Source organism: Hyperolius riggenbachi, chromosome 9, assembly GCF_040937935.1.
Source record: "Hyperolius riggenbachi isolate aHypRig1 chromosome 9, aHypRig1.pri, whole genome shotgun sequence".
NCBI classification, from domain to species: Eukaryota; Metazoa; Chordata; class Amphibia; order Anura; family Hyperoliidae; genus Hyperolius; species Hyperolius riggenbachi.
Window position 1 is genome coordinate 8,702,602 of NC_090654.1, and position 288,358 is coordinate 8,990,959.

The window sequence follows — 288,358 nt, forward strand, 5'->3', positions numbered from 1 at the left end:
TTGGGCACCTCTCACCCATCGTTAGAGGGATGTTTTGGTCCCACGTGGCTCAGCCTCGATAAATACCTGTTTTTTTTCCATAAGAGAGCCACCGTACCCTGCATATCCTGGACACCTGAGTGGAGTCGGGGTTGGGAACCTCCACCCACTAGTAAGCGCTGTTTGCAATTTTCCTTGCGATTTGAAGGAATGTAATTTTTCACTGCATTCCAGCAATGTTGATTATTCCAGAAATACTACATGCAGCGAATTTGTGATTTCATACTAACTGCAGGCCCTGTAGTAGATTCACCCTAATAGACAATCGTCAGAAAGCTCTGCTAGTGGGTCCCGGGCCCTTAGTATAGCAGAGTATCCCCTACATAGGTCCCTACCAGTATGGAGCTTTACCTGAAAGTAGTGACTGACTCCGCCCACGTTGTGATGTCACTCCCCAGCCCATCTGTTCACAAAGGAGGGGGCCAGAGAGTGACATCACAATGTGGGCGTGCACAATCCATCCCGTTGTTTCATGTGTTATTTAGTGTGAGTTTATTGCAGATTCCCCATTCATGTGACTTGTTCTTGACTTTTAGTGAAGAATTGTACAGCAAGACCCTGGCCGGCAGCATCACGGCTCCGCCTCTCCTCATCGTCTTCTACAAGATGCACTCCAGCATTGATCCCATGTGGCACGTCCGGCACTTGGGTGAGTATAGATGTCAGAGAGGACAGCTGGTGGTTATATGGACATTGGGCTGTAAGCAGAATGATCGCTTCAGGTGACAAAAGCCTAATAGCTGTACTAAGCTAGTATACTCTAATTTTTGCCAAGAAATAATGCTTTCATCCGAGGGCTCTGTATGAGCAGAAATGTCAGTCTGCCTCCCAGGAGCATTGTGGGGGAGAGTGATGTCATCTGTCACATGTCGGCTATGTATGCAGAATCTGGAATATCAGAACATATATGCTGCACTTTAGACTTTCTTTAAAGTGGACCTGAACTCAGAACTTTCTCTCGGCTGTTAGGGCTCGTTCCCACTGTTGCGACGCGATTTTGGCCGCATTCCGACGCTTGTAAAAACGCATGCGGATGCGTTTCCGCATGCGTTTTTACCCGCGATTTCGCATGCGATTTCGCATGGCAGGGTGCCATGCGAAATTAACCATGACACTGCCAGGGCAAAATAAAATTGAAAAAGGTGCGAAATCGCGGGTAAAAACGCATGTAACAAACGCATGCGTTTTTACTATTAAATACATTAGCGGCGATTCGCACGGATTCCCGACGCAGGCGAAATCGTTGGCTCTTTTGTGCGTTTTTTTCACGCTGAAAAAAACGCACCTCAACAACGCTACAGTGGAAACAGGCCCATCCACTTGCATTACATGTGCGGATCTGCATGCGTTGGACGCATGCAGATTCGCGATAGTGGGAACGAGCCCTTAGAGATAAGCAACAGCATAATAACCTTTACAGCAGCCCCCCGCCCGGTTTTTTTTTTTTTGCTGTACTGTACACCTTGCCTAGTAACTCCCATATTCCTGCATGGTTTTTGGCTGCATGCACCAAGCGGGGGTATTGCAGGGGGCGTGATCACCTGCACTAATCAGCAAACCTCTACTTCCTGCATAATTGTGCTGTTACTAATTCTCTTGCAAAGCTGAAGGTGCCTCTGCCGTTATAATCAATGACATCTGAAATAATGTTTTAAAAATTCCTCGTACACTGAGGGGATTGCATTTTTATTAGTGAAAGGAGAATAACCAGAGATGAAGCACCCTCTTGTATTTTACCTTATAAATCAGTGGGAACATGACAGTAAACACCTAATCTGCCCTTTGTTTCATTGTTCTCTGTGTAATCTGACTGTTATCACGTCTGATAAGAATCCCCGACTGAGAAGTCAGGCTGCTCCGTCTAGCTTTGCTACAGAAAGATTATAGCTAAGTATGTATTCTGTGGTGTTATTTCAAGCCCAAGCCTGCCCCTTGTGGCTTTGCTATAATGACTCAGCTATAATCATTCCCAGCAAAGCCAGATTTAATTGCTCAGTCTGGGATTCTTGTGACTGCTGTTAACAGACACTTTTAGCAGTGAGGAGGAAACAGAGAGCATGGTAAGTGTTTTCTCTAATGTTCTTACTGATATATATGGTAAAATACACAAGGGTGCTTCCTCTCTGGTTCCCTTTAAAGCGGACCTGAACTCAGAACTTCCTCTCTGCTCTAAAAGATAAGAAACAGTAACAACCTTTAAAGAAAAACATTTCTTTGTTGCAGCTGATACAAATCCTGCAATAACTATGCAGTGTGTCTACTTCCTGCTTTCATGGAATCAGACATAGGGTTAACAGCCTGTGTTTACAAATTAGCTGCTGTGCTGTGGCAGTCAACTGAAAGAGCTGAGGTATCAAATTACAGTTCTGATTAGTCACAGATGAGGGGGAGTTAGACAGGCTAAAGTCTCTAAATACACACAGGGTGCATTTCTCTGTGTTTTTCCTTCTGTCCTGTGCAAGAGTTCAGTTCCACATTAATATTACCGGCCGTGCTAGAGGAACAATTACCATATGTAATAACTGCATTTATCTGTCTGTTTCAGGCTCCAGCACAGGGAAGCGGTACTCTCTGCAGTTCCTGAACGCTGCCCGGCTCCTCCACTGGAACGGACACTTTAAACCGTGGGGCCGCGCCTCCTCCTACTCCGACATCTGGGAGAAGTGGTACGTTCCGGACCCCAGCGGGAAATTCCTGCTCATCCGGCGGCACTCCGACGCTGATGAGTCCAAGTGAGGCAGGAACAGCAGCGAGCGACGGACTTCTGTTACAGGACTTGTTCTCGAGCATTAAGAGAAGCAGTATTTTCTCAGGAAACCGGAAAGCTATTTTCTGCGAGGGAAACACACTACAGACGAGCGTCAATATTGTGTATATCAGTATTTTCTAATCCTACACTAAGGCTATTTATCTCTTTGGGTTTGTATGTACTGTATGTTCAAGCAAGACTCCAAAATCACTCCGTCCATTTTCTAATACAATTCCTCCAGGGGCGGAGTTACTGCAGGTGAGGGGTGGTCCGTAAGATGCTAATCGTTCCGTGTTGGTGCAAATATAATGCACATTTATGCAGTTTGGAAATAGACCAATGAAATGCATGATTGACAGAATGATTAGCATATTACTGACCCTCATCACTGCACACATTTTACTCTCGCTCTAATTCTTATCTTAAAGTAAACCTGTAATTTAATAAAGCAAAAGTTAGATACTTACCTTAGTAGAGAGAAGCACCTCCTCCAGAGCCTTCCCACATTCCCTTCCCTTAAGCCACTTGGGCTTGGTGGAAAACACTCTGTGAAAAGACAGGATGTCTCATGCCTGCACAGACAGAACCACAGCTGTGAGTACTTCTCAAGGGCTTGCCAAAGAGGTTCCCGGGGATCTTAAAGGATACTTGAAGTGACATGACAGAGATTTTTCTTTCTCTGTCTAAAAGAGTTAAATATCAGGTATGTAAGTGGCTGACTCAGACAGGAAGTGACTACAGTGTGACCCTCACTGATAAGAAATTCCAACTATAAAACACTTTCCTAGCAGAAAATGGCTTCTGGGAGCAGGAAAGAGGTTAAAAAAAAGGGGAATCTCTTATCAGTGAGGGTCACACTGTAGTCACTTCCTGTCTGAGTCAGCCACTTGCATACCTGATATTTAACTCTTTTAGACAGAAAGAAAAAAAGGAACACAGCATAGTTATTTGTGTGCTAGGCACTGTACATACACATGTCTATTTCATCACGTCACATGTCACCTCGAGTATCTTAACGCTGGATCGGTGGAGGTGAGGGGGAAGTCTCTGGAGGATCAAACGAGGTAAGTACCCATTAAAGAGACTCTGTAACAACAAAAACCTCCCCTGGGGGGTACTCACCTCGGGTGGGGGAAGCCTCCGGATCCTAATGAGGCTTCCCACGCTGTCCTCTGTCCCACGGGGGTCTCGCTGCAGCCCTCCGTACAGCGGTGACAGACCCGACTGTAGCTTCAATATTTACCTTTGCAGGCTCCAGCGGGGGCGTTGTGGCTGCTTTCGGCACGGAAATAGACGGAAATACCCGATCTCCGTCGGGTCCGCTCTACTGCGCAGGCGCCGGAAACTTGCGCCTGCGCAGTAGAGCAGACCCGACGGCGATTGGGTATTTCCGCCTACTTCGGCGCCGACAGCCATCAGAGCGCCTGCGCAGGAGCCAGGAAGGTAAATATTGCGTCACGGCTGTACGGAGGGCTACAGCGAGACCCCCGAGGGACGCAGGACGGCGTGGGAAGCCTCATTAGGATCCTGAGGCTTCCCCCACCCGAGGTGAGTACCCCCCAGGGGCCGTTTTGTCGTTACAGTTCCTCTTTAAAGGAACTTTTTTAACTTTCAGGTTCGCTTTAAGATAGTAAAGTTCTGCGTTTGCGATATCTTTGTGCAATAAGAATTTTCAGAATAAGCCACTAATAGAAAAAAGCTCCAGCATACCGTAGACTCTTGTAGTTCGGAATGTAGTGATAGCGCTTCAGTGGGCTATAAATAAGGTGTTATGCGGTATATTTTATGGAACTTGTGTGTTTATGCAAATGTCATATTATGCAGATATTTCACTTCATAAGTGTAAACATGTTATTTTTGAATTGATGGCTGAGTAATAAAGAGAGAATCATGTTTGAAACCCAAGTAAACTCAAATTCAATAAAGGTAATAGTGATCGTTGCTGATCAGTGACTATAATCAGAGAATACTGAAGAAGTAAGGCGGTGTACAATGTACGTCTTCTAAATGAGTCATATGCGATTGCTACAACCCTACAGCTTGCCTCCTGCCCTCTGTAGAGCCGGCTGCCAGACAGAAGTGACCACATGGCTCCCAATGTAGGGCTATAGAGGCCAGAGTACATTTCCCACTGTTGCAATAGAATTTATGGCTAAAGGGGTGTTGACACGGGAATATGCATTTTTCTTTCTTTAGCTACATCTTTCATTGCCCACCTCATCTGTATTGTTTTATTCTAGGGATGGTCAGTGAGATGGAAATAATTTTGCGCTGATGTGGATTATGCAAATCTATTGCAACTTGAAAATACACCAATCAGATTCCATCTTGGCTTCATTCTATTGGCTCATTTTCTAGCTGTGTAAATTTTCAGCAAAAAATCGCATATTCCTGCATCAGTTCAGAATTATATCCATCTCATTGACGATCCCTATTTTATGCACAAGAGCTGGGCGGAGCTTGCATAAGTCACTATGCTAGCACAGATGGCTGTAGGCTTGTGGTTCACAGGAAGTGGGGTTTGGTTCACAGGAAGTGGGGTTTAAACTTTCGTCAGTTCTTGTAAATTTGAAACATTTCCATTGATGCCAAAGCCCTGTGAATAAAATGTACCTAAAATAACCTGTGTATTCTTAGGGCTGGTGCACACCAGAGCGGTTCTGCAGCGTTTTACGCTTGGCTAATGTATTATAATGGGCTGGTGCACACCAGAGCGGCTCATTTTTTCCACAAACGCAAACTCGGGGGCTGCAGCATTTTTTAGATTTCTGAGGCGTTTCTGCCTCAATGCAGGGGCGGCGCCAGGGGGGTGCTTGAGCACCCCCTAGAATTGTCCAAGCACCCCCAAAGCACCCCCTGGAGTGAACTGACTTCAGGCGTCTAAAAGACGCCAAGTCAGTTCACACAGTGGCAGCCCGGAGCATCAGGCAGGGCTACGGTAAGATGGCCGCCCGAAGCCCTGTTCTGCAGACTTTGAGTCTGCAGTGCATGGCTTCGGGCGGCCATTTTCCCGTAGCCCTGCTCTCAGCATGCAGGCAGGAAGTCTCGTGACGTCGGGAAGGAAGAGGATCGCGGGCGCTGCGCGCCACAAGGAGGTCGGGAAAGAAGGTCTTCTGGCTGTAGGTGAGTAAATGGGTTTTTCTTTTTCAGGTGGTGCTGATTGTGGTCAAAACTGCTGAGGAAGGATTGTGCATATTGGGGTCATATCTGCTACGGATTGTGTATATTGGGGTCATTTCTGCTACTGATTGTGCATATTGGGGCCATATCTGCTACCGATTGTGCATATTGGGGCCATATCTGCTACCGATTGTGCATATTGGGGCCATATCTGCTACCGATTGTGCATATTGGGGCCATATCTGCTAACGATTGTGCATATTGGGGTTATTGAACATGTTTTTTGTTCAAATCTGCTCACATTACGTGTATTTTCTTGAGAAAACCTGCACAATCTTGAGAAAACCTGCACAATTATGTGAATTTTCTGGGGAAAGGGTCACCAAAACTTGGGCCCTCTGTCTTTGCGTTGCACTTTTAAAGGGAACCCGAGGTGAGAATAATATTGAGGCTGCCATATTTATCTCCTTTTAAGTAATACCAGCTGCCTGGCTGCCGTGTTAGTCCTCTGCCTCTAATTCTTTCAACCATAGACCCTGAACAAGCATGCAGCAGGTCAGGGGTTTCTGACAATATTGTCAAAACTGACAAGATTAGCTGCATGCTTGTTTCTGGTGTAATTCAGTTCACTACTACAGCCAGATAGATCAGCAGGGCTGCCAGGCAACTAGAATTGTTTAAAAGGAAATAAATATGGCAGCCTCCATATCACTCTCACCCTGGGTTCACTTTAAATTACAGTTAGCCCCGCCCTCATCCGGCCATGACCACGCCCATTTTTGCCACAGGTTGTAGCCACGCCCATTTTTGCCACGGCGAGCACCCCCTAAAAAAAAATTCCTGGAGCTGCCACTGCCTCAATGTAAAGTATAGGAAAGTGGAAAACCGCTCTGAAAACGCTACATCAGAGCGGTTTTGTTACAGAAGCTGTTCAGTAACAACTCTACTGTAACAATATATGAAATCTGCTACACAAAAACACTCCAAAAAACGCTAGGCATGTTTAGAAAACGTCTAATGCCTAGAATCGCTCTGAAAAACAGCTCCATAAACCGCTAGTGTTTTGAGGATCTGCTAGAGGTTTTTGGTGTGCACTGGGCCTAACAGCAAGTGACAAGCTAGAGTTCTCCCAACTAGGATACTTTTGAGTTAATGCAGTTTTTTTGCAAATTTATGTAGCTTGAAAATGAACCAGTCAAATCCTGCCGAGGTAGAATTCAACTGGTCTTTTTCAAGGTAGAATTCAACTGATTTTCAAGGTGCGAACAAAGTTTGCTTAATCCTGCATCAAGTCAAAATTATTTGCATTTTATTCACATCCTAAATTCCCTATACAGGGTCATTCACAGGCTGGTCAGCTGACAACACACACACGTCACTTGCGTTACTGCAGAAATGTCATTTCACAAAATAGTGCAGCATTATCTACTAGCAGTTACTTGTTAAAGGGAACCTAAACTGAAAAGGATATGGATTTTTTTCCTTTTAAAATACCAGTTGCCTGACTCTCTTGCTGATCCTGTGTCTCTAATACTTTTAGCTACAGCCCCTGAACAAGCATGCAGATCAGGTGACTGAAGTCAGATTGGATTAGCTGCATGCTTGTTTCAGGTGTGATTCAGACACTACTGCAGCCAAAGAGATAATCAGGGCTGCCAGGCAACTGGTATTGCTTAAAGTGGATCCGAGATGAAAAACTAACTATAACAATTAACTTGAAGATTATATAAATCACTAACACGCGCTTAGTCAAATTTTAACACTTTATTTAAAATTAAATGTTATATCCTCAATCATTACCCACACACACTTGTATTCCACATCCACACTCTCGAGAGGCCTCTCCACTTACTACAACCTCCTAGTCTATCCTCCTTTATAAAATTAATTGGATATATATTCCCTAAAAAAGTAATTGATTGCGTAATGGATCTTCCGTTTTAATCCCTTTAAAATTGTGTCGCCACTTATTTGCAAAAATGGAGGGAAAGAAAAAAGCGTTACTCCACTCTTAATTTTGTAGAAAATAGTAAATGTCACTTTTTAAAAGCTGGCGATATGGTTAAAACTCACAATTTCCTTATTGACAAGTTCATCATTTCTTTAGAGCAAAAAATGGAGGGGGGCAAAAAGCATTGCTTCACTCTTAGTTTGCAAAAAATATATAATGTCACTTTTTAAAGCTGGCGTTGTAGTTACAAACTCACAGTTTCCTTTTTGGCAAGTGCATCACTTCTTTAGGGAGTCCCGTCCGTTATCTCCCCCGTGTGCAGTCAGCTTCTATGCCGCTCCGATCGTCCAGGGTTATCCCCTTCTGCCCGCCGCTTACCAGATAGACGTTATTGGACAGCCTGCGTCACTTCCACCTAGGTCACCGGAAGTCCGCTCGCTCCGTTCTTCCCGTCTTCTGTTTACTGGCTTATACTACTGTGGGTGACGTCACCTCTCTAAGCTGTTTGGTACTTTGCTGGCGGTTGCTGCGCGCTAGCAGTACACCATTCCCAATGCTTATGTAGATTTATATGGGCATTCAGTTAGCTTGAATAGACACCTCTACGCGTTTCAGCCGATTTAGCCGTCGGCCTTCTTCAGGAGGATTCAAGAGTAGAGAGCGATTAGATCCACCATATTTATAGCTAATTTAGCCACACACTTGATCCGCCCCCCCATTTCCAGGAAGTAATTTCAAACATCTAGTATCCAGCGCCATCTTCTTGTAGTCCATATTCCACAAAGTGACCACTTTCCATTTGCATATCTTTCCCTCATTCAATAATCTACAGTAAAACACATAATATTCCTTGCTGCCTATTGTTCCCCTCCTAATGTCATCACCATACCAGTTTGTTACAAAAAATATAATAAAAAATATAAAAGATAGTTAAAAAAATGCAAACAATTCCATTTCACTATTGAGACCATTAGGGATTAATGTCCCCAACTGATAGATCCATTTGGATTCATTTCTGGACATCTTCTGAATATAGTCCCCCCCTCTTTTCCCATGACTTATAACCTCCAATCCAAAGAATATAGTCCCCTTCAAACTCCCCCCATGCACTTCTTTATAATGTTTTGACAGTGGATGTGCGTCGCTTTTCTTTTCGATTTTATTAAAATGCTCTGCAATCCTACTATGTAGCATTCTTTTCGTCCTCCCAACATACAACTTCAAACAGGGGCATTGAATACAGTAAATTACCCCGCATGTAGTGCAGGTTATCTGATCTTTGATCCTGTATTTCACTGAATCCTGCCCCTCAATCTCTATTACTCTTCCTGGATTACTCGTTCTCCTGCAATTGATGCAGATGCCGCATCTCTGGAAACCTATCCTTCTCCCCCTCCCCCCGATCTCATCCCCATCTCCCTTATGTTCATTGGCTGCAGTAGCTATTGACAGCCCAATATTTGGAGCTCTCTTAAAAACAACTTTAGGGATTTCAGGTAACAGTTCCCCCAGGGTCTTGTCCTGTTTTAGTACATCCCAGTGTCTACTGACAATATTCTTTACACTTTTTGATTGTGCACTATATTGTAGTGTAAGACTGAAATCGTTTGTGTCCCAATCTTGTTTTGTAGTGGGCATCAGTAATTCGCCACGATCTCTCAGTCTTACCTTCTCTCTAGACTGCTCCACCTTCTCCAGTGGGTAGCCTTTCTCCAGAAGGGAGGAGGGATTTGTGTATGGAAATGAGGTGTATGGTGCGGACCTGGTCCTATGGCGCCGTTTCATCGATGATGTGTTGATGATATGGCGGGGAGATCAAGACTCGCTGGATAAATATATTGCAATGATTAATAATAATGAATGGAATATTAAATTCACTACAGAGATTAGTAAAGAGAAGATACATTTTTTGGATTTAGAGATATATATTGATATGGAATCCTTGAATACAAGGACTTTTCAAAAAGCTGTGGATGTGAACAGCTATATACTATATACAAGTTGCCACCTACCAAGATGGCTTAATGAAATTCCCAGGGGGCAGTTCACCAGGCTACGCCGCAACTGCTCCAATATAGAAGATTATGATCTGGAGGCGGATAGACTGGGGAACTGCCTTCTGGAGAAAGGCTACCCACTGGAGAAGGTGGAGCAGTCTAGAGAGAAGGTAAGACTGAGAGATCGTGGCGAATTACTGATGCCCACTACAAAACAAGATTGGGACACAAACGATTTCAGTCTTACACTACAATATAGTGCACAATCAAAAAGTGTAAAGAATATTGTCAGTAGACACTGGGATGTACTAAAACAGGACAAGACCCTGGGGGAACTGTTACCTGAAATCCCTAAAGTTGTTTTTAAGAGAGCTCCAAATATTGGGCTGTCAATAGCTACTGCAGCCAATGAACATAAGGGAGATGGGGATGAGATCGGGGGGAGGGGGAGAAGGATAGGTTTCCAGAGATGCGGCATCTGCATCAATTGCAGGAGAACGAGTAATCCAGGAAGAGTAATAGAGATTGAGGGGCAGGATTCAGTGAAATACAGGATCAAAGATCAGATAACCTGCACTACATGCGGGGTAATTTACTGTATTCAATGCCCCTGTTTGAAGTTGTATGTTGGGAGGACGAAAAGAATGCTACATAGTAGGATTGCAGAGCATTTTAATAAAATCGAAAAGAAAAGCGACGCACATCCACTGTCAAAACATTATAAAGAAGTGCATGGGGGGAGTTTGAAGGGGACTATATTCTTTGGATTGGAGGTTATAAGTCATGGGAAAAGAGGGGGGGACTATATTCAGAAGATGTCCAGAAATGAATCCAAATGGATCTATCAGTTGGGGACATTAATCCCTAATGGTCTCAATAGTGAAATGGAATTGTTTGCATTTTTTTAACTATCTTTTATATTTTTTATTATATTTTTTGTAACAAACTGGTATGGTGATGACATTAGGAGGGGAACAATAGGCAGCAAGGAATATTATGTGTTTTACTGTAGATTATTGAATGAGGGAAAGATATGCAAATGGAAAGTGGTCACTTTGTGGAATATGGACTACAAGAAGATGGCGCTGGATACTAGATGTTTGAAATTACTTCCTGGAAATGGGGGGGCGGATCAAGTGTGTGGCTAAATTAGCTATAAATATGGTGGATCTAATCGCTCTCTACTCTTGAATCCTCCTGAAGAAGGCCGACGGCTAAATCGGCTGAAACGCGTAGAGGTGTCTATTCAAGCTAACTGAATGCCCATATAAATCTACATAAGCATTGGGAATGGTGTACTGCTAGCGCGCAGCAACCGCCAGCAAAGTACCAAACAGCTTAGAGAGGTGACGTCACCCACAGTAGTATAAGCCAGTAAACAGAAGACGGGAAGAACGGAGCGAGCGGACTTCCGGTGACCTAGGTGGAAGTGACGCAGGCTGTCCAATAACGTCTATCTGGTAAGCGGCGGGCAGAAGGGGATAACCCTGGACGATCGGAGCGGCATAGAAGCTGACTGCACACGGGGGAGATAACGGACGGGACTCCCTAAAGAAGTGATGCACTTGCCAAAAAGGAAACTGTGAGTTTGTAACTACAACGCCAGCTTTAAAAAGTGACATTATATATTTTTTGCAAACTAAGAGTGAAGCAATGCTTTTTGCCCCCCTCCATTTTTTGCTCTAAAGAAATGATGAACTTGTCAATAAGGAAATTGTGAGTTTTAACCATATCGCCAGCTTTTAAAAAGTGACATTTACTATTTTCTACAAAATTAAGAGTGGAGTAACGCTTTTTTCTTTCCCTCCATTTTTGCAAATAAGTGGCGACACAATTTTAAAGGGATTAAAACGGAAGATCCATTACGCAATCAATTACTTTTTTAGGGAATATATATCCAATTAATTTTATAAAGGAGGATAGACTAGGAGGTTGTAGTAAGTGGAGAGGCCTCTCGAGAGTGTGGATGTGGAATACAAGTGTGTGTGGGTAATGATTGAGGATATAACATTTAATTTTAAATAAAGTGTTAAAATTTGACTAAGCGCGTGTTAGTGATTTATATAATCTTCTAGTATCATTTTGAGGGTTGGGGAATCCCTCCACGCAACACGCAGCTTGTAGAATAGTAACCATTTCCAGCGCCGGAGAGTGTTCTATATAATCATATACAATTTTTGGTAATCCCCATACACTATGGCGGCAGGAAGCGATTTGTGGGAATTTAGAGACTGTAGGGAACATAGAATCAGGAGTTTCTTTAAAATTAAAAGAGAAGTGGCTGGGGAAGGGAACAATGGGGATTTAATTAACCAATTAAAAAATTTGGAGAGGTTGATGACAAAAGAAACAAAAAATATTTGGGAAGTGGCATCACTTGAAAAATATTTGGAATGGGAAGTAGCCCCGGTGGGTCTGGTAGTGAGTAAGATATTGTCTGAGGATTTGGCGGATGAGGAAACTCTAGCCAAGTGGGAATATATGTTCCATGTATTTTCCATGGAAACGGTACAATTTGTTATGGATGCACGAAAAGCCCAAACAAACATCTTGGGGGAGGAGATCAGGGGACTTCAAAAAATACTGAATCCACATAAATCAATGAAGGAATATAGGAGTATGGAGGTGAGTATAAAAAAGAGATTAGAATTATTAGAAAAAGATATAGTCAGTAAGAAACTAAAGAAATTTGCAAGGGACTCAATCCCAATGAATGAATTAGAGGGATTAAGGGTAATGGTAGAAGAAAGTATAGAAGAAGACAATATTCAGGAGACTACATTGATGGGGACTATGTTGGGGACACTTGAGACTATTGATGAAATAGGGGAGGATACGATAGAGGAGGAGGACCAGGTGAGATGCTCAACACTACAGGAGTCTATGTTGAATAGTGAGGAAAGTGAGGAGGAGATATCCAGTGAGGGTGAGTATGAGGAAAATGCCCATAATTCTGAGCATCCCCCAAGGGGAAAAAATATGGCAAATAGGGCAAAAAAGGCCAACAAGAGTATAAGTAAAGGGAATAAAAAGAAAGTGGACAGCAGTGGGGGAACCAATAGGAATAGCACAATAGGTTCCAACTATAGAAGTCCTGCTCACTTCAATATATCGACATCTAATAGATTTACACCATTGAGATCAAGCCCAGAGAGGAAAGAAATATATGGAGACACCCCTATCAATAGGAATAGAACCCCAAGAGGTCAGCTCTTGAAGGGACAGGAATTAAATAGGAGTAGAAGAAATAGTGGACCCATGCACAATTTTAATAGAACACCATATAACCCTGTGAGAAATGGAAACATTGGCAGGGGAAGAAGTAGAAATAACATTGTAGTGGAGGAACCACGTAATTCAATAAGTCAGTATTTTTTAAGGACTCCCAGGCCAACAAACGGAAAAGGGGGTGTAGGGGGGGTAGGAAAAGGTGTAAAAAGGTAAGGTTAGAGATAACAGAGGAACAGAACCCAAGGAATGAAAGTGGGGTATTTAACCTTAGTAAACGAAAATTAAATACGGGAGAACTCAATCTCCTTGCGAAGGGATTGAAATTTGCCCCTAATAATAAAGTGAATAAATTTGAATCATATATAAATGTGAAAAAATTTATGAGGAAACTCTGTCTTAAGAAATATTTTCTAAAAAACCCAACCCAAAAGGAAATTGAGAGATCAAAGTATACACATAGTTCTTTAAAGAACCCCTCCACATTTTTTCCTCAAGCAGAATACAGTGATGCAATGGTGGCTTTTGAAAATTTGGTGGATAAAGACATTAGGAAAATGAAGGTGAACAAGTATGGGAATGATAATTTGTCCAATGGAGAAAGGAAAGCAATGAAGGAATTACGAAAAGACCCAGAAATAATTATCAGACCAGCAGATAAGGGAGGGGGAATTGTTATACAGGACACAGAGGTGTATTGCAGGGAAGCAATGAGATTGTTGGGAGACCCAGAGACTTATCACGTCTTGGGCTGTGACCCAACGATAAAATTTGCTAACCAGTTGAAGTCATTATTAGATGATGGACTTGACTCTGGAATTTTGAATCAGAAGGAATATGATTTTCTAATGGTTAAACATCCCATTAGGCCATTGTTTTATCATCTGCCGAAGATTCATAAAGATCTGGCAGACCCACCGGGAAGACCGATAGTATCGGGGGTGGGATCTCTAACCGCTAATCTCTCCAGGTATGTCGACACATTTTTGCAAAAATATGTAAAAGACACAAAAGCATATATTAAGGATACAAAGGAAGTGTTGAATACCTTGGGAGATCTGCGGTGGGAGAAGGAATGGACACTATGTACTTTGGACGTGTCATCTCTATACACTATTATTGAACATCAAAAAGGACTGGAAGCGGTTAAATTCTATCTGGATCAAGATGACACAATGATTGATGCACAAAGGAAGTTTATTTTAAGTTCTATTAAGTTTATTCTTGAACATAATTATTTTGAGTATGAGGGTAATTGGTACCTGCAGGTCGGTGGAACGGCGATGGGGACCAGGTTCGCACCTTCGTATGCAAATCTCTTTATGTCCCATTGGGAGGAGGGATTTGTGTATGGAAATGAGGTGTATGGTGCGGACCTGGTCCTATGGCGCCGTTTCATCGATGATGTGTTGATGATATGGCGGGGAGATCAAGACTCGCTGGATAAATATATTGCAATGATTAATAATAATGAATGGAATATTAAATTCACTACAGAGATTAGTAAAGAGAAGATACATCTTTTGGATTTAGAGATATATATTGATATGGAATCCTTGAATACAAGGACTTTTCAAAAAGCTGTGGATGTGAACAGCTATATACTATATACAAGTTGCCACCTACCAAGATGGCTTAATGAAATTCCCAGGGGGCAGTTCACCAGGCTACGCCGCAACTGCTCCAATATAGAAGATTATGATCTGGAGGCGGATAGACTGGGGAACTGCCTTCTGGAGAAAGGCTACCCACTGGAGAAGGTGGAGCAGTCTAGAGAGAAGGTAAGACTGAGAGATCGTGGCGAATTACTGATGCCCACTACAAAACAAGATTGGGACACAAACGATTTCAGTCTTACACTACAATATAGTGCACAATCAAAAAGTGTAAAGAATATTGTCAGTAGACACTGGGATGTACTAAAACAGGACAAGACCCTGGGGGAACTGTTACCTGAAATCCCTAAAGTTGTTTTTAAGAGAGCTCCAAATATTGGGCTGTCAATAGCTACTGCAGCCAATGAACATAAGGGAGATGGGGATGAGATCGGGGGGAGGGGGAGAAGGATAGGTTTCCAGAGATGCGGCATCTGCATCAATTGCAGGAGAACGAGTAATGCAGGAAGAGTAATAGAGATTGAGGGGCAGGATTCAGTGAAATACAGGATCAAAGATCAGATAACCTGCACTACATGCGGGGTAATTTACTGTATTCAATGCCCCTGTTTGAAGTTGTATGTTGGGAGGACGAAAAGAATGCTACATAGTAGGATTGCAGAGCATTTTAATAAAATCGAAAAGAAAAGCGACGCACATCCACTGTCAAAACATTATAAAGAAGTGCATGGGGGGAGTTTGAAGGGGACTATATTCTTTGGATTGGAGGTTATAAGTCATGGGAAAAGAGGGGGGGACTATATTCAGAAGATGTCCAGAAATGAATCCAAATGGATCTATCAGTTGGGGACATTAATCCCTAATGGTCTCAATAGTGAAATGGAATTGTTTGCATTTTTTTAACTATCTTTTATATTTTTTATTATATTTTTTGTAACAAACTGGTATGGTGATGACATTAGGAGGGGAACAATAGGCAGCAAGGAATATTATGTGTTTTACTGTAGATTATTGAATGAGGGAAAGATATGCAAATGGAAAGTGGTCACTTTGTGGAATATGGACTACAAGAAGATGGCGCTGGATACTAGATGTTTGAAATTACTTCCTGGAAATGGGGGGGCGGATCAAGTGTGTGGCTAAATTAGCTATAAATATGGTGGATCTAATCGCTCTCTACTCTTGAATCCTCCTGAAGAAGGCCGACGGCTAAATCGGCTGAAACGCGTAGAGGTGTCTATTCAAGCTAACTGAATGCCCATATAAATCTACATAAGCATTGGGAATGGTGTACTGCTAGCGCGCAGCAACCGCCAGCAAAGTACCAAACAGCTTAGAGAGGTGACGTCACCCACAGTAGTATAAGCCAGTAAACAGAAGACGGGAAGAACGGAGCGAGCGGACTTCCGGTGACCTAGGTGGAAGTGACGCAGGCTGTCCAATAACGTCTATCTGGTAAGCGGCGGGCAGAAGGGGATAACCCTGGACGATCGGAGCGGCATAGAAGCTGACTGCACACGGGGGAGATAACGGACGGGACTCCCTAAAGAAGTGATGCACTTGCCAAAAAGGAAACTGTGAGTTTGTAACTACAACGCCAGCTTTAAAAAGTGACATTATATATTTTTTGCAAACTAAGAGTGAAGCAATGCTTTTTGCCCCCCTCCATTTTTTGCTCTAAAGAAATGATGAACTTGTCAATAAGGAAATTGTGAGTTTTAACCATATCGCCAGCTTTTAAAAAGTGACATTTACTATTTTCTACAAAATTAAGAGTGGAGTAACGCTTTTTTCTTTCCCTCCATTTTTGCAAATAAGTGGCGACACAATTTTAAAGGGATTAAAACGGAAGATCCATTACGCAATCAATTACTTTTTTAGGGAATATATATCCAATTAATTTTATAAAGGAGGATAGACTAGGAGGTTGTAGTAAGTGGAGAGGCCTCTCGAGAGTGTGGATGTGGAATACAAGTGTGTGTGGGTAATGATTGAGGATATAACATTTAATTTTAAATAAAGTGTTAAAATTTGACTAAGCGCGTGTTAGTGATTTATATAATCTTCTAGTATCATTTTGAGGGTTGGGGAATCCCTCCACGCAACACGCAGCTTGTAGAATAGTAACCATTTCCAGCGCCGGAGAGTGTTCTATATAATCATATAACAATTAACTTGTCTATATATCTTATTTAAAATTTAGATAGTTTACACAGCTAATCTAGCTGCAAACAGCTTCAAAAGTTTATGATTATGTATTCCTGTGATACAATGAGGGAAGCCATGTTCTGTTTGTCACAGGCTGAGGGCTGGAGATGCTATCAGCTTGCCTGTGTGTAAATTCAGCCCCCTCTCCTCCTCCTCCCATCTGCCTCTGAAATATCTGGCTAGTAACCTCCTCCTCCCCAGACTGAGCTTCTATAAGCCCTTGCTACAGTGCCAAGGCATTGCGAAAAGCTGTGGATGAGGCTTGTTTAGTTTAAGGAATTAGAGTATTAAAACAAAAAAAAAAAGTATTTGGCTTGAGGAATGCCCTATACACTATATGAAAGGAACACAATTGTGCAATGAGTAAAAGTTTATCCCAGATCCACTTTAAAAGGAAACATCCATATCCCTCTCAGTTTATGTTCCCTTTAAAGTGTACCTAAGCCAAAGCATGGCTATGAACTCACATACTTGCCTAAGAGGGAAGACTCTGGATGCTACTGAGGGTTCCCTCGCTGTCCTCTGCTCCCCCTCGCAGATCCCTCCAGCTGATCATGCAGATTTTCATCCTCCTCACTGCTGGTATGAGTTGTGTAACTGAATCCGCCAGTGAGGAGTTCATTGTGTTGATAACATGCACACTGTTCAGAGCTGTAACCTCTTATCTGCATTTCTTGCTTTGCTGGGTGCAAACTGACTGGTAGTTTCTTCTGCTAAAAAAATTAAATTGTATCCTTGCCATGTAGCAATAAACCAAAAATCTCTACATATGGGGAGAATATTGGATACTTGTTTAAATGATATACTTGCACAACAAGAGGGAAGCCTTTGGGTTCCAATGATACATGCAGTATCCTCCTTTCCCGACTCTCCAAATATTACAACCAAGGGATTGTCAGGAATCTGACCAGCTCCATATTCCTCTTCAAGCCTCTCAGAGCACCCTTTGGCACTTTATTTGGCCTGAGGAAGTAGGCATAGAACCACGAAATGTGTTGCCAGTTCTTAAAGGACTACTGTAGGGGGGGTCAGGGGAAAATGAGTTCCCGGGGCTTCTAATGGTCCCCCACAGACATCCTGTGCCCGCACAGCCACTCACCGATGCTCCGGCCCCGCCTCTGGTTCAGTTCTGGAATTTCAGACTTTAAAGTCAGAAAACCACTGTGCCTGCTCAGTACGCTCCTGGTGACATCAGCAGGAGTGAGGACATGGCAACACAGGCACAGTGGTTTTCAGACTTTAAAGTCTGTAATTCCAGAAGTGAACCGGAGGTGGGGCCGGAGCATCGGTGAGTGGCTGGGCGGGCACAGGATGTCTACGGGGGACTATTAGAAGCCCCGGGTAAGTTCAACTCATTTTCCCCCGACCCCCCTACAGTATCCCTTTAAAGTGAACCTCCGGACTAAAAATCGACTCAGCAGCACTGAAAAGGCTTTGTGTTTCTTTAACAGTTTCACAGCATCAGAAATTTGTTTCTTTTATACAAGCCTCATTTTTAGCTGCACAGAAGAAAACTGCCCGGGCTTTTTTCCCCTGATGCTGTGCAAAGCATGATGGGATTTCTGATTTTGTTCTCGTTCTGCTGTTTTGGTGCATTTTTTTTTTTACATTTTGAATTTGACATTTGAAGCCTAGCATGTGCAGCTGGGAGGGGTTACCAGGACAAAGGACAGTTGGAACTGTGTCTCCTGCTCCTGTCACCTCCTTCCAACCAAAAAGATGGCTGCCCCCATGAATCAAACATTTGCCTGTTCTTTTAAAACAGGGTGGGTAAAAAAAATTGTATTACCTATCTATTCTAATTAACATAACTAATGTAACTTGATAACAGTATGTTTGTTTAGGCTGAAGTTCCCCTTTAATTATTAACTACATGACTGTCTTCATTGAAGTATCCTCACGGTTTCTATTTTGTGTTTTTAACCTAGTTTTATTGATACCCTGGGTGCCTCTTTCCCCCTTTTGGGCTCCGCCTAGGTAAATATTTGTTTCTGAACCTAAGCTTCAGCTCAGGTTTTCTTTAAACCCCACACTGAGCAGGGAGGAACTGGACACATTTGCTTAACCACTTCAGGATTCTGCGTACGCATATGTACGCCCCTGAATCCTGAAGCGGTTTCCATGGAGCCGTTCCATGTCAGTTCACGGAGGGTGTCTCCGTGAACACCCTGCGAGCCTCCGATCGTGGCTCGCAGGGTAAATGTAAACAGGCGGGGAAGATCTTCCCCGCTGTTTACATACATACGGCGCTGCTGCGCAGCAGCGCCGTGACGGAGATCGGCGATCCCCGGCCTCTGATTGGCCGGGGATCGCCGGCATCTGATAGGCTAAAGCCTATCCGGCGCAGGACGGCTTTCCGTCCTGCGCCGCACACAGGGGACGGGAGAGGGAGGGAAGGCGGCAGAGGGAGGACTAGCGCTGCGGAGGGGGGCTTTGAGGAGCCCCCCCCGCTAGGCACAGCAGCGCAGCGGCGATCAGACCCCCCCAGCAGGACATCCCCCTAGTGGGGAAAAAAGGGGGGAAGTCTGATCGCCCTGCACGATTTCTGATCTGTGCTGCGGGCTGAAGAGCCCCCGCAGCACAGATCAGCCAAACCACCCGGTATCCGGAAGTGGTTAAAGCGAATGTAACCCGGCTTTAAAAAAAAAAAAAAAAAAAAAGGCAGATACTCACCTAAGGAGAGGGAAGGCTCGGTCCTATTGAGCTATTCCTCTCCTCTCCCGGTGGCCCCAGTGCTGCGGGGCTCTTCCGTTCTCGTCCCACGCCGAGGGGACTTCGGAAGTCTTCGGGAGCCAAGTCCTCCCGAAGACAGGCGGCGCACACGCATGCGCACTGTTATCGCGGCCCGTCTTCTGGAGCACTCGGGCTCCCGATGCATCTCTGAAGCCTCCCTTTGGCTGGGAGCCAGCGGTATTTCACCGAAACGGTCGAATACCGCTATGGGGGAGCCAGCGGAACAGCGGGGACCGGGAGAGGGAGTGCTCTATGGGACCCAGAGCCTCCCTCTCCTTAGGTGAGTATCTGACTTCCCCCCCCCCCCCCTAAACCCAGTTCCCATTAGCTTTAAAAGAGGAACTCTAGTGAAAATAATGTAATAAGTGCTTCATTTTTACAATAAATTATGTATAAATGATTTAGTATGCCCATTGTAAAATCTTAAATCCCTGATTTACATTCTGACATTTATTACATGGTGACATTCTTACTGCTGGCAGATGATGTAGCTGCTTGCTGTTTTGGCTGTTGGAAACAGCTGTAAACAGCTATTTCCCACAATGCAACAAGGTTCACAGACCGGAAACTGCCAGGAGTACCACGGTCCTCAGAGTTTCCTGTGGGAGGGGTTTCACCACAATATCAGCCATACAGCGCCCCCTGATGGTCTGTTTGTGAAAAGGAATAGATTTCTCATGGGAAAGGAAAGGGGGTATCAGCTACTGATTGGGATGAAGTTCAATTCTTGGTCAGAGTTTCTCTTTAAGTTGAGCTGCATTGCTGAAAGCAGAGTGTTACTCAGAACCAGAGAGGGTATGGTGCTGTAAGGTAATTGGGATCTGTGCTGGGCAAGCAATACCCGCTCTCCTGGCACCCGACAGGTTTTTTTTAGGAGTTGTGGGGGGAATGAAAGATATGCAGATTTCCTTACCTGGGGCTTCTTCCAGCCACTAGAGGACGCTCTGGTCCATCCTGCTGTCTCCCTATCTCTGCAAGAACTACGAGCCGAACAGTGGGAGACTGGAGGAGGCTGACACTGCTGCAAGGGACTAGAGAGTCTTCTAGGGGCTGGAAGGACCCCCAGGTAAGTTCATTTTTCGTTCACCTTACAAATTTAAACCTTTAAAAAGGATCTGATCACTTGTAGAGGACAGAAGGAAAACAGACAGGCTAAACTCTCTAAATACATACAGGGTGCATTTATCTCCAATTCCCCCTCATCTGTGACTAATCACAAGTTGTAATTTGATCGCTCAGCTGTGTCACCTGACTGCCACTACAGATAAGCTCATTTGAATGCACAGGCTGTAAACAATATGTCTGCTTCCATGAAAGCAAGACGTAGAAACGCTACATATTTATTTTAGGATTGATATCAGCTGTAACAAATGTTTTTCTGTAAAGGTTATTATGCTGTTGCTTATCTTTGAGAGCAGAGTCCTCTGGGTTCAGGTCCGTTTTAAGGGATAACATTGGAGTTGTGATTGGCTATAAACAAGTAGCAGAACCCTACTTTTCATCACCCCCCCCCCCCCCCCCCCCCCCGACAGCCGTTTCACAGACTTCTGCTTCATCGGGTCACTCTGCAAAGAGCCTCTGAGGAAGCAGAAGTCGCCTGCGAAACGGCCATCAGGCTGCCGTTTGTAGCCTCACTGCTATCATTGTCTGTTAATGTGCCACTAATCCTTGTTGGGATAAATAAAGCCTGAATGTATTATTGAGTGCACAGCATTCTTCTTTCATTAACTGTACCTCACTGTGAACACTGGTATATGGGGCTTAAAGAGACTCTGTAACAAAAATTGCATCCTGTTTTTTATCATCCTACAAGATCCAAAAGCTATTCTAATGTGTTCTGGCTTACTGCAGCACTTTGTACTATCACAGTCTCTGTAATAAATCAATGTATCTTTCCCTTGTCAGCCTGTGTCTGGAAGGCTGCCAAGTTCTTCAGTGTTGTGGTTCTGCTATGCACTCCCCCCTCAGGGGGGAAAGAAACACACAAATGATCTCTTGAGATTCAAAAGGAATGCTGTATACAGCCTGCTTGTGTATGGATGTATTTTCTATGTGTGGACATGCTGTACATCAATCTACTTCCTGTTTTGGTGGCCATTTTGTTTGTTTATAAACAAACTTTTTAAAACTGTTTTTAACCACTTTTAATGCGACGGGGAGCGGCGAAATTGTGACAGAGGGTAATAGGAGATGTCCCCTAACGCACTGGTATGTTTACTTTTGTGCGATTTTAACAATACAGATTCTCTAGTGGGCACCCCGCTGGTTGTACAGCTAGAGCCGGCATCTTGTCTCTTCATTGAATTTAGGGACTCTCCCTTAAAGTTGCCAGAAAGGACAAGCAGCAGATACACACACGCTTTGTACAAGTAGTATTTTTATTTGGAAATAGACTTTCCACACACAGAGCATCAGAATAAGAGATTCACAGAATCCATCACATACAATGTACACCGGGCCACAAAGTCATTCCAGACCTTCCGATACTCTGGATGTATTTACAAGCCGAAGTCTATTCCCAGGGAGGTCTGGGCTATAAAACCGCAGAATGCGTCTCAGAAAAAGTCTGTATTGAAGTCATACGCATCATCAGCGTCCTCCGCTTTATCAAACTGCACCGACTTGCCTGCCGTCTTCTTACCCACATCTGTAAAGACAGAAGATTAACAGAAAATAAATCATCTACAGCTGATAACGATTTAACGGACACCTAAAGTGAGAGGGATACGGAGGCTACCATATTTATTTCTTATTGAACAATGCAGATTACCTGGCTGTCCTGCTAATCCTCTACCTCTAATACTTTAAGCCATAAACCCTGAACAAGCATGCAGATCAGGTGACTGAAGTGTGGCTGGATTATATGCATGCTTGTTTCAGGTGTGTGATTCACACACTACTGCAGCCAGAGAGATCAGCCGGACTGCCAGGCAACTGGTATTGTTGTTTAACAGGAAATAAATATGGCAGCCTCCATATCACCCTCACTTCAGGTGTACTTCAATGTTGGAATTACTATTTGCACAGGTATGATTACTCGCTAGATAAATGGATTCTCATGAACAGAGAAGGAAAATGAGAGAATGGAAGATGTTAGTTAATTCTGACTTGCATGCAAATTTTATGCAGCTGACAATTGGGCCAATCAGATGAACGTCCTATAGCTTTCAGCAGGTTCATTTCCAAACTGCATATAATTTTCCTGCTAGGTAGAATGATCAGCATCTCCTAGCACCAGAAAATGCCTCATCCCAGACAGCCCTGTACCAAACAGGTCTATATATGTTCCCTTCACTGGTGCAACCATAGACCCTGTGACCTCAGGGGGGCGCCACTCCTCTCCCCACCACAAGGAGCAGTGTAATATTCCCTGCTCCAGCGCTGCATCATGTCTCCTCCTCCAGGCAGCCACACGCTCTGTGCTACCATCCTCTGCCTCCAGATGCAGGTCACGTGATCAGTAGTCGGGTATGTAGCACAGAGTGTGTGGCTGCTGGGTTGGGGAGCAGACCGGATGCAGCTATCTGCTCCTTCCTCTCTACACCACAAGGAGCAGTATAATATTCCCTGCTTCTGCGCTGCATCATGTCTCCTCCTCCAGGCAGCTGCACGCTCTGTGCTGCCATCCTCTGCCTCCAGATGCAGCTCACGTGATCAGGTATGCAGCATAGAGCGTGCACAGCAGCTGGCCTGCTCCCTCCTCCTCCCACCACAAGCAGTGTAATATTACCTGCTCCAGCGCTGCATCATGTCTCCTCCTCCAGGCAGCCACACGCTCTGTGCTACCATCCTCTGCCTCCAGATGCAGGTCACGTGATCAGTAGTCGGGTATGTAGCACAGAGTGTGTGGCTGCTGGGTTAGGGAGCAGACCGGATGCAGCTATCTGCTCCTTCCTCTCTCCACCACAAGGAGCAGTATAATATTCCCTGCTTCTGCGCTGCATCATGTCTCCTCCTCCAGGCAGCTGCACGCTCTGTGCTGCCATCCTCTGCCTCCAGATGCAGCTCACGTGATCAGGTATGCAGCATAGAGCGTGCACAGCAGCTGGCCTGCTCCCTCCTCCTCCCACCACAAGCAGTGTAATATTACCTGCTCCAGCGTTGCATCGGGACACCTCCAGGCAGCCGCACGCTCTGTGCTGCCATCCTCTGCCTCCAGATGCAGCTCGTGTGATCAGGTATGCAGCATAGAGCGTGCACAGCAGCTGGCCTGCTCCCTCCTCCTCCCACCAAAAGCAGTGTAATATTACCTGCTCCAGCGTTGCATCGGGTCTCCTCCAGGCAGCCGCACGCTCTGTGCTGCCATCTTCTGCCTCTAGATGCAGACGACATGATCAGGAGTCGGGTATGCAGCACAGAGCGTGCGGCTGCTGGGTTGGGGAGCAGGCCGGATGCAGCTGGTCTGCTCCCTCTTCCCCCCACAAAGAGCAGTGTAATATTACCTGCTTTTGTGCTGTATCATGTCTCCTCCAGGCAGCCGCACGCTCTGTGCTGCCATCCTCTGCCTCCAGATGCAGGCCACATGATCAGGAGTCACATGATCAGGAGTCACATGATCAGGAGTCGGGTATGCAGCATAGAGCGTGCGGCTGCTGGGTTGAGGAGCAGACTGGATGCAGTTAAACATTACACTGCTCCCTGTGCTAGGGGCCCCCTTGATAATTTTGACTGGGGGGCCCAGGGGCAGTTACACTCCTGTTTTTTCCAAATATGCAAATATTTATCGGCTGCCAGATATTCTCAAGTTATCTATACTGATGTGGGGGTGTGGCTTATGACCGCACAACCATTCTTCTTTATGGGCTTTGCCTATTATGTCCACCACAAGCAGGAGACCATTAAGTGAATACCTGGCAGGCGTCTACCAGAGGCATAAGGTTAGGTATCTGCCAGTGCACCAAAAATGTAAGGTATCCCGGCAGGCAAATCTAAATGTGTGTGTGAGTGAGTGAGTGAGTGAGTGAGTGAGTGAGTGAGTGAGAGAGAGAGAGAGAGAGAGAGAGAGAGAGAGAGAGAGAGAGAGAGAGAGAGAGAGAGAGAGAGCGGAATACTGAAATGTGTGGAGACAATATGCAGCGCTGCCTAAACATAACCTGCACAAGTAATGCTCCGAAGAGCTTCTGTAGTTGTAACACAGCATATGAGAGAGAGAGAGAGAGAGAGAGAGAGAGAGAGAGTGTGTGTTGCATTTGGCTTGTAGCCTCTCTAGACAACAAGGCCACCCTCTACTCTAGCGGTCCATCAGACAGGCTCTGTTGGAGAGGACATACACAACCGATGGGGAAATAAAACTGCGGCAATTCAGCTCAGCAGTTCCAGAGGAGGTGTGAGGATAGACCTCCAAGCACTCTGTACACACCTGACTGTTTATCTGCTGAACTCTCGCCGGTTTTCTGGGGTTTTTCCTGTAAGAAAAAGAATAATTAAGTCAGCGCCCGTCACAGCTGGACAATATCTTATTATTCATCAAATCGCTCCAATCCTGACTACACAGCGAAAAAAAAACTGAAACAAAAAAACCTTACCAGCGTGTGTGTAGAAGCCACTGATCATCATTCCCTGAACTATACACTATGACCATTCGCTGTACTATACACATGAAAGTAGGACATTCATATTGCAGGTATATAAAGGGAACCTAAACTGACCAGAAAAGAACAAGTTTTCCTACCTGGGGCTTCTACCAGCCCACCGCAGCCGCCCTGTGACATACTGATCCTGCAGTCCCCCGCAGCGCCCTCGGCAAGTCAACAGCTACTGCACATGCACGCAGCCCTGACCGTGCGCCCGTCCTTGATCGCGTTCTGTGCATATGCAGTAGAGATTTCTGCATACTGCGCATGCGCCAAGTGCTGCCGTCCACAGGAGCGTGATAAGGAGCTGCAGGGGGTCGGAGGAAACCCCAGATAATCAAACTTTTTTTTTTTTATAGGTCGGTTTAGATTCACTTTAATAAAAAAATAAAATACTGTGCTAGCATTCAACGTTAATGTTTGTTGCTACTGTACGCTGGGGACTAAACAGAGGATTATTTTACCTCTTCAATGTCCTCCTCTCCCTCCCCTTCATCATCATCCTCCTCCTCTTCACCACCATCATCTCCATGTTCCTCCTCCTCCTGCTCCTCTGGCTTTGGTTCCTCTTCCTGTAGTTCAGCCTCGTCCATCACACCGCTTGTCATCTGGGAGAAGCTAAATAAGATGCTGCTGGAGGGACTCGGACTATTCAAGCCTAAAGGGATATCACAGAACACAAGTCTCAAAACTCAGCCAGCAGGAGGACAAGCAGCAGCAGGAAGAACCTGCAGGAATGTGAGGATGGTTATCAGCGACCCAGAATTGTGATTTCATGAATGAAACTAGCTGTCTATACGTACAGCACACCAGACCACAGCCTGTGGGCACCACAGGAGGGATTGCAATACGGCCAAATCGCAGAGCCTGCAGCGTTTGTGCTCCAATGCAAAGTATATCAATGCTGCAAAATCGCTTTTGAATCACCATTAAAAAGCGATTTTGTGAGCAAAGATCCTGCTTTAAAGGATACCCCAACTGAAATGTGACAGGATGAGATAGACATGTGTATGCACAGTGCCAAGCACACTAATAACTATGCAGTGTTCCTTTTTTTATTTTTCTGCCTGAAAGAGTTAAATATCAGGTATGTAAGTGGCTGACTCAGTCCTGACTCAGACAGGAAGTGACTACAGTGTGACCCTCACTGATAGGAAATTCCAACTATAAAACACTTTCCTAGCAGAAAATGGCTTCTGAGAGCAAAAAAGGGGTAAAAAAGGGGATTTTCTTATCAGTGAGGGTCACACTGTAGTCACTTCCTGTCTGAGTCAGCCACTTACATACCTGATGTTTAACTCTTTCAGGCAGAGAAAGAAAAAAAGAAACAGCATAGTTATTAGTGTGCTAGGCACTGTACATACACGTCTATCTCATGTCACTTGTCACTTCAGGTATCTTTTAAAGTTTTACCTGCCAGCCAGGTCTTTTAGCTCTGTGTCAGCTGGCTTCCGGTGTGTAGTCCCACCCCCTTGCAGAAAAGGTCATTGGCGTCTTTCTGTTTGGAGATACAGCAGCGCTAATGCCCTTTTCTGGAGGGTAGTTAAGACTTTAATAATAATAAAAAAATAAAAATAAAAAAAAAAACGCAAATAGGAAGTTGCTGTACTGCCTTCAGTAGATTGTACAGCTCTTTGACTCACCCAAAAATCACGCTGCAAAAACTACACAATGTGCAATCGCTGCTCACAGTCGGCGCCATGCCTTACTCTCCGTCCGACAAACACAGCCCTGCGCTCACAACCAAACTATCACTAAACTTTATAGACATTCAGCACTTCCACACTGGGCGGGGCCAGGAATGACGCTCACCTTTTATGACGCTTTCATTCGCCTCATCCAGAGCATTTACATCCACTCCTTTCTGCATTTCAGCCCTTTGCTCATTGGTGATGTGAAAGCTGGAAGAGACGGCAGGCGGAGTGTGGTAACTGAGCCTCGCTCTGCGGAAGACAATTTATGAGGTCATCAGATCACTGTTACATCATGGAAAGGCATAGCGTATATATTATATCTCACCCCATCCAGTCATTCAGGAACAGCCTGGCTGCTGCTTCTGCATCGGCCACCGCACCCTTCTTCAGCATCCCTCTCCTGCGGGCAAGAAAGTCCAAGAACTCAGACGGGCTTCTGAAGTCCGCGATGTTGTAACGCAGCATGATCTAGGAAGAGAGCGGAATACTGAAATGTATGGAGACAATATGCAGCGCTGCCTAAACATAACCTGCACTAGTAACGCTCCGAAGAGCTTCTGCAATGTTGTAACACAGCATGAGTGAGTGAGTGAGTGAGTGAGTGAGAGAGAAAGAGAGGAATACTGAAATGTACGGAGACAATAGCCGGTGCTGCCCACTCACAACCTGCACTAGGAATGCTTCCCCTGCATGCGTACCAGGAAAATGAATACAGACACCTCACATAAGACCAATTATCAGACTAGCAGAAGAGGTTTTCCTCTAACAATATTTCGGAGCACTACATTTCCATGATGAGTGGTAAATTTCAGGTTTCACAACCACAGCAATGTTTCTGTAGGAGTGACATACCTGCTGCTTGTCACAATGTTCTAGAATAACTTCTACAGATTTCAGAACATCCTCCGTCTCTTTCTGCAAGGCGCTCCTCATGACCAGGGTGACGGGCGGGTTATCCGGGGACACCACAATGCTGGGACTGTCAATCATTCTGATGCTTTCATCAATATTCACTTCTTGCATGAACCTTCGGGAAAGAAAGAAAAATGGCCGATATGACATAATTCAAAGGCGGGAACAGAAAAAAATTAACTACAGCAGAAAACTAGACAGCTGAATACACAAGTTAAAGATAAGAGTTATTTAACACCCAATGCAGTTAACCATTTTAGGAGTTAAATATCTTTTCCGGTTTACTCAAATATACCCTTTTTTTTTTTTTAAGAAAACCTGTAGGGGGAAAAAATGGCCAATTTGGGTACCTCAATAGAGGGAAGACTGAATGTTCCCGATGCTTCCCCCATACTTCACCACTGGGCCGTTCCAGTAATGTCCCCTCCGCAAAACTGCTTGTCAAACCAGTCATGCATATGCCGTAGCACGGACCGGTTTCGCGAGAATGGGTCCAGGCTACAGCCCATGCTTGAGCCTCCTGTACAGTAGTAAGAACCCAATCGAGCTCGGCTATTTGCACAGAAACCGGTCCATGTTACTGCACAGTGCAGCTCGGCTATTTCCCCCGAAATCGGTCTGTGCTACCGCGCAGTGCAGCTCAACTATTTCCCCCGAAACCAGTCCGTGCTGTTGCACAGTGCATCTCGGCTATTATCCCCGAAACCGGTCCGTGATACTACACAGTGCAGCTCGGCTATTTCCCCCGAAACCGGTCTGTGCTACCGCGCAGTGCAGCTCGGCTATTTCCCCCGAAACCGGTCTGTGCTACCGCGCAGTGCAGCTCGGCTATTTCCCCCGAAACCGGTCTGTGCTACCGCGCAGTGCAGCTCGGCTATTTCCGCAGAAACCGGTCCGTGCTGCTGCACAGTGCAGCTCGGCTATTATCCCCGAAACCGGTCCGTGATACTACACAGTGCAGCTCAACTATTTCCCCCGAAACCGGTCCATGGTACTGCGCAGTGCAGCTCGGCGATTTTCCCCGAAACCGGTCCATGGTACTGCGCAGTGCAGCTCGGCTATTTTCCCCGAAACCGGTCCATGGTACTGCGCAGTGCAGCTCGGCTATTTTCCCCGAAACCGGTCCATGGTACTGCGCAGTGCAGCTCGGCTATTTTCCCCGAAACCGGTCCATGGTACTGCGCAGTGCAGCTCGGCTATTTTCCCCGAAACCGGTCCATGGTACTGCGCAGTGCAGCTCGGCTATTTCCGCCAAAACCGGTCCGTGCTGCTGCACAGTGCAACTTAGCCATTTCTGCCTAAACCAGTCCGTGCTACTGCACAGTGCAGCTCGGCTATTTCCCCCGAAACCGGTCCGTGCTGCTGCACAGTGCAACTCAGCTATTTCCCCCGAAACCGGTCCGTGCTGCTGCACAGTGCAACTCCGCTATTTCTGCCGAAACCAGTCCATGCTACTGCACAGTGCAACTCGGCTATTTCCACTGAAACTGGTCCGTGCTACTGCACAGTTCAGCTCGGCTATTTCCCCCGAAACCGGTCCGTGCCACTTCGGGGATCCCTGCTTTAGAACGGCTTGGCGGAGAATGGGGGAAGCTTCTGGAGGATCCAGGAGGCTGAAGTTCTGCTTTCTTTTTAAATCGCCCAGGTTTCCTGTAATCTCTGTTCAGCTGCAACGTAAGAAGGTTCAGAGTTGGATTGTATAGACTCTCCATGAGATGGTCAGTTCCAATCTGTCAGGCTCATCATACACCAGATAATACATGGAATACCACCCCCCCTCCCCCATCAGTGCCGCTGTTACCTGGTAGTGCCGCGCAGAGAGCCCACGTTACACGCTCTGCTCTCCTTCATGCTGTTTATCAGGCTGCTCTTCCCCACGTTGGAGAATCCTACAGGGAACAACATCAAATGTAAATAATACATAGAGAGTTTCTATACAAGATAAAAATCTCCTGAAACCAAACTACGGTATGTGCAGGGCAGTGTTAAAGGGAACCCGACATGAGAGGTCTAGGGAGGCTGCCATGTTTATTTCCTTTTAAACAATAACAGCTGCCTGAAACAAGCACACGGAAAATCCAGCCACACACCAGTCAGAGCACCTGATCTGCATGCTTGTTCAGGGGCTATGGCTAAATGTATTACAGGCAGATGATCAGCAGGACAGCCAGGCAATGTGCATTGTTTAATAGGAAATAATGGATTTAAGGTTTCAGAGCATGGAGGCACAACACTGTTCAGATCGTTTGTGACAGAGGATCAGCAGGATCTTGCTTTTAGTGTGTGGGGCACTAGTCGATCCACCACAAGTTTCAATCACCCAAAAGTGGATCGCTTAAAGAACTCCAGTGAAAATAATGTAATAAAAAAAAAAAAAAGTGCTTCATTTTTACAATAATTATGTATAAATGATTTAGTCAGTGTTTGCCCATTGTGAAAAATGTTAAATCCCTGATTTACATTCTGACATTTATTACATGGTGACATTTTTACTGCTGGCAGGTGATGTAGCTGCTGCATGTTGTTTTGGCAGTTGGAAACAGCTGTAAACAGCTATTTCCCACAATGTAACAAGGTTCACAGACAGGAAACTGCCAGGAGTACCACAGTCCTCAGAGTTTCTTGTAGGAGGGGTTTCACCACAATATCAGCCATACAGCGCCCCCTGATGGTCTGTTTGTGAAAAGGAATAGATTTCTCGTGTTTAAAAGGGGGTATCAGCTACTGATTGGGATAAAGTTCAATTCTTGGTCACGGTTTCGCTTTAAAGTCCACCTGAACTCTTGCACAGGACAGAAGGAAAACAGAGAGTAATGCACCCTGTGTGTATGTAGAGAGTTTAGCCTGTGTAATTCCCCCCATCATCTGTGACTAATCACAACTAATTTCATCTCCCAGCTGTGTCAGCTGGCTGCCTCTGCACAGCAGCTAATTTGTTAACACAGGATGTTAAAAATATCTCTGCTTCCATGAAAGCAGGAAGTAAACACTGCACAGTTATTGCAGGATTTGTATCAGCTGTAACAAAAATGTTTTCTTTACAGATTATTATGCTGTTGCTGATATTTTAGAGCACAGAAGAAGTTATGAGTGCAGGTCCGCTTTAATCTCTCAATGGAAAACCCAGTCCTCTACGGGAACCTCACGGTGCTCAGCGAACCAGAAGAGTCATCACAGGTGTCGGGAGATCAGAGTTAGATCTGAGTGGTTGTGCAATAGTGACCGCTGGCATGCAGGGTGTGGGGTGTACAAAGTTAGAGGCAGACATTGCAGAACATGCGGTTGTGCAGCAGTGACCGCTTGCATGCAGGGTGACCTCAGACAAATTTGTATCGGGGACATCACACGGTGCTCAGAGAACCAAAAGTCATCACAGGTGTCAGGAGATCAGAGTTGGATCTGAGTGGTTGTGCAGCAGTGACCGCTGGCATGCAGGGTGACCTCAGACAAGTTTGTATTGGGGACATCACACGGTGCTCAGAGAACCAGAAGAGTCATCACAGGTGTCGGGAGATCAGAGTTGGATCTGAGTGGTTGTGCAGCAGTGACCGCTGGCACGCAGGGTGACCTCAGACAAGCTTGTATCGGGAGCATCACATGGTGCTCAGAGAACCAGAAGAGTCATCACAGGTGTTGGGAGATCAGAGTTGGATCTGACAGTCATCAATGGACATCAGACTTAGTAATTCTCCTCATTTCTCCGCATACATAGATGTAAGTCTAGCAGCGGGCAGAGTTTCTTACCCATCAGCCCCACTTTGATCCCTCCTTCCGGTGATGGGCGGAGCTCCCGCAGGACGCGCAGCAGGGAGTCGCGGCCGTGGCACACAGTTCCTTTAGACACATCGATGGCGCTGGACTTCATCTTCCGCTCATTGCTGGGCTGCAGAAATAGATGAGAGGGGAAAAACAATCATATAAAAGGTTTACTAAATTCATGGCACACCAAAACACTCCATAATGGATGCAGATTACACAAACCACTGACGAGGGAAAGAACCACACTGACCCTCACGGCGACTCGCTCAGAGAGGAATACAGCGTGTGAAGGTCAAACATGCAAGTTAATGAGCAAGCAATAAAGAAAAAAAATTCTGCTATGCTTCTCAACATTTTGGTAAGCATCCCTTGAAACCCCGTGGCCGCCAAATAACGTTAAATAGGCTTCTCTGTCCTCTTCGGCAGTCTCATTCCAGCGCAGGAACACCAGAAAAGTGCCCCCCCCCCCCCCCCCGGGCATGTGCGCTAGCTCTGTCCCGCTCAGGCTCAGGTGGAATAGCCGAGCCCGTTTGGGTTTGTACTACTGTGCAGATGGCTCCGGCCTGCGCAGTACCGCAGACCCGATCTGACCCAGCAAAACCCAGTGGGACAGTGCTAGCATGCATGGAAGCCAACAAGCGCAGACAAGCTGAGTTCTGCGAGTTCCAGTGGTGGAACAAGACTGGAGGAGGCAGACGGAAGCCTCATTAGATCCAGAGGCTTCCTCCTCCGAAGTGAATACTCCATAGCGCAGTGATGACTAACCTTGGCACTCCAGCGGTGACAAAACTACAAATCCCATCATGCCTCTGCCTCCAGAGTTATGCTAAGAGCTGTCAGAGTATTGCAAGGCCTCATGGGACTTGCAGCTCCACCACAGCTGGAGTGCCAAGGTTAGCCATCACTGCCATAGGGGCACTTTTAAAAATCTCAGGTTCCCTTTAATTAGCTATAAAACTAATTTAAAAGTGCTTTTTATATAGGATTATTGTCCAACCCTCTAAATTTGTTTTTACTTAACTACGTCAGTCCCAAGTACCCCCTGGACCCATCAGAAGTACATGCGAGTGTACGAGTACCATAGGTTGAGAAACTAAGATGCAGAGCATCGCTGGCAACTCTTGCAGTAAATGAATATTTCCTATGTCTCCAGTTACATTCCTCTCCCGGCTGTACTCAGAGTTGGATCTTGTGCTCATCAGAGAATCAGATCAGAAGACTCATCACACACAGCACAGGCCAGCGGCAGAAAAATCACCAAAGACATTTCCGATCGGTGGTATCGGATGTCATCATAGATTCGAGGCCCCACCAGGAATTCTTACCAGATTCTTCTCTCGCACTTCTGTGGAACATTTGAAGGCCACGGTTGGAAGCTCGTTGCTGAGGATCTGTAACCACTTCTCTATGTTGTCTTTGGGAACGAGATCTAAGGGGGGAAGAAAATGTATGAAGCACAAGTTTGACTTCAGTCATTTGATGTGCGACACGCCCTATGCAGAATAATCCCCACCTCACAAGCCCCGGTGTGATCGGGGGAGGAGACCGCATCTTACATGTATGCATTATTCACACCTGTAGCGTTTACTACACCACACGCTGCATCACTCCACCCCAACTTCTCTGACCAAAACCTCCCCTCATCTTCACATACATCACCAGACACACCTGTGGATCAATTTCCATCTTCATGGATGTATACATTTGTTCTGCTGACATACCGTATACATGACTTGCTTTGCTGGCATGTATGTCTTTATTCGCATCCTGATAGGCTGTGTGAAGTTACACCCTACAATCAGCACAAATAAAAACTTCCAGCGTGTTTGGTTAGTGCTACACTTGTGCTGCAAAAATAAAGCTTTGTGCTGCTTTTGTTTAGAACAAGGCTGTGGAGTCAGTCGATGAGTCAGAGCCAAAACAATTTTTGAGTACCTGGCATCGGTGGTTTCATAAACTAAGGAATCGGGGTCAGATGATTTTTGTACCCACGCCATAGCCCTGCAAGGGCTGTGGAGCTGGAGTGCAGGGTTCAGAGCAATTTTGGCTACCTAAAGTCGGTGGTTTCATAAACTGAGGAGTTAGAGTCTGAATATTTTTATACCAACTCCAGTGTCTTTGTTAGAAGATAGCAACAATTATTTTTTTCTCCAAATGACGACATCAACCAGCCCCCGCAACAGACCACGGACATGAAACTGGTTTGGTTGGGCAGTGCCGCAAAGATCATAGTTGTGTTTTTGATTGTTTTTGAGATAAAGTTTTTGCAAAGGTGTGTGTGTGTGTGTGTGGGGGGGGGGGGGACTTTTGATCTTTATAAAAACTTTTAATATCTCAAAAACTATAAAAGATACAAGGACTTCTGAGGCACAAATGGGCACAAACACAGCACTACCCATCCATACTGGCATCATGTCCGTGCAGGGATGTAGAGGAACTGGGTGACGACATTGGATGGAGAAAAAAAATAAAGTAATTGCTATTATCTTCAAAACAAAAGCAGTGCTAATCTTTATTTTTGTGGCACAAACATAGCACTGACCATACACAATGGAATTTTTATTTTTGCTGATTGTAGGGGGGCCATCTTCACAGGCTGGCGTTTACTGATGTAGCATTGCCTTTCCTTACATATCCTGTGTTCTCTAACCTTACAGTCCTCTGTAGCAAAGCCAAGGTTATGGAAATCAGTCTTATACATCCTCCAATTTCCTCATAAAATTCAGTATTTTCCAGCCAGGCCACTATCTGCATGGAGTTTGTATGTTCGGCCCGTGTCTGTGTGGGTTTCCTCCGGGAACTTAGGTTTCCTCACACGTTCGAAAAACAGAGATAAGTTAATTGGCTTCCCTCTAAATTGGCCCTAGACTATGATACATACACCACACGATACATACATTGACATGTGACTATGGTAGGGATTAGATTGTGAGCCCCTCTGAGGGACAGTAAGTGACAAGACTATGTATATATATATACTCTGTACAGCGCTGCGGAATATGTCGACACTATATAAATACTAAATAATAATCATATTCAGGAGTTTATCCCCCATCAGTAGATTCATTGACTGCTGTGAAATCCATTGCAGTATTCTGTGCAGCAGATGAGATCAGAGTTGGATCTGACAGTCTTCATTGTTTGCTCAGACTGAAAGAAAGGTTCTCCTCATATCTCACACCAATAATCAGCATATCATAATAGCCATTTACACTTCCAAAATGAACTTACCAGTTTTATTGAGGACGAGGACGAGCCTCTTGTTTGGAGACTGTAGGACAGCTTGCTCCGCCTGTAGGCACCGGCTGCCCAGAGGATCCCTGGAGTCCAACACCTCCAGGATAACGTCCGACGCCGCGATCATCTACACACACAGAGATCAAACAATAAAAATCTTCAGATACCACAGATCTGAAAGGTTGCATCTCTGGGCCCCCTAACTCTAAATAATACTCAAAATCCCACCCATATATGAGTCAAGCTACTAAAATCAATTCTGAATACAAACTTCAAAGCAATTATCCAAAATATTAACAACTGCCTAATAGTGTACATTCCCTTTGTGCTGTAAAAACAGCTCTGACTTGTGGAGGTCTGGACTACACAAGACCTGTGAAGGTGTCCTGTGGTATCTGACTATATATCTATAATACATATAATACACTATCATCCTATAATATAGTGCAGCTCCCCCTGGTGGTCAGGCCTGGACTCCACAAGACCTGTGATGGTGACCTGTGGTATCTAGCTATATATCTATAATACATATAATACACTATCATCCTATAATATAGTGCAGCTCCCCCTGCTGGTCAGGCCTGGACTCCACAAGACCTGTGAAGGTGTCCTGTGGTATCTGACTATATATCTACAATAATGGGCAGCACGGTGGCGTAGTGGTTAGCTCTCTCGCCTTGCAGCGCTGGGTCCCTGGTTCGAATCCCAGCCAGGGCACTATCTGCAAAGAGTTTGTATGTTCTCTCCGTGTCTGCGTGGGTTTCCTCCGGGCACTCCGGTTTCCTCCCACATTCCAAAAACATACAGATAAGTTAATTGGTTCCATCTAAAATTGGCCCTAGACTACAGTACTTACACTACATAATATAGACATATGGCAATGGTAGGGATTAGATTGTGAGCTCCTTTGAGGGACAGTTAGTGACAAGACAATATACACTGTACAGCGCTGCGTAATATGTCGGCGCTATATAAATACTAAATAATAATAATAATACATATAATACACTATCCGCCTATAACCGGCTTTCTCAACCAGGGTTCCTTGAGGACTCTGCAGGGGTTCCCTGGTATTTTTCGCCATCGTGGGGGAAGTATAATAGAGCACATTATATTAGGGGGTACTGTAAAAAGAAGCACTAAGTTGGGGATCAGCATAATCACGAGCACAGTAGAATGAGTGGCAGTGTAATAGGAGGTAGTGACATTTACAGCCTCACCTACTTGCCTCCGGAAAAATAAATGTAGGGGTTCCTCGAGATTAAAAAATTGTTTGCAGGGGTTCCTTCAGGGTAAAAGGGTTGAGAAAGGCTGGCCTATAATATAGCACAGCTCCCCCTGGTGGTCAGGCCTGGACTCCACAAGACCTGTGAAGGTGTCCTGTGGTATCTGACTATATATCTATAATACATTTAATACACTATCAGCCTATAATACAGTGCAGCTCCCCCTGGTGGTCAGGCCTGGACTCCACAAGACCTGTGAAGGTGTCCTGTGGTATCTGGCTATATATCTATAATACATATAATACACTATCAGCCTATAATATAGTGTAGCTCCCCCTGGTGGTCAGGCCTGGACTACACAAGACCTGTGAAGGTGTCCTGTGGTATCTGACTATATATCTATAATACATATAATACACTATCAGCCTATAATATAGTGCAGCTCCCCCTGGTGGTCAGGCCTGGACTCCACAAGACCTGTGAGGATGTCCTGTGGTATCTGACTATATATCTATAATACATATAATACACTATCAGCCTATAATATAGTGCAGCTCCCCCTGGTGGTCAGGCCTGGACTCCACAAGACCTGTGAAGGTGTCCTGTGGTATCTGACTATATAGCTATAATACATATAATACACTATCAGCCTATAATATAGTGCAGCTCCCCCTGGTGGTCAGGCCTGGACTCCACAAGACCTGTGAAGGTGTCCTGTGGTATCTGACTATATATCTATAATACATATAATACACTATCAGCCTATAATATAGTGTAGCTCCCCCTGGTGGTCAGGCCTGGACTACACAAGACCTGTGAAGGTGTCCTGTGGTATCTGACTATATATCTATAATACATATAATACACTATCAGCCTATAATATAGTGCAGCTCCCCCTGGTGGTCAGGCCTGGACTACACAAGACCTGTGAAGGTGTCCTGTGTATCTGACTATATATCTATAATACATATAATACACTATCAGCCTATAATATAGTGCAGCTCCCAGGCCTGGACTACACAAGACCTGTGAGGTGTCCTGTGGTATCTGATTATATATAATACACCATCAGTCTATAATACAGTGCAGCTCCCCGTTGGTCAGGCTTGGACTCCACAAATATCTGTAAAGCAATCCTGTGGGATCTATATATCTTTTTTTCAATTACTTTTGGTTCCCTTTTAGTTTTCTCCTAGGAGATAATTTTTATCTTTAAAATTAAAAAAATACGTTTTGCACTCTGCAACTGAAAAATGTAAAATCAAAAAGTATGTGAGGGGGTACTACCAAAACTGTTCTGAGAGTTTTCTAGCTTGCTTGGCTTAGAAGGTATTCTATTTATCATTTGAAAATTCACCTAGCAGAAAACTTACAAGATAAAGTGAATTTTAATTGGGCACAATGAGTCTTAAGGTGGCCACTAATAGTCCAATTTCTAGTGAAAGATCGTTCAAGCGATCTGATCGGATTGGTTTTAAATAATCTCAGTTGATGGGTACAATCAATTAGGAACGATTTTAAAAATAGTCGTCCGATTGGATTTTTGTCAAACCAAAATTTGGATTTTCTTATTGGTTTTGATAGATAGGAAGCAAAGATCGGTTCGTTGATGGTGTAGTGAACAAATTTTTCTCCATTCAGAAATATCTGATCACTCGAACGATTTTTTGCTAGAAATTGGATCGTTAGTGGCCACCTTAAGAAAGTCAGTAGGTGTCCATTGCGGGACCTCTTTCAGTAAGCACTAACCACTCCACACCCCCTATGAAGACATGCAGATTTAAAGATGTTTTGACTCAGTTATCCGTCACAATATGGTCTTTTTCAATGTGTCTCTTATCTTTACACTTGCCCATTTTACCTGCTTCCAACACCGTTTTCAAGAACTTATCACTTTCTGCATGATACTGTATATACCATCAACCGGCACTACAGCAGCAGCACAGGGGGCAGGCCGGAGGCAATAAGGGGCCATGCAGTGTTTGGGGACTGTTCAGACGATGCTGGTCTCCCCTCGGGTACAGGTTAAATACACTTCTCTTACTTTCCCAGATAGATTCCCCATATTAGAACTTACCTTATTGACTTCTATGCAGAAAGACTGGGCGGGGTTTTTAGCAGATAGACGGTTCTTTTTTGCAGATTTTTGGGCTTCCTTGAAATGAAAAAAAAAAAAACTATTTCAAATAACGGAATTTCTAAGTATACAAAAATGCCAACAAAGGATTAAACACAAATTAGCTTAATTTCTCTCAATAAAACTAAAAGAGAAATTGTATAAGAGGGTCTGATGTGTTTAGTGAATACAAAATGCATGTAGTGATGAGTTCATAAATGGTGGAAATGCTGTAATGTATGTTCAGTCCCAAAACGCAATTCCTCTCATATGGGTAGAATACAGTGGGTTATGTTTGCTTTCTATCGCTCAATGGCCTCAATTCACTAAGCAGTGTAGATTAATCCAATGAATGTTAGATAAAATACTGCACTCAGTGGTGTGCAAGTACAATTCATGTAGAATTTATGAACTTTTTAAGCGAATGTTTTAGACCTGGTCTAAAAATATTTGGTTATTCGACATGAACTTTGAATTCACAAAAGTGGGTGTGGTCAGTGGGTATATCCCGGCAGTAGACCAACTGGTCCCCGCCAGGGAAAATTAGCCCTGTTGTAATGGAAATTATTTCATATTGCATGAAGCGCAACACAAATAGTAAACTTCACACCATAATTTTTTTATTTTTTTTAAACATACCTACAAAAAAGGTTTGTTTAGTTTGAAGTGTCTCTGCTAACATCCAGAGAATTACTGTACCAGTTAATTCGGGAGAATAATGCATGGATCCGTATTTACCCGATACTTTAGACTACCTTACCAAGTGGCCACCGAACAATTTTAGACCTATTTTACAGAATGTCAACTGCATTTGTAAAATATTTAGGAAATTAAAAAATAAGAACAGAAATACCAAATGAGGTATTTTAACCCTCCTGGCGGTTTGGCAAAATCCGCCAGGGGGCAGCAAATACTTTTTTTTTTTTTTCATGTAGCGAGACGAGGTCTCGCTACATGATAGCCGCTGCTCAGCGGCATCCCCCCAGCCCCTCCGATCGCCGCCGGCGATCAGGAGATCCCGTTCAAAGAACGGGATCTCCTGGAGGGCTTCCCCTGTCGCCATGGCGACGGGGCAGGATGACGCCACCGACGTCGTGACCTCAAAGGGGACTCCGATCCACCCCACGGCGCTGCCTGGCACTGATTGGCCAGGCAGCGCACGGGGTCTGGGGGGGGGGGGGGGGGGGGCGGCTGCGGCGACGCGTATAGCGGCGGATCGGCGGCGATCGGGCACTGCACGCAGCTAGCAAAGTGCTAGCTGCGTGCAGCTAAAAAAAAATTATGCAAATCGGCCCAGCGGGGCCTGAGCGGTGCCTCCCGGCGGCATAGCCCGTGCTCAGCACGGGCTTACCGCCAGGGGGGTTAACAAACAGTTGATTTACCCAAATGGCCTAAGTAAATTGAGGCCATTTTATAAAATGCAGGACAAAACTATGGAAACATTGACCACCTCTCAGTGCTTGACTGATAAATGTCTTTTTCCAGATCAACCGAAAACCAATCAAAAGCGCTCGTACTTAACAGATATTCAAGGAAGTCTGAAACTAAAATAAAAACAGATACTTACCTAAGGAGAAGAAGGCTCTATGCTGCCTTCCCTCTCCTGATCCCATCGTTCCGGCTCTGGCTTTCCAGTTAGCTGTCTGACCATTGGATGAAATACTGCTCTTTCTGCCGCTACCCGAGGCTCTACGTACTGCGCATGCGCGATGGATCGGAGACTGCCAACAGGGGAGCCAGTGCAGGAACGACGGGATGAGGAGAGGAAAGGCTCTGTAGGACTCAGAGCCTTCCCCATCCTTAGGTAAGTATATTTTTTTATTTTCACTTCAGATTCACTTTAACTCAAGCTAAAGGGTTTATTGTTCTGAGTCTATTAAAACATCAGGCAGTGTGCGTCTGGCTGTGAAGCCTCGATGGATACCAGCTATCCCGGCTTCAGCTTATCTCATGGAAAATGACAGCAGAAGCTGCTTACACCCAGATCGCGAATGAATCTTTACCTTCTTAGCCTTTGATTTGGATCTTTCCTTTTCCTTCCTCTTCTTCTCCTGCTCTTTCTGCCTTGCGAGCTTCTGGGCATTCTTCAACTCCTCTCTCTGCAGGAAGTAAAGAGAACCACCTGTGAGTGACGCCAAGAGGCACCCAGACAAAACATAGGACTACAGACAAGCAATCAACAGCAATACAAGCACCGGCAGCGAGAGTTACCTCCGCCATCCGCACAGACAAATAAAACATTCAGACATTACCTGTTGCTTTCGCAGCTCTGCCTCCCGCAGAATGTCTTCCTTGAAAGGGGCGGAGTTGGGGACGCTGAGATCTTTCTTCGGCTTTCTGTAATTGCCGGACTGTTTTCCTTTCTTTGCCTCTTTTTTAACTTTCCGATTGTGTTCTCTGACCTAAAATGATTTATTTTAATAGCATTAGTAAAGTTAGTGATGAAAATTAAAGAGGAGGGAAAAAGTGTGGCAATTCCTCCATAAAACAAAATATAATGGCTGAAGCACATTTGTGATTGATTACAAAAACACCACAGGCGTCCTAGGACGAGCTTGTGTCACAGATGACCGCGATTATCTTACTGGTTTAAAGGACAACTGAAACGAGAGATATGGAGGCTGCCATCTTTATTTCCTTTTAAGCAATACCAGTTGCCTGGCTGTCCTGCTGATCCTCTGCCTCTAATACATTTAGCCATAGCCCCTGAACAAGCATGCAGCAGGTCAGGGGTTTTTGACGTTGTCAGATCTGACAAGATTAGCTTCATGCTTGTTTCTGGTGTGTGATTCAGACACTTCTGCAGCCAAATAGATCATCAGGTCTGCCAGGCAATCTGCTTTGTGTAACTAGAAATTAATATGGCAGGTTCCATACAGGGCCGGTTCTCTCATGAAACAAGGTGAAACACTTGCATCAGGCACAGGGATTACAGGGACAGCATGTTTATACAGCCAACAGATCTCTCTAAATAACCTCCAATAAAGGTGCCCATACACCAGGCGACTTGGTGGCCGAACGACCATCCAATTCGATTATAATCGAATTGGATGAAAATCGTTGCCGCCAAGTGCATGCCCGACCGACAAAGCGACCAATTTCAGAACAGAAATTTGTTGCTTTGTCTATCGCACATGCTGCAAGATGCCGGGCTGAAGTTGCTTGGTCGGTTGTGCGGCGGTACGGCAACGATTTCCGAGCAAGAGACAAGACTACAAAACCCCCACCGCAATGCGGTGCCCCCCACGTGTGCATTTATACGTTACCTGTCCTGTTGAAGCCTCTGCGCGGTGTCTTGTAACCTCAGGGCGGTATTCCGTATGCACTACTGGCGCATAGCGTCTGACGACAGACACTATGCGCCAGTAGCGTGTATGAAGAGCCGCCCAGAGGTTATGGGACACCGTGCTGAGGCTGCAACAGGACAGGTAACGTATAAATGCACACGTGGGGTACATTTACACATGGGGGGGCAGCGAGCTCAAGCGATTCCCTGAAGATTTCATGCTGGAATCGGCCTGTAGTGTATGGGCAGAATTGACAAGAGACAAATTTATCTATAATCAGATTCGATTTGAGATAAAAATTGTCTCTGTCGAATCTACCCATAATCTTCAGGTCTATGGGCACCTTTAGAGATCCGTGTCTCTTGGTCGGATCTGCCCATTATCGCTGGCTATATGGCTACCTCTACTCCAGTAACAGGAGCATAGATCCTCATGTCAGCCGCCCAGGACACTGAACTCCCCTCCGCCCCCCCATGCAGAGATCTCCTGCAGTTACAGAGACACGTACCCTTTTCTGGATTTTAAACCGTTTGCTACATGACATCCGCTTACTGGACTTCCGCAGCTCTGCAGATGACAAGAATATAAATGTGCTGATTAGTATAAACAATACTGAATAGTCACATCACACAAGAGACGTCAGGAGAGATTGAACCTACCCTGCTACGACAATGACATTCCATAGGATAGAGCCACTCCCCCTATCTGCATATAGATAGCTATATTATTCTACATAAGAGTCAGTGGCGTCACCTAACAGTTTATGTGTGCAATTCCCCCCCCTCCCCCCATATCACCACACTTACAGGGGTGCTAGTGCACTTTAGGGGACACAGCAGGAAACCTCACAGGGGACAGTTCTCCAATCACAACACCCTCTAGAGCAGGGAGGTCAAACTCAAATACAATGGGTATCATTCATAAAGAGGCTGTCGGTAGTGCGGGAAAACACCGTTCTTCTCCGCAACCGGTAATTAAGACTTCTGGGTGGGCATTCATAAAGAAGTTGCCTGTTGCGATACAAGTGCGGAGGTTTTCTGGAGGAAGCTGGCGGTAGCGTGGCGGAAGACATGCGGAAACATAAAAGCTGCCCGATTCCCTCCGTGCGCTCCTCTGTCTGATGCTGCTTGGGAGGTCCGTCCCATTCATTTACATGTAATCCGCCCGCCTATCGCTACTGTCGAGCAAGCGGTATTTTCCTTCCGGATACCGCTTGCTCTAATCTTTATGAATGGACGTGTTTGTTACTTTTTCTAGATAAATCTAGAAAAACTCCGCACAAGGCGGAAATGTATCGCTCTGTCAGCTTTTCATGCGGAAAGAGCCTTTATGAATGGGGATTTTGCAGAGTGGTCGGTAAAGTCACCGGTATTAAGCATTTCGCATGCGGAAATGCTTTATGAATGATACCCAATGTGGGCCGACATTGAACACCGGAACCTAGCCGAGGACCAACCTCAACTGGCCACCTTACTCCCTTATAAAGTTCCCTGGTGTCTAATGGCCCTCTTCCAACACCTATATAGTTCTTTAGTATCTATATACATTCTAATTGGCTGAATAGTGTGGGCGTATCATTACTACAACCTATCTGAAAGCTAGCAGCTCAAGAGGGCTCTGTCCAGCCAATCACATTAGTGGAATTTCCCTATGGACTTTCTCATTGGTTTACCTCAACCATACTAGCACTAAGTTATCTTCATGTACAAAATATACAGTACTTTTCTTTATTACATGTTACAGTACTGTATAAGCTGCTTTATAAGTAGTTTAAAGGAACCCTGGGGCTAAGTATAATCATTTATACTTCTCTGGGACTTCCCTCCAGCCCCATGTAGGCTGTTGGCCCCCTCGCCACCCTCCTGAGCCGCTCCGACACTCCACCCTCTGGTCCAGGATATTCCCCAGTCACGCTTCACTACACGTGTGGCCCAACCGCGCCCCAATCATACCAACTCGGCCAGGAGCATTCTGTGCATTACACTCCCGGATACAGGAGCGCGATTGGGTGTGCATGTGTACTGGAGTGCGATTGTGGAATTCACGGGGGAAGGCAGTTTCACTATATACTCTATAACACAGGACTACCTGGTTGTAAGCAGGAGACAGTCTTAATAATATACATATTCTATAGGTTAAAGCCAGTGGTGTCATGCTATGGTTGTACATACCATACATTATATATAACATATGATAGGTAATGTGAGCAGCAGAGCCCCGCCTCATATCTCCATACATACAGCTAGATTACATATATCCTATATGGCAGTCAGTGATGTCATGTTGTGGCTGTACACACATGCTATATAATAGACAAGTGTCCTGCGTCCCTCCGTGTCAGTGCTTTTTAGCACTGCGCATGTGCAGGGACAAGACGAAGAGACACCGCCGAGAGCCGGAGGACGGGGCCAGACGGGAAGGTCGTGAGTGCGCGCACGGCGGATTACTGACAGACCTTCCCGTTTTCAAATGGGCTAACGGTCACTAGTCTCTTTATATAATTTCCGTGTCTCTGCGTCCTGCTTTGTCCGTGTCGGTGCTTTTTAGCACTGCACATGTGCAGGGACAAGACGCAGAGACACTGCAGAGAGCCGGAGGAGGACAGGGCCAGAATGGGTGGTCGTGTGTGTCGGATTAGTGACAGACCTTGCCCAGGCTGAGAGAGAGAGAGAGAGAGAGAGAGAGAGAGAGAGAGAGAGAGAGTGAGTGTGAGAGTGTGAGAGTGTGAGAGTGTGAGAGTGTGAGAGTGTGTGAGTGTGTGTGTGTATATTCCTCTATGGCCTTTATGCCCCATGCCCTCCCCTTTTCCCTACAACCACCTCCCATGCTGATGTTTTGCTTTGGCAATGCTAAATGTATTTGGTCCTGCCTATAAAGCTTATTTTGTATTTAATGTATGTACAGCCACATGGCACCACTGACTCTATCCTGTAGGATATCTGTATATAGTAGTACCCTGTATAGCAGGTAATGTGGGCAAACCCTCCCCCATATCTCCGTATATACAGTCAGCTATGTATTATTCTACAGTATAAAGTCACTCACTGGGCCGCTTCATGACTGCGCTCCGGCCTCGGGGACAGCAGCACGTGGAAAGAGGCAGAGCGCGCCCCCGCACCGCACGTCATATCCGGCCCCCGGCGTGCCCGCGCCCGGAACTCCCAGCCGAGCCAATAGGATTCTCCGCAGCCCGGACAATGGAATCCATTCATTCTGCCCTCATCCAACATGGCCGCTGCCTCACTCTGGCCGCCCCCGGAAGCCACACCCATAACACGTATCCCCGCCCCCGTCCAGCAGCACGCCTCGGACACAGTGCAGAGAGCAGAGAGGCTGACCCCGCCCACCTGTTGTTAGGCGCACGTATCCCCGCCCCCGTATAGAAGCTCGCTTCGTACACAGAGCAGTGCAGAGAGGCTGACCCCACCCACCTGTTGTGAGGCGCAGGTAGCCCCGCCCCTTTGTTGCTGCTGCTGCCCCCTGCTGGCCGGCTGGCTGTATTGCGTGTCGCGGCCTTCCCGTTCCCGTAGCTTCACCGGATCTGTGTGCGGAGAGCGGCTGGTAATCCCCAGCAGCCCTGGCGGCCCCGGCTTGGCAGAGACAGCGGCTGTCCGCGTCATGGCGGCGGCGCTCGGTGAGTGAGGAGGAGGGAGGAGACTGTGGGGGAGAGATGGGGGAAGGGGGGTCCTTTGTGTCTCTCCGCTGCACTCCATACATCATTATTCATGTATATAGCGCCAGCACAGTCCGGGGCGCTGTACAGAGGGACAGTCACACGTGAGGGACATAACAATGCAGATAAACCTCTAACTCTGTATACCCTAATATAAGCCCTCTACCCCAATAACTGACCTCAACCATACACTCCATTCACCTCTGCAGGTGTAACCCCTAACCCTGTATACCCCATATACTATTATCATTCACTCTCCCATGTCTTATCTCCCATCACTGACCCCCTCCCCCATATAGTATACCACCCATATCTACACTCCATCCATCACAGCCAATGTAACCCCTAACCCTGTATACCCTAATGTAACCCCTGTACCCCAGTCACTGACCCACAGCCATACACTCCATTCATCTCTGTAGGTGTAACCCCTAACCCTGTATACCCTAATGTAAGCCCTCTACTCCAATAACTGACCTCAACCATACACTCCATTCACCTCTGCCGGTGTAACCCCTAACCCTGTATATCCCATATAATATTATTATTCATCCTCCCATGTCCTATTCCCCATCACTGACCCTCTCCCCATATAGTATACCACCCATATCTACACTCCATTCATCACAGCCAATGTAACCCTGGGTACTTATCCGTTAGCCGGGCGCATCCTCTAGGTGGCGACAAAACTCCACCAGAGTTACAGCTTTCCCTACTATCCATGTCGGCCTGGAGGTGGATGTGCCCGGCTAACGGATAAGTACCCTCTACCCTGTATATCCTAATGTAACCCCCATAACTGCATACCATACACACACACCCCGGAGCAGCGCTTAGTGAGTAACGTCGGCGCCGTCAGAAGACGGAGCTGAATTTGCTTAAAAAAACAATAATTTGACTTCCAGCAATCACTGGAGGCCAAATTATATCATTCCCCCACCATCCATGGCGGCCTGGAGGGGGAATAGTAATTATCCCGGACTTGTGCAGGAGCAGGACCAGTCATATACCGGCTGTATCCTGCGCCCAAGTCTACAGGCGCCGATTTCAAATGTATGCACCCCCCCCCCCCCCCATCCATTCATCACAGCCATTGTAACCCCTAATCCTGTATATCCTAATGTAACCCCCATCACTGACCTCCCATATACTGTATCTCCCATAACAGCCCAGCCATTGTAACCCATAACCCTGTATATCCTAATGTAACCCTCATCACTGACCTCCCATATACTGTATCACCCATATCTACAACCCATTCATCCCAGCCAATGTAACCCCTAACCCTTTTCTGGTTTATATTCAGTGTATTTTGTGCCACATGGGTCCTAAACAAGTGTTTATGATTAAAGGGAGATAAAGTGGGATTATTATTGTATGAGGCCTGTAATGGTCACACAGGTGCAGAGGAGATAACATCTGTGTGTGACTATAACATAGTGAGACCTCATGACTGTTACGCCTGGGACCCACTGCCGAGGATTTGAAGTAAATCCAAAAGCGCCCATGATTCCGGAATACAGGGACGGATCAAGACCAAGTTGCGCCTGGGGCAAGGTCAGGTTTTGGCGCCTAAAGGTCAGGTTTTGGCGCCTAAACTGCCATTCATTTTGCCGCCTTTTTAAGAATTCAACAAAGTGCGCCTGGGGCAAGATACCTGCTTGCCCCCCCCCCCCCCCCCCCGATCCGTCCCTGCCTGAATGGCAGAAGTGCCACAATTCAACGCGCCGTTCCCGGCTATCACAGTTTGGGTCTATAGCCATTAATACAATCACTCGCTGCAGAAAGTGTCAGTGCTATCTAAATACGTAATAATTATATAGTAGGACATTACACTATGACTATGGTAGGATTAGATTGTGAGCTCCTCTGAGGACAGTCAGTGACATGACTATGTACTCTGTAATGTGCTGCAGGAGATGTCAGGGCTATATAAATACATAATAATAATAATATGGTAGGACATTACACTATGACTATGGTAGGATTAGATTGTAAGCTCCTCTGAGGACAGTCAGTGACATGACTATGTACTCTGTAATGTGCTGCAGAAGATGTCAGTGCTATATAAATACATAATAATATGGGAGGACATTACACTATGACTATTGTAGGCTTAGATTGTGAGCTCCTCTGAGGACAGTCAGTGACATGACTGTGTACTCTGTAAAGTGCTGCAGAAGATGTCAGTGCTATATAAATACATAAAGTGGGTTGCAAAAGTATTCTGCCCCCTTGAAGTTTCCCACATGTTGTCACATTACTGCCACAAACATGAATCAATTTTATTGGAATTCCACGTGAAAGACCAATACAAAGTAGTGTACACGTGAGAAGTGGTACGAAAACCATACATGATTCCAAGCATTTTTTAGAGATCAATAACTGCAAAGTGGGGTGTGCGTAATTATTCGGCCCCCTGAGTCAATACGTTGTAGAACCACCTTTTGCTGCAATTACAGCTGGCAGTCTTTTAGGGTATGTCTCTACCAGCTTTGCACATCTAGAGACTGAAATCCTTGCCCATTCTTCTTTGCAAAACACCTCCAGCTCAGTCAGATTAGATGGAAAGCATTTGTGAACAGCAGTTTTCAGATCTTGCCACAGATTCTCGATTGGATTTAGATCTGGACTTTGACTGGGCCGTTCTAACACATAGATATGTTTTGTTTTAAACTATGCCATTGTTGCCCTGGCTTTATGTTTAGGGTGAATGCAAAAATACGAGGGTAGGTAGAAGGAGGAGTACACTCCAATTAAAGCACAGTTTTATATAAAAAATATAAATTTTATTCAAATATTGCAGCATATAAAATTTCTTATTCCAATCTAAAAGGTGTACACCCAGGGGAGAATAGCCGGCCCTATCCTATCTACCACTCACTCATCCAATCCACCATGCATACAGGGATAATGTTCAAATTGCATGCTGAGCCAATATAGGAATGCCCACAAAGCTATGCAAACGATGATGCAGATTCCTTCAATAGTTGCATTTAGGCAAGCACTGAGAGTTCCCTCTTGTATGAACACGGAAATAGTGGTCCAACCGCTCTAAGCCACAAAAATTAGAGAGCACAGTCTGCAGATAACAAACGGCAAGTGGCAAGCCAGCAAAGCATGAGTAAACAGCCAACAGCAAAGCAGTGCAGGGAGCCCACGATCATCCGATATACTGTACCCGTTCCATGCAGTCTCCGGGCATCAAGAATGATAACATGGTGGCTCACAGTTCATTGTGCGGTGAGCCTGATATCCAGGAAGAGGCAGACTTGCTGTAATCCACAATGTGGGGAAGACGCTGGTCCGCTCAAACACAGAGGCTAGAAACGTTCGTGACAGGACTGCATGCTATGCCAGCAAGGATGTCCGGGTTGTGCGGCTAGGTAGAGTGGAATGAGGCAGAGGGCGGGCATGCTCCACGAGGGTTACACCGGCACGCCGTGTGGACCCGACATGTTTCGCCGGTTCACTTCCGGCTTTCTCAAGGGGGCGTGTCAACCAGTAGGATACACGCAATCACGCACACGCTGACTATTAAAGCTACTCAACGGCCAATCCGGGCGCAGCCGCCCAAACCAGCAACCCGTCAGCGGAACCAAAGCGGTGTCCACAGACAAGGGAAGAAGATAGGGGCGGGAGCGTCCGGCGGCCATTACATCGAAGACCAAAAACAAACAAAGGTTAGACTGTTTAAGTGGAATAGTGGCTTATACAAAAAAAGAAAAATAAGGAAAAACAAACGGCGGCCACAGAACTAGAAGTTGGGCCCCGTATTGGAAACTATCCAAATGAATTATACACACAATAAATGACAATAGCCACAAGGTGTGTGGTACAGCTACAGCACAGGGCCAGGTCATGTCCAGTGTCTACCAGGTCAGGGGCACAGATGCCATTGATGCACCAAAAAATGGCGCATCAGTACACACAGGACGCCAGGGAAAGGGAGAGACCAGTAATCAGAGTGGCAAGAAGGAGGAATAACTCTGTGAGTCATTCAACCCAGGGGGAGTGGTGGCACTTAGTTCAAAAATCCACCGTGCTTCACGTTGGAGGACCAATCTGTCAAAATTACCCCCCCGGATATTAGTATGTATACGATCCAGGCCTATGACCCTAAGGTCATGGTATTTCCCCCCATGTGCCGTCTTAAAGTGTCGAGCCACCGGAGACAGAACTACTGGATCCTTACTTTTGATCTTAGATATATGTTCATTAATCCGTCTCCTGAGTTCCCTCTTGGTCTTCCCCACGTAAAAAGCACCGCAGGGACAGACCAAGAGGTATACCACCAGGATAGTGTCACAATTAACAAAATGAGGAAGTGTCCAGGTTCTGCCATCCGGCAGGTCGACAACTCTGCCTACCTGCATAAAACGGCAAGTTGTACAGCCACCACATCTGTAGGTCCCCGTCACCCTACAGTGTCTGGTGGTGTCTCCTGATCCAGAAAAATGGCTGTTGACTAAAAGATCCCTTAGGGAGGGTGCCCTCCTGAAAGAGACTTTGGGGAATTCTGGAATCAAGGAACTCAATTTGGGGTCATTGCGTAAGATATACCAATGACGTCTCAGGACATCCATAATTAAACCACCTTGGACACAGTATCTCGTGCAAAAGCGTATGTCATTCTGTGCGCGCGTGGAGCTATGTTGTGCTCCGATCAAAGCCTCACGATCAGCATGAGCTGCGCGTTGGTAGGCGCGTCTGAGGTGGACATCGCGATATCCCCTATCCCGGAACCTCTTGCGTAAATCACTAGCCTCCTTCTCGAAGGAAGCTGCCTCAGAGCAGTTCCTTCGCACCCTCAGATACTGCCCGGTGGGAACACCTCTGACAGTATGTGGGGGGTGGAAGCTATCCGCTCTCAGCAGAGAGTTTGTGGAAGTTTCTTTCCTATATAGGGTGGTGGTCACATAGCCCTCACCATCCAAGGAAATCTTTAAGTCCAAAAAGGGGATAGCCCTGTCATCCACCTGGAACGTAAAACGCAAGTTACGTGTATTAACATTTAGCTGATGCACGAATTTAGTGAGCAGCTCCTGCCCACCTGTCCAAAATAGTAAAATATCGTCGATGTACCTGTGCCACGCCAAAATGTGGCACAGGTACATCGACAGAGAATCGTCCGAAAAAACCTCTCTCTCCCACTCCCCCAGGTACAGGTTAGCGTAGGATGGGGCACAGGTAGTCCCCATCGCCGCACCCTGCACCTGGAGGTAGTGGATCCCCTCGAATACAAAAATATTGTTCTTTAGAAGAAATTCAAGTAAGGATAGCAGAAACCCATTGTGTGCTGCATGCATAATGCTTAGTTCGTTCAAAAAGGTTCCCACTGCCTGGATGCCTAGATCGTGGGGGATGCTGGAATAGAGAGCCTCCACATCGAGAGCCACCAACAATGTATCGGCCGAGACCTGTAATCCATTAAGAATCTGTAGCAAATGCAAGGTGTCTCTAACATACGAAGGTAAAGACTGCACATGCGGTTGGAGAAATTTATCCAAATAGATGCTTGCCCTTTCCGTCAGGGAACCCCTGCCAGATACAATCGGGCGGCCCGGAGGGTTAACAATACATTTATGCACCTTAGGTAGGGCATAAAAAGTAGGAGTAATAGGATTAATTACTTTCAGAAATTGGCTCGTATCATCACTGATGACTTTTCGACGAACAGCGTCATCGATAATAATGGACAGGTCAGCCTGACATCTGGTGGCCCGAGACATGGAGACCCTCCTGTAACATTGTTGATTGTCCAACATCTCCATACACATACGTTTGTAGTCACTGTTAGTCATGATGACTACATTACCCCCTTTATCAGAGGGCTTGATCACCCAGTCTTTCTGTTCTTTTAATGCATTCAATGCTTGTTTCTCCAGCTCATTGAGATTGGAATCCATAGGATTCTCAATCCTTATGCGTAATAAATCATCCTCCACCACCTTCATGAATGTCTTCAAGCTTGAATTGAGTGAAAAAGGGGGGAATTTAGTGGATCTGTTCCTAAGTCCCACATCACCAAGCTGTGGCTGAAATACTGGGGGGGCACAGACTGGGCCCCCCAATTCAGCCACATCAGGTATGTCAAGGTTATCCGGATTTACCTCCAGATCTTCTAGAATTTTAAGGGCCCTCAAGTCGTCCTCTGTCCAGAGCTCACCCGGGGATAGCCACTTTTGACTTTGCGGTTTATCGCTGAACAATGATTGTAGAAGAATCCTTCTGCCGAAGATCTGAAGATCAGTGACAGCTTCAAATCTGTCCATGTTGTGGGTCGGGCAAAAGCCCAGCCCCCTGGACAGAAGTGTCATCACTGGTTTAGGTAATGGTGTACCAGTCAGATTAATTACCCGAAGACCACTCTGGTCCTCGGAAGAAGTTCCCCCGACTGACATATTCATGTTCAGATCCCCAGGTGGCCCTGGCCTAAAAAAGGTGCAGCAGAGGACGACGTGGACGCCCCATAACCACCAGCTGCCCCCCGGCCACCTCCTAGGCCACTCGGCTCCTCCTCGTCTGGAGAGGAGCATGACTGGCTATCTCCCTTCTTATCTGTCTGTCGACTATTTTTCCTCCTCTTCTCCTTTCTCTCCTTGGATTGAGATCGCGTATTATAGCGGCCCGTCCTATTTCTAACAGAACCTGAACTCTGTGAGTCGGCTCCGCTAGTCCCACCGACAGAAGAGTCAGACTCCTCGGTCGCAGGAGGGCGGGTCGGATCCTTCTTCCCCTGTGGCTTAGGTCTGCCCGATATGGGGCGTTTGATTCCCCACCTATATGCAGCTCCGATTCTGTATGCAGTTCTATCCCTAAGGACCTTCTGATCGCGAGCGACCACAAGGTCCTTATTAAATTTACTTATATACGTCTCCAATTCTGAGTTGCGTTTTTTATATAGTGGATCAGAACTGAGATTTTTGAGGGTCTCAGTAACCCGTATGATCTCGCTTTCAGTAGATTCGAGATCAGCACTGTCAAGTTCGTTCATAAGTGTGAGACAGGTTTCAGCGCAGTTCTCAAAGTTTCCTTCCCATCTTTTTTTAAAATCATCACTGATGTTTTTTCTGTGGGGAAACACTTGAAACCTGAGCCACAGGGGTGCAAAATGATCATTAAGATAAATTTTGTTATAACGAATATTCCACCAGACTCTAGATTTTTTCTCATAGAGTCTGGTGAGCTTACGAAAACCGCTATTAATCAGCTGTTCACCGTCCCTGGCGTCCTGTGTGCTTAGGCAGTCCCTCTCGACCCTCGAGACCAGGGCATCCCAGCGAAGCATTGCAGTTGCCACCAACACAACTCTCCACAATATGGTACAGCACTAGTCCCAAGGATCTGTAATCCAACTTAACCCTTGTAAAACGGGTATATACCCTAATGGGACTAGAATGCCGACCACTCAAAAATTAGAGTATGGTCTGGAGTGCCTCGTCCAAAATAGGAATAAATGCAAAAATACGAGGGTAGGTAGAAGGAGGAGTACACTCCAATTAAAGCACAGTTTTATATAAAAAATATAAATTTTATTCAAATATTGCAGCATATAAAATTTCTTATTCCAATCTAAAAGGTGTACACCCAGGGGAGAATAGCCGGCCCTATCCTATCTACCACTCACTCATCCAATCCACCATGCATACAGGGATAATGTTCAAATTGCATGCTGAGCCAATATAGGAATGCCCACAAAGCTATGCAAACGATGATGCAGATTCCTTCAATAGTTGCATTTAGGCAAGCACTGAGAGTGCTCTGAGAGTTGCCCTCTTGTATGAACACGGAAATAGTGGTCCAACCGCTCTAAGCCACAAAAAATAGAGAGCACAGTCTGCAGATAACAAACGGCAAGTGGCAAGCCAGCAAAGCATGAGTAAACAGCCAACAGCAAAGCAGTGCAGGGAGCCCACGATCATCCGATATACTGTACCCGTTCCATGCAGTCTCCGGGCATCAAGAATGATAACATGGTGGCTCACAGTTCATTGTGCGGTGAGCCTGATATCCAGGAAGAGGCAGACTTGCTGTAATCCACAATGTGGGGAAGACGCTGGTCCGCTCAAACACAGAGGCTAGAAACGTTCGTGACAGGACTGCATGCTATGCCAGCAAGGATGTCCGGGTTGTGCGGCTAGGTAGAGTGGAATGAGGCAGAGGGCGGGCATGCTCCACGAGGGTTACACCGGCACGCCGTGTGGACCCGACATGTTTCGCCGGTTCACTTCCGGCTTTCTCAAGGGGGCGTGTCAACCAGTAGGATACACGCAATCACGCACACGCTGACTATTAAAGCTACTCAACGGCCAATCCGGGCGCAGCCGCCCAAACCAGCAACCCGTCAGCGGAACCAAAGCGGTGTCCACAGACAAGGGAAGAAGATAGGGGCTGGAGCGTCCGGCGGCCATTACATCGAAGGCCAAAAACAAACAAAGGTTAGACTGTTTAAGTGGAATAGTGGCTTATACAAAAAAAGAAAAATAAGGAAAAACAAACGGCGGCCACAGAACTAGAAGTTGGGCCCCGTATTGGAAACTATCCAAATGAATTATACACACAATAAATGACAATAGCCACAAGGTGTGTGGTACAGCTACAGCACAGGGCCAGGTCATGTCCAGTGTCTACCAGGTCAGGGGCACAGATGCCATTGATGCACCAAAAAATGGCGCATCAGTACACACAGGACGCCAGGGAAAGGGAGAGACCAGTAATCAGAGTGGCAAGAAGGAGGAATAGCTCAGTCAGATTAGATGGAAAGCATTTGTGAACAGCAGTTTTCAGATCTTGCCACAGATTCTCGATTGGATTTAGATCTGGACTTTGACTGGGCCGTTCTAACACATAGATATGTTTTGTTTTAAACTATGCCATTGTTGCCCTGGCTTTATGTTTAGGGTGGTTGTCCTGCTGGAAGGTGAACTTCGGCCCCAGTCTCAAGTCTTTTGCAGACTCCAAGAGGTTTTCTTCCAAGTTTGCCCTGTATTTGGCTCCATCCATCTTCCCATCAACTCTGACTAGCTTCCCTGTCCCTGCTGAAGAGATGCACCCCCCGAGCATGATGCTGCCACCACCATATTTGACAGTGGGGATGGTGTGTTCAGAGTGGTGTGCAGTGTTAGTTTTCCGCCACACATGGCGTTTTGCATTTTGGCCAAAAAGTTCCATTTTGGTCTCATCTGACCAGAGCACCTTCTTCCACATGGTTGTTGTGTCCCCCACATGGCATGTGGCAAACTGCAAACGGGATTTCTTATGCTTTCTGTTAACAATGGCTTTCTTCTTGTCACTCTTCCATAAAGGCCAACTTTGTACAGTGCACGACTAATAGTTGTCCTATGGACAGAGTCTCCCACCTGAGCTGTAGATCTCTGCAGCTCATCCAGAGTCACCATGGGCCTCTTGACTGCATTTCTGATTAGCGCTCTCCTTGTTCGGCCTGTGAGTTTAGGTAGATGGCCTTGTCTTGGTAGGTTTACAGTTGTGCCATACTCCTTCCATTTCTGAATGATTGCTTGAACAGTGCTGCGTGGGATGTTCAAGGCTTTGGAAATCGTTTTGTAGCCTAAGCCTGCTTTAAGTTTCTCAATAACTTTATCCCTGACCTGTCTTGTGTGTTCTTTGGACTTCACAGTGTTGTTGCTCCCAAGATTCTCTTAGACAACCTCTGAGGCCCTCACAGAGCAGCTGTATTTGTACTGACATTAGATTATACACAGGTGCACTCTATTTAGTCATTAGCACTCATCAGGCAATGTCTATAGGCAACTGACTGCACTCAGATCAAAGGGGGCTGAATAATTATGCACACACCACTTTGCAGTTAGCTATTTGTAAAAAATGTTTGGAATCATGTATGATTTTTGTTCCACTTCTCATGTGTACACCACTTTGTATTGGTCTTTCATGTGGAATTCCAATAAAATTGCAGGGATGTGGAGTCGGAGTCGTGGAGTTTGAGGAATTTTGGGTGTCTGGAGTCGGAGTCGGGAAAAAATGCACTGATTCCGACTCCTAATGAATTTAAACTGTAATTAAAATAGAAAATATGATAAAATGTTCTATTTCTCAGATAATAGTCATCATATATAATTTATACATACAGTAATAGCTGTGCTCAGTCCACAAAAATGAAATAAACCAATCAAAATTAGTTACTTGTGCTGCTTCAATAAAGCAGTCCCCATATTTTTAAAGTCAGATATACACATCTGATTGTGACTGTATATATGATGTGTACACAGGAATCTCTTATATATACTAAATAACATCTATGCTGTAAGTATAAAGCCTGATGTGTAGCCGTGTCACTAATAGAGATGGTCAGTGAGATGGAAATAATTCTGCATTGATGCTGGTTTATGCAAATGTATGCACTCTCTTTCCTCATGAAATCAAATAATTTGATATGTTGGTAAACTTTGGTTTGGTGACTACGAATTAAAGGGTACCTGAGATGAAAAGAAAAGTATTATACATACCTGGGGCTTCCTCCAGCCCCCTTCAGGCTAATCAGTCCCTCGCTGTCCTCCTCCACCACCCGGATCTTCTGCTATGAGTCCTGGTAATTCAGCCGGTCAGCGCAGTCCGGCCACATGCCACTCCTACAGCCTGGAGCATTCTGCACCTCCGCAATAGCGCTGCGCAGGTGTAGTACGCTCCTGGCGGCGGAGTGTGTGCATGCAAACTAAGCAAGACTGGCTCAAATACTTGGACTCATAGCAGAAGATCCAGGTGGCAGAGGAGGACAGCGAGGGACTGATTAGCCTGAAGGGGGCTGGAGGAAGCCCCAGGTATGTTTGAAACTTAAATTTCATCTGTCTCAGGTTTACTTTGTTACACAGTAGTACTATACTCTACATATGCACATCTTTTCCTACCACCCTAGCACAAGCACACTCACATATTCGCAGAAACTATCGCAATCTAGACATGCAATCCATCTCTGATGCCCTGGCACCTCTCCTCACACAATCCTTCACTGACCCAGACTCGGCTGCTATACACTACAACAGCTCCATTACAAAAGTCATGGATGACTTCGCCCCCCTCGTCAATGTCTGCCCTCACCATGTCAGTCGCCAACCCTGGATGACCAAAGACACTAAACAGTTAAAAAGATGCTCTAGAGCAGCGGAAAGTCATTGGAGGAAAAGTAACACAAGTGAGGACTTCATCTATATATATAAAATCGGATGTATGTATGTATGTGTGTGTGTGTGTGTATGTGTGTGTGTGTGTGTGTGTGTGTGTGTGTGTGTGTGTGTGTGTGTGTGTATGTGCCGCGATCACTCGAAAACCCCTTGACCGATTTGAACGAAACTTGGTATGCAGATCCCTTACTACCTGGGATGATATGTTCTGGGGGTCTCGCGTCCCCCCTGCACACCTGGGCGGAGCTACAAACAGCAAATCAGATTTCACCCATTCAAGTCAATGGAAAAAATGTAAAAGGCTGCCATTCTCACAGTAATAAAGCCAGAGCCCCCACACTTGGCACAGTTGGTCACTTGGTGACTGAGGTTACAAATCCAGGAAAAGCGGGCGGAGCATAAAACAGCCAATCAAAATTCAGCCATTCATTTTAAATGGGAAAATGTAAACTGCAGCCATTCTTACACTGTTAATCGCAGGGTTCTCAAACTTGCCACACTTGGTCACTGGGTGAATGAGATTAAGATTTTGGAAAGTGGGTGGAGCCTACAACAGCCAATCAAAATTCACCTATTGCATTTAAAGGGGAATATTTAAACTGCTGCCATTCTTACACTGTTTATGACAGAGGCTTCAGACTTGCTGCAGTCAGTCATTGGGTGACTGGGGTCCAAATTCACTAAAGGGGCGGGGCCACAAACAGCCAATCAGATTTCTTTGCTGGATAAACTGCTTCCATTCACACATTTTTGATGCCAGGAACCTGAAAGCTCACAAAATTGGTCATTGAGTGACTGTGTGACAAGGTTACACAAAGTGGGTGGAGCCAAAAACAAATTTTACAGGGAAAATATAAACTGCAGCCATTCTTACACTGTTAATGGCAGGGTTGTCAAACTTTGCACAGTTGGTCATTGGGTGAATGAGATTAAGATTTTGGAAAGTGGGTGGAGCCTACAACAGCCAATCAAAATTCAACTTTTGATTTTCAAAGGGAATATTTAAACTGCAACCATTCTTATACTGTTAATAGCAGATGCCTCAAACCTGGTACAGCTGGTCACTGGGAGACTGGGGTTCAAATTCAGAAAGGGGCGGAGCTACAAACAGCCAATCAGATATACAAAGTATTGATACCAAGGACCCCAAAGCTGATAAACTTGGTAATTTAGTGAATATATGTCAAGGTTACAAAAAGTGGGCGGTGCAAGAAACTTAATTTTTTACATGGCAGGGTTCCCAAACTTGACACAATTGGCCACTGAATGCCTGGGATTATTATTCAGAAATGTGGGTGGAGCCTACAACAGCCAATCAAAATTCACCTATTGATTTTCATGGGGAATATTTACATTGCTACCATTCTTACACTGTTAATGGCAGAGGCCTCAAACCTGATACAGTCAGTAATTGGGTGACTGGGGACCAAATTCACTAAAGGCGGTGGAGCCACAAACAGCCAATCAGATTTGTTAGATTGATTTCAGCCATTCTGTTGTTGGCAGGGTTCTCAAACTTGACACAGTTGGCCACTGGGTGACTAGGATTAATATTCAGGAAAGTGAGTGGAGTGTACAGCAGCCAATCAAAATTCATCTTTTGATTTTCAAGGGGAATATTTACATTGCTGCCATTCTTGCACTGTTAATGGCACAGATTATTATACAGAAAAGTGGGTGGAGCCTACAAAAAGCCAATCAAAATTCACCTGTTGATTTTCAAAGGGAATATTAAAATTGCTGCCATTCTTGCACTATTAATGGCACAATCCTCAAACCTGATACAGTTGGTCATTGGGTCACTGGGGTTCAAATTCAGAAAAGGGGATAGAGCAGGCATGGACAAACTTGGCCCTCCAGCTGTTGAGGAACTACAAGTCCCACAATGCATTGCAGGAGTCTGACAGCCACAGTCATGGCTCATAAATGCAAATGCATTGTGGGATTTGTAGTTCCTTAACAGCTGGAGGGCCAAGTTTGCCCATGCCTGGGATAGAGCCACAAACAGCCAATCAGATGTGTTTCATTTCACTGGGAAAATACAAATTATTGATGCCAAGGACCCAAAGCTCACAATCTTGGTCACTGAGTGACTTTGTGTCCAGCTTACAAAAAGTGGGCGGAGCCAAAAACAAATTTCACTGGGAAAATGTAAACTGCAGCCCTTCTTCACTGTTAATGGCAGGGATCTCAAACTTTGCCAAGATGGTCACTGGGTGACTGAGATTAATATTCAGGGAAGTGGGTGGAGCCTATAATAGCCAATCAAAATTCACCTGTTGATTTTCAAAGGGAAAATCCCCCCCATGGAGCCAGGCATAGGTGCCCACAGTACAGGTTGTACAGGTTAGCTACGTAGGTGCCTCCAGTATAGGGTAGCCTGTATAGTTGCCACCAGTGTGGGTTAGATAGGTAGGTGCTCCCAGTATAGTTTAGATAGGTAGGTGCCCGCAGTATAGGTTCGATAGGTAGGTTCCCGCAGTATAGGTTCGATAGGTAGGTTCCCCCAGTATGGGTTAGATAGGTAGGTGCTCCCAGTATAGTTTAGATAGGTAGGTGCCCGCAGTATAGGTTCGATAGGTAGGTTCCCGCAGTATAGGTTCGATAGGTAGGTTCCCGCTGTATAGGTTCGATAGGTAGGTTCCCCCAGTATGGGTTAGATAGGTAGGTTCCCCCAGTATGGGTTCGATAGGTAGGTGCCCCCAGTATAGTTTAGATAGGTAGGTTCCCGCAGTATAGGTTTGATAGGTAGGTTCCCCCAGTATGGGTTAGATAGGTAGGTTCCCCCAATATGGGTTCAATAGGTAGGTTCCCCCAGTATGGGTTATATAGGTAGGTTCCGGCAGTATAGGATAGTTAGGTAGGTTCCCGGCGTATAGCTTGGCTAGGTAGGTTCCCGCAGTATAGGTTAGTTAGGTAGGTTCCCGCAGTATAGGTTAGTTAGGTAGGTAGGTTCCTGCAGTTTAGGTTAAATAGGTAGGTTCCTGCAGTTTAGATTAGCTAGGTAGGTTCCTGCAGTTTAGGTTAGTTAGGTAGGTGCCCCGCAATATAGGTGTTAGGTAGGATCCCGCAGTTTAGGTTAGTTAGGTATGGGCGGCATGAGTTGGGCGCAGGAGCGGGGGGAGCGGACATAATAGTAATAACTCACCTGCTTCCGCCGAACCCGTGCTGCTTCAATGTCCTTCCTTTCCCGGCATCTATCTCATTAGTAGCAGCGCTTCCTGTGATGACATGCGGTATGTCATCACAGGGGGCGCTGTTACCAGGCGACAGACGCCGGGAGAGGAAAGATATTGAAACTGTGGGGGAACGGATGAAGAAGGTAAGTTATAACTATTATGGCCGTTCCCCCGCTCCGGCGCCCCCCCCCCTCCTGCAGCACAATAAAGCGCCCCGGGCGATTGCACGTATCGCACGCCCATAGAAACGGGGCTGTAGCAGATGCCTCAAACCTGCTATAGTTGGTCATTGGGTGACTGGGGTTCAAATGTTGGAGAGTGGCGCAGCCGCTAACAGCCAATCTGATTTGTTTAATTTCTATGGGAATATACAAATTATTGATGCCAAAGACCCCAAAGCTCACAAACTTGGTAATTGAGTGTTTGTGCATTAGGGTTAGTAAAAGTGGGCGGAGCCAAAACCGGTCAAATACATACACGGGCGGGCAGTTCCAGGTCATTAGTGGGTGGAGACAAATACAAATTTCACTGGGAAAATGTATATTGCAGCCATTCTTACACTGTTAGTGGCAGGGTTCTCAAACTTTGCACAGTTGGTCACTGGGTGACTGGGTTAAATATTCAGAAAAGTGGGTGGAGCCTACAAAAGTGAATCAAACTTCACCTATTGCTTCTCAAGGGGAATATTTAATTGTTGCCATTCTTGCACTGTTAATGGCACAGGCCTTAAACCTGCTACAGTTGGTCATTGGGTGACTGGGGTTCAAATTCAGAAAAGAGGGTGGAGCCACAAACAGCCAATCAGATTTTTTTCATTTCAATGCAAATTATTGATTCCAAAGACCGCAAAGCCCACAAACTTGGTTATTGAGTAATTGTGTGTTAGGGTTAGAAAAAGTGGGCGGAGCCAACACTAGCCAAATACATACCCGGGCAACGCCGGGCAATCAGCTAGTCTTATATAAAATTGCCTTTAACAACTTCAGAAACGCACTCTCTGTGGCAAAACAGTCCTATTTTTCTTCCCTAATATCCACCCATTTACACAATCCAAAACGCTTGTTCAGCACCTTCAACTCCGTTCTCCATCCCCCTCCTCCTCCTCCTTCATCTTGCTTATCAGCTGAAGAATTTGCAACATACTTCACTGATAAAATTGACAAAATCAGAAGTGAATTCTCCATGCAGCCCTCAAATCCCACCTCCACACCTCTCATTGACTGCTCTCTAACTGCCTTCTCTACACTCTCTGAACATTCTCTCTCCACTATAATATCCAAAGCTAATCTAACCACCTGTTCTTTGGATCCCATTCCCTCCCATTTCATTCCGCAGCTATCCTCATCTCTCATGCCTGCACTAACAACGCTATTTCACCTGTCCCTCTCCACTGGCATCTTTCCGTCCCCACTCAAAAAGGCTGTTGTGACACCACTACTTAAAAAAACCATCTCTAGATCCTACCACACTCGCCAACTACCGCCCAGTGTCACTTCTCCCATTTGCATCCAAACTACTTGAACGCCATATACATGCATAATTAAGCCATTATTTATCTGCTAACTCCCTACTTGATCAGTTCCAGTCTGGCTTTCGCTCTAACCACTCCACGGAAACAGCGCTTACCAAAGTGTCCAATGACCTTCTTACAGCCAAATCCAAAGGTCAATTTTCCATACTCATCCTTCTTGACCTGTCATCAGCATTTGATACTGTCGACCACACCTTACTCCTACAAATACTTTCAAATGTCGGAATAAAGGGCCTTGCTCTCACATGGTTATCTTCCTACCTCTCTGGAAGGTCCTTCACAGTCTCCTACTCAGATCAGATCTCTTCTCCTCATGCTTTGTCTGTCGGGGTTCCTCAAGGCTCTGTCCTTGGTCCTCTCCTCTTTTCCATCTACATGCATGGTCTTGGTGATTTAATCAACTCATTCGGGTTTCAATACCACCTCTATACAGACGATACACAACTGTACCTCTCGGACCCAGACCTTAACTCCCTCCTCACTCGTGTTCCTGACTGCTTGTCTGCTATATCCTCCTTCATGTCCTCTCGCTTCCTAAAACTTAATATGAGTAAAACGGAACTAATCATTTTTCCACCGTCTCTGTCCACCTCTCTGCCTGAAGTAACTATAAATGTTAATAACACTCCCATAACTTCAGTTCCCAAAGCTCGGTGCTTGGGGGTGATATTCGACTCTTCTCTCTGTCTTTTATTCCTCATCTTAAAGGGATACTGTAGGGGGGGTCAGGGGAAAATTAGTTGAACTTACTAACGGTCCCCCGCAGACATCCTGTGTTGGCGCAGCCACTCACCGATGCTCCGGCCCCGCCTCCGGTTCACTTCTGGAATTTCAGACTTTAAAGTCAGAAAACCACTGCGCCTGCGTTGCCGTGTCCTCGATCCTGCTGATGTCACCAAGAGTGCACAGCACAGGCCCAGTATGTTCTGTGTCTGCGCAGTATACTCCTGGTGACATCAGGGGAAGCGAGGACATGGCAACGCAGGCGCAGTGGTTTTCTGACTTTAAAGTCTGAAATTCCAGAAGTGAACCGGAGGCGGGGCCGGAGCATCGGTGAGTGGCTGCGCCAACACAGGATGTCTGCGGGGGACCATTAGAAGCCCCGGGTAAGTTCAACTCATTTTCCCCCGACCCCCCTACAGTATCCCTTTAACTCCATAACCAGCTCCTGCCATCTCCAACTCAAAAACATATCTCGCAACCGTCCCTTTCTCACTCAAGACACAACCAAAATGTTAATACATGCTCTTATAATTTCTCGTCTGGACTACTGCAATGTACTACTTTGTGGAATACCGTCTAACAAACTGGCCCCGCTCCAGTCGGTACTGAACTCAGCTGCTCGTCTCATTCATCTCTCCTCTCGCTCTTCCTCTGCCGACACTCTCTGTCAGTCTCTTCACTGGCTGCCAATTAACCAGAGGATTCAGTTCAAACTCCTAACCCTAATCTACAAAGCTCTCCACAATCTCTCTCCCCGGTACATATCCTCACTAATCTCCAGATACCAACCCAATCGCAATCTCAGATCTGCACACGATCTTCTGTTGTCCTCCTCTAGAATCACCTCCTCACATTCCCGCTTACAAGATTTTGCACGCGCTTCACCCCTCCTCTGGAATGCCCTCCCACAACACGTCCGTCACTCGCCAACCTTTGTTACCTTTAAACGCTCTCTAAAAACTAATTTGTTCCGACAAGCATATGCGCTACCTTAGGCCACGTCCCTTTGTCCTAAGACCAAATTGCACTCCTACTAGGTATCCTAAAACACAAAGCCTCTATATATTTGCTGCATACTACCCCTCCTCTTGTCTCCCCCCCCCCCCCCCCCCCCATTCCCTTTATATTGTAAGCTCGCAAGGGCAGGGCCCTCTCCCCCTTTTGTGTCTTGGAAATCATTATACATTTTATTCATCATGTTACTTTTATCACTGTCATTACCAATTCTATAATTTGTACTCTGTATGCTGTATCATTCTTTGTATTTTGTCACTAATTATGTATCTTGTATATTAGTGTACACCATTGTCTGCATTATGTACCCCATGTTTGTTTCTTACTTTCTTACGGAATATGTTGGCGCTTTATAAATCAATAATAATAATAATAATATACACTCCCCACAGAGCTGCTGGGAATCCACTGAGAATGTTGTGCACATTGAACAAAAAGGTGTTGTCTATCACCCATAAACCTGGTTCAGATTGTGCATGAAGAATGTGTAATAGAGGAAGAATCTCCTTATTCCCCTGCAGAGTACCCGCACATCACTCTTACATGTACAAACAAACAAACACAGAACATTTATATTGCGCTTTTCTCCTGGCGGACTCAAAGCGCCAGAGCTGCAGCCACTAGGACGCGCTCTATAGGCAGTAGCAGTGTTAGGGAGACTTGCCCAAGATCTCCTACTGAATAGGTGCAGGCTTACTGAACAGGCAGAGCCGAGATTCGAACCCAGGTCTCCTGTGTCAGAGGCAGAGCCCTTAACCATTACACTATCCAGCCACTGCAGCCACATGTACCCACACTTACATTGCCTAGGGCCTGATAGATGTTCTTTGTTCCGCCCTGTACCTTTTACAAGTACTCTTACCAAGGACTAGTTTTAGTCTATGACTAAAGGGAATAAATATAGCACTCTCCTTATCCTTCTCACTTCAGTTGTCTTTTAACATTCCTAAGCGTTGGCAGTTTAGAGATGAATTTCATGTTACATACTTTCAATCAACAAGATTGTAATATGCAAATTAGAGGAGTCGGTGGAATCCTAAACTGAGGAGTTGGAGTTGGTGGATTTTTGTACCGACTCCACAGTCCTGTAAAATTGATTCATGTTTGTGGCAGTAATGTGACAAAATGTGGAAAACTTCAAGGGGGCTGAATACTTTTGCAAGCCACTGTATATATGAGATATAGTAGGACATTACACTAGGACTATGGTAGGATTAGATTGTGAGCTCCTCTGAGGACAGTCAGTGACATGACTATGTACTCTGTAATGTGCTGCAGAAGATGTCAGTGCTATATAATACATAATAATAATAATATGGTAGGACATTAGACTATGACTATGGTAGGATTAGATTGTGAGCTCCTCTGAGGACAGTCAGTGACATGACTATGTACTCTGTAATGTGCTGCAAAAGATGTCAGTGCTATATAAATACATAATAATAATCTGGCAGGACATTAGACTATGACTATTTTATTTATTTATTGTATTTATAAAGCGCCAACATATTACGCAGCGCTGAACATTAATTTAGGTTACAGACAATATTTAGGGGTGACATACAGCAATATGACCATACAGGAATAATAGAAAACCAGATCACACGGCACAGTATGAGTGCCAGGTAATGCTTAGTCATTGGATTGAGCATGTAGATTAGGCAAGTTAGGTTCACTCAGATGCATAGCATGGGTTCACAGTAATGGAGGTGCATGATCAGGTAGGACACAAAAGGACTATGGTAGGATTAGATTGTGAGCTCCTCTGAGGACAGTCAGTGACATGACTATGTACTCTGTAATGTGGTGAAGAAGATGTCAGTGCTATATAAATACATAATAATAATATGGTAGGACATTAGACTATGACTATGGTAGGATTAGAGTGTGAGCTCCTCTGAGGACAGTCAGTGACATGACTATGTATTCTGTACAGTGCTGCAGGAGATGTCAGTGTTATATAAATACACAATAATAATATGGTAGGACATTAGATTATGACTATGGTAGGATTAGATTGCGAGCTCTTCTGAGGACAGTCAGTGACATTACTATGTACTCTGTAATGTGCTGCAGGAGATGTCAGTGCTATATAAATACATAATAATAATAATAATATGGTAGGACATTAGACTATGACTATGGTAGGATTAGATTGTGAGTTCCTCTGAGGACAGTCAGTGACATGGCTATGTACTCTGTAATGTGCTGCAGGAGATGTCAGTGCTATATAAATACATAATAATAATATGGTAGGACATTAGACTATGACTATGGTAGGATTAGAGTGTGAGTTCCTCTGAGGACAGTCAGTGACATGACTATGTACTCTGTAATGTGCTGCAGAAGATGTCAGTGCTATATAAATACATAATAATATGGTAGGACATTAGATTATGACTATGGTAGGATTAGAGTGTGAGCTCCTCTGAGGACAGTCAGTGACATGACTATGTACTCTGTAATGTGCTGCAGGAGATGTCAGTGCTATATAAATACATAATAATAATATGGTAGGACATTAGACTATGACTATGGTAGGATTAGAGTGTGAGCTCCTCTGAGGACAGTCAGTGACATGACTATGTACTCTGTAATGTGCTGCAGGAGATGTCAGTGCTATATAAATACATAATAATAATATGGTAGGACATTACACTATGACTATGGTAGGATTAGAGTGTGATCCCCTCTGAGGACAGTCAGTGACATGACTATGTACTCTGTGTGTGTATGTAAATAAAACACATTTTCACGCTCTCCGCTTCCCTGTAATTTAGGACAATGTGGAGCTTATGACCACCAAGAGGCGCAGAGCCACGTCCCCCTCCAGCAGCGTCAGCGGGGGAGACTTCGATGATTCGCCGCACGCCACAAGTACCCCCAACTCGGGCAGAAAGAAGAGGAGACTTGCTAATGTAACACCTGTGGATCCGGTAAGCGGCGGCCCGCCCGGTGCTGCGAGGGGCGGGGCACAGAAATGCTGGCAATATAAACAGCTTATCACAATATTTATACATTTGACATATTAAAGCAATAGCTATAGCCTATTTAATTTTTTTGTAACACTGTTTTTATTATGAGTAAGGGCTCGTTCACACGGCTGTCTGCCCTGCGTTTACCGCCGGTGTTCGGGACTCGATGTTAAACGATTCTATTCAAGTAAATGGGAGCGTTTGTACCGGGCTTTTACCGGCGTTTGCGCGAACGTGGCATTCAGATCCCGATTTTTCCCGGCGTTCGAGGCGCCCCTGCCTGCTACAATTAGCGTCTTGGGACAGTTAACTGCTGCGGCTAATGTCCCCCTGTGGGGGAGAAAAAGCCTACAACTGAACGCCACTGAAAACTCGAATGCGATGCTGCCTCAACGCCTCTGAAAGCCGGGCAGACGCCTGTGTGAACCAGCCTTAATAATTCAAATCATAATATAACAAACAGCAAGTTTACAAAACATACAGGGTTGGGTTTACCATAAGGCAATGTAGGCACATGCCTACAGGCGCCTGAAGATGGAAAGACGGCTCACTCCCCACATGCCTCCCTCCCTCCCTCCTTCCCTATGCAGAGTCCTAAGTGGTGTGTAAATAAGAGGTTACTCACCTGGCTCTCTGCATTCCACTGACCAGATCTCCCTTCAGCCAGGGGCACCTCTAACTACCTAATACTTGGGGGCATCTCTAGCTACTTAATATTGAGGGTATCTCTGGCTACTTAATACTAAGGGGCACCTGTAGCTACCTATGACAGGTAAGGGAGAGGTGACATCTGGGCCAATCAGAGCACTTGCGATGCAGTTCAGCAGGGGTGTGTAGCATCATGGAGGGCGGAGTCTAGGGTGCCAGGACATCTGTGCCTATAGGCTCCTGTGATGTAAATCTGGGCCTGCATGCATGGAGGGCGGAGTCTAGGGTGCCAGGACATCTGTGCCTATAGGCTCCTGTGAGGTAAATCCGGGCCTGCATGCATGGAGGGCGGAGTCTAGGGTGCCAGGACATCTGTGCCTATAGGCTCCTGTGATGTAAATCTGGGCCTGCATGCATGGAGGGGTGAGTCTAGGGTGCCAGGACATCTGTGCCTATAGGCTCCTGTGAGGTAAATCCGGCCCTGCATGCATGGAGGGCGGAGTCTAGGGTGCCAGGACATCTGTGCCTATAGGCTCCTGTGATGTAAATCCGGGCCTGCATGCATGGAGGGCGGAGTCTAGGGTGCCAGGACATCTGTGCCTATAGGCTCCTGTGATGTAAATCCAGGCCTGCATGCATGGAGGGCGGAGTCTAGGGTGCCAGGATATCTGTGCCTTTTGGCTCCTGTGAGGTAAATCTGGGCCTGCATGCATGGAGGGCGGAGTCTAGGGTGCCAGGACATCTGTGCCTATAGGCTCCTGTGATGTAAATCTGGGCCTGCATGCATGGAGGGCGGAGTCTAGGGTGCCAGGACATCTGTGCCTATAGGCTCCTGTGAGGTAAATCTGGGCCTGCATGCATGGAGGGCGAAGTCTAGGGTGCCAGGACATCTTTGCCTATAGGCTCCTGTGAGGTAAATCTGGGCCTGTATACATCTGCAGTAGATGGAGTAGAAATGGTCAAACGACTAATTGAGGTAAAGTGGATACATAATATATTCACTACATCTTCAGGCTCAGACATTGTCCCCTTACGTGACAAGTTAGAGGCATCAGCTGTGAAAGCGCATGAAACCAAAGCAGCTGGGATCCTGGCAGCTGTAGAACGGGGTAGTTTGTACCTTGAAACAGTAGCTGGGAAGTGATCAGAGGGATGCAGTGAGTTATATACCTTTTGTCACTTGTCTATTGTTTGTCTTATGTTGGCGTTTGCTCCATTCCTTTAGATTGCCGTCTGCCATGAACTCTACAACACAATCAGAGATTACAAAGATGAGCAAGGCCGAATCCTGTGTGAGCTCTTCATCCGGGCCCCGAAACGCAGGTAAGACAGAAACGTCTGTGCTTCAGTGTTCTGTTATCATCATCCGTGGCCTGCAGGTGTGTCTGTTTTGTCTTAAAGCGGAACTGAATATATGCTAAAAAAAAAAAAACAACAACCAAAAAAAAAGTTTCACTTACCTGGGGCTTCTGCCAGCCCCCTGCGGCCGACCCGTGCCTGCGCCGTTACCATACGATCCTTACCATAAGATCCTTCGTTCTGCCGCGGCTCAGTTTCACTTTACGCAGTGGAAGACGACTTCTAAGTAGTCCAGTGGAAATAACCCCTTATGGCTGATTCACACAGCAAGAGTGTTAAAAGCTCTTGCTAATGCATTGCAAAATCACATCGCTCCAGTGTGAACACACATAGGATAACATTAGCAAGAGCATTTTAAATCACAAGTGCTTAGAAAAGCTCTTGAAGTGTGAGCAAGCCCTTAAAGTGTACCAGAGATGACATGTGACATGGTGAGATAGACATGCGTATATACAGTGTCAAGCATACAGACGCTTGTGCTGTGCTCCTTTTCTTTTTTTCCCTGCCTGAAAGAGTGTATAATTAGCTATGGAACTGACAGTCTTTCTCCAGTCAGGACTCAGTCGGCTCACTGATGACAAATTACAGCTATAAAACACTTTCCTAAGCAGATACCTGGGCTTTTTACTGTGAGGGGAGAAGATAAAAACATCAGTAGCTCATGCGTTTTCACTCGGGGACTCTTCAGACACCGCAATTGAGCAGAGACTATGAAACATTATATCTGCTTTGTAAATGTTTATACATAAAATAAAACCTTGAGAGATCTAAAAGAGTCATTTTTAGGAGTAGGACAAATGCAATTGTTCATCTTATTAGTTTATTTTCATCTCTGGTTCACTTTAAGCTCTTCAGAAAACAGGACTGAGGTAGAAGCTCTTTTGCATAGGTAACAACTGCAGCGTTTTAACTCTTCCTGTACAGGAAACCAATATAGACTATTTTCTTTGCTACTAATGTTTTATGTATCATCCGTACTACACGTACAATTCATTATCACATACATTTATTCAGATTTGCTTTAAAATAAACCTTTAAGGGAAAAAACTGGCTTGGGGGGGGGGGGGGGGGGGGTTACTACCCTCTGGAGGGGGAAACATCCGTATCCTAATGAGGCTTCCCCGTCTCCTTTTGAAAGCCCGATCCAGCGCTGGCATCCCGGAGCAGAAGCCGACCTCAGTATTACTACAGGCGCTGGCGCAGTAACGGCTCTCGGCTCGTGCTGGCGGATAGAGCCAAGCCTGATTGAGGCTGCTTTTCTGTACAGACGGCTTGCGCATGTGCTGTAGAGCGGACCCGATCGATGGCTAGTTCTGCCGCTGCCTGAGCTCTCCGCCACTACTGTGTCTGCGCATCAACAGCCACAAGCGCTAACAGGGAGATCATTGAGGGCTGCCAGTGCTGGATCCCCTCTGCTGAGGAGGACGAGGGAAGCCTCATTGGGATCCAGAACTTTCCCCCTCCCGAGGTAAGTATCCCCCAGGGGCACTTTTTATCCTTAGGCCCGGTTCACATTATACAATACAATACAATAACATTTCTATAGCGCTTTTCTCCCATAGGACTCAAAGCGCTTAGGCTCTCTCAGATTCAGTAATTAAAAGGATGAAGTATTCACACAACAAAAGTTATATTTCTGCAAATGCCAGACTGAACAGGTGGGTTTTCAGTCTGGATTTAAACACGTCCAGGGATGGGGCTGTCCTGATCTGTTGAGGTAAGGAGTTCCAAAACGTAGGGGCAGCATGACAGAAGGCTCTGGGACCAAAAGTTTCCAAGTGGACTCTGGGTATGACTAGATTATTAGAACCTGTGGATCTGAGAATGCGGGGATTGCTACGCAGCTGTAACATATCTTTCATGTATCCAGGGCCTAGATTATTCAGGGATTTAAATGTCAGTAGGCCGATCTTGAATAGGACCCTCCATTCTATAGGTAGCCAGTGAAGGGAATGCAGGACTGGCGTTATGTGGCAGTGACGGGGTTGGTTGGTTAGCAGTCTGGCAGCAGTATTCTGTATCAGCTGTAGACGGTACAAGGCCTTTTTTGGAAGGCCAGTGTAGAGAGCATTGCAGTAGTCCAGTCGGGATGTGATGAAGGCGTGGACTAAGGTTTGCAGATCTTCTGGGGGTATGAGGTGCTTGATTTTTGCAATGTTCTTCAGGTGAAAATAGGATGATTTCACCACCGCAGAGATTTGAGTTCTGAAGTTTAAATCCCCATCAATTAGAACTCCCAGGCTACGCACATGATCAGAGCTGCGTAGATCCGTGCCTCCTATTCCCAGTGGTGAAGACTGCAAGTTAAGTTGTTTTGTTATCATGCTCTGCCCTCCAATCAGAAGGACTTCAGTTTTGTCTGCATTTAGTTTCAGCCAGTTGTCATTCATCCATTGCTGTAGTTCACGTAAGCAGGCGTTTATAGTTAGAGTTGGGTCTGTCACACCAGGCTTGAAGGAAAGATATAGTTGGGTGTCGTCTGCATAGCAGTGGTATGTCAGGCCATGTTTTTGGATTAGTTTTCCCAATGGTAGCATGTAAATCGTGAAAAGCAGGGGAGAGAGGATTGAGCCCTGGGGCACCCCATACCTAAGTGTTACAGGGGTGGACAGGAAGGGCCCCATAGACACTTTGTGGGTTCTGCCACTCAAGAAGGATTGGAACCACTGAAGTACTATGCCATCAATGCCGCAGTATTCCTGTAGCCTGTTTATCAAGATGTCATGGTCAACTGTGTCAAAGGCTGCAGAAAGGTCTAGCAGTATGAGGATCGAGCACTCTCCTCTGTCTCTTGCCTTGAGCAGGTGGTTGCATATTTGGATGAGGGCAGTTTCAGTGCTGTGGTGTTTCCTGAAGCCAGACTGGAATGGGTCATAACTGTTATTTTGTAGGATTCTGGCTTCTAGCTGGAGGTATACAGCTTTTTCAATTAGCTTGCCCAGAAAGGGGAGGTTAGAGACAGGTCTGTAGCTGGTCATTGCATCTGGGTCCAGGGAGGGTTAGCGTTCCCTGTCCAGATTTTCCTGATCTGATCCGGACCGTATACTGTACAAACGGAACGTACGTTCCGCATAGCAATGCAAAGTCTATGCGGACGTTCACATGCGTCCGTTCCGTACAGTACGGAGCCGGACCGGATCCGGACTCTTTTCCAACATGCGCTATTTTTTGGGGCCGGGTCTCCGGCCCACGCACCCGGACCGGAGCCGGACCTGAGCCTGACAGCACCATCAGGAACACAGAAACCAATGGGGAACGGAAGGCACAGAACACACTGCCTACAAAAACCTGACGTTCTACCCCACTTCCTATGCGTATCCAAGCAGCCATTTCGGATGGGGACACATGGGCCAAGCATGTCTGGAGTGGAGCAGCAGTGACACACGTGCTGGAGCTGTTTGGCAGAATGTCGGAGGTGGAGGTGAGGCCTACAGCGGAGGAACCTGATTCTACAGGTGCACCAGGTGCACCTTCTGCTGACCCCAACATTTTTTTATTTAAATTTCATTATTTTTTTGCCCACGGATCCGGATGGCAGCCTGATACAAACGGACCGTACGGTTCTGATCACGATCAGGTCCTGATCCGATCAGGATCCGGTTAGTTTACTTGCCAAAACGCAAGTGTGAACGGGGCCTTACAGGTTTACTTCAGAAACTTTTATCTGACATTAATAACTTTTGTCTGAAATTAATAATTGGAATTTATAGAAATGTATGTGTGTGCCCCATGCAAGGTACAATGCCTCTCCCCCCCCCCCCCCCCCCCCCCGTCATGGGAAACACACAGGCTCACACTGCTGTCCGTTCTGTATCTTCAGAAACCAGCCCGACTACTACGACATTGTTACCCAGCCCATCGACTTGATGAAGATCCAGCAGAAGCTGAAGATGGAGGAATATGACGATGTCAGCCTGCTGACCGCCGACTTTCAGCTGCTGTTCCAGAACACAAAAGCTTATTACAAGGTGAGCTTCTGCTTTCCAGAGCTGCAGGTGACCCAAGTCTTGTAGTTCTGCCAGTAGCGTCTCTGTCCTGTTCTCAGCGTACTGCTCTTGTTTATAGTATTCCTTTGTAGCTGCAGAAAGGTAACTTCAGTCACAGAAATGGGGCAATATAGACTTCAGTGTGAGCAGACCAAACTTTAGTCGACTTTTTTTTTATTATTATTTATATAAAGTTGATTAAAATATCCTGAAGTTATGATCCAGAAATTGCTGTGTCTTCTCATTGTCTGACCTGGATTGTTTGAGCCATGCCCTATCGCACTCAAAATAAAAATGAAAACCTAAACTATCGGTTTCTCAACGAAGGTAATACAGGTAAACCAAAAGAAGGGGGAGGTGCCCAAGTAAAGATAAAACTGTTTATCAGTTAACAGCCACAAACAAGTTATCTCACTTTAAGATAATGCACTGCTTTTGTCTTCAGCCAGCAAAACTCATGCTGTAAATTTTTGGCTTGCTTTGATATCTCTCTCCAAGCAGATAACATAGAAAGCAGAAGTCCTCTTTTGTCTCACACTGCCCCCTAGTGAGAAGTGGGCATAAATACACATTACAGCAGTACTACTTATAAGCAAGGAAATGTAACAAAGTAGAAATACAAAATGTGCTTAAATAATTTGGCCTGGAGCACTTACTAGCCTGTAAATAAATTGTCCGATAAAGCATTAAAGCAAGACGGAAGAGGGGAAGTTGTCTTTATGGTCCCTCGCTATCCTCTGGATCCTCTCCATTGTGCCCCTATCCACCCCCGAGAGATCTCAGACTAGCAGGCATGTGCGGCCACCTCCGTTCCGCTCTTTGTACGGAGGCATCAAGTCTTTATGAACTGCATATGCAGAGAATGCTCTCAGCACCGGGAGCGTAATCGAGGAGGCGCGTCGCCGGCACCACGGATGCACAGCAGCCCATAACTGGATCAGTCAGGGGAATAGTGGCACAACAGAGGGGATCGGGAGGATACAGAGGAACTTTATAGACTGCAGGGGAATGGAATATGCCCCAGGTTAGTAAACTTCCCCCATACCGGATATCCTTCAAAAAAGTTTTTAAAAAGGAGTGTAAGTGTTGACTTAAAATTTGACACTTTGGAGTGCCATTGTTTTTCATAAATAGAGCACACTTCCTCAGGCCCTGTATAAAGTACAGTAGGATAAAGATCAAATGAGGTGGAAACTAGATGCCCCATAGCAGCAATTTTATATTGCATGGGGTGCATAAGGATAATTTGGGGTTCCAGTGATCGCTGGACCCCGAAATTATATCTCCCTCCAAATTGTGACATCTCAAAGAGGGGGATAGTATTTTATGCCGCTAGGAGTTTAGCGGCAGCAGGGAGAGCCGTCATTCAGCTCACCCTGCGCCCAGCTCACCGGCGGCCGTACATAATCCGTATCCATAGAGATCCCCTCCGAGAGCTAACGTCAGAGGGCAGGCCTGTATAAATGCTTTCTGCCTTACATTGCGTTCTTTCTCCTCCCCAGTCTGACACCCCGGAGTACAAGGCTGCCTGCAAGCTGTGGGATCTCTACCTGCGCACAAAGAATGAGTTTATCCAGAAGGGAGACTGCGAGGAGGATGAGGAGGAAGAGGAATCGCAGGAGACTGGAGAGGGAGAGGTACGGCTCCATACAACTGTATATTTCATTTTACTTCCAGTGGTTACATAGTTATTTTGTTACATAGTTATTTTGGTTGAAAAAAGACATACGTCCATCGAGTTCAACTGGTTTTATGGGAATGTATGCGTAAACTCTTAAAGGTAACTGCAAGTGAAAACAGATTTGGTCAGTTACTTACCTGGAGCTTCTTCCAGCCCCTTGAAGCCTTCCTGGTCCTTCGCCATCATCCTGCCCTGATTGGTTTCCCGCTATCCCTCTTTGAACGCTGGAATGCGTGTCTTTTTCAACACGCTCCCTAAGCTTGGAGCACATTACTCAGAGTTTATGGGGGACATTTATCAAGAGTGTCTGAGACAAAATATTAGTAGGTTTTTAGAAATCTGTGCAGAACTGTCTGACATGCTAAGAAATCACTAGATAGTGCAAGTTTCTTCTTAAACTGTTAGGAATAGGAGGAGTTAGTAAGGTCTCTCAGGCAGTGCAGTGTGTGAGGGAAATTACTGTTGCTGAGGTAACCAACACATCTGTCAGCAGGCTCTGAGTGAGGGGGGAGGAGCCTTTCACAAATTACATCTAGCCTGCACTGCTGCACTATCTGTAGAACTGCTATGAATCACTTCTTAATCTGCAGCAGTTTAGGAATGGATTTACACTTTTCTTAACCTCCTTGCCGGTTATACTAGGCTAGCTAAATGAATTAAAGAAAAAAAAAAAAAGTGCTGCGCCGCCCCCTTGCCGACACAATTGGAACGGCAAGGGGGTTAACTGTAGTTCAGCTCTAGAAATCCATGCTAAACTGCTGCTATTACATAGGATTTGGGAGGTTTCTTATCATGCAGAATAGTTTCTCTGCTGGTTAGAACAGTTTTAGAAGCAAAAACTGTCGGTCATGCTTTGATAAATCTGGCCCAGAGGATCAGCAGTTGCTTCAAATATGGCAGTCAGTGTGAGCTTGGAAGAACCAGGAGTTAAGTTGTGACGCACAGCACACAAGAGGATAGAACCACGCTGTCAGATGAGGCTCTCTCTGCCCTATCCGAATCCACTGACAGCGGGTGTCACTCGTGGGGGAGTGGCTTCAGGTGGAGTGGGTGTGGATTCACTGACGCATTTCGTTGCTGAAGAGGCAGATACACATGCACACTTTAGGTCCGCTATAAAAATATTTTTATGTGAAAACTTAAATAAATGTTTCCCTTTTTTTTTCCGTCAGACCTCCCAGAATTATTTGAAGCCCATTTTGGAACAGCTATTGGAATCAATCACCGCAGCGGCAGATCCCAACGGCCGACTGATCAGCGATCTCTTTCAGAAACTCCCGTCTAAAGTGGTGAGTGCGAGGGGGGGTGGGGCGTAAGAATGTGCGGCTTACGTGATCTGGGGGTGGGATGTACATGATCTGATCTGCGGAATACAGAAAGAGACACCGAGAGCCCAATATAGTGTAGTATGTACTGGTAATATGGGTGTGACGAAGTAAGTATATGATATTAATACTCACAAACCAGCGTTACCATCCAGGTAACCACTATGTAGGCAGGTGGGGAGATTAGAACTGTCCCCACTCAGGATTAAGAAGTCGCTTTCTGTAGATTGGAAAAAAGGGGGGCAACACCCCTCCACCAAGGGTGGACTTAGAACATGTACAGGCAAACGGAGGCACCAAGAGCTTAAGTCGATAAAAAGTTTAAAAGTCGGGGGAGGCTGAGGTGGATCTCCCTCCTCCAAGTAGACACAACAAATTGTTGAAAGAGTTCAACCAAATATTTGTTCACATACTCCAGAAAATCCAACGCGTTTCACAGGCATATCCCGCATCCTCAGGCTATGAACGGAGCATAAAACTCATGTAGGACTAGTACAAAGCTAAGCGCCTCTGTGCTGCACACACTACGCCACAGAGGCACTGCTAAGCTGGGGGAGCCACCGCATACACCCCAAAAAATGGCCGATGGAAGGCGGCAAAACGTCACTTGTCTAATGAATTACACGCCAGCGGGTGAGTTATTACCCCTACCACCCCCTGATCCTGGCAGCATTAAAGAGGATCTGTAACGACAAAACGTCCCCTGGGGGGTACTCACCTCGGGTGGGGGAAGCCTCCGGATCCTAATGAGGCTTCCCACGCCGTCCTGCGTCCCACGGGGGTCTCGCTGCAGCCCTCCGTGCAGCCGTGACGTAATATTTACCTTCCCGGCTCCTGCGCAGGCGCTCTGACAGCTGTCGGCTCCGAAATAGGTGGAAATACCCGATCGCCGTCGGGTCTGCTCTACTGCGCAGGCGCAAGTCTCCGGCGCCTGCGCAGTAGAACGGACCCGACGGAGATCGGGTATTTCCATCTATTTCCGTGCTGAAAGCAGCCACAGCGCCCCCGCTGGAGCCAGCAACGGTAAATATTGAAGCTACAGTCTGCTCTGTCGCCGGCTGTTAGGAGGGCTGCAGCGAGGCCCCCGTGGGACGCAGGACGGCGTGTGAAGCCTCATTAGGATCCAGAGGCTTCCCCCACCCGAGGTGAGTACCCTCCAGGGGAGGTTTTTGATGTTACAGAGTCTCTTTAAGACAGATTTGGACATGCCAGGCTCTCTTTCACAGGAATACTCTTTAAAGAGAATCTGTAAGAAAAAAAGTGCCCCTATGTAGTAATTACCTCGGGAGGGGGAAGCCTCCGCATCCTAATGAGACTTTCCTGTCCTTCTCCATCCCTCTGTTCTAGTGCTGTCCGCCGCTGAAAATCCGAGGGGGCTCGGGGATGATAACAATCCTACTCCTGCGCAGTAGCGGCTTTACTTCAGGCAGAAGTAGTCGAGCCTGATGGGGTCTGCTCTACTGCACCTGCGCACAGCTCACACAGGAGTCTGCACCCCAGCACCGCCGACAAAGTTGTTGTTGGATTTTCGGTGGCTGACAGCGCTGGGGCGAAAGGGACAGAGGAGGCCTCTTTAGGATCCAGAAGCTCTCCCCCCCCCCCCCTCCCCTCCTCTTAATCTGTCCCCCCTCCTCCTAAAATGACTTTTTGTTTTTAGATATACCACTGTTGTATTCATTTTGTTTCATTGTCTCTGCTCAATGACACCTTCATTAAGTATGCCAGAATTATTGACCCTTTTTATTTCTTTCCAGCACTCAGAAGCCATTTACTGACATGAAAGTGTTTTATGGCTGTAATTACTTATCAGTGTGGGTTATGCTATAGTCCGACCCGGTTCTGACATGGACAGAAACGATCACTTGCATGCCTGATGTTTAACCCCTTCAGGCAGAGAAAGAAAAAAAGGAACACAGCCTAGTTATTTGTGTGCTAGGCACTGTACATACCCATGTCTATCTCATCATGTCACATGTCACTTCGGGTATCCTTTGACCCAGGTGGTATGATTATTTACAGATTTGTTTTCCAAAAGTGGTGCATTTCTTTTTTACAAGCTTTCAGACCCTAAAAATCATACGGCTAGATAGATCTGTGGCAGCCCTGCACATTCCACATCTCCAATGGATCCAACTCTGGATTAGTGCTCAGAGCTGGGGATTTCTATCCCGAGCCTGACTCGGGGTTACCGCTAAGGAGATTAAAGCAGATCCGAGATGAAAAACTAACTATAACAAGTAACTTGTCTATATATCTTATCTAAAGTTTAGATAGTTTACACAGCAAATCTAGCTGCAAACAGCTTCAATTGCATATGATTATTTATTCCTGGGATACAATGAGGGCAGCCATGTTCTGTTTTTCACATTGTCACAGGCTGAGGGCTGGAGATGCTATCAGCTTGCCTGTGTGTAAATGCACTCCCCTCTCCTCCTCCCTCCTCCCCTCTGCCTCTGAAATCTCTGGCTAGTAACCTCCTCCCCCTCCTGCCCAGACTGAGCTCCCATAAGCCCTTGCTACAGTGCCAAGGCAAAAAAGGAACTGTGGGCGAGGCTTGTTTAGTTTATAGGGAATTAGAGTATTAAAACAAAACAAAAAAAGTATTTGGCTTGAGGAATGCCCTATAAACAATAGGAAAGGAACACAATTATGCAATGAGTAAAAGTTTATCTTGGATCCACTTTAAGGAAAGTGGGTTTTTTTTAAATGCTTTTTGGTTACATTTTTGTAACGTTTACCAGCACAAGATAGTTCAGCCAACGAAAGACATGAATATGATTCTCCTGGACTTTCCCTGTGTGTGGTGTATTCTGGTTTATGTAGCGATTATATATAAAAGGCCGTTTGTATCTACAGTATTTATATGATGATTGCTGGTCTTTTTGCAGCGCTTAATCTATTCATTTTCCTTCTATTTTTGTTATTTCCTAGCATTATCCGGACTACTATGCGATTATCAAAGAGCCCATCGACTTGAAGATGATTTCTCAGAGGATTCAGGTAATGTTGTGACTTCTTATTTTCACAATTTTCCAGGAAAACTGATCTGAGGAATTTGGAAAGCACAGCAAAAATGCCAATTTCTGGATTGTTAAAGCTACATATTCCTTCATTTACTGGACAAGACTGAGCTTCTGATAGTCCCGCCCCGCACAGCTGCACCCCTCCCAAATATGCATATCACTATCGATAACACTGCCATCCACCCTACACCCCCCCAGGCCCACTGCCTTGGGGGCACCCTGGACTCTGCACTCTCCTTTGCATCCCAGATTCTAAGTATTACTCAATCCTAGAACTTCCACCTCTGCAACACCTCCAGGGTCCGCCCCTACCTGTCCCCTGACACCACCAAACTCCTCATCCATGCCCTTGTTATCTCCCAGCTGGACTATTGCCATTCCCTTTTATCAGGCCCCTCCTCAAACCCCACTGCCCCCTTCAATAGTTAATGTGTGGCAGCCAGACTGATAAACTCCTCCCATCGCTCCGCCTCTACGACTCCCCTCTGTAAAGCCCTTTACTGGCTCCCTCTCTGCTTTAGGATCAATTTCAACATTTTGTGCTTGGCCTACAAATCTGTGCACAGGACCTGCCCTACCTACATCTCCGATCTTGTCCACAGGTACATTCCGGCCGGCCCCCTCCGATCCTCCAACCACCTGCACATATACTTTTCTGGGGCCTTTTCCAGCCCCCTACAGTCTGTTAGCTCTCTCCGTGTCCCCCCCGCTCCCCTCAGGCTGCTGCTGCCGCCAAATGAAAGTCCATGATCCAGGGCCTACTGCACATGCGTTGTCTTGGCCGGGCACCTCTTCAATCACACTCTGTGGTTTTTGTACTGACTTGTGACTGTACAACTGTAGAACCCTCCTGGTTATGGGAGCACAATAGGGGCCTGGAACAGCGCATGCGCAGTAGCCTCTGGGACGCGGGCTTTAATGTGGCTGCAGCAGCACAACTGAGGGTGACCCGGAGGGGGGGGGGGGACACTAAGGCAGCTGACAGACTGTAGGGGGGCTGGAAGAAGTCAGAGGTAAATAATAATCCTCTTGTTCCCCTTGTCTCAGGTTTACGTTAAGCTGTACCATACGATGGAAATAATGTACAGTATTTTCCTGACATCATTCTGCCTCTAGTGAGTGACTAGACTGCTGAGTATTTCTGGGGAAAACGAATGGAGGTCCGCACGATGTCTCGGCAATCCAAGTTTTCGTTTGGAACATGGGGGAAACGTCCAGTTTTTTCTTTCAGGGGATAGAGAGGGTCTTTTTGCCGAGGAGAGGGGTAGATCTTTTAGCCATGATCCGTAAAGAGAGGCCCTGTGGATCTTCCGTTTGGGGACCCGGGCCCCTCTTTAGTATGAATGCGAGATGGGATCTGGCTTTAGTAAGCAACTAATTACCCCCTCTGATTTAATTGGGTATCCCTGAGTCACTGGTGGCTGTTATTTGTATACTCACCTTTTGTATTTGTACGTTTTTGAATTCAAGCGTGCTCCTCGTGTTTTTAGTTGCATTTGGGTTTTAATTGTATATATGAATTTGTAAAGGATGGTGTGGTAGCCAGTATAGAGGGTGCGGATCTTTGTGTTCCCGCCCGCATTGGGTTCGGTTGGCCTGGCAACCCCTCTGGTCCCACCTACTATTAAAACCTGTTGATGTGAGCCATAAGATGGCTATGATTAAGAACCGCGCTAGTTCAAAACATGTCAGCTTGGTGCTCATTTATTTGATTGGGATATGTCCTGAATAAACTTGGATTGTGGAGACATCGTGCAGACCTCCATTAATTTTCTCCTGTGTCTGGGCAGCCCTTGTTCCAGCACTGCCTCCCTTGTGAGTTGAGCGGTATTTTTCTCTCTTCTATCTGAGTATTTCTGGATTGCATTGATTTAATTCACTAAACTCTTATCATTGGGCTGAGACTTTCCATTGATTCATATGGTCTCTTTATTCCAGTCCGGCTATTATAAAACTGTGAATACAATGGCCAAAGACATCGATCTGCTGACAAAGAACGCTAAAACCTACAACGAGCCCGGCTCTCAGGTGTTCAAGGTGAGTGAGTGCGCGTTTTCTGCCTGTGATTGGTGTGTGTGTATCGCCCAGCCATTTGTTTGTCAATACTATCATCACGTCTTTATATAATACATGGTGATAATATATTACATTCTGTTTCTCGCAGGACGCGAATAGTATAAAGAAGCTTTTTGCCATGAAAAAGTCAGAGATCGATTATTCGGAGTCGTCCAAGTCGAGTCTACGCAGCAGGTGCCTCATCCTTCTAAGATATCCGGCTGTTGTTGGCGTCATGTCGGATCTGCAATATGGGGAATTCTCAGAGAGTATGAAGCGGCTGGCTGACATGTGACTCCTTCTGTTTATTGCAGGAACAAGCGTCCCGCGCAGGGAGACAGACTGTCCGCTATCACAATGGCGCTGCAGTACGGCTCCGAGAGCGAGGAAGATGCATCGCTAAACGGTAATCGATTCCGTCACATCCAATGTGCTAAACCTGTATGAGGTCAAAGGACACCTGCAGTAGAGATATATGGAATGATGTCTTACCTCTCCTGAAGATAGAGGCGCTCACTCCTGTTGGCCTAAATTGTCAGGCACAGCTTCTGTATAGACCTGAGGAAGCGGCCGTGGTCCAGTGAAATGCGTTGGTGCTTAACCCATCTTAGTTCCTGGACGTAGAAACTATGTCCAGGAACCATGCGCGCTCCGCGGCCGATCGCGCGCGAGTACGCGCGCCCCCGCCCGCGGTTCGTTAGCCAGGCAATCAGTGAATCGGGCTATGGTGCCCGATCACTGATTCCTCTCCCCCGCTGAAAAAGCAACAGCTACTCTCGGAAGCTGCGCTTTTTCTGGCTGTAGCGTCTCCCATGCGTCTCTCTAAGCGTATGTTACGCTTAGAGTGACGTCATGTTAACAAACTCATGGCCGCCATCTTGTGGCCAAAAAGTAATACTACAACTAAAAGTAAAAAAAATTAAACTCAAACACACATTTACATTATCAATCTATTGTTACATCCCACCCTCCCAAAACTACCCAAATAAAATGTTTGATACAAAAAAACAAAAAACATTACAATAAAAAAAAAAAACCCTGTAAATATTTACCTAAGGGTCTAAACTTTTTAAATATCAATGTAAAGATGAAATATTTCTATTTTTTTTTTTTTATTTTAAACTTGTAAATAGTGATAGATGCAAAACGGAAAAAATGCACCTTTATTTCTAAATAAAATATTGTCGCCATACATTGTGATAGGGACATAATTTTAACGGTGTAATAACCGGGACATATGGGCAAATACAATACGTGAGTTTTAATTATGGAAGCATGTATTATTTTAAAACTATAATGGCTGAAAACTGAGAAATAATGAATTTTTTCCGTTTTTCTTATTCTTCCTGTTAAAATGCATTTACAGTAAAGTGGCTCTTAGCAAAATGTACCCCCCAAAGAAAGCCTAATTGGTGGCGGAAAAAACAAGATATAGATCAGTTCATTGTGATAAGTAGTGATAAAGTTATAGGCTAATGAGTGGGAGGTGAACATTTCTCAAGTGAAAACGACGGAACGCGAATGGGTTAATAAATTTGTACTTCCAGGTAACTCTGACTTTATTCTTCAGGGGAGATAAGACCAGCACTGCCGCTCGTTTTTAAACTGTGTTTTATTATAAACCGGATGCCTGTGTATTAAAGTAATAACACCTACCTTTACCTACCTGGGGCTCCTTCCATCCCCTTGAGATCACATGTTCCTCGCCGCAGCGTCTCCGGGGTCCTGCTGGCCGCCTGAAGTATCGGCAACCCTCGATGCGTCGTTGTCTTCTGCGCATGTGCCCACTCATTCGGGAGTGTACTGCACCTGCTCAGTACATTGCTGGTGACGTGGGTGTGTGCCCGCGCAGATGTCATCCCATTGGTGGTAGGCGGTTCTCAAGCAGGACGCGGGAGAAGACCGGAGTTGCGGTGAGGGAGACAAGTGACCTCTTGGCTAAAAGAAGCCCCAAGGAAGTAAAGATAATATTATTACTCGCCTCTGATATACTTTAACCACTTCATGACAAAGGACGTATATACACGTCCATTGTATTTGTGGCCAGTACACCACCAGTTTGTTACTAAATGTGGCAGATGTGCTATCGGTTTAACCATGACGAGTTGTAGAATACATTTTGGTACGTCTTACAGCTTGGACGCCTGTCACATAAAAAATAGGTAGGAACAAATTCAATCAAAACATAAAAATGAATTTTCAAAATTATGGTCAAACTTGGGAAAGTTGTAGGAACACTACAAGAGACATATGTGGTAACATTTTAACCATGATAAGTAGTAGAATACAGTTTAGACAGTTTTAGAGTTGAGGCCCATGTCTTGTGTATTTTTTTAGTCACAAACTGAATCAAAAGCAGGTTAATTTCCGCATATTCTGTACCAAAATAAAAGACTTGTAAAATGTTAACAAAGTTACAGAATATAAAAGAAAAAAAATATATTGTTACCTTCGGAACATGGCTTTTTAAAAATGTATGCCATGAGGGTATATTACTATTATTTTTGCAAATAAGGTCTTGAAATCATTGATGGTGTATAATGAGAAAGAGAAAAAAAAATAAAGAAAAAGACACCTTTCTTTCTAAATACAATAATGTCACCATACATTGTGCTAGGAACAAAATCTAAATGTTTTAATAACCAGGATGAATAAGCAAATACAATTTGTGGGTTTAACTTAGAGTTTGCACTGTTTATTGTAAAGCTCTACTGAATGTAAATGGAGAAATAGTGTTTTTTTCCCCTTATTTTCTCTTTTAAATGCATAGAAAATAAGGTAATTACTAAACAAAATTATCACATGCTTAAAGCCTAATTTGTCCTGCAGAAAAAACAATATATAGATCATTTAGGTGTGATAAGTAGTAATAAAGTTATTGGTGAATGAATGGGAGCAGCGATGATGTGAAAGTTGCTATCATCTTGAAGTGGTTAAAGCGGATCCGAGATGAAAAACTAACTATAACAAGTAACTAGGCCTGAAAGATAAATCGAATTTAAACCGAAATCGCAATCACCAAGATCACAATTTCGGAATCGTCAAAGCAGCAATTATCGCGCTCACGTCATTTCCGCATGGGAAAGTTTGAAGAAGCGGCTTCAAACTTCCCCAAAGTCCCGGCGTGTGTGGCCCGCAGCGTTGGACATACCTTCCGCACGAGTCCAACACTGTCCGTCCTCTATAGCCGTCTTCCGTCACTTGTGCTTGGCAAAACTCCAGGTCCCTGTATGTCACATGACATACAGGAAGTATGCCATGCATTAGAGCCTGCAGGAGGCGAAGTGGATAGACTGGCATCACTGGACTCGTGCTGGAAGCTATGTCCAGAACAGATGCAGCTTGGGGGACAGAGGAGGCACAGAAAGACAGAGTGGGCAGAGACGGAACAGAGACACAAAGGGGGCAAGAGAGAGACTCAGAGGAGGCATAAAGAGGCAAAGGGGGCACAAAGACAGATGGGGACAGAGGGGGAACAAACAGGCACAGAGGGGGAACAAAGCTTGATTTGAAGAAAATCGTGAATCGAATCGAAATTGCAATTTCAGACAGAAATCGCTCAATTCAATTTTTTCCTCAAATCGGTCAGGTCTACAAGTAACTTGTCTATATATCTTATCTAAAGATTAGATAATTTACACATCAAATCTAGCTGCAAACAGCTTCAATAGAATATGATTATTTCTTCTTGTGATACAATGACAGCAGCCATGTTGTTTGTAAACATTACCCACAGGCAAGCTTATCTGCATCTTCAGCACTCAGCCTGTGAAAAAAACCTAATCCCCCCTCCTCCTCCCTCCTCTCTGCCTCTGAAATCTCTGGCTAGTAATACCTCCCCCTCCTCCTGCCCAGACTGAGCTCCCATGAGCCCTTGCTACTGTCTGAAAATGCCTTGGCTCTCTGAAAAGCTGTGGGCGAGGCTTGTTTAGTTTATAGGGAATTAGAGTATTAAAACAAAAACAAAAAAGTATTTGGCTTGAGGAATGCCCTCTAAACAATAGTAAAGGAACACAATTATGCAATCAGTAAAAGTTAATCTCGGATCCACTTTAAGTTGCTCACTCCCGATTGTGTCGGCAGAGAAACCTAGAACTATATATTTGGCTCCTGTATCCTCACTATGGTTTTGTTGTCCAGAGACGAGCATGTTCCTGTTAGCGTGGCTCATCCGCAGCTTTCTGCATTTATCGCCTTGCGTTTGTCTCTCTACAGTAACCCCCGCACCTCCGTCCCTCCGCTATGAAGAGGCGGAGTCAGAAGGTGAAAGCACCACCTCTTTCATGGACATATCAAGTCCGTTATACCAGCTTTACGAGACGGTCCGATCCTTCCGGAATAACCAGGGGCAGCTAATTGCCGAACCATTCTACCAACTCCCGTCTAAGAAGAAATATCCGGATTATTATCAGCAGATCAAGAACCCCATCTCCCTTCACCAGATCAGGTACACACGGGATATCCTTCCTTAAAGAGGAACTGTCGCGAAAATGTTAAAATTTAAAGCACAAATAAAAAGTACATTTCTTCCAGAATAAAAGGAGCCATAAATTACTTTTCTCCTATGTTGCTGTCACTTACAGTAAGTAGTAGAAATCTGACAGAAGCGACAGGTTTTAAAAACGCGTTTTAAAATGTTTAAAAAAAGCATTAGTTTCTATGCCTTTTTAAAAACGCAGCAGTGCAGTCTATAGTCTGTGTTGATGAAAGCTGTTACACTATAGAGCAGGGGTCTCAAACTCAATTTACCTGGGGGGCCGCAGGAGGCAAAGTCAGGATGAGGCTCGGCCGCATAAGGAATTTCACAATCGCGGCGCATCACCGCCTCTGCCCGCCCCTCTCACTCTTCCTTCACAGAGAGGGGCGGGGAGAGGCGGCGATCTGTGCGGCGATTGACATCAGGAGGGGCAGAGCTGAAGCTGAAAGCTCTGCCCCTTCCAGGAAATGCCGGCGGATTGCCCCCCGGGTGATTTGGGGGCTCTGCAGCCCTCGTTTAGCGGCGGGGATGCGGCGGATTACTTGGGAGCACTGAAGCGAACTATAAGGAAGCTTTTGCCGGCGAGGGCCACAAAATATTGTATCGAGGGCCGCAAATGGCCCGTGGGCCGTGAGTTTGAGACCCCTGCTATAGAGTATCCACTCTTTTCTGGTATCCTCATTCAATGTTCCCTTGTTTTGTGTGCAGAAATAAGCTAAAGAACCAGGAATATGAGAATCTGGACCACTTGGAGTCAGAGTTGAATCTGATGTTTGAGAATGCGAAGCGCTACAATGTGCCAAATTCTGCCATTTACAAGCGGGTGTTCAAGCTGCAGCAGCTGATGCAGGTAACCTTTCATTTGGTTTCAGATACTGACATTTTGGTAAAGTTTTAATGTATAGATCTAAGCCGTTCCGGGAAGATTTATGGGGGAAGGAGCCGGTACAGACCTCAGAAATCCGCATAAAATGCCACCCTTCCCAACGCCCAAAAGTGGGTGTGCCTATGCTCCTCGATAACCAGCAGATTTGAACACAATAATTAAAATGAAAACAATGCCTGGCCAATCAATTTTTGTCGATCCTGCCAGATGGAAGATATCGCTCGATCTGCAGCACTAGTAGCATTTGATTTGGAGACTGCCATCGCAGTGTGTTGACAGCAGAGCTAACACTCTCCGGTCTGCTGGCATGCCTCCTCCCATGTTCGGTGTCTTCCCTCCACGCTGCAGCACTCCTCCCTGTGTCTACTCCCCGGGAGCTCCTGAGTCATGTGACAAATGCTAGAGGCCAAACACTAAAGGCCCGCTGGACCTCTAGTGTTTTGCCTTTGTCACATGATGCAACCTGCAAGAGACACAGGGAGGAGCGTCATGGCATGGAGAGAATACAGAGTGGGAGGCGCGATGGTGGACACTTGAGTGTTAGCTCCACTGACAACACCCAGGGGGGAGCACCTTAGATGGTGAAGGCTACAGCTCATGCTGAAATCTAATGAAATTCTGTGTACAGTATGGGAGCAGCCAACAGATTCCTCTCTGATCTATCTTAAAGGAAAACTGTAGCCAGAGGTATGTGTAGTCTGCCATATTTATCTCTTGTTGAGCAATACCAGTTGCCTGGCTGTCCTGTTGATGTATTTGGCTGCAGTATTGTTTGAATAACACCAGAAACAAGCATGCAGCTAATCTTGTCAGATCTGACAATAATATCAAACACCTGATCTGCTGCATGCTTGTTCAGGGTCTATGGCTAAAAGTATTAGAGTCAGAGGATCGGCAGGATAGCCAGGTAACTGGTATTGCTTAACAGGAAATAAATATGGAAGCCTCCATGTCCCTCTCTCTACAGTTTTCCTTTAAAGGGGAACTGAAGAGAGAGGTATATGGAGGCTGTCATGTTTATTTCCTTTTAATCAATACCAGTTGTCTGGCAGCCCTGCTGGTCTATTTCTCTGCAGTAGTATCTGATTAAAACCAGAAACAAGCATGCAGCTAGTCTTGTCAGATCAGACTTATAAGTCTGAACCACTGAAACACCTGATCTGCTGCATGCTTGTTCAGGGGCTATGGCTAATAGTATTAGAGGCAGAGGATCAGCAGGGCTGCCAGGAAACTGGTATTGTCTAAAAGGAAATAAACATGACAGCCTCCATATACCTCTCTCTTCAGTTCCCCTTTAAGGTGGCCATACTATACTTGATGTATGGGCAGAGCACCCATGAGACCAATCTCTCTGGGATGGAATCTGATCAGAGACCCATGCACCGCAGGCCGTTTCTGTCAGATTTCAGCATTAAAACTAAAGTCGGCCTACACCGCCGCTGGCCTGGCTGCTCCCGTATGCCCATAAAGCTTCACCTCTCCGCCGGTACATGTAGGGCTGTATGCAGCAGTGTCACATGGTTCAGCTGCTTGCTGTGATAGCAGACACTGGAGAAGGCAAGAGCGCGTACTGGTGGATAGGGGAGCCTTGGAGCATGGGGGGGGGGGGGGGGGACATGGATACACCTGGGTAGACTACGGCCAGGATATCAGTCATCACCATATTGAACGTCATTACCGACGCACACTCTATCAAGGCATTCGCACCCGTGATGTTACCAGCATTTCCGAACTATCCTATTGACAGAGTTCGGCCCAGAAAACACAATCGGGCAGCCATGTTGCATCACCGATTTTCTGACGACTCGATAACATTATTGAAAACGACGTTTGATCGGCCTGTAAAGTCGAGTGATGTATGGGCATCTTTGCTCTCCGATCCTAGACAAACTGACAAGGCCTCTGATAGACTATTACTGTTAATTATTTAGTGAACAGCCTAAACTAGCAGCCTAAATTGCTCCTGCTGATAAGTAGTTTTCACTAAATACAAATGATAGTATCTTTTCATCATGTTGATTTCTGCTGTCCACATTTATGGTGAATAATTAAACTGAACTTCTAATGCAAAGTTTACATATGCTTTTCTCCCATTCTGCCCTTTTAAAGAGAACCTGTACTGACAGTAACACCAAATGAAGCAAACCAAATACTTCCCCATGTAGTGTCCTGACTATACTTATTATTATTATTATTATTATTTTATATAGCGCCAACATCTTCCGTAGCACTGTACATTGTACAAAACAAATATTGGGGAGCAGAAATATATGATGTTCAGAACTCTGTACAGTCAGGACATCCAGCAATACAAATACAGACATGGCTGATGTGTGTAGTGAGACCTCGCCAATACTGGTACGTCTGCATGATAAATAATGGCAGAATAAGAAACACTAGGAGGAGATCCCTGCCCTTGTGAGCTTACAATCCAGAGAGTACGTAGTCTTACTTGTGCATTGCCTGATTCTCATACATATAGTTTGTGGATTTGTTTTCGACCTTTTACCTCCCACTGCATTACAAACTCTGAACAAGGCTTAGTCCAGTCAGAGGTGAACTAAGAACATTCTGGACTTTGCTTTACCAGTTTACCAGTTCACGAACACTTAAAGAGAACCAGAGATGAAGCACCCTCTTGTATTTTACCTTATAAATCAGTGGGAAGATGACAGTAAACACCTAATCTGCTCTTTGTTTCATTGTTCTCTGTTTAATCTGACTGTTATCACCTCTGATAAGAATCCCTGACTGAGCACTCAGTCTAGCTTTGCTACGGAAAGATTATAGCTGAGTCTGTCTTCTCTGGTGTCTTTTCAAGCCCAAGCCTGCCCCCTTGTGGCTCTGCTATAATGACTCAGCTATAATTATTCCCTGCAAAGCCAGACTGAATGCTCAGTCTGGGATTCTTATCGCAGCTGATAACTGACACTTTTAGCAGTGAGGATGAAACGGAGAGCAGGGTAAGTGTTTTGATATATATGGTAAAATAAACAAGGCTGCTTCGTCTCTGGTTCCCTTTAAAGAACACCTGAAGTGAGAGGGATATGGAGGCTGCCATATTTATTTCCTGTTAAACAATACCAGTTGCCTGGCAGTCCTGCTGATCTATCTGGCTGCAGTAGTGTCTGAATCACACACCTGAAGCAAGCATGCAGCTAATCCAGTCACACTTTAGTCAGAGCACCTGATCTGCTGCATGCTTGTTCAGGGGCTACGGCTAAAAGTATTAGAGGCAGAGGCTTGTGCACTTCTGATGCCAGAATAGCCAACAGAACGCCAGGCAACTAGTTTTATTTAAAAGGAAATAAAGATGGCAGTTTTTATATCCATCTTGTCATTTTCCCCTTAAGGCCTCTATCTGCTGAGTCTTATAATATGTGTTACATGTGGGCGTGTTTCCTGCAATGCTCTCCTTTGCATCAGTGAGGATTTCTTGGTGATATATTAAAGAGGAGCTGTCAGCCATACTATGCCAGATAAAAAAAACAACATATATAAGTAGATAAATACTAGCTGTACTTACATAACGTGTATTGCACGGTTCAAGTGTTGATTTCAGTGAACTTTATAAAATAAAAAAAGGTAAATGGAGAGAATTCTGTTCGCTGGCAGGGGCCATCTTTACTCCCTCCAGCTGAAGCCAATGATGAGGTCATTTCCTCCCTTACTCTCCCTCCTCCCCACACCAGTAGGGAGCGTTATGTCTCAGGCAGGGAATATCTTAGGAAATGGTAGCAGGGACGGGGGTCCCCATGGATGCAATGCAGTGGTGGCAGCCACTGCCCACATAAATCAGCAGAGATGCCTGTCGGGCTGGAGTGTGGGGAGGGGGCAGACACGGCCAGTCATGAGAGGCAGCCAATGAGAGGAAAAGGAGTGAGAGTGACACAGGCTGCAGCCAATCAGGCTGAACTAGCTGTGTCTGTGCAGAAACTCCTGCCCCAGCCTGCACTGCAACTTTTCTTTTGCGGCTGATTACTGGCTGCGTACTAAGGAGCTGGGGACATCAGGAGTAATCTCTGCAATAAAAAAGTAAGATTGATTTTAAAGTTATGCATTGCCTTTTTAGCATTCCTTTTATATGATCAACAGATAGAAATAGAGAATTGATTTTGTTTTTCATGCCTAACAGTTACACTTTAAAGAGACTCTGTAACATGAAAAAGATCCCCTGGGGGGTACTCACCTCGGGTGGGGGAAGCCTCCGGATCCTAATGAGGCTTCCCACGCCGTCCTCTGTCCCACGGGGGTCTCGCTGCAGCCCTCCGAACAGCCGGCGACAGGCCCGACTGTCAGTTCAATATTTACCTTCCTGGCTCCAGCGGGGGCGCTGTGGCTGCTTTCCGTTCCGAACTACACGGAAATACCCGATCTCAGTCGGGTCCGCTCTACTGCGCAGGCGCAGGAAACTTGCGCCTGCGCAGTAGAGCAGATCCGACGGCGATCGGGTATTTCCGTGTAGTTCGGAGCCGACAGCCGTCAGAGCGCCTGCGCAGGAGCCAGGAAGGTAAATATTGACGTCACCACTGCCCGGACTCCACGGAGGGCTGCAGCGAGACCCCTGACGGATGGAGGACGGCGTGGGAAGCCTCATTAGGATCTGGAGGCTTCCCCCACCCGAGGTGAGTACCCCCCAGGGGATCTTTTCATGTTACAGATCCTCTTTAAGGCGGCTCCCCGCTGTGTGTGCTGCAGTATGATCAGAGCTGAACACACACAACACGGTGTTTCCTGGTGATATATTAAGGCGGCTCTCCGCTGTGTGTGCTGCAGTATGATCAGAGCTGAGCACACACAACGCTGTGTTTCCTGGTGATATATTAAGGCGGCTCTCTGCTGTGTGTGCTGCAGTATGATCAGACCTGAACATACACAACGCTGTGTTTGATAACAGTTGTGTGCCAATGTTGTGTGTGATGAAATGTGAATGTTTCCTGCTGGCCGTATCGCAGCTCTCCGATGCGTTTAATATTTATACCCTGACACCAGTCCTGGGTTTCTCTCCGAGTGAAACTGATCTCTGCAGCTCTTTATTATTCATGTATTCTGGGAACATTTGGCAGAGCGAGGCTGACTGTGAGGATCCGATCTTTTATTTCAGGCGAAAAAGAAAGAGCTGGCACGGCGAGACATCGATATAGAGGACGGCGACAGCATGATTTCCTCCGCAACCTCTGACACCGGCAGCGCTAAGAGGAAGAGGTACGGGGGAGGAGGGGGGTCATCTGCGGAAATGTGCGGCTTCTGTATCGGGATTATGCTGTAGGCCGGATAACCAGCAGCTTTCCTGGCTGGCGATTCCTATCCAACATCTATATTGTTTAATAGCGGGGTGATTACAGTGATTCAGTTATTCCGCGTGATGTTTGGTGTTTGCTTAAAGAGGAATTCAGCATAAAATCAGCTTAGTAGCAATATATTTTAAAATGTAAAAAATCAAGTTACTTCCACGACCCCAGGAGCTCCGTAGAAGTGAGTTTCCAGTAGCTGCAGGGGAAAGGAAGGAATTGATGCAAACTTTATACAACTTTGAAATAGTCCAATCAAAGAGCAGCCGCTGCTGCCTGTCATTGGTCCATTTCCAAGCTACTTAAAGGACAGCTGAAGTGAGAGTGATATGGAGGCTGCCATATTTATTTCCTGTTAAACAATACCAGTTGCCTGGCAGCCCTGCTGATCCTCTTGCTGCAGTAGTATCTGAATAACACCAGAAACAAGCATGCAGCTAATGCAGTCAACTATCTGCATTGTTTAAAAGGAAATAAATATGGCAGCCTCCATATCCCTCTCACTTCAGGTGTCCTTTAAAAACTAGGCGTTTAAGCAAGTTTTGTCCAAAATGTAGGTATTCTGGGCTGTAAACAGTTGTAGGTATTGCTAGCTGCTGGAGTTATGCCATTTACTAATCGCTAGTATTAGTATGAAATGATGTTTGCAAAACAAAGTCAAAACTCCATGATTTGTCCCTAAGCTTGTAAGTTTAAAGTGAATGGGAACCGCATTTAAAAAAATGAGACACATAGTCAGATACTTACCCAAGGAGAGGGGAGGCTCTGGGTCCTATAGAGCCTTCCCACTCCTCTCCTGGTCCCCTCGTTCCAGTGCTGGCTCGCCCGGTAGCAGTATTTGACTGAATTAGTCAAATACTGCTTTATCCGGCCGAAGGAGGCTTCAGAAGTCTTCAGGGAGCCCGAGTGCTCCTGAAGAAGGACCGCCCTGTACTGCGCCTGCACAAGCACGCTCTCTTGCACGCTCACGCCTGTGCAGTATGGAGCCGCACGTCTTCGGGAGGACAGGACTGCCCGAAGACTTCCAAATACCCTTTCGGCGGGGGATTGAAATGGGGGGAGCCAGCACAGGATAGAGAGCACTGAGAGAGGAGACGGAAGGCTCTATACGACCCAGAGACTTCCCTCTCCTTAGGTAAGTATTTGCTCCATAATGTGGTTCCCATTCACTTTAAAGAGAACCCGAGGTGGGATTTAATTATGCTAGTGGGGCACAGAGGCTGGTTGTGCACACTAAGACCAGCCTCCGTTGCCCCATGGTGTGCCTCCAGGACCCCCCTGAGCGCCGCTATACCCCCCGCAGTGCTGGCGACACGCAGCGCGTCGCCAGCACAATGTTTACCTATGCGCTGTCAGTCAGTGCCGCCTCCTCCGCATCGGGGCTCCCCGCCCGTGTCCCTTCCCTCCCGCTGATAGGAGGGAAGTGACACGGGCGGGTAGCGCCGATGCAGAGGAGGTGGGGGAGCGGCGCTGACTGACAGTGCATAGGTAAACATTGTGCTGGCGACACACTGCGTGTCGCCAGCACTGCGGGGGGTATAGCGGCGCGCAGGGGGGTCCTGGAGGCACACCATGGGGCAACAGAGGCTGGTCTTAGTGTGCACAACCAGCCTCTGTGCCCCACTAACATAATTAAATCCCACTTCGGGTTCACTTTAAGGCTGCTTTTACACACATTGCGATCATCAGGAAAGGCCTGAGATTTATGAGGCCTTTTTTTTGTTTGCAGTAAAGTGAGCTGCGGGTATTTGAGGAACGAATAACCATTTGACAGCTTGATTCATTAATCCAGCTGCTGCCATTTCATTGACTCCCTAATTACAGTATCTCCTTGCAAAATTCAGGTTCAGCCTCAGGAAATTCCAATAATTGTAAATTTATAAAAAGGAAAAGCTGTGGAGCATAATTTTGATTCTGTTTTTGCCCTTTGCCACTTTTATAGAATGCATTTTACCTTCTATCATTTGAAGTGTTTACGCTTGTTTGTTTGTTTGTGTGTTTGCGCGCAGCAAGAAAAACATGCGGAAGCAGCGGATGAAGATCCTGTTCAATGCGGTCCTGGAAACACGGGAACCGACCACCGGCCGCCGCCTCTGTGACCTCTTCATGTTCAAACCCTCCAAGAAGGACTATCCTGACTACTACAAGATCATCCTCGAGCCCATGGACCTGAAGACCATCGAGCAGAATATCCGTACGGACAAGTATGCCACGGAGGACGCCATGCTGGACGACATGAAGCTGATATTCCGGAACGCCTGGCACTACAACGAGGAAGGCTCGCAGGTGGGGGGCAGATTTATTCTGTGGAGCAATAACGCTTCTGCGGTCGTGTTGTCTCTCTAGAAAGTACATCATCGTTATAAATGAACAGATCTCTCTCTCTCTCTCTCTCTCTCTCTCTCTGATTGAATCTTTTCAGAGAAAGATATGGTCACTGCTCGCACCCCGCGGGTCGTTTCTCGATTGATTTCAGCATATCTCTTGGGAAGTGGCCTTGACCCCACCCAGCCGCTGCAGCCCCCCCCCAAAAAAAAATCTTTGTTACTGCCACTCACCTTATCACCCTGGGTGATAAAGATTTAAAGTGGCACTACAGCGAAAAACTGTAACATTTAAAATATGTGTAAGCATATACAAATAAGAAGTACATTTTTTCCAGAGTAAAATGAGCCATAAATTACTTTTCTCCTATGTTGCTGTCACTTACAGTAGGTAGTACGGTAGAAGATGAAGCCGGAACCATCTAAATATTCATGCTCTTTTATTGAAACATCAAGAATAGCAGGCTGTCACACGAAGTGCGACGTTTCGGGGGAGCTCCCCTTTATCAAGCAGTTGACAGTCTGATAAGTGTAACAAGACATACAGCATATATATGAAACCACCCACTCATCAGCCAATCAAAGGTCTGAAGCATTTAGACCAACCACAAGACCTAGTATTACATGCGGACCTGATGGGGAACAGATGTAGTAAGAAGAGGGGCCAATAAGAACATAGGTCACTCACTCACATTCTGTGCAGGGCATCTCTCCGCCGCGCCCCATCCCCACGCGTGCTGGACGCCATCAGCGGCGAACTCCGCCCATCAGAGGCAGGTCGAGTCTCCGCATTGGTGCGCGGCCGGGGAAGGAATGACGCGAGTGGCCAAAGGGGTGGCTGGACGCGTACAGGGAGACGGCTGGAACGCAAGGCGGCCGCACGCACGCCAAAACAGCGCATGCGTACTCCGCCAGAGCGCCCAGCCGTCACCCAGAACCCCGGCCGCGCTACCATGGCAACCAGACGCCATGGGGGCGTAGCGCAGCGGAAAGAGTCCGCCAGAGGTAGAGAGGCTAGAGCTGAAAGAGGCAGAGGCAACAATAATATAAAAGAAATCTAAATGGGTGATGTGTTCCACCCAAGTGACAATCGCCATTTATCGATATAGGAGTGCCTCCTCCTCAATATATTACAGTAGGTAGTAGAAATCTGACAGAAGTGACAGGTTTTGGACTAGCCCATCTCTTTATAGGGGATTCTCAGGGATTTATTTATTTTCAAAAGCACTTGTTGTCTGTCCAACTGCCAAGAAACTGTGTAGTGAGCAGGGAGGCTGGCCAGCATCTTTGTAAAAATCCTTTTTAGGGAATATCTTTATAAAGAATAAAAGCCGTGCTGAGAATCCCCTATGAAGAGAAGGACTAGTCCAAAACTTGTCACTCCTGTCAGATTTCTACTACCTACTGTAAGTGACAGCAACATAGGAGAAAAGTCATTTATGGCTCATTTTACTCTGGGAAAAAAATGTACTTTTTATTTGTCTAAATTTGTACATATTTTACATTTTACTGTTTTTCGCTGTAGTGCCCCTTTAAGCTTAGTACACGCATCCAGTTGTGTTTGGGCAATGACTGCCCAGTTTACCTCCTCCATGTAGTATGAGAGTTTAGCTACACAATCTGTTCATAGGATTTAAAATCTGCTGGTCCTCCTGTTACATGGAGGTGGTAAAATCTGCAAGTAATTGTCCAATCAAAGTTGGATGTGTGTACACATCAGGTAGGTAGAGGTACCCACAAATTGTATATCTGTGGAGCCACCCACTGCCTGCCAGGTCTCCCCCCTATAGGTGCTCCCCTTCCCCGGGTGGTTCAAAGTGTAGGCAGCAGAGCTTACACTCGTTTATCTGCTCTCAGGTTTTCTCTCCATCCCTGCTGGGCGCTCCTCTTTGTGTCACTTCTCCCGGGCGGCTGTGTCACATGACGAACACTAGAGGCACTGTGGCAACTACCTTGTGTGACCACTAGGGGCCGCTAGCGTTTGTCATGTGACACAGCCAGGCACATGGAGGGAGAAGAGACAGATGGAGGAGCGGCCAGCAGGGATGGAGAGAAACACACTGACGGATAGGTGAGTGTAAGCTCTGCTGCCAACACTGCATGTCGGTAGTCTTGATCGCTGCTATCTCCGCACTCGGAACCGTTGAACGATCTCTTCCATGCAGCTCGATCAATCTAATTCGGCCAGAAATTGATTGGTGGATATCGATGGGAAGCATTGATAAGTGTATGGCGACCTTTAGCCGTATTGGTGATTGTGCTGCTTGTTACTCCGCAGGTTTACAATGATGCGCATATCCTGGATAAGATCCTGAAGGAGAAGAGGAAGGAGCTGGGCCAGCTGCCGGATGATGAGGACATGGCGTCCCCGAAACTCAAGCTGAGTAAGGAAACCCACTACTGCCTCTGATTGTCCCCTGTCCTATATCCCTGCTTCCTGTGTCTGCAGTGTGTGCCGGGTTATAGCCGGTTGTTCCATACTTGTTAATAGGGGTGTCACTAGCTCCAAAGATCAGTGGCACGTGCCCCGGATCTATTCTGGTATGCCCCGAATGTCCTCCAGGCAGAGTCAGCTGTGGTGCCTCAATGGCGGGCATGCTGGGAGCTGTGGTGCATCAATCAGGTGTATGCTGGGTGCTGTGGTGCCTCTGTGGGCATACTGAGTGCCATGCTGGGTGCTGTGGTTTTTCTATGGGGGAATGCTGTGAGTTGTGGTGCCTCAATGGGAGGCCTGTGGGAGCATGGGAGGGGGGTCCACTAGAAGGTTAGGGAATGTTATAGGGGGACTACCAGTTAACCTGGAGGCAGGGCAGCCCGCCCAGCAGAAAGCCAGTCCACCCAGCACAGAAGCCAGGTAACTCTGCCTAGTTATGTTTAAAGAGAACCAGAGATGAAGCACCCTCATGTATTTTACCTTATAAATCAGTGGGAACATGACAGTAAACACCTAATCTGCTCTTTGTTACATTGTTCTCTGTTTAATTTGCCTGTTATCACCTCTAAGATAAGAATCCCGACTAAGCAGTCGGCTGGCTTTGCTACAGAAAGATTATACCTTAGACTGTGTTCTTTTGTGTCTTTTCAAGTCCAAGCCTGCCCCCTGCTGGCTGTGCTCAGAAATCATTACAGCTGAGTCATTATAGCAAAGCCAGACTCAATGCACAGTCCGGGATTCTTATCTCAGCTAGATAACAGACACTTTTAGCAGTGAGGATGAAACAGAGGGCAGGGTAGGTGTTTTCTCTAATGTTCCCACTGATTTCTATGGTAAAATACATGAGGGTGCTTCGTCTCTGGTTCACTTTAAGTGGCACTGCCTGTTTTTGCGATACGCTACATTTTTTTTTTTTTTGTATTAATGGAGAGGGGGCTTCATCCAACATTTTGCTGGGCAGGCCTACTAAGACCGATGTTAAGTTCATGTAAATTTTGCTCCACCCATGACCACACCCACATTCTGGAGCATGGCCACACCTATTTTCCGACTGGAGTTACCAAAAGTGCCCCGGATCTCTTAGGATCCTAGCAAAATGCCCCTGCTTGTTAATGTACTCTTTGGTAGTAGAATGGTATACTCATACCTCCCAACTTTTTGAGATGAGAAAAAGGGACACTTAAAGGGAAGGTTCAGGCACATAAAAAAAAATAAATCCAAATCCACTTACCTGGGGCTTCCTCCGGCCCGTGGCAGGCAGGAGGTGCCCTCGGTGCCGCTCCGCAGGCTCCCGGTGGCCGACCCGACCTGGCCAGGACGGCGGCCAGGTCGGGCCTCTTCTAAGCTCTAATCTGCGCTTCACGCGGGCGCAATGACGTCATCGCACGTCCTCCGGGCTGTACTGCGCAGGCTCAGTAGTTCTGAGCCTGCGCAGTACAGCCTGGAGGATGTCCAATGACGTCATCGCGCACCAGTGAGCCGCAGATTGGAGCGCAGAAGAGGCCTGACCTGGCCGCCGTCCTGGCCAGGTCGGGTCGGCCACCGGATGCACCGGATGTAGTTTATTTCGGATGCACTTTAAGTATTCCTTGAATCACACACTTTTATACAGTGCTTACATTGTCTATTGTCTCTAGGCAGGAAAAGTGGTATTTCCCCCAAGAAGACCAAGTATCTGAGCCCCATGCAGCAGAAGCTGAACGAGGTTTACGAAGCGGTGAAGAACTACACGGACAAGCGCGGCCGCCGCCTGAGTGCCATCTTCCTCCGCCTCCCGTCCCGCTCTGAGCTCCCCGACTACTACGTGACCATCAAACGGCCCATCGACATGGAGAAGATCAGGAGCCACATCATGGCCAACAAGTACCAGGACATCGATGTCATGTTCGAGGACTTCGTGGTCATGTTTAACAACGCCTGCACCTACAACGAGCCCGAGTCCCTGATCTACAAAGACGCGCTGGTCCTCCACAAGGTGCTGCTGGAGACCCGCAGGGACATAGAGGGGGATGAGGACTCCCATGTCCCCAACGTCACGCTGCTCATCCAGGAACTCATCCACAACCTCTTCGTGTCGATGATGAGTCACCAGGACGACGAGGGGAGGTGCTACAGCGACTCTCTGGCGGAAATCCCGGCCGTCGACCCGAAATTCCCCAAGAGACCCCCTCTGACGTTCGAAATCATCCGGAAAAACGTGGAGAACAATCGGTACCGCCGGCTGGACTTGTTCCAGGAAAACATGTATGAGGTTCTGGAGAGAGCGCGGCGGATGAATCGGTGAGTCGCCTGATCCATTTCATCGTACGCAGCGTGTGAAATAAGGATGAATTCCAATAATACGCATTCCAAGTGTGGACATTTAGAGTGTACTTTAGGTGACATGATGAGATAGACATGTGTATGTAGAATGCCAAGCACGCAAATAACTGTTATTTGGTATGTTTGATAAGCACACATCATAAGCTAAAACCTCTACATATACGTCCTTCTTATTATCCAGTCTTATCAAATAGCAAAAAACTGATTTCCAGTCAGGCAGTGAAGCATACAATAGTTGGGACATATGCTTCACCCACCACCAGGGCACCCATCGGGGAACAAGCTCACCGGATTAAATGCAACCCCTGTTAAATGGGTTGTTTAAAAAGAACCTGAGCTGAAAATTAAAAGTCAAAATAAACATAAACACGTCATACTTACCTCCTGTGTAGTCTACTCCTCAATCTCTTTCTCCTCTCCTGCATCCCATTTGTCCACGGTGATCAATGGAATTTTCCGTCCTCCATTTTAAAAATGGCCATTACCCCATAACAGCTTCCTGGTCAGCACACTGTTACACTGTAATATCACCCACTTAAGCCACAGGGAAACATAGACATTACTTTGCACATTCAGTTGTAATTGACAACTGCAGATGTATAACTGACAGTAACTGGTATATTTCAGTTCTGACAAAATATTGTCAGAACTGGAAGGGATCAATGTAAGAAGAAAATGGTGAGCTTCTGAGAGGAACTGACGGTGAGGTTAGTATGTAATATTCAATTGCAGCTACGTCATGTGTTTATTTTAAATAACTTTACTCACTTCAGGTTCCTATTAAGTTCTTTATCTCCTGGTCACCTCAGTGCCTCAGGTTTCAGGCCCCCAATATTCCACAGATGAACCTGAAAGACAGAGTGAAAACACTCCCATTAAGTGTCACTCATCTGTGGAATGTTGGGGGCCTGGAACCTGAGGCACCGAGGTGACCAGGAGATAAAGCACTTGAACAACCCATTTAACAGGGGTTGCATTTAATCCGGTGAGCTTGTTCCCTGATGGGTGCCCTGGTGGTGGGTGAAGCATATGTCCCAACTATTGTATGCTTCACCGCCTGATTAGAAATCAGTTTTTTGTTGTTTGATAAGACTGGATAATAAGAAGGACGTATATGTAGTGGTTTTATGTTATGATGTGCGCTTATCCAACATACCAAAATAACATCTGTCTACAATCGAAATACCAACCGAGGAGACAGCACACTCACTTGTATATATCTTTGGCGTTTAGTATTACTGCAGCGCTTTCACAACTGTGTTAACAATTTCTACAAATCACTATGCTGTGTTCCTTTTCTGCTTTCTTGGTCTAAAAGAGTAAGGGCCCATTTCCACTAGCGCGTGTGACGGACGGACGCGTGCGCATGCGCACTGACATGCGGCGGTGTAACAGAGACCTAGAGCCCGTTTTTTAAATGGGCTTAGGTCAACTAGTTTATTCATAAAAGCACTCGGGAAATCGCTATACAAAGCGCTTTTTTTAGCGCTTAGCGATTTCCCTATACCTTCCTTTGAGCCAAAGCGCCCATAAAATGGTACATGTAGCATGTTTGCGATTTCAATGAAATCGAAACGATTACAGGTGAACACTGTCATAGGAAATCATTACACAAGCGCTTAAAAAAACGCTGATTGTGTGAACAAATCCTTACAGCCATAAAACTCTTTCCGGGCAGAGAACAGCTTCTGAACTTCTGAACTCTTGCACAGGACAGATGGAAAACATAGAGAAACACACCCTGTATGTATTTAGAGAGTTTAGCCTGTCTAAAACCCCCTCATCTGTGACTAATCACAAGTTGTAATTTGATCTTTCCCCATGTCACCTGGCTGGCATGGCAGATAAGCCCATTTGAAAGCACAGGATGTTAATAATATGTCTGCTTCCATGAAAACAGGAAGTAGAAACACTGGATTTGTCTCAGCTGTAACAAAGAAATGTTTTTCTTTAAAGCTTATTATGCTGTTTTATATCTTATAGAGCAGAGAGGAAGTTTTGTGTTCAGGTCCGCTTTAAAGAGAACCCGAGGTGTGTTTAAAGAATGTTATCTGCATACAGAGGCTGGATCTGCCTATACAGCCCAGCCTCTGTTGCTATCCCAAACCCCACTAAGGTCCCCCTGCACTCTGCAATCCCCCATATATCACAGCCGTGCTGTGAGGCTGTGTTTACATCTGTAGTGTCAGTCTCAGCTGCTCCCCCGCCTCCTGCATAGCTCCGGTCCCTGCCCCCATCCCTTCCCTCCAATCAGCAGAGAGGGAAGGGATGCAGGCGGGGACTGGAGTTCTGCAGTAGGCGGGGAGAGCAGCAGACTGACACTATAGAGATAAACACAGCCAGCTCTGACAAGCTGTTTGTCAGCAGCGTGGCTGTGATTTATGAGGGATTGCAGAGTGCAGGGGGACCTTAGGGGGGTTTGGGATAGCAACAGAGGCTGGGCTGTATAGGCAGATCCAGCCTCTGTATGCAGATAACATTCTTCAAACCCACCTCGGGTTCTCTTTAACCACCTTAGCGGTATGGACGAGCTCAGCTCGTCCATTACCGCCAGAGGGTGCCGCTCAGGCCCTGCTGGGCCGATTTACATGAAATAAAGAGCAGCACACGCAGCCGGCACTTTGCCAGCCGCGTGTGCTGCCCGATCGCCGCCGCTCTGCGGCGATCCGCCGCGAGCAGCGGCGAAAGAGGGTCCCCCCAGCCGCCTGAGCCCTGCGCAGCCGGAACAAATAGTTCCGGCCAGCGCTAAGGGCTGGATCGGAGGCGGCAGACGTCAGGACGTCGGCTGACGTCCATGACGTCACTCCGCTCGTCGCTATGGCGACGATCTAAGCAAAACAAGGAAGGCCGCTCATTGCGGCCTTCCTTGTTTATTCTGGGCGCCGGAGGCGATCAGAAGAACGCCTCCGGAGCGCCATCTAGTGGGCTTTCATGCAGCCAACTTTCAGTTGGCTGCATGAAATATTTTTTTTTTTATTTAAAAAAAACCCTCATGCAGCTGCCCTGGCGATCTTAATAGAACGCCAGGGTGGTTAAGCAGAGACAATAAAACATTACATCTAATTCTTAAGTTTCTAATCAAAATAAAACCAGCATGTGTGTCTTCATAGCGGGTGTTTCCCTTTTCTTCCTACAAGAACGGACTCGGAGATTTACGAGGACTCTGTGGAGCTGCAGCAGTTCTTTATAAAGATCCGGGACGAGTTGTGTAAGAACGGGGAGATCCTGCTGTCCCCGGCCCTCAGCTACACCACCAAACACCTCCACAACGACGTGGAGAAGGAGAAGAAGGAGAAGCTTCCCCGAGAGATGGAGGAAGACAAAGCCAAGCGAGAGGAGGAGAAGAAAGGTCGGGAACTCTAATCTTATGTACAAATGTCTGTTTACCTTCTGTGAATACCAGCGGGAAAGTGGGAGGAAACTCAACATTTCTGCTCTAAAGCATTTAACACCGTAAAAGAAAAAAAAGAATATGAAATGCTGTGAGACTAGTCTGCCCGGCAGCTGTAGTAGTTTAAAGTGCCCGCGTCCCCGACTGCCGCTTTGCATGCTGGGGAATGTAGTCCTCCCATATGAGTACATATCCTGCCGGGAGATATACTCCCATCGAAGGTCTGCATCTCCCGGAATGCATTAATTTGTGGCAGTCGGTTCGGGCTGCCAATCACCCCCTCTACAGCCCACTCTGCTTATGAACTTCCCTTAGGAGGTTCATAAGGTTTGTTTTAGATATTTTGGGAAAAAGTTGCTTACCGTATATACTTCAGTATAAGCCGAGTTTTTGGCACCAAAAAAGTGTCCCAAAAGTGGGGGTCTCGGTTTATACTCGAGTCACTACTGTTCCCCCACCCGTGCAGCGCGCTGTGGCATAGCTGGCAATCCGCAGCCGCAGATTTGCACACAAAGTGATACATTTCCGGCGGTGTGCATTGGAGAATAAGTATGCCACATCGTGCCACTCTGGTGAGGGTGGGGACAGCGGACAAAGCCATGACTTTGTGTGCAAATCCGCGGCCAGGGATTGGTAACTATGCCACGCCGCGCTGCTCGGGTGGGGGACGGGGGACACTGCCCACAAACGCAGCAGGATGTGTTCTCACCCTTCACTAACCCACACACGCCAGCCCAGACCGGTCACCCATCAGCCTTACTGATGGGTCCACTGCCAGGGTCAATACAGGTGGGCAGCAGACTCGCGTGTGAGACACATCCGTGGGAAAAAAGCATGAGTTCCACGGAAAGAGGGAGAATTTGTATATGGAGTTTACATTTTATTATTGTATGTCTGTAAAGCGGGCTGCATGTGTGTAGAGGCTGCACAGCTTCCAGGTGTGAGATGGTGATTGGCTGTGATACGGTATGCAAATCTGCGGCCGCGTCGTAATGGCAATGTGAGGTGCGGGAGGAGGAGTGTTGGGTGCAGACGGGGCACTGACCGGTGACTGGGGCAGTGTAAATGGCAGTATGGGGGGGGGGGGGGGGTATAGCGGGCGCAACAGTGGCAGACAGTTTGGGTGCAGGAGAAGTTGCGTGGGGGCAGTATTGGCAGTTTGTGGTGCAGAAGAAGCAGTGTGTTGGACAGTATTGGCAGTTTGGGGAACAGGAGCAGTGAGGGGTCAGTACTGCAGTTTGGGGTGCAGTGTCACTATTAAAGTAAATGCACAGCCACTTACTGCTTCATTTCCTAACCTCGGCTTATACTCGAGTCACTTTTTTTTTTTTTTTTTTTTTTTATAATAAAGGTGGGGGGGGGGGGTCGGCTTATACTCAGGTTGGCTTATATTCGAGTATATACAGTATTTGCGTTTTTAAAGCAGGATAAAACTCTTTTTGCTGCAAAACATTAAACATGGTGTAAAAATAATCTGATACACTCAAAGAGTGGTCTGATGTCATTTAAATGCATATTTACACTTCACTTCACTAATTGGGATTCTTGTAGTTTTGTGGTGATGCAGATTTTATGTTAATTGTATGCAAATTTTATGCAGCTTGAAATCACATGGATGCTCAATCTGATTGGTCCAATCCCAGTCTGCCTACATTTGCATAAAATGCATCACCTGGAAAATTATAAACATCTTATAGATGATCTCTATGGCCAGCGGCCTGTATACATAAAGCTTTCTACAGCCGAGTTCCCTAGAAATGCTGCTAGTACATGCGAGTCCTACAACACACTTCTGTACGGTCCAAGGCCCTTATTCATTGGGGGGGGGAAATGAGGCCCTCAACCTTAAAGAAAATCCTCAAAATTAGTTTTATTACAGTATCCACTTTTTTGTTGAAATGTTATTTTATAGATGAGATGAAAAATTAACTCCGGGGAGAAGCCGGGGTGATAGACGTATGGAGGCAACATATTTATTCCCTTTTAAACAATACTAGTTGCCTGGCTTTCCTGCTGATCCTTTGCCTCTAATACTTTTAGCCATAGACCCTGAACAAGCATGCAGCAGCTCAGATGACTGAAGTCAGACTGGATTAGCTGCATAAACAAGAGGGTAGGGAGAGAAATAGAGAGCGCTCTGTAGTGCATTAAATGGGGTATGCTGTTATGCACATATAAAATAGATCACACTCACATTTAGTAGATAAATCTGTTGCTGCGCCTCAAAAACGTCCTCCAGTGGGTCGCCTCAAACCTAGAACAGCCTGGCCACTGCTGGAGGTGCGGATGGAAAGCAAGAGAGCGTCCGTCTGGGGTAAGGGAGGCGCAGCCACCGCCGTCTAACGTCACTACCGGTTTCGGCGTTAATACACGCCTTCCTCAGGTGACGTGCTGTATAGACGGCTGGTTTACATAGCGTGCAGTACTTAGCAACATTGTAGCCAAGGGGCGGCAATAAAACTTAAAACTTTATTTAGATAAGTTTAAAAACAACGTGTGTCTGTTATTATACAGTGCGCTGTTACACGATGTATTAAAAAGAAAGTATCTTTTAGACAATCACTTGTAGTTTTAATGTGAAACTATGAATAAAATGATTGGATTAGCTGCATGCTTGTTTCAGGTGTGTAATTCAGACACTACTGCAGCCAAAGAGATCAGGGCTGCCAGGCAATCTGCATTGTTTAAAAGTAAATAAATATGTCAGCCTCCCTATCCCTCTCACTTCAGATGTCTTTCAACTAGAGATGGGACGAATCCCAAATTTCCTCGAATCTGAATCCCGAAAAGATTCTTGAATCTTTTGAATCTCTCAAATCTAGCAAATCCTGTACATAAGAATAGTAGTTAGACTTAAAGCGGATCCGAGATAAACTCACTGCATCATTGTGTTCCTTTCATACAGTTTATAGGGTATTCCTCAAGCCAAATACTTTTTTTTGTTTTGTTTTAATACTCTAATGCCCTATAAACTAAACAAGCCACGCCCACAGCTCCTTTTGTGCCTTGGCACTGTAGCAAGGGCTGATGGGAGCTCAGTCTGGGCAGGAGGAGGGGGAGGTTACTAGCCAGAGATTTCAGAGGCAGAGGGGAGGAGGAGAGAGGAGTGAATTTACACACAGGCAAGCTGATAGCATCTCCAGCCCTCAGCTTGTGAAATGTGACAAACAGAACATGGCTGCCCTCATTGCATCACATGAATAAATAATCATATACTGTTGAAGCTGTGTGCAGCTAGGTATGCTGTGTAAACTATCTAAACTTTAGATAAGTTATATAGACAAGTTGCTTGTTATAGTTAGTTTTTCATCTCGGATCTGCTTTAAATATTCTGTTCTGAATCTAGCTACTATTCTTACACAGATCACACAATTCTTATGTACAGGATTACTAGATTTGAGAGATACAAATTCAAGGAAATTTGGGATTTGCAACATCTGTAATTTTAACTGAACACAAGGTCCCTGGTGTGTAGCAGAGGAGGTATTGTCCGTATATATAAAGCATTTGTTTCCTAATGTAACAGAAGCAGAGAAGAGTGATCCGGGAGGCGTGTCCGGACAGTCGGGGTTATACCGCACGTACAGCCAGGACTGCAGCTTTAAGAACAGCATGTACCATGTGGGGGACTACGTGTACGTGGAGCCTGCGGAGCCCAATCTCCAGCCGCACATCGTCTGCATAGAGCGCCTCTGGGAGGACAACGCAGGTGAGGTTTCCTCCTTTTCACTGGTTTTGTTGCTGAGCTCTCAGATTCCAGCCGTGTCGCAGCTCAGAGCTCTCCTTGTGTGTCTGTACAAGGCTGATGGTTGAGTATTTACATAGTAAAAAAAAAAAGAAAACACTTTCTAACTTTCCCCATCTTTAGTGCTTCAGATTGAAGCCAATTGTGATGTCATTTCCTCCCTTAGGGCTTCTTCACACCAAAAATCACAGAAAAATCTCAGTATCTGGGAACGAGAATCGCTGCAAGATCATTCTTAAGGTGGCCACTGATGATACAATATTCCGAACCACCGTTTACAAACAATTCTTTGCATGAACGATCGGAAATGGTCGTTTGGGACCATTAAAGGGGCACTACGGGAAAAAAAATGTTTACATTTAAAATATGTGCAAACATATACAAATAACAAGTACGTTTTTCCCAGAGTAAAATGAGCCATAAATTACTTCTCTCCTATGTTGCTGTCACTTACAGTAGGCAGTGGAAATCTGACAGAAGCGACAGGTTTTGGACTAGTCCATCTCTTCATAGGGGATTCTCAGGGATTTATTTATTTTCAAAAGCACTTAGTGAATGGCAGTTGCTCTGCCCAACTGCCAAAAAACTGTATAGCGAGCAGGGAGGCTGGTCAGCAACATTGTTTAAATCCTTTTTAGGGAATATCTTTATAAAGAATAAAAGCCTTAGGGCCCGTTCACACTGCACGCGTTTCCAGCCGCGTTTTGGAAACGCGTGCAGGTGGCCAAAACGCACGACATCAGACATTGCATAGAGTGCAATGTCTGATGTTCACACAGCATGCGTTCCGGACCTGTGCGGTCCGGGAACGCATGCTGCATGCAGATTTTACAAAAACGCGCGGCTGTCCCATTCACTTTTCAGTGATGGGATCAGCCACGCAACGCATACGAACGCGGACATGCGTGCGTTCGTACGCGTTGCGGTCCGCATGCGTTGCGGTCCGCATTTTGTAGTCTGAACGGGCCCTTACAGAGAATCCCCTATAAAGAGATGGACTAGTCCAAAACCTGTCACTTCTGTCAGATTTCTACTACTTACTGTAAGTGACAGCAACATAGGAGAAAAGTAATTTATGGCTCATTTTACTCTGCAAAAAACCTACATCTTATTTGTATATGTTTGCACATATTTTAAATTTTACAATTTTTCACCATAGTGCCTCTTTAAAGAACAAAACTCTCCCAACCTATCCAATCACATTAATGAAATTGATCAAAAAATCGATTTCATTAATCTGATTGGATTGGTTAACCTATTTTGGTTCCTGGACGTAGTTTCTACGTCCAAGAACCATGCGCGCTACCGCGCACTCCCGGCCGCGGATTCGGTAGCCACGGAATCAATGTATCGGGCTATGGAGCCCGATCACTGATTCCTCTCCCCCGCTGAAAAAGCGACAGCTTCTCTCGGAAGCTGCGCTTTTTCTGGCCGTTCCCTTCCCGATGTGTCACTCTAAGCGCGTGCTACGCTTAGAGTGACGTCATGTAAACAAACAAAAAAGTAATACTACACCTGGAAAAAAAAAAAAAGAGAATTAACACACATTTACATTATAAATCTATTGTTTACCTCCCACCCTCCCAAAAGTACCCAAATAAAATGTTTACTATAAAAAAAAATCCATTACAATAAAAAAAAAAAACATGTAAATATTTACCTAAGGGTCTAAACGTTTCAAATATCAATGTAAAGATGAAATATTTCTATATTTTTTATTTTAAACTTGTAAATAGTGATAGATGCAAAATGGAAAAAATGCACCTTTATTTCCAAATAAAATATTGTCGCCATACATTGTGATAGGGACATAATTTTAACGGTGAAATAACCGGGACAAATGGGCAAATACAATACGTGAGTTTTAATTATGGAGGCATGTATTATTTTAAAACTATAATGGCTGAAAACTGAGAAATAATGATTTTTTCCGTTTTTTTCTTATTCTTCCTGTTTAAATGCATTTACAGTAAAGTGGCTCTTAGCAAAATGTACCCCCCAAAGAAAGCCTAATTGGTGGCGGAAAAACAAGATATAGATCAGTGCATTGTGATAAGTAGTGATAAAGTTATAGGCTAATGAATGGGGAGGTGAACATTTCTCACGTGAAACCGACGGAATCTGAATGGGTTAAGAGAGTTTTGTCCTTTAGTGGCCCCCAAACTATCATTTCCAATCGTTCATACGAAGAATCGTTCGTAAATGATCGTTCGGCAAATATCGTTTGTATCATTAGTGGGCACCTTTAAATGCTACATGCAGTACTTTTCCGATCAATCACAACGCCGCAGTGTGAATGCTCCCATAGGGAGACGTTGCACTGGCGCTTTGCTGACAGTCAGCAAGCACAGCGCAATCTCCTGAAATGTGAAACAGATCTTAGGGCCCTGTCACACTGCAAAGCATTTTTCTAGTTGTCTTCGTTTTTAAAAAATCGCTTTCATTAACTTGCATTAAAATCGTGTTAAAATCAAGGCAAATTAGCTGCAATTGCTGTGATTTTACCGCAATTTTAATGCAAGTCAATGGAAACGTGACTGTCTTTGGAACAGAAAGCACACAGGAATTTCTGTGCTATACAGATTGGGTTTTAGCGATGATTTATCTTATCAGCCACCTCACACCAGTTTCGTGTCAGCTGTCTCTTTCTCTGTCTCTGACAATGGCAAGACTAAGAGCCAGGGCTCCTAGGCACAGTATATAACTTGTATCCTTATAAATAAGGAGATTATAATTCTGGAAATCACGGCTCGAATCTGAGCTGATAAGATGGTTGGTTAGATAATTTCCGATATGTCACCGATCGTTTTGCCGCTCGTTTTCTTATTGAATTGAAAAAAGATAAGAAAAATGAGCGGAAGATAAGAGAATTGAGCCGGCAAAACGATCGGGCGCAGAATTGAGAGCCGGAATCGACCCGTGTAATCCCAGCATCAGGCAGAGTCGTATAGATGTAAGTTTAATAAACACATTAGTGGTATGACATCACGTGGGGGAACGTCGCGGACAATGGGATCGGCGGGAGATTGCTGCTACTGGGGGTGAGTAGATCCGCCGGGCGCATCACTCGCGGGTTAGGGGGCATCTGTACACACACCTGATTATCGGCTGAGGAGGTCATTATCGGCCACCTCAGCCGATTTATAGGCTACATCTGGGAGAAAAAACAGTTTCACTCACCTGGTGCTTCCTCCAACCCCTAGAAGTCTGTTAGGTCCCACGCCGTAGTTCCGCTCTGAGCCACGCCTCCTCTTTCGGCGACAGGAGCGCGATCACGAAAGGCATACGCAGGAGATCCTGGCCGCGGGTCACGACCTTGCGGAGGGGAGAGATGAGGACTGGCTCGGAGCGGAACTACAGTGTGGGACCTAACAGACTTCTAGGGGCTGGAGGACGCTCCAGGTGAGTGAAATTTCACCCCCAGGTATATCCTTTAAGCCAGGCCTGTGTATGGGCCTTTACACGTGGGGTTTATCTCACAAAACCGCTCATGAATTGTTGCATCTCCTTACCTGTTTCTCTCCTTCTCTATAAAATAACCGCTCAGCAGAATCTTCTTCTAAGTGATCTGTGGTACTTTGTCTTCCAGGGGAGAAGTGGCTCTATGGCTGCTGGTTCTACCGGCCCAAAGAGACATTCCATCTGGCCACCCGCAAGTTCCTGGAGAAGGAGGTCTTCAAGAGCGACTACTACAACAAAGTCCCCGTCAATAAGATCCTCGGCAAATGCGTGGTCATGTTTGTGAAGGTACGGAGACGCTGCTCTCCTCTGCGCCTTGCTCTTCACAGGGGGCGCATTGGATGTTATATAAAAGTTTGCATTGCAAATTTATACGGTTAGCCCAAAATATGGAAAAGACATACCGTATTTTTCAGACCATAAGATGCACCTGGGTTTAGAGGACAAAAATTAGGGGGAAAAAATATATACTAAACCTATCCATGGCGAATGGGAATCTTGTGGATTATGCCCCCTTTGTACCTCTTGTGTACGCCTCCTTGTGTCCCCCTTGTGTCCTTTATGCCCCTTTGTGTCCCCCTTGTGTCCTCCTCTGTGCCCCTTTGTGTCCTCCTCTGTGCCCCTTTGTGTCCCTCGTGTCCTACGTTTGTCCCCCTGTGTCCTCCTCTGCATGGGCACAGTACAGGGAGTACCCGACATTGCGGCAGGTTTGGAGGTTGGTATTGGCAGGCATTCACAAGTCAGGAACTCCCTGCATTTGGACTATAAGACGCAGTGACTTTTTCCCCCACTTTTGAGGGAGAAAAAGTGAGTCTAATAGTCCTAAAAATACAGTAAATGGTTCCAGTCCTTTCTTCAGGTTCTATTTTCGGAGGTGAATTCTCTTTTTGCCAGATTGCTGCAGCAGGAAATGTCCGGCTTTGGCCCGGGAATGTGGTGAAGTTTTGGCTGATAAAACTGCTGATTATTTTTGCAGGAATATTTCAAGCTCTGCCCAGAAAACTTCCGAGATGAAGACGTTTACGTGTGCGAGTCCCGCTACTCCGCCAAGGCCAAGTCCTTCAAGAAGATCAAGCTGTGGACCATGCCGATCAGCTCGGTGCGGTTCAGGCCGCGGGACGTGCCTCTGCCAGTGGTGAGGGTGGCCTCCGTGTTTGTAATGAAGGATAAGGAGGAAGAGGAGCCGCCGCCGGAGACCACCGAGGACATAAAGGACGAGGACGTCACTATCTGCCTCGAAAAGGTTTGTGTCATACCGTGTCTGTGTGTGTTGTGTGTCGTTATTAGTTTCATATTTCTCCTACAGTTCCTATAGCCATTCGCTGGCCTTTCCCTCTGTGTTTTATAATGAAACCTGAGTCTAGATTACATTTTTTTTTTTTTAAAGTTATCAAATGAATATCGATTTGTTAATGTGTACCCGAGGCGACTTGTGACCTAAGATGAACAGGTGTATGTACAGTGCAAAACATATTAATAATCAGGCTTTTTTAATTGTTTTGAAAGAGTTAATTTCTAGGCATGGAATTGACAGCGTCTCTCTTGTCGGGAATATAGTAACCATCACTGATGAGTAAATTACAGCCATAAATGTTTTCCTGGCAGAATACAACTTCTGAGGGCAGGGAGAGAGGAAAGAAAAGGTCAATAGTTCATGTATTTTCCTTTATGGACACTTAACGATTTCAGCCCGTGGGGATTTTTCCCCTTATGCATCAGAGCAATTTTCACCTCCCATTCATTCGCTAATAACTTTATCACTACTTATTACAATTTATTGATCTATATCTTGTTTTTTCCGCCACTTATTAGGCTTGCTTTGGGTGGTACATTTTGCTAAGAATTATTTTTTTATAAATGCATTTTAACAGGATTAATAAGAAAAAAATGGAAAAAATTCATGATTTCTCAGTTTTCGGCCATTATAGCTTTAAAATAATCTACGCTACCATAATTTAAACCTATGTATTTTAAAGCAGAGAAACCGAGAGCCCAATATAGTGTAGTATGTATTGGATCAGGGAGAATTAGTGTAGAGTAAGTATTATACTTACAAACATGGGTTACCGTTTAGGCAACCACTATATAGGCAGGTGGGGAGATTAGACCTGTCCCCACTCAGGATTAAGATGTCGCTCTCTGAAGACGGAAAGGAGGGTTTGTCACCCTTCCAACCACCAAGGGTGGATATCTTGACAAGTAGATGTACAGAGGTGCCAAAAGAATAAAATATGCTAAAATGTTTAAAATATTCGGGTGGCGGCGGTGGACCGCCGCCACCCGAATGGAGTATGTGAATAAATTGTCTTTATCTTAAAGCGGATCCGAGGTGAAAAACTAACTATAACAAGTAACTTGTCTATATATCTTATCTAAAGTTTAGATGGTTTACATTGTAAATCTGGCTGCATACAACTTAAACAATATATGAACATTTCTTCCTGTGACACAATGAGAGCTGCCATGTTAGGCTTGTAATCATTACACAGGTAATTAGCTATGCATCTCCACACCTCAACCTGTGATAACACCACGCCCCTCTCCTCCCCTTGCCTCTGAAATCCCGTGCATGCTCAGTGTGAGCTGTAGAGAATGGCAGAGAAGAGACAGGAGGGGAGGGGGGTATAGGGGTGACAGGAGGGGGAAGGTGGCAGAGAGGGCCCCGCAAAGGGAGGATGGCAGAAAGGTGGCAGAGAGAGGGTCAGCAAGAAAGGAAAGGGTGGCAGAGAGAGGTGGTAGTAGAGGAGGTGAGAAATTCTAGCAACATGCTGAAGGTGATGGGAGAGAGTGGAAAAGTGACAGGCTGCAGCATGGTGAGGAAAGGGTCATTCAGAGTGAGTGGGGGTTGTGAGAATTCTGGACGAGGGAGCAATAAAAGCTTGAGGGATAGTCCTTGGGCTGCAGCTAAAGTACTACCTGACATCCGATCCTCCAGCTCTGTGCAGTGAGGCTGCTATAGAAATTCTTCCCATCCCTCCCTCACCATGGCCCCCCTCCTCTGCCTGTGTGTGTATCAGAGCGCAGCATCTCTTACCAGCGCTGCTCCTGGACGTTCCCTCTGTGTTGAATCCGTGCAGGCAGAAATGATGGTACACTGTCCAGCTGGCAGCTCTCTGCCTTCTCTCCCTGCATGTCTGTGTAAACGCGACATACAGAGAATAGGAAGTGGTCAGAGCTGCCAGCTGCTGGCTGGACAGTGTACCATCATTTCTGCCTGCACGGATTCAACACAGAGGGAACGTCCAGGAGCAGCGCTGGTAAGAGACGTTGCGCTCTGATACACACACAGGCCGAAGAGGGGGGCCATGGTGAGGGAGGGATGGGAGCAGAGCTGATGGCAACTACACACTGCGCTCTAACAGGAGAGGGGTCATGGTGAGCGATGGAAGAGTGAGTTCGGACCCCCCTCCCTGCATCCTCACTACACTGTGTCCGGGGTGTCACTCCCCCTAGTGCTGCTCACGCTAGTATCGCGTAAATTCAGCAGCTCCAGACTTGAATCTCCGCCTCTGCCTCCTCCTGCCTATAATTAGGTCCCATGACCCTTTGCATCCCAGGACTGAACGCCGCGGCGTTAGATGCGCTGGGGGCGTGGCTTATTATTTTTATGAAGTTTTTATTGGGAAATCTATTTAAAAAGAGCTATTTAAAGGGTTTAATGCCCCCAAAATATGTCCACCAGCACAAAAATGCAGACATCCTCACTTGGTCTCGGATCCACTTTAAGCGACAGCATCGAGTCTATTTCTGAGTGGCCTTTCCACCGCCGCCACCCGGATATTTTAAACATTTTAGCATATTTTATCCTTTTGGCGCCTCTGTACATCTACTTGCTATGTATTTTATTTGCCCGTTTGTCTCGGTTATGACACCATTTAAATTTTGTCCCTATCACAATGTATGGCGCCAATATTTTATTTGGAAGTAAAGGTGCATTTTTTCCGTTCTGCGTCCATCACTATTTACAAGCTTATAATTTAAAAAATGTTCGTAGTATACCCCCTTCAAATGCATATTTAAAAAGTTCAGACCCTTAGATAACTATTTGTGTCTTTTTTTTTATTATTTTATTTTTTTTTATTGTAATTTTTTTTTTTCCATTCAAAATTTTATTTGGGTAATATTTTGGTGTGGGAAATAAACAGTTAATTTTTATTGTTATTATATGTGTAAATTGTAATGTAAAAAATATGTAGATGTACTTTTACTATTTGGCCACAAGATGGCCACCTTCAGTTTTTTTCTTCCCGCCTTGTGCTTCTCGCTAAGCGGAAGCACAAGGGGGATGCAGAATTTTTTTCCGGGCAGAAAGATTGAAGCCGCTTGTAAGAGCGTTTCAGTTTTTCTGCTGGGGACACGGATTTGTGATCGGGAACCATGTTCCTGTTCACTGATCCCAGGGCTACCGGGGGACACCACGGGGGCACGGGAGCGCACCGAATCGCGGCACCGCAGCAGAGCATCCGCCCGGACGTGAGCTTCACGTCCGGGCGGCAGAAATGGTTAATAGGCTGCCTCTGAGCAGAGGCAACAAATCATTCAATCTGCTTTGTAAATATTTAAATATAAAATCAAACCATGGAATATATATATATATATAAAAAAAAAATCATTTTTAGGAGTAGGAGGATAAATATAATTGTTTATCTCATCAGTTTATTTTCACGTCAGGATTACTTTAAAAAGTTGTGCGCAAAAAGTGTACCTGAGATGGATGGGAGAAAAGGACTTGGACTTACCTGGAGCTTCTTCCAGTCCTCTGTGGTCTGTCAGTTCCCACATTAAAGTCCTCGGCTCAGTCGCGGACTACTGAGCATGCGCTGTCATGGCCGTGCGCCTACTCAATCACGCTTCTGTGGCCAGGAGCGTTTCGTGCATGCGCAGTTCGTTAAGACTGTAACTGCTCTGGTGCCACTCCTGGTCTCAGGAGCATGCTGGAGGTGCATGGTCTTGAACAGCAGCCCACAACCCAGCGGACTTCACGGCAGATCAGCCTGGAAAGACATCAAGGGGCTGACAAGACTACAGGACTCTGGAAGGAGCTACAGGTAAGTTAAAATCCCTTTCTCCAGTTCATCTGGGATTTTCTAAGCAGTTCTTGTCCCAGATAGAGAGATATTCTGTGCTTACCGGGAAGTGCAATGTGAGCTTACATCTCAAAAAGAGACACTATAGTGTAGTATGTTAATTAACCACAGGAGGGAGATAGATATGAACAATAATACTCAAAATAAGTATGCGCAGCAGTGGCCAGAGAATAGACAGGTGGAGAAATCAACCAAGACCCCACTCGGGTTAAAGTGGATCCGAGATAAACTTTTGCTCATTGCATAATTGTGTTCCTTTCATATAGTTTATAGGGCATTCCTCAAGCCAAATACTTTTGTTTTGTTTTAATACTCTAACTCCCTATAAACTAAACAAGCCTCGCCCACAGCTCCTTTTGGTCCTTGGCACTGTAGCAAGGGTTTATGGGAGCCCAGTGTGGGCAGGAGGAGGAGGATGTTACTAGCCAGAGATTTCAGAGACTGAGGGAGGAGGAGAGGGGATTGAGCTGAGGGCTGCACATTCTATCAGCTTGCCTGTGACAATGTGACAAACAGAACATGGCTGCCCTCATTGTATCACAGCAATAAATAATCATATACTATTGAAGCTGTTTGCAGCTAGATTTGCTGTGTAAACTATCTAAACTTTAGATAAGATATATAGACAAGTTACTGGTTATAGTTACTTTTTCATATTATATCCATTTTAAAAAGTGTCTCTCTGCAGGATAGGACAAAATCCTGGGAGAAAACCCACCAAAGAGGCGGCTGATATGAACTTACTTCCTCTCGGGGAAAACATGCAAGTGTCAGATAAATAATTATAGCTTTAATATTCAAAAACAAATCCACTCTCAGTATGCAACGCACTTCTTGGTACAAGCTACTGGCTTCATCAGACAAATATAGAGAGCAAAATCTCAATAAGGCTGAAAATGCCTGATGAAGCGGGAATCTAGTCCCAAGAAACGCATTGCAGTCTAGGAGTTCTTTTTTGCAATATTAAAGCTAATTATTTATCTCACTCTTTAGTGTTTTCTTTTTAGACTCTTTTTAGAGTTTGAGAGGAAGTACGGTAAGTTATCTACTGCCTCTTTTTAAACTGTTTTATTTCATGTTGACGTCTCGGAAACTTAAGCATCAATGTGAGCTTTCAGTCAGGTTTGTAAAGTCACATCTGGATGCACACTGTTAAAATTTAAAGGGCAACTGTAGTGAGAGGGATATGGAGGCTGCCATATTTATTTCCTGTTGAACAATACCAGTTGCCTGGCAGCTCTGCCGATCTCTATGGCTGCAGTAGTATCTGAATCACACACCTGAAACAAGCATGCAGCTAATCCAGTCATACTTCAGTCAGAGCACCTGATTTGCATGCTTGTTGAGGGGCTGTGGCTAAAAGTTCTAGAAGCAGATGATCTGCAGGACAGGACATTAGAGGCAGAGGATCAGGACCAGGCAACTAGTATTATTTAAAAGGAAATAAATGTCAGCCTCCTCTTCAGTTGTTCTTTCATTGCAGAAAGACTTGTGACGCTCTGATCTCTGCTTATAACGCTCTCTGTGAAGTAATAATGTGATCTCCCTCCAGTATTGCAGTAACCTCTTCACCTGTCTTTGTGTGAATCGAGTGCTGACCTATATAGTGTTGTGTTCTCAGGATAAGGAGGAGGTTCCGGTGGACATGCCCAATGGGGAGCCGGGCTGTCATTACTATGAGCAGCTGCGTTACAACGACATGTGGCTGAAGGTCGGGGATTGCGTGTTCATCAAATCTCACGGTCTGGTCAGGCCAAGAGTCGGCAGGTGAGGACCTCATCCTATCTGTAAGATTTGTAACCGGACCCTCCAGTAATGGGACGTGTCATTTGCTGATTTCATTCACTAGGGGTCAGAGCTTCCATTCACTGTTAATTTTTTTTTTTTTTTTTTACATATTTTGTGAACATTTCACATTTTCCACCTTTAGCCAACAGGTGGCGACCTCTCACCAGGTATTACACAACTGGGTTGAGAGAAAATCGCTGAATGAATAAAACCGTATTAGAAATGTGCTTACCTCCAGGTGAACAAATTATGCTTGTGCAAAAAAAGAGACTTTATTATAACATGTTTCGCCAGTCATAGCAGTCTTCCTCAGGTGAGAAGGTGTATGTCCACTCAATGGTACCCATACACCTCAATCTGCCACCAGATCAACCATCAGACTGATCACTCACTGATAGAATCTGATCTATTGCCTGCCCACATCCTGCAGACAGATTTCCCATAGATTTAAGCATGAAATCTTATGGAATTTGTCCTAGTGCTGCCTCAAGGGCATATACCAAGTACAGGTGATTTCATCTGGAGGTAAGCATCCCTCCAATATGGTTCTATTTTTTCAACTAGGTCTCCTTTTTTTCTTTTCATTCCATTTGTTTCTCTCTCTCCTTAAAGTGAACCAGAGACGAAGCACCCTCATGTATTTTACCATAGAAATCAGTGGGAACATTAGAGAAAACACCTACCCTGCCCTCTGTTCCATCCTCACTGCTAAAAGTGTCTGTTATCTAGCTGAGATAAGAATCCCGGACTGAGCATTGAGTCTGGCTTTGCTATAATGACTCAGCTATAATGATTCCTGAGCAAAGCCAGCAGGGGGCAGGCTTGGACTTGAAGACAGCAAAGAACACAGTCTCAGCTATAATCATTCTGTAGCAAAGCTAGACCGACTGCTTAGTCGGGATTCTTATCAGAGGTGATAACAGGCAAATTAAACAGAGAACAATGAAACAAAGAGCAGATTAGGTGTTTACTGTCATGTTCCCACTGATTTATAGGATAAAATACATGAGGGTGCTTCATCTCTGGTTCTCTTTAACCACCACCCCCCCTAAAACCCCCGCCAGTGGTTTTTGGCCCTCACCACCTCCTCCCTCTACATCAGGTCTTGCTACTGTTAATTTGGACACTAGGTGATGCCAGTAGGTTTTGTTGCTGTCCCTCATCGATCCCTTCTGTTGACTGACTATCTCTCACCTCCCCCCAAATGTTCTTTTTTTTTTCCTGACACATTTCTAACCTCCGTTCCTCTCTTCTTGCCCTTCTGTTCCCCATCTCACACCCCTTACCTATTCCTAATTCCCCAATCTTTGGCTGAGTTGTTGAGCTTTTTATAATGACACGTGGTGATTTTATATTGGATGTATAATTTGTGATGTGCAGGATAGAGAAGATGTGGCTGCGGGACGGGGCTGCCTATTTCTTCGGACCGATATTTATACATCCTGAGGAGACAATTCACGAGCCGACCAAGATGTTCTACAAGAAGGAAATGTTCCTGAGTAACCTGGAGGAGACGTGTCCCATGGCGTGTATCCTAGGTGGGTCCACTTCCTGCGGGGGGCATCAGTGTGTAACCAGCAGTGTGCTTAGCATGTACAGAGGAAGAGCAAACATAGATAATATAACAAGCTGGGCGTGGTCCAGTGTTATTCATAGCGTGTATCCTAGGTGGGTCCACTTCCTGCAGGCCTCCGTGTGTAACCAGCAGTGTGCTTAGCATGTACTGGGGAAGAGGAAATGTAACCGATATAACAAGCTGGGCGTGGTCCGGTGTTACTTATGCCGTGCATCCAAGGAGGGTCCACTTCCTGCGGGCCTCTGCAGTCACCGGGGCCTCAGTGTGTAACCAGCAGTGTGCTTAGCATGTACAGAGGAAGAGCAAACATAGATAATATAACAAGCTGGGCGTGGTCCGGTGTTACTTATGGCGTGCATCCTAGGAGGGTCCACTTCCTGCAGGCCTCTGCAGTCACCGGGGCCTTAGTGTGTAACCAGCAGTGTGCTTAGCATGTACAGAGGAACAGGAAATGTAACTAATATAACAAGCTGGGCGTGGTCCGGTGTTATTCAAGGCATGCATCCAAGGAGGGTCCACTTCCTGCGGGGACTCAGTGTGTAACCAGCAGTGTGCTTAATTTGTAGATAAGTATAACAGAGGCGCCAACAAGAGTAAAACCATTAAAATCCGTCTAAAAGGGGGAAGTCAAAGGACTCAACCTCCCGCGTTGAAAGAAAATCCGGACAATAGGACGTTACTAAGATACAAAGTAACATTTATTTAAAAGCTCCAAAGTTGCAACACGTTTCACGGGTCACTATCCCGCTTCATCAGGCAATAGTTTGGAGGGTGCACAGTCGGGTCAATATCATGGCCTCTCAGAGACGGCTTGGCCATGATATTGACCTGACTGTGTACCCTCCAAACTATTGCCTGATGAAGCAGGATAGTGACCCGTGAAACGCGTTGCAACCTTGGAGCTTTTAAATAAAGGTTACGTTAAATCTTAGTAACGTCCTATTGTCCGTTTTTTCTTTCAACGAGGGAGGTGAGTCCACCGACTTCCCCCTTTTAGACAGATTTTAATTGTTTAACTCTTGTTGGCGCCTGTTATACTTATCTACAAATAGTCTAGTCCATCCTTGGTGGAGGGCTGTATCCTCATTTCTTCCTGTCTATAGAGAGCGACTTCTTATACCTGAGTGGGGTCAGGTTATAATTCTCCCCGCCTGCCTATTCAGTGGTTGCCTACGTTTCAACCCGTGTGTGTGAGTATAACCGTTGCATTGTTGTACACTATACTACCATTTACTGAAATACTACACTATATTGGGCTCTCAGTCTCTTTTGTCTTTCCTTCAAGCAGTGTGCTTAGCATGTAAAGCGTAAGGGTGCATACACACATCAGACTATAGTCTTTGGAAAATGAAAGATCACAGACCAACCTTACCACCCTTCCATGTAGTATGAGAGCCATACCTACACAGTCTATTCTATGGAGCTGCACTCCCCATCAGACAGACATCTTACCCCCTTCCATGTAGTATGAGAGCCACACCTACACAGTCTATTCTATGGAGCTGCACTCCCCATCAGACAGAAATCTTACCCCCTTCCATGTAGTATGAGAGCCATACCTACACAGTCTATTCTATGGAGCTGCACTCCCCATCAGACAGAAATCTTACCCTCTTCCATGTAGTATGAGAGCCACACCTACACAGTCTATTCTATGGAGCTGAGCTCCCCATCAGACAGAAATCTTACCCCCTTCCATGTAGTATGAGAGCCACACCTACACAGTCTATTCTATGGAGCTGCACTCCCCATCAGACAGAAATCTTACCCTCTTCCATGTAGTATGAGAGCCATACCTACACAGTATATTCTATGGAGCTGCACTCCCCATCAGACAGAGATCTTACCCCCTTCCATGTAGTATGAGAGCCACACCTACACAGTCTATTCTATGGAGCTGAACTCCCCATCAGACAGAAATCTTACCCCCTTCCATGTAGTATGAGAGCCACACCTACACAGTCTATTCTATGGAGCTGCACTCCCCATCAGACAGAAATCTTACCCCCTTCCATGTAGTATGAGAGCCACACCTACACAGTCTATTCTATGGAGCTGCACTCCCCATCAGACAGAAATCTTACCCCCTTCCATGTAGTATGAGAGCCACACCTACACAGTCTATTCTATGGAGCTGAACTCCCCATCAGACAGAAATCTTACCCCCTTCCATGTAGTATGAGAGCCACACCTACACAGTCTATTCTATGGAGCTGAACTCCCCATCAGACAGAAATCTTACCCCCTTCCATGTAGTATGAGAGCCACACCTACACAGTCTATTCTATGGAGCTGCACTCCCCATCAGACAGAAATCTTACCCCCTTCCATGTAGTATGAGAGCCACACCTACACAGTCTATTCTATGGAGCTGAACTCCCCATCAGACAGAAATCTTACCCCCTTCCATGTAGTATGAGAGCCACACCTACACAGTCTATTCTATGGAGCTGAACTCCCCATCAGACAGAAATCTTACCCCCTTCCATGTAGTATGAGAGCCACACCTACACAGTCTATTCTATGGAGCTGCACTCCCCATCAGACAGAAATCTTACCCCCTTCCATGTAGTATGAGAGCCATACCTACACAGTCTATTCTATGGAGCTGAACTCCCCATCAGACAGAAATCTTTGCAAGATGCTGAACACACAGATGCTGTACAGACACAAAAGATCAGTATCTGCAAAAGATCTGTTCCTGCCAAAAATCCATTCCTGCAAATTGCAATGATAGTCTATGAGATCTGCAGATCATCATACACACATGATTTAACTGACATTCATCTGCAGATCAAGCAATCATCTGCAGATCTGAAAATCCATCCTGGTGGATCTGATCTGCAGATGAATGTCAGTTAAATCATGTGTGTATGATGATCTGCAGATCTCATAGACTATCATTGCAATTTGCAGGAATGGATTTATGGCAGGAACAGATCTTTTGCAGATACTGATCTTTTGTGTCTGTACAGCATCTGTGTGTGCAGCATCTTGCAAAGATTTCTGTCTGATGGGGAGTTCAGCTCCATAGAATACACTGTGAAGGTATGGCTCTCATACTACATGAAGGGTGGTAAGGTTGGTCTGTGATCTTTCATTTTCCAAAGACTATAGTCTGATGTGTGTATGAGCCTTAAGAGTCTGGAGAAAAGACTCCTTAAAGTGAACCAGAGACGAAGCACCCTCATGTATTTTACCATAGAAATCAGTGGGAACATTAGAGAAAACACCTACCCTGCCCTCTGTTTCATCCTCACTGCTAAAAGTGTCTGTTATCTAGCTGAGATAAGAATCCCGGACTGTGCATTGAGTCTGGCTTTGCTATAATGACTCAGCTATAATGATTTCTGAGCAAAGCCAGCAGGGGGCAGGCTTGGACTTGAAAAGACACAAAAGAACACAGTCTAAGCTATAATCTTTCTGTAGCAAAGCCAGCCGACTGCTTAGTCGGGATTCTTATCTTAGAGGTGATAACAGGCAAATTAAACAGAGAACAATGTAACAAAGAGCAGATTAGGTGTTTACTGTCACGTTCCCACTGATTTATAAGGTAAAATACATGAGGGTGCTTCATCTCTGGTTCTCTTTAAACTGAGCCTCCGGACTAAAAATCTACTCAGCAGAACTGAAAAGGCTTGGTGTTTCTTTAACAGTTTCACAGCCTCAGAACTTTTTTCTTACCAAAGCATCATTTTTAGCTGCATTTTTAGCTAAGCTCCACCCATCTAAGAAAAAAGCCTGGGCTTTTTTTCCCTGATGCTGTGCAAAGCATGATGGGATTTCCTATGTTGTTATTCACGTTGCCTAGCAACTGGGAGAGGTGCTCAGGACAGTTGGAACTGTGTCTCATGCTCCCTGTCACCTCCTGCTATCATGAAATCAAACATTTGCCTGTTCTTTTAAAACAGGGTGGGTAAAAGATTATATTACTTTTCTATTTTAATTAACATAACTAATGTAACTTAATGCCAGTATGTTTGTTTAGGCTGAAGTTCCTCTTTAAGGATTATACACATGTGAAACTACTATCTTCCCAACTTGTCTGTTGGACGATAGTTGGGCGTGTGCACGGGCTGTAAATGACTAGACAACCAACTGATAATGGGTGGTTTGCCCGGTCCAACCGGTGGATCTTCTGACCAACAATTGTGCAGGTTAGCCACGTGTGTACAAGTGGTCTGAACAACTTGTTGGTTTTACTGAATATGAGTTATAGTGCATGCGCAATATTTAAATGAGTCGGTTGTTTAGTTGGTCAGTGCATGTGTACATAATGGTCGTACAAACAAGTTGGGCGGTTGCACGTGTGTACGTACCTTTAAAAGAGATCTTATCAGCATGTATAAATACATCAGAGGGCAATATAATTTGACCGATTAGGTTTTTGTCCCTAGGCTTGTGCAAAGGACTAGGGGACATAATCCGCATATAGAGGGAAAAAAGTTTTTGCCACTTTATTTAGGAAAGGGCTATTTACAGTAACAGGGATTAAACAGGAAGCAGTTATGGCAAATTCTATACCTGCATTTGAAGGGGGCTTAGATGCTTTCCTTGCGTTGAAAGACATCCATGGCTACAATTACTAGGTAATGCCTAATGATGTTGATCCAGGGATTTTATCTGATTGCCATCTGGAGTCGGGAAGTGATTTTTCCCCTTTTGGGGCTAATTGGACCATGCCTTGTAAGGGTTTTTTCGCCTTCCTCTGGATCAACAGGGATATGTGAAGGAGCAGGCTGGAGTTGTACTTTGTTTTCTGGTTGATCTTGATGGACGTACTTTTTTCTTTGAAACCAACTATTTAATTACGATATTGAGAGCTATAAAAGCCTCAGTCTTGGCTGACCTGTCGTCAATCTCTGGCTATTGCAGGAAAGTGCGCTGTGTTATGCTTCAAAGATTTCCTCTCTTGTCGGCCGACGGAAATCCCTGAAAATGACGTCCTGCTCTGTGAGAGCCGCTACAACGAGAGCGACAAGCAGATGAAGAGATTCAAAGGGCTCAAGAGGTTTTCCTTGTCTGCCAAAGTGGTGGACGACGAGATCTACTACTTCAGGTAAAACACAAGAAAGTTCAATATATACATAACGAGTTTTATTTTCTTGGGCCCAGTGGCATAGAGATCACCATGGCAGCCATAGCAGCTGCTATGGGGCCCGTAGCCAGGGGGGGGCTCAGTGGCAATTTCTGGTAGTGACAATGGGGTTCTCAGTTAGCCCCCTGAGGTGCAGAGTAATGCAAGCAGAGCAAAGGAGAAAAGTTATCTAATCTGGGTACTACCTAATACTGGGGCCCCCTCTGGCTACCTATACTGGGTGTTACCTAATACTGGGGCCCCCTCTGGCTACCTATACTGGGTGCTACCTAATACTGGGGCCCCCTCTGGCTACCTATACTGGGTGCTACCTAATACTGGGGCCCCCTCTGGCTACCTATACTGGGTGCTACCTAATACTGGGGCCCCCTCTGGCTACCTATACCGGAGGACTACCTAATACTGGGGCCCCCTCTGGCTACCTATACCGGAGGACTACCTAATACTGGGGCCCCCTCTGGCTACCTATACTGGGTGCTACCTAATACTGGGGCCCCCTCTGGCTACCTATACCGGAGGACTACCTAATACTGGGGCCCCCTCTGGCTACCTATACTGGGTGCTCCCTAATACTGGGGCCCCCTCTGACTACCCATACCGGAGGACTATTCATGACTAGAGGCCCCTCTGAATATCCATGCTGGGGAGCTACCTAATACTGGGGGTACCTTTGACGGGGAGCACTTCTGGCTACCTATACTGGGGGGCTACCTAGTACTATGGGCACCTCGGACTACCAATACTGGGGGGTTGCCTAATTCTGAGTGACCCCTCTGGCTACCTAAAACTGGTGTGTGTGTGTGGGAGAGGGAGGGCACAAAGGTTCCTTATCATTTTTTTGTGGGGGCCTGAGCCAAAATTTTGCTATAGGGCCGCATAGTTTCAGCTATGTCCCTACTTGGGCCAATTCATGAACTGCATTTTCCAGACATCTGTTACCCCCAACATGAATGAGTTTGGATTGTATTTGGGTTGTATGAAGGTTTGTTCAGCAGGCATGTTATGGTTGGTGAAAGTGAGAGCGGAGAGATCTACACTACACCAAGTGTGCTTTGTGGAAGGAATTGATCACTAAGGGTGCCTATATTTTACTCGATTTTCAGCAGCAATATCCGTCCGATTCGATCATAATCGAATCTGGCAGATATTGATGCCACAACATGGCCACCCGATTGCTCGTTTCCAGTCAAAAAGGATCGATCGGGCATGCTGGGAAATCTCAGTAACAAGGGCTTGATCAGGTGCGTGGCAGTAACGCCGCTTGATTTCCCGCCAACTGACAGATTCCCGGCCGGTGTCCCCATCCCTCATTCCCAAAGCTCACCTGTCATGCCGGTGTGACACCTCGCATTGTCCGGTATCCTGCATCGCTGCGAGCGCCTGTACCATGTGATATCGCTACCAGCACCTGGTGTCACATGGTACAGGCGGCCGCAGTGATGTCGGATACCGGAGGATGCAAGGAGTCGCACCAGCGGACAGGTGAGACTTCAGCACTGCACACGGGGGGTCAGCACATATACAACGGTGGCGATGCTAGGGATGGCTTCCTATACATATTCAGTGTGCAGTGTATGGACAGGCAATAGACCCTGCTCTGATCAGATTAGATTGAGGGATCTGTCTAATGGTCGATCTGGTGGCAGACTGAATAATGTATTTACACCTTAATTGTCTTTAGAATGCCGAGATGTGAGAAAGTATTTTGTGGAGAAATTCCCCCTAAATTTAGCAAGCAATAATAACTGGTAAAATCATACAACATACAAAGTGGGTTCCTATCAAGCCTTATATAGTGTATTAGTAGACTTAAGCCCGTTTAAAAATGGGCTCTAAAAAACAAAGACAAACACTTATATCGCGCTTTTCTCCTGGCGGACTCAAAGCGCCAGAGCAGCAGCCACTAGGGCATGCTCTATAGGCAGTAGCAGTGTTGGGGAGATTTGCCTAAGGTCTCCTACTGAATAGGTGCTGGCTTACTGAACAGGCAGAGCCGAGATTCGAACCCAGGTCTCCTGTGTCAGAGGCAGAGCCCTTAACCATTACACTATCCAGCCACCGCCGCACACTTGCATACTATTATATAGGATTACTGCTCTTTAGAAATAGTAGAAATAAAAAGTTTCTGTACCGTGTTAGCCAAACAAATGATGTAGGTAGAAAAAACAGCGTTTTGTAAAAGTAATACCTTTTAATGGCTAAGTGATAATGTTAAATGATGCATTCTATCAGGGATCTTGGCCCCTTCTTCAGGCATATTCCCAGATGTTAGCACAACCTTTCAGGGACCTAGTCCCCTTCTTCAGGCATATTTCCAAATGTTAGCACAAGCTTCCAGGGATCTAATGCCCTTCTTCAGGCATATTTCCAGATGTTAGCACAAGCTTTCAGGGGACTAGTTGCCTTCTTCAGGCATATTTCCAAATGTTAGCACAAGCTTCCAGGGATCTAATCCCCTTCTTAAGGCATATTTCCAGATGTTAGCACAAGCTTTCAGGGATCTAGTCCCCTTCTTTAGGTATATTTCCAGATGTTAGCACATGCTTTCAGGGGACTAGTTGCCTTTTTCAGGCATATTTCCAGATGTTAGCACAAGCTTTCAGGGATCTAATCCCCTTCTTCAGGCATATTTCCAGATGTTAGCACATGCTTTTGGGGATCTAATCCCCTTCTTCAAGCATATTTTCAGATGTTAGCACAAGCTTTCAGGTATCTAGTCTTCTTCTTCAGGCATATTCCCAGATGTTAGCACAAGCTTTCAGGGATCTAGTCTTCAGGCATATTTCCTAATGTTAGCACACACTTTCAGGGATCTAGTCCCCTTCTTTAGGCATATTTCCAGATGTTAGCACAAGCTTTCAGGGATCTAATCCCCTTCTTCAGGCATATTCCCAGATGTTAGCACAAGCTTTCAGGGATCTAGTCTTCAGGCATATTTCCTAATGTTAGCACACACTTTCAGGGATCTAGTCCCCTTCTTTAGGCATATTTCCAGATGTTAGCACAAGCTTTCAGGGATCTAATCCCCTTCTTCAGGCATATTTCCAGATGTTAGCACAAGCTTCCAGGGATCTAGTCCCCTTCTTCAGGCATATTTCCAGATGTTAGCACAAGCTTTCAGGGATCTAATCCCCTTCTTCAGGCATATTACCAGATGTTAGCACAAGCTTTCAGGGATCTAGTCTTCAGGCATATTTCCTAATGTTAGCACACACTTTCAGGGATCTAGTCCCCTTCTTTAGGCATATTTCCAGATGTTAGCACAAGCTTTCAGGGATCTAATCCCCTTCAGGCATATTTCCAGATGTTAGCGAAAGCTTTCAGTGATCTAGTCCATTTCTTCAGGCATATTTCCAGATGTTGGCTGAAGTAAAACACTGTATGCAGGTAAATAGTAACACGTAGATGACAGTTTGTGCTGGTTAGATATCAACCTACTGACCACCTAACGTCTAAACCGTATTCAGCACAACTGTCATCTTTGTGTTTACTATTTACCTGCATCAGTGTGTCACTTCAGTTAACATCTGGAAATATGCCTGAAGAAGGGGACTAGATCCCTGAAAGCTTGTGCAAACATCTGGAAATACGCCTGAAGAAGGGACCAAGATCCCTGAAAGCTTGAATCATTTCACTTTATCAGTTAGCCATTAAAAGGTATTACTTTTACAAAACTGTTTTTTCTACCTGCTCTTTGTAAAACAACTTATTTAAGTTGACAAAATGAAGTCTCACGCTTCTGCTTTCCTTCTGCAGAAAACCGATCGTACCTCAGAAGGAACCGTCTCCCCTCTTGGAGAAGAAGATCCAGGAGTTGGAGGCCAAGTTTGCGGAGTTGGAAGGAGGCGATGATGAGATAGAAGACATGGGGGAAGAGGAGGGTGAGATCCTGGATACCCCGTCCCTCCCGCAGCTGCAGACGCCCCTGTCCGGTGAATTAGATCTCATGCCGTACACCCCTCCGCAGGTAAAGGGAAACCGCAGGAGGCCAGGCTTAATTTCCTACTTAATAATTAAAGTTTACCCGAGCCTAAGCTTGGGGACAAAATCTCATACTTGCTTAAGAGGAGGGAAGCCTCTGGATCCTGAAGAGGCTTCCCGCTGCGTCCTCCGGTTCCCTAACGCCAAACATGGGCCTTCCAAAGACTACTGATAAGGGCTTGTCTGTAATCTGCTCTGGGCCCGCTCCTCTTAAAATGAACCTAAAGCCTGGGGAAAAAATGAGATGAACTCACCCTTGGCTTCCCTCAGCCCCCTACAGCCGATCGGTGCCCTCGCAGCCCCGCTCTGACGCTCCAGTACCTCCTGGCCGCAATAGCAGCATAGGGGGCGATATACAGGCTGGGAACACGAACAATCACTCGCGTTCCCATGCCTGTCGGCCGGTGACGGCCAAACCGGAAGTGTTCGCTGGGGGGTCCTGGAGCGTCAGAGCGGGGCTGCAAGGGCAACGATCGGTTGCAGGGGGCTGAGGGAAGCCCCGGGTGAGTTAATCTCATTTTTTTCCCCAGGCTTTAGGTTCACTTTAAAGTGAATCTGAAGCGTATTTTAAAATAAAAAACAAATACCCACCAAAGGAGAGAGAAGGCTCTGGGTCATATAGAGCCTTCCTGTTCTCCTCCCGGTGTCCTCGTTCCCCTTCAGGCTCCTCCATTTGAATCTCCCACCACGGGAGACTTCGGCAGTCTTCGAAAGCGCTAGGCTCTGTACCGCACATGCACGCGAGTGAGAGAGGGCGCTTCTACGTGCGCAGTAGGGAGCTGCCCTTCTTTGGAAGCCCGAGTGCTTCTGAAAACTGCAGAAGTCTCCCCAACCCGGAAGATAGCAGTCCATGACCAAGTTGATTGTGGACTGCTAACAGGGAGCCTGCGGGGGGAATGCGGACACTGGGAGGAGAACGGGAAGGCTCGGACCCAGAGACCCTTACGTATGTTTTTTTTATTTTAAAATGCGCTTCAGACTCCCTAAAGGCTGAATGCAGAGATACTGCGCCTGCGCAGTAAGCCGGAGCCACTTGTGCAGCTGGAGCATGGGGCGCTCGTGCCAGAAGAGTACGGCCCCAATGTTTAGGAGAGTCCCAGGTAGCAACAGAGGACAGTATGGGAAGTTTCTGGAGGTTTCAGAGGCTTCCCTCTCCTTGGGTAAGTAGTGTATTTTTCAGCATATAAGACGCACCTGGGTTTAGAGAACAAAAGTCAGAGGGAAGAAAAATAATACTAAACCTGGTGCGTCCATGGTCCAGGAACGTCTTGTAGATGTTCTCCCCAATCATTGTGTTCTTCTTGTACCTAATGTGTCTCCCATGTGTTCTCCTGTATCCCCATGCGTTCCCTTTTCTCCCCCATGTGTCCCCCACATGTTGTCCTGTATCCCCACGTGTCTCCTTCTGTGTGCGTGTCCCAAATGTCTCCTCTGCTACCCCTGAATAAATGAAAGCAGCAGCACGGCTCCCCTAATCCATTGGAGCCCGCGGTGATCAGAGACCTCTCCTCTCCTTCAGTACTCCCCTAGTACTGGTCACATGTAATGACACAGTCAGCAGAAGCTGGCACTAGGGGAGCAGTGAGGGAGAGGAGAGGTCTCTGGTCTCCGATGGATAAGGTGAGACATGCTACCGCTGCTGCTTTCATCTAATCGGGGAGCGAAGGAGGAAATGGGGACAATACAGAGAGTCCCGGATATTGCACCGAGTCGGCGTTTGTAAGTCGGGGGCTCCTTGTATTTGCAATATAAGACCCAGGACTTTTTCTCCCTATTTTTCAGGGGAAAAGGTGCATTTTACTTACTTTTTAAAAAAAAATATGGTATTACCTTTTTTTTTACATTTTTTGAGGCTCGTGGTCTTATTTATGCCGAGTCACATAAACAAAATATGGAACTTTTGAAGGAAATCGAGCCTTGTGTGTCGTATCGAGGCAGAGCTCCACTCCTGGTTTAACGTCTGTTTGTCCTTCAGGGTCTAAAAGTGGACTTAGAATTTTGTAAAGGAAGTGATATGGTTCTATGTTCTGTGCCCCCTGTTTACTCATTGTGCAGGTAATTAATTGTGTTTTGTCTGCTGCTGCTCTCGCACTGAAAATGGACAAAGTCTAGGGAGGGGCTTAAAGGGAACCTGAAGTGAGCATAAACTGCTGAGATAAACAATTGCATCTATAGATGTCATCCTCACTGGGACTTTCCTCCAGTCCAGTAGTCTTGTTTTTATTTTAACAGTTAAAAATCTATGTTTGAAGATGTAACTGTCTCACTGGCATCTGCTGCTGCTGTGAATTCTGCTCCCATACAGAGTAATGATGACCTATTGAACTTCTGATCTCTTTTCTGCAGTCGTGTGTATTTGTCACAGCCACACACAGTTTTAATGACCATTAATTAAAGAGGCACTATAATGGCCTATAGTAGAATGTAATACATTATTCAGGATTCCAAATTGGATGTTAATTATTCTGGTTTCAGCATCAGAAACACTGCCTATATCTATACAGTATATTGCTGTATATTGGTTATGTAGCACCGCCCTCCCAGTGATGTTTAGCCTAGGCTATTTAGTTATGCAGTCTGCTGCCCCAGTGCACTCTGGGAGCACAGGTGTTGTTTCTGCTGACTTTGGAACGTGCAATAAACAAACATTCCGCAATGACACACCTACCAGCAGTAAAGATGTTGCCGCCTGAGGTAAAAACAACAACAATTTTATTCATTAAATTATATTCAGTAAGCTTTGTCTTGAATTGCTTCATCTGACTGCAGAGAGATTGAGACTTATCACCTTGAATTGTCAACCATACAGTAAGAAACCAAAGATAAGTCCTCGGTAGGATTGTTACTATGGATACATGCCATTGTGCTAAATGTCACTTCAGGTACTCTTTAAACCCAAACGGGACTAATGCAAATTCCCAAAGCAATCCTGTTGTTTAGTGTGAATCATGAATATTCCTTCTGGAACTGAAAATTTTAAATATAAAAGTCCTGTTGTGTGCTCTGCTTGCCTGCAGCTGTGCGCCTATATATACAGGCTTCAGATGTGTGCTGCCTGCCTAGTTTTCTGCTAACACATCAAGGCCTTGCAATAGTTCACAAACTACATCCTGTACATTTCAGGTTCTGCCGCCTCATATAGAGTCATGGCTTCTGCAATGCAGGGATCCTGAGACATGTAGTCTTGTATGCTGCTACCTCCCCTTTCCCCCATGTTCCCCATCGGGTATATCCCTGGGAGGCTGGAGGCAAGTTATACTGTGGTGGCAACCTCATTAGGCCCATAAAGAGGCTATCCCACCCCCCCCCCCTTGCTTCTATACACCCTCTTTATATTGAGTTATCATCCTGATTGCTGTTGGTATTTGCCTTGTTAAAATCTCGCTTTAGTTGGGCTCAAAGGGAGAGCTCCCGGCAAACAATGGGTCCATTCTTGAGATACACCGTATTTCAATACCTATAGCAGCTCTGTTGGTATAGATTCAGTGGCACAGCCAACTGTGTAAGCTTGCTTTAAAAACACCTAAGCTGTATAAAAAAGTTACATACTTACCTAAGTAGTCTGGATGGTCCCAGAGCCTCCTGCATCCCACCGATCCAGCCTAGGTACCCTCTATACCTATTCAACTCAGGGAAGTGGTGGAATAGCTATAGTCTTGTATCTGCGCTCCCTACAAGGAAGGTCCATGTGTTCCCAGTCAAACAAAGAGCTTGTGCACAGAGGTGATAAAAAAACACTTAAATGCAGATATAGAATTTGCCATAACTACTACCTGTGGCAATGCATTCCACATTTCAATCACCTACTATAAAGGACCGTTTCCTAAATAAATGCCTAAAACGTTTTTCCTCCATGCGCAGATCATGTCCTCTAGTCCTTTGAGAAGGCCTAGGGACAAAAAGCTCATCCACCAAGCTATTATATTGCCCTCTGATGTATTTATACATGTTAATTAGATCCCCTCTAAGGCGTCTTTTCTCTAGACTAAATAAACCCAGTTTATCTAACCTTTCTTGGTAAGTGAGACCTTCCATCCCACGTATCAGTCTTGTTGCTCGTCTCTGCACCTGCTCTAACTGCAATATCTTTCCTGTAATGTGGTGCCCTGAACTGAATTCCATATTCCAGATGTGGCCTTACTAGAGAGTTAAACAGGGGCAACATTATGCTAGCATCTCGAGTTATTTCCCTTTTAATGCATCCCAAAATATTACATGCTTTAGCTGCAGCTGCTTGGTATTGAATGACATATGTTTGTACTCGCACACATCATAGACTTCAGATCCACACTTCATACAAGAGGAACCAGGTCAGCATGTGAAATCTTTTTACCTTTGCTAGCAGTTAGCAGTTAGCCAATGTATACCCATCGTAAGCGAAGAGACTTTTCCATTTTCCGTCTGACGCAGCACGCTTCCCGCTCATCTCATGGCGTTCCAAGTGCGGCTCCATCTTCAGTGTACAATAAACCCGATTTTGTGGAGGCTTTGCCGCTTGGACAGAGTTAAAAAAAAGCAGCAATACCACGTATTTATGCTGTCTCCTAGCCCCTAACGTTCATGAACTGACAGGTTTTCTTTTATGTTTTTGTTCCTTTTATTTTATCATGTGCTAGACAACATTTAAAACCAGTAAGTTTTTATTTCATTTTATTTTTGTTGCTAATCCTTTGCTAATTGGTGTTTTAAAACACTAAATCAGGCCGCTGCCGCCGCGCTTCCAAGTACCCCCCGATGTACCGACGCCCTGACGCCAGAGGTCAGGCTGCCCGCCCCTTCCTCATTGCCGCAGAAGGGGAGCGTAGTGGAGGCAGAGCCCACTGAAACTCCCAGGGAAAGACAAAAGCAAGACGCGACACCGGGCGAGACGGCCAACAGCAAATTACCCAAACAGTTAGACAACGGAAAGGTAAATCCGAAGAGCCGGGATGAGAGGTGTTTTTTTTCCGGTATCTAGTAATTTTTTTCTCCGTATTTAGTGGGATAGTGATCTCTTCTCTCTTGGGTGGGAGGGCCACGGCGTGGTATTGCTGCTTTGACGTGGCTGTGCTTGCATATCTGCTGAGTGTCTTCCTGGCTTTTTACTTTTCCTTGTGCGTCCCATTTGTCTAGTTCTCATCTAACATAGAACCATACCGAACCTGTCCACTCTCTAACCACGGCTCTTGTAAGCCTGCTGGTGTGAATACCAGACTCACGGATATATTTTTTTTCCTCACTGGGTGTCAGTAACTTTTTATCTACTGTGTCCAGAAACGGTTGCACGGTTTAGCGCTTCTGAAAGAGGATTGTTTAACGTTTTCTGTCCCGTTTTAGTCGACTCCCAAGTCCGGAAAGAACAGCACTAAGAAGGAAGGGGGGAAGAGGAAGATAAACATGAGCGGTTATATCCTGTTCAGTAGTGAAATGAGGGCCGTGATTAAGGCCCAGCATCCAGACTACTCGTTCGGCGAACTCAGTCGTTTGGTGGGGACAGAGTGGCGGAATCTGGAAGCCACTAAGAAAGCCGATTATGAAGGTAAGTCATCTACCATCAGAGGTGGACATTGATTTGAGCTCTGGATAAAATGTTATCTATAATTCCTTCATTTCCATATTTCAGCCATCTAACAGATCAATAGGCAAGGAGTAGGGTCAATAGGCTTTTAAGCTTTTTTTGTGGAATACCCTGCTTCCTCGGAGGCCTGTGCAAAGGCTTATGGACCTCTGATAAAGCAGTGGGTTCTGGGAAATGCCATATTGGCTATCTAACATTTTACACCCCCTGCTTATCGACTGGTTTGGCTGATATATGGAAATAAAGGCATGCACTTTTTATCCAGTGTGTTAAGTGTAAATGTGATAAAGGTTACCGTCAGAAAATATATATTTTTTAATTCCAAACATCCTTGGTGTAGCTGTGAACCCCTTCATGAAGGCTAAAGACCCCTAGAGCCTCATATGTGGGTTGTCCAGGAGGTAACAACCATTTGCTTTTAACTTTTTATATACCATATACTAGCTGTGGACCCAGCATTGCCGGTATGTACTTGGTTGTTGTTGGCTCCTCCCACTTTTTCTAACCTTGACACACAGTCGCTCAGTGACCAGGTTTATGAGCTTTGGGGTCTTTGGCATCAATAATTTGTATTTTCCCATTGAAATAAAACAAATCCGATTGGCTGTTTGTGGCTGCACCCCCTTTTTGAATTTGAACCCCAGTCACCCAAAGACCAGCAGTACCAGGTTTGAGACCTATGCCATTAACAGTGTAAGAATGGCAGCAATTTAAATATTCCCCTTTAAAATCAATAGGTGGATTTTGATTGGCTTTTGTAGGCTCCACCCTCTTTTCTGAATATTAATCTCAGTCACTCAGTGACCACCTGGGCAAAGTTTGAGAACCCTGCTATTAACCGTGTAAGAATGGCTGCAGTTTACATTTGAAATTTATTTTTGGCTCCATCCACTTTTTGTAACCTTGACACACAGACACTCAATGACCAAGTGTGTGAGCTTTCAGGCATCAAAAATATATGAATGGAAGCAGTTTATTCAACGAATAAATCTCATTGGCTGTTAGCGACTCTGTGAACTTGAATCACAGACACTTAAAGCGGATCCGAGATGAAAAACTAAATATAACAAGTGACTTGTCTATATATCTTATCTAAAGTTTAGATAGTTTACACAGCAAATCTATCTTCAAACAGCTTCAACAGTATATTAATATTTTTTCCTGTGATACAATGGGAGCAGACATGTTTTCTGCTTGTCACTATTACACAATTACACACACACACGGGCAAGCTTATCTGTATCTAGGCATGCTAATCTGCATATTCTGTGAAAACTCCACTCTTATCTCCTCCATTACACAGGCAACTGATCTGTATCTGCACTGCAGCTCTCAGATTGTGAAAACTCTGCCTCTGAAATCTATAGCTAGTAACACCTTTTTCACCTGCCCAGACTGAAATCCCACAATCCCTTGCAAGCGCCAAGGCACTCTGGAGAAGCTGTGGGTGTGGTTTGTTTAGTTTATAGGATATTAGGGTATTAAAACAAAACAAAACAAGTATTTGGCTTGAGGAATGCCCTATAAACTATATGTGAGGAACACAATTATGCAAGGAGTAAAAGTTCATCTCGGATCCACTTTAATGACCAACTGTAGCAGGTTTGAGGCCTCTGCCATTAACTGTGCAAGAATGGCAGCAGTTTAAATATTTCCCTTGAAAGTCAATATGTGACTTTTGATTGGCTGTTGTAGGCTCCACCTACTTTCTTGAATATTACTCCCAGTCATCCACTGATCAACTGTCAAGTTTGGGAACCCTGCCAATAAAAGTGTAAGAATGGCTGCAATTTATATTTTTTCATGTAAAAAAAATGTAGTTTGCTCCGCCCAAGTTTATGAGCTTTGGGGCCCTTGGTATCAATCATTAGAAATTAAACAAATCAGCTTGGCTTTTTGTAGCTCCGCCCCCTTTCTAGAATTTGGACCCCAGTCGCCCAGTGACCGACTGTACCCGGTTTGAGGTATCAACTATTGACAATGTAAAAATTGCAGCATTTTAAATATTACCCCTGAAAATCAACTTGTGAATTTTTGATCGGCTATTGTAGGCTCCACCCACTTCCCTAAATATTAATCCCAGTGACCGACTGTAGCAGGTTTGAGGCATCTGCTATTAACAGAGTAAGAATGGCAGCAATTTAAATATTCCCCTTGAAAATCAACAGGAGAATTTTGATTGGCTGTTGTAGGCTCCACCCATTTTCCTCATTATTAATCCCAGTCACCCAATGACCAACTGTGCAAAGTTTGAGAACCCTGCCATTAGCAGTGTAAGAATGGCTGCAGTTTACATTTTCCCATTTAACCTCGGTCACCAAGTGACCAACTGTGCCAAGTGTGGGGACTCTGACTTGATTACTGTGAGAATGGCAGCCTTTTACATTTTTTCCATTGACTTGAATGGATGAAATCTGATTGGCTGTTTGTAGCTCCGCCCAGGTGTGCAGAGGGGACACGAGACCCCCAGAACATATCATCCCAGGTAGTAAGGGATCTGTGTAACTATCCCAATTTTTTTGCCTGGCTCAACCACCACCTTAATTGTTCACACCCTCACCTCAGTGACCTGAGAGAGCAACTACATAATATTATAAAGCAGTTATATAGAAAAAATAGGTGTATAAATAATTACAAAATCAGCTTTATTGAGACATTGGGGTCAATTCATAAAAGGCTGTGTGGGGAAAAATCTTGTCGGGAAAATACCGTGTTTGGTAATTTAGACTTTTGTGTGCTAATTCATAAACATGTTTACAGTTGTAAAGTTCGGGGATTTCCTGAACTAAGTTGGCAGTGCTGCCTGAGTTGTTACATTTCTCTGTGCAGAGACAGCGTTACATTAACCACTTCACCACTGAGGGGTTTTACCCCCTGACCACCAGAGCAATTTTAACCTTTCAGCGCTCCTTCCATTCATTCGTCTATAACTTTATTATTACTTATCCCAATGAAATGAACTATATCTTGTTTTTTTCGCAACCAATTAGGCTTTCTTTAGGTGGGACATTATGCCAAGAATTATTTTATTCTAAATGTGTTTTAATGGGGAAATAGGAAAAAAATGTGGGAAAAAAATTATTATTTTTCAGTTTTCGGCCATTATAGTTTTTAAATAAAGCATGCTACTGTAATTAAAACCCATGAAATGTATTAACCCATTTGTCCCGGTTATAAAACCATTTAAATTATGTCCCTATCACAATGTTTGGCGACAATATTTTATTTGGAAATAAAGGTGCATTTTTTTCAGTTTTGCATCCATCCCTAATTACAAGCCCGCAGTTTATAAAGTAACAGTGTTATACCCTCTTGACATAAATATTTAAAAAGTTCAGTCCCTAAGGTAACTATTTATGTGTTTTTTTTTTATTGTATTTTTTTTTTTTTTTAATTACAAAAAAAAATAAAAATTGGGGAGTGTGGGAGGTAATGAGTTAATTTATTGTGTAAATGTAATGTTTGTGTATGTAAAATGCTTTTAGGGTGTAGTTTACTATTTGGCCACAAGAAGGACGCTTACAGGAAGCAAGAGGAGGCTGGGAGATTCACAATGATCTCGCTGTTTCTGAAAGAAGCAGCAGATCATTGCGGGGGCTAGATCAACGAACGGGAATGGATTTTCCCGTTCATTGATCTCCGGGCGAGCGGGCAGCGGCGTGCACGAGCGGCGGGTGCGCGCGCACGAGCGGTGGGAGCGCGGACAGCGGCGGTAGCGCGGAAGGTACGGATTTCTCCGTCCCTGGTTTTTTAGGGGGGAAAAAAGGGACGGAGAAATTCTTACCGCCGGGGGTAAAGTGGTTAAAAGAGGTATCCCCAACATCCCTTTAGATGTGCATTTTTTATACTGCTTCTCTTTGCCCTGAATCTGCTCTGAAACGGTCTATTACTCTTTATAAACAGTCTATTTAATTGACACAGCTTAGAAGAACTTCAAGAAATGTTACAGATACAGGCTTTCTGATGTAAAAAAAACATATGAAAACAGGTACCCAAGAGGTTAAAAAACACAGCCTGGGGTATTCTGGGAAGCCTTGTTTGTTCTGCTCTCACCGCTGCTGCCTAGGAGGTCTGTTTCCATTAACTTTGCTCTTATCCGCACCCTTATCACCTCTTCACAGCAGGCGGTATTCTCCATCCCAATACCGCCTGCTCTAATCTTTATGAATTGACATTTAGTGACATGTGCTCAAGGTGTTCACCGCACAAGGCTGTAATTTCCCGCACTGCTCAGGAATCTGACTCCTCTTCAGCTTGCAAGCTAGAGAACGTTTATGATCCATAACAGTCTCACCATCCGTATGTAATCCTCACAGCGTAACGACACCACTCTGTAGTCTTTTCTCCTCAAGGCACAATGCTGATGGTTGCAATCATATTAATCCACCAGATGGCTTCAGGCATTCGCTCTACCCGCTCTGCATGCAAACGCCATAGCGGGGAGCACGCACTGCCATCACGCCAAACATTCAATCTGTTACCGCTGATCAGAGCGCTCCAATAGTGATGGGTTGTTCGCGAACGAGCCGGCTCTAAGAGCCGGCTCTTTACTGTGAACGACAAGAGCCGGCTCTCAGTTTTAAAAGAGCCGATGCCTCAGCCGCCCCACAGAGCTCTGCTTTGCTGTGTAATAAAGGGCGCTGAGGTATGCTGGGAGATGTAGTCCTGTAGTTGCAGCTTGTAGGAGTGTATGGGCCGGAGCAGAGCAGTAGCAGGAGTGATTGCCCCAATCAGCGAAGCAGTCTGGAGTTGTCATGGAGACAGGGGCGGGGCTTTTACTCCGATTCTGAGTGGTGTCCAGTGATATTTAATGAAGAGCCGATTGAGAGCCGTAAGAGCCGGCTCTTTAATAGGAGCCGATTCAGAAGAGCCGATTCTCCGAGAAGAGCCGGAATTCCCATCACTACGCTCCAAGGCCACGGGACTTGAACCCGCCCACCGACACGTTGCACCCACCCACTTGCGCACTTCGTCAGGATGTGCGCGGCTTGCTATTGGCTGGGCAGCCCTTATCCAGTTTACAGTTCTGGGGCGGAGAGTACTTCAGCACTTCCTGGTTCCTTCCCCTAGGCGGGGGGGGGGGGGGTTGGATGTAGCCATGGTAACCGCTTCTACGAGCGGTACAGCGTCCATACACACTGGAGCACATCTTTCTGGGTCAGGTTTAGCATAGCTTGTTGGGAGATATAGCACAGAAGCATAGTGTCACAGACTTGTAGTATTTTCTATATTTTATCCACTTCTCTTCTTACAGCATATAGACATGCAAAGAAATCATTTAGTCCATAGACTTTCAGTAATGCTTGTCAGATCACAAACGAAGATTTCAAATTCACTTGTGCAAGTTTGCACCTTCAGATCGATCCCCCCCCCCCCCCCCCCTCTCTCTCCCTCTCTCGCTTGCGTTTCTCACGGCTGTTCCGTGACATATGGTGTTTTCGAGTGATCGCGGTACACACACACACACACACACACACACACACACACACACACACACACACACACACACACACACACACACACACACACACACACACACACACACACACACACACACATATACACATATACACACACACACACATACACACACACACACACACACACACACACACACACACACACACACACACACACACACACACACACACACATACACATACACATACACACACACACACAGTACATACACACACACACACACACACAGTACATACACACACACACACACACAGTACATACACACACACACACACACACACACACACATACACACACACACACACACACACACACACACATATACACACACACACACATATACACACACACACACATACACATACACACATACACATACACACACACACACACACACACACACACACACACACACACATACATACATACGATTTTATATACATATATTCTTTCTGTGTAATTTAACTTGCATCAGTCAGGTTAATCTCTACCTCCCTGCACTGCTTGTCATGTGACTGCAGAACGCCAGTAACTGTTTATTCTGCAGCAATAGCGTGAGGTCTCCCCATCCCCAATCCCTCTTTAACCTTCCTGGCGGTAACCCCAAACGTAGTTCGGGGTAAGCTGCGCAGGAGGTTTTCTCAGGCCCTGCTGGGCCGATTTGCACAATTTTATTTTATTTTTTGTTGCACGCAGCTAGCACTTAGTCCCGATCGCCGCCGCTACTCGCCGATTCGCCGCTATCCACTGCCCCCCCCCCCCCAGACCCCTTGCGCAGCCTGGCCTATCAGCGCCAGGCAGCGCTGAGGGGTGGATCGGGACTCCCGATGACATCACGACGCCGATGACGTCATCCCACCATTCTTTGAACGGGATTTCCTGATTGCCGGAGGCGTTCGAAGAGGGTAGGGGGGATGCCGCTGCACAGTGGCTATCATGTAGCGAGCCCTAGGCTCGCTACATGATTTTAAAAAAAAAAATTACAAAAAAACGGCTGCGCTGCCCCCTGGCGGTTTTTAATAGACCGCCAGGAGGGTTATGGTGGCCATACATGGAACAATAAAAACGTTCGATTATCCCGTTTATTCGATCTAAATGATCGAATCGAATGAAAGTTGAAAATATTTATTTTTTTCGATCAAGAAATTTGAACGATTATCCCGTTTTTTCGAGAAAAATCAGATCGGACATGCTAGAAAAATCTTTATATTCGATCCAACAGAATAATCGAACTAAATTATCTAATCGGAAAAAAATGAAAAATTGTACCATGTATTTTAAAGAGACTATACAGTGAAAAATTGACATTCCTCCAATCCTTTTTTTTTTTTTTTTTCCCTTCAGATAAAGTTATAATCCCCTCCAGGGTCTGCTTCCTTTTACTCAGTTCTGAGTCCCCAAATGTGCCATCTTCCAGCGCCTGGTCCTGCCTCCTTTCAGTTGAGTGCCACGGGAGCGCCACAGGATTTCTCTGCAAGAGGGCGGGGCCATGTGCTGGACACTGGGAGGTAACTAAGAGGAAACGGACTCTGGAGGTGCTTATAACTTTATCTGAAAAGAAGATCGGAGGAATGTTTATTTTTCACTGTGTAGACTCTTTTAATACCTTCTGTATTGATCAGTCGTTCATTGGTCATTTCACCTGATTTTGTCTGGCAGTGTGTATGTAGCTTAAAAGTCAACTGAAGTTAGGATATGGAGGCTGCCATATTTCTTTCCTTTTAAACAATACCAGTTGCCGGGCTGTCCTGCTGATCCTTTGCCTCTAATACATTTAGCCATAGACCCTGAACAAGCATGCAGCAGATCAGGTGCTCTGGCTGAAGTGTGACTGAATTAGCTGCATGCATGTTTCTGGTGTGATTCATACACTACTGCAGCCAAAGAAATCAGCAGGGAAGCCAGGCAACTAGCATTGTTTAATAGGAAATTAATATGGCAGCCTCCTTATCACTCTCACTTCAGGTGTCCTCTAATGCCATGTTGTTCACTTTTAAAAACAGTACTAACACCGCCACAGTGATGTGGACGGCTTGCCAGACAAATTATGAGGTTGTGTGTATGTTTCACGATCATTGAGAAGATAAGATATTTGCCTCAATTCATAAATCATTCCCCTATGCGGTAATGCTGAAAACAGCTGACTTTCCCGAGCACTTAGCAAAGTGTCAATTCATAAAAGCTGTTACCACATGAAAAGCTGACATTCCCGAGCAGTGAGGTAAATTACCGACTTGTGCTGTGAACACCTCCAGCACATGTCAGTAAATTGTCAGCAAATGTCAATTCATAAAGCCTTCAACAATCGGTAAGCCTGACGATAGTTACCGACACCTCTGGTGAGGCGTTAACAATGGGAAGTCTCTGTGAGTGTGTGCAGGGAAGCGTGACTCACACAAACAGAAGCAGAGACAGCCAGAACAAAACACATTTCCCCAGAATACCTTCAGCGGTGTAACCCATTCAGTTCTAGATTGAATTAGTGGGTAAAATCACATAATTATGACATGTAAAAGTCTCTTGGAGTTTATCTAAACCGTGGCAATTAAATAAAATGTTAAGAAAGACTAATGGACATTCAGAGGGAGCAGTGGCAGTATAACAAACAGGCATTCTAAAGAATTATAAAGGGATGTCGGGATGCATCTATTGTAACATCCTCACTGCAAATAATTACAGCTGTGATTTACAAAAGAGAGATATCGCCACACTTCTGCTGCACCGCTCAATGGGCTGCGGTAATTTACCGAACGTCAAAGGCAGCTTGGAAAATGTTTATGCATTAGCACACAAAAGTCTAAAATACCGAATGCAGTATTCTAAGGACCAGAATATTTTATCGCACAGCCTTTTGTGAATCGAGGCCATTGTCGGGCAATTCTTCTTCTCTCCTCCCCATCACATCAACCCGGATCTCAGTCTTGCTTCTGAAACACTCACTGTTGGGTCGCCAAAGCAGCAACTCCACAATAGTTCAATAAAAGATAAAAAGGAAAGTGTGGACCAGGGCTGCCCAATAGGTCCTGGGATTTATTTTCCACATTACTGCAGCTGAGTGAGCGCTCCGGCAGGCAGCGTGCACAGTAGATCGCGACCGCCCGCACGGTAGATTGCGGCCTCATGGCCACGTCCCATTGAATTTTGCAGCCAGCAGCTGTAGAACACGGCTGCTTGACCGCATTCTGTCAGATTTTGCTGCTTGTGGCCAATCAGGGGAGTAGAGAAGCGCCTCTGAGAGGCCAGGGGCGGCTCTGCCATGACGCAGTGTCATGGCTGGGGGTGGTGCTGGAGGCAACACTGCCGCCTCCACTCGCGCTGCCCACCAGAGCCTCCCTCAGCCGCTGTAATGTGGAAAATAAATCTCTGGATGAAATTGTGGAGATGATTTGCCAGTCTGGAGATACGGAGTAAGGCTTAAAGTTCAGCGCATTTCCGGAACCGAGCGAGTTAAGCAGGAGTTGGTTGGGGAGCAGTAAAGGACTTCAAAAAGAGGCTTATGATGTAAGTATCCTACTGAAGTGCTTTTAGAATGCCCTGGACTTATTATTCATCATTGGGTCTTGTTTATGAAGTTTGTGTTGGCATTTGGAGCTGCTGTTGTCTTGTGTTTTTTCATTCTCCACAGGTCATGTTGCTGTCATTTGTGTTTGACTTATTTCTGACGAGTATTCTGAAATAGTTGCCTGTGAGCTCCTATTTCTTTCCAAGAGGTCATTGCTCCTGGTTTGTAGACTAGCCGCTACCTATAGCTACCTATAATAAAGGCACATATACCTAGCTAACCCATACTGAAGGGATATATACCTAACTACCTTTGGGGGGGGGGGCGCCAAGCTTAGCATTTGAAACGTTGGTAGATCTCCTGGCCTCTGCGAATTTCAAAGTACTCCGCGAGCCGAAAGAGTGTGGGCACCCCTGGTGTAGACTGTTTTTATGATTTCATTCATACAATGGTAAAAGTTACCCCTAGAATCCTGGCTGTGCATCGGGATTTTAATCACTTGAAAACAACCAACAACAAGTAGGACCGGCACCACTCCAAAGTAGTATTCAAACAAAGCTTTTTTATTGGATCAAAGAATAGCTTCAGCAATTGCTGAAGCCATTCTTTGATCTAATAAAAGAGCTTTGAATACTACTTTGGAGTGGTGCCGGTCCTACTTGTTGTTGGATGACTGCAGGTCTATATGGGCACTGAGACCTTGACCGGGGCACACTCATACTTTTGTGATTATTGGTGCTTCTCCGCAACTTGGCCTCGGTGCTGCCGATTTCCCGTTTGATCGATCTTCGATTTGTTTTTCTACTCGATTTCCCGCTAGACTCTCTTATGTTTTCTTATCAATTTCAATTCACTTCTGTGCAAAATCGATTGGTAAAATGATCAAAAGTAATATCAGACTAGATGGAAATTATCAATCGAACGCACCTATCGACCGCAAAAACACAACGTGTGTACCTAGCATTACAAGCAAGAACCTGAGATCCGGGTGTATTTAATGTTGAGGAGATAAGAGGTATTGCCAGGGCCGGGTTTGTACTTTTCAGTGCCCAAGGTCTGCTGTCACCGACCATAACAAAAAACAGTCATAAATTCAGGTTTAGATAAGAAAGTCGCTAACAGCACTGGGGTCTGTCTGACAGCTGTAGGAGAGAGGGAGAGGAAACTAGCTGAGCTGATATTCCTTCTGTGAATGCGTGCATTAAAACTCACCTCACCCAAACTCTGTTCTGTCTGCTCTGTGCTGTAAACTCTTGGTATTTCTCACAGCCGCTTGTATGTCCATCCTACAGAGGACGGGATCTTCAGGTGACAGCAGATGCTGACTGTCATAATATACCAGGAAGTGAGAGAGATGCAGGGATTGGGGGAACACAGGTATTCAGGCATCAGTGCAGAGCAGGGCACTGAAGACCAGAAGAGATGACTTACTTTGACATATGATCTCTTCTCTCTCCAAATCCTGCCACCCTCCTGATTTTTTCGCCCTAGGCCATGGCCTTTGTAACCTTTCCAGAAATCCAGCCCTTGGTGTTGCCTGACAATATTCTGTCTCCTTAAAGAGAAACTAAACTGAGAAGGATATGGATTTTTCCTTTTAAAATAATACCAGTTGCCTGGCTGTCCTGCTGTTCCTGCGTTTGTTATACTTTCACCCAGAGCCCCACAACAAGCATGCAGATCAGGTGCTCTGACTGAAGTCAGACTGGATTAGCTGCATGCTTGTTTCAGGTGTGTGATTCAGCCACTACTGCAGCCAGAGAGATCAGCAGGAGAGTCAGGCAACTGGTATTGTTTAAAAGGAAACATCCATAGCCCTCTCGGTTAAGGTTCCCTTTAATGACCCTGAAACATACACGCGACCTTATCATTTGGGCTGTTGCAGGATGGTGAGCCTTGCATATTACTGTGGTCTCGTTGGCACCATTTTGGAGACTGAAAGGGGAACTGAAGTAAGAGGCATACGGAGGCTGCCATAGTTATTTCCTGCTAAACAATACCAGTTGCCTGGCAGCCCTGCTGGTCTATTTCTCTGCAGTAGTATCTGAATAACACCAGAAACAAGCATGCAGCTAGTCTTGTCAGATCTGACATTAATGTCAGAAACATCTGATCTGCTGCATGCTTGTTCAGGGGCTGTGGCTAATAGTATTAGAGGCATCTCAGTGGTGTTTTTGTTGGATTCCATGCTGAAATGTTCTCAGTTAAAAAAAAACCATATGTAATATTAAAGAGGGCCTGAACTCAGGACTTCCTCTCTGCTCTGAAAGATAAGCAGCAGCATAATAACCGTTAACTAAAAAAAAAATCTGTGTTACAGCTGCTACAAATCCTTAAAATAAATCTACACTGTTTCTAATTCCTGCTTTATTGGAAGCAGACATATTGTTAACATCCTGTGCTTTCAAATGAGCTTATCTGCCGTGGCAGTCATGTGACACGGGAGAGATCAGATTACAACTTGTGCTTAGTCACAGATGAGGGGGAATTGCACAGGCTGATGTTTAACTCTTTCAGGCAGAGAAAGAAAAAAAGGAACACAGCCTAGGTATTTGTGTGCTTGGCACTGTACATACCCATGTCTATCTCATCATGTCACATGTCAGTTCGGGCATCCTTTAATGCTCTGCCGTCTTATATCCAGAAGTTACACTTTATACTTTGGTAATTGTTTCAGAAAGAGCTGCGAAAGTGGCAGAACAGCAGGAAAGAGAGAGGCTGGCCCAGCAACAGCAGCAGCAGCAACAACAACAGCAGCAACAGCAGACCGCCTCCCCCAGAGCCGGTACCCCTGTGGGAGCCCTCATGGGTGTGGTCCCTCCGCCAACACCAATGGGAATACTCAACCAGCAACTGACGCCCAACTCTGGTAAGCAAGGTACATAAGCAATCCCCTTCTAGAACTTCACTATGTCCATGTTTTATCGGTGTGAAATGTACATTGCTCATGTTAGCGACGAATAGACACGGGCTATGAGATGATGGTAATTCTGGCTTGCAGGCGGATTTAATGCAAATTGTAGGGAATAGGGCGAGTGGTTGTCTCTTCTTGGTGGAAATATGTATGGAAGCATTATGTAGGCTGCCATCTTGTTATTTCTCCACGTCTGACCTGAGTGTAGGTTTTCATTGCTCTGATAGTCCCCCTTTTTCTCATATGGACGGAGTGAGGCTGTATCATTGTACTTTCAGCTGTAAGTTGTTTGGCTGAATCGGGTCCAATAACCCAGTAGCTGTACGGTGTTATTGGACTGTAGATGGTAAGCTGGCCATAGCGTTGTAGACAGAAGTGTCATTAATCTTTGGGCCTGGTGCATAACTACTAATCGTTGGCCAAAGGATTATCCCTACCACGATGTTTCACCCCCTTTCCAATGGTGTCCATTACAGCTGCCTGGTGGCCTATCTGCTAAGGGTCACATAACATGTGAGGCCACCATGACTTCCTCTACATATAACACGTGAGGCCACCATGACTTCCTCTACACATAACACGTGAGGCCACCATGACTTCCTCTACATATAACACGTGAGGCCACCATGACTTCCTCTACATATAACACATGAGGCCACCATGACTTCCTCTACACATAACATGTGAGGCCACCATGACTTCCTCTACACATAACACGTGAGTCCACCATGACTTCCTCTACACATAACACGTGAGGCCACCATGACTTCCTCTACACATAACACGTGAGGCCGCCATGACTTCCTCTACACATAACACGTGAGGCCACCATGACTTCCTCTACACATAACACGTGAGGCCACCATGACTTCCTCTACACATAACACGTGAGGCCACCATGACTTCCTCTACACATAACACGTGAGGCTGCCATGACTTCCTCTACACATAACATGTGAGGCCACCATGACTTCCTCTACACATAACACGTGAGGCCACCATGACTTTCTCTACACATAACACGAGAGGCCACCGTGACTTCCTCTACACATAACACGTGAGGACACCATGACTTCCTCTGCACATAACACGTGAGGACACCATGACTTCCTCTGCACATAACACGTGAGGACACCATGACTTCCTCTGCACATAACACGTGAGTCCACCATGACTTCCTCTACACATAACACGTGAGGCCACCATGACTTCCTCTACACATAACACGTGAGGCCACCATGACTTCCTCTACACATAACATGCGGCCACCATGACTTCCTCTACACATAACACGTGAGGCCACCATAACTTCCTCTACACATAACACGAGAGGCCACCGTGACTTCCTCTACACATAACACGTGAGGCCACCATGACTTCCTCTACACATAACACATGAGGCCACCATGACTTCCTCTACAAATAACACGTGAGGCCACCATGACTTCCTCTACAAATAACACGTGAGGCCACCATGACTTCCTCTACAAATAACACGTGAGGCCACCATGACTTCCTCTACACATAACACGTGAGGCTGCCATGACTTCCTCTACACATAACATGCGGCCACCATGACTTCCTCTACACATAACACGTGAGGCCACCATGACTTCCTCTACACATAACACGTGAGGCTACCATGACTTCCTCTACACATAACTCGTGAGGCCACCATGACTTCCTCTACACATAACACGTGAGGCCACCATGACTTCCTCTACACATAACACGTGAGGCCACCATGACTTCCTCTACACATAACACGTGAGGCTGCCATGACTTCCTCTACACATAACATGTGAGGCCACCATGACTTCCTCTACACATAACATGTGAGGCCACCATGACTTCCTCTACACATAACACGTGAGGCCACCATGACTTCCTCTACACATAACACGTGGGGCCACCATGACTTCCTCTACACATAACAAGTGAGGCCACCATGACTTCCTCTACACATAACATGTGAGGCCACCATGACTTCCTCTACACATAACACGTGAGGCCACCATGACTTCCTCTACACATAACACGTGAGGCCACCATGACTTCCTCTACACATAACACGTGAGGCCACCATGACTTCCTCTACACATAACACGTGAGGCCACCATGACTTCCTCTACACATAACATGTGAGGCCACCATGACTTCCTCTACACATAACACGTGAGGCCACTATGACTTCCTCTACACATAACATGTGAGGCCACCATGACTTCCTCTACACATAACACGTGAGTCCACCATGACTTCCTCTACACATAACATGTGAGGCCACCATGACTTCCTCTACACATAACATGTGAGGCCACCATGACTTCCTCTACACATAACACGTGAGGCCACCATGACTTCCTCTACACATAACACGTGAGGCCACTATGACTTCCTCTGCACATAACACGTGAGGACACCATGACTTCCTCTGCACATAACACGTGAGGCCGCCATGACTTCCTCTACACATAACACGTGAGGCCGCCATGACTTCCTCTACACATAACACGTGAGGCCACCATGACTTCCTCTACACATAACACGTGAGGCCGCCATTACTTCCTCTACACATAACACGTGAGGCCACCATGACTTCCTCTGTACATAACATGTGAGGCCACCATTACTTCCTCTACACATAACACGTGAGGCCACCATGACTTCCTCTACACATAACACGTGAGGCTGCCATGACTTCCTCTACACATAACATGTGAGGCCACCATGACTTCCTCTACACATAACACGTGAGGCCGCCATTACTTCCTCTACACATAACACGTGAGGACACCATGACTTCCTCTGCACATAACACGTGAGGCCACCATGACTTCCTCTGTACATAACATGTGAGGCCACCATTACTTCCTCTACACATAACACGTGAGGCCACCATGACTTCCTCTGTACATAACATGTGAGGCCACCATTACTTCCTCTACACATAACACGTGAGGCCACCATGACTTCCTCTACACATAACATGTGAGGCCACCATGACTTCCTCTACACATAACACGTGAGGCCACCATGACTTCCTCTACACATAACATGTGAGGCCACCGTGACGTCCTCTACACATAACACGTGAAGCCACCGTGACTTCCTCTACACATAACTCGTGAGGCCACCATGACTTCCTCTACACATAACACGTGAGGCCACCATGACTTCCTCTACACATAACTCGTGAGGCCACCATGACTTCCTCTACACATAACACGTGAGGCCACCATGACTTCCTCTACACATAACACGTGAGGCCACCATGACTTCCTGTACACATAACACGTGAGGCCACTATGACTTCCTCTACACATAACATGTGAGGCCACTATGACTTCCTCTACACATAACACGTGAGGCCACCATGACTTCCTCTACACATAACATGTGAGGCCGCCATGACTTCCTCTACACATAACACGTGAGGCCGCCATGACTTCCTCTACACATAACATACGGCCACCATGACTTCCTCTACACATAACATGTGTGGCCACCATGACTTCCTCTACACATAACACGTGAGGCCACCATGACTTCCTCTACACATAACATGTGTGGCCACCATGACTTCCTCTACACATAACATGTGTGGCCACCATGACTTCCTCTACACATAACACGAGAGGCCACTATGACTTCCTCTACACATAACATGTGAGGCCACCATGACTTCCTCTACACATAACACGTGAGGCCACCATGACTTCCTCTACACATAACACGTGAGGCCACCATGACTTCCTCTACACATAACACGTGAGGCCGCCATGACTTCCTCTACACATAACATACGGCCACCATGACTTCCTCTACACATAACATGTGTGGCCACCATGACTTCCTCTACACATAACACGTGAGGCCACCATGACTTCCTCTACACATAACACGTGAGGCCACCATGACTTCCTCTACACATAACACGTGAGGCCACCATGACTTCCTCTACACATAACACGAGAGGCCACTATGACTTCCTCTACACATAACATGTGAGGCCACCATGACTTCCTCTACACATAACACGTGAGGCCACCATGACTTCCTCTACACATAACTCATGAGGCCACCATGACTTCCTCTACACATAACAAGTGAGGCCACCATGACTTCCTCTACACATATCTCATGAGCCCATCGTGACTTCCTCTACACATAACACATGAGGACTCCATGACTTCCTCTACACATAACACGTGAGGCCACCATGACTTCTTCTACACATAACACGTGAGGCCACCATGACTTCCTCTACACATAACACGTGAGGCCTCCATGACTTCCTCTACACATAACATGTGGCCACCATGACTTCCTCTACACATAACACGTGAGGCCGCCATGACTTCCTCTACACATAACATGTGGCCACCATGACTTCCTCTACACATAACACGTAAGGCCACCATGACTTCTTCTACACATAACATGTGGCCACCATGACTTCCTCTACACATAACACGTGAGGCCACCATAACTTCCTCTACACATAACACGTGAGGCCACCATAACTTCCTCTACACATAACACGTAAGGCCACCATGACTTCTTCTACACATAACATGTGGCCACCATGACTTCCTCTACACATAACACGTGAGGCCACCATAACTTCCTCTACACATAACACGTGAGGCCGCCTTTACTTCCTCTACACATAACACGTAAGGCCACCATGACTTCCTCTACACATAACATGTGGCCACCATGACTTCCTCTACACATAACATGTGGCCACCATGACTTCCTCTACACATAACACGTGAGGCCACCATGACTTCCTCTACACATAACACGTGAGGCCACCATGACTTCCTCTACACATAACACGTGAGGCCACCATGACTTCCTCTACACATAACACGTGAGGCCACCATGACTTCCTCTACACATAACACGTGAGGCCACCATGACTTCCTCTACACATAACATGTGAGGACACCATGACTTCCTCTACACATAACTCATGAGGCCACCATGACTTCCTCTACACATAACATGTGAGGCCACCGTGACGTCCTCTACACATAACACGTGAAGCCACCGTGACTTCCTCTACACATAACACGTGAAGCCACCGTGACTTCCTCTACACATAACTCGTGAGGCCATCATGACTTCCTCTACACATAACATGTGAGGCCACCATGACTTCCTCTGCACATAACACGTGAGGCCGCCATGACTTCCTCTACACATAACACGTGAGGCCGCCATTACTTCCTCTACACATAACACGTAAGGCCACCATGACTTCCTCTGCACATAACACGTGAGGCCACCATGACTTCCTCTACACATAACACGTGAGGCCACCATGACTTCCTCTACACATAACACGTGAGGCCGCCATTACTTCCTCTACACATAACACGTAAGGCCACCATGACTTCCTCTACACATAACATGTGGCCACCATGACTTCCTCTACACATAACACGAGAGGCCACTATGACTTCCTCTACACATAACACGAGAGGCCACTATGACTTCCTCTACACATAACATGTGAGGCCACCATGACTTCCTCTACACATAACACGTGAGGCCACCATGACTTCCTCTACACATAACATGTGAGGCCACCATGACTTCCTCTACACATAACATGTGAGGCCACCATGACTTCCTCTACACATAACATGTGAGGCCACCATGACTTCCTCTACACATAACACGTAAGGCCACCATGACTTCCTCTACACATAACATGTGAGGCCACCATGACTTCCTCTACACATAACATGTGAGGCCACCATGACTTCCTCTACACATAACATGTGAGGCCACCATGACTTCCTCTACACATAACATGTGAGGCCACCATGACTTCCTCTACACATAACACGCAAGGACACCATGACTTCCTCTACACATAACATGTGAGGCCACCATGACTTCCTCTACACATAACACGCAAGGACACCATGACTTCCTCTACACATAACACGTGAGGCCACCATGACTTCCTCTACACATAACACGTGAGGCCACCGTGACTTCCTCTACACATAACATGTGGCCACCATGACTTCCTCTACACATAACACGTGAGGCCACCATGACTTCCTCTACACATAACACGTGAGGCCACCATGACTTCCTCTACACATAACACGTGAGGCCACCATGACTTCCTCTACACATAACACGTGAGGCCACCATGACTTCCTCTACACATAACACGTGAGGCCACCATGACTTCCTCTACACATAACACGTGAGGCCACCATGACTTCCTGTACACATAACATGTGAGGACACCATGACTTCCTCTACACATAACTCATGAGGCCACCATGACTTCCTCTACACATAACACGTGAGGCCACCGTGACTTCCTCTACACATAACACGTGAGGCCACCATGACTTCCTCTACACATAACACGTGAGGCCACCATGACTTCCTCTACACATAACACGCAAGGACACCATGACTTTCTCTACACATAACACGTGAGGCCACCATGACTTCCTCTACACATAACACGCAAGGACACCATGACTTCCTCTACACATAATTTGTGAGGCCGCCGTGACCTCCTCTACACAGGAAGGAGGAGTGATGACAAGCTTCCTTCTTGTTGGCAATGTACTAAATAGAGCCAGTCTGACTGACAATGTATTACAGCAGAAACATTTATGATTGTATTGGAATGCTTGTAATGCAGAGTAAGGTTGCAGGCTGTGTAATAAACACAGTGCAGTGGGTAAATGGAGTTTGATTTTGTGGCTGCCAATCTCGCTTTAAGTTTACAGCTTTTAAAATGTCCTAAAATGAAATTAACGGTTGTGACTCAAACTACAGATCTATTATGTATGATGTGTTTGTTGTATCTGGATTATTCTCGTATAAAATCACGTTGCAAACATTTTGTGTTTGGATTTAACCGTTTGCTTTTCAGGGATTTGTAAAATAAAACAGCGGATTTACATTCCAGAATAAAATCGTAGCGTCCGTCCATGACATTGACCGAAAATATTCTGGTTTTAAATTTTTTTTTTTTTTGCATGTCAAAAAAAAACCAGACAGCCCAGTGTTCTCCCCAGGCTCTTTTAGCTGGGTGCTCCGCCCGGCTAGTTTTGGTGAGCACCCGGCTGTCATTGGCTCACCTCCTCCTATGCTGTAAGCAGAGTTGTGCAGAGAAGCACCTGCCCTGCATCCTCTCATCTCGCCCCACCCGGCTACTTTTTCATGCCACCCGGCTGGAAAAAATCTCTGGGGAGAACACTGCAGCCTGTTGCTGTTTTTTGGAATCGTGTGTGATGTTCCACATTGTGCTGTTTCTGACAATGCCTATGAACGTTTTCTGCACATGAAAGCACATATTGTGCGTTTGTACCAAAGCGCTGCAGCTGGGAACGTGGCTATAGTGTCCCTGGATCTGCAGTAACTGTATTTATGAACTTTGGTGCTAGTATGGTTGAGGTGAACCAGGCTTGAAGTCCACAAGACAATTTCCGCTAATATGATTGGTTGTGCAGCACCCTTCCGAACTTCTAGGTTTCAGAATGGTTGTAGTAATGACACGCCCACACTATTCGGCCAATCAGAATGCTTCAAGCTGTAGACATTGCTGTGATTGGAGAACTGTTCCTTGTGGACGTTCACGCTCTCTCACCTCAACCATACTAGATCCTAAACTTTATTACAATACTAGCTGATGGCACAGTGCTGCTCTGGTATGTATTTGGTGGTGTTGGCGCTACCTTTTTTTCTAACCCTAACACACAAGTACTCAATGATTCAATTACCTAGTTTGTGAGCTTTGCGGTCTTTGGCATCAATCATTTGCATTGAAACAAAACAAATCTGATTGGCTGTTTGGGGCTCCACCCCCTTTTCTGAATTTTAACACCAGTCACCCAATGAGCAACTGTATCAGGTGTGAGGCCTGTGCCATTAACAGTGCAAAAATGGCAGCAATGATGAAATATTCCCTTTGAAAATCAATAGGTGAATTTTGATTGGCTGTTATAGGCTCCACCCACTTTTCTGAATATTAATTCCAGTCACCCTTTGACCAACTGTGCAAAGTTTGAGAACCCTGCCATTAATGGTGTAAAGCTGGCCATACACTAGGCCGATTCCCCGCCGATCGACAGCAGATTCGATCACTGGGATCGAACCTGCTGTCAAATCGTTAACATTGACGCTAAATTTCGATCTATTTTGTCCCGAAATAGATTGGTCCCGTCGACCGCTCCGTGCGGGAAATTACCATCGATCGCCCGCGGGTAGGAAGCGCATCGCTAGCGGCGTTCGAGTGCCCACCGACCGACGCAATACAGCTGCAATACATTACCTGATCCGGCCGGCGCGTATCAGCCCCCCCGGTCACCGCTGCTCCGTCTCCGCGCTGGTCTCCAGATCCAGCAGGCTTCACTTCTTCCTGTCCCGGCAGGAAGTTTAAACAGCAGAGGGCGCTCTACTGTTTAAACTTTTCCCAGACAGAAAGAAGTGAAGCCTGCCGGACCCGAAGACAAGACCAGAACGGAGAAGAAGACAGTGGAGACCTGGGGAGTCGCGCCGGCAGAGCAGGTAATGTATGTGGGGGGGGAGGAGAGGAGCGGCGGCAGCACCACCACCACCAACACAGATTGTCATCGGTTTCAGGCTGAAATCGATTCACAATCTGTTTGCAGTAAAGGCAGCCATACGATCCCTCTCTGATCAGATTCGATCAGAGAGGGATCTATCTGTTGGTCGAATCTGATGGCAAATTGACCAGTTTATGGCCACCTTAATGGTTGCAGGTTACATTTCCCAGTGAAATTTGTATTTGTCTCCGCCCACTTTTTGGTTATGGGGATAAAAAGTATCCGATATGTTATTCCAGGTAATGTACTATAAGTGTGTCAAATTTCATTCATCCGTTCAGCCATTGCTGCGTGATCGAGTAACAAACATCCAAACTTTCCCATTTATAGTATTAGTGAGATAAAGTTCCAGAGCCTTCCATCGCTACACAAGTCTTCTCCTCGAGGGAATTATTTCTGCTTCTAGAAAACCGCTGCAGCTGTTAAACCATCTCTTCATTTTTTGCAAACTAACGCAACGTATTTTTAGCTGAAGTCGCTAATTCATTTATTATTTCATTTCTGTCATTAATATCACATGACTAACAGTAGTTTGCCATTGTAGTGCACGTCTGTTTTATTAATTGCATGTCATTGATGCATGTTTGTTCTTCAAGGCATGATAGGGGGCTATCCGCCCGGTTTGCAGCCCATGCAGGGCCCCATTGATGGCATTATTAGCATGGGCAGCATGCAGCCTCATCTTCATCACGGGATGATTGCATCCCCTCTGCTCCCTCCGCCTGGTATGTCGGGCTTCATGGTCCCCCAAATGCTGCAGGGTAAGATCATCATCACCTTCTACCATACTTCATTTCACGTGTCATGTGTGTCACTGCTGCTTTATGGGTAACACTGATCTGCACTCTTCAAATCCAGCTTATTTACATCTGTCTGAGGCGCATCTAGGCACCATCTGAGGCACTTCTAGACACTGTCTGAGGCGCATCTAGGCACCATCTGAGGCACTTCTAGGCACTGTCTGAGGCACTTCTAGGTACAGCACTGTCTGAGGCACTTCTAGGTACAGCACTGTCTGAGGCACCTCTAGGGACTGAGGCACTTCTAAGCACTGTCTGAGGCACTTCTAGGCACTGTCTGAGGCACTTCTAGGTACAGCACTGTCTGAGGCACTTCTAGGTACAGCACTGTCTGAGGCGCATCTAGGGACTGAGGCACTTCTAGGCACTGTCTGAGGCACTTCTAGGCACCGTCTGAGGCGCTTCTAGGCACCGTCTGAGGCGCTTCTAGGCACCGTCTGAGGCGCTTCTAGGCACCGTCTGAGGCGCTTCTAGGCACCGTCTGAGGCGCTTCTAGGCACCGTCTGAGGCGCTTCTAGGCACCGTCTGAGGCGCTTCTAGGCACCGTCTGAGGCGCTTCTAGGCACCGTCTGAGGCGCTTCTAGGCACCGTCTGAGGCCCTTCTAGGCACCGTCTATGGCCCTTCTAGGCACCGTCTGAGGCCCTTCTAGGCACCGTCTGAGGCGCTTCTAGGCACCGTCTGAGGCCCTTCTAGGCACCGTCTGAGGCCCTTCTAGGCACCGTCTGAGGCGCTTCTAGGCACCGTCTGAGGCGCTTCTAGGCACCGTCTGAGGCCCTTCTAGGCACCGTCTGAGGCGCTTCTAGGCACCGTCTGAGGCGCTTCTAGGCACAGTCTGAGGCGCTTCTAGGCACCGTCTGAGGCGCTTCTAGGCACCGTCTGAGGCGCTTCTAGGCACCGTCTGAGGCGCTTCTAGGCACCGTCTGAGGCGCTTCTAGGCACCGTCTGAGGCGCTTCTAGGCACCGTCTGAGGCCCTTCTAGGCACCGTCTGAGGCGCTTCTAGGCACCGTCTGAGGCGCTTCTAGGCACCGTCTGAGGCGCTTCTAGGCACCGTCTGAGGCGCTTCTAGGCACCGTCTGAGGCGCTTCTAGGCACCGTCTGAGGCGCTTCTAGGCACCGTCTCAGGCGCTTCTAGGCACCGTCTGAGGCGCTTCTAGGCACCGTCTCAGGCGCTTCTAGGCACCGTCTGAGGCGCTTCTAGGCACCGTCTGAGGCGCTTCTAGGCACCGTCTGAGGCCCTTCTAGGCACCGTCTGAGGCCCTTCTAGGCACCGTCTGAGGCCCTTCTAGGCACCGTCTGAGGCCCTTCTAGGCACCGTCTGAGGCCCTTCTAGGCACCGTCTGAGGCCCTTCTAGGCACCGTCTGAGGCCCTTCTAGGCACCGTCTGAGGCCCTTCTAGGCACCGTCTGAGGCCCTTCTAGGCACCGTCTGAGGCCCTTCTAGGCACCGTCTGAGGCGCTTCTAGGCACCGTCTGAGGCGCTTCTAGGCACCGTCTGAGGCGCTTCTAGGCACCGTCTGAGGCGCTTCTAGGCACCGTCTGAGGCGCTTCTAGGCACCGTCTGAGGCGCTTCTAGGCACCGTCTGAGGCGCTTCTAGGCACCGTCTGAGGCGCTTCTAGGCACCGTCTGAGGCGCTTCTAGGCACCGTCTGAGGCGCTTCTAGGCACCGTCTGAGGCGCTTCTAGGCACCGTCTGAGGCGCTTTTAGGCACCGTCTGAGGCGCTTCTAGGCACCGTCTGAGGCGCTTCTAGGCACCGTCTGAGGCCCTTCTAGGCACCGTCTGAGGCGCTTCTAGGCACCGTCTGAGGCGCTTCTAGGCACCGTCTGAGGCGCTTCTAGGCACCGTCTGAGGCGCTTCTAGGCACCGTCTGAGGCGCTTCTAGGCACCGTCTGAGGCGCTTCTAGGCACCGTCTGAGGCGCTTCTAGGCACCGTCTGAGGCGCTTCTAGGCACCGTCTGAGGCGCTTCTAGGCACCGTCTGAGGCGCTTCTAGGCACCGTCTGAGGCGCTTCTAGGCACCGTCTGAGGCGCTTCTAGGCACCGTCTGAGGCGCTTCTAGGCACCGTCTGAGGCGCTTCTAGGCACCGTCTGAGGCGCTTCTAGGCACCGTCTGAGGCGCTTGTAGGCACCGTCTGAGGCGCTTGTAGGCATTGTCTGAGGCGCTTCTAGGCACCGTCTGAGGCGCTTGTAGGTACCGTCTGAGGCGCTTGTAGGTACCGTCTGAGGCGCTTGTAGGTACCGTCTGAGGCTCTTCCAGGCACCGTCTGAGGCGCTTCTAGGCACCGTCTGAGGCGCTTCTAGGCACCGTCTGAGGCGCTTCTAGGCACCGTCTGAGGCGCTTCTAGGCACCGTCTGAGGCGCTTCTAGGCACCGTCTGAGGCGCTTCTAGGCACCGTCTGAGGCGCTTCTAGGCACCGTCTGAGGCGCTTCTAGGCACCGTCTGAGGCGCTTCTAGGCACCGTCTGAGGCGCTTCTAGGCACCGTCTGAGGCGCTTCTAGGCACCGTCTGAGGCGCTTCTAGGCACCGTCTGAGGCGCTTCTAGGCACCGTCTGAGGCGCTTCTAGGCACCGTCTGAGGCGCTTCTAGGCACCGTCTGAGGCGCTTCTAGGCACCGTGTGAGGCGCTTCTAGGCACCGTGTGAGGCGCTTCTAGGCACAGTCTGAGGCGCTTTTAGGCACCGTCTGAGGCGCTTCTAGGCACCGTCTGAGGCGCTTCTAGGCACCGTCTGAGGCGCTTCTAGGCACCGTCTGAGGCGCTTCTAGGCACCGTCTGAGGCGCTTCTAGGCACCGTCTGAGGCGCTTCTAGGCACCGTCTGAGGCGCTTCTAGGCACCGTCTGAGGCGCTTCTAGGCACCGTCTGAGGCGCTTCTAGGCACCGTCTGAGGCGCTTGTAGGCACCGTCTGAGGCGCTTGTAGGTACCGTCTGAGGCTCTTCCAGGCACTGTCTGAGGCTCTTCCAGGCACTGTCTGAGGCTCTTCCAGGCACCGTCTGAGGTGCTTCCAGGGCCGGGTTCCACTAACAGCGCTTTAGGAGCGTTTGCTGATCAACAACAGTGGGCAAAGCGCTAGGATAGTGGAGGCCTATGAGGGCAATTCCACCAGGGCTGTGGAGTCGGTACAAAAATCATGCGACTCCAACTCCGACTCCTCAGTTTAAAAAACCTCTGACTCCATGTACCAAAAATTGCTCCAACTTCTCGACTCTGAAGTCCATACAAGGCTATGGAGTGGGTACAAAAATTATCAGACTCCTCAGTTTATAAAACCACAGTTCCGACTCCACGTACCCAAAATTATTCAGACTCCTCAGGCCTGGGTTCCACTATGGTGATTGGATTTGTATAAGGCCCCTTACTCACCTGATGCGCTTTCCACCACGTTTACCGAAGCGCAATGCAACGCAATCCACGGGGACCTCAGAAGTGCAGAGACTGGACGGTCTGATGTCCCCATCTGTGCGCTGCGATCCACTGCGGAATCACAACATGTGGCTGCTGACAAAAATGCCAAAAATGCTTTGCGATTTCCAGTCATTCACTCATTGAGTGAATAGCATCGCATTCGTATTGCCGAAAGTCGCATCGGAATAAAAGTACCGTGCATCGCGTTGGCAATTCCATTTCCGATGCAGTCAAGTGGGTAATGGGCCATAAAGTGGGATGAAGGTCCACATTAACGGAAAAAATCATCCAATAAGAAATGACTTATTTAGCTTCCCTATCCTGTTGTTTTTAGTGCTCACTGTCAGATTTAGGAGAAATTTGATATGAAAAAAAAGAAAATAATATTTCTAACTTCACTAAACAACCAGGGGCGTAGATCTACGTATTGCTGTGTTTACAAGCCGCCGCAAACAATCGCGCAATCACCTATGCGCTTGTCGCTGCATGTTATTGCAATTAATAATGAATGGGAACATGTGTTCCCAAATCCAATCAAAGTGCCGGCTGAATGAATAATCACTGCTCCATTGAAAAGCCGTGATTATTCATAGATGTCAAAAGTAAAAACAAAGTCCCTTCCTGTGTACTGTTATAAGTACACAGGATAAAATGTGGGAATATCTAGTACATAAACAATAACATAAAATAATCCTATACTTATTAATCCCTTCTACCCCTTCCCCCATAGTTACCAAAATAAAACTTTTTGTAAAAAAAAACAAAAAACAGTGACAGCATTTAAAAAACAAATAGTTACCTTAGGGACTCCTCTTTTTTAATATGTATGTCATGAGGGTATATTACGGTTATTTTGGCAAATAAGTTCTTGTAATTATTGATATAGTATAACCAAATACAAAATGGGAAAAAATAATCACCTTTATTTCCAAATAAAATATTGTTACCATACATTGTACTAGGGATCTAATTTATAACGGCCGAAAACTGAGAAGCAATGACTTTTTTAATTTTTGTTCTTTTTATTCCTTTTAAAATGCTTGCAAAATATATAATTCTTAGCAAAAAGTACAACCCAAAGAAGGCTAGTTTGTCCTGTACATCATTAATGGAGTCATCGGGCAAAATGTAAAAAAAAGCTTTACTCACCTGGGGCTTTCTCCAGCCCCTGACTGTCCCACCCTGATCGCTCCGCTCTCCACCGCCGTCCTGGGCTCCCCTCACGGTGCAGAGGCTGACCCCGAGGTCGGCCTTACTTCGCCAGCGTGAATCGCCGCTGTCAATCATGGCCAAGTTGCTCGCGGCGTACTGCGCAGGTGGTGGTAGTTCTGTGCCTGTGCAGGTCACCGTGGCCATGATTGACAGCTGTGCATCACGCAGGTGTAGTAAGGCCAACCTCGGGGTCGTCCTCTGCACCGTGCGGGGAGCCCGGGGCGGCAACTGAGAGCGGAGCGGTCGGCGTGGGACAGTAGGCTGCCAGTGGCTGGAGAAAGCCCCAGGTGAGTAAAGAAACTTTGCCTGATGACTCCTTTAACCTCCCTGGCGGTTAATTTTTTTTGCCAAATTGGCAAAAATCCATTTTTTTTTAAACTTTTTTTTTTTGTGTTTCATGTAAAGCTACCAGAGTGGTAGCTACATGAAACACCACTAGAGGGCGCATGTATCCCTCTAGTGCGATCGTCGCCGGCATCAATAGCAAACAGGGGAACGCGTATATAACGCGCTCCCCTGTTTGGCTTCTCCTGTCGCCATGGCGACGATCGGAATGACGTCATGGACGTCAGCCGACGTCCTGACGTCAGACACCTCCGATCCAGCCCATAGCGCTGCCCGGAACGCATTGGTCTGGGCAGCGCAGGGCTCTGGCGGGGGGCCCTCTTGCGCCGCTGCGTACGGGCGATCGCCGCAGAGCGGCGGCGATCAAGCTGTGCGCGCGGCTAGCAAAGTGCTAGCTGCGCGTACAGCATTTTGAATGGAGGGAATCGCCCCACTAGGGGCTGAGATATTTTCCTGCGCGGCATAGCCCGAGCTCAGCTCGGGCTTACCGCCAGGAAGATTAAGGTGTGATAAGTACTGATAAAGTTATTGGTTAATGGGAGGAGTGTGAAATGTGAAAATTGCTCTGGTTTTTAAGGAAAATAACCTGTTGTAGGGAAGTGTTTATTTTCCCTTCATTCTGTCCCAGCTTACTGCCCCTCCAAATGCAAACCTTGCCTAGACAACAGGCTGGCATCACTGTGTAAATCCTGAAGGGGGGGGGTTTGGAGCGGGCTTTCGTTATTTGCATGCTAAGGTAAGCAAAGGCATTCAGTCCAGGTGAAGAGAAAAAACTATATATATAACAGTGTAGTTTGGCCGGCAGCAACAGCTTGCAGCCAGGTTATGTATTTCCCCACTGTCCACAGCGGCCTGGAGGGGGAATAGTAATTAACACCACCGGGATTTTTGCAGGGTGATTGGTGTATTGGCTGTACCCTGCACCCAAATTTGACAGCTTAAAGGAGCCATCAGCCATTCTATGCTACCCCCCGATCTAATTACCTTGTGCTTCCTTCAGCCCCATGCAGCTGACATGTCCCACACCGCAGCTTCGCTCTCAGCCGCTGGCCCGGGGTCCCCGCTGGTGCAGACGCCAATATCAAGATCCTCCTCTACTGCACTGCAAGGGGCTGCAGGATGACGCAGGTAAGTAGATCGGGAGGTAGGATAGATTGGCTGATGATTCCTTTTAGTTATAGGCATGCGTAAAAAGCTCCCCACACACTATCAGATGAAACTTTAAATCAGGCAGCTGCCCCTGTACCCCAGCTGGGCACTTCCTAGCCTAGCGCTCCTCACAGGAGGTGGACAGGCATCCCCACCCTTCCCCCCTGCAGTTGCCAGGCTCAATGCCACATGTGATGTTACCAAACACTGCCATTCGGCTTGCGGTGCTTGAAAACTGCGTATACTGCAAAGTCGATCTGAAGACAGTGCCTTTTTACAGCCGGTGTTGTGATCCTCTTATTATTGATTGGCTGTGCTTTAGTTTTGCTAGATTTTCAGCAGATGCAATCTATTTACTGAGTCTAAGTGCAGTCTGATGACAACATTGGCTATGGCGGTCTTTAGGGTTCTGACACAGCGGTAACGTCTCTGGCGCATATTTCTATGATATTTCTGAGTATGATAAATAAACTGAGAAATGTGACATGGAGTATTGCACATTAATGTAAGTCTCATGCATTGTAATTGGCTCTCTCTGTCTGTTAATGTAGGGGTGTTGACACAAGGCGGACCCTCTATGGCGGGATCACCAGCGGCTGGGAACATTCAGTACAATCAGCAGGTAATGGGCGAATCCCGAGATTTCATGCCTCCAATCGGTAATACCTACCGTCTGTACACAATCCGTTTATGTCATTAGTAAGCTTGGCCAATCAGGAATGGACTAAGTCCTGGGGGGATACAGCAACTCCTGCATGTGACCAGTGTATTTCTAATCTGCATAAGCGGATAGTAATCCTGAAGCTAGGAAACAGTGATTGCAGTCTAGGGCCGCCCATGTCTAGGGGAAGTCATAGAGAAGCGTGTGATTGGTTTGATCAGCTGATAAATTTGCAAAGCTCTGATTTGCTGTCATCATGTCATGCTTGAGCACATGATCATGACTAGCAAATCAGAGACTTTCTTCTGCTGAGCTGCTAATCCTCCACGTTATATTAACAGGTCGAGTGCCAGGCGTGGCCATTGCATAAGCGATCAGCGCTGCCCAGCAGGCTGATAAAAACTTTCTCCAAGTTCACAAGTTCCGCCTGGCGGATCACTCAAAATCAGTCTTAGCACCCGAACGACAGTCTGTACACACGCCCGATTTGGCGTGCGAACGACGGGACGTTCAAACGACCTGTCGTTCGGAAAAATCCGACGTGTGTATGGGCCTAAAACTTTTGTTTTTGCTTTTCAGATGGGAATGATTGCTCCGGGGCAGCAAGCTCCGCCTCCTTATCCGGGTCAGAACCAAATCAGCCAGCCAGCTGTACAGCAGCCCTCCACCCCTGTGTTTGTGGCGCCCCCTCCCAGGACACAGAGGTTACTGCACTCAGAAGCTTACTTGAAATACATTGAAGGATTAACTGCTGATTCCAACTGCATCAGCAAATGGGACCACACGCTCTCAGGTATGCTGCGGTGGGCGATCTCCGGTATACTGTGGGGGGCACTCTAAGGAATGCTGCGGGGGGGGGCTGGATAATTGTGTTTGTGTATTCTTCCTCTATGTATTGCAGCATAAATAACTACCGTGCTAATGATATGTAGAGTTAGAGAAACTCCGACCAAAAATTGAACTTTATCCCAATCAGTAGCTGATACCCCCTTTTACATGAGAAATCTATTCCTTTTCACAAACGGACCATCAGGGGGCGCTGTATGACTGATATTGTGGTGAAACCCCTCCCACAAGAAACTCTGAGGACCGGGGTACTCCTGGCAGTTTCCTGTCTGTGAACCTTGTTGCATTGTGGGAAATAGCTGTTTCCAACTGCCAAAAAAGCAAGCAGCAGCTACTTCATCTGCTAGCAGTAAAAATGTCACCATGTAATAAATGTCAGCATGTAAATCAGGGAGAGGAAAGATTTTACAATGGGCAAACACTGACTAAACCATTTATACATAATTATTGTAAAAATGAAGCACTTTTTTATTACATTATTTTCACTGGAGTTCCTCTTTAAGGTGGCCATTTATCAGGCGGTGACAGACAGATTGGACCAAGAGACTAATCTCTCTTTCATCGAATCTGATCAGAGAGAGATCTGTCAGCTGATCGATTTCAGCATAAATTGGCCGAGTCCACCACATGCGCCCCCTCGCTGCTGTTCCTCAAGCGTATAAAAGTGTGTTTATACATTACCTGTCCTGTGTCGCGGTGCCCGCCTGTCTTCTGAAACCACCGCTCTTGCGTTGGCCCCATACATGGCTCCAGCGTGGTGCGTATGTGACGTCACACGTGCGCGGTGTTAATGGGGCTAATTGAAGAGTGGCAGATTCGGAAGACAGACGGGCACCGCGACACAGGACAGGTAATGTATAAACGCACACATACACACACTTATACGCTGGAGGGACAGTGTCGGGGGTTTTGATGCATTTGTCGCTTGTCCCAATATCGCTCACCGTAACCGCCGCGCACACGATTGAGCAAGTCGGCCGTACATCGTGCAGCAAGTCCGACCAATACCGATACCTGTTTCAGCTTGAAATTAGTTACATAATTGCTCGGGCATGCACTTGGTGGCACCGATTTTAATCCAGTTTGATTATAATAATTGAATCGGATGGTTGATCGACAAGTCGCCTGGTGTATGGCCACCTTTAGACCACCTCTCCCAGTGGCTTGCATACCATTCACTTACATTCTGTTGAGATTAGCTGACTGCAGTGTGGATGGTGGAGATTGACAAAGGCTCTGCAAATGGAGCAAGTCTAGCAGGGCCGTTTCTGTGCACAGGCCGCCCAGGCAAATATGGTGGGGCACCACCTACTGGTGAGGGAATATACTGCAATATCACATCAATTTTTTATTTTTTCTTGGACTGCCTGAAATCGCTGTGTGGAGTATACAGTGTGTGACTGCTTTTCTGGCTACTGCAGTGCAGATCCATAGTGCTGTGGTGTGCTATCCTCCCCAGCACTCTCCTTTGAACTTAGGACTACATCATGCCTACTTCATACAGCTTAGAAGGTGGTGTATGCGTGTGTGGATATTTGCCTAACGTGAGAATCGCCACATCTGCAGAGCAGTGCTAGCCAGGCAGCGGGGGAAGGCCACACACCACCACACAAATACAAAGTACTGTAATGGCCAGTAACTCAGGCAAGCCAAGCTCTCTTGATTGTAATATTTGAATGTAATTCCCTTTAATTACACATGTAATTGCCTGTATCTATATGTAAACAACTGCTTTCCGAGGCCTCATTGTGACAGAATACAGCACAAATGGTCACCCCATAGTGATAGGCTGCTTCCCCAGGCCTCACTGCGACAAAATACAGCACAAATAGTCACCCCACAGTGATAGGCTGCTTCCCCAGGCCTCACTGTGACAAAATACAGCACAAATGGTCACCCCACAGTGATAGGCTGCTTCCCCAGGCCTCACTGTGACAAAATACAGCACAAATGGTCACCCCACAGTGATAGGCTGCTTCCCCAGGCCTCACTGTGACAAAATACAGCACAAATAGTCACCCCACAGTGATAGGCTGCTTCCCCAGGCCTCACTGTGACAAAATACAGCACAAATGGTCACCCCACAGTGAGCGGCTGCTTCCCCGGGCCTCACTGTGACAAAATACAGCACAAATGGTCACCCCATAGTGATAGGCTGCTTCCCCAGGCCTCACTGCGACAAAATACAGCACAAATAGTCACCCCACAGTGATAGGCTGCTTCCCCAGGCCTCACTGTGACAAAATACAGCACAAATGGTCACCCCACAGTGATAGGCTGCTTCCCCAGGTGTCACTGTGACAAAATACAGCACAAATGGTCACCCTACAGTGATAGGCTGCTTCCCCAGGCCTCACTGTGACAGAATACAGCACAAATAGTCACCCCACAGTGATAGGCTGCTTCCCCAGGCCTCACTGTGACAAAATACAGCACAAATAGTCACCCCACAGTGATAGGCTGCTTCCCCAGGCCTCACTGTGACAAAATACAGCACAAATAGTCACCCCACAGTGATAGGCTGCTTCCCCAGGCCTCACTGTGACAGAATACAGCACAAATAGTCACCCCACAGTGATAGGCTGCTTCCCCAGGTGTCACTGTGACAAAATACAGCACAAATAGTCACCCCACAGTGATAGGCTGCTTCCCCGGGTGTCACTGTGACATAATACAGCACAAATAGTCACCCCACAGTGATAGGCTGCTTCCCCAGGCCTCACTGTGACAAAATACAGCACAAATGGTCACCCTACAGTGATAGGCTGCTTCCCCAGGCCTCACTGTGACAGAATACAGCACAAATAGTCACCCCACAGTGATAGGCTTCTTCCCCAGGCCTCACTGTGACAAAATACAGCACAAATAGTCACCCCACAGTAATAGGCTGCTTCCCCGGGTGTCACTGTGACAAAATACAGCACAAATAGTCACCCCACAGTGATAGGCTGCTTCCCCGGGTGTCACTGTGACAAAATACAGCACAAATAGTCACCCCACAGTGATAGGCTGCTTCCCCAGGCCTCACTGTGACAAAATATAGCACAAATGGTCACCCTACAGTGATAGGCTGCTTCCCCAGGCCTCACTGTGACAGAATACAGCACAAATAGTTACCCCACAGTGATGGGCTGCTTCCCCAGGCCTCACTGTGACAAAATACAGCACAAATGGTCACCCCACAGTGATAGGCTGCTTCCCCAGGCCTCACTGTGACAAAATACAGCACAAATGGTCACCCCACAGTGATAGGCTGCTTCCCCAGGCCTCACTGTGACAAAATACAGCACAAATAGTCACCCCACAGTGATAGGCTGCTTCCCCAGGCCTCACTGTGACAAAATACAGCACAAATAGTCACCCCACAGTGATAGGCTGCTTCCCCGGGTGTCACTGTGACAAAATACAGCACAAATGGTCACCCCACAGTGATAGGCTGCTTCCCCAGGCCTCACTGTGACAAAATACAGCACAAATGGTCACCCCACAGTGATAGGCTGCTTCCCCAGGCCTCACTGTGACAAAATACAGCACAAATGGTCACCCCACAGTGATAGGCTGCTTCCCCAGGCCTCACTGTGACAAAATACAGCACAAATAGTCACCCCACAGTGATAGGCTGCTTCCCCAGGCCTCACTGTGACAAAATACAGCACAGATAGTCACCCCACAGTGATAGGCTGCTTCCCCAGGCCTCACTGTGACAAAATACAGCACAAATAGTCACTCCACGGTGATAGGCTGCTTCCCCAGGTGTCACTGTGACAAAATACAGCACAAATAGTCACTCCACGGTGATAGGCTGCTTCCCCAGGCCTCACTGTGACAAAATACAGCACAAATAGACACCCCACAGTGATAGGCTGCTTCCCCAGGCCTCACTGTGACAAAATACAGCACAAATAGTCACCCCACAGTGATAGGCTGCTTCCCCAGGCCTCACTGTGACAAAATACAGCACAAATAGTCACCCCACAGTGATAGGCTGCTTCCCCAGGCCTCACTGTGACAAAATACAGCACAAATAGACACCCCACAGTGATAGGCTGCTTCCCCAGGCCTCACTGTGACAAAATACAGCACAATTAGTCACCGCACAGTGATAGGCTGCTTCCCCAGGCCTCACTGTGACAAAATACAGCACAAATGGTCACCCTACAGTGAGAGGCTGCTTCCCCGGGTGTCGCTGTAACAAAATACAGCACAAATGGTCACCCCACAGTGATAGGCTGCTTCCCCAGGCCTCACTGTGACAAAATACAGCACAAATAGTCACCCCACAGTGAGAGGCTACCTTCCCCAGGCCTCACTGTGACAAAATACAGCACAAATAGTCACCCCACAGTGATAGGCTGCTTCCCCAGGCCTCACTGTGACAAAATACAGCACAAATAGTCACCCCACAGTGAGCGTCTGCTTCCCCAGGCCTCACTGTGACAAAATACAGCACAAATAGTCACCCCACAGTGAGCGGCTGCTTCCCCAGGCCTCACTGTGACAAAATACAGCACAAATAGTCACCCCACAGTGATAGGCTGCTTCCCCAGGCCTCACTGTGACAAAATACAGCACAAATGGTCACCCCACAGTGATAGGCTGCTTCCCCAGGCCTCACTGTGACAAAATACAGCACAAATAGTCACCCCACAGTGATAGGCTGCTTCCCCAGGCCTCACTGTGACAAAATACAGCACAAATAGTCACCCCACAGTGATAGGCTGCTTCCCCAGGTGTCACTGTGACAAAATACAGCACAAATAGTCACCCCACAGTGATAGGCTGCTTCCCCGGGTGTCACTGTGACAAAATACAGCACAAATGGTCACCCCACAGTGATAGGCTGCTTCCCCGGGTGTCACTGTGACAAAATACAGCACAAATGGTCACCCCACAGTGGTAGGCTACTTCCCCAGGCCTCACTGTGACAAAATACAGCACAAATAGTCACCCCACAGTGATAGGCTGCTTCCCCAGGCCTCACTGTGACAGAATACAGCACAAATAGTCACCCCACAGTGAGAGGCTGCTTCCCCAGGCCTCACTGTGACAAAATACAGCACAAATAGTCACCCCACAGTGATAGGCTGCTTCCCCGGGTGTCACTGTGACAAAATACAGCACAAATGGTCACCCCACAGTGGTAGGCTGCTTCCCCAGGCCTCACTGTGACAAAATACAGCACAAATAGTCACCCCACAGTGATAGGCTGCTTCCCCAGGCCTCACTGTGACAGAATACAGCACAAATAGTCACCCCACAGTGAGCGTCTGCTTCCCCAGGCCTCACTGTGACAAAATACAGCACAAATAGTCACCCCACAGTGAGCGGCTGCTTCCCCAGGCCTCACTGTGACAAAATACAGCACAAATAGTCACCCCACAGTGATAGGCTGCTTCCCCAGGTGTCACTGTGACAAAATACAGCACAAATAGTCACCCCACAGTGATAGGCTGCTTCCCCGGGTGTCACTGTGACAAAATACAGCACAAATGGTCACCCCACAGTGATAGGCTGCTTCCCCGGGTGTCACTGTGACAAAATACAGCACAAATGGTCACCCCACAGTGGTAGGCTACTTCCCCAGGCCTCACTGTGACAAAATACAGCACAAATAGTCACCCCACAGTGATAGGCTGCTTCCCCAGGCCTCACTGTGACAGAATACAGCACAAATAGTCACCCCACAGTGAGAGGCTGCTTCCCCAGGCCTCACTGTGACAAAATACAGCACAAATAGTCACCCCACAGTGATAGGCTGCTTCCCCGGGTGTCACTGTGACAAAATACAGCACAAATGGTCACCCCACAGTGGTAGGCTGCTTCCCCAGGCCTCACTGTGACAAAATACAGCACAAATAGTCACCCCACAGTGATAGGCTGCTTCCCCAGGCCTCACTGTGACAGAATACAGCACAAATAGTCACCCCACAGTGAGCGTCTGCTTCCCCAGGCCTCACTGTGACAAAATACAGCACAAATAGTCACCCCACAGTGAGCGGCTGCTTCCCCAGGCCTCACTGTGACAAAATACAGCACAAATAGTCACCCCACAGTGATAGGCTGCTTCCCCAGGCCTCACTGTGACAAAATACAGCACAAATGGTCACCCCACAGTGATAGGCTGCTTCCCCAGGCCTCACTGTGACAAAATACAGCACAAATAGTCACCCCACAGTGATAGGCTGCTTCCCCGGGTGTCACTGTGACAAAATACAGCACAAATGGTCACCCCACAGTGGTAGGCTGCTTCCCCAGGCCTCACTGTGACAAAATACAGCACAAATAGTCACCCCACAGTGATAGGCTGCTTCCCCAGGCCTCACTGTGACAGAATACAGCACAAATAGTCACCCCACAGTGAGAGGCTGCTTCCCCAGGCCTCACTGTGACAAAATACAGCACAAATAGTCACCCCACAGTGAGAGGCTGCTTCCCCGGGTGTCACTGTGACAAAATACAGCACAAATGGTCACCCCACAGTGATAGGCTGCTTCCCCAGGCCTCACTGTGACAAAATACAGCACAAATAGTCACCCCACAGTGATAGGCTGCTTCCCCGGGTGTCACTGTGACAAAATACAGCACAAATGGTCACCCCACAGTGATAGGCTGCTTCCCCAGGCCTCACTGTGACAAAATACAGCACAAATGGTCACCCCACAGTGATAGGCTGCTTCCCCAGGCCTCACTGTGACAAAATACAGCACAAATGGTCACCCCACAGTGATAGGCTGCTTCCCCAGGCCTCACTGTGACAAAATACAGCACAAATAGTCACCCCACAGTGATAGGCTGCTTCCCCAGGCCTCACTGTGACAAAATACAGCACAAATAGTCACCCCACAGTGATAGGCTGCTTCCCCAGGCCTCACTGTGACAAAATACAGCACAAATAGTCACCCCACAGTGATAGGCTGCTTCCCCGGGTGTCACTGTGACAAAATACAGCACAAATGGTCACCCCACAGTGATAGGCTGCTTCCCCAGGCCTCACTGTGACAAAATACAGCACAAATGGTCACCCCACAGTGATAGGCTGCTTCCCCGGGCCTCACTGTGACAAAATACAGCACAAATGGTCACCCCACAGTGAGAGGCTGCTTCCCCGGGTGTCGCTGTAACAAAATACAGCACAAATAGTCACCCCACAGTGATAGGCTGCTTCCCCAGGCCTCACTGTGACAAAATACAGCACAAATAGTCACCCCACAGTGAGAGACTGCTTCCCCAGGCCTCACTGTGACAAAATACAGCACAAATGGTCACCCCACAGTGATAGGCTGCATCCCCAGGCCTCACTGTGACAAAATACAGCACAAATGGTCACCCCACAGTGATAGGCTGCTTCCCCGGGTGTCACTGTGACAAAATACAGCCCAAATAGTCACCCCACAGTGATAGGCTGCTTCCCCAGGCCTCACTGTGACAAAATACAGCACAAATAGTCACCCCACAGTGAGAGGCTGCTTCTCCAGGCCTCACTGTGACAAAATACAGCACAAATAGTCACCCCACAGTGATAGGCTGCTTCCCCAGGCCTCACTGTGACAAAATACAGCACAAATAGTCACCCCACAGTGATAGGCTGCTTCCCCAGGCCTCACTGTGACAAAATACAGCACAAATAGTCACCCCACAGTGATAGGCTGCTTCCCCAGGCCTCACTGTGACAAAATACAGCACAAATAGTCACCCCACAGTGATAGGCTGCTTCCCCAGGCCTCACTGTGACAGAATACAGCACAAATAGTCACCCCACAGTGATAGGCTGCTTCCCCAGGCCTCACTGTGACAAAATACAGCACAAATAGTCACCCCACAGTGATAGGCTGCTTCCCCAGGTGTCACTGTGACAAAATACAGCACAAATAGTCACCCCACAGTGAGAGGCTGCTTCCCCAGGCCTCACTGTGACAAAATACAGCACAAATAGTCACCCCACAGTGATAGGCTGCTTCCCCAGGCCTCACTGTGACAAAATACAGCACAAATGGTCACCCCACAGTGATAGGCTGCTTCCCCAGGCCTCACTGTGACAGAATACAGCACAAATAGTCACCCCACAGTGATAGGCTGCTTCCCCAGGCCTCACTGTGACAAAATACAGCACAAATAGTCACCCCACAGTGATAGGCTGCTTCCCCAGGCCTCACTGTGACAAAATACAGCACAAATAGTCACCCCACAGTGATGGGCTGCTTCCCCAGGCCTCACTGTGACAAAGTACAGCACAAATAGTCACCCCACAGTGATAGGCTGCTTCCCCAGGCCTCACTGTGACAAAATACAGCACAAATAGTCACCCCACAGTGATAGGCTGCTTCCCCAGGCCTTACTGTGACAAAATACAGCACAAATGGTCACCCTACAGTTATAGGCTGCTTCCCCAGGCCTCACTGTGACAAAATACAGCACAAATAGTCACCCCACAGTGACAGTCTGCTTCCCCAGGCCTCACTGTGACAAAATACAGCACAAATAGTCACCCCACAGTGAGAGGCTGCTTCCCCAGGCCTCACTGTGACAAAATACAGCACAAATAGTCACCCCACAGTGAGAGGCTGCTTCCCCAGGCCTCACTGTGACAAAATACAGCACAAATAGTCACCCCACAGTGATAGGCTACTTCCCCGGGTGTCACTGTGACAAAATACAGCACAAATAGTCACCCCACAGTGATAGGCTGCTTCCCCAGGCCTCACTGTGACAAAATACAGCACAAATAGTCACCACACAGTGATAGGCTGCTTCCCCAGGCCTCACTGTGACAAAATACAGCACAAATAGTCACCCCACAGTGAGAGGCTGCTTCCCCAGGCCTCACTGTGACAAAATACAGCACAAATAGTCACCCCACAGTGAGCGGCTGCTTCCCCAGGCCTCACTGTGACAAAATATAGCACAAATAGTCACCCCACAGTGATAGGCTGCTTCCCCAGGCCTCACTGCGACAAAATACAGCACAAATAGTCACCCCACAGTGATAGGCTGCTTCCCCAGGCCTCACTGTGACAAAATACAGCACAAATAGTCACCGTACAGTGAGAGGCTGCTTCCCCAGGCCTCACTGTGACAAAATACAGCACAAATAGTCACCGTACAGTGAGAGGCTGCTTCCCCAGGCCTCACTGTGACAAAATACAGCACAAATAGTCACCCCACAGTGATAGGCTGCTTCCCCGGGCCTCACTGTGACAAAATACAGCACAAATAGTCACCCCACAGTGATAGGCTGCTTCCCCAGGCCTCACTGTGACAAAATACAGCACAAATAGTCACCGTACAGTGAGAGGCTGCTTCCCCAGGCCTCACTGTGACAAAATACAGCACAAATAGTCACCGTACAGTGAGAGGCTGCTTCCCCAGGCCTCACTGTGACAAAATACAGCACAAATAGTTACCCCACAGTGATAGGCTGCTTCCCCAGGCCTCACTGTGACAAAATACAGCACAAATAGTCACCCCACAGTGATAGGCTGCTTCCCCAGGCCTTACTGTGACAAAATATAGCACAAATAGTTACCCCACAGTGATAGGCTGCTTCCCCAGGCCTTACTGTGACAAAATACAGCACAAATAGTCACCCCACAGTGATAGGCTGCTTCCCCAGGCCTTACTGTGACAAAATATAGCACAAATAGTCACCCCACAGTGATAGGCTGCTTCCCCAGGCCTTACTGTGACAAAATACAGCACAAATAGTCACCCTACAGTGATAGGCTGCTTCCCCAGGCCTCACTGTGACAAAATACAGCACAAATAGTCACCCCACAGTGACAGGCTGCTTCCCCAGGCCTCACTGTGACAAAATACAGCACAAATAGTCACCGTACAGTGAGAGGCTGCTTCCCCAGGCCTCACTGTGACAAAATACAGCACAAATGGTCACCCCACAGTGATAGGCTGCTTCCCCAGGCCTCACTGTGACAAAATACAGCACAAATAGTCACCCCACAGTGAGAGGCTACCTTCCCCAGGCCTCACTGTGACAAAATACAGCACAAATAGTCACCCCACAGTGATAGGCTGCTTCCCCAGGCCTCACTGTGACAAAGTACAGCACAAATAGTCACCCCACAGTGATGGGCTGCTTCCCCAGGCCTCACTGTGACAAAATACAGCACAAATGGTCACCCTACAGTTATAGGCTGCTTCCCCAGGCCTCACTGTGACAAAATACAGCACAAATAGTCACCCCACAGTGAGAGGCTGCTTCCCCAGGCCTCACTGTGACATAATACAGCACAAATAGTCACCACACAGTGATAGGCTGCTTCCCCAGGCCTCACTGTGACAAAATACAGCACAAATAGTCACCCCACAGTGAGAGGCTGCTTCCCCAGGCCTCACTGTGACAAAATACAGCACAAATAGTCACCCCACAGTGAGAGGCTGCTTCCCCAGGCCGCACTGTGACAAAATACAGCACAAATAGTCACCCCACAGTGAGAGGCTGCTTCCCCAGGCCGCACTGTGACAAAATACAGCACAAATAGCCACCCCACAGTGATAGGCTGCTTCCCCAGGCTTCACTGTGACAAAATACAGCACAAATGGTCACCCCACAGTGATAGGCTGCTTCCCCAGGCCTCGCTGTGACAAAATACAGCACAAATGGTCACCCTACAGTTATAGGCTGCTTCCCCAGGCCTCACTGTGACAAAATACAGCACAAATAGTCACCCACAGTGATAGGCTGCTTCCCCAGGCCTCACTGTGACAAAATACAGCACAAATAGTCACCCCACAGTGATAGGCTGCTTCCCCAGGCCTTACTGTGACAAAATACAGCACAAATGGTCACCCCACAGTGATAGGCTGCTTCCCCAGGCCTTACTGTGACAAAATACAGCACAAATAGTCACCCACAGTGATAGGCTGCTTCCCCAGGCCTCACTGTGACAAAATACAGCACAAATAGTCACCCCACCGTGATAGGCTGCTTCCCCAGGTGTCACTGTGACATAATACAGCACAAATGGTCACCCCACAGTGATAGGCTGCTTCCCCAGGCCTCACTGTGACAAAATACAGCACAAATGGTCACCCCACAGTGATAGGCTGCTTCCCCAGGCCTCACTGTGACAAAATACAGCACAAATAGTCACCCCACAGTGATAGGCTGCTTCCCCAGGCCTCACTGTGACAAAATACAGCACAAATAGTCACTCCACGGTGATAGGCTGCTTCCCCAGGCCTCACTGTGACAAAATACAGCACAAATAGTCACCCCACAGTGATGGGCTGCTTCCCCAGGCCTTACTGTGACAAAATACAGCACAAATAGTCACCCCACAGTGATAGGCTGCTTCCCCAGGCCTCACTGTGACAAAATACAGCACAAATAGTCACCCCACAGTGATAGGCTGCTTCCCCAGGCCTCACTGTGACAAAATACAGCACAAATGGTCACCCCACAGTGATAGGCTGCTTCCCCGGGCCGCACTGTGACAAAATACAGCACAAATAGTCACCCCACAGTGATAGGCTGCTTCCCCAGGCCTCACTGTGACAAAATACAGCACAAATGGTCACCCCACAGTGATAGGCTGCTTCCCCGGGCCGCACTGTGACAAAATACAGCACAAATGGTCACCCCACAGTGATAGGCTGCTTCCCCAGGCCTCACTGTGACAAAATACAGCACAAATAGTCACCCCACAGTGAGAGGCTGCTTCCCCGGGCCTCAGTGTGACAAAATACAGCACAAATAGACACCCCACAGTGATAGGCTGCTTCCCCAGGCCTCACTGTGACAAAATACAGCACAAATGGTCACCCCACAGTGATGGGCTGCTTCCCCAGGCCTTACTGTGACAAAATACAGCACAAATAGTCACTCCACGGTGATAGGCTGCTTCCCCAGGCCTCACTGTGACAAAATACAGCACAAATAGTCACCCCACAGTGATGGGCTGCTTCCCCAGGCCTTACTGTGACAAAATACAGCACAAATAGTCACCCCACAGTGATAGGCTGCTTCCCCAGGCCTCACTGTGACAAAATACAGCACAAATAGTCACCCCACAGTGATAGGCTGCTTCCCCAGGCCTCACTGTGACAAAATACAGCACAAATGGTCACCCCACAGTGATAGGCTGCTTCCCCGGGCCGCACTGTGACAAAATACAGCACAAATAGTCACCCCACAGTGAGAGGCTGCTTCCCCGGGTGTCACTGCGACAAAATACAGCACAAATAGTCACCCCACAGTGATAGGCTGCTTCCCCAGGCCTCACTGTGACAAAATACAGCACAAATAGTCACCCCACAGTGATAGGCTGCTTCCCCAGGCCTCACTGTGACAAAATACAGCACAAATAGTCACCCCACAGTGATAGGCTGCTTCCCCGGGTGTCACTGTGACAAAATACAGCACAAATGGTCACCCCACAGTGATAGGCTGCTTCCCCAGGCCTCACTGTGACAAAATACAGCACAAATAGTCACCCCACAGTGAGAGGCTGCTTCCCCGGGCCTCACTGTGACAAAATACAGCACAAATAGACACCCCACAGTGATAGGCTGCTTCCCCAGGCCTCACTGTGACAAAATACAGCACAAATGGTCACCCCACAGTGATAGGCTGCTTCCCCAGGTGTCACTGTGACAAAATACAGCACAAATAGTCACCCCACAGTGATAGGCTGCTTCCCCGGGTGTCACTGTGACAAAATACAGCACAAATAGTCACCCCACAGTGATAGGCTGCTTCCCTGGGCCTCACTGTGACAAAATACAGCACAAATGGTCACCCCACAGTGATAGGCTGCTTCCCCAGGCCTCACTGTGACAAAATACAGCACAAATAGTCACCCCACAGTGATAGGCTGCTTCCCCAGGCCTCACTGTGACAAAATACAGCACAAATAGTCACTCCACGGTGATAGGCTGCTTCCCCAGGCCTCACTGTGACAAAATACAGCACAAATAGTCACCCCACAGTGATGGGCTGCTTCCCCAGGCCTTACTGTGACAAAATACAGCACAAATAGTCACCCCACAGTGATAGGCTGCTTCCCCAGGCCTCACTGTGACAAAATACAGCACAAATAGTCACCCCACAGTGATAGGCTGCTTCCCCAGGCCTCACTGTGACAAAATACAGCACAAATGGTCACCCCACAGTGATAGGCTGCTTCCCCGGGCCGCACTGTGACAAAATACAGCACAAATAGTCACCCCACAGTGATAGGCTGCTTCCCCAGGCCTCACTGTGACAAAATACAGCACAAATGGTCACCCCACAGTGATAGGCTGCTTCCCCGGGCCGCACTGTGACAAAATACAGCACAAATGGTCACCCCACAGTGATAGGCTGCTTCCCCGGGCCGCACTGTGACAAAATACAGCACAAATAGTCACCCCACAGTGATAGGCTGCTTCCCCGGGTGTCACTGTGACAAAATACAGCACAAATGGTCACCCCACAGTGATAGGCTGCTTCCCCAGGCCTCACTGTGACAAAATACAGCACAAATAGTCACCCCACAGTGAGAGGCTGCTTCCCCGGGCCTCACTGTGACAAAATACAGCACAAATAGACACCCCACAGTGATAGGCTGCTTCCCCAGGCCTCACTGTGACAAAATACAGCACAAATGGTCACCCCACAGTGATAGGCTGCTTCCCCAGGTGTCACTGTGACAAAATACAGCACAAATAGTCACCCCACAGTGATAGGCTGCTTCCCCGGGTGTCACTGTGACAAAATACAGCACAAATAGTCACCCCACAGTGATAGGCTGCTTCCCTGGGCCTCACTGTGACAAAATACAGCACAAATGGTCACCCCACAGTGATAGGCTGCTTCCCAACGCTGAATGCATTTTGTATTAAATTTGCTTGATTTTCGCTTTTACGTGATTCTCATCCTCGTTTCCTTTCCGCTGTAGCTCGGAGACGGGACATCCACCTGTCCAAAGAGCAGGAGAGCCGGCTTCCGTCCCATTGGCTGAAGAGCAAGGGAGCGCACAGCACCATGGCCAACGCACTGTGGCGGCTCAGAGACCTCATGCTTCGCGACACGTTAAACATCCGCCACGCGTACCACATGGAGAACGTCTAACCTGCTGGGGGCGCCGTTGTGGTGGACTTTGTGGAACAATCTGTGTTTTTAGTGACTGGAACGCCAGGCCGATATTTTTTATTGCATTTCTGTACATTGTCAGACCATTTTGATATGAGGACATTTTTAATAAGCTTATTTTGAGGTGTTTTTTTTTTCTTTCTTTCTTCATTCATTTTTTATGTGTTGAGTTGATTTGAAGTGTGACCTTTTTACATCCCATCAGTTGTGTTTTTTGGGATTGAGTGTCGAGGATTCCCATCGGAGATTAGTGCGACCGGTACTTTGTTTTTTATTGATGTTACAGAGTTTGATGTACCGCTCACTGCCCAAGTTTTAAATTAAATGTCTTTGTTACTTGACTGCGGCCCACAAGTTGTCTTAGTCCCAAGAAATTAAAAATGGTTTCATCCTAAACGCGTGTTTGAATTTGCATATTAAGACCTTTCTTACTATATATTCCGATAATACTTAAAGAGACACTGAAGCGATAAAAAATATATGATATAATGAATTGGTTGTGTACTATGAATAATTACTAGAAGATTAGCAGCAAAGAAAATATTCTCATATTTTTATTTTCAGGTATATAGTGTTTTTTCTAACATTGCATCATTCTCTAATATGTGCAGATTACACTACACTCAGCATTCAAAATGATTCTATCAGAGCAGTCTGTGAAGTAATGACCTCTCCTCTGGCAGAGGAAAAGTAAACAGTTCACTTACAGTTGAGATAATAAAAGTCAGAAAACAGCCCTCTCCATGACTTTGAAAGTCGTAGAGCTTAATGGCTTTTTTGTATAGAGATAACAACTGGAGTTTCTTAACTCTTCCTGTACTGGAAACAATTAGACTGATGTATCTGATCTTAGTGTTTTATTTCTTAGCTGTACTACACATACAAATCATATCATCATTTTTTTTCGCTTCAGTGTCTCTTTAAAGCGGAATGAAACCTAGCATTTCTTCTTTGCTCTAAAAAATTATTTACAGCATATTATATACTACCAGCATTTTTTTACTAGAACAGCATTCAATTAGTTAAACACAGGGCTTGGAAGTTCAGTGCAGAGAAATCTGGACTCATCTGAAGTGTAGATAATGTTATCTTGTGTTTACTTAATTGTATCAAGTGAGGAATGTGACACATTCCTTGACTGTGCAGAAGCAGCTGGACACAGAGAGACACTGAAAGCATTTGTGCCTTCAATACATAACGAATAAAACCAGTTATGAAAAAAATGCAAAGTCAGCTCTCAAAGCAAAAAACTGTACTTTTTGGGAACTTGTAATTTCTAAATGAATAATACTTCTTATGCACAAAAGCAAATATGATAACCGTATGGCATATAAAAAGTAGGAAAACCTGTTTTTATGGAATATTATGTCGGGTTTTATACTGCATTAATATTTATTAACCTTTTTACAAAAGCATTAAAGAAAACCTGAGATTACGGTAATGAAAAGCAAGCATTTATACTTGCCTGAGGCTTCCTCCAGCCCCCTTCAGGCCCTGGGTTCCCTCGCCATCTCCCTGGGCTGCTCCAATCCACCGCTGGCGGTCCCGGTCTATTTCTGCAGTCACGCTCTGTCACGCATGTACGGGCCAGCCGCGTGTGCGCGTCGCTGTTCTGTGTCTGCACAGTACCTGGCCACGGGGGCTGCATGTGCGACTGAAGGAATATACCGGAACAGCCAGCGGTGGATCGGAGCGGCTCAGGGAGACGGTGATCACTTTAAAGGGAACCTAAACTGAGAGGGATATGGATGTTTCCCTTTAAACAATACCAGTTGCCCGGCAGTCCTGCTGATCTCTTTGGCTGCATTAGTGTCAGAATCACACACCTGAAACAAGCATTCAGCTAATCCAGTCTGACTTCAGTCAGAACACCTGATCTGCATGCTTGTTCAGGGGCTGTGGCTAAAAGCATTAGAGACACAGGATCAGCAGGAGAGTCAGGCAACTGGGATTGTTTAAAAAGGAAATATCCACATCCTTCTCAGTTTAGGTTCCCTTTAATCTCTGTGTGTAGTGTATAGTGTCGGGCTGTTTTTCTGGCTACTGCAGTGCTGATTCGAAAACCCCCCTAACCCAACCCCACACACCACCACACAAATGAAAAGCACTGCAATGGCCAGTAGAACAGGCAAGCCCTGCTTTCTGATTTATTTTATGGCTATGGGTTAAGGAGAGTTTCCTCCATTGTTCTCTCCATATACACACGGCTGGGGGACTGAGGAGGTTACCAAGAGGTGGGGGCAGAAGACACTCCATTAGCAGTTAAGCTGGCCATACACTGCCCGATTCGCGGCCGTTTCGACAGCAGATTCGATCCTGGGATCGAATCTGCTGCCAATCGTTCGCGGTAAATGCACCCGCCGATCCGATTTCCTCCCGAAATCGGATCGGTCCGTCGATCGCTCCGTGCGGGAAATTACCCTCGATCGCCTGCGGGTAGGGAGCGCGTCGCTAGCGGCGGCCGATCCGATCAGGTATACATTACCTGATGCTGGCTCCCGGGCATCTTCTCCGCATTGCACGGCTCTGTTCCGGCTCCATCCCGGCGCTTCCTGTGTCACTGCACTGACCAGGAAGTTCAAATAGAGGGCGCTCTATTTGAACTTCCTGGTCACGGAGTGACACAGGAAGCGCTGGGATGGAGCCGGAACAGAGCCGTGCAATGCGGAGAAGATGCCCGGGAGCCAGCGTCAGGTAATGTATACGGGGGGGGGGGGGGGGGGGGGACAGGAGGCAGGAGTAGCTCAACGGATTGTGATCGGTTTCAGGCTGAAATCGATTCACAATCTGTTTGCAGTAAAGGCAGCCATACGATCCCTCTCTGATCAGATTCGATCAGAGAGGGATCTATCTGTTGGTCGATCTAATGGCAAATCGACCAGTGTATGGCTACCTTTACTTTTTCATCCAACCCACACTATTTTGTAAAGACTGTAGATGATTTGCATATCCTGCGATCTTTTTCCTAGGTGTTTCAGCTTTCATTATCTCTTGGAAAAGGTCCGCTGTAATTACAGGTCAGAGTGCTAGCAGGGCCTCTCCAAGTAGATCTTCCCATCAGATAATTCACACTCTGTAATTGATGTTGTAAATTTGCCCAGTCATTGGCCAATCGAAATTGTATGTATTTGGGATCTGGAGTAGCTGTCCTCCTTCCAGGGGAGAAAAACGAACAGGAGAAAACCAGAATTCCTTTATGGTGTGGTGTGCAAAGTCATGCAGAAAGAAAGGATAATAAATGGAGTACTCTTACCCTCTGGGGGGTATTCACCTCGGGAGGGGGAAGTCTCAGGCTCCCAATGAGGCTTCCCCCTCCCCTGTAGCTGCAGGCAGTCCAGGGCTGGCTCCCCCGGAGTGTCCCGCAATTCTCCCTCGACACGCCTGACAAGGTTTTATTGTTTTACTTTTGTAGGATCCAGCGCAGGCGCAGTAGCCGCTCTCAGGTTAAGGCGGAAATGGCCGAGCCCGATAGTATCTGCTCTACTGTGCAGGCGCAAAAGGACTTGCACCTGCGCAATAGAGCAGATCGATTGGGTTTAGCTATTTCCGCCTTAACCCGAGTGAAGAGCGACTAGTGCGCTGGATTGTGGTAGGTAACTATTTACTTTGCCACGATTTGGGGGGTCCCGGCAAAGCAACGGAGGACGGGGGATCCTTGTTATGATCCAGAGGCTTCCCCCTCCCGAGGTAAGTACCCCCCAGAGCTTTTTTTTTTATTATTACAGACCCTCTTTAAGAAAAAAAACACAGAATGACATGAATTTCAGCTTGAAAGAGGAGATGCCGACTGCAAGACCAGGTCGACTTGCCTCGCTGGGGTTGGGTCGCACTCCAAAAAAGTGATAGTAGATAGGAAAATGGAAAAACAACAGTTGCCCAAACTAAAACCAACCCCCACGGGGTTTCTGAGGTGTAACACTGGGAGGGAGGTGCCCAAAAGGTTGTATAAAATTAGCAAAAACAGTTTAGGCAAGAAAAACTTACCCCAAGACCAGGACGAATAAAAAAAAAACCACAAAAATAATTTATCCAAAAACACTGGACAAGGCGTTTCACAGTCATCCATCTGCTTCCTCAGGTCAGTCGTTAACCTGCCTGGCGTTCTATTAAGATCGCCAGGCAGGCTGCGGGAGGGTTTTTTTTTAATAAAAAAAAAACTATTTCATGCAGCCAACTGAAAGTTGGCTGCATGAAAGCCCACTAGAGGGCGCTCCGGAGGCGTTCTTCCGATCGCCTCCGGCGCCCAGAATAAACAAGGAAGGCCGCAATGAGCGGCCTTCCTTGTTTTGCTTACATCGTCGCCATAGCGACGAGCGGAGTGACGTCATCGACGTCAGCCGATGTCCTGACGTCAGCCGCCTCCGATCCAGCCCTTAGCGCTGGCCGGAACTTTTTGTTCCGGCTACGCTGGGCTCAGGCGGCTGGGGGGACCCTCTTTCGCCGCTGCTCGCGGCGGATCGCCGCAGAGCGGCGGCGATCAGGCAGCACACGCGGCTGGCAAAGTGCCGGCTGCGTGTGCTGCTTTTTATTTCAGCCAAATCGGCCCAGCAGGGCCTGGGCGGCAGGCTCCGGCGGTACTGGACGAGCTGAGCTCGTCCAGACCGCCCAGCAGGTTAAAACAGTGTCTCAAATGTGAGAGTGATTTGGTGCTCCGAATCAATTCACTTTCCCTTTGAGACACTGTTTTATTCACCTGAGGAAGCGGGTGAATGGCCGCGAAACGCCTTATCCATTGTTTTTTAATTAATTAATTTTGTATCTTGGGGTATGTTTTTTTTTTTTTTGCCTTTTTAAACTGTTTTTAATCATTTAATACATCCTTTGAAGCTCCTCCGTCCCAAAATTAAATGCGTTTACCCTCTTAGACTGAACCTGGACATAAGGAACACCTCTGTCTCATTTTATCAATATCTTTTTATTATTATAATAATAATAATGTTTGATTTTGTATAGCGCCAGTAGCATCCGCAGCATACAATATTTTATTTTTCCTTTTTCTGTAGTTATGCCGACTTTCTTCTTTCACTACATAATTTAAAGAGAACCTGAGGTGTAAATAAATTTCAAAATCAAATACTTCCCTAAGGAGAGGGATGGCTCTGGATCCTCCAGAAGCTTCCCATGCTTTCCTTCCCCACTGCTTGCTGGGACCCTCCTTAATATTGGGCCAAGCTTTTCTTCTGGCACCTGTGCAGGAGCGGCTCTCTCCGCAGGCATTGTCACGCTCACGTGCTTGCAAAAGAGCGCGGACACAATGTGATTACTGGCAAGCCGCTGTCCATAATCTTCAGGGGGTCCATGCTCGGCAACAGTGTGAGCGTTTGCAGTAACTCTGTGTCATTCACTCATGGGCATGGCAGTAGTTGTCGAAGTTGTTGCTTAAAGTGAATTTGAGATAAACTTTTACTCATTGCATGATTATGCCCCTTACATATAGTTTATAGGGCATTATTCAAACCAAATATTTTTTTGTTGTTTTTTTTATTGTTTTAATACCCTTATTCCCTATAAACTAAACAAGCCACTCCCACAGCTCCTCCAGCACCTAGGCACTGTAAGTCTCATGTAGCAAGTGCTCATGGGAGCTCAGTCTGGAGAGGAGGAGGTTTTTCCTGAAGGAGGAGGAAGAGGTGTTACCAGCCAGAGATTTCAGAGGCAAGGGGGTGGAGATGGGAAGAGAGGAGTGGAGTTTTCACAGGCTGAGGGCTGGAGATGCAGAGCAGCATGCCTGTGTGTAATGAAGACAAGCAGAATATGGCAGCTCTCATTGGATCACAGGAAGAAATAATCATATACTACTGAAGCTGTTTGCAGCTAGATATGCTGTGTAAACTATCTAAACTTTAGATAAGATATATAGACAAGTTACTTGTCATAGTTAGTGTTTCATCTCGGATCCGCTTTAAAAAAGTTCCAGTCACAGCTACACTGCTAATCTGGTGTGTGGACTGTGAAACTCTTGGCGCTTGTTACCTGAATGCTGAAAGAAGCTAAGAGATGACCATCAGAATACGGACAGTGGGCCGTGCCTCTGCAGACGATGTGAGTCACTGGGGGAGGAGCTCCAACTCCAAACAGAGGCGGGAGGATCTGAACAGAAAGAAGGATGTCAGTGAGGACTAGAGCTAGTCAGACAGTAATTCCAGCCTGCCCTGTATACCATTTGAAGGCAGCTTAGACCTGGACCAATCAAATGGTCAGGAAAGGCATTTGATTGTCTTAATATGCATACAGTTTGCATAAAATCTGAAGGTAACTCAGAATTATTATCCACAAGTAAACTGCGCTCTCAGTCTTTCAGGCCTTCATACATAAAGTGCCAACAGGACACCCTAAAAGTAAAATAGAGGTTGCACATAGTGCTAATTATTGCTAAAAAAGATGCACACTGTGCTAAAAACAAGCAGCACTCCCCAGGGATGTGCCACCACCGGAAAAGGAGGTAACTGACAATTGCTCTCCCCTTTGTGGTTAAAGAGAACCAGAGATGAAGCAACCTCATGTATTTTACCTTGTAAATCAGTGGGAACATGACAGTAAACACCTAATCTGCTCTTTGTTACATTGTTCTCTGTTTAATTTGCCTGTTATCACCTCTAAGATAAGAATCCCGACTAAGCAGTCAGTCTGGCTTTGCTACAGAATAATTATAGCTGAGACTGTGTTCTTTGCTGTCTTCAAGTCCAAGCCTGCCCCCTGCTGGCTTTGCTCAGGAATCATTATAGCTGAGTCATTATAGCAAAGCCAGACTCAATGTTCAGTCCGGGATTCTTATCTCAGCTTGATAACAGACACTTTTAGCAGTGAGGATGGAACAGAGAGCATGGTAAATGTTTTCTCTAATGTTCCCACTGATTTCTATGGTAAAATACACAAGGGTGCTTCGTCTCTGGTTCACTTTAAACTCTTTGGACCAATTCTTGTAAGCTTGCGTATCAGCCTCAGGCTTATCCAGTGGCGGCGCCAGGGGGGTGCTGAAGCAACCCCTAAAATTCTCCAAGCACCCCCTAACATGAACTGACTTTCGTCCTCTAATAGACGCTGTGTCAGTTCACCGCAGCAGCAGAGCAGGGCTACGGTAAAATGGCGTCCGAAGTCCTGCTCTGGAGACTTTGAGTCTGCAGTGCAGGTCTTCGAGTGCCATTTTCCCATCGCCCTGCTCTCAGCGCGGGAGTTTTAGTTGCCGACTGCAGAGGATCGTGGGAGCTGCGCGCCGGACAGAAGCCGGGACAGGAGGTCTGCTGCAGGTGAGTAAATGTTTATTTATTTATATTAGCAGGTGTATGTTCCGGGCAAGTCTCCCACATGATTGAAATGTTTTCTGGCCAGGTCTGCCACGTGATTGCACGTATTTTCTGGTCAAATCTTCCACATGATTGCATGTATTTTCTGGTCAAATCTGCTGACATGATTGCACGTATTTTCTGGTCAAATCTTCCACATGATTCCACGTATTTTCTGGTCACATCTGCTACATTTTTGCATGTATTTTTCTGGTCAAATCTGCCACATGATTCCACGTATTTTCTGGTCAAATCTGCTACATGATTGCATGTATTTTCAGGTCAAATCTGCCACATGATTCCACGTATTTTCTGGTCAAATCTGCCGACATGATTGCACGTATTTTCTGGTCAAATCTGCCGACATGATTGCACGTATTTTCTGGTCAAATCTGCCGACATGATTGCACGTATTTTCTGGTCAAATCTGCCGACATGATTGCACGTATTTTCTGGTCAAATCTGCAACATGATTGCACATATTTTCTAGTCAAATCTGCCGACATGATTGAACGTATTTTCTGGGCAAATCTGCTCACATTATGTGTATTTTCTTGAGAAAACCTGCACAATTATGTGAATTTTCTGGGGAAAGGGTCACCAAAACCTGGGCCCACTGACTTTTAAAGGCAACCCGAGGTGAGAATAATCTTGAGGCTGCCATATTTCTCTCCTTTTAAGCAATACCAGTTGCCTGGCTGCCGTGCTAGTCCTCTGCCTCTTATTCTTTCAACCATAGACCCTGAACAAGCATGCAGCAGGTCAGGGGTTTCTGACAATATTGTCAGAACTGAGAAGATTAGCTGCATGCTTATTTCTGGTGTAATTCAGTTTATTACTGCAGCCAAATAGATCAGCAGGGCCGCCAGGCAACTAGAATTGTTTAAAAGGAAATAAATATGGCAGCCTCCATATCACTCTCACCCCGGGTTCACTTTAAATTACAGTTGGCTCCGCCCTCATCCGGTCATGGCCATGCCCAATTTTTTGCCGCGGCGCGCTTCAGCTACCCCAGAAATTGGTCCAGCACCTGCATAGCACCCCCCCAAAAAAAATCCTGGAGCCGCCACTGGACTTATCTATTTCCACACACAGCTGGACAGCGATATCGAAGAGAAACTTTCAACAAAAGTAAACATTCAATAAAAGTAAACTTTCTTTATTCCAACAGCAAGCAGCGACAGGGTACAGTATTTGTGAGGCTGAGCCGGGGACTCAAGCCAGCATGCCTGCCCACCGTCACTCCTCGCCGTCTTCCAATCACGTCACGTGGTCACGAAGCGTCAGCGTACCTCCTGGAACACTGCAGAGAGTGGCGGTGGGGAGGCGTCTCTGCACATGCACAATACATCACAACTACGTAGCGCGCATGCACAGACCACTCCCGGATGTGGGCGTGTGATCAAAGGATGCATGTCACCGGGCAACGCCCGAGCAGTTTACACCGACCCTCCAGAACAGGAAGTAACTTTGGGGGGTGGTTACACCATGCAAGAGGAGCACTTCTTACACATGCCTGTCCCCTTCCCCCCTTTTTACATTTTCAGATAGACTAAGGTATCCTTTAAGGCTACGCACGCACACTGTTCACACCAGGTATACTGTAGCCAGGTGTGCCCCCAGTATTGTATTTGGAAGCACTCCTCTCCGGTACATATGGCCAGATGTGGCCCCAGTTTTATATAGCCCCTCCTTCCCTTCATGTGCAGAGTAATGACTGGCTGGGGAAGTTACTCACCTCTCAGTTCTGGGATCTTTCTTTAGCAGCATCTCAGAGCCCCCTCTCTGTGTCTCCCTCCAGTAGGGTCATCTAATGAGAGATTGCACTCTAGAGCAATGAAAATTGCTGGTGATCACTCCCAGCCAGGCCATAGCTTCTTCAGATGGCTCAAATCGGGTTGGAGGTTCCGGTCATCACCGCCAGGACTACGAGGCGTATAAACACTTTTTTCCCTGCAGCTGTCAGACTCTTGAACTCCCTCTGATCCACTCTCCCCCCTGCAATCAAGTCACCCCACCCTAGGCCACAGGTACCTGCTGTCTGCCACCTGTCTACGAGTGCTGCTGCTCTGTTCACTGTTACTGTCTTGCTAGTGGTTGTACCGCTATCACTGTCTCATCTTTTTGATATCTTTTGATACTTTGCTGTTTCTGTATATCGGTGCCATTTCTTTCTTTCTTTATTTAGTTTTCCAGTGTTGTATTACTTTCACGGTGTCTAATCATTGTGCAAAACCCAATTCCGAGCATGGCCAGCTGTGCTTGGCGAAATAAACAGATTTTGATCCTGCTGGCGCTGCGATGCGGCTGATGGGAGATCCCAGCGCTGAGAGGTGAGTTAGTAAATTCTTCAACACACTGAGCTTACAACTCTGCCATGGTGGGGGGGGGGGGGGGGGGGGGGGATGTCACAGGCTGCCCTTACAGCTCTGCGCCCATAGGCTGGTGCCTCTCGAGCCTCTGCTTCGGCCCAGTGGTACAAGAACGTGACTTGTCTGACCACAGGAGGCCGCCTTTCCAATGCCCATGTCCACTGCTCGCTGGACAGGTATGAATTTGCCACCTTCAGTCTCCCGTGCATCTTAAGGGGACCTGGGCCAAACTTAAAGAGGAACTCCAGTGAAAATAATGTAACAAAAAAAGTGCTTCATTTTTACAATAATTATGTATAAATGATGTAGTCAGTGTTTGCCCATTGTAAAAGCTTTCCTCTCCCTGATTTACATTCTGACATTTATCACATGGTGACATTTTTACTGCTGGCAGGTGATGTCAGTGTATGGAGATGCTGCTTGTTTTTATGGCAATTGTAAACAGCTGTTATTTCCCACAATGCAACAAGGCTCCCACAGCGTGATGTAAGCACCATGGTCCTGACATCACACTGTGGGAGGGGTCTCACCACAATATCAGCCATACAGCGCCCCCTGATGGTCTGTTTGTGAAAAGGAATAGATTTCTCATGGGAAAGAGAGTATCAGCTACTGACTGGGATGAAGTTCAATTCTTGGTCGCGGATTCTCTTTGGTCACGGATTCTCTTCCCCCCATGATAGTTCCCCCCCCCCCTTTCTCCACCGATAGCCACTACCCCACTGCATAGCTCCCAACTGTCCCTTTTTCGGAGGGACAGTCCCTTTTTGGGAGCCCTGTCCCTCTGTCCCTCTTTCACCCTCATTTGTCCCTCTTTCAGGACTTTGTCCCACTTTCTATGTAAAAACATATATTTCTATACTTAAAAATGTGTTTGATTGACTCTAAACTTTATTCCCAGCCTTTAAATTGATATACCACTAATTTTAAAATATTACTATGAAGGAAAATTAACCAGGATAGAAAAGACCAGTGTGGTTTGAATTATAAAAACACATATTTTTCTTATGAAATCTTTATGGTATGCGTGACTAGAGGTGTGGCTGGGGCGTGGCTTACTTGTCCCTTTTTCTCATCTCAAAAAGTTGGAAGGTATGCCACTGTAACCCAAATGAGGAGGAAAGAGGGACAGTTGGGGGCTATGGCTATATTACTGTAGGTGGCAGGATCACCACATATTCCCAGCACTGGCAGCTGATGAGCCTCCCGGGGATAGTCCTGTTTGTCCTCCCTGCAGGGTGATCCCCGGGAGCAGTCATGCTTGTCCCATCTGTGCTGGGATTGGTGGATGAGGGTCATGTGATGTGGCAGTAGTGCATCTCTGGGAGCTCAGTCAGCAGGTAGAGAGGATATAAGACTATTATTATATTATGTTATTATAATGTGATGGGATGATGCAGTGCAGCGCGTCACGTGATGAGAGATTGGGGGGGGGGATTGCTGCTCGGATGCCGGAGGAGGACAGTCCATGTCCCCCAGTGTCACCTCCGATGTCCTTCCCGCTGTCTGGGGATCCCCGGCAGCCAGCTGTGACGTCACGCGGCCGAGGAATCCCCGCAGAATGTTCACAAAGGAGAAACATTGTAGCAGCTTATTCATCTGTCCGCAGAGCTGCCCTGATGTCCCTCAGTCCCCATACACTGATCATTACAGCGTCCCCTGCTGGCCAGACCTGCACCCCACATTACCTGGGCAGTCCCCATACACTGATCTGCCAGCAGCCTAATACAGCGCCCCCTGCTGGCCAGACCTGCACCCCACATTACCTGGGCAGCTTCCATACACTGATCATTACTGCCAGCAGCTTGATACAGCGCCCCCCAATAACTGGGCAGTCCCCATACACTGATTATTAGCCTGATACAGCGCCCACTGTTGGCCAGGCCTGCACCCCACAATACCTGTGTCCTGTGGTATCTGGCTATATACAATACACCACTTTCCTAGTTTGTAGTGATAATATAGTGCAGCTCCCTTAAAAGGACACTTGAAGAGAGATGTATATGGAGGCTGTCATGTTTATTTCCTTTTAAGCAATACCAGTTGACTGGCAGCCCTGCTGATCCTCTGCCTCTAATACTATTAGTCATAGACCCTGAACAAGCATGCAGCAGATCAGGTGTTTCTGACATTATTGTCAGATCTGATAAGATTAGCTGCATGCTTGTTCCTGGTGTGATTCAGACACTACTGCAGCCAAATAGACCAGCAGGGCTGCCAGGCAACTGGAAATAAACATGGCAGCCTCCATATCCCTCTCTCTTTAGTTGTCCTTTAAAACAACCCATAAGTGACCTAAAAATGGAAGGCTCTGTATCCCATTAAGCTTTCTCGGTCCTATACCTGTACCCTCATTCCCTGGCTCAGTCCCCCAGCATAGGTATCTGGAGGAGACACCAACCAACCCCCCCCCCCCCCCCCCCCGCTCAGTCCCCCAGCATAGGTATCTGGATGAGACACAACCCCCCCACAGTCCCCCTGCATAGGTAGCTGGAGGAAACCCCACACACAGTCCCCCAGCGCATAGGTATCGGGATGAGACCCCTCCCCCCACAGTCCCCCAGCATAGGTATCCTACCCCCCCCCCCCCCCCGGTATAAGGTAGCCAGAGAGCCTAACCTTTTAGCTATAAGTACAGTAGTAGTTCACCCCTGGATCATTGTGCAGCCAGTGGATGTAGCGTGTAATGTATACAGACGTGTTCCCATGTATTATCACGCTTGTGCTGTGACAGTTCTGTAGCGTGTAATGTATACAGACGTGTTCCCATGTATGATCACGCTTGAGCTGTGACTATTCTGTAGCGTGTAATGTATACAGACGTGTTCCATGTATGATCACGCTTGAGCTGTGACTGTTTCTGTAGCGTGTAATGTATACAGATGTGTTCCCATGTATTATCACGCTTGTGCTGTGACAGTTCTGTAGCGTGTAATGTATACAGACGAGTTCCCATGTATGATCACGCTTGAGCTGTGACTATTCTGTAGCGTGTAATGTATACAGACGGGTTCCATGTATGATCACGCTTGAGCTGTGACTGTTCTGTAGCGTGTAATGTATACAGACGTGTTCGCATGTATGATCACGCTCGAGCTGTGACTGTTCTGTAGCGTGTAATGTATACAGACGTGTTTCCATGTATGATCACGCTCGAGCTGTGACTGTTCTGTAGCGTGTAATGCATACAGACGTGTTCCCATGTATGATCACGCTCGAGCTGTGACTGTTCTGTAGCGTGTAATGTATACAGACGTGTTCCCATGTATGATCACGCTCGAGCTGTGACTGTTGTGTAGCGTGTAATGTATACAGACGTGTTCCCATGTATGATCACGCTCGAGCTGTGACTGTTCTGTAGCGTGTAATGTATACAGACGTGTTCCCATGTATGATCACGCTTGAGCTGTGACTATTCTGTAGCGTGTAATGTATACAGACGTGTTCCATGTATGATCACGCTTGAGCTGTGACTGTTCTGTAGCGTGTAATGTATACAGACGTGTTCCATGTATGATCACGCTTGAGCTGTGACTGTTCTGTAGCGTGTAATGTATACAGACGTGTTCCATGTATGATCACGCTTGAGCTGTGACTGTTCTGTAGCGTGTAATGTATACAGACGTGTTCCATGTATGATCACGCTTGAGCTGTGACTGTTCTGTAGCGTGTAATGTATACAGACGTGTTCCATGTATGATCACGCTTGAGCTGTGACTGTTCTGTAGCGTGTAATGTATACAGACGTGTTCCCATGTATGATCACGCTTGAGCTGTGACTGTTCTGTAGCGTGTAATGTATACAGACGTGTTCCCATGTATGATCACGCTTGAGCTGTGACTATTCTGTAGCGTGTAATGTATACAGACGTGCTCCCATGTATGATCACGCTTGAGCTGTGACTGTTCTGTAGCGTGTAATGTATACAGACGTGTTCCCATGTATGATCACGCTTGAGCTGTGAATGTTCTGTAGCGTGTAATGTATACAGACGTGTTCCCATGTATGATCACGCTTGAGCTGTGACTGTTCTGTAGCGTGTAATGTATACAGACGTGTTCCATGTATGATCACGCTCGAGCTGTGACTGTTCTGTAGCGTGTATTGTATACAGACGTGTTCCCATGTATGATCACGCTCGAGCTGTGACTGTTCCGTAGCGTGTAATGTATACAGACGTGTTCCATGTATGATCACGCTCGAGCTGTGAATGTTCCGTAGCGTGTAATGTATACAGACGTGTTCCATGTATGATCACGCTTGTGCTGGGACTGTTCTGTAGCATGTAATGTATACAGACGTGTTCCATGTATGATCACGCTTGAGCTGTGACTGTTCTGTAGCGTGTAATGTATACAGACGTGTTCCCATGTATGATCAGGCTTGAGCTGTGACTATTCTGTAGCGTGTAATGTATACAGACGTGTTCCCATGTATGATCACGCTTCAGCTGTGACTGTTCTGTAGCATGTAATGTATACAGACGTGTTCCCATGTATGATCACGCTTCAGCTGTGACTGTTCTGTAGCGTGTATTGTATACAGATGTGTTCCCGTGTATGATCACGCTTGAGCTGTGACTGTTCTGTAGCGTGTAACGTATACAGACGAGTTCCCATGTATGATCACGCTTGAGCTGTGACTGTTCTGTAGCGTGTATTGTATACAGACGTGTTCCATGTATGATCACTCTTGAGCTGTGACTGTTCTGTAGCATGTAATGTATACAGACGTGTTCCCATGTATGATCACGCTTGAGCTGTGACTGTTCTGTAGCGTGTATTGTATACAGACGTGTTCCCATGTATGATCACGCTTGAGCTGTGACTGTTCTGTAGCATGTAATGTATACAGACGTGTTCCCATGTATGATCACGCTTGAGCTGTGACTGTTCTGTAGCGTGTAATGTATACAGACGTGTTCCCATGTATGATCACGCTTGAGCTGTGACTGTTCTGTAGCATGTAATGTATACAGACGTGTTTCCATGTATGATCACGCTTGACCTGTGACTGTTCCGTAGCGTGTGATGTATACAGACGTGTTCCCATGTATGATCACGCTTGACCTGTGACTGTTCCGTAGCGTGTGATGTATACAGACGTGTTCCCATGTATGATCACGCTTGACCTGTGACTGTTCCGTAGCGTGTAATGTATACAGACGTGTTCCCATGTATGATCACGCTTGAGCTGTGACTATTCTGTAGCGTGTAATGTATACAGACGTGTTCCCATGTATGATTACGCTTGAGCTGTGATCGTTCTGTAGCGTGTAATGTATAGAGACGTGTTCCCATGTATGATCACGCTTGAGCTGCGACTGTTCTGTAGCGTGTAATGTATACAAACGTGTTCAATGTATGATCGCTCTCGAGCTGTGACTGTTCTGTAGCGTGTTATGTATACAAACGTGTTCCCATGTATGATCACGCTTGAGCTGTGACTGTTCTGTAGCGTGTAATGTATACAGACGTGTTCCCATGTATGATCACGCTTGAGCTGTGACTGTTCTGTAGCGTGTAATGTATACAAACGTGTTCCCATGTATGATCACGCTTGAGCTGTGACTGTTCTGTAGCGTGTCAAGTATACAGATGTGTTCCATGTATGATCACGCTTGAGCTGTGACTATTCTGTAGCGTGTAATGTATACAGACGTGTTCCCATGTATGATCACGCTTGAGCTGTGACTGTTCTGTAGCGTGTAATGTATACAAACGTGTTCCCATGTATGATCACGCTTGAGCTGTGACTGTTTTGTAGCGTGTAATGTATACAGACGTGTTCCCATGTATGATCACGCTTGAGCTGTGACTGTTCTGTAGCGTGTATTGTATACAGACGTGTTCCATGTATGATCATCCTTGAGCTGTGACTGTTCTGTAGCGTGTAATGTATACAGACGTGTTCCCATGTATGATCACGCTTGAGCTGTGACTTTTCTGTAGCGTATAATGTATACAGATGTGTCCCCATGTATGATCACGCTTGAGCTGTGACTATTCTGTAGCGTGTAATGTATACAGACGTGTTCCCATGTATGATCACGCTTGAGCTGTGACTGTTCTGTAGCGTGTAATGTATACAGACGTGTTCCATGTATGATCACGCTTGAGCTGTGACTGTTCTGTAGCGTGTACTGTATACAGACATGTTCCCATGTATGATCACGCTTGAGCTGTGACTTTTCTGTAGCGTGTAATGTATACAGATGTGTCCCCATGTATGATCACGCTTGAGCTGTGACTATTCTGTAGCGTGTAATGTATACAGACGTGTTCCCATGTATGATCACGCTTGAGCTGTGACTGTTCTGTAGCGTGTAATGTATACAGACGTGTTCCATGTATGATCACGCTTGAGCTGTGACTGTTCTGTAGCGTGTACTGTATACAGACATGTTCCCATGTATCTTCACGCTTGAGCTGTGACTGTTCTGTAGCGTGTAATGTATACAGACGTGTTCCCATGTATGATCACGCTTGAGCTGTGACTGTTCTGTAGCGTGTAATGTATACAGACGTGTTCCCATGTATGATCACGCTTGAGCTGTGACTGTTCTGTAGCGTGTAATGTATACAGACGTGTTCCCATGTATGATCACGCTTGAGCTGTGACTGTTCTGTAGCGTGTAATGTATACAGACGTGTTCCCATGTATGATCACGCTTGAGCTGTGACTGTTCTGTAGCGTATATTGTATACAGACGTGTTCCCATGTATGATCACGCTTGAGCTGTGACTGTTCTGTAGCGTGTATTGTATACAGACGTGTTCCCATGTATGATCATGCTTGAGCTGTGAATGTTCTGTAGCGTGTAATATATACAGACGTGTTCCCATGTATGATCACGCTTGAGCTGTGACTGTTCTGTAGCATGTAATGTATACAGACGTGTTTCCATGTATGATCACGCTTGACCTGTGACTGTTCCGTAGCGTGTGATGTATACAGACGTGTTCCCATGTATGATCACGCTTGACCTGTGACTGTTCCGTAGCGTGTGATGTATACAGACGTGTCCCCATGTATGATCACGCTTGAGCTGTGACTATTCTGTAGCGTGTAATGTATACAGACGTGTTCCCATGTATGATCACGCTTGAGCTGTGACTATTCTGTAGCGTGTAATGTATACCTACGTGTTCCCATGTATGATCACGCTTGAGCTGTGACTATTCTGTAGCGTGTAATGTATACAGACGTGTTCCCATGTATGATCACGCTTCAGCTGTGACTGTTCTGTAGCATGTAATGTATACAGACGTGTTCCCATGTATGATCACGCTTCAGCTGTGACTGTTCTGTAGCGGGTATTGTATACAGATGTGTTCCCATGTATGATCACGCTTGACCTGTGACTGTTCCGTAGCGTGTAATGTATACAGACGTGTTCCAATGTATTATCACACTTGACCTCTGACTGTTCCGTAGCGTGTAATGTATACAGACGTGTTCCATTGTATGATCACGCTTGAGCTGTGACTGTTCTGTAGCGTGTAATGTATACAGACGTGTTCCCATGTATGATCACACTTGAGCTGTGACTATTCTGTAGTATGTAATGTATACAGACGTGTTCCAATGTATGATCACGCTTGACCTCTGACTGTTCCGTAGCGTGTAATGTATACAGACGTGTTCCAATGTATGATCACACTTGAGCTGTGACTGTTCTGTAGCGTGTAATGTATACAGACGTGTTCCAATGTATGATCACACTTGAGCTGTGACTGTTCTGTAGCGTGTAATGTATACAGACGTGTTCCAATGTATGATCACGCTTGAGCTGTGACTGTTCCGTAGCGTGTATTGTATACAGACGTGTTCCAATGTATGATCACACTTGAGCTGTGACTGTTCCGTAGCGTGTAATGTATACAGACGCGTTCCAATGTATGATCACGCTTGAGCTGTGACTGTTCCGTAGCGTGTAATGTATACAGACGTGTTTCAATGTATGATCACGCTTGAGCTGTGACTGTTACATAGCGTGTATTGTATACAGACGTGTTCCAATGTATGATCACACTTGAGCTGTGACTGTTCCGTAGCGTGTAATGTATACAGACGTGTTCCAATGTATGATCACGCTTGAGCTGTGACTGTTACATAGCGTGTATTGTATACAGACGTGTTCCAATGTATGATCACACTTGAGCTGTGACTGTTCTGTAGCGTGCAATGTATACAGACGTGTTCCAATGTATGATCACACTTGAGCTGTGACTTTTCTGTAGCGTGTAATGTATACAGATGTGTCCCATGTATGATCATGCTTGAGCTTCCCTCCCACGCCCCCTCTCCCTCTTGTCCCCCATTCTTCCCCAGTTCGCCCCCCCCACCTTTCCCTCCCCTAACCCTCTCCCTTCCTTTTCTCCTTTTCCCTTCCCCCTCCCCCCCCCCTTGTTTGCCTCCGAACTTTTTGTCCAACTGCTGGTGAGAAAAACTCAATGTGTAAATGTGTAATAGGACCTATGTGTGTGTCCTTTGAATGATGGGCGAGTGTGTGAGGAACTGTAGTGGAACTAATGAGAAAAACAAATGTGTTCCGGAGGGATGAGATTAGTAGTCACACTTGTCTGACCAGCTCAGTAGAGGAGGAGCCAAAGGAACCTGTAAAAGGATTGGCCCCCAGACGATAGGCCACGCCCTGAGGAAGACCGGAAGCACCGGTCGAAACTAGTAGGCGGCTTGTGCTGCGGCTGCACCGCCGATCTGGCGCACCACGGAGCGTCCCTCGCCTCAGGCAGGCTCAAGTCCTGACGCCGATTACCCTGTGTGGGAATCATACTGGCTGGCCCTGCTGGGCTATACCGAGCGAAAGCGGAAATCCTCTCCAGCAGTGCAGAGGCGGAAGATGACCGCAGTGCACGACTGAACGCCGAGAGCCTCAGTGGAAACTTTATTGTTACAGTCCCGTTTGATATGTCGGCGCGGAGGGGAAGCTTGCCGGTGGACGGGAGACAACACATGCAGATACAGGGGCCCCTGTAGAGAGGTATTAAAGTCCTGAACCTCGGATCTCACTTAAAGGGGAACTTCAGCCTAAACAAACATACTGTCATCAAGTTACATTAGTTATGTTAATTAGAATAGATAGGTAATATGATTTTTTACCCACCCTGTTTTAAAAGAACAGGCAAATGTTTGTGATTCATGGGGGCTGCCATCTTTGTCATGGGGGCAGCCATCTTTTTGGTTGAAAGGAGGTGACAAGGGGCAGGAGACACAGTTCCAAATATCCTGTGTCCTGATTACCCCTCCCAGCTGCACATGCTAGGCTTCAAATGTCAAATTCAAAATGTAAAAAAAAAAAAAAATGCACCAAAACAGCAGAACGAGAACAAAATCATAAATCCCATGATGCTTTGCACAGCATCAGGGGAAAAAAGCCCGGGCAGTTTTCTTCTGTGCAGCTAAAAATGAGGCTTGTATAAGAGAAACAAAGTTCTGATGCTGTGAAACTGTTAAAGAAACACAAAGCCTTTTCAGTGCTGCTGAGTCGATTTTTAGTCCGGAGGTTCACTTTAAGCTGCCAGAGGTGTGAGTATTAACAAGTCCTGTGTGACTGTGCTTCCAAACTGCGGACTGCTTGGCAGTGCTTTGCTGGCTTTGCTGCGCAAATAGGAGGAATTTTGCTCTTCATCAATGGACTTGTGAACTGAGGTTTTGAGACTTGTTGCAGTCCCTATGGGCCCGTGTGCGTGGGGTGTGTCTCTGTGGTGTGTTTGGATGGAGGTGTGATGCAGTTATTGTACAACAGCGCTGTTTTTTAATGTGTTGTGCTCTGACACGCCTTTTACATTTTGGTATAGTCACTAACGAATCAATAAAATAATCCTTACATTTTTCACATCAACCTTGTCACGTTTGGAATTGTTTGATACAATTGTGGCGGTTGGGTAAAAATTACCTAGTGAAGGTGGTGTAATGGGTGATTTATGGTCAAACCCTCTTCCCCTCCCCAAAAACCCCCTTTTACATGCTTGACCTGTGACTGTTCCGTAGCGTGTAATGTATACAGACGTGTTCAATGTATGATCACGCTTGAGCTGTGACTGTTCTGTAGCGTGTAATGTATACAGACGTGTTCCCATGTATGATCACGCTTGAGCTGTGACTGTTCTGTAGCGTGTAATGAATAGAGACGTGTTCCATGTATGATCAGGCTTGAGCTGTGAATGTTCCGTAGCGTGTAATGTATAGAGACGTGTTCCATGTATGATCAGGCTTGAGCTGTGACTGTTCTGTAGCGTGTAATGTATACAAATGTGTTCCCATGTATGATCACGCTTGAGCTGTGACTGTTCCGTAGCGTGTAATGTATAGAGACGTGTTCCATGTATGATCACACTTGAGCTGTGACTGTTCTGTAGCGTGTAATGTATACAGACGTGTTCCCATCATGCTTGAGCTGTGACTGTACCGTAGCGTGTAATGTATACAGATGTGTTCCCATCATGCTCGAGCTGTGACTGTTCCGTAGCGTGTAATGTATACAGACGTGTTCCCATCATGCTCGAGCTGTGACTGTTCCGTAGCGTGTAATGTATACAGACGTGTTCCCATCATGCTTGAGCTGTGACTGTTCCGTAGCGTGTATTGTATACAGACGTGTTCCCATCATGCTTGAGCTGTGACTGTTCCGTAGCGTGTAATGTATACAGACGTGTTCCCATCATGCTTGAGCTGTGACTGTTCCGTAGCGTGTAATGTATACAGACGTGTTCCCATGTATGATCATGCTTGACCTGTGACTGTTCCGTAGCGTGTAATGTATACAGATGTGTTCCCATGTATGATCACACTTGAGCTGTGACTGTTCTGTAGCGTGTAATGTATACAGACATGTTCCCATCATGCTTGAGCTGTGACTGTACCGTAGCGTGTAATGTGTACAGACGTTTTCTCATGTATGTATACACTTGAGCTGTGACTGTTCTGTAGCGTGTAAGGTATACCGACGTGTCCCATGTATGATCACGCTCGAGCTGTGACTGTTCTGTAGCGTGTAATGTATACAGACGTGTTCCATGTATGATCATGCTTGAGCTGTGACTGTTCCGTAGCGTGTATTGTGTACAGACGTGTTCCATGTATGATCACGCTTGAGCTGTGACTGTTCTGTATCGTGTAATGTATACAGACGTGTTCCCGTGTATGATCACGCTTATGCTGTGAATGTTCCGTAGCGTGTAATGTATAGAGACGTGTTCCATGTATGATCACGCTTGAGCTGTGACTGTTCTGTAGCGTGTAATGTATACAGACGTGTTCCCATGTATGATCACGCTTGAGCTGTGACTGTTCCGTAGCGTGTAATGTATACAGACGTGTTCCCATGTATGATCACGCTTCAGCTGTGACTGTTCCGTAGCGTGTAATGTATACAGTCGTGTTCCCATGTATGATCACGCTTCAGCTGTGACTGTTCCGTAGCGTGTAATGTATACAGACGTGTTCCTATGTATGATCACGCTTGAGCTGTGACTATTCTGTAGCGTGTAATGTATACAGATGTGTTCCATGTATGATTACACTTGTGCTGTGAATGTTCCGTAGCGTGTAATGTATACAGACGTTTTCCCGTGTATGATCACACTTGAGCTGTGAGTGTTCTGTAGCGTGTAATGTATACAGACGTGTTCCCATGTATGATCACGCTTGAGCTGTGACTGTTCCGTAGCGTGTATTGTGTACAGACGTGTTCCATGTATGATCACACTTGAGCTGTGACTGTTCTGTATCGTGTAATGTATACAGACGTGTTCCCGTGTATGATCACGCTTATGCTGTGAATGTTCCGTAGCGTGTAATGTATAGAGACGTGTTCCATGTATGATCACGCTTGAGCTGTGACTGTTCTGTAGCGTGTAATATATACAGACGTGTTCCATGTATGATCACGCTTGAGCTGTGACTATTCTGTAGCGTGTAATGTATACAGACGTGTTCCCATGTATGATCACGCTTTAGCTGTGACTATTTTGTAGCGTGTAATGTATACAGACGTGTTCCCATGTATGATCACGCCTGAGCTGTGACTGTTCCGTAGCGTGTATTGTGTACAGACGTGTTCCATGTATGATCACACTTGAGCTGTGACTGTTCTGTAGCGTGTAATGTATACAGACGTGTTCCCATGTATGATCACGCTTGAGCTGTGACTGTTCTGTAGCGTGTAATGTATACAGACGTGTTCCATGTATGATCACACTTGAGCTGTGACTGTTCTGTAGCGTGTAATGTATACAGACGTGTTCCATGTATGATCACGCTTGAGCTGTGACTGTTCCGTAGCGTGTATTGTGTACAGACGTGTTCCATGTATGATCACGCTTGAGCTGTGACTGTTCCATAGTGTGTAATGTATACAGACGTGTTCCATGTATGATCACGCTTGAGCTGTGACTGTTCCGTAGCGTGTATTGTGTACAGACGTGTTCCATGTATGATCACGCTTGAGCTGTGACTGTTCCGTAGCGTGTATTGTGTACAGACGTGTTCGATGTTTGATCGCGCTCGAGCTGTGACTGTTCTGTGCTTTGCAGGTACTCAGACATGAGGAGCAGAAGTCTGATCAGATCTGTCCTGGATTCGGTGCCGGGGAAGAAGCGACTTGGCGTCTATCGATTCCTCCCTCTCTTCTTCCTCCTGGGCGGGGCTATGGAATGGTTCATGATAAACGTGCGGCTTGGGAAGGAAACATTCTGTGAGTTCTGTTATTTTCTCTTCTTACGTGGAGCATGTGGCGCTACCTGCGAACGTTCCCCAGCCTGGACACGTGCGGGCGTCCGAGGGGGTCTCATACCGGCTGGTGTCTGTTGTAACGTACATATGACAGATAGCATGCTACCTGTCATGGATGAGCTTTCAAGCACAGAACTGAGTGAAACGGCCTTTATACATGCTGCCCGCGACAGGGGGAGGGAAGGGTTAACTCGCACTTATCGCTGCTTCTGGCCTTTCTGCTTTATGTTGCGTTTCCATCACTTAAATACTTCCTTCTTCAAAGCGGCAAGGAGGAAGTATTGGAGTGATGGAATGCAACCTGGAGTACAGCGGCCCAGACAGAGGTGGCAACACGGGTGCATTAACCCCGCCCCCTGCCGTGGCCTGCATGTATAAAATCTGTTTCTCTTTTTTCACATTGAGATCAGAGTTCCAAATACGGAAGCTCATCTACTACCTAGGACATGTCTGTGTTCTGTTCTGGAAAAGTGATGTAGGACAGGACTTTGCATTCTGTCAAATCAACGGACCTGTGTGAATGTAACCTATAGTCATTAAAGGGCACCAGAAGTGAGAGGGATATGAAGGCTGCCATATTTATTTCCTTTTAAAATGAACCTCCAAACTAAAAATCTACTCAGCAGCACTGAAAAGACTTGGTGTTTCTTTAACAGTTTCACAGCATCAGAACTTTGTTTTTCTTACATAAGCCTCATTTTTAGCTGCACAGAAGCTAAGCTCCGCCCCATCTAAAAAACTTGCCCAGGCATTTTTCCCCTGATGCTGTGCAAAGCATGATGGGATTTCTGATGTTGTTGTTCTCGTTGCCTAGCGACTGGAAGAGGTGATCAGGACACAGTACAGGTGGAACTGTGTCTCATGCTCCCTGTCACCTCTTTTCAACCAAAAAGATGGCTGCCCTCATGAAATCAAACATTTGCCTGCTCTTTTAAAACAGGGTGGGTAAAAGATTATATGACCTATCTATTTTAATTAACATAACTAATGTAACTTAATGACAGTATGTTTGTTTAGGCTGAAGTTCCGGTTTAAGCAATACTAGTTCCCTGGCTGTCCTGCTGATCCTCTGCCTCTGATACTTTAGCCCTGGACCCTGAACAAGCATGCAGATGAGATGTACTAGGAGGATAGGAGGCACCCTTGGAGATGGTGGATACGTATATAAATTCTCTTGTCGGAAAATAATCAAAAAATATCTTGCCTACCTTACACAAGGAGACATCTGTTTAATAAAAGAATATAGGTATTTATTAATGATCAGCAATTCAGACAACGCGTTTCAAGGCTTAAACCGCATCCTCAAGTCAAATAGGGTGCTTTGCATTGTAGTATTGTTCCTGGGTGTCTGGATTTTTTTTCACCTTGTGAAATGAAGCTTTTTTAAAGAGCAGCGACCATTACTTTAGAGACCGAGTGAGGACTTCCTCACGCGCTCAGACGGGCGGTTGCCTCATTGAGCAACCAATACTTGTGAGTATATTTACTCTTACCCTAGCCAACAGACCTACGATAATACACCAGAACGGGCTCCCGGTGTCCCTGTGCGTTTTCTCCTAGTTTCTGCAGTTCCTAATGCAGATGAGATTAGCTGCATACTTGTTTCAGGTGTGTGATTCAGACACTACTGCAGCTAAATAGATGAGCAGGTCTGCCAGGCAACTGGTATTGTTTAACAGGAAAGAAATATGGCAGCCTCCATATATCTCTTACTACAGGCTCCTTTTAAATTGGCCCATATAGAAAGATGAAGGGACACATAAAATGCTGGTCTTGTATTGTCGGTACACAGCAGTTTATCACAATGTGTATACCGTAATTTGTGTTTCAGACGACGTGTACAGAAGACGCCAGTCAGAGCGGCGGTACGAAGAGAGGACGCAGCAGGAGGCCGCAAAGTCCTGATACCTTTATGTAAAAACAAATGTCATAAATGTTTGTTGTACGTTTAATAAAAATGTATTTTCAGCTAATTGTTTTGTGTGTTTAGTAGAATGGTTCCTGGTGAATACCGGGCACATAGGAGCCGGGCAGGAGGACATCGGTGATGGGTCAGGTGTTGCCATGGTGATGTGTCACTTAGGCAGAGGAGGCTTAGAACCAGGAAATCTTCAACTCATAAACGATAACGTGGTATCTGGGAAAAGCTGATTGAATTCTCATCCTCACAGGAAGCTGACTACAGGCGTCCCACAATTCCTCCCATCCTCTCATTTCTCTAAGGCCTGGATCCCACTAGAGTGCTATTTTTGAGCATTTAGGGAGCGCTTTAAATCGCTAATGATTTTCCTAAACGCTCTGCCAATGTAAGTAAACGTAACACATTTCACAGTAGCGATTGCGATTTGCAAAATCGACATCGCAGGACAGGCAGCATTTTGGGAGCTTTTGCGTTTCAATGTAAAGTATTCAAGCGCTGGCAAATCACTCTTGAATTGCTACACATAGCGATTTGTGTGCGATTTTATATTACTGCAAACTGTAAAAAAAATTATAATAATTTGAAAGGACCAATCAGAATGCTAATCGCAAATTGCTATCACAATCGCTAGCAAAAAGCTTACATTTTTTAAAATTGCGCTCAAAAATCGCCAGAAAACGCTCATGAAATCGCTTAAAAAACGCTAATTAAAAACGCTAGCGATAGAAATTTGTAGTGAGTTCCAGGCCTCAGAGGGGTCGGATCAGGGAGTGTCACTTCTAAACGAGTTTGTGCACTTTCCTCTCTTATTGGTCAACAGTAGGGATCAAAGAGATGCAAATTCTAACAATTTTATGTCAATTTTTATGAAAATAGACCAATTAATTTAAATCTAGGTTTACATTGATTGGTCCTTTTTTTGCATATATTTGCATAATTTTGGAATAATTTGCATCTCATTGATCATCCCTGGATCCGAGACGAACTTTTACTCATTGCATAATTGTGTTCCTTTCCTATGGTTTATAGGGCATTCCTCAAACCAAATACTTTTTTGTTTTTGTTTTAATGCTCTAATTCCCTATAAACTCAATAAACCACGCCCACGGGTTTACAGAGAGCAGTAGCAAGGGCTCATGGGAGCTCAGTCTGGGCAGGAGGAGGGGGAGGTGTTACTAGCCAGAGATTTCAGAGGCAGAGGGGAGAAGGGAGGAGAGGGGATTAGGCTGAGTGCTGATGGAGCAGATAAGCCTGCCTCTGTGTAATGTTTACAAACAACATGGCTGCTGTCATTGTATCACAGGAAGAAATAATCATATTCTATGAAAGCTGTTAGCAGCTAGATTTGCTGTGTAAGCTATCTAAACTTTAGATAAGATATATAGACAAGTTACTTGTTATAGTTAGTTTTTCATCTCGGATCCGCTTTAACAGCTCTTCTCGGTTTTGACTCATACAGCAATTTTCCTGGCAGTCACAAAGTTTAGACCTCTGATCAATAACATTTGTCCCTAAATTCTTCTACTAAGGCGCCCACACCCCACACAGCTCATGGGTGAGGCTTAACTGTTTGTATTGACATGAGGAAGCGGGTTGAGATCCGTAAACCGGGTTGTCTACGGTATAACTTTTTTTTTTGTACAATAAAGACTCCCATTTCCAATCCCATGTGAGTCTTCATAAGAGGTAGGGAACCTTCTTATTTTTTATTGCATTGATATATTCCCACCCAATACCGCTATACTATTTTTGGCTCCTCCCCAACATCCCCATTCCCGTTGCATTTTTCCCTACATGTTATTTACTGTTGGCCCGTGACTAGTTGTCCGCTTCTGCCTTTCAGCAATGCTCTTTGTGGAGACGGATTTTAAAAAATTGTTTTCTGGCTGCCATGACTTTGGGCAGAAGAGTTTCAGAAATACAAGCACTTGGTTGACAAAAAATACTTTCTTCTCCAGCAGAGTGGTTCTTTGTCCAGTGTAACAGTTTTTACCAAAAGTAGTACAGTAAAATCACGTAGTAGTAAACTGATATAGAAAACCTCTGGCTATAGGAAATACTGTATTTTTTGGACTATAAGACTCACCTTTCCCCCCCCAAAAGTGGCAGAAAAAAGTCACTGCGTCTTATAGTGCAAATGCAGGGAGTTCCTGAGTTGTGAACACCTGCCAATACGAACCTCCAACACGACGCAATGTCGGGGACTCCCTGTACTGTGCCCAGGCCGCAGAGGACACAGGGGGACAAATGGAGGACGCAGGAGGGACACAAGGATACAAGGGGGACAGAGGAGGACACGGAGACACAAGAGGTACAAAGGGGGCATAATCCACACGTTGCCCCTTCACCAGGGAAGCAACAGGTTTAGTATATATTTTTCCCCCTGGCTTTTGTCTTCTAAGTCTGGGTGCGTCTTATGGCCAGGAGCGTCTTATAGTCCGAAAACGACGGTACTTTATTACCGTATATACTGCATACAGTGCTGCGTAATATGTCAGCGCTATCTAAATACTTAAAGGGACTCCGAGCTCTACTTAAAAAGTAAAATAGTACTCACCGGGGGCTTTCTTTACTCCAGCGCTGGTCGGGAGGTCCCACGACGGCATCCTGGCTCCTCTCCTAGGCCCCGCTCCGGAATGGCTGGAGGGCGGCAGCCCGGGCGACACTCGGCTGAGTGTCGGGCTCCTTCCGCGTATGACGCGGCTGACGTCACACGCCGGCCGCCTCGCATAATCACGGCGGCCGGCGTGGCAGTACGGCGCATGCGCGATTAAAGCGCGCATGCGCCATACTGCCACGCCGGCCGCCGTGATGACGCGAGGCGGCCGGCGTGTGACGTCAGCCGCGTCATACGCGGAAGAAGGAGCCCGACACTCAGCCAAGTGTTGCCCGGGCTGCCGCCGTCCAGCCATTCCGGAGCGGGGCCTAGGAGAGGAGCCGAGTAGAGCTCGGAGTCCCTTTAAAGGACTTACGAGGCCTGTTTTGTAAAAAAAACATTAAAAAAAGTTAGATACCTGTGCCTGTTTGTAAGGCACGGAGGACGCCATCCGCGCCCTCCGTGCCGTTCCGCCGGGTCCCCGCTGCACAATATCCCCCGAACGTCCCTCGGCCGCGCGGCCCGGGTCGGGCTTTCCAGCCTGTACAAAGATGGTGGCTGCGGCTATGCGTACTGCGGCTGCGCAGCTCTAAGGCCAACCCCCCGATCCACGTAACAGTAGCGTGGATCAGGGGGGTTGGCCTTAGAGCTGCGCAGCCGCACTCGCGGCTATGCGTACTGTGCAGCCGCGGCCACCTCCGGCCGCCATCTTTGTACAGGCTGGAGAGCCCGGACCGCGCGGTCGGGGGACGTTCGGGGGGATATTGTGCAGCGGGGACCCGGCGGAACGGCACGGACGGCGTCCTCCGTGCCTTACAAACACAGGTATCTAACCTTTTTTATGTTTTTTTTTTTTACAAAACAGGCCTCGTAAGTCCTTTAACCACCCTGGCGTTCTGATTAAATCGCCAGGGTGGCTGCGGGAGGGTTTTTTTTAAATAAAAAAAAAACTATTTCATGCAGCCAACTGAAAGTTGGCTGCATGAAAGCCCACTAGAGGGCGCTCCGGAGGCGATCTTCCGATCGCCTCCGGCGGCAAGAGATAACACGGAAGGCCGCAATGAGCGGCCCTCCGTGTTTCGCTTCCCTCGTCGCCATGGCGACGAGCGGAGTGAAGTTATGGACGTCAGCCGACGTCTTGACGTCAGCCGCCTCCGATCCAGCCCTTAGCGCTGGCCGGAACTGTTTGTTCCGGCTACGCTGGGCTCGGGCGGCTGGGGGGACCCTCTTTCGCCGCTGCACGCGGCGGATCGCCGCGCTGCAGCGGCGATCAGGCAGCACACGCGGCTGGCAAAGTGCCGGCTGCGTGTGCTGCTTTTTATTTGGTGCAAATCGGCCCAGCAGGGCCTGAGCGGCAGCCTCTGGCGGTGTTGGACGAGCTGAGCTCGTCCAGACCGCTCAGCAGGTTAAAGGGACTCCGAGGTCTACCTAGAAAACAAAATAGTACTCACCCGGGTCTTTTTCCAGCCCAGTGCTGGTCGGGAGGTCCCACGACGGCGTCCTGGCTCCTCTCCTAGGCCCCGCTTCGGAATGGCAGCCCGGCGACACTCGGCCGAGTGTCGGGCTTCTTCTTCCGCGTATGACGCGGCTGACGTCACGACGCCGGCCGCCTCGCGTCATCACGGCGGCCGGCCTGAAAGTACTGTGCACACGCGATCAAATCATCGTCATACGCAGAAGAAGAAGCCCGACACTCGGCCGAGTGTCGCCGGGCTGCCACCTGTCAGCCGTTCCGGAGTGGGGACTAGGAGAGGAGCCAGGACGCCGTCGTGGGACCTCCCGACCAGCACTGGGCTGGAAAAAGACCCGGGTGAGTACTATTTTGTTTTCTAGGTAGACCTCGGAGTACCTTTAAATAAATAAATAAAGGAGAATTGTTGCTCTACATAACAATAGCCTAGGCTAACATTGCCAACACTGAAACTGAGCTGTGGCCATGACCATACAGCGGTCACCAGGACAGGTTCCACTCAGAACAGGCCTCACCATGGTCAACCAAAAAAGTTGACTGATCAGAGTCACGTCCAGAGGTTGTATTTTGCATGTAGATGTATGAGTGGTGGCAGCATTGCTGGCGAGGGTGAGGGATGGAGGTTCAGTCTGTCAGTGCTCAGACCATACGCATCACACTGCACGGCTGTCCTCCCAGAAGGAACCCTCTTCTAAAGATGATGCAAAGAAAGCGTGCAGACAGTTTGCTGAAAACAAGCAGACGTGTCAGACATGTGTGGCAGTAATCAGGTGAAGTGTGTCTGGTCTACAGTGAAGCATGGTGGTGGGAATGTCATGGTTTGGGGCTGCATGAGTGCTGTCGGCACTGGGGGGGGCTACAGGTGATTGAGGGAACCATGAATGCCGACCTGTACTGTGACATACTGAACACTGCCCTGGGTCGCATAGCAGTATTTCAACATAACATCCCCAAATACACCTCCACAGACCACCACTGCCCTGCTCAAGAAACTGAGGGTGGAGGTGCTGGACTGGCCAAGCATGTCTCCAGGCCTGAACCTTACTGAGCATCTGTGGGGCGTCCTCATATGGAAGGTGGAGGGGCACAAGGTCTCTAACATCCACCAGCTTCATCATGGAGGAGGGGAAGAGGATTCCGGTCGCTCTAGTGACTTCCATGCCCAGGAGAGATACAGCAGTGCTGGAGAATAATGGTGGCACAGAGAAGATTAACACTTTGGGCACAACTTTAACATTCTACACAGAGGTGTACCCACTTTTTTTGCCAATACTTTAAAGTAGGGTAAGTGTCCAGAAAGGGTTAATGCTACCAGGGCGCTAGTCTGCTTTAGGGGACTCAGCGGGAAATCTCAAATGGAGCAGTTCTCTAATCACAGTGCCCTCTTACAGCACAAAGCGTTGTGATTGGCTGAATAGTGTGGGTGGAGTTTACTACAACCTATTGGAAACCTGGAAGTTAGGCCCAGACAGTGCACACCAAAACCTCCAGCAGATCTGCAAAACACTAGAGGTTCTTGAAGCAGATTTCAGAGCGATTCTAGGCATGTGCAGAGAGGTTCTCTAAACATGCCTAGCGTATTTTGGCTGCGTTGTTGTGTAGCAGATTACACATTATGGCCTCGATTCATAAAAGTGCTGTCGAGCGGGGAAACACCGCTGTCGGTATTTCCGCCTTCAGGGTGGTAATTCATAAAAATGTAGCTAGATGTGACAGGCGTGCGGAGATATTCCGCTGTAGGCAGGGGTTAGGCTGTCGGGAGACATGCGGAAACAGGAGAAGCAGGCGGAATCCCTCCGTGCGGTGTTCTCTCTGCAGCTGCTTGGGAGGTCTGTCCCATTCACTGCACTGTATTCCGCACGCTGCCACATCAGAGGGAGCGGTAATACCCGTCCGCATACCGCTACCTCTAATCTTTATGAATTGACTACTTGTTACTTTTGCTATGATAATCACCGCGCAAGGCGGTGATTTATCACTCTGCTCGCGAATGTCGGCTTTTCATGCGGAAAAAGCCTTTATGAATACAGATTTTGCTGTGTGGTCGGTAAAGTGAGCAGTTTTCAGCATTTCCGAATGCGGGAATGCTTTATGAATCGAGGCCATTGTTACAGTAAAAGCTGTTACTGAACAGCTTCTGTAACAAAAACGCCTGGAAAACCGCTCTGATGTAGCGTTTTCCAGAGCAGTTCGAGCTTTTTCTATACTTTACATTGAGGCAGAAACGCTTCTGCAAACCGCAAACGTGCAGCAGGAGGCCCGTTTGCAGTTTGCTAAAAACCTCAAACTGCCAGTGTGCACCATCCCATTGAGATACATTAGCCATGCGTTTTCACTGGCGGATGCGGTTGGCGGATCGCTGCTAAAATTGCTCGGTGTGCACTGGGCCTAATGCTACGTACACACATGCGACAACGATCGTTCGTTGAGAACGACGAACGAACTTTTAATTGATGAAAGAACGACCTAAGTAAAGTTAGTTTTAAAATGTGTGTAACGATCTGATCGTTAGAACGAACGTTACATCACGTAAAGCAACTATTGCGCCTGCGCATAAAAATGAGAAGTTTCATGGAGAAATAGTGAAATGCGCATGGCAAGCCTAGTACGAACGACCGTTTCCAACGATGTACTACTTTTGCAAACGATCGTCGTTGGTTAAAATCCGCCGAGACAGAACTTTCTTTTGTAGTTATTTGGCTCGTTTGTCGTTTGCCTTAATAGTCGGTGGTTCGTTTTTTGTAACGATCGTCATTGGTAAAGATCGGGGAACGATCGTTACAAACTACTATAGTCACATGTGTGTACGCACCTTTAGAGAGGGTGCTGTCAAGCCAATCATGTTACCTGAATTTCCCCATGAGGTTTTCTGCTGGGTCCCCTAAACTAGACTAGCACCAGAGGCGGACATAGGCCTGTGCAGTGGCACAGGGGCCTCTTGTCCTCTAGGGCCCATGCAATTGGACTAGTTAGGGACTGATTATTCTTTAGGCTTTTATCCATGTATTTATCTCTGAAACTCAAGAAAAACCGTGTTAATAACTTGTGCCCCAGTCATATACAAGTTTAAAATGTGTGCTACCTTAGTACAGTTCCTACAGAATGTGACCTCGGTTCATGTACTTTTATCTTATCGGCATTGTTTGGATCCAACCATGATCTGTTATGACCACGTCCACTCACATGGGGCTCGCTTCATTCATTCTGCACAGGGGCCCATCGCTGGCTTTGTCCGCCACTGACTAGCACCGCTACAGGGGTGGCTAGCTGTCAGGAAGGGGCTAATGCTACAGAGGTGGCTAACCCCTTCCTGACAAATGACTATAATGTAACTAGGTGGTTTTGGTGCTGGTGGTGTTGCACCTGAGTTGGGGGCCGCTATAGCGGTACTGCTAATGTCTCAGGTACTATGCGGCCGTCACCGAAACCGCCTTATTCGCCAGGAAAGGGTTAATGCTGCAGGGGCGGGTAGGTGTCAGGAAGGGGTTAATGCTGCAGGGGCGGGAAGGTGTCTCTCAGGGCTTGTTCACACCATGAGCGTTTTTTTTTTTGTTTGTTTTTAAGCGCTGGCGATTTTGAAAATTGCCCTGAAAGCGATTCTGCAATAATTCTCTACGAGAGTGTCACATCTGAGCGGTTTTATTACGATCTGCTCAGCAAAGCGATGCCTGGACCAGTTTTGGGGTGATTTGCCTGTAACGGAAGGTATAGGGAAATCGCAAAGGGCTTGAAAAAAACGCTCTGTATAGCGATCTCCCCAGAGCTTTCATGTATAATTACATTTTATTTATTCATTTCTGAGAGAAAGAGTTCACTCTTCACTGTTACTGACGTCAGGTAGTGAAAAAAATAAATCGCTCTACAAAAGCGCTTAGAAAAGCCCTTTACAAAAAAAAAAGCACGCACAAAAACGCAAAACACAAGCGCTCGCCCTTGCAATTTAGAGCCTATTCACACTAGAGCTTTTTGCCGGCGATTCCAGCAAAATGCTCAAGCACTCTCGCTTTTTAAAACGCTAGTGCAATGATACCCTATGGGCTCTCACTTGGGCGATTTGCGTTAGATTAACGCAAATCACCAAATGCAAACGTGTAGCCAGCGTTTTGCGCTTTTAAGTGTGAATGGGCCCTGATGATGTGAAGAAGGCTGAAGACGGGGTTAATTGTAAAGCGCTGGGTAGGTGTCAGGAAGGGGTTAATAAGGGAGTGAGGTCAGGGTGGGGTGATGGATGGATCGCCAGTATGAGCTGGGAGGATGATCGGTAATGGCCGTGTGATAATCGGCTATAGACGGCTGATAGCGAGACATGCGGAACGTTCCATACTAATAATCAGCAGCAGCAGCATGCGGCGGCGCGCGGGCCACGTGCTCGGCGATGACATGTGCGGCTGGCTGCAGTCCCGGCAGAGGCCGCTGGGGGCGCTCCTACTGCTCCACACGCTCCGGGCTGCTGCGGACAAAGACGGCGGGATGGCTGCGCTGTGCGGCCGCTGGAGATCGGTGCTTCCCGGGCAATGCCGTCTCCTGACTGCCCGGCTAACTACCCCGCCTCACCAGCACCCCCTGCCGGGCACCGAGAGGCCGGACAGCAGAGCGCAGCTGTGGAGCCGCTACCAGGACATGAAGAAGCTGGTGTATGGTGAGGGGGTGGGGCCAGTGCGGGGGGCGGGACAACTCACCTGACATCATGCTGATTATAATAATAATGTCTCCCAGACCTCCCCCTGCAGATGTATCCTGTAACATGGATATATTATATATTAGCTTTAGCTGCAGCTGGGGACTTTTCCCAACTTTCTGTATGAATATTGGACAGGTGACTCTTGTATGTATGTCCCCTCCACACCTCCAGTGCTACCCGAACCCTCCATTTATGTCCCCTCCTCCAGTCACACCCTCACCCCACCTCCATCTATGTCCCCTCCTCCAGTCATTCCTTTACCCCGCCTCCATTTATGCCTCCTCCTCCAGAGCTACCCTCACCCCGCCTCCATCTATGTCCCCTCCTCCAGTCATACCCTCACCCCCCCTCCTCCAGTCATACCCTCACCCCGCCTCCATCTATGTCCCCTCCTCCAGTCATACCCTCACCCTGCCTCCATCTATGTCCCCTCCTCCAGTCACACCCTCACCCCGCCTCCATCTATGTCCCCTCCTCCAGTCACTCCCTCACCCCGCTTCCATTTATGCCTCCTTCTCCAGTCACACTCTCACCCCGCCTCCATTTATGCCTCCTCCTCCTCCAGTCACACCCTCACCCCGCCTCCATTTATGTCTAGTCCTCCAGTCACACCCTCACCCCGCCTCCATTTATGTCTAGTCCTCCAGTCATACCCTCACCCCGCCTCCATTTATGCCTTCTCCTCAAGTCACACCCTCTCTCACCTCCTTTTATGTCCCCTCCTCCAGTCATTCCCTCAAGCTGCCTCCATTTATGGCTCCTCCTCCACACCTCACCCCACAAGTAGTCAATCTCCTTTTCATGTCAACTCCCCTCCCTAGACTGCTGCCAGTTACCCCACCACACTTCCCGTCACACAGCCCTGTGTTCTCCCTAGAATTTTTTCCAGCCGGGTGGCATAAAAAAGTAGCCGGGTGGGGAGCAATCGGAGGAATGCAGGGCCAGCACCACTCTGCTTACAGCATAGGAAATGCATGAGGAGGCGTGCCACTTACAGCCGGGTGGTCCCCAAAATTAGCCGGGTGGGGCACCCAGCTAAAAGAGCCTGGGGAGAACAGCCCCTGCCATGCCTCCACTCCTCCCTAATCACCTCCTCACCACATCTCCAGTTACATACCCACAACACCTCAAGTGTTTTACCCACTTTGGGTGTTCTTTAAGTCAGCGTTTTTCAACCAGTGTTCCCGCGGGACGTTGCCTGGTGTGCCGTCCTCTTCTCCCCCTCCCACCCATCCCCGCGGCCGCCGCTGTTATTACCTTAGCAGCGGCCGCTCTCCCCTCTCCAGCGCATGTATTTATTCAAGCAGCGTATCTCCCGGCTGCTCTGTGTGTGATGCGCAGGAAGCAGGGCTCGGTTACCATAGTAACGGCGATACATATCGCCGCTACAGGAAGCCGCTGCCATGCTTCCTGCCGGATCACACAGAGCAGCCGGGAGATACGCTGCTTGAATAAATACACGCGGGAGAGCAGCAGCTGTTAAGGTAATAACAGCGGGGGGCACCACCTACCCATAATGGCTATACCGGGGCACTATACTGGCTATCCTGGGGCACTATACTAGCTATCCTGGGGCACTATACTGGGGCACTATACTGGCTATACTGGGGCACTATTCTGGCTATACTGGGGCGCTATACTGGGGCACTATACTAGCTATACTGGAGCACTATACTGGCTATACTGGGGCACTATACTAGCTATACTGAGGCAACTAAACTCCCTACACTGGGGCAACTATGCTAGCTATGCAGCCGCACCCCAGCCCCCCCATAGCCTGCTACGCACGGCACTGACCACTAAGTCGCGCAAACACCCGGGGGCCGCACCAACCCCAACCCCCCCCCCCCCTCCCCGGAGAAAAAATTGGTCAGAAAGTGTTCCCCGGGCCGGAAAAGGTTGGGAACCACTGCTTTAAGTTAGTGTGATCTGATAGGACACTGCTTTATTTGATCTGAGGAAGCGGACTGTGCTCCGCGAAACGCGTTATCGTTTTTCTGTCCGATTTATTAAAATTTCTTTCCTATATTGGCGTTGCCCCTTCTTCTTAGAGGTAAGCCATTTTATATTTATTACATCCATGGTTATCTTTTGGAGCGCCTTCTCCCTCCCAGTGATATTGTTTACAGCCCCTCAGCTATTAGAGGTGACTGTCAATTGTTTGTTTTGTGTACCCAAACAATCGTTTTTTCTGGCGTGCAATCCATACATTTGAAGACAAAGAACCCGAGTGGGGACTGGATTTCCTCACTGGCTTTTATACGGTGGTTGCTGGTCTTGCCACCCACCTTTGTGAGTACCTCATCACTTTGTATTGATCCAGAACCTGACATTAATATACTCCACCATAAGGGGCTCCTGGTCTCTCTCTGTGTATTTCCTGTATCTGTAGGAAGTCCTGGGACTCCTCTGGACTACACACCTCCCCACATAGTATGAACTGCGGTTATCTCACATATTTAGCGCTGGGATGATCTGACATAAGGCAGTCAGCCTGAGGTTGTGGCATGCGGTCCGTCTGCACCTGTGGCCGCCTGTAACCGTGTCTCTGTCCCCAGCATACCGCGTCCCTCCAGGCAGAACTCACTGGCTATTTTGAGGCCGGTGTAACTGATCCTCCGAGCTTCATTCACATTATGGGACGGCATGGCAGCCTCGGGTGACCGGAGGGCACAGGGTGGCATCATTACTCTACTTGCCTGGTCATAATCGCTATCTCTGGGACATAACTGATCGTCTGTTTACTTGTGCGCCAGCAAGGCAGAGATACAAAGCAGCTCATTCATAGTATTCATTACACAGCTATAGCTAATAAGTATAAAAAGTCAGACCTCAGCTGCTCGCTAACTCATAAGCCTTCAGTCCAGAGTACAGGCAGACGACCAGCGAGATGCTGAAGTGTGATAAGGTGCCACGCATGCACACTATGCCTCCACTTTACCAGGCTGCCTAGCGGAGGATATCAAATAAGGGCGGCAGGAAAAAAAGGGCGCCGGGTTATACCGGAAATTTTTATTCTTTCTTCATAATATCGGTTATATCAATGAAAAATAAAGAAAAATATTTTACTACAACTAAACCTAACCCTACTCTCACACAGAACCCTCCCTCTCTGCTTAACCAAAACTCCCTCCGTGGTACCTAACTCTAAGACACTCCCCCCCTTCCCCAGTAGTGCCTAACTCTAAGACACTCCCCCCCCCCTTCCCCGGTAGTGCCTAACTCTAAGACACCTCCCCCCCCCCCCCTTCCCCGGTAGTGCCTAACTCTAAGACACGCCCCCCCCTTCCCCGGGTAGTGCCTAACTCTAAGACACGCCCCCCCCCCTTCCCCCGGGTAGTGCCTAACTCTAAGACACTCCCCCCCTTCCCGCGGTAGTGCCTAACTCTAAGACACTCCCCCCCCCTTCCCCGGTAGTGCCTAACTCTAAGACACTCCCCCCCCCTTCCCCGGGTAGTGCCTAACTCTAAGACACTCCCCCCCTTCCCCGGGTAGTGCCTAACTCTAAGACACTCCCCCCCCTTCCCCGGTAGTGCCTAACTCTAAGACACTCCCCCCCTTCCCCGGTAGTGCCTAACTCTAAGACAACTCCCCCCCCCTGTCACCCGGTAGTGCCTAACTCTAAGACACTCCCCCCCCCTTCCCCGGTAGTGCCTAACTCTAAGACACTCCCCCCCTTCCCCGGTAGTGCCTAACTCTAAGACACTCCCCCCCTTCCCCGGTAGTGCCTAACTCTAAGACACTCTCCCCTGGCAGTGCCTAGCTCTAAGACACTCCCCCCCCCCCCCTTCCCCCGGTACTGGCTAACTCTAAGACACCCCCCCCCCCCTCTCTCCCGGGTGGTACCTTAACTATAAAACCTCCCCTTCCTGGCACCTAAGCCCTTAAACCTCCTTCCTGATGCCTAACCTAGAACCCCCTTTCTCCACTGGTAATAACGTTATTACAAAAAGCAACACTACATACATTTCAAAACGATAATTTACAATATTATAATACTCAAAACGAATTTCAAAATGATAAAACAAAAAGTTAAAATGATAATAATAATTGTCAAAATGAATTTCAAAACAATATTTTTTCAAAACAATCAAAATGAAACATTTCGGTTGGACGGGCGCAGTGCTCGCTATATATCTTGTGCCTACATTTCTTCTTTGGCGCCCAATAGCCGACATTTTGCGTTAGTGCAAGGCCTGCATTGCTGCGTTTTCTCCTTGTGTTCCGAGCATGCAGTGTAAAATCACATTGTAGAATCAGAACAAAATCGCATCGAAATTGCGATTGTGTTTTTGGATTTGTAGTGGAAAACCACCCTTGTGCTAGGTTCACACATGACCTGTCCGATATGCTCCCGATTGATAATGGGATCGAATTTGTGCAGTAATGATCTGAAAATTGACCCCCATTGTCGATTGGGAGCAGACCGGACATGCCGGAAATTACCGTTTCGACCAGTCGATCTGACAGGAAATTGCATCATGAGCATTTAAACAATACCAGTTACCTGGCCAGCCCTGCTGATCTCTCTGGCTGGAAAGGGATAGCCCGTGAGAAGTCTTGGATGCAAGAGTAAGAAGAGGTGACTAGGCTGGGAGGACAAAAGGGTCTCCTGTGAGGAACGGAGGGGGCCGGGCGGGGAGGTATCTGGAGATTAAAGAGGAAATGTATGGAGGCGATAGCTTGTGTAGAGCTTTGTATTGTAAGCGTGAGAAGTTTAAACTGTATCCTTTGGGCAACTGGTAACCAATAGAGGGATTGGCAGAGAGGGGCTGCCTCAGAGGATCTAGAAGAAGGGTGGATGAGACGGGCATCAGAGTTTAGTAGGGATTGGAGAGGTGCCAGTCTGCTTTTTGGTAGACCACAGAGTAGAGTGTTACAGTAGTCAAGACGGGAGATGATTAGGGCATGCACAAGCATTTTAGTTGCTTCTTGTGAGAGGAAGGGACGGATTCAGGAAATGTTTTTGAGATGGAAGTAGCAGTGTTAATATGTGGTTTAAAGGAGAGCTCAGAGTCCAGAGTTACCCCTAGGCAACAAGCTTTGGGGGGTTGATGCTATTGGGGTGTTATCTACATTGATTGTAACAATGGGAGGGTGAAACAGAGAGCGAAGGTGGAAATATCACAATCTCCGTTTTGCTCATATCCTGCTTGCAATCAATGTACATGTACATTGATTGCACGCAGGAGAGCGCTCCCCGACTCCAGCACTACATATACAGTGATTGCACGCAGGAGAGCGCTCCCGACTCCAGCACTACATATACAGTGATTGCACGCAGGAGAGCGCTTCTGACTCCAGCACTACATATACAGTGATTGCAAGAAGGAGAGCGATTCTGACTCCAGCACTACATATACAGTGATTGCACGCTGGAGAGAGCTCCCGACTCCAGCACTACATATACAGTGACTGTATGCTGGAGAGAGCTCCCGACTCCAGCACTACATATACAGTGATTGCACGCAGGAGAGCGCTCACGACTCCAGCACTACATATACAGTGATTGCACGCAGGAGAGTGCTCCCGACTCCAGCACTACATATACAGTGATTGCACGCAGGGAGAGCGCTCCTGACACCAGCACTACATATACAGTAATTGCACACAGGAGAGAGCGCTCCCGACTCCAGCACTACATATACAGTGATTGCACACAGGAGAGCGCTCCTGAATCCAGCACTACATATACAGTGATTGCACATAGGAGAGCGCTCCCGACTCCAGCACTACATATACAGTGATTGCACGCAGGAGAGCGCTCCCGACTCCAGCACTACATATACATTGATTACGCAAAGGAGAGCGCTCCCGACTCCATCACTACATATACAGTGATTGCAGGCAGGAGAGCGCTGCCGACTCCAGCACTACATATACAGTGATTGCACGCAGGAGGAGCGCTCCCGACTCCAGCACTACATATACAGTGATTGCACGCAGGAGAGTGCTGCCGACTCCAGCACTACATATACAGTGATTGCACGCAGGAGATCGCTTCCGACTCCAGCACTACATATACAGTGATTGCACGCAGGAGAGTGCTGCCGACTCCAGCACTACATACATAGTGATTGCACGCAGGAGAGCGCTGCCGACTCCAGCACTACATATACAGTGATTGCACGCAGGAGAGCGCTGCCGACTCCAGCACTACATATGCAGGGATTGCGAATCTATGTTTAGCGAACGCCAATATTTTCAGTGAAATTATTGTAGGGTGATTATTAGCATTTGGCTGGGGAGTACACTTGGCGGCCTGATTTTGTAGGCGATTCTGGTAGTTTGTGCCACTCTGTGTTCTGAATTTCCGATTGCGTATCCTGCATGTACCTTTCCCCGAATGTTCGAAATTTTTCAGGTTGCGGCGTAATATATTAAGAAACACACGGAAATTAAGCACAATGACTTAAAAGGGCAACTGTAACAAGAAGGATATGGAGGTTGCCATATTTATTTCCTTTTAAACAATACCAGTTACCTGGCAGCCCTGCTGATCTCTCTGGCTGCAGTAGTGTCTGAATAACGTCAGTAACAAGCATGCAGCTAATCTTATCAGATTTGACAATAATGTCAGAAACACCTGATCTGCTGCATGTTTGTTCAGGGGCTATGGCTAAAAGTATTAGAGGCATAGGATCAGCAGGGCTGCCAGGCAACTGGTATTGCTTAAAGGGAAATAAATATGGCAGCCTCCATATAACTCTCACTTCAGTTGTCCTTTAAATGGTCGGGGAATCCTGTGCGTTTTACCGTGTGCAGCAAAACGCTCACGATTCAGACAAGTGTGCGCCGACTCTTAGCATTATGCCGTTTTGTTCACAGAACTGAGCGGATCTGAGAAATAAATGGCTCTTTTGCCGTTTTGGCGTTTGACGATTTCTTTTTAGTTTTGTTTTCCTTCTGTGGGCGTGTCAGGAGTGAGAGATGATCTGCAGAGAGTCGGCTATCCCAGCTGCATTGCTATAAATACCACCGCCGTGTTCTCGGTTTTCAGTCTGCGTCTGAGACGTCTGCTTTTTGCTTATTCTATAGTATACTCTGCAGGGTGGAAAATCTCTCTCTCTCTCTCTCTCTCTCTCTCTCTCTCTCTCTCTCTCTCCCCCCCCCCCTCTCTCCCCCTCTCTCCCCCTCTCTCCTCCCCCCCCCTCTCTCTCTCTCTCTCCCTCTCTCCCTCTCTCCCTCTCTCTCTCTCTCTCTCTCCTCTCTCTCTCTCTCTCTCTCTCTCTCTCTCTCTCTCTCTCTCTCTCTCTCTCTCTCTCTCTCTCTCTCTCTCTCTCTCTCTCTCTCTCTCTCTCTCTCTCTCTCTCTCTCTCTCTCTCTCTCTCTCTCTCTCTCATCCGTCGCTGCACTTGGCACTGCACTTGTCAGCCTCGCTGGGTTTTGTTTGGTTGTATTATTTGAGTCATTGTTGTTTACTTATACATCAGTCACCTTCTGCATTATTTTATAGGCATACAATCTTGTGTGCTCCTCTTATTAGGAGTCCGGTGTGCTGAAGACTGGGAACCGCATTGCACTATTCAGATTTGGATAACCCAGTGTTTGTTTAGTGTGTTTGCTTATCATATTCTGGGTTATTTTTATCCCCATCTATGTAACAAATAGCCTTTCCTAAAACACACTTCATATGTCCTTATAATAATACTGTACCTCGCCTTAAAGAGACTCTGTAACAAAAAAAAGTTCCCCTGGGGGTTACTCACCTCGGGAGGGGGAAGCCTGAGAGTCCCAATGAGGCTTCCCCCTCCCCTGTAGGAGTCCAGCGCTGGATCCCCCGAAGTGTCCCGGAATCCTCCCTCGACAAGCCTGACAAGGCTTGCTATGTTTACCTTCCCTGGCTCCAGCGGGGGGTGCTGTTGCAGCTCTCAGCATGGAAAATAGTTGATCTCCGTCGGGTCCGCTCTACTACGCAGGCGCAGGAGACTTGCAGAGTGGACTGACAGCGATCAGCTATTTCCATCTATCTCTGTGCGGAGAGCCTATACTGCGCCTGCGCTGGAGCCGAGGAGGTAAATATTTACATCCCCATCGTTCCGGGAGGATTTTCGCCACCGCCGTGGGACCGAGGAGGACGGGGGGAAGCCTCGATAGGATCTGGAGGCTTCCCCCACCCGAGGTGAAAACCCCCCCAGGGAAACTTTTTTTAGTTACAGAGTTTCTTTAATGACTATAATACTCTGCTCTGTGGCCTTCCTTCTACCAGACCTGCTTTCTTCCGGACTGTTCTGGTCTCGGCCACTCCCAAGGCAAGTACAAGCCTAGGATGTTGTGGCGGGGGAGGATCAATGAGATGCAGATATTTCCGAGTGCATGCATATTTATATACATTTTTATGCAAATATATGCAGTTTGAAAATGAACTAATCAAGTCCCACCCAGGTTTAAATTGATACATTACATTCGGCTGATTTTGACCCAAAATTGGTCAAAATCGTCGATCGGGGCATGCTTGTGTGGCGCCACTGATTTTCATCTGATTCGATAAACGTATCTAATTAGATGGTCGATCGGCTGCAAATTCCCTAGATGTATGGCCACCTTAAAGGACAACTGAAGTGAGAGGTATATGGAGGCTGCCATATTGTATTTCCTGTTAAAGAGAACCTAAAGTCACCCAAAAAAATGAGATTTACTCACCTGGGGCTTCCCTCAGCCCCCTGAAGACGATCGGTGCCCTCGCATCCCCCTCTCCGATGGCCCAGGACCCCGCCGGCGAACACTTCCGGTTTGGCTGTCACCGGCCGACAGGCATGGGAACGCGAGTGATTGTTCGCGTTCCCAGCCTGTATATCGCCCCCTATGCTGCTATTGCGGCCTCCTGGCATAGGGGGGCGATATACAGGCTGGGAACGCGAACAATCACTCGCGTTCCCATGCCTGTCGGCCGGTGACGGCCAAACTGGAAGTGTTCGCCGGCGGGTCCTGGGCCATCGGAGCGGGGATGCGAGGGCACCGATTGTCTTCAGGGGGCTGAGGGAAGCCCCAGGTGAGTTCATCTCATTTTTTTGGGGTGACTTTAGGTTCACTTTAAACAATACCAGTTACCTGGCTGCCATGCTGATCCTCTTCCTCTAATACTTTTAGCCATAGACCCTGAACAAGCATGCAGCAGATCAGGTGTTCCTGACATTATTGGCAGATCTGACAAGGTTAGCTGCATGCTTGTTCCTGGTGTGATTCAGAGACTACTGCAGCCAAATAGATCAGCAGGACAGCCAGGCAAGTGGTATTGTTTAACAGGAAATAAATATGGCAGCCTCCATATCACTCTCACGTCAGTTGTCCTTTAAAGTGAGGCGATTTCACTTCAGCTACTGGCCCAGCATTGCTACTTGCTGAATATGATGCAGTATGCACCACCTTTGCACACAAAACTTACACATTGTGCCTCCTCTGGTTTCCTGTGTATTCCTCTGTAAGCCCAGTACAGCAGAATCCTCTCACTTTCTTTTCTTGTAAATTTCTGTACATTTTTACCATGTTTTAGGGCCCATTTCCACTGAAACCAATGCAGTTTCAGTGGACTAGCTCCTATTGTCATCTGGCTTCAGATTTTCAGGCATCTGTTTCCCATCTAATGATTGTCAATTGCACTAGCATGTGCAAAAATTCACATAAAATTAGCATATAATAATGCAAAAATGTGCATACGGAAAAACGCATGTGAAATTGAAAGCGGACCTGAACTCGGAACTTCCTGTCTGCTCTAAAAGATACGCAACAGCATACTAACGTTTAAAGAAAAACATTTCTTTGTCACAGCTGATATAAATCTGCAGTGTGTCTACTTCCTGCTTTCATGGAAGCGGACATAGGGTTAACATCCTGTGCTTACAAATTATCTGCTCTGCCGAGGCAGCCAGCTGATACACCTGAGAGATCAAATTACAGCTGTGATTAGTCACAGATGAGGGGGGTTAGACAGGCTAAACTCTCTAAATACACACAGGGTGCATTTCTCTGTGTTTTCTTTCTGTCCTGTGCAAATTTCAGATCCATTTAATATCCTTGAGGGACCGGAGCCTCAGTCACTGTGACATTCACGCTGACTGACACTTCTGTATTACGTACTGATGTCTGTATTTTTATGCTGTTTGTTTCTCACTCTGTACAGCGGCAGATGATGTCACTATATATTATATAGAATAATAACAGTAATCTCTCTGTAACGCTGCAGATCTCCTTCCTCCGGGCGTTTGCAGTATTCTGAACCCAGCCGCCATATTCTCTAACAATGAGATCAGTCTGGCGGACATCGAGATCTACGGGTTTGACTACGACTACACGCTGGCGGAATACTCTGACGAGCTACACAAGATGATCTTCACCACCGCCCGGGACATCCTCATCAAGCAATACAAGGTGAGGACATCGGTCATCGTATCTCTCACCAATCTGTCACACTAATAGAACCAATACAAGGTGAGTATAGCAATCATTGTACGCTCACCGATCTGTCACACTAATAGAACCAATACAAGGTGAGTATAGCAATCATCGTATCTCTCACCGATCTGTCACACTAATAGAACCAATACAAGGTGAGGACATCGGTCATCCTACGCTCACCGATCTGTCACACTAATAGAACCAATGCAAGGTGAGGACATCGGTCATCCTACGCTCACCGATCTGTCACACTAATAGAACCAATGCAAGGTGAGGACATCGGTCATCCTACGCTCACCGATCTGTCACACTAATAGAACCAATACAAGGTGAGGACATCGGTCATCCTACGCTCACCGATCTGTCACACTAGCAGTAGCAGCAGAGTGTTGTACCGTGTCGGCCATCAGTAAAAGCGGAACGTTTCTGCACTATATCAAACTGAACTACTGATTTATTAGTGGAAGTAATTGTAGAGTAAACCGCTAGATTTTGCTGTATTAAGAAAGTCCACAGTAAAAAAGACCCTGTACTGAAAAAAACATCCCCTGGGGGGTACTCACCTCGGTAGGGGGAAGCCTCAGGGTCCCAATGAGCCTCCCCCCTCCCCTGTAGCTGCAGGCAGTCCAGCGCTGGCTCCCCCGAAGCGTCCCGCTATCATGGCTCGACAAGGCTGGATATATTTACCTTCCTGGCACCAGCGGGTGGCACTGTTGTGGCTCTCAGCACGTAGAGCTCCCTTTACTGGTTAAACTTCCTGCCGGGCAGGAAGAAGAGAAGCATGCCGAAGACCAGAGCAGAGAAGACAGCAGTGACAGCGGGGCCTCGCGCCGGCGGAGCAGGTAATGTATACCAGCTGTATTGCATCGGTCATTGGGCATTCGAACGCTGCTATTGACGCACTCCCGACCCGCCGACGATCGAGAAAAATCTTCCGCACGGACAGATCGATGGGAACGATCGATTTCGGACGGAAATCGATCGTTCTGTCAGCGGTGTGCACGGCGATTTCACAGCCGATTCGATCACTGTGATCGAATTGGCCGTATATCGGTGGGAAAATCGTTAGGTGTATGGGCCCCTTAACAGGGATATGGGTGCTGCCATATTAATTTCCTTGTAAACAATACCAGTTCCCTGGCTGCCCTGCTGATCTCTCTGGCTTAAAGGACACCTGAAGTGAGAGGGATATGGAGGCTGCCATATTAATTTCCTTTTAAACAATACCAGTCGCTGACAGTCCTGCTGATCTCTTTGGCTGCAGTAGTGTCTGAATCACACACCGGAAACAAGCATGCAGCTACTCCAGTCTGACTTCAGTCACCTGATCTGCTGCATGCTTGTTCAGGGGCTATGGCTAAAAGTATTAGAGGCAGAGGATCAGCAGCACAGTCAGGCAATCTGCATTGTTTAAGCAAAAATAAATATGGCAGCCGCCATTTCCCTCTCACTTTAGGTGTTCTTTAAGCAGCGTCTGAACTGCACACCTGGAACAAGCATGCGGTCATACTGTAGTCAGAGCACCTGATGTGGAGACTTCTGAGTCAGTGGCTGTAGTAATTGCCATTGTCATCATAACAGGGAATTGCCATTGTTTAAATGGAGATAAATATGTCTGCCTCCACGTTCCTCTTGTTACAAGGTCACTTTAAGGCCCCTTTTATACTTAACGCGTCACATCACCGCAACTCCTCGCGGTGGCCATTAAAGTCGATGAGGCATGACTGACTGCCTGCGATGCAGCGGAAGTGCTCCGGGTGCTGCAGAACCTGCAGTGCGTTACCCTGAGACTCCCAGAAGTCTCATGATCAGTTTTGTTCCCCTTTGGTTGCACTGCACCTATAACGTGACTTCTCGGCTGCGGTACGATTATTCTGAATCATGCAGCTGCAGTGTTCTCTCCAGAAATGATTTCCAGCCGGGTGGCATGAAAAAGTAGCCGGGTGGGGCGAGATGAGAGGATGCAGGGCCGGTGCTTCTATGCGCATGTCTGCTTACAGCATAGGAGGAGGTGAGGAGGTGAGCCAATCACAGCCGGGTGGTCACCAAAACTAGCTGGGCGGAGCACCCGGCTAAAAGAGCCTGGGGAGAACACTGCAGCTACCGCTGCACATGAGTATAAAATGACCCTAAGGGTTTCTTCACTTACCTGCAGTTCAGCATCAAGCTCCGCCCCTAGTCCAACAAAACCACCTCCCTAGATTTTACCGTACATCTTGACTTGTCTCTGGACAGTTCCAATGATATCTCAACTTTCATCGTCATGGGCGTCCGCGCAGGGGGGGGGCACTTGGCCCCCGTAGAGTTCGCTTGTCCCTCCGTCCCGGAAGCAGAGTGGCAGCGAAGCGATCTTCTTAGCCCACGGAGTCCGGAGATGATGCGGAGTGATACACACTCCCACCGCATCACCCGGAACTCCTTACTGGCCGGCACAGCGTGAGGCGGGAGATTTAGCTGTCCGAGTTGCTGCGCGAGTGACCTGAGATCATCGCTGGAGGGGTCATCTGCCGGGTAAGTTGATTATATTTGCTTTTACAGGTTCTTCAATGCAAATGCATTTTGCGGGAATCTGCTGCCAATTAATTGCATAAGTTCATGTAAATTTGGCTCCACCCGTGACCACACCCACATTCTGGTCCATGGCCACGCCCTTTTTTCAGCTTGCTTCCCCTGGAAATTTTTCAGCGGACGCCCATGTTCATTGTATTGAAACCTGTACTCTTTGTTGCAGTATCCAGAAGGAATCAGAAGCTACGAATATCTGCCGGGATTTGCCATCCGAGGGCTTCACTACGATATACAGAAGGTATTTATTTCTGGAGTGTTTACATGTTTGTTTTTAAAAAACAAAGCCGTGGTGAAATAAAAACAAAAAATGATACTTAACTAAAAAGAGGATAAATGCCCAAAATGAAAAGTCACACTCGGGTCCAGTGTACCAATATTTTAGCACACCCATCAAAATAGCACCGGTTCTAGACTTTCTGCTGCCTGAGGCAAACTTGTGAGGATGCCCCCCCCCCCCCCCAAATGAGACACTGCTGCTCTCCTGCCTCCTCCCTCCTCACTCACTGTCAGACTCCTCACACAGCACAACAAGCTGCTTTTCCCCAATGCTGCTCTCCTGCCTCCTCCCTCCTCACTCACTGTCAGACTCCTCACACAGCACAACAAGCTGCTTTTCCCCAATGCTGCTCTCCTGCCTCCTCCCTCCTCACTCACTGTCAGACTCCTCACACAGCACAACAAGCTGCTTTTCCCCAATGATGCTCTCCCGCCTCCTCTCTCCTCACTCACTGTCAGACTCCTCACACAGCACAACAAGCTGCTTTTCCCCAATGATGCTCTCCTGCCTCCCCCCTCCTCACTCACTGTCAGACTCCTCACACAGCACAACAAGCTGCTTTTCCCCAATGATGCTCTCCCGCCTCCTCTCTCCTCACTCACTGTCAGACTCCTCACACAGCACAACAAGCTGCTTTTCCCCAATGATGCTCTCCTGCCTCCCCCCTCCTCACTCACTGTCAGACTCCTCACACAGCACAACAAGCTGCTTTTCCCCAATGCTGCTCTCCTCCCTCCCCCTCCTCACTCACTGTCAGACTCCTCACACAGCACTACAAGCTGCTTTTCCCCAATGATGCTCTCCTGCCTCCCCCCTCCTCACTCACTGGCAGACTCCTCACACAGCACAACAAGCTGCTTTTCCCCAATGCTGCTCTCCTGCCTCCTCACTCACTGGCAGACTCCTCACACAGCACAACAAGCTGCTTTTCCCCAATGAGGACCTCCTGCCTCCCCCCTCCTCACTCACTGCCAGATACTCGGGTAGTGCTTTTTATTACCCGCCCGGACCTGGGTACCCAGATATCCGGATCCGGGTATCCGGATCCGACCTTGCGGATATCCGGATCCGATCCGGATATCCGACCAAATTATCCGCGGGTACCCGACCTATTCGGGTATCCGGATAGAAAACCCGGAAGTGCCCTTTAAATAGCTTTAAAATGGTTTTTAGGGTAAATGATGCATTCAGCATCATGTTTTTTAAAGGGAAATACTAATTAATTATTTGGTGGACATAAAATGAAAAAAAAAAAAAAAAAAGCTGCCAATTAACATCAGGCCTAGGTTCCAGACAGCGGTTGTGCAGACCACATTGTGTCCAAAGTCCAATCGCACAACTGGGACATGACAGTTTTCAGCCCAGACACCTCCAAAAAATGACACTGCAATTGTGTTTTGGGTTGAATATAGGTGGTGGTATCAGCAGCAGTGGCCTGTGGCACCGTGGCGGCCAGATTGGGGAGGTGAAGATTCCCCTGCGGCCTGAATGGGATGCTGCTGCTTTTCTCCCTGTGGCGGTTGGGGGTTGAGTGGTGCGGCTGGTGGTAGCGGCAGAAGGATGTGGTGGGTCCCGCATTCCACGGCCACTGTCTGCAATGCTGATCCTCCGTGCCAAACCCACCGACGCATCCTCCTCCTCAGTCAGAGCTGACATCCCCATCCTGTGGATGGTAGTCACGGTCCTTCATCCCATCATCAACATCATACCCCCCCCCCCCCCCCCCCCCCCTCAAAACCCAGAACATCCTCCTCAAACTCCTTGCGGCTAACAGCCCTGAGTTCATCGCGGCGCCTGGAGTGAAAAGCTAGCAGACTGAGGGTAGGCTCTGGGCTGCCCGCTGGGGTCGACACTGACACGGCAGATCTTCTGAGGGTGGCTGTAATGTTGCTCCCTGTCCTCTTGCCCTTGCTGCCCCTCCCCCGGCTGCCGGTGCCAGCAGACATAGTACAACTTATACGTGATGATGTCACCAGATGATGTGGGGTACTTTTACTTTAATGAAATTGGGGTTGGACTTTACATCAAATCAGACAGACCGCAGAGTAGAGGACAGACAGTGCACACTATCTGTCTAATGATGGGTACACACGGTGCGTTCCTGCACTCGATTTCCCGCTCGATTCCCGTCGACTCGATTATTTCCGACATGTCCGATTTGCGTTTCGATGGATCGTTAGGTCGATTTGGCATACTTTACATGCGAATCGACCTAACGATCCATCGAAACGCAAATCGGACATGTCGGAAATAATCGAGTCGACGGGAATCGAGTGGGAAATCGAGTGCGGGAACGCACCGTGTGTACCCGCCAGGCCGCCGCCATAACAACTAACTGCCACAGACACGCCTCCGTCTTGCACAAGGGCAAGCTGGCCAGATTTATAGTGGGGAATCTGAATATAAGGAATAGCGTTATTAGTCTAGTATAACCGCAAATACAGACACCACCCAATAAATGATATTATGATTAGAGTTGGGCCGAACCTCCGATTTTAGGTTCGCGAACCGGGTTCGCGAACTTTCGCGGAACGTTCGGTTCGCGTTAAAGTTCGCGAACCGCAATAGACTTCAATGGGGATGCGAACTTTGAAAAAAAAAAATAATTATGCTGGCCACAAAAGTGATGGAAAAGATGTTTCAAGGGGTCTAACACCTGGAGGGGGGCATGGCGGAGTGGGATACACGCCAAAAGTCCCCGGGAAAAATCTGGATTTGACGCAAAGCAGCGTTTTAAGGGCAGAAATCACATTGAATGCTAAATGACAGGCCTAAAGTGCTTTAAAACATCTTGCATGTGTATACATCAATCAGGTAGTGTAATTAAGGTACTGCTTCACACTGACACACCAAACTCACCGTGTAACGCACCGCAAACAGCTGTTTGTACTAGTGACGGCCGTGCTGGACTGGTGCGCACCATGGCGAGAGTGCAGGTTTTTGTGGCTTTACAGCCCATATGGTCGGCCTGGCTGATGTAGCTGAATGACAGAACAGTGACTGTCCAGCTGATCAAATTTGGTCTGACCACAATGAAGCAACGACCTTATTATCTTTTGTGTGCCCCCCGAGACACTCATCTAGGCGCCGGTCATTGCTTCATTGTGATACGCAAGCCCCTTCACCACGGCAAGGTAATGATCACGAATCTTGGGAGGTGATGGGACGTGCCTTCTTCCGAGCACTGTACTGTGGGCCAGGTCCACACGAAATTACATTTACATGACCTCGCGCAGACCTGCCGGGTGGCCTTCCTCTGCCTCTGCCACTACTTCTTCCTCTTCCTCTACCTGTTTTGTCCATATTGGGTATGCACGGAGTGGTATATCACACTGCGTGCACTCACGTAGGTAGGTGGGTTCACTTAACTGCACAGGTATGCGCACTGATGCGGTGGGTTCACTGAACAGAACAGGTATACAGTGGCGGGTTCACAGAACAGGTATACAGTGGCGGGTCCACTGAACAGAACAGGTATACAGTGGCGGGTCCACTGAACAGAACAGGTATACAGTGGCGGGTTCACAGAACAGGTATGCAGTGGCAGGATCACTGAACACAATAGGTATGCAGTGGCGTGTTCACTAAACAGGTATACAGTGGCGGGTCCACTGAACAGAACAGGTATACAGTGGCGGGTTCACAGAACAGGTATGCAGTGGCAGGATCACTGAACACAATAGGTATGCAGTGGCGTGTTCACTAAACAGGTATACAGTGGCGGGTCCACTGAACAGAACAGGTATACAGTGGCGGGTCCACTGAACAGAACAGGTATACAGTGGCGGGTCCACTGAACAGAACAGGTATACAGTGGCGGGTCCACTGAACAGAACAGGTATACAGTGGCGGGTCCACTGAACAGAACAGGTATACAGTGGCGGGTTCACAGAACAGGTATGCAGTGGCAGGATCACTGAACACAATAGGTATGCAGTGGCGTGTTCACTAAACAGGTATACAGTGGCGGGTCCACTGAACAGAACAGGTATACAGTGGCGGGTTCACAGAACAGGTATACAGTGGCGGGTCCACTGAACAGAACAGGTATACAGTGGCGGGTCCACTGAACAGAACAGGTATACAGTGGCGGGTCCACTGAACAGAACAGGTATACAGTGGCGGGTCCACTGAACAGAACAGGTATACAGTGGCGGGTTCACAGAACAGGTATACAGTGGCGGGTCCACTGAACAGAACAGGTATACAGTGGCGGGTTCACAGAACAGGTATGCAGTGGCAGGATCACTGAACACAATAGGTATGCAGTGGCGGGTCCACTGAACAGAACAGGTATACAGTGGCGGGTCCACTGAACAGAACAGGTATACAGTGGCGGGTCCACTGAACAGAACAGGTATACAGTGGCGGGTCCACTGAACAGAACAGGTATACAGTGGCGGGTTCACAGAACAGGTATACAGTGGCGGGTCCACTGAACAGAACAGGTATACAGTGGCGGGTTCACAGAACAGGTATGCAGTGGCAGGATCACTGAACACAATAGGTATACAGTGGCGGGTCCACTGAACAGAACAGGTATACAGTGGCGGGTCCACTGAACAGAACAGGTATACAGTGGCGGGTTCACTGAACAGGTATACAGTGGCGGGTCCACTGAACAGAACAGGTATACAGTGGCGGGTTCACAGAACAGGTATGCAGTGGCAGGTTCACTGAACACAACAGGTATGCAGTGGCAGGTTCACTGAACACAACAGGTATGCAGTGGCGGGTTCACTGAACAGGTATACAGTGGCGGGTCCACTGAACAGAACAGGTATACAGTGGCGGGTCCACTGAACAGAACAGGTATACAGTGGCGGGTCCACTGAACAGAACAGGTATACAGTGGCGGGTTCACAGAACAGGTATACAGTGGCGGGTCCACTGAACAGAACAGGTATACAGTGGCGGGTTCACAGAACAGGTATGCAGTGGCAGGATCACTGAACAGGTATGCAGTGGCAGGATCACTGAACAGGTATGGAGTGGCAGGATCACAGTACAGTTATGCAGTGGGCTGAGGGCTCACTGAACAGAACAGGTATGCAGTGGCAGGATCACTGAACAGGTATGGAGTGGCAGGATCACAGTACAGGTATGCAGTGGGCTGAGGGCTCACTGAACAGAACAGGTATGCAGTGGCAGGATCACTGAACAGGTATGCAGTGGCAGGATCACTGAACAGGTATGCAGTGGCAGGATCACAGTACAGGTATGCAGTGGCAGGATCACAGTACAGGTATGCAGTGGGCTGAGGGCTCACTGAACAGAACAGGTATGCAGCCAGGAAGAAGTTAAGCCTAACTAATCTTTCCCTATATGAGAGACTGCAGCAGCTCGCCCTACTCTCACTAATGCAGGCACACGAGTGGCCGTAATGGCCGCCGCTGCCTGCCTTATATAAGGGGGGGGTGGGGCTCCAGGGGCTAGTGTAGCCTAATTGGCTACACTGGGCCTGCTGACTGTGATGTAGAGGGTCAAAGTTGACCCTCAGTGCATTATGGGGCGAACCGAACTTCTTCCGCAAAAGGTTCGCGTGCGGTACCCGCACGCGAACCACCTACGTTCGCGCGAACCACGTTCGCCGGCGAACCGTTCGGCCCAACTCTAATTATGATACAGGAGGGATTACTCTGGTTTTTTATATAAGCACTATGAAGGATCAGACGAGAGGGCGATAAAGCTTGTGCAATACACGCTCAGATCGTGTCCTGTACATCGTGTGACAGATAAACGGTATTCACTGTATTTCTCAGAGTCTGCTGATGAAGATCGACGCGTTTCATTATATCCAGCTGGGAACGGCGTACAGGTAAGCGCACCTCGCTATCTACTACTCCACCGCGTATGTGAGCGGTATATGTGCTTTACTGCTGCTATTATAACTCTTGTGCTGTATATGAACCATTCCTGATTATAACCTAAACTGACTAAGGGCCCATTCACACCTAAGCGGGAATCGCTTGATTCCCGCTAATCGCAAAACACTAGCGTTTATTAAAACCGCTTATGCTATTGTAGCCTATGGCACAAAAATTAGAGAATCTCCTGCCCCCCATTAAATTGCCTTTTAAGGACAACTGAGGTGACAGGTGACAGACTTCAGTCAGAACACCTGATCTGCATGCTTGTTCAGGGTCTATGTGTTAGAGGCAGAGGATCAGCAGGACAGCCAGGCAATCTGCATTGCTTAAAAGGAAATAAATATGGCAGCCTGCATATCCCTCTCACTTCAGTTGTGAATGAAATGTATTTTAACCCTCGGTGGTTTCTGATCTTTAAACAGTGCCCAATATGAATAATAACTTCTCACATCACCTGGCTGTAGATGTGTGGATGATGTCACTGCAGCGTTCCTTTCCTGATGGATAATCCAAAGACTTCTCCCGTTCTCTTGCACCCGCCCCAGCGTGAGGATACGCAGCAGCGTGGATGTAGCGTGAGCGGGAGTCTGCCACTGCGCTGGCGGGCGATCGGGGAGCGTACGCATTACGGCGTCATTGGTGAGCTGGATGCAGGGGAGCTGAATGACGGCTTTCCCCGCTGCCGCTAATCTCCCCAGCGGCGTTAAGTACTATTCCCCCTCCGAGTCGTAGCAGCGCAGCAGGAGATGTATCTCGGGGGCCCAGAATTACCCTTACACGCCCCGCGCAGCATAACATTACTGCTGTGGGGCGCTCGCCTCTGAGCGGCGTGCGCCAAAACAACCTGCTTCGGATGGGGACGCCTCTCCCAAGGTAAGTACCGGTATCTAACTTTTTATTTTTCCAATTTCACAGGTTTGCTTTAAAGTGTAGCAGAGCTGAGATCATATAACAGTGTTATACATACCCGGGGCTTCCTCCAGCCCCATCTGCACAGATCACTCCCCCGCCGCTGTCCTCAGCCTTCTGTAGCGCCGGTATCGGGTCCCGTAACTTCAGCCAGTCACAGCTAGTCTGATGCAAGTGAAGTGCGCTCTCTACGTATCTCTGCAGCAGGAGAGATACGTAAAGAGCGCACTTCTTTTGCGGAGACTAGCTGTGACTGGCTGAAGTTACGGGACCCGGTACCAGAGCTGCAGAAGACTGAGGACGGCGGTGTGGGAGTGATCTGTGCAGATGGGGCTGGAGGAAGCCCCAGGTATGTATAACACTTTTACATGATCTCAGCTCTGCTACACTTTAAAGTGAACCTCCAGACTAAAAATCTACTCAGCAGAGCTGAAAAGGCCTGGTGTTCCTTTAAAGCTAATGGGAACCGGGGTAATAAAAAGAAAAAGTCGGATACTCACCTAAGGAGAGGGAAGGCTCGGTCCTAATGAGCCTCCCCTATCATCTCCCGGTGCCCGGTCCCGCTCAGGATCCCCCATAGAAGTATTCGACCGTTTCAGTCAAATACTGGCCGAAGGGAGGTTTCGGAAGACTTCAGGAGCACTCGGGCTCCCGAAGGCGGGCCGCTCCATACTACGCATGCGCGATTGCCCTCTATGACGCGCTCGCGCGTGCCTATGATGCACTCGTGCGTGCGCAGTATGGAGCCGCCGGCCTTCGGGAGCCTGAGTGCTTCCGAAGACTTCCGAAGTCCCCGCGGCGGTGGATTTTCACGGAGGATCCACCGGCCATCGGGAGAGAAGAGGGTAGGCTCATTACGAGTCAGAGCCTTCCCTCTCCTTAGGTGAGTATCTGACTTTTTTTTTGTTTTATAGGGGTTACATTAGCTTTAACAGTTTCACAGCATCAGAACTTTGTTTTTCTTACCAAAGCATCATTTTTAGCTGCATTTTTAGCTAAGCTCCACCCGTCAAAGAAAACTGCCTGGGCTTTTTTCCCTGATGCTGTGCAAAGCATGATGGGATTTCCTATGTGGTTATTCATGTTGCCTAGCAACTGGGAGGGGTGATCAGCACACAGGACAGTTGGAACTGTGTCTCATGCTCCCTGTCACCTCCTTTCAACCAAAAAGATGGCAGCCCCCATAAAAATCAAACATTTGCCTGTTCTTTTAAAGCAGTGTGGGTAAGAGATTATATTACCTATTTTAATTAACATAACTAATGTAACTTAATGACAGTATGTTTGTTTAGGCTGAAGTTCCTCTTTAATGTTTGCAGCATATGTAGATCTAGAATGATACACAGAGAAATGAGCGGAGTCCTGAGACTGGCTTCTCTCCCAGGACGAGGATCTAGGAGGACAAACTCTCATTATTCATTACTAAACCAGCTCAGCTGCCCAGAAAACAAAGTACAAGTTGATATTTGTGCTGCAGGTTGGAATGTGGGAAGCTTGCAGCGTGTGCCAGGCTGTGCCGTGTGTGCCAGCATCCGCTGTGTGCTTCCTCCATTCCTGGCACAGTGCCCGGGCCGACTTACTAATGCCGCTCTCATATTGCCATTCACAGGGGTCTGAAGCCCGTCCCAGATGAGGAGGTCATCGAGCTCTATGGGGGCACTCCGCACATCCCCATCTACCAGATGAGCGACTTCTATGGGAAGGTAACAGTTCTTAAAGGACAAATATGAAAAATTGTAAAATGTAAACTACATACATATAAGATGTAGATTTCTCCCGGAGTAAACTCCACTATGAAATATTTTCCCCTGACGAAAGCTTTCCTGAAACCCCACGTTGGGATATTACAGTGATGTGCAATAAATAAAGCTTTTATAAGTAAGTGCGGCTGTTGTTGCATTTTTCCAAGTATTGGCGCATAGAAATGGTCGCTGGAGATACTGTAGGCCTTAAAGTTTATTTGAAAAAGTAACTGCTATGTTTGTATATTATATTTCTGATTTTGACAAAATAATAACATTCCTCTCTGCTCTAAAAGTTAAGTACCGTATATTTGGGCGTATAAGATGACTCCCAACTTTTCCAGTTAAAATACAGAGTTTGGAATATACTCGCCGTATAAGACTACCCCTCTTCCAACGCACACCGAATAAAAATGAAAGAAAAAATTATATACTGGTTCTATGTATGAACAGATGCTGGTGCTGTACTGTATGTGGTACTCAGTATATAACAGTATATAGGTGATTGACTGGTTGGATTGGTCAGCTCTCCTTGTCTCCCTGTTTATCAGAGTGGTATGGAAGAATAGATTGCGCTGTGCCCATAAAACACGCCTCTTTCATCCTTCTGGCCCCGCCCTTGTATCCTAGTTACCTCCTTCTCTGCCTCTCAGATCTCGCACATGTGCACCTGCGCCGCTTCACTACAGTCCTCAGCAGCGAGATCTGAGAGGCGGTAACAGGATAGGATCTCGCACATGTGCGCCTGCGCCGCTTCACTACAGTCCTCAGCAGCGAGATCTGAGAGGTGGTAACAGGATAGGATCTCGCACATGTGCGCCTGCGCCGCTTCACTACAGTCCTCAGCAGCGAGATCTGAGAGGCGGTAACAGGATAGGATCTCGCACATGTGCGCCTGCGCTGCTTCACTACAGTCCTCAGCAGTGAGATATGAGAGTCGGTAACAGGATAGGATCTTGTATATGTGCGCCTGCGCTGCTTCACTACAGTCCTCAGCAGCGAGATCTGAGAGGCGGTAACAGGATAGGATCTCACACGTGCGCCTGCGCTGCTTCACTACAGTCCTCAGCAGCGAGATCTGATAGGCAGTAACAGGATAGGATCTCGCACATGTGCGCCTGCGCTGCTTCACTACAGTCCTCAGCAGTGAGATATGAGAGTCGGTAACAGGATAGGATCTTGCATATGTGCGCCTGCGCTGCTTCACTACAGTCCTCAGCAGCGAGATCTGAGAGGCGGTAACAGGATAGGATCTCACACGTGCGCCTGCGCCGCTTCACTACAGTCCTCAGCAGCGAGATCTGATAGGCAGTAACAGGATAGGATCTCGCACATGTGCGCCTGCGCCGCTTCACTACAATCCTCAGCAGCGAGATCTGAGAGGCGGTAACAGGATAGGGCGTATCACCCGCCATCAATGACACCCGGCGAATAAAACGACCCCTGACTTTTTAGATGATTTTCAAGGGTTAAAAAGTAGTCTTATACGCCAGAATATGCAGTAACGGCATAAAAACATTTCTTTGTTACAGCTAATACAAATCCTGCAATAAATTTGCAGTGTGTCTACTTCCTACTTTCATGGAAGCAGCCATAGGGTTAACATCCTGTGTTTACAGATTAGCTGCTCTGCCGAGGCAGCCAGCGGATACACACAGCTGAGAGATCAAATTACAGTTGTGATTAGACACAGATGAGGGGGAATTAGACAGGCTAAACCCTCCAAACACATACAGGGTGCATTTCTCTATGTGTTCCTTCTGTTCTGTGCAAGAGTTCAGCTCCACTTTAAATGAAAAGTGAGCGGTGTGGAGACGGGTGACGCCTGAGATGCTGTTAGCAGGCGTTGCTGTATAGCAGTTGACATCGTGGAGCAGATTGGACTGCTGGGCTCACGTGAAGGAGATGAAATTAACTGAACACTCTTGAGCACCAGATTATGCGCCAGGATTGCCTATTGTGTTTACAAGCTGAATTAATCACTCACTGACCATTCATTGTGGCAAGCAGTACGGATGTGGGAAATGAAGCTGCCAGTTATACTACAGGGTGGTGCACAAAAGACTGGCCTGGCTGCCTATCACAGGCGCGAGTATACAGGCAGACGCTGGCAGCCGGTCCACCTACACCTCTCTAGCACTGCTGTGTGTGTCTTCCCAGCGTTACTGAAGCACGTGTCACCTGCATCTGCTGCCACATAAGAGCGTTACCCATGTGACAGAGTAACCCATATGGCAGCAAATGCACAGGCGGAGGGAGGACACCCACAGCAAGGCTATAGTACGAGTCTTTCATGCGCCACCCTGTGGATGGATAGTGTACTGTCTAAGAGTACCGCCTCTGACACACGAGACCAGGTTTCAAATCCTGGCTGAAGCCAGTACCTACTAAGTAAGGAGGTCTTGGGCAGGACTACCTGATGCTCCTGGGTGGCCTACTGAGTACGCCCTTTAGTGGCTGCGGTTCTCAAGCACTTTGAGTCCATATAAGGATATGGGGGCTATACACTGTCCTGGGTGCAGTAAGACTGGCTTTAGGGAGACTGGAGACGAAACCGGTCGGTCGCCAGCAGTGAGACGCTGTATATATCCACACACCGCTGGTCACCGTGTCACAGAATGTGTATATAACATTATAACGGTTGTGGTTCTCGGTTTAGCTGATCGTAGTTAATGCTTGTATTCATCTTCCAGGGCCCCTCAATGAAGCAGTTCATGGATATTTTCTCTCTGGCGGAAATGACGCTCATCTCTTGTGTAACCGACTTCTTCATCAATAACGGGATTGACTTTGACCCGGTTCACTTATATAAGGACACGACGGTAAGGCTGTCTTCATACCTTTATGTATAAAACCTTAAAGGACATCCGAGGTGAAAATAAACTAATGCGATAAACAATTGTATCTATCCTCCCTTTTGTAAAAATGACCTTTTTAGTTGTCCCACCGTTTTATTTTAAATTTAAATCTACTTTTTACATTTTCACTGTTTCATCGCCTCTTCTCAATGAAACATGCATTGAAGTAGGCCAGGACTAAAATCTATGACCTATTGACCCTTTTTATCTCTTTCCTGTTCTCAGAAGCCATTCACAGCCAGGAAAGTGGTTTATGGCTGCAGTTCCTTATCAGTGAGGGTTAAAGTGAACCAGAGACGAAGCACCCTCATGTATTTTACCATAGAAATCAGTGGGAACATTAGAGAAAACACCTACCCTGCCCTCTGTTTCATCCTCACTGCTAAAAGTGTCTGTTATCTAGCTGAGATAAGAATCCCGGACTGTGCATTGAGTCTGGCTTTGCTATAATGACTCAGCTATAATGATTTCTGAGCAAAGCCAGCAGGGGGCAGGCTTGGACTTGAAAAGACACCAAAGACCACAGTCTCAGCTATAATCTTTCTGTAGCAAAGCCAGCCGACTGCTTAGTCGGGATTCTTATCTTAGAGGTGATAACAGGCAAATTAAACAGAGAACAATGTAACAAAGAGCAGATTAGGTGTTTACTGTCATGTTCCCACTGATTTATAAGGTAAAATACATGAGGGTGCTTCATCTCTGGTTCTCTTTAAGGCCCATACACACGTCGGATTTGCGCGAACGACGGGTCGTTTGAACGTTCCGTCGTTCGCACGTTTCCGCATGAAATCCGGCGTGTGTACAGACTATCGTTCGGGAGATAAGACTGGTTACCAGCGATCCGCCCGGCGGATCGTTGGTAACCAGTCTTATCTCCCGAACGATAGTCTGTACACACGCCGGATTTCATGCGGAAACGTGCGAACGACGGAACGTTCAAACGACCCGTCGTTCGCGCAAATCCGACGTGTGTATGGGCCTTTACATTGTAGTCTGACTGGGTCCCGACCCAGATAGAAACTGTTACTCACATACCTGATATCAGAATCAGAATAGGTTTTATTCGCCAAGCACGACCCAAAGTCGTGCCCGGAATTGGGGTTGGCACAGAAGATGTAAATACAGCTCAGGAGGGAAGACAAATTGCTATGACAGATTAAGAACTATAGACTAAGACAGAACAGACATAATAAACATAAACAAATCAATATTGTCCGTGCAGAGCTGGGCGGCTAAACACTGTGATGCTGGAGGCTGGGGCCTCCGTTCTAGCAGAGCAGTCATTCTGACTGCAGGCCTAGAGCGGGAGCCATTTTATAGAGTTCAGAAGGTTGACAGCCGAGGGGAAGAAAGTGTTCTTGTGCCTAGCTGTCTTGGTGGATATGACCCGAAGTCTCTTCCCCAGTGGGAGCCGGATAAAGTAGCGGTGGCCTGGATGTGAGGGATCACTTGCAATTCTTTGAGCCCTGGAACGCAGTCTGGAGTAGAAGAGGCAGTCAAGCGGGGGGGAGGGGTTTCCCTATGATTCTCTCTGCTGACCTGATGACTCTCTGTAGCTTGTATCTGTCGCTGCACGAGGAGCCAGCGTACCATACCAGTATGGATGAGCAGATAACAGATACTATGGTGGCAGTATAGAAGTTAGACATAAGCTCCTGGGCCATCCCAAACGTTCTCAGTTGACGAGGAAGAAAAGTCTTTGTTGTTGATATTTAACTCTTTCAGGCAGAGAAAGAAAAAAAGGAACACAGTCTAGTTATTTGTGTGCTAGGCACTGTACGTACACGTGTCTATCTCATTATGTCACATGTCACCTCGGTTGTCCTTTAAGTAGGACCTGTGCATGAAAAATCTGCAGAGCTTCCAGCTGTTTCCTGAAGCCATAGAGAACTGGATCTTTCCTCAAATTAAAACCTAAGTAAATATGTGTAAAGCCTGCGAGTCACTACAAACATGTGTGCGAATTACTTTCTACTCAATCCTTATTTCACCCCCAATCACTTCATGTAAATGCTAACATTACACTATGCTCCGCCATAGTCACCCATTGAAATAGCACTATTAATCTGTGCCTAAATTTCCTCTCAATACCGTTATTTCAGTGGGCACGATTGTTTTTTTCCCCACGTTGATTGGTGGCAGGGGTTGGATAAGGTTAGATGTGTGTGTGGGAGGGGGGGGGGTTGTTAAGGTTAAGCGGGGGTTTTCTGATCGTTTCAGATTAGACATGTTGGAAAAAATCGACCTGGCAGGTAAATCTGCCAGAAAATTGTATGGTATGTACCTAGCGTTAGACACACAGTGCCGAATCATACACTGGAGTAGCAGTAATAGAAGTTCATGTTATGAACTACGTGATCAGGTAGGATACACAAGGAGGGAGGGCCCTGCCACAGGCAGAGGCAGGCATAACTAGAGGGGAGGAGCCTCTGTGACCGCAAGGGGGCCGAGAGCTGTAAGGGGGCCCCAGTTACTACTTTAGTTCCCCTGGTAAGAGGCTCCACCCTTCAGATCCACACTTGTTTCCTGTCCCTTGCAAGATGGACCACCAGGCTGTAAGGGTTAGGATTGACCCCAGGCTGTGAGGGTCACCAGGGGGAGGCAAGGGATGGGGCGGGAATATTGGAGGCCCCATCAAAGGTCCATGAATTGTAGTTACTCCCCGGGCCACGGGCTGACAATCTAAATAGATGAAGTGTATTTGGTAGCTTCTCCCCCATGCGGCGTTCTCTGAGACGCGTGTCGGAGGGTTGCTGTAGAGACATCAAATCGTTAGAGTGGAAGTATCATTTTATTAATAGTTTGCCATTTCACCTATATTAGAGGGAATGAGTAGTGTGGGTGGAGGGAAGGTTACATGACTCAGTTATATTACTGCCTAAGGGGCATTCCTGTATGTACAGGGAGTGAGGGGGAGAGGGTCAAATTATAGAGGTGCGACTATGGCTGAGCGGATTGTTCAGAAACAGCCTTATCAGTCTGCAGACAGCGCGTACACACGCACTACTGTCGGCAGAAAGTCCGCCCAGCGGGAGTGTCTGACGGACCCGTCGTTGGCTTCTGTAGTGTGTGTGTGTACGCACCTTTGTGAGAAGGCATGGAGAAGCATGTGACCAGTCTGATCAGCTGAATGATTTGTAAGGCTCTGATTCGCTGGTCATGATCATGTGCCAAAGCAGCAAATCAGATCCTTACAAATCTATCAGCTGATCAAACTGATCACATGCCTCTCCATGAGTTCTCATAAGCATTGCCATCCCTACTGGAGATAATTGTGGTCCCCATTCTGTCATCATTGTATATTGTGATATGAAGTGTAACACCTCACGCCCAATCGCCAGAGACGGCCGATCACTCCAGCTTGCATACAAATTTAATACAAATTGCAGCTTGGAATTGTACCAGTTAGAATTGGCAGGAAATGCATTTTATTGCTCCAGTTCTGCTTACGATTTGCATTATATTCACATACAAGCTGGAAGTGTTAGCATGTGATTGGCGGTCTCTGCTGGTCGCTGAGTGGGTGTAACTGGGGGGGGGGGGGGGGGGGGGGGAGCGGCTGTGTGACGTTCTCGTGGTTGGACAACAGAATTGTTTTATTTATGGAATATAAGCCTGATTTGCAGTCGTGAGATCCTCATACACTTGTCTGTGTCTCCAGGATGCGATCCGAGACGTCCATGTGAAGGGGATGATGTATGAGTGGATTGAGAAGGACATGGGTAAGCCGACTGGATATCTTCATGTACTTTGTGCTTAAAGTGAGAGGGATATGGAGGCTGCATACTGCATCATATTTAGCAAGTAGCAATGCTGGGCCAGTGGCTGAAGTGAAATGGCCTCACTTTAAAGGACAACTGACGTGAGAGTAATATGGAGGCTGCCATATATATTTCCTGTTAAGCAATACCAGGTCCCTGGCAGCCCTGCTGATCTATTTGGCTGCAGTAGTGTCTCGATCACACCAGTAACAAGCATGCAGCTAGTCTTGTCAGATCTGACAATAATGTCAGAAACACCTGATCTGCTGCATGCTTGTTCAGGGGCTATGGCTAAACTTATTAGAGGCAGAGGATCAGCAGGACAGCCAGGCAATCTGCATTGTTTAAAAGGGAATACATTTGTCACTCTTCATATCCTTCTCACTTCAGGTGTGCTTTAACCACTTAATGGATTGACAACAGTATATCTACACCCGCGGAGACTTCATCTTAGCTCCAGGGGCGTAGATATATGTACCTCACCGCGATCGCTGCTGCGCATGCTCCCGCGCGCGTTCACGCCGCCGCCCATTAGGAACGCATCAGTGAGATGCCAGTGATCATTGCAAAAGTGAAAGTAAAAACATACACTAACTATTTCCTGTGTACTGTGAACAGTATGCAGGAATAAGGGGTGACATCTAGTTGCCAAATAGTAAAACTACACCCTAGTACATTAAATTGAATAAAAAGAAATAAATCCCCCAAAAAATTAACCCCTTAACTCCCACATTCTCCTATAGTTACCAAAATAAAACATTTGTATAGTTTAAAAAAATGTTTTAAACATGTAATAACCGGGACAAATGGGAAATGAAATGTGTGGATTTTAACCACAGTAGCACGTTTTACTTTAAAACTATAATGGCTAAAAACAGAGAAATAATGAATTTTCCATCTTTTCTTATTTTTCCTGTTAAAATGCCTTTAGAATAAAGTAATTCTTAGCAAAACATACCACCCAAAGAAAGCTTATAGCTTTAAAGATATAGATTATTCTGTTGTGATAAATAGTGATAAAGTTATTGGCGAATGAATAGAAGGAGCACTAAAATGTGAAAATTGCTCTGGTCCATAAGTGGAAAACCCCCTCAGTGGTGAAGTGGTTAAAGTAGTATAAATGTATGTAGCCCTTGATTGTATACCCCTCCTGCTGGTAAGTTCCCCCTGAAACAAACCCCACCCCCCTCATACCCCCACCCCCCTGACACCCCACCCCCCTGCAGCTTCTGCATTGGATTTGATAAAGTGCGGTCTTCCCTGATCAGTGCTTGATCAATAGAGTGATTTAATAGGAGCTTAATTTGTAATAGTTTCATTAGATTCACTATTTTCATTGCATCTAACGTTTGATCTATCAGAAGATTGCATAGTGTGTTATCCCATCTGGCATTGCTTTGACTTCACATTGTGCTGGGAATTTATTGTGAAAGATGCCGAAATCTCACGAATGCAGCAGAGAGGCAACGTACGGTACTGGCATTATGTTCTCCTCGCAAAAATCGCCCTTCGTGATTGTTGGAACCAAGAATCTGCAGTGTGTATAGGTGTCCCCCGATGTCACCGCAATCGGCAGAATCGCTCTTGCCTGACTGCTATTGTCATTCTGCTGTATTCTCCCCACAGACACCAGTCGCTCACCCTTCCCCCTCCCCTCGCCATAGAACAGAACGTGCCGATTGGCTGCAGCTCAGTATCGCCAAACTCTCTTATCAGCCCTAGAGAAAGCTGCTCCACCAATTTTTCGCCACAACCGACCCCCTAACCCCCAGCCCTGGTGCACTACCCATATTCGCATCCTCCAGAGGAAAACACGCGCCACTGAACGGAAATGGAGAAAAACTAGACTTAACCAGGATTTCCTACAGTACAAGACCAACCTGCTGCAGTTCCACACTGCCCTTGCTCATGCGAAGCAGGAATACTTTACCAAGCTCATCGGAGCACAAGCTTCCAACCCCCGGCGTCTTTTTGCCACCTTCAACTCCCTGCTTAAACCCACCCCCCCACCCTCCGTTTCCTCCCTCTCTGCCACAGATTTAGCCACCCACTTCACCAACAAAATTGTCTCCATCCGCCAGGAAATATCCAATCTCCAATCTTCACCTCCCACCCCCTCCCAACCAGCTCCTACTCCACCCTATCCTCCCCTCACATCCTTCACTCCTACTACCACCGAGGAAGTCAACCACCTACTGCAGACTTCCCATACCACTACTTCCCCCCTTGACCCCATCCCTTCGGATTTACTCCAGCCTCACTTCACGGAATTGGCCCCAGTCCTCACTACCCTGTTCAACCTCTCCCTATCCACAGGCACCTTCCCCACAGACTTCAAGCAGGCCATTGTACTACCCCTGCTCAAGAAACCCTCACTCGACCCCTCGCTACCCTCCAACTACCGTCCTATCTTCCTCCTCCCCTTTGCCTCAAAACTCCTTGAGCGTCTGGTTCACAAACGCCTGACCCAGTACCTCAATGCTAACTCACTGCTAGACCCACTCCAATCTGGATTTCGGCCTGCCCACTCAACCGAAACTGCTCTCACCAAAGTTGTCAACGACCTTGCCTTAGCTAAAGCTGAAGGTAAATACTCCATTCTCCTCCTCCTTGACCTGTCAGCAGCTTTTGACACAGTAGATCATCCCCTACTCCTCCAGTCCCTCCAGTCCTTGGGCATTCACGATCTCGCCCTGTCCTGGCTTTCATCCTACCTCTCCAACCGCTCCTTCACGACCACCTTCAATGAGTCCTCGTCCACCCCCAACCACCTCTCGGTGGGAGTCCCCCAAGGTTCGGTCCTTGGCCCCCTACTGTTCACCCTATACACATCCTCCATTGGCAAGGTTATCTCCTCCATGGGTTTTAACTACCATCTGTATGCAGATGACACCCAGATCTACCTCCACACCCCTGACATATCCACCACTACCATGGACAAGGTCTCCTCCTGCCTATCTGCCATCTCCTCCTGGATGTCTGCTAGGTTCCTGAAACTAAATCTAGACAAAACGGAATTTATGATCTTCCCACCCCGGCCATCCATGAATCTCCCAGATGTGCATGTCACTGTTAACCACACTACCATTCGCCCTACCTCTCAAGCCCGCTGTCTGGGTGTCACCCTGGACTCCGCACTCTCCTTCACTTCCCACATCCAAAACCTCACAAAGTCCTGCAACTTCCACCTTCGTAACATCTGTAAGATTCGCCCTTTCCTGACCTCTGCCACCACCAAACTCCTCATCCATGCCCTCATAATTTCCCGCCTTGACTACTGCAATGCCCTGCTGTCTGGTCTCCCTATGACCCGAACAGCCCCACTGCAGTCCATCATGAATGCGGCAGCCAGAATTATCCACTGCTCCCATCGCTCCACCACGGCAGATCCCCTCCTAGAATCCCTCCACTGGCTTCCTATCCAGTCCAGAATCAGATTCAAGATACTGTGTCTGACCTACAAATCTGTCCACAAAACCTGTCCAACCTACATTTCCGATCTTACTCAGAGGTACACACCTAGCCGCTCACTCCGCTCTTCCAATGAACTTCGCCTAACCGCCCCCCGCATCACCCAGTCCCATGCACGCCTCCAGGACTTCTCAAGAGCTGCTCCAACACTATGGAACTCCCTACCTCCACCCATTAGGGCAGCCCCCTCCTTCAACATCTTCAAGAAAGCCCTCAAAACTCACCTTTTCACTCTGGCCTACTACCCCTCACAAGTGCTCTAAACCTACAGCTGAACTCTGGTCCCCTACCTCTTGTGTCCCTACCTCTCCCTCTAGATTGTAAGCCTTTGGGCAGGGTCCTCCTCCTTTTGTGTCCTACCTGATCTGGCACCTCCATTACTGTGAACCCATGCCATGCATTTGAGTGAACCTAACTTGCCTAATCTCCATGCTTCATCCAGTGACTGACTAAGCATTACCTTGTACTCATACTATGGTGTGTGATCTGGTTTTCTTGTATTCCTGTATTGTCATATTGCTGTATGTCACCCCTAAATATTGTCTGTAACCTAAATTAATGTCCAGTGCTGCGTAATATGTTGGCGCTTTATAAATACAATAAATAATAATAATAATAATTGGCTGCCGCCCAGAATGATAACTGATGATCGTTTCAGATGACAAATAGATACGGGGTATTTGTAGTGTGAGGTGATCAGGCAATGCTCAGCTGGAGAGATTAGTGTAATTACAGCTCATCTGTACTTTCTTGTTCTCTGTGTTTGGATATGAGTTGCGTGTTTCCGCCCAGCAGCTGTGAGATGATTGGCTCTTGTGTTTTGCCAGAACATTACATTCTGCACCGGGAGGAGGTCTCTGCTGTGCTGAGGAAGCTGGTCAGCTGCAACAAGAAGCTCTTCCTCATCACCAACAGTCCCTATACCTTCGTGTGAGTATTTCTGTACAATGTATACTGTATAATCTGGGGTGATGTTGTCAGATGCATGCTGGGAACGCCCTGTCAGATGCATGCTGGGAGCGGCCTGTCAGGTGCATGCTGGGAACGCCTTGTCAGGTGCATGCTGGGAGCGCCTTGTCAGATGCATGCTGGGAGCGCCTTGTCAGATGCATGCTGGGAGCGCCTTGTCAGATGCATGCTGGGAGCGCCTTGTCAGATGCATGCTGGGAGCGTCTAGTCAGATGTATGCTGGGAGCGCCTTGTCAGATGCATGCTGGGAGCGGCTTGTCAGGTGCATGCTAGGAGCGCCTTGTCAGATGCATGCTGGGAACACCTCGTCAGATGCATGCTGGGAGCGGCCTGTCAGATGCATGCTGGGAGCGGCCTGTCAGATGCATGCTGGGAGCGGCCTGTCAGATGCATGCTGGGAGCGGCCTGTCAGGTGCATGCTGGGAACGCCTTGTCAGATGCATGCTGGGAGCGCCTTGTCAGATGCATGCTGGGAGCGCCTTGTCAGATGCATGCTGGGAGCGCCTAGTCAGATACATGTTGGGAGCGCCCTGTCAGATACATGTTGGGAGCGCCCTGTCAGATGCATGCTTGGAACAGCCTGTCAGATGCATGCTGGGAGCACCCTGTCAGATGCATGCTGGGAGCGCCCTGTCAGATGCATGCTGGGAACAGCCTGTCAGATGCATGCTGGGAGCGCCCTGTCAGATGCATGCTGGGAACACTCAGTGATTGACGTTCTGTGTGATTTCTTGCAGAAACAAAGGAATGAATTATTTGGTGGGGAAGAACTGGCGAGATCTGTTTGATGTAATTATCGTGAAAGCGGACAAGCCGGCCTTCTTTACCGACCGCCGCAAGTATGCCGCCCCTCCTCTCCTCCAATGTCTCTTCTCAGATTACGTATTTTTTACCCACATCCAATAGCATGCTTTACATACAGCTATAATATATTCAAATAATGGTAAATTACCATAAAAGTGGGCATCGTGAATAATTTACATACATAACTAAAATATATTATAGTAGGACATTAGACTATGACTATGGTAGGATTAGAGTGTGAGCCCCTCTGAGGACAGTCAGTGACATGACTATGTACTCCGTAAAGTGCTGCAGGAGATGTCAGTGCTAAATAAATACATTAATAATATGGTAGGACATTACACTATGACTATGGTAGGATTAGAGTGTGAGCTCCTCTGAGGACAGTCAGTGACATGACTATGTACTCTGTAAAGTGCTGCAGGAGATGTCAGTGCTAAATAAATACGTAATTTAGATTGTAAGCTCGCAAGGGCAGGGCTCTCTCCCCCTTTTGTGTCTTGGTAACCATTATACATTTTATTCATCATGTTAATTTTATCACTGTCATTACCAATTCTATAATTTGTATTTTGTATCATTCTTTGTATTTTGTCACTAATTATGTATCTTGTATATTGGTGTACACCATTGTCTGTATTATTATGTACCCCATGTTTGTTTCTTACTTTGTACAGCGCCACGGAATATGTTGGCGCTTTATAAATCAATAATAATAATAATAATAATAATAATAATAATAATATGGTAGGACATTACACTATGACTATGGTAGGATTAGATTGTGAGCTCCTCTGAGGACAGTCAGTGACATGACCATGTACTCTGTAATGTGCTGCAGGAGATGTCAGTGCTATATAAATACATAATAATAATATGGTAGGACATTAGGCTATGACTATGGTAGGATTAGAGTGTGAGCTCCTCTGAGGACAGTCAGTGACATGACTATGTACTCTGTAATGTGCTGCAGAAGATGTCAGTGCTATATAAATACATACTAATAATATGGTAGGACATTAGTCTATGACTATGGTAGGATTAGAGTGTGAGCTCCTCTGAGGACAGTCAGTGACATGACTATGTACTCTGTAATGTGCTGCAGAAGATGTCAGTGCTATATAAATACATAATAATAATAATATGGTAGGACATTAGACTATGACTATGGTAGGATTAGAGTGTGAGCTCCTCTGAGGACAGTCAGTGACATGACTATGTACTCCGTAAAGTGCTGCAGGAGATGTCAGTGCTAAATAAATACATTAATAATATGGTAGGACATTACACTATGACTATGGTAGGATTAGAGTGTGAGCTCCTCTGAGGACAGTCAGTGACATGACTATGTACTCTGTAAAGTGCTGCAGGAGATGTCAGTGCTAAATAAATACGTAATAATAATATGGTAGGACATTACACTATGACTATGGTAGGATTAGATTGTGAGCTCCTCTGAGGACAGTCAGTGACATGACTATGTACTCTGTAATGTGCTGCAGAAGATGTCAGTGCTATATAAATACATACTAATAATATGGTAGGACATTAGTCTATGACTATGGTAGGATTAGAGTGTGAGCTCCTCTGAGGACAGTCAGTGACATGACTATGTACTCTGTAATGTGCTGCAGAAGATGTCAGTGCTATATAAATACATAATAATAATATGGTAGGACATATGACTATGGTAGGATTAGAGTGTGAGCTCCTCTGAGGACAGTCAGTGACATGACTATGTACTCTGTAATGTGCTGCAGAAGATGCCAGTGCTATATAAATACATAATAATAATATGGTAGGACATTAGACTATGACTATGGCAGGATTAGAGTGTGAGCTCCTCTGAGGACAGTCGGTGACATGACTATGTACTCTGTAATGTGCTGCAGAAGATGTCAGTGCTATATAAACACATAATAATAATATGGTAGGACATTAGACTATGACTATGGTAGGATTAGAGTGTGAGCTCCTCTGCGGACAGTCAGTGACATGACTATGTACTCTGTAATGTGCTGCAGAAGATGTCAGTGCTATATAAACACATAATAATAATATGGCAGGACATTAGACTATGACTATGGCAGGATTAGAGTGTGAGCTCCTCTGAGGACAGTCAGTGACATGACTATGTACTCTGTAATGTGCTGCAGGAGATGTCATTACTATATAAATACATACTAATAAAGGCAGTATGCTGGAATCCTGTATACAGTACAGACAGTGCAGGACGCCCAGCTGTACACATTATGCTGCTAGTCCAGGCTGTATATCATGTGGGCTGCACAGAGGAATGGCTCTCCAGGGATAATATTTGCTCTGGAATGTATGCAATGCTGGGATATACAGTATGTTCTCTCTTCTGCAGACCGTTCAGGAGACTCGATGAAAACGGTTCTCTGCTGTTTGACAGAATTACGAGCCTGGATAAGGATAAAATCTACAAACAGGTAATACAAACATTCACTCAGATCTCTTACAGAAATGGTATCACCTGATTCAGTCACATCCAGGGTATGAACTGATCCTGTCACTTATAGTCAATGTTATGTCACTATAGTAACTAATACTCCTTTATTTCTGATTGAGGCAGGGGTCACACTTGTCTGTTTTTGTGCTAACTTCTTGCATACCAGTGCTCTCTGGTCCCTTAAAGAGACTCTGTAACAACAAAAACCTCCCCTGGGGGGTACTCACCTCGGGTGGGGGAAGCCTCCGGATCCTAATGAGGCTTCCCACGCCGTCCGCTGTCCCACGGGGGTCTCGCCGCAGCCCTCCGAACAGCCGGCGACTGTGCCGACTGTCAGTTCAATATTTACCTTTGCTGGCTCCAGCGGGGGCGCTGTGGCGACTTTCGGCACGGAAATAGACGGAAATACCCGATCTCCGTCGGGTCCGCTCTACTGCGCAGGCGCCGGAAACTTGCGCCTGCGCAGTAGAGCAGACCCGACGGCGATTGGGTATTTACGCCTACTTCGGCGCCGACAGCCATCAGAGCGCCTGCGCAGGAGCCAGGAAGGTAAATATTGCGTCACGGCTGTACGGAGGGCTACAGCGAGACCCCCGAGGGACGCAGGACGGCGTGGGAAGCCTCATTAGGATCCTGAGGCTTCCCCCACCCGAGGTGAGTACCCCCCAGGGGCCGTTTTGTCGTTACAGTTCCTCTTTAAAGAGGAACTCCAGTGAAAATAATGTAATAAAGAGCTTCATTTTTGCAATAATTATGTATAAATGATTTAGTCAGGGTTTGCCCATTGTAAAATCTTTCCTCTCCCTGATTTACATTCTGACATTTATCCCATGGTGACATTTTTACTGCTGGCAGGTGATGTCAGTGGAAGTAGCTGCTGCTTGCTTTTTTTGGCAGTTGTAAACAGCTGATATTTCCAACAATGCAATGAGTTTCACAGACAGGAAACTGCCAGGACCATGGCCCTCACAGTTTCCTGTGGGAGGGGTTTCACCACAATATCAGCCATACAGCGCCCCCTGATGGTCTGTTTGTGAAAAGGAATAGATTTCTCATGTAAAAGGGGGTATCAGCTACTGACTGGGATGAAGTTCAATTCTTGGTTACAATTTCTCTTTAAGGACCAGAGACTGCTTGTAATGTGGCCTACTGACGTCTCGCTGCACAGACACACCGCTCTTGCCATTCTCCCAGCGCCGCAAGCCCCTTACTCTGCCATCTCAAGTGGCCAAAAACAGGACGTAGATTTCAACTAGCGCTATCCGGAAATGGTTAATCAATGGGCTAGTTTGCACTTCAATGTGTTTTCACACACAGAAAATAACCTGAAATCATGCAGCATACATTCTGCATATTGAGTGTGTATTCTCTATCAATTACATTAGCTACTGTGAAAAGAAACCCAAATGTTTCTGCATACAAACGCACATGGGGTTGATTCACTAAACCGTGCTATGACAAATATCACACCTTATCAAAGATAGCACACCTTATCAAAGATAGCACACCTTATCAAAGATAGCACACCTTATCAAAGATAGCACACCTTACCAAAGATAGCACACCTTACCAAAGACATCAAACCTTATGAAAGATATCACACCTTATGAAAGATATCACACCTAATGAAAGATAGCACACCTTATCAAAGATAGCACACCTTATCAAAGATAGCACACCTTACGAAAGACATCACACCTTATGAAAGATATCACACCTAATGAAAGATATCACACCTTATCAAAGACATCACACCTTATCAAAGACATCACACCTTATCAAAGACATCACACCTTATCAAAGACATCACACCTTATCAAAGACATCACACCTTATCAAAGACAGCACACCTTATCAAAGATAGCACACCTTACCAAAGACATCACACCTTATCAAAGACATTACGCCTTATGAAAGATATCACACCTTATGAAAGATAGCACACTTTATCAAATACATCACACCTTATCAAAGATAGCACACCTTATCAAAGTTAACACTCCTTATCAGAGTAGCACAGCGAGCGCTACGAACCCGCAGAGGCTCAGGGCAGGACGAGTGGCATTGCCAATCAGCAGGCATAAGTTCGTAGCGCTCGCTATACTACTCTGATAAGGCATGTTAACTTTGATAAGGTGTGATTTTGGAGTTATCACGGTTTAGTTTATTAACCCCATGTTGTGCAGAAAGCGTGTGCAGAAAAATATGGGCAGAAGTATGAAAGACAAGTGTGACCCCTGCCTGAAGCACAAAACAGTAGTATTATCAGGTTACACCATCCAAATGCGTATTTAATCCCTGGGATGGTATTGGTAAACATTGATTGATGCTTATTGGACTGTATAACGATTTACTCCCCCCAGCCTTTCCTGTTCCTTGTTATCCCCTGTCCCCCCAAACGCCCCCTCCCAGCGCCCCTGTGCCCTGCCTCCACTCCCCTCCCCCTTTCCTCCGCCTAGTTTTCATTAACCCCTTTCGTTCCTTTTGTTTTTCAGTAATGACCAGTTCTTGTATTTTCAGGGAAATTTGTTTGATTTTCTACAATTAACGGGTTGGAGGGGCTCGAAGGTGTTATACTTTGGTGACCACATCTACAGTGACCTGGCAGTAAGTATCTCTTGGTCTTTGTTTCCCCAGCATTCACGTATAATTCAACATGCTATAATGTGCTTAAAGGGAACCCGAGGTGACAGGGGTACGGAGGCTGTCATATTTATTTCCCTTTAAAAAATACCAGTTGCCTGGCAGTCCTGATCCGCTGACTCTAATACTTTAAGCAATAGCCCCTGAACAAGCATGCAGCAGATCAGGTGCTCTGACTCTCAGCTGACTGGGGTTTTACTGGATTAGCCATATGCTGGTTCCTGGGTTTTGACTCAGACACTACGTATGCCAGGTGATCAGCAGGTCTGCCAGGCAACTGGCATTGTTTACAAGGAAATAAATATGGCAGCCTCCACATCACTCTCACCTCGGGTTCTCTTTAAAGCACACCTGAGACTGGTAGTTCAATGTTGCTTACCTGGGGTTTCCTCCAGCCCTCTGCAGCCTTACAAATCACTCGGTTACCTCCTGGTCTGCACTGCTGTGACCTCCGTAAGATCACCCATTGCGGGTTATTGCGCTCACCCGCACGCCTCCTCGATCGTAGCTTTCAGAGAGGCACAACGGCGGGGACTGGGAAGAAACAGAGGGACCTGTAAGACTGCGGGAGGCTGGGAAAAGCCCCAAGAAAATAAAAAAATAGAACTTGTCCTCTGGAGTCTTGGCAGCTTGATTCAAAGACTTCGTCTATGTTGATGGTTGAGATATTGGCCTTGATTCGCTAAAGAATACTAGAGAGTAACCAAGCAGCTCAGGGTGACCCAAACCACTCGGAATGTATAGGGGGATAAAAGAGACCAAAAAGACTTCCTATTAATAAGCAATACTTAGTGAAATTTGCCTTCTTAAAACAGAAGGAAACTTGCAATAATTCAGCTATAAGTGAACATTTGTGGTTACCCACAATGCACCACTACTGAATATGCAAATTATCCCTTTTCGCTCCTGTAAGTCAGGCAAGCATCCTGCACCGCTGGTGTATAGCCCTGAGCTGCTTGGTTACTCTGTTGTACTGGTCCAAGCCCGATCTCATACAGCCATATCTATCCCTGCCATGTACTGATGAGGGCCAAAAGTCCGAAACAGGCTGTCTACATGTGGGTTTGATATAAAACTTGAAGCTATAGGCTTGCTATACACCAGCGGCTCTGGATGCATGCCTGGCTTACAGGGGCGAAGAGATAATTTGCATATTCAGTAGTGGTGCATTGTGGGTAACCACAAATGTTCACTTATAGCTGAATTATTGCAGATTTCCTTCTGTTTTAAAATCAAATTTCACTTAAGAATATCGTGCTTAGCAGGGCGTGTTAAACCACTCAGTGCATGCTGCATCCAGTGCTGTCGTTTAGCGTGCGCTATTTGAAGTTATGCGCCCTCCCTTGAAAACCACGGGATACGATGTACATTGACCGTAATACTTTAACTAGCATGGTCGCTACTACATTCATGAATTAATGTAATTGATTAATAAAATAAATGGAGAAGCAGCCGGTTAACCAGTTAAAGTATCTCTGCCTCTCTGTTGCTCTACATCCTGTCGCCCGGATTTCAAGAGAGCGCGCATAACTTCAAAGAGCGCACACTGCACAACAGCACCAGAGGTAGTGTGCGCTCGGTGGTTTAACCGGCCCTGCTAAGCACGATATTCTTTAGTGAATCAAGGCCACTGTCTACAGTATCTGTCCTCTTTGAGCTCTAATGCTTAGTACACACAGTGCAATTTTGCATCAGATTGACGGTCAAATCGTTTATTTCCAACAGGTCCAATCTGATTCACAATTGTTTTTCTAAACGATTTTGTATAGAAGTGATTAGAAAATCGATCAGAAATCAGATTGGACCTGTCAGAAATAATCGATTTGCCTGTCAATCTAACAGAAAATTGCATCGTGTGTACTAAGCGTTACACTTTACATTTAGTTTTTTTATTTTAGCTGCGGCATCCAAATAACGCGGTTATATTGTTTGTGCCAAGTCAGATTTCCTGTGAGTGTAAATGGACTGGGTTACATACATTCTGATCTGTTACACACAGTCGTTTCAGAATCTGATCTTGATTGGTCTCTTAATGTCGATAGCGTGAGTCACTGACTTCTGTCTCCTCGTTTCCTGCGCAGGATCTGATGCTGCGTCACGGCTGGAGGACCGGAGCCATCGTCCCTGAACTAGAGACCGAGATCCGTACAATAAACACTGAACAATACATGCATTCACTGACCTGGCAACAGGCTCTGACCGGACTGCTGGAGCGCATGCAGGTCAGGTGATCAATCTTCTGTGAAAGCCGATTCATGTTCTGCTGACTGGCTGTACGCTCAGGGCTTGCTGATGTATAGGAAACGTGTTTGTGTATATCAGGATAGATGGTGATCATGTGACAAGTGCCACTGGATTCATACATAAGTTTGTTTTAAATGAGGCCCAGATCAATAATGTCATTACTTGTATTTTTATTTTACACAATTTTTAATATTATTATCATTACTACTATTATTATTATTTGTTTATAAAGCGCCAACATATTCCGTGGCGCTGTACAAATTAGGAAAACAAAACTAGGGGTACATAATACTGACAATGTACATCAAATATGGACACTGATACGAAATACAGCACTGCTGATTACACTGACAGATGTAACATGGTGAATAAAATGTATAACAGGGAGCAAGCTATGAAATAAATAAAATCCAAGACACAAAAGGGTGAGAGAGCCCTGCCCTTGTGAGCTTACAATCTAAAGGAATGGGGGGGGGGGGGGATAAAAGCCGGGAAGTATACATACAGGCTGTGCATGATTAGATTATTTAGTAAGGCGTAAAACTAGACGTGAGGTCGAAAGGTGAATGGCCTAAACTAGAGAATATGCTTGTTGGAAAAGGTGAGTTTTGAGGGAGCGTTTAAAGATTGCAAAGGTGGGAGTGTGACGGATGTCTGTACCGTTAGTAAACTAGCTGCAGTGTGTGCTGATCTCTGCTACCTCCAGTATGTACAGTATAAGCTGTTACTCTGTGCCTGTACTGATAGTAATGTGGCTGCAGTGTGTGCTGATCTCTGCTACCTCCAGTTTGTACAGTATAAGCTGTTACTCTGTGCCTGTACTGATAGTAATGTAGCTGCAGTGTGTGCTGATCTCTGCTGCCTCCAGTATGTACAGTATAAGCTGTTACTCTGTGCCTGTACTGATAGTAATGTAGCTGCAGTGTGTGCTGATCTCTGCTGCCTCCAGTATGTACAGTATAAGCTGTTACTCTGTGCCTGTACTGATAGTAAACTAGCTGCAGCGTGTGCTGATCTCTGTTACCTCCAGTATGTACAGTATAAGCTGTAACTGTGCCTGTACTGATAGTAATGTGGCTGCAGTGTGTGCTGATCTCTGCTACCTCCAGTTTGTACAGTATAAGCTGTTACTCTGTGCCTGTACTGATAGTAATGTAGCTGCAGTGTGTGCTGATCTCTGCTGCCTCCAGTATGTACAGTATAAGCTGTTACTCTGTGCCTGTACTGTTAGTAATCTAGCTGCAGCATGTGCTGATCTCTGCTACCCCCAGTATGTACAGTATAAGCTGTTACTCTGTGCCTGTACTAATAGTAAACTAGCTGCAGTGTGTGCTGATCTCTGCTACCTCCAGTATGTGCAGTATAAGCTGTTACTCTGTGCCTGTACTGATAGTAATGTGGCTGCAGTGTGTGCTGATCTCTGCTACCTCCAGTTTGTACAGTATAAGCTGTTACTCTGTGCCTGTACTGATAGTAATGTAGCTGCAGTGTGTGCTGATCTCTGCTGCCTCCAGTATGTACAGTATAAGCTGTTACTCTGTGCCTGTACTGATAGTAAACTAGCTGCAGTGTGTGCTGCTATCTGCTGCCTCCAGTATGTACAGTATGAGCTGTTACTCTGTGCCTGTACTGATAGTAAACTAGGATCTCTGCTACCTCCAGTATGTACAGTATAAGCTGTTACTCTGTGCCTGTACTGATAGTAAACTAGCTGCAGTGTGTGCTGATCTCTGCTACCTCCAGTATGTACAGTATAAGCTGTTACTCTGTGCCTGTACTGATAGTAAACTAGCTGCAGTGTATGCTGATCTCTGCTACCTCCAGTATGTACAGTATAAGCTGTTACTCTGTGCCTGTACTGATAGTAAACTAGCTGCAGTGTGTGCTGATCTCTGCTACCTCCAGTATGTACAGTATAAGCTGTAACTGTGCCTGTACTGATAGTAAACTAGCTGCAGTGTGTGCTGATCTCTGCTACCTCCAGTATGTACATTATAAGCTCACAAACTCTGCTTGCATGGAAGTTACCCCTAAAAGAGCGTGTGAGGAATTCCCATGCTAACTCAGGTATAACGGATTTCTCTAGCAGTGGTCACAGATAGAAGTTGATATATTATGAATACATAAAGCGATTATCAACCACTTTCACTAAACCATCTGTGTTTCCGATGTAGATGCACCGCGATGCTGAGTCAAAGCAAGTCCTCCAGGAGTGGATAAGGGAACGCCAGGAACTCAGGTAACCTCCATCTTGTTTCCAGCTGACAATATCACAGTCTGTTAAGGTGGCCATACACTTATAGATTTGCAGCAGATTCAACCATCAGATAGATTTCTGTCAGATGCCTGTCAAGTCGAATCTGACAGGAATCTATCTGATGTGTTCCACACACTAGGAACAGATAAATCTATTGGAAAATGAAATCTATTGGAAATCGATCTATATACATTATTGGACCACTAGATCCAATGCAACTCTATGGACCATCGATCTGCAGCCAGCAGCTGATCGACCTACATTTTCCATCCTGTCAGATAGATCAAATCCATCAAAATCGACTGGAAATCGATCGATAGATTTGATAGAATTGTTTTCTGATCGATTCCATAGAATCGATTGATCGATGGCTAAAATTGACCAGTGTATGGGCCCTTTTAGTGAGTTTCACAAACCACTATGAAGGGTCCATTGTACAAAACTGCTGCTAACAGCAAGGGCACAGAATAATGCCGGCTTATTATTGAGTTAATTTTTAACTGGTAAGTACGAGTGTGCTAAAAGCACTTTAACTCTATTGGCTCCGTATGAGGCCCTGACCAATCATGATGGATAATTCTTTATTGATCCTGGACATTTGTATGATGAGGTAGTCAGTGGCGTAACTAAAGAGCTTGGGGCCCCAGTGCGAGTGTTACACAGGGCCCCAAGCAGTTTTGATTTAAATGCCTCCGGGCTGGAGCTGTCTTGATTGGGTGTAAAATGACGTTCCAAATGGTAGAGGCAGCATGACACAAGGCACTGGGTAGAAAGGTCTTTAGCTGGACTCTGGGGCTGGTCAAGTTATTGGATCCTTTTAATCTGAGGTTGTAGGTGGTGTGAAGAATTCATATCACCCATTGTCCCTCGAGAACTCAATTTAATGTTCCTTTTGGGGGACAAGTTGTGTACAAGTAGGGGGGTTTGCGGCTCTTTTGGAGGAGGTCAGAGGACCCAAGGGAGACTCGCACAAACCCAGGGAGTGTTGGTTATGTATTAGAGAAAGCACTAGCAGCTTGTGATGAGCACTATTTGGGTAAAAGAGGCGCCCTGGTGTATGATAAAAGCATTTAAGAACAGTTTAAAAACGACAAGGGAATGAGGTAGCTTACCTCAATGACGAAAAAATCTTTGTAGTAGCAAAAGATTTTTATTAGTGATAGCACTGGCAACGCGTTTCACGGGTCTGAGCCCGCTTCCTCGGGCCAATATCAGTGCCAAACTAAATAACCAGTCCAACATAGGGAGCCTCTTTTACCCAAATAGTGCTAATCACACCCCCACATGCCACCCGTCTGAGGGGTGGAAGCAGAGCATCCGTGGTTCCATCCATGGTTCACCACGGTCAGGATCTGCTTCCTGTGTTTCTTCAAGAAGAGCGACCGCACCCAGGTCCCCGGTGACCTCCCAGAGTGGAGTCGGGTTAATTTTCTCCACCTGCTTCTCGTGGTCGGTTGCCCCTCTGCAGCCCTCCTTTGTGAGTAGTTCTCATTACCATTTTTCATTTATGCACTTGCTGTGACACACTACACCATTGGGCTTACTTTTTGTCTCCTGTGCCTTTTTCTAGAGGGTGCTTTGGCACTCACACTCCAACACAGCTTGTGATGAGGCAGAACTTGGTTTACTTGACTGGATTAAAGAGAAACCGTGACCAACAATTGGACTTCATCCCAATCAGTAGCTGATACCCCCTTCTACATGAGAAATCTATTCCTTTTTCACAAACGGATCATCAGGGAGCTCTGTATGGCTGATATTGTGGTAAAACCCGTCCCACAGGAAAATGTGAGGGCCATGGTCCTGGCAGTTTCCTGTCTGTGAACCTTGTTGCATTGTGGGAAATAGCTGTTTCCAACTGTTTCCAACTGCCAAAAAACAAGCAGCAGGTACTTCCAGCTACATCACCTGCCAGCAGTAAAAATGTCACCATGTGATAAATGTCAGATTGTAAATCAGGGAGAGGAAAGATTTTACAATGGGCAAACACTGACTACATAATTTATACATAATTATTGTAAAAAATAAGCACTTTTTTATTACATCATTTTCACTGGAGTTGCAAGCATACAGAACATTTCAGTAAACTGTAACAGCAGACATCTCAGTTATGAAAAGAGACAGGAAGAGGCAAAGAAACAGGTTTTCAGATAGACACACATAACTTAGTATTTGCAGCAGTGCCATCTACTGGTCAAGAGGTGTTAATACTCAGTATGATATGAAATACATGCAGTTGTATCTCCAACAGGGAGAACATGCAAATGCTGTCCTGGCTGCAGCTCAGATTTGGGCTATTAGGGCTACAAAGGGAAGGTACCCCTACATTAATAGATGGAATCCTGATGTGGGCAAAAGGTTTATCCCCCTCAGATCAGAATCTGATCAGAGGGATCGAATCCACACACTACAAATAGAATTTATATAGATTTCAGCATGAAATATATTGAATATTTATCAACCCGCATCGTTTTACTGCTTGATGTTCAGCAACGCTATGGGCTTTCGATCTATCTCTGCTCTTAATCTGGTCACATAGGCCTCAATTCACGAAGCTTTATCAAAAACTTTATCAAACGTTTGATAATTTACCTCATGGGTAAAATCGAATTTTGAACTCACTAAGGTGTTATAGATTTATTGAACATTTTATCGATAAAACATTAGATATATCTATAAGACCTTACTGAATTTAAAATTAGGTTTTACTCATGAGGTAAATTATCAAACGTTTGATAAAGTTTTTGATAAAGCTTAGTGAATTGAGGCCATAGTAACCAGGACTAGTTCCATCCATTATGATCGATAATATCTTTTTCAGCTGAAAATCACAAAATGACAATCTGGCAAGCAGTGATTGAATCTGCCAGGTATCGATAGTGTGTGGGCACCTGCAGACTACTGATTGCTTAGTCACCACGCAGCTTCTTGCAAGCGGTGCACCACGTCGTAATGTGAATTCACAAAACCTGAGAAACTAATTTCATTTATTTAATAATTTTATTATTGTTTTATTTTTTTGTTTAATTCGAGTGGGTGGGAGTAGGGGTCGGACTGGGCCACAGTAGTACAGGTTTTTTCCCTCGGGGGGCCCCGCCTCCAGGTTTCTGGTGGGCCCCCCCTCCTTGTCTGACAGAGCTCCAATTGCTGCCTGCAGCACAAAAATTCTCTTCTCAGTGCTGTAATCACTCATGCTGAGAGCAGTGGCGTAGCTAAGGAGCTGTGGGCCTCGATGCAAATTTTACAATGGGGTCCCCCAAGCACTCTATACATAACAATTTATACGACGCACCAAAACCTGCCAATGGCAACTACAGTGTCAGAGGTGCAAGAAGGGGATGGGGAATAGCTTGTTAATGATTACCACTGTTCAAAGTATCTATAGAAGTGATTATTATGAGCACAGGACCAATAGAGAGGCAATACTGTAGTTGAGGGAAGGCCCTTCAGGGCCCCGAAGCGGTTGCAACCTCTGCGGTCGCAACCTCTGCAAAGTAGGACATTACTTTATATTGAAGGAGGGGACTCTATGCAAAGTTTTGCTGGGCAGCAGTGTCTCTGAATTACAATGCTGCTAAGATCATGTACATTTGGCCCTATCCATAATACATCATGACTACGCCCACCTTCCGATGCATGGTCACGCCCTTTTTTCACCGCAATCATGGGATGTGTGGGCCCCAGGTTGAAATTTCTTTGGTGGGCCCCCAGTGTCCCAGTCCGACCCTGGTAGAGATCCATTTTTCTCCTTGCAGCTAACATTTTTTGCCAAGCTCCTTATGTGGTGCTGGTAGGTGCGCGGCAATAATATATATCTAGTTACACAAAGTCCCTATTTATCACCAAGGCACTTTATTAGGTGCGCAGTTTCAGAGCACGTAAAAATAATTCACTGAGACAGCACTTAGTTGTAAAATATATAACATTTTAATAAATACTTAGCTGCAGAATGATGGTCAAACGTCCAGATGTCTTTCAGCTCCATCAGATAGGTTCACAAATATACCTGAGGGGCCTAATGGGCATCTCAGGTTCGGGGACCTGGGCAAAGTTTGCTGTCAACAAAACCATCCCATCATGAAGCCGGTGATATAGGGGTGTTAGCCCCCCTTTTATACCCCTACAGACAAAGACAGAGTCCCAGCCAATCCTAAGTGGTCTTCTGACACCTTTCCTTGTAATGCTATGGTCGTCTGCAGTGGCAGTGGGGAACGGTTCCTGCACCAAGCCAGAGGAAGTAAGTTGACCGCACTGGAATGAATGGAGAGGAGGGTGAGGAAGGGTTACTAGCTTGTAAAATAATAATTTTCATGGGTTGGTGCAGAATATTGGTGATGCGGAAGAGAGCTCCAGAGAGGGGGTAGGCTCTTGAGAAGTCTTGGTATGAAAGGATTAACGCTCTTAAAAAGACTACTTGTTCACTTATATTTACTTCCCTTATTTGGAGAATACTCTTTAATATAATTTCCGTTGGATTGCAGGTCTGTCACGAAGAATCTCTTTAACCCCCAGTTCGGAAGCATTTTCAGGACTTATCACAACCCGACTTATTTCTCGAGAAGATTAATCCGTTTCTCGGACATCTATATGGCTTCCATCTGCTGCCTGCTGAACTACGACATCAACTTTACGTTCTACCCCCGCCGTACCCCCCTGCAGCACGAGGCCCCCCTGTGGATGGACCAGCTGTGCACTGGATGCATGAAGACCCCCTTCCTAGATGAGATGACCCCCCTACGGTGACAGCTGCCGGACCCCGGACACAGCAGGTCGGTCAGGGGACAGCATATATTATACATTATATAATACTTCCGCACAGGTGGGGTAGATGTGCTTCATTCATGAGTTCTGGACAAGCAGAGGAATGAGCTATGATGAGATATTACTGTATAATCTTGTTATAATAAACTTGGGTATAGTAAACATTCGGGTTTAGTAAACTACCTCTCCAGGTCCCAGCCAATCTCCATTATAAGTCTATGGGAACAACGCCTGGTATAGTAAACCCAGATATAATAAAACTTCTGTTATAGTAAACATGTTTTTTGGCCCCTACCTGACGCTGACTTTGGATATAGTAAAATGTGGGCGGTGCATGCGTCATATGTCAGTGGGCGGTGCATGCATCATATGTCAGTGGGCGGTGCATGCATCATATGTCAGTGGGCAGTGCACGCATCATGGCAGAGGGCGGTGCATGCGTCATATGTCAGTGGGCGTGCATGCGTCATATGTCAGTGGACGGTGCAAGCGTCATATGTCAGTGGGCAGTGCACGCATCATGGCAGAGGGCGGTGCATGCGTCAGAGGGCGGTGCACGCATTATATGTCAGTGGGCGGTGCATGCGTCATATGTCAGTGGACGGTGCAAGCGTCATATGTCAGTGGGCGGTGCATGCGCCATATGTCAGTGGGTGGAGCATGCATCATATGTCAGTGGGCATTGCATGCATCATATGTCAGTGGGCGGTGCATGCGTCATATGTCAGTGGGCGGAGCATGCGTCATATGTCTGGGTAGTGCATGCATCATATGTCTGGGTGGTGCATGCGCCATATGTCACTGTGAAACCCATGGTCAGCTACTCTCCAAGCCCCCAACATCGCGGCAGGTCAGCGGTTCATATCGGCAGGCGTTCTTTTTGGGGGAGAAAAAGTGTTTCTTATATGCCAAAAAATGTGGTAGGTTGTAGTTGATAGTAGTGCACAGTATGCATGTCTGCACTGTCAGCAGCAATACCAGAGACTTAGTTACGTTTTGTTTTTCTCTTGGCAGATAGAAGTAAGAATTGCTGGACGTTATGAGTGCCGGTAACACCATCAGTCTCCATGTTATGATGCAGTGAGTAAGGGCTCGGACGTGCAGGACTGATCATCAGCAATGCTTCTAAGTATTTGCAAGTGCCAAACACACCCCAATCTGCGTGTGCAGCCGACAGCCTCACAGTGACAGGGGTGACATCACCACTACATGCTATAGCTTCCTGTACAGGTAATATGCTGTACCTGATAGTGGCCGGGGGGACATCACCAATACATGCTATAGCTTCCTGTACAGGTAATATGCTGTACCTGATAATGGCTGGGGTGACATCACCAATACATGCTTCAGTTTCCTGCACAACTCGTGCTGTACCTGATAATGGCCGGGGTGACATCATTGATACAAGATTTGGTTTCCTGTACAAGTAATGTGCTGTACCTGATAATGGCCGGGGTGACATCACCAATACATGCTTCAGTTTCCTGTACAAGTAATGTGCTGTACCCGATAATTGCCGGGGTGACATCACCAATACATGCTTCAGTTTTCTGTACAAGTAATGTTCTGTACCCGATAATGGCCGGGGTGACATCACTAATGCATGCTTCAGTTTCCTGTACAAGTAATGTGCTGTACCTGATAATGGCCGGGGTGACATCACCAATACATGCTTCAGTTTCCTGTACAAGTAATGTGCTGTACCCGATAATGGCCGGGGTGACATGACATCCCCAATACATGCTTCAGTTTCCTGTACAAGTAATGTGCTGTACCCGATAATGGCCGGGGTGACATCACCAATACATGCTTCAGTTTCCTGTACAAGTAATGTGCTGTACCCGATAATGGCTGGGATGACATCACCAATACATGCTTCAGTTTCCTGTACAAGTAATGTGCTGTACCCGATAATGGCTGGGGTGACATCACCAATACACGCTTCAGTTTCCTGTACAAGTAATGTGCTGTACCCGATAATGGCTGGGATGACATCACCAATACATGCTTCAGTTTCCTGTACAAGTAATGTGCTGTACCCGATAATGGCTGGGATGACATCACCAATACATGCTTCAGTTTCCTGTACAAGTAATGTGCTGTACCCGATAATGGCTGGGGTGACATCACCAATACATGCTTCAGTTTCCTGTACAAGTCATATGTTGTACCCGATAATGGCCGGGGTGACATCACCAATACATGCTTCAGTTTTCTGTACAAGTAATGTGCTGTACCCGATAATGGCCGGGGTTACATCACCAATACATGCTTCAGTTTTCTGTACAAGTAATGTGCTGTATCCGATAATGGTCGGGATGACATCCCCAATACATGCTTCAGTTTCCTGTACAAGTAATGTGCTGCACCCGATAATGGCCGGGGTGACATCACCAATACATGCTTCAGTTTCCTGTACAAGTAATGTGCTGTACCCGATAATGGCCGGGGTGACATCACCAATACATGCTTCAGTTTCCTGTATTAGTAATGTGCTGCACCCGATAATGGCTGGGGTGACATCACCAATACACGCTTCAGTTTCCTGTGCAAGTAATGTGCTGTACCTGATAATGGCCAGGGTGACATCACCAATACATGGTTCAGTTACCTCTACAAGTAATGTGCTGTACCCGATAGTGGCCGGGTGACATCACCAATACATGCTTCAGTTTCCTGTACAAGTGCTGTACCCGATAATGGCTGGGATGACATCACCAATACATGCTTCAGTTTCCTGTACAGGTAATGTGCTGTACCCGATAATGGCTGGGGTGACATCACCAATACATGCTTCAGTTTCCTGTACAAGTAATGTGCTGTACTGATAATGGCCGGGGTGACATCACCAATACATGCTTCAGTTTCCTGTACAAGTAATGTGCTGCACCCGATAATGGCTAGGGTGACATCACCAATACATGCTTCAGTTTCCTGTACAAGTAATGTGCTGTACTGATAATGGCCGGGGTGACATCACCAATACATGCTTCAGTTTCCTGTACAAGTCATGTGCTGCACCTGATAATGGCCGGGGTGACATCACCAATACATGCTTCAGTTTCTTGTATTAGTAATGTGCTGCACCCGATAATGGCTGGGGTGACATCACCAATACATGCTTCAGTTTCCTGTACAGGTAATGTGCTGTACCCGATAATGGCTGGGGTGACATCACCAATACACGCTTCAGTTTCCTGTATAAGTAATGTGCTGTACCTGATAATGGCCAGGGTGACATCACCAATACATGGTTCAGTTACCTCTACAAGTAATGTGCTGTACCCGATAGTGGCCGGGTGACATCACCAATACATGCTTCAGTTTCCTGTACAAGTGCTGTACCCGATAATGGCTGGGATGACATCACCAATACATGCTTCAGTTTCCTGTACAGGTAATGTGCTGTACCCGATAATGGCTGGGGTGACATCACCAATACATGCTTCAGTTTCCTGCACAACTCGTGCTGTACCTGATAATGGCCGGGGTGACATCATTGATACATGATTTGGTTTCCTGTACAAGTAATGTGCTGCACCCGATAATGGCCGGGGTGACATCACCAATACATGCTTCAGTTTCCTGTACAACTCATGTGCTGTACACGATAATGGCCGGGGTGACATCACCAATACATGCTTCAGTTTTCTGTACAAGTAATGTGCTGTACCCGATAATGGCCGGGGTGACATCACCAATAAATGCTTCAGTTTCCTGTACAATTCCTGTGCTGTACCCGATAATGGCTGGGGTGACATCACCAATACATGCTTCAGTTTCCTGGACAAGTCATGTGCTGCACCCAATAATGGCCGGGGTGACATCACCAATACATGCTTCAGTTTTCTGTACAAGTAACGTGCTGTACCCGATAATGGCCGGGGTGACATCACCAATACATGTTTCAGTTTCCTGTACAAGTAATGTGCTGTACCGATAATGGCCGGGGTGACATCACCAATACATGCTTCAGTTTCCTGTACAAGTAATGTGCTGTACCTAATAATGGCTGGGGTGACATCACCAATACATGCTTCAGTTTCCTGTACAAGTAACGTGCTGTACCCGATAATGGCCGGGGTGACATCACCAATACATGCTTCAGTTTCCTGTGCAAGTAATGTGCTGTACCTGATAATGGCCGGGTGTCATCACCAATACATGCTTCAGTTTCCTGTACAAGTAATGTGCTGTACCTGATAATGGCCGGGGTGACATCACCAATACATGCTTCAGTTTCCTGTACAAGTAATGTGCTGTACCCGATAATGGCCGAGGTGACATCACCAATACATGCTTCAGTTTCCTGTGCAAGTAATGTGCTGCACCCGATAATGGCCGGGGTGACATCACCAATACATGCTTCAGTTTCCTGTGCAAGTAATGTGCTGTACCTGATAATGGCCGGGTGTCATCACCAATACATGCTTCAGTTTCCTGTACAAGTAATGTGCTGTACCTGATGATGGCCGGGGTGACCTCACCAATACATGCTTCAGTTTCCTGTGCAAGTAATGTGCTGTACCTGATAATGGCCGGGGTGACCTCACCAATACATGCTTCAGTTTCCTGTACAAGTAATGTGCTGTACCTGATAATGGCCGGGGTGACCTCACCAATACATGCTTCAGTTTCCTGTACAAGTAATGTGCTGTACCTGATAATGGCCGGGGTGACCTCACCAATACATGCTTCAGTTTCCTGTACAAGTAATGTGCTGTACCTGATAATGGCCGGGGTGACATCACCAATACATGCTTCAGTTTCCTGTACAAGTAATGTGCTGTACCCGATAATGGCCGGGGTGACATCACCAATACATACTTCAGTTTCCAGTGCAAGTAATCTGCTGTACCCGATAATGGCCGGGGTGACATCGCCAATACATGCTTCAGTTTCCTGTACAAGTAATGTGCTGTACCTGATAATGGCCGGGGTGACATCACCAATACATGCTTCAGTTTCCTGTACAAGTAATGTGCTGTACCTGATAATGGCCGGGGTGACATCACCAATACATGCTTCAGTTTCCTGTACAAGTAATGTGCTGTACCCGATAATGGCCGGGGTGACATCACCAATACATACTTCAGTTTCCAGTGCAAGTAATCTGCTGTACCCGATAATGGCCGGGGTGACATCGCCAATACATGCTTCAGTTTCCTGTACAAGTAATGTGCTGTACCTGATAATGGCCGGGGTGACATCACCAATACATGCTTCAGTTTCCTGTACAAGTAATGTGCTGTACCCGATAATGGCCGGGGTGACATCACCAATACATGCTTCAGTTTCCTGTACAAGTAATGTGCTGTACCTGATAATGGCCGGGGTGACATCACCAATACATGCTTCAGTTTCCTGTACAAGTAATGTGCTGTACCTGATAATGGCCGGGGTGACATCACCAATACATGCTTCAGTTTCCTGTACAAGTAATGTGCTGTAGCTGATAATGGCCGGGGTGACATCACCAATACATGCTTCAGTTTCCTGTACAAGTAATGTGCTGTACCCGATAATGGCCGGGGTGACATCACCAATACATGCTTCAGTTTCCTGTACAAGTAATGTGCTGTACCTGATAATGGCCGGGGTGACATCGCCAATACATGCTTCAGTTTCCTGTACAAGTAATGTGCTGCACCCAATAATAGCCGGGGTGACATCACCAATACATGCCTCAGTTTCCTGTGCAAGTAATGTGCTGTACCTGATAATGGCCGGGTGTCATCACCAATACATGCTTCAGTTTCCTGTACAAGTAATGTGCTGTACCTGATAATGGCCAGGGTGACATCACCAATACATGCTTCAGTTTCCTGTACAAGTAATGTGCTGTACCCGATAATGGCCGAGGTGACATCACCAATACATGCTTCAGTTTCCTGTACAAGTAATGTGCTGTACCTGATAATGGCCGGGGTGACCTCACCAATACATGCTTTAGTTTCCTGTACAAGTAATGTGCTGTACCCGATAATGGCCGGGGTGACATCACCAATACATGCTTCAGTTTCCAGTGCAAGTAATCTGCTGTACCCGATAATGGCCGGGGTGACATCGCCAATACATGCTTCAGTTTCCTGTACAAGTAATGTGCTGTACCTGATAATGGCCGGGGTGACCTCACCAATACATGCTTCAGTTTCCTGTACAAGTAATGTGCTGTACCTGATAATGGCCGGGGTGACATCACCAATACATGCTTCAGTTTCCTGTACAAGTAATGTGCTGTACCCGATAATGGCCGGGGTGACATCACCAATACATGCTTCAGTTTCCAGTGCAAGTAATCTGCTGTACCCGATAATGGCCGGGGTGACATCGCCAATACATGCTTCAGTTTCCTGTACAAGTAATGTGCTGCACCCAATAATAGCCGGGGTGACATCACCAATACATGCTTCAGTTTCCTGTGCAAGTAATGTGCTGTACCTGATAATGGCCGGGGTGACCTCACCAATACATGCTTCAGTTTCCTGTACAAGTAATGTGCTGTACCTGATAATGGCCGGGGTGACCTCACCAATACATGCTTCAGTTTCCTGTACAAGTAATGTGCTGTACCTGATAATGGCCGGGGTGACATCACCAATACATGCTTCAGTTTCCTGTACACGTAATGTGCTGTACCCGATAATGGCCGGGGTGACATCACCAATACATGCTTCAGTTTCCAGTGCAAGTAATCTGCTGTACCCGATAATGGCTGGGGTGACATCATCAATACATGCTTCAGTTTCCTGTGCAAGTAATGTACTGTACCTGATAATGGCCGGGGTGACCTCACCAATACATGCTTCAGTTTCCTGTACAAGTAATGTGCTGCACCCAATATTGACCGGGGTGACATCACCAATACGTGCTTCAGTTTCCTGTGCAAGTAATGTGCTGTACCTGATAATGGCTGGGGTGACATCACCAATACATGCTTCAGTTTCCTGTACAATTAATGTGCTGTACCTGATAATGGCCGGGGTGACCTCACCAATACATGCTTCAGTTTCCTGTACAAGTAATGTGCTGTACCCGATAATTGCCGGGGTGACATCACCAGTACATGCTTCAGTTTCCTGTACAAGTAATGTGCTGTACCCGACAATTGCCGGGATGACATCACCAATACATGCTTCAGTTTCCTGTACAAGTAATGTGCTGTACCCGATAATTGCCGGGGTGACATCACCAGTACATGCTTCAGTTTCCTGTACAAGTAATGTGCTGTACCCGACAATTGCCGGGATGACATCACCAATACATGCTTCAGTTTCCTGTACAAGTAATGTGCTGTACCCGATAATTGCCGGGGTGACATCACCAGTACATGCTTCAGTTTCCTGTACAAGTAATGTGCTGTACCCGATAATTGCCGGGATGACATCACCAATACATGCTTCAGTTTCCAATACAAGTAATGTGCTGTACCCGATAATGGCCGGGGTGACATCACCAATACATGCTTCAGTTTCCTGTACAAGTAATGTGCTGTACCCGATAATGGCCTGGGTGACATCACCAATACATGCTTCAGTTTCCTGTACAAGTAATGTGCTGTACCCGATAATGGGCGGGGTGACATCACCAATACATGCTTCAGTTTCCTGTACAAGTAATGTGCTGTACCGATAATGGCCGGGGTGACATCACCAATACACGCTTCAGTTTCCTGTGCAAGTAATGTGCTGTACCTGATAATGGCCGGGGTGACATCACCAATACATGGTTCAGTTACCTCTACAAGTAATGTGCTGTACCCGATAGTGACCTGGTGACATCACCAATACATGCTTCAGTTTCCTGTACAAGTAATGTGCTGTACCCGATAATGGCTGGGATGACATCACCAATACATGCTTCAGTTTCCTGTACAGGTAATGTGCTGTACCCGATAATGGCTGGGGTGACATCACCAATACATGCTTCAGTTTCCTGCACAACTCGTGCTGTACCTGATAATGGCCGGGGTGACATCATTGATACATGATTTGGTTTCCTGTACAAGTAATGTGCTGTACCTGATAATGGCCGGGGTGACCTCACCAATACATGCTTCAGTTTCCTGTACAAGTAATGTGCTGCACTCAATAATGGCCACGGTGACATCACCAATACATGCTTCAGTTTTCTGTACAAGTAATGTGCTGTACCCGATAATGGCCGGGGTGACATCACCAATAAATGCTTCAGTTTCCTGTACAATTACTGTGCTGCACCCAATAATGGCCGGGGTGACATCACCAATACATGCTTCAGTTTCCTGTACAAGTAATGTGCTGTACCCGATAATGGTCGGGATGACATCCCCAATACATGCTTCAGTTTCCTGTACAAGTAATGTGCTGTACCGATAATGGCCGGGGTGACATCACCAATACATGCTTCAGTTTCCTGTACAAGTAACGTGCTGTACCCGATAATGGCCGGGGTGACATCACCAATACATGCTTTAGTTTCCTGTGCAAGTAATGTGCTGTACCTGATAATGGCCGGGTGTCATCACCAATACATGCTTCAGTTTCCTGTACAAGTAATGTGCTGTACCTGATACTGGCCGGGGTGACCTCACCAATACATGCTTCAGTTTCCTGTACAAGTAATGTGCTGTACCTGATAATGGCCGGGGTGACATCACCAATACATGCTTCAGTTTCCTGTACAAGTAATGTGCTGTACCCGATAATGGCCGGGGTGACATCACCAATACATGCTTCAGTTTCCTGTACAAGTAATGTGCTGCACCCAATAATGGCCGGGGTGACATCACCAATACATGCTTCAGTTTCCTGTGCAAGTAATGTGCTGTACCTGATAATGGCCGGGGTGACATCACCAATACATGCTTCAGTTTCCTGTGCAAGTAATGTGCTGTACCTGATAATGACTGGGGTGACATCACCAATACATGCTTCAGTTTCCTGTACAATTAATGTGCTGTACCCGATAATGGCTGGGGTGACATCACCAATACATGCTTCAGTTTCCTGTACAATTAATGTGCTGTACCCGATAATGGCTGGGGTGACATCACCAATACATGCTTCAGTTTCCTGTACAATTAATGTGCTGTACCCGATAATGGCCAGGGTGACATCACCAATACATGCTTCAGTTTTCTGTACAAGTAATGTGCTGTACCGGGGTGACATCACCAATAAATGCTTCAGTTTCCTGTACAATTACTGTGCTGCACCCGATAATGGCCGGGGTGACATCACCAATACATGCTTCAGTTTTCTGTATTAGTAATGTGCTGCACCCGATAATGGCTGGGGTGACATCACCAATACACGCTTCAGTTTCCTGTACAAGTAATGTGCTGCACCCGATAATGGCCGGGGTGACATCACCAATACATGCTTCAGTTTCCTGTACAAGTAATGTGCTGCACCCGATAAAGGCCGGGGTGACATCACCAATACATGCTTCAGTTTCCTGTACAAGTAATGTGCTGTACCCGATAATGGCCGGGGTGACATCACCAATACATGCTTCAGTTTTCTGTACAAGTAATGTGCTGTTCCTGATAATGGCCGGGGTGACATCACCAATACATGCTTCAGTTTCCTGTATTAGTAATGTGCTGCACCTGATAATGGCTGGGGTGACATCACCAATACATGCTTCAATTTCCTGTACAAGTAATGTGCTGCACTCGATAATGGCCGGCTTGACATCACTAATACATGCTTCAGTTTGCTGTACAAGTAATGTGCTGTACCCGATAATGGCCGGGGTGACATCACCAATACATGCTTCAGTTTACTGTACAAGTAATGTGCTGTACCCGATAATGGCCGGGGTGACATCACCAATACATGCTTCAGTTTCCTGTACAAGTAATGTGCTGCACTCGATAATGGCCGGGGTGACATCACCAATACATGCTTCAGTTTCCTGCACAACTCGTGCTGTACCTGATAATGGCCGGGGTGACATCACCAATACATGCTTCAGTTTCCTGCACAACTCGTGCTGTACCTGATAATGGCCGGGGTGACATCACCAATACATGCTTCAGTTTTCTGTACAAGTAATGTTCTGTACCCGATAATGGCCGGGGTGACATCACTAATACATGCTTCAGTTTCCTGTACAAGTAATGTGCTGTACCCGATAATGGCCGGGGTGACATCACTAATACATGCTTCAGTTTCCTGTATTAGTAATGTGCTGTACCCGATAATGGCTGGGGTGACATCACCAATACATGCTTCAGTTTCCTGTACAAATAATGTGCTGTACCCAATAATGGCCGGGGTGACATCACTAATACATGCTTCAGTTTCCTGTATTAGTAATGTGCTGTACCCGATAATGGCTGGAGTGACATCACCAATACATGCTTCAGTTTCCTGTACAAATAATGTGCTGTACCCGATAATGGCCGGGGTGACATCACCAATACATGCTTCAGTTTCCTGTATAAGTAATGTGCTGCACCCGATAAAGGCCGGGGTGACATCACCAATACATGCTTCAGTTTCCTGTACAAGTAATGTGCTGCACTCGATAATGGCCGGGGTGACATCACCAATACATGCTTCAGTTTCCTGTACAAGTAATGTGCTGCACTCGATAATGGCCGGGGTGACATCACCAATACATGCTTCAGTTTCCTGTACAAGTAATGTGCTGTACCCGATAATGGCTGAGGTGACATCACCAATACATGCTTCAGTTTCCTGTACAAGTAATGTGCTGCACTCAATAATGGCCGGGGTGACATCACCAATACATGCTATAGCTTCCTGTACAAGTAATGTGCTGTACCTGATAATGGCCGGGGTGACATCACCAATACATACTTCAGTTTCCTGTACAAGTAATGTGCTGTACCTGATAATGGCCGGGGTGACATCACCAATACATGCTTCAGTTTCCTGTACAAGTAATGTGCTGTACCTGATAATGGCCGGGGTGACATCACCAATACATGCTTCAGTTTCCTGTACAAGTAATGTGCTGTACCCGATAATGGCCGGGGTGACATCACCAATACATGCTTCAGTTTCCTGTATTAGTAATGTGCTGTACCCGATAATGACTGGGGTGACATCACCAATACATGCTTCAGTTTCCTGTACAAATAATGTGCTGTACCCAATAATGGCCGGGGTGACATCACTAATACATGCTTCAGTTTCCTGTATTAGTAATGTGCTGTACCCGATAATGGCTGGAGTGACATCACCAATACATGCTTCAGTTTCCTGTACAAGTAATGTGCTGTACCCGATAATGGCCGGGGTGACATCACCAATACATGCTTCAGTTTCCTGTACAAATAATGTGCTGTACCCGATAATGGCCGGGGTGACATCACTAATACATGCTTCAATTTCCTGTACAAGTAATGTACTGCACTCGATAATGGCCGGCTTGACATCACTATTACATGCTTCAGTTTGCTGTACAAGTAATGTGCTGTACCCGATAATGGCCGAGGTGACATCACCAATACATGCTTCAGTTTCCTGTACAAGTAATGTGCTGCACTCGATAATGGCCGGGGTGACATCACCAATACATGCTATAGCTTCCTGTACAAGTAATGTGCTGTACCTGATAATGGCCGGGGTGACATCACCAATACATACTTCAGTTTCCTGTACAAGTAATGTGCTGTACCTGATAATGGCCGGGGTGACATCACCAATACATGCTTCAGTTTCCTGTACAAGTAATGTGCTGTACCTGATAATGGCCGGGGTGACATCACCAATACATGCTTCAGTTTCCTGTACAAGTAATGTGCTGTACCCGATAATGGCCGGGGTGACATCACCAATACATGCTTCAGTTTCCTGTATTAGTAATGTGCTGTACCCGATAATGACTGGGGTGACATCACCAATACATGCTTCAGTTTCCTGTACAAATAATGTGCTGTACCCAATAATGGCCGGGGTGACATCACTAATACATGCTTCAGTTTCCTGTATTAGTAATGTGCTGTACCCGATAATGGCTGGAGTGACATCACCAATACATGCTTCAGTTTCCTGTACAAATAATGTGCTGTACCCGATAATGGCCGGGGTGACATCACCAATACATGCTTCAGTTTCCTGTATAAGTAATGTGCTGCACCCGATAAAGGCCGGGGTGACATCACCAATACATGCTTCAGTTTCCTGTACAAGTAATGTGCTGCACTCGATAATGGCCGGGGTGACATCACCAATACATGCTTCAGTTTCCTGTACAAGTAATGTGCTGCACTCGATAATGGCCGGGGTGACATCACCAATACATGCTTCAGTTTCCTGTACAAGTAATGTGCTGTACCCGATAATGGCTGAGGTGACATCACCAATACATGCTTCAGTTTCCTGTACAAGTAATGTGCTGCACTCAATAATGGCCGGGGTGACATCACCAATACATGCTATAGCTTCCTGTACAAGTAATGTGCTGTACCTGATAATGGCCGGGGTGACATCACCAATACATACTTCAGTTTCCTGTACAAGTAATGTGCTGTACCTGATAATGGCCGGGGTGACATCACCAATACATGCTTCAGTTTCCTGTACAAGTAATGTGCTGTACCTGATAATGGCCGGGGTGACATCACCAATACATGCTTCAGTTTCCTGTACAAGTAATGTGCTGTACCCGATAATGGCCGGGGTGACATCACCAATACATGCTTCAGTTTCCTGTATTAGTAATGTGCTGTACCCGATAATGACTGGGGTGACATCACCAATACATGCTTCAGTTTCCTGTACAAATAATGTGCTGTACCCAATAATGGCCGGGGTGACATCACTAATACATGCTTCAGTTTCCTGTATTAGTAATGTGCTGTACCCGATAATGGCTGGAGTGACATCACCAATACATGCTTCAGTTTCCTGTACAAGTAATGTGCTGTACCCGATAATGGCCGGGGTGACATCACCAATACATGCTTCAGTTTCCTGTACAAATAATGTGCTGTACCCGATAATGGCCGGGGTGACATCACTAATACATGCTTCAATTTCCTGTACAAGTAATGTACTGCACTCGATAATGGCCGGCTTGACATCACTATTACATGCTTCAGTTTGCTGTACAAGTAATGTGCTGTACCCGATAATGGCCGAGGTGACATCACCAATACATGCTTCAGTTTCCTGTACAAGTAATGTGCTGCACTCGATAATGGCCGGGGTGACATCACCAATACATGCTTCAGTTTCCTGCACAACTCGTGCTGTACCTGATAATGGCCGGGGTGACATCACCAATACATGCTTCAGTTTCCTGCACAACTCGTGCTGTACCTGATAATGGTCGGGGTGACATCACCAATACATGCTTCAGTTTTCTGTACAAGTAATGTTCTGTACCCGATAATTTCCGGGGTGACATCACTAATACATGCTTCAGTTTCCTGTACAAGTAATGTGCTGTACCCGATAATGGCCGGGGTGACATCACTAATACATGCTTCAGTTTCCTGTATTAGTAATGTGCTGTACCCGATAATGGCTGGGGTGACATCACCAATACATGCTTCAGTTTCCTGTACAAATAATGTGCTGTACCCAATAATGGCCGGGGTGACATCACTAATACATGCTTCAGTTTCCTGTATTAGTAATGTGCTGTACCCGATAATGGCTGGAGTGACATCACCAATACATGCTTCAGTTTCCTGTACAAATAATGTGCTGTACCCGATAATGGCCGGGGTGACATCACCAATACATGCTTCAGTTTCCTGTATAAGTAATGTGCTGCACCCGATAAAGGCCGGGGTGACATCACCAATACATGCTTCAGTTTCCTGTACAAGTAATGTGCTGCACTCGATAATGGCCGGGGTGACATCACCAATACATGCTTCAGTTTCCTGTACAAGTAATGTGCTGCACTCGATAATGGCCGGGGTGACATCACCAATACATGCTTCAGTTTCCTGTACAAGTAATGTGCTGTACCCGATAATGGCTGAGGTGACATCACCAATACATGCTTCAGTTTCCTGTACAAGTAATGTGCTGCACTCAATAATGGCCGGGGTGACATCACCAATACATGCTATAGCTTCCTGTACAAGTAATGTGCTGTACCTGATAATGGCCGGGGTGACATCACCAATACATACTTCAGTTTCCTGTACAAGTAATGTGCTGTACCTGATAATGGCCGGGGTGACATCACCAATACATGCTTCAGTTTCCTGTACAAGTAATGTGCTGTACCTGATAATGGCTGGGGTGACATCACCAATACATGCTTCAGTTTCCTGTACAAGTAATGTGCTGTACCTGATAATGGCCGGGGTGACATCACCAATACATGCTTCAGTTTCCTGCACAACTCGTGCTGTACCCGATAATGACTGGGGTGATATCACCAATACATGCTTCAGTTTCCTGTACAAATAATGTGCTGTACCCGATAATGGCCGGGGTGACATCACTAATACATGCTTCAATTTCCTGTACAAGTAATGTGCTGCACTCGATAATGGCCGGCTTGACATCACTAATACATGCTTCAGTTTACTGTACAAGTAATGTGCTGTACCCGATAATGGCCGAGGTGACATCACCAATACATGCTTCAGTTTCCTGTACAAGTAATGTGCTGCACTCGATAATGGCCGGGGTGACATCACCAATACATGCTTCAGTTTCCTGCACAACTCGTGCTGTACCTGATAATGGCCGGGGTGACATCACCAATACATGCTTCAGTTTCCTGCACAACTCGTGCTGTACCTGATAATGGTCGGGGTGACATCACCAATACATGCTTCAGTTTCCTGCACAACTCGTGCTGTACCTGATAATGGCCGGGGTGACATCACCAATACATGCTTCAGTTTTCTGTACAAGTAATGTTCTGTACCCGATAATTTCCGGGGTGACATCACTAATACATGCTTCAGTTTCCTGTACAAGTAATGTGCTGTACCCGATAATGGCCGGGGTGACATCACTAATACATGCTTCAGTTTCCTGTATTAGTAATGTGCTGTACCCGATAATGGCTGGGGTGACATCACCAATACATGCTTCAGTTTCCTGTACAAATAATGTGCTGTACCCGATAATGGCCGGGGTGACATCACTAATACATGCTTCAGTTTCCTGTATTAGTAATGTGCTGTACCCGATAATGGCTGGGGTGACATCACCAATACATGCTTCAGTTTCCTGTACAAATAATGTGCTGTACCCGATAATGGCCGGGGTGACATTACCAATACATGCTTCAGTTTCCTGTACAAGTAATGTGCTGTACCCGATAATGGCCGGGGTGACATCACCAATACATGCTTCAGTTTCCTGTACAAGTAATGTGCTGCACTCGATAATGGCCGGGGTGACATCACCAATACATGCTTCAGTTTCCTGTACAAGTAATGTGCTGTACCCGATAATGGCCGGGGTGACATCACCAATACATGCTTCAGTTTCCTGTATTAGTAATGTGCTGTACCCGATAATGACTGGGGTGATATCACCAATACATGCTTCAGTTTCCTGTACAAATAATGTGCTGTACCCGATAATGGCCGGGGTGACATCACTAATACATGCTTCAGTTTCCTGTATTAGTAATGTGCTGTACCCGATAATGGCTGGGGTGACATCACCAATACATGCTTCAGTTTCCTGTACAAGTAATGTGCTGTACCCGATAATGGCTGGGGTGACATCGCCAATACATGCTTCAGTTTCCTGTACAAGTAATGTGCTGTACCCGATAATAGTGAATGTAACAAAGGCTATAGGTGAATGTATAGCTCGATGTACTATGTGTGACTGTTTTCTAACTTTTGATGCAGAAGTGCCAATTCTTAGTTAAGAGACACATTAGTCAATTTAAAGGTGAACTCCGGCCAAAGCATTAGCTACAGATTAATGTGAAAATCACTTTTGTTAAGAAAATAAGCAAACACGTCAGTTTAGCTGGAATTACTGGTATGAATAATGTTCACTAAGACACGCTTTGTAAAAATGAAAGGTTTAGTTAAACATTGCATTCAGTTATTTAGACTTTTTTTTTTTTCTAAATTCAGATCCAAGTGCACAAAATTTGTATCAGCTCAAAACCATTAGTATCTTATGAATTTTTAATGACTAACTAATAATACTGTGAAATGAGTGAAAATGTGTTTATATTAACTTATTGTCCTGAATATTGTAATTATTTTTCCCTGTTTCTCTGCTGTTTCCTCCCTTCTGTAACTTCCTGAATGGCTGATTGTTACTGACAGCTCCAGGCTGGAGACACCGGACATCTCACTTGTGTTACCGCATGTGATAATCTCTGTGACCTCACATTTACTGACAGCTCCAGGCTGGAGACACCGGACATCTCACTTGTGTTACCGCATGTGATAATCTCTGTGACCTCACATTTACTGACAGCTCCAGGCTGGGCACACCGGACATCTCACTTGTGTTACCGCATGTGATAATCTCTGTGACCTCACATTTACTGACAGCTCCAGGCTGGAGACACCGGACATCTCACTTGTGTTACCGCAGGTGATAATCTCTGTGACCTCACATTTACTGACAGCTCCAGGCTGGAGACACCGGACATCTCACTTGTGTTACCGCATGTGATAATCTCTGTGACCTCACATTTACTGACAGCTCCAGGCTGGAGACACCGGACATCTCACTTGTGTTACTGCATGTGATAATCTCTGTGACCTCACATTTACTGACAGCTCCAGGCTGGGGACACCGGACATCTCACTTGTGTTACCGCATGTGATAATCTCTGTGACCTCACATTTACTGACAGCTCCAGGCTGGAGACACCTAACATCTCACTTGTGTTACCGCATGTGATAATCTCTGTGACCTCACATTTACTGACAGCTCCAGGCTGGAGACACCGGACATCTCACTTGTGTTACTGCATGTGATAATCTCTGTGACCTCACATTTACTGACAGCTCCAGGCTGGGGACACCGGACATCTCACTTGTGTTACCGCATGTGATAATCTCTGTGACCTCACATTTACTGACAGCTCCAGGCTGGAGACACCTAACATCTCACTTGTGTTACCGCATGTGATAATCTCTGTGACCTCACATTTACTGACAGCTCCAGGCTGGAGACACCGGACATCTCACTTGTGTTACCGCAGGTGATAATCTCTGTGACCTCACATTTACTGACAGCTCCAGGCTGGAGACACCGGACATCTCACTTGTGTTACCGCATGTGATAATCTCTGTGACCTCACATTTACTGACAGCTCCAGGCTGGAGACACCGGACATCTCACTTGTGTTACCGCATGTGATAATCTCTGTGACCTCACATTTACTGACAGCTCCAGGCTGGGGACACCGGACATCTCACTTGTATTACCGCATGTGATAATCTCTGTGACCTCACATTTACTGACAGCTCCAGGCTGGAGACACCGGACATCTCACTTGTGTTACCGCATGTGATAATCTCTGTGACCTCACATTTACTGACAGCTCCAGGCTGGAGACACCGGACATCTCACTTGTGTTACCGCATGTGATAATCTCTGTGACCTCACATTACTGACAGCTCCAGGCTGGAGACACCGGATATCTCACTTGTGTTACCGCATGTGATAATCTCTGTGACCTCACATTTACTGACAGCTCCAGGCCGGAGACACCGGACATCTCACTTGTGTTACCGCATGTGATAATCTCTGTGACCTCACATTACTGACAGCTCCGGGCTGGAGACACCGGATATCTCACTTGTGTTACCGCATGTGATAATCTCTGTGACCTCACATTTACTGACAGCTCCAGGCTGGAGACACCGGACATCTCACTTGTGTTACCGCATGTGATAATCTCTGTGACCTCACATTTACTGACAGCTCCAGGCCGGAGACACCGGACATCTCACTTGTGTTACCGCACGTGATAATCTCTCTGACCTCACATTACTGACAGCTCCAGGCTGGAGACACCGGACATCTCACTTGTGTTACCACATGTGATAATCTCTGTGACCTCACATTTACTGACAGCTCCAGGCCGGAGACACCGGACATCTCACTTGTGTTACCGCATGTGATAATCTCTGTGACCTCACATTTACTGACAGCTCCAGGCTGGAGACACCGGACATCTCACTTGTGTTACCGCATGTGATAATCTCTGTGACCTCACATTTACTGACAGCTCCAGGCTGGAGACACCGGACATCTCACTTGTGTTACCGCATGTGATCATCTCTGTGACCTCACATTTACTGACAGCTCCAGGCTGGAGACACCGGACATCTCCCTTGTGTTACCGCATGTGATAATCTCTGTGACCTCACATTTACTGACAGCTCCAGGCTGGAGACACTGGACATCTCACTTGTGTTACCGCATGTGATAATCTCTGTAACCTCACATTACTGACAGCTCCAGGCTGGGGACACCGGACACCTCACTTGTGTTACCGCATGTGATAATCTCTGTGATCTCACATTACTGACAGCTCCAGGCTGGAGACACCGGACATCTCACTTGTGTTACCGCATGTGATAATCTCTGTGACCTCACATTTACTGACAGCTCCAGGCTGGAGACACCGGACATCTCACTTGTGTTACCGCATGTGATAATCTCTGTGACCTCACATTTACTGACAGCTCCAGGCTGGAGACACCGGACATCTCACTTGTGTTACCGCATGTAATAATCTCTGTGACCTCACATTTACTGACAGCTCCAGGCTGGAGACACCGGACATCTCACTTGTGTTACCGCATGTGATAATCTCTGTGACCTCACATTTACTGACAGCTCCAGGCTGGAGACACCGGACATCTCACTTGTGTTACCGCATGTGACATTTACTGACAGCTCCAGGCCGGAGACACCGGACATCTCACTTGTGTTACCGCATGTGATAATCTCTGTGACCTCACATTTACTGACAGCTCCAGGCTGGGGACACCGGACACCTCACTTGTGTTACCGCATGTGATAATCTCTGTGACCTCACATTTACTGACAGCTCCAGGCTGGGGACACCGGACATCTCACTTGTTACCGCATGTGATAATCTCTGTGACCTCACATTTACTGACAGCTCCAGGCTGGAGACACCGGACATCTCACTTGTGTTACCGCATGTGATAATCTCTGTGACCTCACATTTACTGACAGCTCCAGGCTGGAGACACCGGACATCTCACTTGTGTTACCGCATGTGATAATCTCTGTGACCTCACATTTACTGACAGCTCCAGGCTGGAGACACCGGACATCTCACTTGTGTTACCGCATGTGACATTTACTGACAGCTCCAGGCCGGAGACACCGGACATCTCACTTGTGTTACCGCATGTGATAATCTCTGTGACCTCACATTACTGACAGCTCCAGGCCGGAGACACCGGACATCTCACTTGTGTTACCGCATGTGATAATCTCTGTGACCTCACATTTACTGACAGCTCCAGGCTGGAGACACCGGACATCTCACTTGTGTTACCGCATGTGATAATCTCTGTGACCTCACATTACTGACAGCTCCAGGCTGGAGACACCGGACATTTACTGACAGCTCCAGGCTGGAGACACCGGACATCTCACTTGTGTTACCGCATGTGATCATCTCTGTGACCTCACATTTACTGACAGCTCCAGGCTGGGGACACCGGACATCTCACTTGTGTTACCGCATGTGATCATCTCTGTGACCTCACATTTACTGACAGCTCCAGGCTGGAGACACCGGACATCTCACTTGTGTTACCGCATGTGATAATCTCTGTGACCTCACATTTACTGACAGCTCCAGGCTGGAGACACCGGACATCTCACTTGTGTTACCGCATGTGATAATCCCTGTGACCTCACATTTACTGACCGCTCCAGGCTGGAGACACCGAACATCTCACTTGTGTTACCGCGTGTGATAATCTCTGTGAATTCACATTTACTGACAGCTCCAGGCTGGAGACACCGGACATCTCACTTGTGTTACCGCATGTGATAATCTCTGTGACCTCACATTTACTGACAGCTCCAGGCTGGAGACACCGGACATCTCACTTGTGTTACCGCGTGTGATAATCTCTGTGACCTCACATTTACTGACAGCTCCAGGCTGGAGACACCGGACATCTCACTTGTGTTACCTCATGTGATAATCTCTGTGACCTCACATTTACTGACAGTTCCAGGCTGGAGACACCGGACATCTCACTTGTGTTACCGCATGTGATAATCTCTGTGACCTCACATTTACTGACAGCTCCAGGCTGGAGACACCAGACATCTCACTTGTGTTACCGCATGTGATAATCTCTGTGACCTCACATTTACTGACAGCTCCAGGCTGGAGACACCGGACATCTCACTTGTGTTACCGCATGTGATAATCTCTGTGACCTCACATTTACTGACAGCTCCGGGCTGGGGACACCGGACATCTCACTTGTGTTACCCCATGTGATAATCTCTGTGACCTCACATTTACTGACAGCTCCAGGCTGGGGACACCGGACATCTTACTTGTGTTACCGCATGTGATAATCTCTGTGACCTCACATTACTGACAGCTCCAGGCTGGAGACACCGGACATCTCACTTGTGTTACTGCATGTGATAATCTCTGTGACCTCACATTTACTGACAGCTCCAGGCTGGAGACACCGGACATCTCACTTGTGTTACCGCATGTGATAATCTCTGTGACCTCACATTTACTGACAGCTCCAGGCTGGAGACACCGGACATCTCACTTGTGTTACCGCATGTGATAATCTCTGTGACCTCACATTTACTGACAGCTCCAGGCTGGAGACACCGGACATCTCACTTGTGTTACCGCATGTGATAATCTCTGTGACCTCACATTTACTGACAGCTCCAGGCTGGAGACACCAGACATCTCACTTGTGTTACCGCATGTGATAATCTCTGTGACCTCACATTTACTGACAGCTCCAGGCCGGAGACACCGGACATCTCACTTGTGTTACCGCATGTGATCATCTCTGTGACCTCACATCTACTGACAGCTCCAGGCTGGAGACACCGGACATCTCACTTGTGTTACCGCATGTGATCATCTCTGTGACCTCACATTTACTGACAGCTCCAGGCTGGAGACACCGGTCATCTTACTTGTGTTACCGCATGTGATAATCTCTGTGACCTCATATTACTGACAGCTCCAGGCTGGGGACACCGGACATCTCGCTTGTGTTACCGCATGTGATAATCTCTGTGACCTCACATTTACTGACAGCTCCAGGCTGGAGACACCGGACATCTCACTTGTGTTACCGCATGTGATAATCTCTGTGACATCACATTTACTGACAGCTCCAGGCTGGAGACACCGGACATCTCACTTGTGTTACCGCATGTGATAATCTCTGTGACCTCACATTTACTGACAGCTCCAGGCTGGAGACACCGGTCATCTCACTTGTGTTACCGCATGTGATAATCTCTGTGACCTCACATTTACTGACAGCTCCAGGCTGGGGACACCGGACATCTCACTTGTGTTACCTGATATGATAATCTCTGTGACCTCACATTTACTGACAGCTCCAGGCTGGAGACACCGGACATCTCACTTGTGTTACCGCATGTGATAATCTCTGCGACCTCACATTTACTGACAGCTCCAGGCTGGAGACACCGGACATCTCACTTGTGTTACCGCATGTGATAATCTCTGTGACCTCACATTTACTGACAGCTCAAGGCTGGAGACACCGGACATCTCACTTGTGTTACCGCATGTGATAATCTCTGTGAATTCACATTTACTGACAGCTCCAGGCTGGAGACACCGAACATCTCACTTGTGTTACCGTATGTGATAATCTCTGTGAATTCACATTTACTGACAGCTCCAGGCTGGAGACACCGGACATCTCACTTGTGTTACCGCATGTGATAATCTCTGTGACCCCACATTTACTGACAGCTCCAGGCTGGAGACACCGGACATCTCACTTGTGTTACCGCATGTGATAATCTCTGTGAATTCACATTTACTGACAGCTCCAGGCTGGAGACACCGAACATCTCACTTGTGGTACCGCATGTGATAATCTCTGTGACCTCACATTTACTGACAGCTCCAGGCTGGAGACACCGGACATCTCACTTGTGTTACCGCACGTGATAATCTCTGTGAATTCACATTTACTGACAGCTCCAGGCTGGAGACACCGGACATCTCACTTGTGTTACCGCACGTGATAATCTCTGTGAATTCACATTTACTGACGGCTCCAGGCGGGAGACACCGGACATCTCACTTGTGTTACCGCATGTGATCATCTCTGTGACCTCACATTTACTGACCGCTCCAGGCTGGAGACACCAGACATGTCACTTGTGTTACCGCATGTGATAATCTCTGTGATCTCACATTTACTGACAGCTCCAGGCTGGAGACACCGGACATCTCACTTGTGTTACCGCATGTGATAATCTCTGTGACCTCACATTTACTGACAGCTCCAGGCTGGAGACACCGGACATCTCGCTTGTGTTACCGCATGTGATAATCTCTGTGAATTCACATTTACTGACAGCTCCAGGCTGGAGACTCCGGACATCTCACTTGTGTTACCGCATGTGATAATCTCTGTGACATCACATTTACTGACAACTCCAGGCTGGAGACACCGAACATCTCACTTGTGTTACCGCATGTGATAATCTCTGTGACCTCACATTTACTGACAGCTCCAGGCTGGAGACACCGGACATCTCACTTGTGTTACCGCATGTGATAATCTCTGTGAATTCACATTTACTGACATCTCCAGGCTGGAGACACCGAACATCTCACTTGTGTTACCGCATGTGATAATCTCTGTGAATTCACATTTACTGACATCTCCAGGCTGGAGACACCGAACATCTCATTTGTGTTACCGCATGTGATAATCTCTGTGACCTCACATTTACTGACAGCTCCAGGCTGGAGACACCGGACATCTCACTTGTGTTACCGCATGTGATAATCTCTGTGACCTCACATTTACTGACAGCTCCAGGCTGGAGACACCGGACATCTCACTTGTGTTACCGCATGTGATAATCTCTGTGATCTCACATTTACTGACAGCTCCAGGCTGGGGACACCGGACATCTCACTTGTGTTACCGCACGTGATAATCTCTGTGAATTCACATTTAGTGACAGCTCCAGGCTGGAGACACCGGACATCTCACTTGTGTTACCGCATGTGATAATCTCTGTGACATCACATTTACTGACAGCTCCAGGCTGGAGACACCGGACATCTCACTTGTGTTACCGCATGTGATAATCTCTGTGACCTCACATTTACTGACAGCTCCAGGCTGGAGACACCGGACATCCCACTTGTGTTACCGCATGTGATAATATCTGTGACCTCACATTTACTGACAGCTCCAGGCTGGAGACACCGGACATCTCACTTGTGTTACCGCATGTGATAATCTCTGTGACCTCACATTTACTGACAGCACCAGGCTGGAGACACCGGACATCTCACTTGTGGTACCGCATGTGATAATCTCTGTGACCTCACATTTACTGACAGCTCCAGGCTGGGGACACCGGACATCTCACTTGTGTTACCGCATGTGATAATCCCTGTGACCTCACATTTACTGACAGCTCCAGGCCGGAGACACCGGACATCTCACTTGTGTTACCGCATGTGATCATCTCTGTGACCTCACATCTACTGACAGCTCCAGGCTGGAGACACCGGACATCTCACTTGTGTTACCGCATGTGATCATCTCTGTGACCTCACATTTACTGACAGCTCCAGGCTGGAGACACCGGACATCTTACTTGTGTTACCGCATGTGATAATCTCTGTGACCTCACATTTACTGACAGCTCCAGGCTGGAGACACCGGACATCTCACTTGTGTTACCGCATGTGATAATCTCTCTGACCTCACATTTACTGACAGCTCCAGGCTGGAGACACCGGACATCTCACTTGTGTTACCGCATGTGATAATCTCTGTGACCTCACATTTACTGACAGCTCCAGGCTGGAGACACCGGTCATCTCACTTGTGTTACCGCATGTGATAATCTCTGTGACCTCACATTTACTGACAGCTCCAGGCTGGAGACACCTAACATCTCACTTGTGTTACCGCATGTGATAATCTCTGTGACATCACATTTACTGACAGCTCCAGGCTGGAGACACCGGACATCTCACTTGTGTTACCGCATGTGATAATATCTGACCTCACATTTACTGACAGCTCCAGGCTGGAGACACCAGACATCTCACTTGTGTTACCGCATGTGATAATCTCTGTGACCTCACATTTACTGACAGCTCCGGGCTGGGGACACCGGACATCTCACTTGTGTTACCCCATGTGATAATCTCTGTGACCTCACATTTACTGACAGCTCCAGGCTGGAGACACCGGACATCTCACTTGTGTTACCGCATGTGATAATCTCTGTGACCTCACATTTACTGACAGCTCCAGGCTGGAGACACCGGACATCTCACTTGTGTTACAGCATGTGATAATCTCTGTGACCTCACATTACTGACAGCTCCAGGCTGGAGACACCGGACATCTCACTTGTGTTACCGCATGTGATAATCTCTGTGACCTCACATTTACTGACAGCTCCAGGCTGGAGACACCAGACATCTCACTTGTGTTACCGCATGTGATCATCTCTGTGACCTCACATTTACTGACAGCTCCAGGCTGGAGACACCGGACATCTCACTTGTGTTACCGCATGTGATAATCTCTGTGACCTCACATTTACTGACAGCTCCAGGCTGGGGACACCGGACATCTCACTTGTGTTACCGCACGTGATAATCTCTGTGACCTCACATTTACTGACAGCTCCAGGCTGGAGACACCAGACATCTCACTTGTGTTACCGCATGTGATAATCTCTGTGAATTATCATCCATTGAAGTATTTACCGCACATGTCAGTAATTTGCCTCACAAGTCGGTAATTTACCCCATTGGTCTAATGTTATGCTTAGTATGCACATTGCAATTTTCTTTCAGATTGACAGTCAAATTGATTATTTTTGACCAATCCGATCTGATTCCCGATAGTTTTTCGGATCAATTTTGTATAGAAATGATCAGAAAATTGATCAGAAATGCGATCAGACCTGACGGAAGTAATCGAATTTGACTGTCAATCTGACAGTAAATTGCATTGTGTGTAATAGGCAATAGGTTTCCATAAGATAATTGTGGCTCTAAGTGCCTTGTGCTGTTCATGCAAAAATGCTGCTGCTGTTACTATGCAGGCAAGTTGCATTCTTGATTCACCCTCAGATAATGAGTTTGTGAGAAGAATGTCTGCAGAACGAATGTATTGCCAACAGCTACCAGCATTTTCTTTTATTGCCAAAACCATCCCAGTAAATGTGGGAAATAATTTTAGTAGATTGTCTGTGACAAAAAAAAAGTTTTTTCTTTGCTCAACTCTGGAGCCAGCAGTCCCTGTCACCCCCTGCCGTGCATGTAACACGTGTAGGGGGTGTGTCCTGCTGGCAGTGGCTGTTTTCAGAGTTCGGCCCATACATGGCACATAGGGAATGTGGACTGTTTGTAACGTCTCCATGTATGCACAAAGCTTGCTCAAGAGATGCATTGTATTGCAATAAAAATGAATTTTAAACAGAACGTGTGGTTTCCTTTCCATGTTTTCTTTTTGCCAGTTACTGAATTTCTAGAGAGAGAGGAGAGAGCGAGAGACTGACAACCACTTGAGGACCAGAGGTTTATACCCCTATAAATATCGGAGGCAAAAGCTTTAATTCACTGTGTGTAGATTTTAGCTATGTTTGGAATTTCTCATTTGCAAAGGTGAATCTCTGCAGTCTGACATGCTAAGAACAGTGTAATATTGAAGCAGATTATTTTAAAACTGGTATCAGGTTTCGCACACTACAGTATTACAAATGTTTATGTTGCACATGAGATACATTTCCTCTGCTCTCTGTGAAAGAAAGCTCCGCCTGTCTCTGACTGAGCTCTCTGCACACACAGGGTTAACAGATGCACTGTGAGGGAATTTCTCCCTCCCCTCATGGCTGAGTCTGCCGCCAGAATTTCAGCAGACTGCCCTCAGAAAAATGTGAAAGGAATTAGATAACAGTAATCAAAGAGATAAGGATTCAAATGTATACACCAGTACTTAGCAGCACTTCCCAAACATTTCCTATCAATTGAAAAAAAAAAGCACATGTTAATCGATGGTGTCCCTTTAATTGGCCCTAGACTAAGATACATACACTATACATACATAGACATAGGACTATGCTATGGGATTAGATTGTGAGCTCCTCTGAGGAACAGTGAAGTGACAAGACTATGTACTCTGTGCATCGCTCCGTAAGATGTCAGCGCTATATAAATGATTACATTGATTATAAATAAGATAAACAGCCTGTCAGCGCTGACCGCAATCGCTGGCTGGTCGCTGGTGTCCCCCGTGCACAGTAATGGGAGAGCGCGCCATATGGCTGCATGGAGGAACAACAGAGCCTTTCTGGCGCTGCCAATGTGCGTTAGGCGGTCAGCAAGAGGTTAAAGGACCACTCCAGCAAAAAAAAGTAAGCAGTTAAAATCTGACAGAACCAACAGGTTTTGGACTAGTCCATCTCCTCATAGGGGATTCTCAGTGTTCTCTATGTTTTCAAAAGCACTTACTGAATGGCAGTTGCTAAGTCTAACTGCCAAAATAGTGTGCGAGTGAGTAGGGAGGCTGGCTACTATTCTGGCAGTTAAGGTACCCATAGATCAGATGATGTATGGACAGATCGACCAAGAGACAGATCTCTCTCTGATGGAATCTGATCAGAGAGAGAGATGTTGCCTACCCATACACCACAGGACGATTCCCAATCGATTTCAGTATGACATTTCTTTTAAATCAGCCTTGTGATGCCACCTTTCTGCCCCCCACGCTGTCCCCCCAATGTCAATGTAACCTCCCCTCCCCCGCTTTATATTTTACCTGTCCGTGTCCGCCACTTGCTCCGTCCTCCGTCATGTCATGTGTAAACGTATATGCCAGCAACCATGTGGACCCAACATATACGGGTATGCGGACGCAGCTCGAGAGCTAGCGGCGGACACAGACAGGTTATGTATACTGCAGGAGGTGTGTGTGTGTGTGTGGGGGGGGGGGGGGGTACATTTTACACGGGGGGGGGGGGGGGGGGGCAGCACCTTTCGTCAATCATTCCGATATTGCATGCTGTTACCTGATGGAGCATGTCAGCCCTGCATCTTGCAGCATGTCCGTTTGATACATGGGACCAATTTCGGGCCGGATTTGGTTGCATCGTCGATCGGGCATGCTCTCGGCAGCACAGATTTTCATCCTATTATAATAATCGAAATGAATGGTTGATTGACTTCCAAGTCACCAGATGTATGGCCATCTTTTCAAATACATTTCCTGAATGGCAGTTGTTAAGTGTAAATAATGAAAACCCTTAGAATCCCCCATGAGGATATGGACTAGTCCAAAATTTGGTCCTGTCAGATTGAACTGCGTTCTTTTTTTGCTGGAGTGGGCCTTTAACTGCTATGTGGGAGGGGAGAGCAGGGGAACAGGAGAGAGACTGAGTAATGTGTTTTTGCTATGTAAAGTCCCCATTTGTGACTCCTGGCCCTTGTGCCTCCTTCTGTCCCCCTTTGTGCATCTTTCTGTCCCCTTTGTGCCTCTGTTTCCCATTGTGCCATCTTCAGTCCCCCTGTACCTCCTCCTGTCCCCTTGTGCTGCCTCTTCCCCCTGCGTATCCCTCTGTCCCTTTTTGTGCCATCTTCAGTCCCCCTGTACCTCCTCCTGTCCCCTTGTGCTGCCTCTACCCCCTGTGTATCCCTCTGTCCCCTTTTGTGCCTCCTTACACTGGGCCGGGGTAGTGCAGGAAGGGGTGTACAATGAAATGCGACAGGACTGGCATGTTGTTTGTTTCTCATGGACTCCCTGTATTATGCATCCACCATATACCGGCACATGGTTTATATTCTCTAGTGTGCGGGTGTTTTTGGGGTGTGGGGTGACACAGGACTTCTTGGAGTGACAAAAAGCCTAGAAACGGCCCTGGAGGTTGGGAATTCCTCCATAACCCTTATTGGTGGTTGTAATTCTTGTGGAACCTGAAATAGGTGCGTGATCCTCTTTACATATTCTGTCTTGTTGTCACAATATATACTCCTGGTCTTTGTCTCCTTTGTGTCTTTTCGGTCCACAGGTCACCTTGGCCCGCCCCTTTCCTGATGTTCTACGACGTGTTCACAGATCCACCTCTATTCATTTACTGCAAACCTGGAACGAGAAAGCTCAGTGCAGAAATAACCACAATCAGATGTATACTGAAGGCAGGAAATAAGAATAGGCCCATGATCACAGCGGGTGATAGTATACATATTGCTACAGAGCTTACACGGGGTTAACATTATTATTATTTAGTATTTATATAGCGCCCACATCTTCCACATCACTGTACAGAGAATATAGTTTTGTCACTAACTGTCCCTCCGAGAGGCTCGCAATCTAATCCCAAACATAGTCCTATATCTGTACTGTGTAGTATATGTATCGTAGTCTAGGGTCAATTTAGGGGAAGCCAATTAACTTATCTGTATGTTTTTTGGGATGTGGGAGGAAACCCGAGTGCCTGGAGGAAACCCATGCAGACACGGGAATAACATACAAACTCCTTGCAGATGTTGACGTGGCTGGGATTTGAACCGGGGACCCAGCGCTGCAAGGCGAGAGCGCTAACCACTACGCCACCGTGCTGCAATTATCTATAGGTATTAAAGAATGTTTAAGGTGGCCACACACTGTTTGATCTGCCCCTTAGATCGGCCATTAGATAAATCATGCCCACACACTGTACACTGATTTCCAATAGATTTCCACTGATTTCTAGTAGAGCTGTCATTATGGGGAATAGATTCCCACCAGATGGATTGAATCTGCGAGGAATCGAATGAGAAAATCGACGAGTGTATGGGCACCTTCACATTTTAGTAATCTACAGTTAGCACGGCGTCGGTGGCTACAACACATTATTTGTAAGAAATGGACTGTGTGTTTCTCAGCTTGCTTTTGTTGAGCAGCCATTCTACGTTTTCTAAGACAATATACTTCACTTCCTGTTAACTGACCTTAGGCTGAGATAAAGCATAGCTCCCAACTGTCCCTTTTTCGGAGGGACAGTCCCTCTTTGGGAGCCCTGTCCCTCTATCCTCCTCATTTGTCCCTCTTTCAGGACTTTGTCCCTCTTTCTATGTAAATATATATATTTCTCTAATAAAAAGTGTGTTTGATTGACTCTAAACGTTATTACCATCCTTAAAATTGATATATTACTAACTTTAAAATGTTAAAATGAAGGTAAATGAACCAGCATAGAAAGGACCAGTGTGGTTTGAATGATAAAACAACATATTTTTCTCATGAAATTTTCATCGTATGTGTGACTAGGGGTGTGACAGGGGCGTGGCATGGGCATAGCTTAAGTGTCCCTCTTTCTCATCTCAAAAAGTTGGGAGGTATTGATAAAGTTCAAATCTCCTGAAAAGCACCCTTTCAGCCAATGACATTGAGCCTCCTAAAGGGAAGTGATGTGTGGTGAGGGGGTGGAGTCGAGGAGTATATAGGCTTTGAAATGTGGTTAGAAGAGGGCCATTTCTTCTGGGATCTGCTGCTGGGCTGCTAGGTGGTATCATGGCTAATGGTAAGATGTAATGGGCCTGCGTATTGTGGGCTGTATTTTAGGATATATTGGGAAGCTGCATTCATGTTATGTATTCATGTATACATTGTGGGCATTGTTTTCTATGATTCATGTTTATATGGTTGGATTGCTCTGTACATGTTGTATTCTGTAGTTCATCAATATCTGTACCTGTATCGCAAATACCACTTGCAGTATAAACTTTATTTATACTGTTGTTGATGTGTATTCCTTTGCCAAACAACCACCTAGAACTTACAGGAAATCGGTATTATTGCCATTATTAATATCCCATTGTTGATACAATATTTTCAGCAATATCGGATTTGTTAGGCCCGGTTCACATTAGCGGTCGCCGTCCGGAATCGCCGTGCCAGAGCCGGACCGCATGCGGAACGGACGGAACGGCATAGCAATGAAAGTCTATGCGTCCGTTCACATGCGTCCGTTTCGTCCGGACCGGATCCGGACTCCGGCGTAAGACCCAACATGCGCTATTTTTTGGTCCGGCTCCTCCGGCTGACGTATCCGGAGCGGAGCCGGACTGTTGCATCCGGCCAATAGAAACCAATGAGAAACGGAGAGCGCACAACACACTGGCTATAAAAAACGGACGTTCTACCCCACTTCCTATGCTTTTTCTAGTGGCCATTTTGGATGGGGACCACATGGGCCCAGCGTTCACAGAGTGGAGCAGCAGCGATTTCATGCTGGAGCTCTTTGGCAGCAACATGTCTGATGATATGTCCCAACTGCGGTCTCTGTATCCACGGATGTTCCACACGTCCACCTGTCTCCAACAATGACCCCAGAGCTTCTGCTGACCTCCCAGACCCCAGGTATTTACAGGTTGTTATCTCTTTAAGAAACCGGATCCGGACCGCAACCGTGTTCACACCGCACGGAAAACGGATGCAAACGGACCGGATCCGGATAGGAACCGTACGGATCAGGTCCGGTCCGGATACGGTGCGGTCCGGACATCCGTTCCGGTTTTTACAAAACCGCAAGTGTGAACGGGGCCTAACAACATCACACATCTAACACGCAACAGTCATTGGAAATTCAGCCAAGCTCTTGGGTGGACTTCTCCAGTCATATTTCATATTTTGTCCACAGCGTCACAAGCAAGGCAGCAGCAATGCACGTTTTTCCGGACCACAGAATATGAAACCCCTCCCCCCACACACCAGACCACGCCGGCAGAAGATGCATGCATGCGCTGGGCTGCATGTATACACTAGCAAAATGCACCCATGTCATAGGCTCTCATGATTTGCCTCCGTCTGCCACATAAGAGATGAGAATATAAATGGCTGCAAGTACTCTGGTTACATCCATTCATAGAACGATTTCACATTGGCAATTTTCCATACACAGATCGCTGCAGAAAGTCCTCAGAGGTAACGCAATCGATGTCTCCTCACCGGAGGCTGGGCGCAGTTACTGAGGGACTCTGAGAAGGAAAGGTTGTATCCCGTCTTGGACAGAAGCGTCGTTCCATTGGTGAGACTGGAGTCCAGCATGGAGATGTGATCTTCCAGATCCTGCCAGGTTATCGTCTAGAAGAAAAATAAGCCAAGTGATGTTGAGGCTGGAAGGTGACCTCAAGCGAGGAAACACAACAGGTTTCATACTTACCCATCAGAGAGAAGTCTCTGCACAGCATACAGCTTACCCTTTTCTTCGGGGAATATCTAACTCGTTTTGTTTTTTGTTAAACTTGAAACAGCTTTTAAACTCCCCAAATTTTCTTACGGGTCCTTAAATATAATGGACTGACCAATAGGGATGCTCATATCAAGTTACTTTATATAGCACTGACATCTTCTGCAGCACTGTACAGAGTACATAGTCATGTCACTGACTGTCCTCAGAGGGGCTCACAATCTAATCCTACCATAGTCATAGTCTGATGTCCTACCATATTATTATTATGTATTTATATAGCACTGATATCTTCTGCAGCACTTTACAGAGTACATAGTCATGTAACTGACTGTCCTCAGAGGAGCTCACAATCTAATCCTATCGTAGTCTAATGTCCTACCATATTATTATTATGTATTTATATAGCACTGACATCTTCTGCAGCACATTACAGAGTACATAGTCATGTCACTGACTTTCCTCAGAGGAGCTCACAATCTAATCCTACCATAGTCATAGTCTAATGTCCTACCATTTTATTATTATGTATCTATATAGCAGCCAGTGACATCTCCTGCAGCACATTACAGAGTACATAGTCATGTCACTGACTGTCTTTATAGGAGCTCACAATCTAATCCTACCATAGTCATAGTCTAATGCCCTGCCATATTATTATTATTTATTTATATAGCGGTGACATCTTCTGCAGCACATTACAGAGTACATAGTCAAGTGACTGACTGTTCTCCTCAGAGATCACAATCTAATCCTACCATATTGGTAGTCAAATGTCCTACCATATTATTATGTATTTATATAGCACTGACATCTTCTGCAGCAATCTAATCCCCACCATAGTCATAGTCTAATGTACTAAATGTACTAACATATTATTATTTTGTATTTATATAGCACTGACATCTTCTGCAGCACATTACAGAGCACATAGTCATGTCACTGACTGTCCTCAGAGGAGCTCACAATCTAATCCTGCCATAATTATATTCTATAGTCCCAGTGTATAGTCATGTTACTAATGATCCCTGAGAGGGGCTCACAGTGTAATCATTGCCATAGTCCCTATTATGGTAGGATAATATGCAAACTCCATGCAGACTGTGTGCTAGTTTAGACCAGGAAGCTAGTGCTGTACGGTGGGAGTGTAATCCTGTATACCTCTGTGCTGACAACCCCCCCCACCCCCCCAAAAAAAAAAATCAGCTTTGACGTCACCCCTCCCCCAGGCAAATAATAAGTAGCTGGTTGTTCTGGAATCCGAGGCTTTCACTTTCATTTCCTGTCCTGCTGCCAGTGATGGCGTCTGCTGATCTGAGCGAGGAGCTGGAGTGTCCTGTCTGTCTGACCATTTATACAGATCCTGTAAGCCTGAGATGTGGTCACAACTTCTGCCGGGTCTGTATTGGGCGTGTGCTGGACTCACAGGAGGGGTCTGCAGGTTATTCCTGTCCTGAATGTAGAGAGAAGTACAAGGAGCGGCCTGGATTACACAGGAACATTGCTCTGAGGAAAATAGCAGAGCGTTTCCTGTCTACTCAGCCAGATCAGGAGGAGGCCGGAGTCCATTGTACTTACTGTGTGGACTCTCCTGTAGCTGCTGTTATGTCCTGTCTGATGTGTGACGCTTCTCTGTGTGATAAACACCTGAGAGTCCACAGCAAGGCACCAGAACAC

The 288,358-nt window shown here is 46.7% G+C and overlaps 6 protein-coding genes and 2 non-coding genes across 15 annotated transcripts in view; 5 read left to right on the forward strand and 3 right to left on the reverse strand.

Annotated features, from left to right (window-relative positions):
- GLT8D1 (glycosyltransferase 8 domain containing 1) overlaps positions 1-3,879 on the forward strand; it is a 23,901-nt gene extending 20,022 nt beyond the window's left edge. For both annotated transcript variants that reach the window (XM_068251873.1, XM_068251874.1), the window contains exons 9-10: positions 576-688; positions 2,585-3,879. In XM_068251873.1, the coding sequence (XP_068107974.1) occupies positions 576-688; positions 2,585-2,775 (304 nt within the window). In that variant the 3' untranslated portion in view covers positions 2,776-3,879. The remainder of the gene's footprint in view (positions 1-575; positions 689-2,584) is intronic.
- Positions 3,880-22,001: 18,122 nt separating this feature from the next.
- GNL3 (G protein nucleolar 3) lies at positions 22,002-44,587 on the reverse strand. Its single transcript, XM_068251884.1, has 15 exons — positions 44,491-44,587; positions 41,954-42,012; positions 40,411-40,560; positions 40,162-40,257; positions 38,120-38,197; positions 34,811-34,943; positions 32,905-33,008; positions 31,565-31,703; positions 29,622-29,709; positions 27,761-27,935; positions 27,234-27,376; positions 27,027-27,157; positions 25,679-25,872; positions 25,001-25,046; positions 22,002-22,288 (listed from the first exon to the last, which is right to left on the reverse strand). The coding sequence occupies exons 1-15, from the start codon at positions 44,501-44,503 to the stop codon at positions 22,197-22,199; spliced, it is 1,641 nt and encodes a 546-aa protein (XP_068107985.1). The 5' UTR covers positions 44,504-44,587; the 3' UTR covers positions 22,002-22,196.
- LOC137533744 (small nucleolar RNA SNORD19) lies at positions 31,449-31,521 on the reverse strand. The gene has a single exon (XR_011024209.1). It is a non-coding gene; the product is annotated as a small nucleolar RNA SNORD19 (small nucleolar RNA).
- Positions 34,679-34,756, reverse strand: LOC137533743 (small nucleolar RNA SNORD19). The gene has a single exon (XR_011024208.1). It is a non-coding gene; the product is annotated as a small nucleolar RNA SNORD19 (small nucleolar RNA).
- Positions 44,588-44,701: 114 nt separating the features above from the next.
- On the forward strand, positions 44,702-174,606 carry PBRM1 (polybromo 1). Of its 7 annotated transcripts, none has more exons than XM_068251877.1 (31): positions 44,702-45,079; positions 65,505-65,660; positions 67,573-67,670; positions 71,527-71,674; positions 73,195-73,329; positions 74,546-74,662; positions 77,630-77,698; positions 79,660-79,758; positions 79,886-79,971; positions 80,091-80,182; positions 83,992-84,223; positions 84,962-85,103; positions 90,244-90,344; positions 92,440-92,716; positions 95,033-95,138; positions 96,826-97,468; positions 100,648-100,859; positions 104,428-104,610; positions 108,236-108,393; positions 109,082-109,348; positions 114,814-114,959; positions 116,361-116,518; positions 121,432-121,615; positions 125,411-125,621; positions 130,338-130,544; positions 130,952-131,153; positions 142,853-143,044; positions 152,304-152,468; positions 159,166-159,236; positions 159,855-160,068; positions 174,017-174,606. In XM_068251877.1, exons 2-31 carry the CDS (start codon positions 65,520-65,522, stop codon positions 174,187-174,189), a joined length of 5,229 nt encoding a protein of 1,742 aa, XP_068107978.1. In that variant the 5' UTR covers positions 44,702-45,079; positions 65,505-65,519; the 3' UTR covers positions 174,190-174,606. The 7 variants fall into 7 exon arrangements, with proteins under 7 accessions (XP_068107978.1, XP_068107977.1, XP_068107979.1 ...); XM_068251876.1 differs by having other exon boundaries at positions 44,703-45,079; positions 142,853-143,053; XM_068251878.1 differs by lacking the exon at positions 152,304-152,468 and having other exon boundaries at positions 44,732-45,079; positions 142,853-143,053.
- Positions 174,607-185,123: 10,517 nt separating this feature from the next.
- UQCC5 (ubiquinol-cytochrome c reductase complex assembly factor 5) lies at positions 185,124-198,595 on the forward strand. The gene is made up of 3 exons (XM_068255012.1): positions 185,124-185,205; positions 196,424-196,584; positions 198,454-198,595. The coding sequence occupies exons 2-3, from the start codon at positions 196,434-196,436 to the stop codon at positions 198,525-198,527; spliced, it is 225 nt and encodes a 74-aa protein (XP_068111113.1). The 5' UTR covers positions 185,124-185,205; positions 196,424-196,433; the 3' UTR covers positions 198,528-198,595.
- Positions 198,596-207,082: 8,487 nt separating this feature from the next.
- Positions 207,083-256,642, forward strand: NT5DC2 (5'-nucleotidase domain containing 2). The gene is made up of 15 exons (XM_068255013.1): positions 207,083-207,249; positions 217,475-217,659; positions 220,418-220,492; positions 226,294-226,349; positions 228,920-229,013; positions 231,746-231,874; positions 235,572-235,632; positions 239,970-240,072; positions 240,849-240,950; positions 243,287-243,368; positions 245,909-245,995; positions 248,113-248,253; positions 250,450-250,514; positions 255,014-255,301; positions 256,308-256,642. The coding sequence occupies exons 1-14, from the start codon at positions 207,231-207,233 to the stop codon at positions 255,273-255,275; spliced, it is 1,461 nt and encodes a 486-aa protein (XP_068111114.1). The 5' UTR covers positions 207,083-207,230; the 3' UTR covers positions 255,276-255,301; positions 256,308-256,642.
- A 31,338-nt stretch (positions 256,643-287,980) lies between these two features.
- Positions 287,981-288,358, forward strand: part of LOC137533675 (E3 ubiquitin-protein ligase TRIM11-like) — a 1,792-nt gene continuing 1,414 nt past the window's right edge. Inside the window, exon 1 of the mRNA XM_068255014.1 lies at positions 287,981-288,358. This exon is cut by the window's right edge and continues 1,414 nt beyond it. Within this exon, the coding sequence (XP_068111115.1) occupies positions 287,981-288,358 (378 nt within the window).

Coding starts and splice junctions, on each gene's coding strand:
- NT5DC2 (XM_068255013.1), top strand. Junction 220,493..226,293: donor TTCACTACGATATACAGAAG/GTATTTATTTCT, acceptor TGTATTTCTCAG/AGTCTGCTGATGAAGATCGA. Junction 235,633..239,969: donor GTGGATTGAGAAGGACATGG/GTAAGCCGACTG, acceptor GTGTTTTGCCAG/AACATTACATTCTGCACCGG.
- UQCC5 (XM_068255012.1), top strand. CDS start 196,434: ATGAGGAGCAGAAGTCTGATCAGATCTGTCCTGGATTCGGTGCCGGGG. Junction 196,585..198,453: donor GCTTGGGAAGGAAACATTCT/GTGAGTTCTGTT, acceptor TTTGTGTTTCAG/ACGACGTGTACAGAAGACGC.
- GNL3 (XM_068251884.1), bottom strand. Junction 31,704..32,904: donor AAGTGCGAGAGAAGAATCTG/GTAAGAATTCCT, acceptor CTATTTCTGCAG/CCCAGCAATGAGCGGAAGAT. Junction 27,158..27,233: donor TTCCTGAATGACTGGATGGG/GTGAGATATAAT, acceptor TGTCTTCCGCAG/AGCGAGGCTCAGTTACCACA.
- PBRM1 (XM_068251876.1), top strand. CDS start 65,520: ATGACCACCAAGAGGCGCAGAGCCACGTCCCCCTCCAGCAGCGTCAGC. Junction 109,349..114,813: donor TCACTATCTGCCTCGAAAAG/GTTTGTGTCATA, acceptor TTGTGTTCTCAG/GATAAGGAGGAGGTTCCGGT. Junction 143,054..152,303: donor GCCCAACTCTGGTAAGCAAG/GTACATAAGCAA, acceptor TTGTTCTTCAAG/GCATGATAGGGGGCTATCCG.